This window comes from Sylvia atricapilla, chromosome 6, assembly GCF_009819655.1.
Source record: "Sylvia atricapilla isolate bSylAtr1 chromosome 6, bSylAtr1.pri, whole genome shotgun sequence".
Lineage (NCBI taxonomy): Eukaryota > Metazoa > Chordata > Aves > Passeriformes > Sylviidae > Sylvia > Sylvia atricapilla.
The window spans coordinates 13,563,250-13,851,607 of record NC_089145.1 but is presented as its reverse complement, the minus strand read 5'-3'; the positions used below and the strand labels follow the sequence as shown (position 1 = coordinate 13,851,607).

The 288,358-nt window shown below is 39.0% G+C and overlaps 5 protein-coding genes across 9 annotated transcripts; 3 read left to right on the top strand and 2 right to left on the bottom strand.

The window, feature by feature from the left end:
* Positions 1-4,228: 4,228 nt before the first annotated feature.
* On the bottom strand, positions 4,229-88,201 carry OTOG (otogelin). Its single transcript, XM_066320840.1, has 52 exons — positions 88,120-88,201; positions 87,745-87,899; positions 87,225-87,343; positions 86,641-86,846; positions 84,900-85,030; positions 83,935-84,041; positions 82,918-83,027; positions 81,985-82,110; positions 79,955-80,063; positions 79,069-79,115; positions 78,413-78,558; positions 72,676-72,808; positions 71,536-71,713; positions 69,664-69,788; positions 68,518-68,730; positions 66,763-66,928; positions 66,167-66,241; positions 63,667-63,710; positions 63,056-63,209; positions 55,048-55,155; positions 50,710-50,848; positions 50,315-50,449; positions 49,105-49,251; positions 48,414-48,533; positions 47,424-47,540; positions 46,370-46,526; positions 45,348-45,374; positions 42,511-42,678; positions 40,128-40,406; positions 32,805-32,922; positions 32,057-32,136; positions 27,966-31,693; positions 27,073-27,241; positions 26,062-26,198; positions 24,773-24,862; positions 24,221-24,404; positions 21,518-21,738; positions 20,526-20,664; positions 19,471-19,665; positions 18,410-18,622; positions 17,560-17,664; positions 17,061-17,171; positions 15,799-15,900; positions 15,261-15,359; positions 14,879-14,919; positions 14,270-14,345; positions 13,599-13,777; positions 12,705-12,809; positions 12,161-12,280; positions 11,278-11,323; positions 6,583-6,662; positions 4,229-5,383 (listed from the first exon to the last, which is right to left on the bottom strand). Exons 3-52 carry the CDS (start codon positions 87,254-87,256, stop codon positions 5,183-5,185), a joined length of 10,038 nt encoding a protein of 3,345 aa, XP_066176937.1. The 5' UTR covers positions 87,257-87,343; positions 87,745-87,899; positions 88,120-88,201; the 3' UTR covers positions 4,229-5,182.
* A 12,069-nt stretch (positions 88,202-100,270) lies between these two features.
* USH1C (USH1 protein network component harmonin) lies at positions 100,271-146,540 on the top strand. 2 transcript variants are annotated; one of them, XM_066320838.1, is made up of 21 exons: positions 100,271-100,319; positions 104,120-104,187; positions 106,165-106,308; positions 106,772-106,910; positions 112,531-112,639; positions 113,177-113,201; positions 113,897-113,954; positions 114,740-114,843; positions 116,016-116,100; positions 116,475-116,534; positions 116,791-116,847; positions 118,637-118,779; positions 119,408-119,473; positions 122,027-122,151; positions 123,577-123,653; positions 141,276-141,317; positions 141,629-141,682; positions 141,831-141,930; positions 143,178-143,287; positions 143,952-144,007; positions 145,762-146,540. In XM_066320838.1, exons 1-21 carry the CDS (start codon positions 100,284-100,286, stop codon positions 145,772-145,774), a joined length of 1,671 nt encoding a protein of 556 aa, XP_066176935.1. In that variant the 5' UTR covers positions 100,271-100,283; the 3' UTR covers positions 145,775-146,540. The 2 variants fall into 2 exon arrangements, with proteins under 2 accessions (XP_066176935.1, XP_066176936.1); XM_066320839.1 differs by lacking the exon at positions 145,762-146,540 and adding an exon at positions 144,903-145,210.
* A 15,238-nt stretch (positions 146,541-161,778) lies between these two features.
* Positions 161,779-235,358, top strand: ABCC8 (ATP binding cassette subfamily C member 8). The gene is made up of 39 exons (XM_066320837.1): positions 161,779-161,954; positions 163,251-163,392; positions 166,041-166,162; positions 171,559-171,725; positions 173,008-173,250; positions 174,082-174,267; positions 179,127-179,291; positions 181,144-181,299; positions 186,857-186,991; positions 187,978-188,140; positions 191,779-191,819; positions 192,116-192,261; positions 196,417-196,522; positions 196,744-196,854; positions 198,767-198,842; positions 198,933-199,038; positions 203,325-203,360; positions 204,847-204,882; positions 208,104-208,202; positions 208,981-209,065; positions 209,712-209,792; positions 211,871-212,008; positions 214,377-214,502; positions 215,176-215,275; positions 215,862-216,109; positions 216,668-216,828; positions 217,978-218,047; positions 218,723-218,880; positions 220,051-220,143; positions 224,252-224,354; positions 225,689-225,802; positions 226,429-226,549; positions 226,710-226,840; positions 227,402-227,480; positions 228,354-228,462; positions 230,031-230,134; positions 230,917-231,050; positions 232,370-232,432; positions 234,877-235,358. The coding sequence occupies exons 1-39, from the start codon at positions 161,807-161,809 to the stop codon at positions 235,012-235,014; spliced, it is 4,740 nt and encodes a 1,579-aa protein (XP_066176934.1). The 5' UTR covers positions 161,779-161,806; the 3' UTR covers positions 235,015-235,358.
* A 5,112-nt stretch (positions 235,359-240,470) lies between these two features.
* KCNJ11 (potassium inwardly rectifying channel subfamily J member 11) lies at positions 240,471-242,417 on the top strand. Its single transcript, XM_066320836.1, has one exon. It carries the CDS (start codon positions 240,530-240,532, stop codon positions 241,730-241,732), a length of 1,203 nt encoding a protein of 400 aa, XP_066176933.1. The 5' UTR covers positions 240,471-240,529; the 3' UTR covers positions 241,733-242,417.
* A 16,523-nt stretch (positions 242,418-258,940) lies between these two features.
* Positions 258,941-284,452, bottom strand: NUCB2 (nucleobindin 2). 4 transcript variants are annotated; one of them, XM_066320832.1, is made up of 13 exons: positions 284,320-284,452; positions 274,190-274,333; positions 273,470-273,577; positions 272,614-272,740; positions 270,093-270,196; positions 268,303-268,488; positions 267,577-267,667; positions 265,963-266,021; positions 264,716-264,808; positions 263,617-263,706; positions 262,909-263,079; positions 262,510-262,591; positions 258,941-260,834 (listed from the first exon to the last, which is right to left on the bottom strand). In XM_066320832.1, the coding sequence occupies exons 2-13, from the start codon at positions 274,331-274,333 to the stop codon at positions 260,722-260,724; spliced, it is 1,368 nt and encodes a 455-aa protein (XP_066176929.1). In that variant the 5' UTR covers positions 284,320-284,452; the 3' UTR covers positions 258,941-260,721. The 4 variants fall into 4 exon arrangements, with proteins under 4 accessions (XP_066176929.1, XP_066176932.1, XP_066176930.1 ...); XM_066320835.1 differs by lacking the exon at positions 284,320-284,452 and adding an exon at positions 284,150-284,170; XM_066320833.1 differs by lacking the exon at positions 284,320-284,452 and adding an exon at positions 283,336-283,513.
* Between the last annotated feature and the right edge of the window lie 3,906 nt (positions 284,453-288,358).

The window sequence follows — 288,358 nt, the reverse complement described above, 5'->3', positions numbered from 1 at the left end:
CTTCCCTTCCCCCTGTGTTCCAGTCTTGGAGCCAACAAAAAAATGCACCAATGCTGTAAATTTCCTTCCAGAGATCAGCTTAAATGCAGCATTTATAGGGCACTAGGTTATATTTTCTTTCATTTATGTTAGGTAATTACAAAATTCTCATTATTAGAGCTACCTGCAGGCCCCATACTCCTCCTTTAGCCTTATGACACATCAATAAGATGGGAGAGAAACTTCTATTACCTTCAGTAATCCTACACGAGGGCTGCACTCAAGCCAATTGCCATCAGTAACTAACATAGAATATGTCAGTTTTCCTTCACTATCAAGGGAAGGGCTTTTTTCCCACCTCTAATGCTGAAAATCCCAAAAGGCTCCTTTAGGTACTGACTCGCACTTCCCCCTGTGTAACTTAATGATAATTTGGCTTGCCAGTCCAATCTGAAGAAAGAAACTTCTAAATGTTTTCATTAAAACATGATTCCTCATCTCCTTTCTGCTCCTCTTTCAGAACAGAAATTAAAAGGATGAGAGTCAGGATCCAAGATATTGGTATTTCAACTAAATATTTGAAAATAAGGAAGTTGCCAGAAACCCATTTTTAAGATTTTAGGGATTTTAACCAACATGGGTTGGGTTTTTTTTTTCAAAGTCGTCCCAAGGAGATACAATAAGCAAACAATTTATTTGTATTTCTTAGAAGGGTTTCACTATTTTCTGAAGAATCACATTACCTTAAATATCCTAGAAGCCAAAAGCTTAGAAAGCAAGATCGCAAATCTGCAGATCTCAAGCCAACATCTACACAATGAAATGTCTATAAAACAGAAATATGTTAAAATTCACTCAACTTACAGATCTTTTCCAGCTAACAGAAGACATTGTCATAGAAATAAACACATGATATCTTTGCAAATTCAGCTGTGCTTTTCCATCTTGAAGGTTTGGCTGATGACGATTCTGTCTTCAGCTCTAGAGATACAGGGATAGTTTTATAGCTGTTATAGAGAATAAATGTATTTGGAAACATACAGGAAACACCAAACACAACAAATGACACTCAACTCAGCTTCACGCAAATAAAATATTACCATTAATCACCTCATATGAGGAGGTCAGTTAAGATATGCCGTAATCACTATCAGCACAGTTGACTTTTGAGCCTGTTGAATTATCTTCAGCCATTAAAGGTGAATTTAATTCTAACTAATTTTAATAGTCCAAAAGCTGATTACCAAAGCATATTTTACCATCCAGGTTCTCTCCACAGTGAAAAGGAAAGGTGGTACATCTGGAGGATAAATCATCAGGTCAATCTTAGACACTTATTTAGGATGGGTTGAATCACTCTCTGAATGCAGCTCTTTGGTGATGGATGAACCCTAGACACCTGAGTTAATTCAGATATCTATGTTATAAACAGCTGATGCAAAGTGACATGATCAAAGCCTTGGTCAGAAGTCCATGCAGAAAGCAGATCTGAGGGGATGGCAGTCTGTCAGGTACTATTTCTAAAAAAGTCAGATGTCTTCATCACACTAAGAGGGGATTTTTCCAAAAAATCACCATCTGCATAGCAGCTGTTACCTCTTTTTAATTATTCATAGCTAGCCACTTGTACGAGAGAGAGAAATGGTGGTGTGGGCAGAGATAAGACTGAGGGTAAAATTTTTTGAATTATTTTGGTCTGACTTCATGGGCTGCATACTTAAAAGCTGTCTGAAGGGCTGCAAGTTATTTTAACTTGTGATTAATAGTTCACGTTGAACTGCAGCCCAGTAGATGCCAGTATTTCAGATTAATTTACCAAACCACCAGGCAGCTGTATCACTAATTAGAGGAAGCATTACTCAAGAGGCCATTATCCTGAGTCCAAATCATGTACTAATAACCCCAGAGAGTGAGCATTTAGAAAACACAATTGATATCATTATATTTCTTCTCAAAGGCCTTTCTCAAGGGCCAATATCCATAATATTCAAGAGTTCAGCTGCTAAATCTCTTATTTTTCTGTGAATCAAGGCTGGGTAAGCTTGCTCAAGGTAAATAATATGTTTTTTAAATGAGATGAAAACGGGCAATCAGGCCTTTTTAACAACCAACCAATGTTTCCCTACTCAAATATGAAATGTATTTTATTCAGAGATGGAAAACCACCTAGCATTAGAAAGACTTTAGATCCTAGATTTAATGAAATACAAGCCCTGTGGTGTTTCCCTCCCAACACTAGGAATCGGTTTTGTGAAGAAACTCCACGCACACAAACACCTGTGAGGAGAACAGGGTTATTGGGGTGGAATAAAGTTCGGAGACTTTCAAAGAAATGTTAAGAAGCCTCAGTTTCAAGCAAAGAACTTTAATAAAAAGAAAATAAAATTGTTTTAGGACTCATTGTCATCAGGTACCTCCAGCATGGAAGGGCCAGATGAAACCCATATTGAAGTCCCTTTGGTTTCCAAAGATGTGGAAGTACAAATAAGGCACATCTTTTTCCAGATGAGCTGCTTTGGGCAAATGCAGTGTAAGGCAAATACATGGTAAAGGCCTGGGTGGCTTTGAACAAACAGAGATAGTCTGAGGACTTGTGAAGGAATTTAACATGGAAGCAGGATTAAAGTAGCTTCCCCTGCCACGTCAGAGGCAGTTTGATTGAATCTTTCTCCTTGTTTCTCCCAGCATAAGCTTAAAGTTTGCAAGAGCCAAGTAGGGACTTGCCATGATGTTTATTATTTTACTGCTGAAGTAGCAGCAGCAGCATCTGATTATGGTTACCAGACACACTGGCAGCTTTCTGCTCTTAGTGCCTGCATTAACTTTTCTCTTCAACCAAAAGCAGAAAGTTTGGATCTCAAATGCTTTTCAGAGTTACTCCCTCGAGCTGCTAGAAACAATGAGCACTCTGCTAAAGTGGCAAGAGGAGGGGCCATGCTGCAACAGAGGGAAAAATGTTGGTTGGCGTAATTCCTGCTCTGGTTCTGTCCCTCGTGGTTGTGTTTGACACTTCACAACACATATCATCTTGGTTGAGAGCAAAAGAAACTTCTCTTCTTTTTAATTCCAGGCCTCTAGGATGACATTTGCCAGTTGGTAAACTAAGGTTGCACTTCTCCTTTGAAAATGCCGAAGCATGAATTCAAAGCACGTGGCGTCAAGGATTTAATTCTGCTCAATGACTTATGAACAGCTTTTTTTCCCCCTGGATTTCCAAAGGATGGACTTCTCCCAAATTCTGTCCCTCCTTGCTATTTAGAAGACAGCTTTGAAAAAGGAACATGATCTGCAAAGTGAGCAGGGGCTGCACAAACAACAAATAGAGCTTAAAAACCCTTTTGGCCCTAGGTACCTAAGGATGACCATCATTACACAACAAGTGCTCAAAACAAAGTCTGTGCATTGCAGTCAAACTGAAAGTTAATTTAGAAAATATATGGACAGGGAATGTGCAGAAATTCACCTTCTTTTTCCCATTTTTCCAGGACAAACAGTCTGACAGTGTCAGAGTTGTGTTGTTACAGTTTGATGAACAAGTGTTTTCCAATTTCTTTTTTTTTTAATAAAATTACATAGATGAATTTTGCATTTCTGAGGCTGAAAGTGAACTGTGATGAAATCAGAAAAATATGCAGATTTTAAAAAATTCATGATCAAGTCTTCCTCCTTGAGGTACTACTTATCAGCAAAGCCTAAAATTACCCATGTGCACCACCGAAGAAAAGTATTAGTAAATACAATGTGTTTCATCACATGGCAGTAAGCTGCTCTAGCAATGATAGCAAAATTAATTGTAACAAAATAAGACTTCCTGTTGTTTATTAGATATTGTAAGAATGAAATGTACAGTATACAAAATATCAAAAATGTTCACATGATTGATTTTAACAATGCATTTTTCTTTGCATTTACTGCAGGCAAGCAGCTTCCAAAGAGGCTATACTGAGATGATCTTGAAGGTCTCTTCCAAGCTACACTCACATTCAGTGAGATCTATTTACTCATATAGATCTCAAGTGTATCGCTGCATGCTATCTATGATTTTAATCTACAAAACAAAAGCTACTGAATTTTTGATCTTTCTAGGTGCCAGTTGTTAAAGAACAACAGAATAGCAACATTAGCTTAGAGAAGAAGAGAATTAGTTCATTACAAAAAAAAAATTAAATTTTCAAGGTCATAAAAAATTGCTTTTGAAATTTCAAACCTTACAATTGTACATTTTGAATTTCAAGCACTTACCATAAGAAGTTGCATCTACTATACAGGTGACAAAGATTTTCAATTTTGTTATTCTTAATCCTCATTTTCTTTTTCCTAATGAGCTTTCACATCTTTAAAATTAGTGTTAAACAGTGTTCATTCTCCTAAAGAGACAACTTAAGTATGGTTCATTTCATAAGATGAAAGTTTTCATTTAAATTGTATCTATATAAAGGAATATAAAATGGTTTTCATTTTTCCAATCTCTGTATTTTCAGTTTATGTCATATTGTTTAGCAGAAAGATAAAGTGACAAAGGCTACTAATCTAGATAGCCTAAAGACAGCAGATCTATTCCATAAACACACGCTTGCCATAATGCTTTTCACTACAATATAAAATACACTACAGAAACTGAAATGATTCCCAGGGACTATTACATACAGTTAACAGTATGAATAATGTTTCCCTGACTAAAAAAAAAAAAAAAAATCCTAAATTGAATTTCTTAGACATGCTCTACTTAGTAACAAGAATATGATTTAAACTGAAAATTCTTCTCATGTTGTCCAAATAATTTTTCTTAATAGACACTAAACATATTTGCACAATTGCAATGCTTTCAAAATAGTGACATGCTGCCCGGTAAGTTGGGCAATGATGTAGAACTGGAATGGGGCCTTGACAGAGTGGATCAGCCTTCCAGAACAAAATAGATGGTGTTCCTTCTCTATGGATGTCACTAATGTAAATCACCTTTTATGTTGGCACGTATCACAAGAACCCTTAATACAATCCCTGTGAATAAAAATGAAGACAACTCACAATACAAATGATGCAAAGCCACTTTTCAGAAATTTAGGACAGTCCAAATGTATTTGTGGTCTTTTGCAGTAAACCAGTGAAATTCAGAGGATTGGCTATTATATTTTAAATAGATTAACTATTATAAAATTATGCTGGGAACAGCTGGGCTTGCTGTTTCCCTTCATTTTGTTTTTTAAGACCACTGGCAAGAGCAATCTGTTGGCTCTTGTATGGAGTAGCTGACCCAGGTTGAATTGCTAGTGCAGTACAACTGCACAGTCCTTCTCTGCAGCCCCAGCTCCCTGCAGCACTTGCAGAACCTGGCATAGGTGTTGATGTTGTAGTTGTAAATGCTGGCTGAGGGGCACTTTCCGTCACACGAAACGATGTTCACCTGCCAACACACACAGGCAGTAGTTAACAAATGGGAGCAGAAGAATAGTTAGGGGTTCTCAAGGAATTCTGAAGACATAAGGCACCCAAATGCAGTAGCAAAGCAGTAAAAAATGTGGACTTATTTCCTCTAGTCCTTTATGAAATCTCACTACATCTGGAAATAACCCCTGAAGTGCACTGCCCAGACAGGTCTCAATTTTAATGTTATGATGACTTTTCTGTCCATTTCAGTAACAGGTTCACACTATTTTAACAGATACAAAGAAGCAATTTCAGTTCTGAATTTTGAAGTATTCATTACAACCTTGGCTTGAACACAGCACCAAATGTTCTTTCCACAACTCCCTACAGTATTCATTTCAGTGATACACTGATGCAGTGTTGCCATACTGGGTATCAGCACGGAGGAATAAAAGAGCCGATCCTTTGGAAAGCCGAGAGGAATTACTACTAATGATACCAAACGTGTAAGATAGCCTCTAAGATAAATAGGCTTAAGAAACTGATAATTTTTTTCAAATTTAATAGTCAGGATTTATGTTTCTATTCAATGAAATACTGAGAATAAATTTTCTGGCTTCTCAACAGCTTACTCTACTAAATGTACTCGTGGAGTCATTTTAGAGGCTACAGCTGTTTCCCTGCTCTCTTTTATTACAGCTTTTTCAGGCGTTCTTGCACATCTCACACGAGACATCCGTCTGCACCCTTGCTGCTGCTCTCAGCCTCACTGCTCAGCAGGACATGGTTGGTCTCCTCCAACACTAAATCCTTGGATAGACACACAGATAGGGCCTCATTCTTCCTTCACATTTTACAGTGTGCTCACGCTGCTGCCTAAAAGAAGCTTTTCAGGATTCCTTTCTTCGTGAAGTTGGCATTTAAACATTGTCCCTGGGCAGATGAAAAATGACACACATCTGCAGCCGTTTCAGCTGTAGAATATCAGGGCAAGGTTCAGTTATTATAGTTAATTTGCATAAAATAAGTGCAGTATGGGGTGAAATGAGATAAAATTGACATGCACCTAAACGCGCACAAAGAGAAGTAACAACCTCCTGTTTTATTATTGAGAAGATGACTGCTGAGAATAGAGAAGCATTAAAACAGGGAATCTGAGTTCCCTTTCTTCCTTCTTTTTAACATCTCATATTTTTTGCCTTCTATTGAAAGAAATTGCAATGTTTATCCACTTACTGGTGTGTTACTCCTGCAGTCGTTCTTGCGGATGGTCATCCTAACAGTCACCTTCTTACAGAATTTACCATCTTCCTTACCTGCAAAATGGGCAGAGATTTAAAAATATCAGCTCAAATTTCTAACATTTCAGAGACAAGAACACTCCTGACCATTTAATGGGTTCAAAAGACACAAAGAAGAAAATACCCAGTACACCACTGCACATACGAAACTTTGGTGAAGTGACATCAGCTGCACATTGAATCACTTTTAAAATTACTTAATTTGTTGAAGTATCTGTCTCTTTTTATCTTTAATAACAACTATAAAAGGCTTATTTACTCAAAGCCTTTCACAAGTCCACTGTTTCCAAAACCTCTTTTAAAATTGATCAAACTCTTGTGTGAGAAGACTTGTTAATTAATTTAACTTGTTAATGATAGCAAGTTATCAAAAGGTAAATTTGCTAATAAACTAAAGTGCATTTTCCATGAAATAAAAACAATGAACTTTAATAGCAGCACTTGTGTTCCTGAGGTATAAACAAAATCTAAAACAAATATGTAACAGAATACATTACAGAACCTGATGAAGAACAGGGCTTCAGGGGGCTTTATTACATTTCTGTATGTTTTTATTAAATCAAAGAACACCAGTGAACAAATGAAACTTTTTATTTTCATTTACATTACTTCCACAATTTTTCTCACACAAGTACGTACAAGGCACATGGATCAAATAAGAGATCATAAGAAATCAGGAAACTAAATGAGGAGTTAAATTTAATTTAACAAGGGAAAGACGAACACTGGAATAAAACCAAAGACGTTCAGTGTAAAGATCAGTTGTAAGAGAGCAGGAGGAACATTATCTTCTGAGGATGATCCTCTCTGTGCTGATAAACCACATCACATTGCAGATCTGTAAGAGAATGAACATTAAAGGAGTTTCTACTGCTTCAAACCAGATTTTACATGCCATGATGCAGCCCACGATGACTCTCCCCTTACAGAGTTCCATTTTCTTTGAGCCAAGAAATCCAAAGATGTCAACAAAAGGGGAATACTCAACTCCACAAAAGCAAGGGCAATAAGGGATTCACTGGTTTGAATAATATCCAATATTGAACTTTGACACAATTTAATTACATCTTGATGCACAATGTCCCTGCTCTAATCACTGTCAAACTAGTAATACTGCTTCTTAAGAGAAACACTTTTGAAATTTGTTTGGAGTTTTTATTTAGATTTGTTGTTGTTGTTTGGGGATTTTCTTGCCTTTTTTCCCCCTCTTTTTTTTTATTATATAAGCCTGGTACTCTTTCTAGATATAAAAGAGTTTTCTACAACATGCCAGAAAGATAGCAACAAATCTTCTTGGAAACAAAAACCTATAGACAGAAATGTCTGGCTACTGCTTAACTGCCACTGAACTATGTTTGCTTAGGGAAAAAATAAATTGAGAAATTAAGAAAAAAAATAAACAGTTTTTAAAAAAACCCAACTCACCATTATTTTTTGTTTTTCACAGTTCTTTTCATGGTTCTTTCTTCTTTTACATTATACATGGTGTGTAGGGTGGAGAATTCAGTGCAGCTGTGACTATGACTTCATCCAGGCTATGGTGAAAGTACATCGTATCTCATACAAAATAAATATATAATGTGTTTCCATGCATGTGTTTTAGTAGCCAATGCTTTTTAAATGAGATTTACAACAAATGCACATTTATGTGAAGAACCTTACAAAACATGGCAGCATTTTATATGTGCCATAATACAAGAAGATACTTTGGCACCATCAATATGGTTGAAAATCCTTGCTTGGTTTCTTGGTTCATTCATAGCACTGTGGTCAGTTATAGCGACAGCAATATGAAAGAGAAATTTTTGATTTAGTAGTCAAAATAAGTGTAAGTTGTAGTTTAATGCAGGACGTATCACTCGGTGGTTTACAAAATTACAGTCAACATAATGTCTCTTACAGAAATTTGGAGAGTTGTTTTCACTAAATAAATGCTAAAACAAGTATGTTACAATTCAAAGAATTAACATGCTTTATGAAAAAGAACAAAGATAATCTCCAATTTTCATGGACCAAACACAGGCTTGCTGTTTTCAGTAAAGTGCCCTAACTATGGTTGGGAAAACAATTTCTTGCTTCTACTATACACGGCACTGGAAGCAAAACTGTATGACACATCATCTGCAAAAATGTGGCTGACATAACAAGTTTTAACAAGCGAAGCAATTAGTCTCTATGTTCTAGTGCACTGTAAACATGATGGAATTAGTTTACCCTTTAAAAGACAGCGATTTTACACATGCAGCAAGCTAAAGACTATGCAAGTGCTTACTACCAACAGTACATTGTTGGCTGACAACAATGCACCGCCCACACAGTGCAAAGTGAAAAACAAACCAAAATGGGAGCCACTCTGAACAGCCAGGAGCAGTTGTGCCACACTGCAGCTTTGGCAATTATTAGGTAACGAGAGGTCTGGCCCTCCTATCAGGGAGTACATTGTTGGAAATCAACAATGATGCTGTTTGGGTTGGTCCTACTTATTCAGGAAAAGGTACCTGTGTGACAGCCAACATAGGCTGTAGGAGTGACTGGGCTAACAAGGAATGGGAGGAGCACTGACACTGAAGAACCTGGTAAGAATATTACACATTGAACAGAGCACGTGTTACAGAGGATTTCCGGTAGTATGAAAACATTTGGGAGTTGCTAGATTTTGGAAAACAGAATTCAGCTTTAAATCGTCTGCATATTACAGGATCCCAGAATGGCTGAGGCTGGAAGAGACCTCTGGAGGTCATCTGGTCCTGCTTCCCTGCTCAGGCAGGGTTTCCTGGTTCCAGCAGCTGAGCACCACGTCCAGACATTACCTGGACATTACCATGTGCAAACCAGGGACAATCTGGTCTACAATGGTATAACCAAGCAAATCTGGTATCCTGAGTTCAATATGTCCTTTAGGGCTATAAGAGATAGTGTCATTTTCTCTCTAGGTTTTGATGGAGCTCCTGGCTCTTAATTTTCAAGACCGATTAAAACTGAAAATAAAAATCACAGTTGTTTCTAATGGCAAAGTACTTCAAAAGAAAACAAAACACTGATAATCCTTCTCATAAAATGCCTCCCACAATTACAGCTGAGTCACAGCTCTCATGGTAGGTTTGCTTGGAATCAAAATGAACTACATGATTCACAGAGGTTCTGTGTTGTGCACAAACAGGTGTGAAATCAAAACTCTTATGAATGTACTTATAAATGCATCTCAGAAGTCACTGGGGTCTTCAAGGGTTTAATTTTATTTTGTGAGGCATGCCCCAGGTTAATTTACTTCTGTCTTTAACAACTAAGGAGTGTGGAAATAATCTTTCTCTAAGCATAGCAGCAAGATCTCCTGCCCTGTTGAAAACTAGCTTAATGCACATTAAACTGCCTTTTTAATTTGTTCAGAAGCTGGTTCATTTGGCTGCTAGGGCATTGAAGGGCAATGTCTGATAATCAAAAATTGATCTCAGAGTGCCTATGGAGAATTTTCCACGTAATTAGGTAGGACAAGTGCTTGAAACACAGGTCCGTCAGAAGGAAAAAACTTGGATCATTCCCTTGCAGCGGGAGCAGAGAAAAACAAACAAACAAACAAACAAACCAAACAAAACAAAAAACAAAGAAACAAACAAAAAACCCCACAACAAACAACTGATAAATCTTGCAGTTTCCCTAAACTTTTTACTACAAAATTTAATACAAGTCAAAAGGTACTTCCCAGACAGCAACACACAACCCACTGCAGTGAACTGCACATGGCACCACGTCACGTAGTCACAGCTGTGCAAGCTCCATCCCACCCAGCAGGAAATACCTGTGCTTTTCTCCAGCTCTCCCCCACACTTTCAGGCCACTATTTCAGCCACTTATGCAAATTAAGTCAGATCTTTGTGGTTTTAGATATTATACTGCCCAGTACAAAAATCTCCTTTTCAGTTGCTTCTAAGAGTATCAACTTCAGCCTAAGGCCTTCATAAAATCAGCCAAAATGTTTCACCTATATATCAATGTGTTAAGAAAAAAAAAATTCTATTTTCTTGATTTCTATTAGGAGATAACATCTTTCAAACCTATTCTGTCGAGAATTTTTAATCTTTTTTTTTTTTTTTTTTCCCAGAGAATCTTTATTAGCTCTCACAGATAATCAAGAAAGGGGGATTTTTTAAACTGTAGAATCTTTTTTTAAAATATACTGCCTGAAGGTTTTTTAACTATTAATTACTACATTCATTATTTACAAAATTAGCTTACAAACCACATAAATTAATCTTCATTTTTACAAAATAGGAAGATACTAATGTAGATAAAGCATTGTTTTAAGGTGCCTTCTAAAATATAGTACCTTTTATTTTACTAAGTGCAGTACCTAAAATTTGGATGAGTTTTACACAAGAATTACAAAATTCTGGAGGTAGGAATTTCAGTGACCTGACCAGCTACAACCACTATCAGTGGAGTAAATGTTTCAATGTTAAAGTGTTTTCTTTTGATTTAACTCCACTATTTTCAGTGTTATTTACATGAGTAAATCTGGCGAAAGCACAGCCTTTGAGATGTGAACCAAGCTTTCACATGGCAAATAATCCACTTTATACATAAGGTAACAGATCAGAGAGACTTGGCAGAGGAACTGTCAATAACCACTTACATGTTTTGCAGCATCCTTCTAAGAATGGCACAACATAGCCTCCAACCTGACCAAGAGATAAAATAAAGAGGAGATATTAGATTTTTTTCAAGCATTCATTCCCATGTATCTGCACTACTAGAAATATGTTTCAGATAAAGCTCTGCATCATTGTTCAGGCAAATGCAACACTCAATAGATGAAGGTTTGGCTATGATACTGAGGCAGTTCTGAAGAACCAAGCCACTGCTATTTGTGAGGAAGAACTACAGCCACTCAGTTCTTTCAGGACTGTTCCCTCTTTGTGTAACATCATTCATCAAGAAAAGTGTCTTGCTATCCACATGTAAATGTAGAATTGCAGAGAGGAGTAAGAGAATTCTGCTTGCCTCCATTTCCTGGCACTTAGTATAATCTCATTTTGCAAAATCAAGTACAACTTTTTGTTCTTGCTCCAAAACTAGTTCATAAAACTTTATGTGTCACTGCAGAAAATATGCCCTTGATTTTCAGAAAATCTTGCTTTTTTTCAATGTTTTTGATCCTTATGCTGAATCACACTGCTATACCCAGAAAATGTTAGAAAGGGGACATCCAGCCCGGAAAAGTATCCAAGTTCAGACAGTTGTATGAAGACTAGTTTATATTACAAACTCCAATTAAAAAAAAAAAATATATTCTAAGAATCAGAAGGGTGTCCAGCTGTGTAACTCAGCAGCCTGGTGACAGAGGAGTCTGGTGTGTGGTTATACCTTTTCCCTTTAAATGTCTGTGAAAAAAATACAGGCACTACAAAAATTAATAATTTTTCCTTCTTGACATAAAAGCATCTTCTGTTAGAGTTGCATCTTTTCATGCAAACATAAATCACAGCTGGAATGCAAAAGGTGTCTTGCATACTGACCTTCACACATTCAGTTTCATTAAAGGGTGGACATCCAACTGCAGAGGAAACCAGAACTGGTCCTATTGCTGTGTTGGTGCATTCATATCTGATGCAGTTTGAAATCCAAACAGCACCGGGCTGTCAAAAATTTTAAACCAGAAACTTGACTCAGCAAAACCAGTATGTCATGTATTAATTAAACTATTTCATTAAATGAGATCTCACTTGAATCAACAGTAATACAGCAAAACATAATTTAGATACATATTTCAAGTTGTGATTAAGTACTGCATTCGAAATTCCAATATAAAATACATAATGTTAAGCAGGTTCTAAAATAGTTGAGTTGATGGTAATTCTCTCATCAATATCAGAATCTTTTAGTTTTTGTTGACAGTCATATGGTTGACTTTCCAAGAAATGAACGTTGTGTACATGCAAAACTAGTATTTAGCCAAATAAAGCTCTTTTCTGCACATTTTATACAGCAAGATGTGTACCATATTTCATAATTTTTTGTTTACTTCTAAATACATTGAGGGAATAAAATATGCAAACTCACCTTAAAACTGGTAACTGTGCCATTGCTGAAAGTGTGGAGACAAGACAAGTTCTTGCAGCTACCACAGCAAGTTGTTAAATCTTTTGGAGGCTGATAGACTTGGTTCTGCCAAAGTCAAATAGATTATTTCTTGTGTGAGACCACCTTGCAGTTCAGCGTTTTACTACTGTAACAGGCAGATTTTTTTTCAGGTGTCTCATTTTAGGGACATTTCTAAAATAACTTTCAAAGCCACATAGCTTACATTTACACACACTGAACACTCATGAGGCTTTTATAAAATACCTTTGATCTTAGCTGAAGTAAAAGGGGAAGAGTTCCAAATCTGAGAGAATTAACTGGTCTTTCTACCATTTTCAAATGTGACAGCTTACTTCAAGAACCACTGAAATTTTAACCTTGTGCACATTAGACAGCAATTAGTTATAAAGTTAGGAAAAGAGTTCTGTATAATATTCTCCATGGCAATGCATCATATCTTGTAAAAAGACAACGTAACATTTGCTTATTTTACAAAGCTGTTTTCACCACACTTTGAATTCTTTCTCTTACAATTATTCTCTTTCTAATTCTTATCCAACTAATGTCTGCCAGGAATTTGTACCAGTTTGCACATAATGCAGCTGAAGCTCTGCAGGGATGCAAGGAGGCAGCATGCCATTAATCCAAAGAGGCATCCACTAAACACTTTAGTTCGTGTAGGAATTATACAGCAGAGAAAACAGCAGAGGGAGGGAGACTCTTATAAACTTAGATCAGAATTGTGGAAGCACATTAGAGGGAGATACCCTAATTACTCTTTCCAATTTGCTCTATGACTGTCATCTGCTCAACAAAACCTATCACAAAGTATTTCAGGCCACCAGACACAACACACAGGTCTAAATTTCTTACAGCTTTGCACTTGACGGCGCAGTCTATCGAAGAGGTGTTTATTTTGTAGTATTTAGTGGAGGGATCAATCACATCTGTGCAGTAGGAAATATGGCAAATGCCCTCTGCACTGTGTTCTGCAATCCTCTGCCCAGGAAGCAGCACACCTCTCTCATTACTCAAGCAAACTTTGTCTCTCACTGCAAGAAAACACAAACAGCATTCTCAGGACAACCAGCTTGGCTTCAAAACTCCACTAAAAAGGTTTCAAACAGTTAAATGGGAATGGAAGAAGCTACTCCACTTACTTTAGAATTATGGGCCACATTTTCAAACAAATCAGTAATAGCAATATAATGTTTCACTGTGGTCACCAAATCTTTTCAAATATAGCCATGCATGAAATCTAAATAAATAAATAATGTTCTATTGGCTGCACCCAAGTGACAGTGCAGGCTTCTTCAACTCTTTTATTTTAGAAGACTACCTTCGGATAAGAAATGTACCTGAGGAATCTCTCTCTTTCTCCACACTAATTACAGAGGACACAGAGGAGAATTATCACTATTTGTGAATTAAGTAAATTAATCTTGTCGTCTTTGGTGCCATGTTCAAAGTGAACACCTGATCTTTAATGCCTAACTTTCCTTAGGCTTTGAAGGGCTATCTCTTTAAATTATTTTATGACTTACCACATTTATACTTCACACAGTTACAGACATTTTCTGTACTGTTCTGAAACAGTTCATCTATCTGAAGTTTCTGCCCCTACGGGTATAAAAATAGAAAACCAAAAATTATACATGAAACAACAGTGGGGTTTTTTATTTATATGATCATCTTTTTTAAACAACTTTCCTTCAGAATTTGGGTAGCAGTATTTCTTGAAGGTTCTGCTTAGGAAGCAGCCTGAGTGCATGATGTATGTTAACAAATTCACCATAACAAATAATATTAACAGTGATGCTTGAAAACATTTCGTTCACCACTTTAAATGCAAAATTTTATCCTGACTTACCCTGTGTGATTGAAAGTAGTCCTACTCTACCAATATACTGGGGCAGAATACGGCAATAGAAAAAGCTCTGGAAGTATCAGGGCTTTAGAGTAATTTTGTTCTGCAAGGTATTTAGACTTAGGTGGCTTCTTAAAACTGTGTATATCTTACTCTAAAGTAAGTTTTTTAGAAAGAGGTGATGATGTGCCTTTTCATATTTCACTGATAGAACTATTATTCAGATATTGATAAACAGATTCATTAAGAAATTAATAAAAGAATGGTGACAAGGTAAATTTCATACCAGTTGGCACTGAGGTTTGGGAATTGTTTCACATGCACATTCTGAAACAAAATACAACACCAGAAACAGCAGTTTAGCAATTTATATGCAATTTGCTTACAGCAGAGAGAATAAAAATCCCAGCTATAAAAGTCAGCAAACCCAGTACAGTAACTCTTACAACACTTTAAAGTGGTAAATAACCCAGTTTGGACAGACAAATTCTATAGGATGCAAGAAAAGCAAAGCACGCAGATTAGGAAGTTGTGTAGCATGAAATGACTTTTCTGTATCATTTGCTTATGAGCAGGTCACGATGGTGTAGCTAGCTGAAACCAAGGGGCCAAAGCTGTTCCCATCTCTCGTTGTGAAAGGCAGCTGTAGCCAAAATCAGTGATTTTACCACATGTCCGGAAGGGGCAGCACTTCTCCGGGCTCCACACCTCCACCAGAGACATGCCCAGCATGCATCTGAACTCAGGACAACGATGTATTTCACACACTAAAATTAAAGAAAGTACCATAAACGCATTGTCTGTCATTTTTGGATGAATGGAAATGTTAATCACGATATAGTTAATGACTTACAATAAAGTACATTTGGGTAACTGCTTAGTTTACAAGACTAATAGTAAAAATTTGACTGATAGCTATTAGGTAATAACAGTATGGAATACAAAATACCCTAGATAAGTATTTAAATAAATTCTAAATATCCAGAATTTGAGGTCTGAAACTACTCACTTATCTCCACGATAAAGATATTGGAAAATGCTTTATACACATGACATTTTAAAAATAAAGGTTATTTGTTCAGGACAGCTTGCTTATACAGCAAGTGGAGCTGTATCTCTAATCCACCACTCTGACACTGAACATCCACACCACAAAATCTCCTGTGTTCTCCGTTATTTAAAATATTAAAATCAAGTCAAACTTACTGCACTGGTATGTAGGGCAACACCTGTCAGTAGTGTTGCCATCCACAATGAGAACTTCTCCTTCTTGACATTTGGGAATTTGATCCGAGCAAGCCCCACATGCTGGAGAAAACAATTATTTAAATATAAAGCATTGGAAAAAATTTTACTACTGCCTAGAAAATTTGCTGTAAGTTTGTCCCAAACTCTTATAAAAGAGAGCAGAGGTACTCTGTATTCACTGCTTACAGACAAAAGGCTAATTTTCGGTGCAGCTTGTCCCTTTTTCCTTTGTTCCCTGCTACAAAGAATTAATACATTTTTGTGAGCAAAATGCCCTCCTTCTGTTATGAAAAATTTTGCTAGGTCTTCTCTCCTACTAAGTGATGCTGCTCTTTTTTCAGCAATCTTTGATCCTCAATAAAATGCATCCACTGTGATCCCAGTGTTATCTTCCCACTTGAACACACATGACAACCACAACAAGAACTTTTCAACTTTTTAATGTGTACAGACTCATCTTATCAAAAAGGAGTCCAAAGGGGAGTCTGCAGGCAGTGAGATGAGCCAAATGCTGCCCACTGCTAACACACGATTAAAACAATTTGATTACTGTAAATAACAAAATTTTAATTCACATTCCCAATTAACACGCCAATTTTTACATGTGGAAGGGCCTTTCCTTCCCAGATATCTGTTCATAAAGAAAACAAACTCTATAGCACCTCATTATCAGATTATAAACAGAAAACAACTGCATGGTAAGACTGGAGCTCATATACTAATGGCAAAAGTGCAATTTTATTATTGAATTAAGTCATTAAAGGCTAAACCCCAAAGAAATGAATAAATATGCATACTACTCTAATACAGGGTATTTGTCTTCAATTAAGATGGGCCACAGGTGAGACAGCAAGATACAGGGAATAAAAGCCTATATAACTTCAGTCTTCATACAAATAAAATATTCATGCTTCTACTCTACCCTCTGCATATGGGCAATCTCAAAAATCCTGAATTCCTTCACCCATGGACCACACCACCACTCCTTTACTTGACCAAGGAATACTACTCAGTTGCACAAAGCTGTTCTGCGACTCATGATGGCTGTCTCTATTCCTTATATTTTAGAAAATTAATGCAAATTTTTAAATTCACTTTCAAGCCTTACTATGTTGAGAGACCTAAAGGAAATACAAGGAGCCTTAACTGGCAAGATAATAATAGATTAAATTGCATATGCAAAACCACACTCATAATCTCAACCATTCAGGCTACTGTACCACATATATAGGAAATGCAGCAGGTATTCTCCACCCGAGCAGCAATTAGTGTTTGATCATCTTGACAGCTTGGCATCTGCTCCAATGGTTCACATTTTTCTGGATCACATTCTGAAAAAAGGGCAACAGATATATTCCTTTAGATGAAGCTCAGCATTCCTCCTTTGTTATGCTACATCCCAAGGAAAGGCAGTGTGGAGGAGAGAGGTACTACAAGCTGCCTTGGAAAAGCTTTTACCTTGTATCCCAAGATCTTGCCTGATTGTTTAATACAACATTGCATCACATCTGCTCAAACTGAGGCACAGACCAACCCCAAGCTATAGAGGAAAGTGAATTTTGTGAATGGTGGCACTAACAATGGCCATTCTTGTAACTACAAGGTATTGTAACTACACTACCCTTATCCTCCTGAGTTGATATATTTAGTTTACTGAATGTCTTTTTTACCTTTTACTTTTTACAGAGTGCACTTTTTTACCTTTCAAAAGAAACCTACCACAAGCGTAGCTGGGACAACAGGATTCTTCACTGTAGTAGGTGACCAACTTTTCCAAGCTGCTACACTCAGGGATCAGGAGCTCACAGAGACTGTGATTACAAACTGTCGCATAAAGGGGGGAAAAAAGAGAACAAGCACCTTATAAACTATGCATTTGTAAGTTGAGTACAGCATTGGCAAGCAGTATTTGCTGTCAGATACCCCAAAACTCCAGCTTAAAGGCATATGAAAATCACAGTGGAGCAGCAAAAGTTCCCATGAGGCAGGATTCAGAAGTGCTCATCATTTACAACACTCCACTGATGCAATGTTAAACTAGTGCCGAGTCCTTGCCAGAATTAAAAAACCAAACCTCCTCCGGAAAACTCACTGCAACACTATACCAGGTGGTCAAAACCTGAAAATTGCTTGCAGTTTCTTTTTGAAACTTTCTAAGATGGACAAGAATTAAGTGGAAAAAACCCGCTTTTTTATAATTTTTTACTATTCATTTTATATATTAGATAAAAAAAAAAACATCTGATTCCTTTTTCCTCAGAATTATCCAGGTAATTTGTTTGTATTTGGATATTAAAAATAAAGCAGTAATCTCTAAACTTGAGGGAAATACAATTCATATTCAAATAAACACAGCCCTATTTCAGTCCTCCTCCTAGGAGGATACTCTCAAAACCTATTGGACATTGAGCCAAAGAGTTTCTACAGTTTTCTACATAATCTGTAAATTCAAACAAAAGTAATTTTCATTTTCTTCAAAAGCAGCATGTGTAACAGGAAAGCAAAGCCCCGAGAAAGGACGTCTGCATGTTCCAGTGGGCAGTATTCACAACTAGGAAGGAATACTTACTACAGATCTTCTGAGGACAGCATGTCTGATCATCAGGAACAAGCAAGGCCACTTCTGCAAATCGCTGACACTCCAGATTGTGGATTTCTGAACAGTTGTACTCCACTGGAATAATGGTCTCACTGTCAACACATTTTTGCATACAGCATCCACTCATAGAAGTTTTCCAGATCTCACCCACGGCATGAGGTGCTCCTGAGCTGTCTGTACAAGCTAGATCAGGACGACAGAAAATGGAATTCCTTTTAAATTCCGGTTTTGATCACCATTTTTTCCATAGTGGCTGTGGATCTAAGAGGCATAAAAATCCCAGAGTTTTAAAGGCTTGATTGTGTCCATCACCTCCCAAAAAAGGTGAATGAGTCACAGTTCTGTGACTGAGTTTGTATAGGAAAGCAAGACACTCAACCCTTCGAGAAGATCCAGACCTCCAATTTGTTCTGTGTCCCCACTGCAAGGCCAGTCACTTAAAATCACAATCCAATCCTTCGTTTTTAAAGCAATGACCTGAAAAGAAGTCACTTTTGTATTTGACAAATGTCAAAACTATTATTAATTTACAGTGCAATAGTAGTCTGTTTTATCATAAACTGAATCTTTAAGGTTCATGTTGTTAGGGAGAAGAATGGGTCCATTATTTGGTGTGATGAGGCAGAACTGCAATGAAAATAAACAGGAGTACTGGCAGGACACACATATGTATTATCCAAAATGTGTAATTAACTGCTGCTGCACATCATTTGAATGCCACTGGGCACCAAGAGGTTGGACCCTTGGCAAAGGGCTTGAGGGAAAAGGAAGCCAAGACTAATAACTGAATACAGATACTTAAGCAAAGACTTTGAAGAGCCAGCTCAGAGAAAGTGAGCAAAACCGTGGGTCACAAGGACATCCCCTGCTTGCTCACCTGCACAGTTAATGCTTACTGAATATCTAGAATCCTCAAACGAATGACATATTCAGAACTCACATGACACCAAACCAGAACTCAACTTATGAATAATGAAGTATCTGACCACCAACTTGCAGAGAATAAAGAAGAAAATCACATCCAAGTATACCACATTTTTCTTCAGGAATACAGACAGCAGTATGAGTCCGGTGAAGGATGGTCCCTGCAGCACAGACGCAGCCTTCTGTCAGCACTGAGCAGGAGTCTGAGGCCAGAGGAGCAACCTCGTCATTCTGACAGCTCTCTGGAACCTCGCAGGCAGCTATGCAAGGCTGGTAGGAGAAGTTTTCAGAGCAGGGGAAGGCTAGGAAGGAAATAAATCAGACATTGTTCAAGTTTTAATCCCATGAGGCAACACCTAAGAGAACACATTATTTTCTCCTTGTCAACTTCCTGTGCTCGCCAATTGAGCTGGATCTACCAGCCTGAAACACCAACACAGACCAGCTGCCTACATAACAAACTCAAACATAAGGAATCTGCAAGCACTTGTACTACTCTTCTTCTTGTAGTAATATTTTCATCAAGCTTTAGTTTGCATTTTGGCAGCAGACATATCAAACCATGCAGCAATGTTGACACAAAATAATTCAAACTTCAAAAACTTTTTCAAATACTACACAGATCAATCACAGAGTGTTCTGAATAACTTGCAGTGGCCAAAGAAAATGCATCACTATGGTATAAATATAAGTGTGATGTGTCCCTTCATGATGGATAAAATACATATTTACAGCTATATTGTGGAACAGCTCCTTTTAACAGTTACTTGCTAATAAAATCCATACAGACTGAAGAATTAAAAAAAAATTGGCTCAAAACCACAGACCTCCTGATGTTATCACGGAAGGGAGCTTTTCGTAGGTGATCACTGACAGCATAAGGAGATGCTGTGATCCAGCTACAGATCCCATTTGGCCTTACATTTTAGTGTTACTATGGGAAAATTCAGGATGCACTAAGCTCTCCAGTTTTACCCCTTACACTCCATCTAATCTCAAAGGTGTTTCATCTCTCTAATCCTTTCTCCAAAGACACAGATTTCTGCAGCAGCAGCAAAGTACATGAAGACACAAGAAGCATTGGTATTTTCAACTTTATTATAACTTTCAAATCAGGCAAATCAAACGAGAAAATTACTGCAGATTTCTGCAGAATACTTACGGCAGTAATCAGAGCTCCTCCACTCTATGCAAATATTGAATTTGTTGCACATTGCCACATAGGCAGCCAGTGAAACACATGGATTCTGAATGTACTCAGTGTCTTGAGCCCATATATCACAGAATTGCTCAGGTGGAATCTAACAAAGATAAAAAAAGACATGGCATCTTCATAGAGGCTATGCTAAGTAGGAAAGACTGACCTTTAAAAATATCCACTGCAAAGAAGCCAAGAGTTCTTGGTTCATGGTAAGCTTTCATTAGTGCACAAACAATCTACTTGTATTTAAATGTAAGAAGACTTCCTGAACACTGACATGATTATACCCCTTAATTTCATCTCTTGTAAGTGCCGAGGTAAGAGGTAATACAGTTTTTCTAGTAGAAAGCACAATTAATTTCTTCCTTTTTACCTCTCTGTTTTTGACCTATTTTTGGTCTCCTCTTCATCAAAATCAGCTATATACAAAAGGTCAAATGGTAAATGTACTCATATGACCACAAATAATTTATTTGCACACCAGGAGTTTGTTATTTGCTCTAGGCTCGCTTTCAAGGGTCTGTTCTGCAGTCTCACATCCCCAAGCTGGAAGTCTGTCTCTAGAGCCTCTCAGAATGCAGGTTCTCAGATTACCTACTGCAATTTGGGACTTGTTAAATTACTGAAGGCTTAAGGATTAATTAAATCCTGAAACTATTTTCTTTTACTTTTTTCTACATCTTATTGATACAGTTGAATTATCTGACTGGTTTATGAATTATGTGGTATTTCAAAACTAACAGGTGAAATTCTGAAAGTTGCTTATTGCAACTCTCCTATCAAGCTGCCACACTCTTCAATTACTTTTACCTTGCAATCACACATAAAATACATATATCTCGTTCAACAGATATGGTTACATGTAGCCTCACATCAGTGAAACTACCAAGTATACAAAACTATATCTGAACTGCAGCTCTCTCAAAATGTAAGCTTTGAAATAGTTAACATACATAGGGGTGACAGCTGCTGAAGGTCTGGTTCAACACCATTCTTAAGCACTCTGAGCAGTCCATGACTGAGCAATTAGTTTCCTGATGCCTGTCTTCTCCGACATACTTTAATGTGTCTGGCACTTGCCAGCTGTCTATAAAAGTCGAGGGCGAACTGCTTTGGCTTAAAACTGTCCTGTTGGGTAGCATCAAGTCATTTTCCAAGCTTCTATCACAAAATCCTATGAATTACCGGAAAAGAGAGAAGAAGAAAAAAAAAAAAAAAAGACAGCAGGTTAACACATGTGAAATGTGTTTGAAGTGGCATATTCAAGAAAGTAAACACCTTTTCAAAATCTTATACAACATGACAGTATCACAACCTACAATAGATGCAAAAAGTCTTTGTTAGGATCAAAATACACAAAATTCAGAAAAATGAAGGAAAGCAAAAGTAAAGATACATCTCCAAATGGAAATCTACTGCACATCAAACAGCTTCTCACAGAGCCCAGGTATGAAACCGGAAGTTTGCTCTTCAGCTGCACAAACACTAAATAAAAATGCACTTTAAAAAAAGTTGCAAAGCACCTCCATGTATAGCAACAAATTAAAACTGTAAAAGTTATCAGAAAAGAGAACAACCATAAAATGCCAGGTTGATACCAGAAGGCAGTATCACATTTTTATTTCGGTTTTAATTAAGATAACCAGCAATTTTGAAACTCTTTGGAGCAGAAGGAGCAACATAACATGGATGGTGATCGTGGTCAGCAAAGAACATTCAAGTATGGCAGTAGCCTTTTCAGAATATCCTTTTAAAACCAGCAGGTAGAAAAAAAGCAGAATGATGGATTAGTCCCTCATTCTTCCTTCCTAATCAGTTTCTGAGACTTTTGTATCATGCTTCTCAAATGTTTTCTTCTGTCATCTCCACAAGCACAATCCTAAACCTTGCTCTGTTCAAAAAAGCATTTGTGGATTCCATCCCGTCCTAAAGAACTGGTCTGTTTTACCATTTTTAGCAAGTCCTATTGACAACCAGAGTTACAGCAACAGGCACAGAGTAAAACAGCTTTCCAAACTGCTTCTATTTGAACCTTTTGAGTCCATATTTGCAACACAGATAGGAAGTACATGATGGTTCTGAAAGACTTCAAAGGATTGCTGTCATGTCAGGGACATCTTTTCTCACTTCTCTAACACATTGGTAAGGAGATTTAAAACAGCAAAAGCTTCACATTTTTCTTGGCAGGATCTGGTTGCAACCAGAACTGACATGTTTTAATATGTTTTTCACCAGTTTTGCTATAGACATGTCCATATTCCCCTCCCACATCCCTCATCTCCTATCCCAGCTCTTCACCAGCTGCCACATTTGCCCAATCCTTGCACTGTAAAAGACACCGTTGTGTCTGAATCCTTCCAAAGGATGCTCATGCTACAAATCTGCAACAGTCTATTTAGTTTTAGCATTTCCATGAAGCTGAGAAATCAAGACCTACCCATACTGCAGTTCAGCTAAAAGATAGCTGAGAAAGTATGTTGCTTTTGTTTGCACTAACACAGCACAGAAAGGAGTTTAGGCCGGGCCAATCCACCCTGAAGAGATGCAGTACAACGAGCCCATTTGAGGCAGGCTTTGTCAGTGGCACCAGGCAGCACTGTGCAGTGCAGACTTATGCAGAAAACCTCCCAGCCAGAGCTGAACACCAGAAAGTCACAGCACGTTCCCTGAAGTTGTACTTGCAACACCATCCACACAAGTGTGTGGTCATCTAGTCAAAATGCCTTGTAAACCAGGAGTGTAATGTTCCAAATCCTCCCTACCACAGCAACCAAACAGGTAAAGGCAAAAGAGATTCTCTGGATAACTTGAATCAGGCTTATTTAAAATATCCACTGTCTTTATTGTCTTGTTTCTGTCTGCTCTATTTACAGTAACAATTGGCCAAACAGAGTGAGAACAATACTGAAAACAGAAGTTAGGGAAAATAAGAGATAATCAAATTCCAAAATGGCGTAAATTCAAACTCTCTTCGTGAGATGCACATTTCTGTCAGCAGGACTGGAAACTGGACTGAGCTATTCCTGGTATTTGATACTGAGCTACAGGCATTTGCCCTTTCTGAAACTGGAAAGACATCCACTGTAATTATATGATCTCCTTAATCCTGATTTCCAGCTCCAATTTACAGATGCAGCTACCACAGAGGGAATTTACATCAGCAAATACACGCTTGCAAAAGCTGTAACACCACCACCTTATTCAAGGCTGTACTTTTTAGAAAAGTTAAACTAAGATTAGCTCTCTAAAGTTTGCATTTCCTGGGAATTCTGACCTTTAGAAACTGAAAATAGCACATAGGACTTCCTACCAGAAGGATATCAAACACTAAATTTGTAAATTACTGCATTTGAAATTATGGATTTAGACCTGTCTTCTTATTTGGTGACTGCAGTCATGCCTGTGATTCAAGCAGCTTACAAAGAGAAGCAACACTGTGGGCAAAGCATGATGAGAGGAATAAATACCAAATGTAATTTCAACAATAAATAAAAAAATAGAAATAGGTTAATTTTAATAGTGTCTTAAAAATTTGCAGTGATCTGTAACAAATTTTTGGGACAGACCCTGCAATATAGATGTTGTATAATTTGGAAAATGCATCTCCCTAGCAAAGCATCTGAAAGCCTTTATTTCTTGCACTACTCTACACTTACCACATAGTCCCAAAGCTCCTGGCTCTCTGGTACTATTCAATTCAATAATCATCACACCTGTGTTGTGAAACCACTGAATTCTGATTTTTGTTGGGGTCTCAACTGCATACTTAAAGCCTGAATCTTCAACTTTGTATCCATATTTTCTAACAGTAGGCCAAGCAGATCTTGAATTTACTGTTATCTAAAAAACACACAAAAGAAAGGTTAATTGTCGGTTAGAAGAACTAAGGCCAGATTTTTAACACCTTAGGAATCTAAGTCATAAGTAATTTCAGAAACAGTCGGGCTTTCCTCCATAAAGATAATACAGGTACCAAAGGTACTAACAGTTTATGTGCCTTGCTCTGAGACTTACCTCGTTAAATGCCCTTAGATCAGAATTTGGCTCTTTGGAGTTACCAGGAGAAATTTACTTAATTACAAAATTGGAACAGTGAATCATGTAACCCATGGTGTTCTACTCTGCTCCTCAGTATCCATGTGAGGAGGCAGCTGACTACAGAAATAAGGGGTTACCTAAAGGAAAATAAAACCCCTCAAAATACTTACTTTTCTGCTTAAACGATTGATAATTATTTGATTTGATTCATAAGTTAGGTTCAACATTGCCAGGCACAAAGTTGTTGAATTTGAATTACTCTGGGGAGAAAGCAAAGAAAGCAAAAAGTAATTACCCATAACCATGATGTGCAAAATCTGAATACATTGGTCACTTGCTGATTATAGGTACTAGGACACAGGGGATTTTTGGGGATTGCACTATTAAGAGAGGAAAACCCATTGTTGATTGCAGTTTCAAGTCATGACCACAGAGTTTATCTGGATAAACAATCAAAACACTATGACCTCTCTGTTTTCAGCAACTGTGATACATCATACAATCTTGGAATTAAGAGAGAAACACAGGTTTTCAGGGAAAAAAATATGGTGGACTATCCATTTGGAAAAAAATTACAAACTACATATCTGAAGGTCAGCAAGAATGAGACTGGAAATGATGAATCTGTATGATATGTACAGCACAGAAGTAATGGATCAAGAATAAATGCATACTTCTTGAGCTACGTAAGGGTGAATATAGAAAAAAATATTGAATACAAGAGGAAAAAGAAATCTGAAAGTCACAAAGACTTTGTCTTCATAATGAGTTTCTAAAATTAACTTCCATAAGGTGAAACCTGGGACCAAAACTTTGCAATGGACATTTATTTAGACATCAAATGACCTAGTTTTCACAGGACAGACTGAAGCTAAAAGGATTTTTGAAAAGGCTTACAAGAAATGAACTTCTCATAACAAAAGCCAACCCACACTACCCATCAGACAGGATCCCCATTAGGCTCTCTCTCTTACTCCTGTGTCAGAAACTTGGAATGCGCAGGGTGGTCCCAGCCTGGCATTCCTACAGTCTTTTATGGCTCTGAAGATGGGTGTTTCCAGGCCAAGTTTGTCCATATGAACACAGATAAAAATTCTGCATTGGAAGAGACTGGTGGTATACTGGTACAACTGCTGTGGTATTTGCAGTAAGACAGCACTCACAGAAGTGACTAATGATGTAAATCCACTTAATCTCTCCCCACCTTGTCCATATTACACGTGCCACAGAATGGCATGGACCTACCTCTCATCTTCCAGCTGCTTCTCAAGGAACTGTGCATATACAGTCAGGTGTTAGTTACAAAATTCATAAGTATTGTGAAATGCAAGCACAATTCATAGATATTGCACAGAAGTGACTAAAAACCACAATATAAAGTATTATTATGCTCTTGCCTTTCAGATACATCTTATTAGCAGCACCAAACACCTTTTATTAGCTGAAAAACGTTAGTTACCATTCTACAGTCAAGGACATGGATGGTTATGGTTTCATCTGGAGTTTGACTAACAATGTAGGATGCTTCTTTGAATAAAGCCAAATGATTTCCATCATAGGTTACAATGCTCAGATCAGAGAAAATGGTGCAACGACCTAAGGAAAAAAAGTAAATTTATTTCCTAACTTACTTTAGAATTCCTGTAAATCTTAAAAACTATTAAGATAAACCCATAAATTTTATAAGATGAACTAGCTTATTAAGAGGTTAATATATGCAGCACATATTTTCACATATTTGATAATAGTGCATTTTTGTAAACGGACAGCAGAATCAAATCCTGCATATTTTCAGAGAGAAAACCTGCAGACCTCTGCAATCAGCTATTTCCTTACAGTTCTTGCCAACAAAGATTTGCAATTTTTAGAAACCCCAAACTAAGAAAAATCCTAAGTGACAGCAGATCATACCAGATCCACAGCTCCCCTGCAGTCTTATTCCTAAGGTGGAAAGTTTCATTTTTCCTCAGTCTTATTACTAAGGGTTTTTTTGTTTCAGTGGGCTAGGAGTTCTACTGCAAGTTATTCCAAACTCTAAAGCCTAAGGAGAAATTCCAATTGCTTATCTCTGCATGTTTTGTTTGGTATGATGAAATTGAATTTTCTTTAAGGTTTGGCTTCTTTCTGCTCAATTCTAGGTAATTGATGGGTGTGACTACAGTACAGAGTCCCCAAACTGCTAACAGAAGTAGTTAACAGTCTAAGGAATCTTTTCATCCTGAAGTTAAAAAATGAACCAAAAAAATCCATTAATCCACTGCGGATACCTAATGCTGAGTACAATAAAGGATCATTTTTATTTTAGCTCCCTGGATGTAACACTGCAATTATAAATTTCCTTAGACAGCGAGTAGCGCAAAAAAATGTGCCTCTTCTACTTCTATGCTATAGACTAAAACTGTCAGTTCTTACCCTTCTTACACATGCAATAAATTGTTACCTTCAAAAGTACTGCAGAATTAAAACTTACATGCACATTCCCACTTTGGGCAGCATTTGTCACCATTGGTTTGAGTTGCAAATCCTAAAACTCCACAGCTGGGCTGAGTAGCATTGTATGGGCAGTTCTGTGACTTGTTAACCTGGATCAGTTGTCCATCCAAACAAATGTGTTTTATGCACTCACTCTCTGTGATTGGCTGAGGCAGATTCAGTAAAAGACAGAGGTTACCACTCATACCAAGTCAGTATCACAATATTGTATAGTTTTTGTTGAAAAAGGGGTTCACATTCTTCAGGCACAGAATACTTATTGATCCCTGTGATGCTGATGGAGGCTACAAGCAAAGAGCACCTTTGAAAACCTGACCATTATAGATTAGACCATTATAGATTATAGGATAGATTAACACTCTTGTCCTATAAAAGAGATGAGAACAGCACTACTGAGTTTTTAACTTCACAATGAAAAAAGTTGAGATGGGAAAATATGGAAGGAAACAAAATATGGAAAATTGGAAGTTGAGATGGGAAAATATGGAAGGAAACAAAATATGGAAAATATGGGATGATAACAGGGGTGTCTGGAAAGATGTGTTTTAAGAAGGTCAATGTAACAAAACACTGACACTGGACAGTATGAAGCACTATATTTTGCCAAGAACCCCCATTCTTGTAACAGTCACGCTCAGAAAACCGAGGTCTGAAACCCAGTGTAATATAACATCTAGAAAAAAATTATTATGCATTACAAAGTTATGCAAGGTTTCAGATACAATGGGTAATATAATCAAGCTCTCTTGTTTGATACAGATACAAATCCTAAAGATCAAGGCATGGCTCACAATTTTATTTTTTAATCAGTGTGTAGAGGTAACTAAGGCATGTTCCAAAGCAGGCAGGTAATTATTTATATCTACTCACTGTACAAGTTTGAAGAGTTGCTGTTTCTTGAGGCAACATAAAAGGTGATGCTGCAGCTCCTGCCAGTCCATCAGAAAATGTTGCAGTCGAGCCATGAAGTGGTTTGGTGGATAAAAAAGGAAATGAGGAAACTGATGGAGCTGCTGTGCCATTTGGATGATCAGATATCATTAGCAGTGGACTCACAGAAGGTGTTTGCATCTCAGGTGGTTTTTCAAATTTTGAAGTTTGAGCAGTATTGACTGATGATGGAGCTATAGAAGAAATTTGTTTTGATTCAGCAGGTGAATGCACAGTGGACAGAACTGAAGCTGCGTTTGTGAAATGCAGAGGGTAAAATGCCTGAGGTGTAACAGTAACACCCTGAGTAAGGACAGACCGGGATCCTGTTGTTAATTCTGACTCTTCAGACTTGACTGTGTCGAGGGGCACGGCCCCTTCTGCTTCTGGAGTAACAGAAAGAGAGCTGGAGATGGGCTCTGTGACTGCTGCTGCTTTGTCTGAATCTGCTGATGCAATACTGAGGTTTTGCCCAGCACTGCTTATCGTTGGAGAGGCTGAAGGTGCAACTGATGAATGGGCCTCAGTGGACAGGGCTGTCCTTGGTAGGATCATGGGACTGTAGGGCGTGGCTGAAGGTGTGACCTGCTTAGACAACACCATGGTTTCCTCTGTACCACTTTTCCTTGATGTGGATCCCGAGGCAACAACAATTTCTGCTGTTTCTGGTAGCAAAAGCATTGAAGAGGTTGACACAGAATCTGGTGAAGATGATGATTCAAGTGTTTGTCTTGAACCAAGAGATTTAGTAAACGAGGCCTGATGTGTGAATTTTAGATCTGTAGCTGCCTTTTGTGTGGAAAATGAAGGAAATGGTTCTTTTGTAATTGTTAAAGAAGAGGAAGTGCCAAGCACTTCTGGTGAGATAGGGGGAAATTTTGTGCCAAAAATCAGGTCAGCTGTTGTTCTAGCTGGGACTGTAGACTGCAAAACAGAAGTTCTTAATACAAGTGGATGTGTGACTGAATCAGTTAAATGCAAATATTTTTGAGTTGGCAAAATAACTTTTGTAGGACCTACTGAGGTAGGTAACATGCTTGAATGGGTGCCTTCAGGGAGTGAGGTCTTTAAGGGGTATAAGGAAGTCAGTTCTACTGTAGCTTCAGATGTGCTAAAGACAGGTTGTGGCTGACCAGGGGATTTGGTTAGAGATTCTGCAGGATACTGGTGAACTTGGCTTGTCAATGAAGGTTCAGAGGTCTGATGACCAAGTTCTGTAGTCTTCTGAGTAGACGAAGGTGGTATAATGGTGGTCCTTGTGGTCTGTACTGAAATTTTAGCTCCTGAAGATGTCTGCAAGAAGGGGCCTACTGAAGAAAGAGGCAGGGATGGCTGAGCTGCAGCTGCTGGAAGTTTCACTGCTTCTGTTATACTTTGGACTGCAGGTTTTAATGCTGTAGAAACCATTTTAGTTTCTACCAAATATTTTGATGCGGTTGTTACTTCTGGTTGCAGTTGTGTTAAAGAAGGTGAAGAAACTAATTTATCTCCTAGAAACTGAGAGGTGGAGAAAGTGTAAGAAGACTTTGTTACTGGAAGTGCAACAGAAGGGGATACAGAGGATTTTTCTTTGCCTGTCATTATTTTTCTTGTTGTTATGAGCTGACTGCTGAATTGAGAGGTTGGGGAGAATGTGGCATCGGTGACATTCACTAGTGATTTTTCATCTGGTACTGTTGTTATTGAAGTTAATTGTTCTAATACAGAAGATAAAATAGAGAAAGTTGGGATTGGAGAGGTCTTTTCTGTTGTTAACATAAATTCTCTTACAGTTGTTCTAGGATATAAAGAGGTTATTTCATGGGATATATGCATGGGACTGAGAGTTGTCAGCAATGCTTCTTTTGCATCTGAGGGTAGTGAAGGAAGAGAAATGTTTGAAGAGATTAAAGAACCTGACGGTGAAAAAGACAAAGCAGATGGCTTTCCAGTAGAGATGGTAGTAATACTTTCTACTTGTGATTTATCAGGCTGTGTTGTCAACAGTGTGGTTTCACTCCCATTAAGGAGAGTAAGTGGAGATCCAGGGATGGATGTTCTTTGAGGTGATCCTCTTTCTGTAGTTACAAAAGGAGCTGTGTGTACTTTGGTTTTCATTGTTGGTGTCATAACACTACCTGAATCTGCTGGAGTACTTGTCTTCACTGTACTTGAAACCAGAGCTGACTTGTATTCAGTAGTTATTTTCCCAGAAAACAAAGTTGACTTTGTTGCTAATTCAAGAGGGGATGTTATTCTGGGCGTTACCTTAACAGACAAAGGTGCCACACTGAGAGTCTCAGCCATGACAGGATATTTAGTGTATAATGTAGTCAGGAACTCAGTTGTGTTTAGAACCATGGGTAAGGGATATCCTGTAGTTGAAAGCGTCTTGAATGTTTTTTTTAATTCACCTGAAGCTGGAGAAGCAGGCATAGGAGCAGACACTGCAGGTCTCTTTGTAGAAAGAATGAAGGATTTTTCAGTACTAGAGCCAGGATGTGGTGAGTAGGAAGGGAAATAGGAACCTGATGTATGCTGTATATGAGATGTTATTTTTGGGACTTCCTTTTTATGAGTTGTAAATGATAACAAAGTTGTTTCTGATAATCTCTCTTGGGTTTGTAGAGTTGTCATCTGTGGACCTTGAGTTGTAGTGAAAAGAACCTCTGGAGTACCAGTCAGGTGTTGAACCATTCCAAGAGGAGGTTCTGTAATTGTCTTTCCTAATGAAATAGGTGGCGAGGATGTAGGTGAAAATGTAGTCTTCACACTCTGTTTGGTTAAAACAGCTGCTGCTTCTGCTGTTGCTGAAGACATTGGCTTTAACAAAGATGAAGTAGTGAGTATAGGAGGAAATGATGTCACTGTAACATTAGCTACTGTGGTAAAAGACTGTTCTACACTTATTTTTGTCCCTTCTGAAGTTCCTGTTAAGTTTACTGGTGGTGTATATGAAGGCACATCCAGAGGGGATGTAGAAAACTGTGGCACATATGAAGTAGCTTTCCCTGTTATTGATTCAAATGAACTGGGTGTAAATGTTGTAAGTCCTTCTGGTTTTACTCGTGCTTCTTTCGTGGGAAGTGTTCTTGTGGCCATTTCTGGTAACTCCATTATTTTAGTTTTGCCTGGCATTTCAGTTGTTCTAAGTACAAGTGGTGTCCCAGTAGAAAAAGAAGTAGCAACTGGTTTTCTCTCTGGTTCTGTTCCTGTGGTCACTGCACGTGTCACAGTTGCTGTCTGAGGTTCTGTAGCCCTCAGCAGTTTCGTGGAGCCACTGCTGATCAGCTGTATCCTTGTGGAAGTTTCTGAACTGCCAGTAGATGGAAACAAAGGAGAAATGTCAACAGAAGCAGACAAGCTTATGCTAGATTTTGTTGTCCCAGTCATTGCTGTAGTGCTTCTCCCAGATGTCATTTCTGTTGACTGTGAAGAAACATTTGGCAATAAAGTTACAGCTGGAAGTGTTTTATTGGATGTAACAGCTGAAAATTCTGGTTTCCTTGTAGTTGCAGTGAGTTGCAGTTTTGTAGTGAGTGTTGTTTCTGAGTCCTTTGCTTCAGGTACAGGAAATGAAGTTACCTCTTCACTGATCCCTGCCAAACTTGCACTCGGTGTTAAATGCGGAACTGCTGGCGTTTGAGTGCTGGGAAGCAAAGGTGGGCTGTCATCTGCAGGTTCAATGCCTGAAATCAGATACAAGAAAACAGCCTGAAACTCATGATAATTATACTGACAGCACCAGCAGAGTTATCTTTTCAATTGCCTTTCAACTTCTAGAACTCACAGACAAATTAAAAAAAAAAAAAAATTGCTTGACATCTAATGTTACTGAAATGTTTTATGAAGAAAGATGATCTTTCTTAGCTAAAAATTTGTTTCATATTTTTTAGGAATTCAATTGTTTTAACTAATATGTATGTTAAGTGAGCCGTAACTATGGTCACACTTACACAAATGCAGGCACTGGTATTTGAAATCATGACTAAAGAACTAATTAATCATTAAGCTAGATCTAATATATGATATATGTAAGTTTTCAGACATACAGTCTTCAAAATACACGCATCTTTGAGTGATTTCATCCAGCAACATGTTGAGAGGGCAGGCAGGGATGCATCCTTCCACTCTAAAAGAAAAACAATTAGTATTAACTAGTTGGCTAGTATTTTCTGGATCAAGCATGCAATTTCAGGAAAAGAATCTATATATAAAGTTTAAGCAGACAATCTGGTTCACCTCAGTGTGCTCCTTTAAAATGTCATTGCCATGACTTCCATTCCCACTCAGATCTAAGGGAAAGCACGAACACTGTGACACTCAGCTTTTGAAACAAATAGTCAGAGGTTCAAGAGTGAATACTATTGCTATAAGAAATACCCAATTTTTTACATGTCAAAATCTGAGCGTCGCTTTCACCACATTTAGCACAAATTCCATTCACAGGAAAAAGCAAGGCCAGATATAGCTGTTGCAATGACATAATGGAAAACCAGGGGCACAACTGTTTGAAACAAAGTTGTGATAACTTCTCTTTATTAATACTCTATAATACTCCCAAAATGAAAGTTACAAATATAGCAGTCGTTCCAGAACCTGACACTACATTAAAGGCTGGAATGTCAGGTTTATGTGTCTGCAGCAGCAGGTTTTATTCCATTTCTTTTCTCTTTCGCTTACCTCCTTACCCAAAACCACAATCCTGATATGCATACATTTGGGCCCTGGTATTCCTATTATCCTGCTTAAGTGTCTTGCCTAAGTTACACACTTCTCCATAAAAACACAGGCACTTACTTTGGTACTGTCTGACAGTTTTTTCCCAAAGGGTCCCTGCATGTCTTGAAACAAGGGCTTGTGCAGGCATCATAACGCCATTCACACGTGGAACGGGACAGAAGCTTAAATTTGACATCTGAAAAACAACAAAGACCTGTTATTCTTGAAACACACACAGATACATATCACTAAGAGAGATGCCTTACATTCACTGTAGTATCTACGCACACACAGCGTTTATGAAAAGACTTTCAAGTCACATAATAAAAGGTCCCATAATAAGAACACAAATTCAAAGGCACATAATAAGAACACAGAAAAATAAATAAATAAATAAATAAATAAACCAACCAACCCACAAAAGTCACATAAATAAAAATGCAAATTCAAAGGCACTCCAGCCCTCACCCATACCCACACGGAACAGTGTCCTACACAATGCTGGATTAGCCCAATGGCTCTTCCCACACCTGCAAAACTTACATGATATATCTGGATTTCTGCATTATTGACAGCCCACCCCAGCTCTTTTAGTAGCAGCCAGGGTAGGGCAGCAACATTTCCTGTACAATTACACCTGCAGAAGACAGTCATCATCATACATGAATCCTCTCTAAATTGGCAAGCCTGAGCTCAGAGCAATGTTGTTCAAAGCCTGCAAAGAGTAACTGCTTTCAAACAATGTTCACATTAAACACCAGAAAGAAAATGCTAACTACTTAGACAGAATTTCCATTTGTTTTTTTTTTAAGTCTTTTCTAAGTTTTATTGTTCTTTGCTTGACTGAGATATGAGTTCTTTTACATCTTTTTGAAGACAGTCAAATTTCCCATTAAGACACTGAGAATTTTTTTCCCTGCAATTTGGGGAACCTGCACTTACAATTATATCTCTGTCATTATTAACCATTAATGTCTTCTCTTAAAATACAAATAATTCTCTTAAAAATAAAAATCAAACTCAGACAAAAGGGTGTGTATGTTGCCATCTAGTGTTACCCCTTTTACATCTCATTTTATCAAGGAATGTAATTGGTCACTGCTTTTAAAAACACAGTGATTACGACAGTAAAATATGCATTTATTATGTTCTCATAAGAAGTTAAGTATATGTGACTGAATTTTTCTGTGACCCCTTCTAGTGACACCAATATAATTTACATAAATCTAATGGAGGAAGGGAATTTTTTCCATAGATTTTGGTGACTGATGTATGAGGGTTTGTATGCATGGATTGGTTGAGTAGTAAAGTTGAAGGACAAAAGACAAGACAAAGCAGAAATACAAGGTTTAAGGAGAAAAAGAAGCTATATGGCAGAAAGACAAAACGTATCAGAGACCTGTTGGCATGGGCAATCACCAAAAACAGGGATAACAGTAAATAAATCCAAATCAAATTTAGGAAATCTCATTCATTAGTCTACCCTAGACTAAGTATGGAGACAAATCCATAACTTTCAACTCTGGCCATTAACCACACAGTAAGCTTCTAACACAATAAAAGTACAAGCTTGCAGAAGACAGACTGTAACCTGATGAAGAATGATAGTTTCTCAATTTAGCAGAACAGTGGCTGTGAATTAACGCTTCCAAGTTCTGGGATTAACATACCATCTCCCATTCCCCAAATGAACCTACACTTCTATAAAATGATAGCCACATTTTCCTCAATCTTTTCTACAGACTAAGCTCACAGAGTTCAGTGCTGTTGCATGCCTTGGTAGGATTTAGGGTGAATCTCCACATAAATGCATAGCATTTGTTGAATATTTCATAAATGCTGCTTTCAGTCAAGAACGAAGTCATGCTTGTTTGCAAATTTTGTTTCTACTTCTACAAAACAAACTATGGACAACAGAAGAATTTGTGAATCTGGTTATAAAGAATTGCTTTCAAAGAGCTGTGGGACCAACGGACATTAAATTTTCCAGTCAAGGGATTTTAGAGTTTCGAGTATGCCAGGCCATGCTGTACCACTGTTTTTAGTGTGCAAACTACACTAAGGAGCACACCAAATCACCACAGCAAGAGTTGAGTATTTGCATGAATTGATTTCCTTTTTCCAGAAAGTTTTTGAGATGTCTCTGTACCCCTAGAAGGTAGGATGATATCTGTACTGTGTTATGAATTGTGGGAAAATTCTTTAGAGTATTAAGACAACATCAGTTCAGTAATTCATCATCACTATTGTCAACCTGACTTCTGGTAAGCCTGAGCATCCCAAGGACGAAGCCACTGCAAAACAAAGCAAAACAGAAAACAGCTTTTGTGTTGTTTGTTTTGTGATTTTTATTTGTTTGTTTTTTGGTTTTGTTGTTGTTGGGGTGTTTGCTTTGGTATTTTTGGTTGTTTTTTTTTTTTCTCACTACACTGGTGCTGCCTCACCTCAAGCCCTGTGTGCAGTTTTGGTCACCACAATGTAAAAAAGGACATTCAGATGTTAGACTGTGCCCAAAGGAGCAATGAAGATGGTGAAGGGCTTTGAGGGGCAGCCACATGAGGAGTGATTGAGGTCACTTGGTCTCTTCAGCCACCTCCACCACATGCTCCCCATTTTTTTAATACTTGAATTCCCCCTCCAGCAACCAGTAACACGAGCTTGCTGCAGCCTGTGCAACAGCAGAGCTCCCTCACCACAAAACAATGATACACAGTTTACAGACAATGAATCAAGCTTCTCGTACCAGGCACGTGTTCCTCAAAAGGATTCGTCATGGCATCTGGAGATAACCATGTGTCTCCTTGACAAGTCTACCAGCATTTGTCTCCTGTTTGGTGACACAGCAAATCCTTTCCAAAATGGTGACTTGTGTCCTGGGTGACAGTGGCTCCAGCTGACGTGCCAGCTGAGCCCACAGTTCTCTCACCCAACAGGGTTTGAGCACAGCAGAAACCCTCTGCAGGGGCACGGGCATGAACACTGCCAAAGACAATATATTAAAACGTATTTCCCAGCTCCATTGCTTTCACACTGGCTTGAACACCAGAGAAGCATTTTCTTCCCTGTAATTCCTGATTTTATTCTTTATGGCTTTCGAAAATAAAGCTGGGATAACAGTTGTTGCTACCATTTAATGAAGATTTTTACTATTTTATCACTGAGAGACCATGAGGTTCTGCTGAGCTAAGCACCGTTCTTAGTAACTTGACCACTTCTTTCTGCAAGTTGACAATTCCTACTGTTCACAAGTCCACCCAACCCTAATTTTCTATGCTGACTTTTACACCACAGGGACAAAATTTGCCATTGTCAGAATCTCTGTAATATTAATAATTTCAAGTTATGCTCAAAAAATGGCTATTTACTTAAAAACAAGTCCTAAAATTTGAAATGTTCCTGTGTCAATAAAAGGTTGTATTTAAAATAAAGATCTAAAAAATAATTTAAAGAATCAACTATTTGGATTTTCATTCTTACCTGATGCTTTTTTTTTTCTTTTTTTTTTGCTACTTCAATGCAAAATGTAAAAAAAAAATTCTAGTAGATACAAAATGCTTTAGAATTAGTTCTATTTATAATGGAGGCAAAACTCTGCTTGGTAACTTAGCTTGATATCTCCTCAGTTACAAGCTTAGAAACTTGAAATCCTATCTACCCACTTAACACACACAAACTAGTAAAAAACCCTGCTCATGACTTCTAAGTTCCTGCAACAAGAAATGTAAGCAAACATCACTGGAAAAATTAAACTTTGTGCCCAGCCAAAACATCACTGGAAGCAAAGTGTAATTACCCACCTCTCATCTACTTGTGGTTTCAGTTTACTATTTCAATGTTAACGCAACTCTTTAATCCCCTCCTATTTATTCAGCCAAAAATGGTAGGTCAAATGTTTGTGTTTGTGGTATAAAAAGGAAAAATGTTATTCTACAGTAACTTCAGTCTGACTGCAGGAGCTACCAAGCAGATGTGTTCAGTGACACACGTGGGATTTGCAGGTACAACAGCAGATGGTTTTGTAAAAACCTTTTCACTAAAATGAATTCTGTTTTCAGTTTTGCACCATGTTTCTGAATGAGATTCAGTTAATTAAAATACCAAGATTAAAAGGAACTGAAAGTGCTCTGTATCAAACTTAAACATTGAAAAATGCCTCTGTGCAGTGTGCCTATACTTAGTGCATCTTGATATTTTAATTTTAGCTGAAAATTCTCTCTAAAACAGGCCTTATATTTACAGCAAGTTAGCTATTATAGCACATAACTAGCTTTATTAAATACTTTGTTGCAGAATTTATATGGGGCAAGTCACGTTTTCATAACATACATAAAAATAACGCATGCTGATCCTAAATGGGTGACAATTACATGAATGATAAAAGGCAACTAGTTTGAGCACATTATTTTTACGAAGGGTAAGAAAACAGCAGCTATATCCATAAAAAGGCCATCATTTCCCTACATACTCTGATTTCCCCAGAATCTTAAATGGGAATTGATCACTCTTACATGACACCTTTGTGCTTGTCCATCTGGTAAAAGCAAGGGTATTCTTTCTTTTGAGTGAATGCATACCAATCCATTTGCGAGAAAAAAAATTCCTGAATAGAATGCAAAACTGTAATTTACTACAAATGAGTACATACAAAATTCAGTTTTCTCCTCAATCTCCTCAAATGGGAACAAGACAGCAGAAAAAGCGAAGTATAATGAAAATAACCCAATTAAAGCTGAAGTGCCTTCTCATGGCAAATACTTCTCAACCTTGGTGTATCCCAATGTGACAATATTTATTGCGATGAAACTGGAAAAAGTGACTCGTCAGCTGACTTTAAACAGATACGTGTCTACTGCTGTGGTGATCAGGTCACTTAAAATTTTTCCTTCTGAATGTGCGTCACAGAGCATGAAGAAGTCTCATGAGGAACTTTCTGGCCAAGGGGATTTACTGGGCCTATTATTCTGCTCCTGATATTTATCCTCTGATTCCGCAGGAATAGCTGTTCCCAGTTCAAGAGTTTCTGATCTAATATGCAAAGCATTTACAATAGTCAGCAGGAAACCCAATACGCTTTTGCCTGCGCACTCTGGAGCTGGTGTAACTTTTCCATTAACTTAAACAAATGCTGCTGTATTTTTAGACCATGTAATTACCCTACATCAGCAGGCTGGCCCTTGTGAAAGTACACTGGAGAAAGATTGGAGCCCTCTGCTTATAAAACTCTGAAACCCAAGCCCTCGGATGTGGTGATTAATGAAATACCTCTTGATCATTTGATCTGATCCCACTTGCTGAGGTAAATTGTTTTAGTTTTCCATTGGCATAAATAGGATTTTTGGTATAATGACTGGAGGGTAAAGACTTCACACTTGAAAAGACACACCATTCAGTGTTAATGGACGACCACTGAGAATTGGAACATGCTTTAACCTTCTTCATTCCTCCCTCAAAGATAAAAGACTAAAGAGATATTTTTGTTATGTCCCAAAAAAGTTCCTTACTTGAAATGCTGCACGAACATCCTGGTAATAGCATTAGCCCTCTGATTCTGCCGTTCAAAACCCTCAACAGCTCTGTGATTACAAGCATTTGTCAAGAGGCAACAGGCATTTGGCAATGACAAAATCTGTCATTTTTCTGAAGTTGGAGTGTGCCAGTCAACAGCTGCATTGGGCTGTCAGCGCAATGTACTGCAAAACATCGGCAGATTCACAATGACACCATTAACACTTTAATTCAGTGTTTTGATAACAAGAAGCTCTGCAAGGCATACAGTTGGCCTCTTCTGTCACAGAAATCAGAGGTTGCTTCAGTGCCACAATTCAGCATGGTCACTGTAAAGCATGGGTAAGCCATGCTTTATTTGATACAATATTTAATTTTCTTTCTTTGCTTGTAAAGCACATTTCAGTTTCAGAGAATGAACGACTAGTTTTAAACCATGGTATTGCCAGGAACACTTATTAAAATACTTCTGCTAAATAAATACATAAACAACAATGCATTTAAAACTACAGCACAGTAAAAAAGAATATAATCACTCACAGCAACTCTGGAATTGTATATACTACACTTGGTTTCATCAAGTAATTGTCGCCACTGAATTTCATAAATGAATATGTTTGATGTATCTAATGTGTTAAGGCAAGTAAAAGCTAAAGCAAAGAGCAGTTACACGAGTAAGCTGCTTTGCTTCATTTTATATGCCAATATAACTTCTTGCATATTCTTCCTGACCTTCAAGGTCATCTTCAATTCAGTGCATGGCTCCACTTGTTTAGGAATATGTAAAAACTGCAATTCGAACTATTTATTTTCCTTACTAACCGAAAAACAAACAAACAAACAAAAAACCACACACATACCACAAAAAAACCACAAAAAATGCACCAACCAACCCCCTCCCAAAAAAACCCAAAAAATTCCAAAACAAAACAAACAAAAAACACCAAAAACCCCCAAAAGACAAAAAACCCACACCATCCAAACAAAAATAGAAATAATTTGACATCATTTTTTATGTGTGTTTTCATCATCAGCTCTTGTAGGAGCAACATCTGCAGCCAGTTCCAATGAAGGGATCCTCAGAGTGAATAACTTCTCCATTTCTGATCCAGATGTCTGAGTGGAATTGAACTACTACGGGAATGGGAATCTCACAGATACCCTCACAGCAGTCTTTTGTACTGAAAAGTTGAATCTGTTCAAGAAATTTTAGGGAAATGAACATCTGGATCCCCAAGAAGGGGTGAATATTCCAACGAGATGGTGACTGAAACACCAGTGATTAACATCCCAACAGACACAGCGTCTCAGAGTGGGTAGTGGATAAAAGTCAAGGTGTTTTTCAGGTGAAAAAGAAGTTTGAAAGGTGTAAGCTACAGGTCATGTCCTTAGCACTGGATGGCATTATTCTTAAAAAGGCCAGAAGGTTAGCAATGAGAATCCACTGTACAGAAATCTCTGTCTTGGCAGCAGGCAGAGAGAATATGTTGTCCACACACCTTAACTTTTAGAGATCTGTTGTTTTCTATTCCATTTGTGAATCCATTATTTATGAGTATGAATGTTCTGCTCCTAAAGAATTTTCTTACCACCTCCACAGCAAGTATTGCCCAGAAACTATACATCATGATATGCATTTCCAAACCCATTTGGCAAATAAAACAAAACTGTCTGTTAAGCTATTTAATGGCTTTTCACAAGAAAACGGAATCTCATCTTCACTACAATGCTCAGAGGAAAATATTTTGGGCCTAGATGTCCTGGAGCCCCCACAACTCCCAGTAATGTAGGGGAGAGGTAAGCAATCTCATCACCTCTGAAAATAACACCACCATTTAGCCTGGATTTGCACAGGGAGAAAGCTGCTGTTCATAACATTCAAGTACATTTACCTACCTACGAGTTTAAAAAGGGTTGAAAGTCTGAACTCCTCTGAATGATGGTACTTCAAAATCTCAACTGAAGAGGCTGAAATGTGGATGAAGTAACCTGGTTTTGCAAATGACTCAAAGGAACTGTATCCCGAAAGCCATGTATTCTTGTGAATGACAAATGTAGATCTGTTGTGAAAATCTTCTGATTTTTTCCATTTAGAAATGGCAAGAGTATTATTGGAGACCAGCTGAAGAAAATAATTCGGTCTCTCAGCTGCTTCAAATGAAATCAAGCTGGAATCTGATAAAACAGAACAGAAGAGAGCACACTGAACTTACTTATTTGCTGCTATGTGCACAATAAACCAAGTTCATCCTGATGTACCACTACTAATACGAGTAGCAAGAGGAATGAAAATTGACTTTGGCCTTACCAGTGAAAACAGACAATCTTGTAAGAAAATACACTACGTATGGATTGCAGAGTGCTAGATTGCAATGCTTATTTAGTTTTCTAAGTACTCTACAGATTCCAACAGGAATACAAAGAGATTGAAACATTTGCTCACACCAGGATAAAGGAATATAGCCCTGCAGTCAAGCAGAACTTAATTAACAGTCTTTGCTAAGCTATTTATTTAATAAAAACTTTAACTCCATCTAACTATCTTTAAAAGTAACATTTGTCGTCAGGAATTGATAGCTTAAAAGCTCAGCCTTTCATTAAAAATAAATTAAAAAACTTTATTTTGCATTCTAGCTCTCCCTCTAAGAACGTTACAGCAAAGTCTTTTTTTTGGCAAATGTTCCCTCATGATACCTTACCCTGCAGTACTTCTGATTTCAGGCAGCCTCTGTACAGCCAATTGCAGGGCATCAAATCTTGAGCCTGTTACAGGCATCTGTTGCTCACAGAATTACTTCATTCTATTTTGCTGTAAACTTTGCTAGTCTCTTGAAAACAGCCATTAATCTACTGTAAAATCAACTAACCCTCCAGGACCAGGCAGCATTTCTTAAAAAAAAAAAAAAAAAAAAAAAAAAAAAAAAAAAAAAAAAAAAAAAGCCCAGAAAACAAATGATCTCTATTAAATGGATATATTATCCCATTCTGGTATAACACTTCTGGAAGACCACCTTGTTGTCTGAGCATAAGAGCTTCAGATATTCTGAAAAACTACCAGTACTAGTGAATGCCTTCTTGTTAACTGTCTGTAGCAAGCAGCTCTTTGATAAGTAACAAAGGACAGTCAAAGGATTTTTAACATCTGCTGTATAGCCAATAAGTGCATTAATGCCCCAAACTCTCCATTATCCAGGAATTGCCTGAAACTGGTAAGACATGCATTTTGCTGAGGCACTAAAGTGTCAAGAATGCTCTATAAGGATACACCATACTGATTGTACAAATTCCTCATGGCAAAATGATGAACTGCCATTTGCTCAAACTGGATCATAAGGCACAAATTCTAGGCTAAATTCTGAGAGAGAGATTTTTATGGTGGAATAGAACAGTAGGATTGGCCTTCCCTTTCCAAACATAAATTGAACTCAATGTACAAGTGCCTCAAAACTATGACTAATAAAAGAAATCTGTCCCCAGCTATTCTGTTACATGAGCTCTTGTGTCAGTTCTACAGACAGCAGTATTAGTAATCAAATGCATATCATTCTTTTAAGTGACCCACATCCCTCCTTTGATTACACAAAGACAGCCACCTTCAGGCTGTCCAAAGAGCTCATCAGGGAACTCTGGTCAGTAAAACCATTGCTACCCAAGTGCTCTGAGGGCATTAAAGCTGTGTATGCAGACAACTTCAGCATTTAATTAATGCCAGAAATGTTGGATATACTCTTGCAGGCTTTCTGCACAATGTCTGAAGGTGTGCAACACATCTTGCACCTGATGAAGAAGTTCCCTTCGGGGGAAACTTACATTGGGAACCAAAGGAGACAAATTTGCAAAACTCACCCTTACAAAGCCCAGTTAGTGCCAAAAGGTATCTCTGTGTCTGGGGGCAGACAATGAGTGATGGTGGCAGAGTGAGGGAAGTGGGGAGCACTTGGCTTGCAGCATTTCTCTCTCATTCCTTCCCTCTTCCACGAGAAGAGAGGTAAAGGGAGCAACATACATGGAATACTGGGCTGCAATATCAGTTTGGTGCTTCTGAAGGCTGGGGTGTGGGGAGGCAGTTGCTTTTCAGCTCTTTACAAAGATACAGGCTAAAATCCACCAAAGAAAATTTTGGCAGACTCTGAAGTGCACATTCAATGGACTGATAGACCAAAGGGGTTATTTTGTTTGGTTTGTTGGTTTGGGGTTTTTTTTGACCCAGGTCTCTTCTTAAAGACAAGGGCAGAGTTTGCTCTGTCTTGTGTAGGATGCTAGGTTACTATGACTTTACCATGTGCTCTGGGTTTGTAAAGTCCTGAAGTCAGCATAAAGCTCACTACATCCCCAGGAACAAGATCATCTTCTTTCACAGGGAAAACAACACCGTCCACCAATTTTGCTGCTATCACAAATTTTCCATCCAAATAGCTGACCAGTTTGTATGGGCCTTTTCCCAGAGCTGTGGGGAAAAAAAAAAAAACCCAACAATTATTTTTCATGTTATGTATCACAAATACTTGAGCCCTAAACATTAGGGCACGTGAAGAAAACCACATCTCACCACTCTGAAAATAGATCCAGGTGCCATGCACTAAACTTGAATGAAAACAAACATTTTTTAGAAAATATATGCTCTGAAAACTATCAAGAATACCAACTCTCAGTTTTCAAGATTCATTCTCATTTCTGTCCCTCTCATATGCTTTGTTTCAGAATCACTTCACTGAAGTCAGCTGACCCCTCAGTTATTTGATTTAGGACCCTTCTAAACTATTTATTTGGATGGTCAGACTGATTATACACTTCTTACTACTCTTCAAACCTATTTTATTAATGTCCAAAGCATGAGGCATATTTGCAGAGAATAAAAGTTCATTGTCAACAAGCATCAAAAAGCTGCTGGAACAGTGAAGATACAAACATAACCACGGTGAAGTAAGACAGGAAGAAATCAGTATCATAAGCAAAGAATGGTCATATTTTATCTATAAGTTAAAAAAGCCAAAACCATGCAAAGTTATTTTACAAACCTTAAAATGCCACGCCTTCTCATTTAGATCAACCTTTACTGCAGAAAATAGTTTTGAATTTATTTTTAGATGCTTGAAAGTATTTTTTTAAAGTTCTCTGTTAAATTAAGCATTTCATGCCTCACCTGAGCAGGTCACCTCATTACCAGACATGGCAAGCATACATCCGAGATAACTGCAGCTAACAGCTGGGAAGTCAATCAGATTGACTCCTAAAATCTGTTCCAACAGGTTAAAAGTTTGGACTGCCATTTTCAGCCTGCCTTCATATTCTCGTTTTCCATAATGCTGAAATTTATTGAGTTTTGAAATCCTAAGGATGCTGCATTACAAACATTAAAAGCTTTAGATTCTAATGGCCTGAAAAGGTAGCCAGTTAGGACACAAGTCCATGCCCACCTAAACATGTACAAAGATACCTCTTAACCTTCAGGGCAGGGAGCTGGAAAAACATGTTTTAAATTAATACTGAAAACATCCAGTATTCTGGAAATATCCTCCTATGTTTAAGTATCCCATCTCAGGCCCATGCAAAAGTTGAGAGACCACAGCCACCAGCTGAGGATTTCTCTTGAAAAAAGACAAAGGGCTTCTGCTTCTAGTAGGACTGGAACTATTTCTCTCCGGATTCATCACAAAGTTACATAGAGAAAACTTCTGTCTGGTCTAAGACAGTTTCTTAACCTTCCTGTCTCCAAAATGAAGTAATTCTGGGTTATCCTACTATAAGTTACATAGACAAGAAATTATTCAGCATGGAAATGATTTTTTTTTTGCCAACTGACAGCTCTGAAACATCCTATATTGAACACTGATGAGCTGGATTAGCAAAGAGTATAAAAATGCAAAGTAAGAAGCATACAATAACCATGCTTACTGCAAGGCTGGTCACATGCACAAATCTCCACTATTTCCACTAATTTCTGCCAGTGAGAATTCAGCAACAAATAAAGGTAATAGCACACCTTAAAAGTTTGTGTTACCATCTAGCTTCACTACCATGACAGATGTTAGAGGCACTGCACTTTCAGCCTACCTGCAGGAAGGTTGTCTATTATCAGGCTGTGTTTCTTTTATGAAACAAACAAACCAACCAAAAAAGAAAACTTAAAACCTTCAATCACCTCCTATGTTCAACTATCCTTTATTTGAATTAATTTAAAGTCTTAAATTAATGGTGATTTAAATAAAATTCCCAGGCCCCATCAAAAATCTTGTCAGTAGTCAGTGTGTGAGAAAAGGCAAATTTCTTGCCGATATGTTTTGGCCCTGGCACAGTGCATGAGCCTGTCCTAATTTAAACTTGGTCCCTTTCTGAGACCTTTCCAGGAGTGAGTTGCTGCAATATTGATCAGAATACTCCAAGATACTCCATGCCATGTGGATAGACCTGAGCTTGATAAAAAGTTATAGCATAAAGAGCAGGAGCCCTGACCCTTCCTCACGCCAGGCTGGCTTGTGTGCCACATTTGACTGTGCAGACACAGACAGGATAATTTGGAAATAGTCTGAATTCCAGGGCTAACACAGCACTGCAGCACCCAGTGCAGGTTCAAGGTATGGTCTGGCACCTTCTCCAAGGTTTGTACGCCTTGCTGGCAGCCAATGTTGGCTGCTCAGGAATGTGAGGCTAGGTCAGGCAGACCTAAAAGGGGTGCTATTCCTCATCTGGGGACAAAAAGTTGTCATAGGTTAACATCTACCTCCCTCTGGAGGCTGCACAGGAGCCTGTGAGTGATTTAACCACCCACTGGGATCTGCTCAGCTTTGAACTGCACTGTGCCTCAAGCAAGTAGTGCCACTAGCACATTTCAGTTGATATGCTGTTAATGGTTTAATTGTTTAATCACCATCCATCACTGCAAAGAAAATTAGTTAGACACATGTCCTTGGGAGAGGTCCAGGGATAAAAAGTATCATGAAATTAAAAGCCTTTCAAAAAGCAAAATAAAGCAGCAAAACAGAATCTTGGCTTGTTAAACAACTTAACGTTCACAGATGTTTTCATTAACACAATTGTTTTTATACAAATAGTCTAAGACTTTAATAAAAAAAAAACCCAGATTCTATTGATATTGTCACTTCCTTTAGAACTTACCTTTGTTGAAATATTCACAATCATAAGCTAGAAAAAGAAAAAAGAAAGTTAGTCACTCTACAGAAGAACAGTTTTTCTACTCCCCTTTACAATTAAGATAAATTGGCCAAGTTAGATAATACACAAACATTTATTCAAAATTTATTGCAAATATTTGCTGTACTTCAGATAAAATACTAATTTAAACTACAAAGATATAAAGAAAGCATGGCTTCCCAGAAGGAAATACTAAGCTTACATACCTACAGCTGTCTTTTTGTGACCTCTAGTGGCTGTGATTTAGCTTCACATTAAAACTCACCTTTTCCACCAAAAGTTAAGAGCAACCCCCTCACTCTGTGGCCAGTTTACTGTGTGACCCTGAGCAAGCTGCATACTCTGTGCAACTGCAAAGTTAGAAAAATGCTTGTTTCCTTCCATTCTTTGCATCTCCCCTTCATTTATCACATCTTTGGGGACATGACAGCCTCCTGTTAGGCATTTCCACTAGGTGTTAGAGAAAAAAAGGCCTCAGATTTGTTTTTGTAAGTTCTAAGAATTGTTGGAGAGGAATACTAAGTTAATGACTATGCTCTGCTTAAAAACGTACTTTTTTCTCTTCAGAAGGCAAGAAATACATTTCACAGTTGCTCAGGGGGTTCTAATAAGGCATGTATGTTTACTAGAGCTTATTAAGAAGTAAAGTTCTCCTGAAGATGGAAATCACTTGAGCTGTAAACTTTGCACCTTTGGTTTGAGGGATGCACTCTGTACCCTAATACAGACATCCCAGGAGTTCTCCTTTCACATCACAGGACAAGGGATTAAAAGTAGAAAAGTATCACTCAGAAACACAGAAAAAGCACATAACCCAGCTAGACCAAAATGAAATTGGAGCAAGAGACACCAACTCATCTTCCTACCAGTGATGCTCAGGTTCAATTCCTGGCCCCAGGTAACCTGGTGTGACTGATTTTTCAGGTCTGGCTCCCATGAATGCAGGGCAGTGGCAGCCCTTGGCAACAGTGGTTAAACAAACTTACGGCACACTCTGGGAGACCTCCAGTCTACAGCAACTCCGTGCTGGCAGCACTGGTGGGCATACGCTGAGACACTGGTGCAGAAACACTCACAGTCACCTCCTTGGTTACAGCCACAAGTGTCTGTCAAGCAGTTGGAGTAAAACCAGGTGACGTCAATCTGGAAATAAAAATTATCGCTTATCAGAAACCCTCCCACAGAATCTGCCAATCAACACCTCGACACGAAGCTATGGCTCTTTCAAAAAGCAACATATCAAACGTGGAAGTATTAAAGATTTAATTCTCAGTGCTTCCTGAAACATGAGAAAAAACGTTCATTGGAATGAACCATAAAATCCTGTCCAGCGCTTAGAAACACAATTAAATCAATGACCCATTAAGGAACAGGGATAATAAGATACTAACGTGGGCTTGTGTTTTGTATTGTTCTGTAATATTTAAGCCCTAATAAACCGTGAAAAGCCTTATAAAATAAAATGTTTTAAAAATTAAAACTTGAGTAAATTATGGATTTACTCCAATCAGTAAACTCAAATTTTAAGGAAGTCAGATACACATAAAATAAAAGAAATCAAAGTAGATGAAAAGCTCTTCTTTACATGCAAGTAGGTCATACTCTCTTCATATTATCAGACAATTTCACACAAGAATTTGTCATTTTTCCTTACAGTATCTTCAAGTCTTAAGTGACAAAATTTCAAAGAAGACCGTCAATGCTGATTTGCTTATGTAAATTTTACACATTTACATAATTTACTCAAATTGATTTACATTTGAGTAAGTCTTCCAGGAACGAGTTCTTCCCACCTGGCACTGCCTATTTAATACATTTCTTTATACATGCATGAAAAATCTGAGTGCCATGTAACACATTTCATGAAAAGCAAGCAAGTGGTTATGCTTACACAAATAATTCTTGTGATTAAAAAGAAAATACCCCAAATTGAGTGTATTTTTGTCTTCATTAAATACAGAGTGCTTCATGTTGAAGAGCAACATTTCCCTCTGGTGCTATGTTCACTTTCCCCTGATTATACACAGGACTACAACTCACCACTGGGTGGCAAGCTTCAAATGCTTCACTTAGCAGAATCCCACATTCCTTCTTGGCAAACGGCTCTCTAAGGGGGTTCAAACTGCATGGATTTCGAATGTCAGAGCTGTCAACACACTAAACCAGGAAGCAAAACAAAGGTGAGCAATTTTTTTCATGACCGCTTTGTGTTTTGACCTTGCAAAGCATATTTTTGTGCTTTTAATTTTTTTAGGGAGATGCAAAACATGAAGCGCATGCATCATCTATGAAACTAAATCAGGAGTATTATATAGAATTAAAAGCTAATGCTAATGAAGAACAGGAAAATCACACAATTTGAAGAAACGTTTCAATGGTCTGAAAGCAGCAGAAAAACACACACATACATCTAAGCAGAGGTGCCAGAGAGGCCCAACCTGCAGTACTTACACCTGAACAGTGTCCCTGACATAAATAACAAAGATCACTCAGATAATGTGCATCAGGAGCAGATGCACACTAAAAATGCACAGATGCAAAAATCAGATCTTTTTACCCTAACTACTAGGAAGGTACATTTCTATGAACACCACTAGAAACATTACCTTACAAAGAGTTCTATTTCTAACTTTACAACATGGAGAATTTTTATGTCCATTTCTGTGGTTGCACAGTTACATGTTTCCCAGCTATGAAGAATCAGTTAAGCTGTAAACACACTCTAAAGTGAACTCAAAATTCTTCCATTATAAAAAACCCCACTACTTTACTGTTCAAATGTAATCAAAAACATTCAAAAGCATTCTTCTTTACTCTCTAACACTCCATCATAAAAAGCTGATTACTGTTTTTTCTTTAACAGATTATGACATCTTTAAGAATTGCTGATACTGTTGTTTGTATTGCTGCCTTACTGGTTCTTCCAGGAATGAACTTCTGATTTCATTCAAGATGAATTTTATGGTATAACAGGAAAAAAAATCTACTAGCAAAATATAATAGCAAGCACATTCTCTTTTTGCCATGTACCTCTACAGCTGTCCAACTGTTTCCAAACTCTTGTGAGTTTGTTAATTCAAAATTATCTGGAGTCCTCAGTTCATTTACTGTCTTCAAATCAAAATTTCCACATAATCCAGTCAATTCTCCCTGAGAAAAAACCACACACATATACAAAAATGTATTTTCACAAGATGAAGCACTATCAGTCATAACCATTTTTAAAACTTGCATCTTCAGCTGTTTTATTATAAATTTGTCACATTTTGATCATTCTTCACATACATTTCAGTCAAAAGAATTCAGTAACAAAGCTATGGAGGATATTTTATTTTGGCAATGTCACTATTATGCTCTTTCAGTTATGTATCCCCAAGCATTTAAAAAAGGAGATGATCTTTTTGTTCAGAGAAGGGAGCTGTTAGCCAGTTATGTGTTTTTTTCAAGGCTTAGCAAAATAACATCTGCTTCAGTCATGTAAGGAATGAGGACTGAAGGAGAACTTTGACCCAAAGATATTTCTCTCTTCTGTATAACTTCTGTAACAACAAAGAGTAATGAAAAAAAAAGATAAATGAGAATCAATAGTTTCATTGACAAGGTAGCTGAATGCCACTTTAATTTATTTGACAGTGTGCTTGCTGAATAATTATGCTTTATTTAACAAGATTTTCATAAATACCTCAGAGAAATGGCAATAAGAGTGTTGACTTCCACCTACCTGCCACTGATGACCCATCTGGACATGAACTGTTGTTCTCTGATCCCAAAGAATGGTGACATGTTCATCCGGAAAATGAACAACAGTGAAAAATCCAGCTTTCCATAACTGCATTTTTTGTAGGCCATCTATGTGACTAGATAAGCTCTGTGCAAAATAAAACGAGGGAGCTTATAATGGAAATAATATCTTCATAAAATGATCACTTGACAGGAAATTAAACACCCAAATAATATTGACAACATGGTTCTCAGACATATCCAAAAACACACAGAAGGCCACAGAGGGAGAAATGCTTAAGCAAAAGGAGCCTGGATTTTGACTGTGAAGTTTATTGTATTGTTATGATTTTCCAATGTTAAAAGTTGATTTTATATCAAATTTACAGGATGGGTGATGAACTGAAAATCAGAATGTTAATGATTCATCTGGGAGGTAGATGAATAGTCTTAAGGCTCCTGATTATGATTTTTACTTAGTTATTAATAATTCTGTCTCTGTCACACGCTCTTTTTTTTTTAAATATGGTTAGGTAAAAGAGATAAATGAATCAGCCTCTGGAAATAAGGAATTATCCAAATATGTCCCTAGATTACAATCTTATTTACACGAAGCATTTTTCTCTTGATCCACTAACAATCAAACTGCAACTTATTTGTAGCATGGACTAAGATGCCAGGTTTAACTACACAGTATCTCTAACCTCCTCTCTCTAGTCAGTCTATAAACTGTAATTTTATATTATAATCACTAATATACTAAACATTTACAGAATAGAGTTTGCAGCTTGGCCAAAACAAAAATGAAATTCAGGCTGTGGAGAATATACCAGGGGCTTTAATTTGTTGGGATTTTTTAACTGTATACAAATATTCCTCCTATACATTCCAGACCTGACTAAGCTCTTAGTTCTAGTGGAATTAATAGCAAAACTCCCACTGACTTCAAAACACCTGCATTACTCTTGAGATATTAAACATGATTTAAGTCTAAACAAAAGAGCTAAAATTATATCATCTAATATTTTTGTCAACTATGGAGAATATTTTGTTTAAGGTTTCAATCAATCCAGATGTGAGCAGCAAACACTGTAAAGATATTTACACCTCTGCTACTGAAGTGGCACAATAAGTTCTTGGTTATGAAAGGGAGAAATAACCAGAAAAGTACATAAGCTGTTTTTTGACCAGCAGCAAGAACCGAAACTTACTGGATTCCCAGTTTCATCATCAAATACTAAAAAAGACTTCCCAACATTAATGAAAACGTTTTTCCTGCAAATGATTCCAGTACTAAAGCAGTCAATATTCTCAATAATGACAGAAAGACTGGTTGAAGAAGTACCCTGAAGGAAAAAAACAAACAAACGTCCATTTTAAAATATACCAATATAAATATGCATATTGTTACATAGTTCAGTTAGCAGAAGCCTCAGTGTATATTTATGTTATGTATGATTCAAAGTCCAAACAATATCAAAAACCAAAAATGAAAAAACAGGACGTAGGACTCAATGAAATGCACAGCCAAAATAAGTACAACAGTAGATTTTAACAGTTTTAAATCCACTTTTAGAGATGTTTAACAAAAAAAAAAATATCTCACCTTAACTAGGTAAACCTTACAAGTTCCAACAAAGTCAAAGGTGAGCCCGTCGAAGGTCCTGTAGTGCCGGTCCCCGTACGCCGTGCACATCGATGGGCAGGGCTGGAAGGTGCACTGGAATGATCCATGCTGGCAAATGCTGAAAAATGCACCACCAACAACGGGAATATCAGCTGCAAGCCCAGAAAAATGATCACAGCTATTGCACTGAGAAGCAAAGAAACAAAAGCTGTGCAAGTGTGAGGTGTGCGGACAGAAGCATCCTGAAATGTTGGCTAGAAGCAGGACACATTAATTTACTCTCTGGGAAAAAAAAAAAACCAAAACCATACATATTGAACTCAAAACATCTAAGTTTCTTTTTCCAGAAGAATTTAGAGGCTCCAGAATACACAGACAGCACAAAAAGCCTAAAAAACCCAAAAAATATAACCAAGAACAACAAAAAATATAACCAAGAATAACAAACTAATAATACAAAACATCCAGTGCAACATAATACAATTTATTCTCTAGTGCACACCAATAACATGCCACAAAGTGAAAGCCTTCTTTTTCAGCTTTTCACCAAACATTGTTTTCTGTGCAAGCTGAATCCTAGACTCAAAAAGTAGCACGTCCCATCACTAGAGTCTTCCTGCATTCTCTGCCTGAATGAGACTTTCATAGAATTACCAAGGAAATATTTCAGTAACATTATTTTGGTTCTTAGGTTCCTTATAAGATCCATGTTGTTGGACTTACTCTTTCTGCAGATGTCATTACTCCCAAACCCCAGCCTAACAGTTTAGGAGCTTCCAAAATGGTTCAAGTTATGTCTATAGCCACCTCAAGCATCAAAGGATTTCCACCACACATCTAATGAATGTTCAGACTTGTTGAATTCCCTTTGCAGCATAAGATAATAAATGGATTCTCTTTGCATAATAAGAGGCTTTCCAGCGTTGGATAAAACGCCTCTTTCTGAATCAACCAGTTGCAATCTAAATAACATTTTCAGAAATTATGTAAGTTTTATAAATAATGGACAGAATTTCATTTCCTGCATCCACAAGTAATCATTAAAATACCATTTTTACATTCCCAAATGACCCAGACACTTCAACTGTCCTTGATAAAACAGCAAAGCTGTTGGCCTGGAATAGCTTTAGTATGAGAATCTTTATAAATGCAAGTTAAACTAAATACAGCATGTGATATAAATTCTGGTACATGCCAAAGTTTGGTAGGGCTTTTTTAATACTTTAAATTTCCTCATTAAATGAATGCTGAATATTCTGCAATTAAGGTCTTAATCTGACTTACAGAAAAATGGGATAAATCCCTAACATGTGACATCCCATATACTGAAGCAGCAGGCAGTATAAAGTTTTTTTCTCAGTGTAAGTTTTTGTCAGTATAACTTGTCCTTCATATTTTTATCACAGTGCCAATACACCACTCTTTCCAAAAGAGCAGCAAATATCTGGAAAATCCAGGCAGCTCCAGCTGCTGGTAGCATCAGGTTTCCTTCATTTCACTTAGCAATTAACTTGCACCTACATGGAGCCACTGTCCAGATCTTCCAAGACTCTGCTTATCCCATCACTGATTTGGTCCACTGCTTGTGTTCTGCATCACTTCATGTATCAATAGACAGTGCATATGGATAAAAAAAGTTAAAAGTAACACACGTGAGAGGTGTTTGCTGTACCAAAGCACAAGGAAACAGCAGTAGGACTTGCTAACTGCAGTCACCTCAGAACAGTACCAAAGGAAGGAGCCTCACTGGGCTGATGGAGAGAGAGGCAAACAGAAGAAATTATGTTTGGACTGGAAGACTGAATGCTGCTTCTCATGTTCCCCTGAGACATCAGGTTTTAGTTTTGCTCTTGCCCTATTCAAATGCTTCTCTGTATGCTGACCTCTTCAGGGCATGTGCAGAAACATTTCTTAACATGTAAAGGGAGATCCTTTTCTTTTTTCAGAAACACACAAGTCTATAGTCAGAAGGAAGGGATTAAGTTGTAGACTTAATCTTTAAAGTCCTTTAACATCTTTAAAGTCCTCTGCACCAGGCTTGTTTCACACTAAGTGAACTAATAATTATTTATCAGAATCTAGAGAGCCCTAGTTGGAAAAGCTGAGCTACCAGAACCTTATAAACTTCAAACAGCTTTTTATGAAGCATATTTCCAAGAAGTATTTAAGAATACAAGAGGCCCAATTCAGCACAGAGAGTGATCGGGAGTTGCTCAATGGTCTCAGCATACGACCAGCACATGTATTTGCATAAACTCATCTTACCTGGCACAGCACCCCATCAAAATGTTGCTCTGACAGCCTCAGCATTAAAGCACTTTATGTTTAATGTTGCCATTACATGCTAAATATTTCAGGTACTTGCATTGAAAACAAAACCTGGGAAACCTAGAACCACAGGTCAGTCAGACCCCTGGTCTTGGGTTGAAAGTTCCTGTCAGCTCACAGGTAGTTTTGCCAACTTTTGAAATTATTTTGTTTATCATATTACAGTTAAGTATTGATCTGATTTATCAATTGATGTTGCTAACACTACATTAAATATGAGTAGGATAACACTTAGTATCAACACACACTAATTGAATGCACCAACCCCATTATATATAGATAACTTCCAGGAGTTCCTAAGGGTGTTAGTTTGCACAGCACTCCCATGCTTTGCACCTTTCCTTTAACATATCAGATACACACTCCGCACACTCAGAGATTTTATATGATTTATATCAAGCAGAGCTTGTTGCAGATTCCCCTCTACTAGAGAGCAACTGATTGCCAAAAAGCCATTATCACTTAATCTGTCTTTGCTTCTGGACATGGAAGACTGCAAAAGCATGACAAGATTAAGGATTTCTGCATGAATTAATGAGCGTGGCCTCAGGGAAAAAAAAAAAAAAAAAAAAAAAAAAAAAAAAAAAAAAAAAAAAAAAAAAAAAAAAAAAAAAAAAGAAAAAAGGAGAAGGTTAAATATCCAGTGTCTTTCTCCCTGCACTGCTGCTGCCTTTGGTAAAGTCTCCTACAGATTAGATGGGATAAATTAATTCTCTCTGATGCAAGCAATCCCACACCAGGTCCAAATGGAGAAGCCTTTGGAGACAAGGGGGTGAATAACCCGGGTCGCTTTACCTGCCTGCCCAGTGGAGATGGCTTCTAAGTCGCTTCCCCAGTCGACCAAAGGGCTACAAATCTCTTCTAGAGCAGCTACTGAGGACCTGACGAGAGGCAGAGGAAGGCAGTCAGCACAAGGCTGGAGGGGGCACCACATCCAGACAAGGCAGAGCCTGGTGCTCCAGACAAGCCTTCCCTGGGCTGGGCAGGCCAGGAGCAGCAGCTCACCAGGGGACACCAGTTAAATGCTCCTGGTAGGCTGCAAGGAGGGCAAAAAAAGAGGGAACTGCTCTGCTGGGAAGCTGGAGGCTACACCTCTACCACAGCATCATGGTGCTTGGCAGCACAGCTGATTTTTCTGAGGCTCTTCTGATAAGACAAATGGCACTGCTTAGTGCCAGCCTGCAACACTCAGCCATGGTCAGAGAGGAAAACAGGCAGAGATGGTCAGGAAATGAGCTTGTTTCAGGCAGGATCAGGCAGGTGGGGTGTATTTTCACATTCCTGTGAAGCTTATTCAAATGGCGGTAAAACACATCCTACTGAGAGTGCTGGAGGAAACCTGGCAGGGTACGTGCTGCCTTTACAACACTGGATAGTAACAGGAGCAGTGCCTGAGTGTGTTTAAACGATCCTATCAAGCCTTGCCTATTAGAATTCTCCCTCTGAAGGCTGACTGATTCATCATATACACAGTTACCCAAATACACAAAATCAGTGACCAGTTCGTCAGTTTCTTTGCTCGGTACATGATGTGCTCAGTACTCCCCTAATTCAACACAGTAGTGGATGCACATTTAAGGACACAGGGTTATGTCCTGGTCTCTAGACTGCTCAGATTCAGTACCAAATGTGAAAAAGAATAAGTAAAAAGCTTTTGAAAAATGTCACTCAGGTGTAATATTTAAGGGATTTTACCTGTACTTAAGGAATATTAGCCAAGACCTCAAAAATAAAACAATTTCGTTTTTCTAAATCAAGATTTTTAAAAACTAAAAAGATCCCAAACCGCTATTATTTTGTCATGTAAAGCACTTCGGAACAACAAAACCTGTACCAGTTTTAATAGCTCTTTGAAGAAATACAAATACAAAGTCAAAGTAGATGATTCAGATAATCTGCTGTGAAATTTAGGATTAAAACACATGAAGAAAAAATAAACAACCTACAAATACTAAAGTGAACTCATCCCTTAAATAGATCTCCACTTACCATGTATGACAGGAAGAAATGACTTTGTCGCCTGGAAAATATTCCTTCCCCTTCCATGAGCATGGACATTCATCTGCATCCAAGCACATGTCCCCATGTTTCACAAGACTATCAAAAAACCACAAAAAATACACATTCAGCAGCAGTACAGCTGGTATCCAGATACAAAAATATTTTCCTGGACTTTAAAGTTACTGCCATTTTTTAAATTGAGACCCAAATAATATTTAAAGTCTTCTGAAGTGGCACAATTTTAATAATAATTTGGCATGAAAAATTTGGTACCTTCCTTTCACAGGTACCTGAATATTTTATCTTTATTAAGTGCATTTTGGACACTAACCCTCTGAAGACTGACTTGTTGATATACAGATTCTAACCTCAGGGGAACTCAGAATTTCTAGAAATCCTCTAAAGTTCATCAAATTTCTTGTAACTCAGACAATTAAATTGCATTTAACTGACGCCAAGAGATAATCCATGAGATGTGGGAGCCATAACAGCCTTTTTTTCTAGTGGTATGTACTCTTACTGTCCAAAATTAGTGGCATATATAGTCTAAGGATTTTCAAATAAGGATTTCTTCTTAGCCCCTTCTTTTCTTTCCCTAATTTAAAATTTTATTTTGCTGCAGTTATTCTATAGCTGTAGTTACACCTCTTGCTCCAGGAATAGTTTAACCAAGACCAAAAGAGCTATCCTGGCTGCATGAAATTATTGTTTTAAATTAATATTTATTTCCACATGACAGGCACCTTCATGCAAGCAATTACAAATATACTCAATTTTAGTGACAGAAGTGTCCTCATTCTTCAAAGGAGATTTTCATTATAACACAGATCACCATATACAGAGCTATTTACAGTTCAAGACTAATGTTATGAATTTGTGTTTACACACAACTCCTAGATAATCAGATAAAAATAGGAAAGTGAAAAAGATTACTTTCATAAAGAAACAGAGGAAATCTTGCCTGGCAAGTCTAAACAGAGTAAATAGTCCTAATTGTAAAATAAAAGGTTTGTGGCTTTTTGATAATATTCAGAAAATCTGAAATTAGACAAAGAGAGAGATAGAGATCTCCAGCAGATTCTACAAATAAATGTCAGGAAATACACCAGAAGAATTGAGTTATTTTATTAAATAAGCTATCATTTCACTGAGCCCAGGAAAATTGCATTTCTTTCAAAAACCAATTCAATTTTTTACAAATATTGTAATGCTGTTGGATAAGCAAAGCGATGCCAATATGGGACCTGAGGGTCCAGTAACAGGTAGAGCAGCTGTGATGACAAATCCATCTCTCAAATGAAAGCTGTGAAACTTGAACTCTTGACAAGCTGCAGCAGTGTCTTTCACTCCAACTGCTGCAGCTCCAAGTTGTTTTGATCCTGCCCCATTCCATACAGCAAAAGAATCCAGAGCAGCTAACACACCAGCTCCATAGTAAAAGGAGCACATATTACTTACAGGCACCACGCAGTCTAGGATTAACCTTGTTTCTAATATTTGAAACCTATTTGTATGGAGAAATAAACTGTCTCTTTAAATGGTACTTTTGGGCAGATACTTTTTTTTTTCAAGTTCAACTTTCAAGTTCAAGTTTGTTTGGAATCTCAGTACCTCTCTGTAGTAATAAAAAAATACAAAAATACAAAGAAACTTGTAATAAAACCTGTACCCTTCTGTACAGGTTTTCCTGGGTTCCTAACAGATTCATTGTTCCTGATGTCTAGCACTGACATTTGGGCAAGATAAGGCACCAGGGACAAGATGTGATAGGTGTGAGGGTAACAATAATGTTTTGTTTCCCTGCTATCCAAAAGGAAACATTTCATCATTGAGTTCGTCATGAGGCATTTTATTTGCTCGTATTAATGAGTTTGTAATTTGCATGTGACTCTTCTTCAGTGTGCTATGTATCAGACAAATTTACAGCTATGTGAGGCTTATGAATGGGAGCATGCAGAACACCATAAACCCTCCTCCCCCATCAAACTGAAAACCTGTCATTTTCCTCCAGGATAGGTGAAGTGTTCTTTGTAATCCATACTTATTTCAAGCATTGTGTCACTGGGAGACAATCAGCTGTGAGACTGGAATTCCCACTGGTTTAAAGCTGCTCAGAACTGAACAGGGCACATTCAGACACAAAGAGATCACACCGACAAGGTAACACTAAATGCAGTTTTTTTCCCCACGTTATTACACTGGATTAAAAAAAAAGGTGATAACAGCTTTCTCTCTTGTAAAGCCAAGCAAATGGATAGATTTCAATGATCTAAGAACTCACCACAAATCCCTACAGAGAGGCCCTGCACAGCTCCTCTTTGAAGTATCAAACATTTCTTTCTTGATGCTTGTACTTAACTGTCCAGCCTACAATGAACTGCAAAGACACAAGGACAACTATCCCACTTCACCCTGCTGAACATTCACTTTCATTATTATCAATACCTTTCTGCATTCACACAGAAATATGTAAATAATCTTGGTAAAAGCACCATTACAAGTTATGTTACCTGTGACTCATCAAACACTCCTTCACTTCTGCAAAGATCACAAATCTTGGCCAAAACAATAAAAAAATTGCTCTCCCAGCAGAGCAGTTTTCAAAAGTCTGTGTCTTGCACAAGCTCCTTCACCTCTCTTCTGCAACAGCCTACCATCAACTGATTTATGCAGCCACAAGTTCTTTTGCCACAACACTGAATTTGCTCTCTGAAGGTTTCACAGATTTTCCTACAAAGGTCTGCAGTAGAATATAAGGGAGGCAAAAAATGAACAAAATAAGCAGCAGGGAGCATTTGACTCGTCTAATCAGAAAACAAGAAAAAATTCGAGAGAAAAATCCAACATCAGTAATGTTGCTATAGCACCTAATGCCTTCATTACAGTTCATTCACAGCCTAGACAGGGAGAGCTAATAGATCCTGGCTGACTTCTCTTTTTTGTTTGGGGAGCTTTTTAAAATCTCTTCTTTCCCCTGATTTATTATACCGCCATGTTAACTAACTTTGTAGAATGCTTGGAAAGTTTTTGTTATTCTCACTATACCCTTCCATCTTTCTGTGTTAACAAATGATTTTGATGCTTTAACAGAGCTATTCACTTTCTTTGGCAGCTTCACCAGCTTTACCCTGGATTGGAAACCTTCCTGCAATCAGCTCCACCACCAGAATTTCAGAAAGGAACTCGGAACATAACAGAAGTCTTCCTTTGAAGTGACTGAGTTTACTATTTCTCTTCCTAAAAATTAGTCAGAAAGTAGAAGGTCATATGGAAAGGTGCTTAAGAACCTGAATGATACTGGTGAAATTTTACTGTCAATTAATACAAGTACAGGGAAAAAAATAGGCTATTTGCAGCTAGTGTAAACTAGAAAGTAGGAGACCAAGAGGGTTTGTAATTATTGCAAGAGGAAACAAGGAACTCCAAAATCTATCAAGCAAAGTTGCAAGTCTGCAAAGCAGAAGAGGATGGAAAAGAACTGGATTGTGTTGAAAGGGCACTGCAATTGATGTTTTCTTTGGAAATGAGCTCCTGAACCTTCAGCATGCTGTGTCTATTGCCATTAGAAAAAGCAACAAGCATAAAATCTGGTGTGGATAAATATTGGTTCCTAAAACACCCAAACACAGGAACATTGATGCAGTCTTCGTAAGAGAATTGTATTTTCCTGAGGAATTAGTCAAGTGTACAGCCATGATGTGATGTATCCTCATATGGGTTAATCCTTATTTGCCTGGAAAATGTTAAATCTCAACAGACCTCTCGAAAGCTCTGCTCAACACAAAAGTTTAGATTTATTAAAAAAACAGCCTGATAGCCACAGCAGGGCCATCCAGAAGAGTGAGGTTTGGACAGAACACAGTTTTTGTTTTCAGGCTAATAATAACAGTAAATTCTGAATTTAAACTGAGGAGCAATAGGTCTTCTGAAAAATGATACTGAACACACACCAAAAGCACAAGACTTTGATTTAATCCAAGGAGACTTATTTTAAGAACGTAATATGGTCAATGTAATTACATTAATAAAGATCAGTTTTCTAAAAATATTTGAAACAGATCATCTATGTTATTCCCATCTTAATTCTTCATTAATAGAGTTGTTTATCCATAAGCACATTTATAAGATGACAAAATTAATTGTTTTCTTTGTGAAAATCAAAGTGATGAGTTTTTTTTAATAAAACCTTCCAAGAATGTGTTCAAGCTTGTTATGTGTGACATGATACATAGCACAGAAATGCAATGATAATTTAGAAATTTTTAGAAGGAAAAATCTGGCATGATATTCCTTTCCCAACGAGATGCAATTATTATGAAATAGACTTGGAAATTGCTATGTATTTCAGCTAATGGAAATGTGAATGGATAACATGATCTAAAACAAATACTGATGCATGTTATTAAACAATCTGAGTCAGTCCAAATGAAAGCATCTGTCTTCAAAAATAGGACAGGGCTCTTGTTAGAATCATAGAACCATTTAGGGTGGAAAATACCTCTAAGTTAATAACTCCAACCATTATAATAACCCCACAAAACTATGTATATTGCAAGTACAGCACAAATGTTATGCTGTACACTCTATAAAGCATAAATCAGTTAAATCCAACTTATGCTGCAGTCAAAAGGTAAAATCCTGTCAATGGGGGAAGTGAGAAAACAATTCCTTCAGGAAAGTGACTGCTTTTCTTGACACAAACACTAACAGCAAGCTGTAAGCAACAATGAACAGAAGCTGTTTTGGAGATCATTACTGGTCTGACTGGAGACCATGAAAAAAAAAACAATGGAATAGGACAGGCACAAAGTAGCATATGTCCATCTGGAGCAAACATGTCACAGAGCATCCAGAGATGTAGGAAAATGTGACATTTTCCCCCTTCTTTATTCCCCACCTTTTCCTTTACTCTGTCTTTGCTCTTTGCTTCATCTGCAGCCTGATTAAGGATTGTGTCTCCATGTCAAATCATGCACATTTGGTATAGTTAAGGAGGAAAACTAATTTGATTCGTAGAAACCCAGAAGCAGAAAATGGAATTCAAATGTCATACTTCAAAAAATATGCACTGAGTATTACTTTTTTTGAAATTCAACATAGAAATATAGAATATTTCCCTTTAAATGGTGACAGATGAAAACCAGTAAGAAAAAATATAAATAAAGCCTTAAAAATTAATTAATATGTCAGGCAAAGTAGGGTGAATCAACATTAGAAAGTGAGTTCCAGGAGAATTAATGCTCATTTTAAAGGCTTCTAAAATGGATGGAAAGTGGATCATCAATTTTTGTACCTTGAAAACTGTAAGCCACAGAATAATCTCCTGTAAATTTAGGTATTTACTTAAGCATGGTTACTTGCACCTGATTTACACACTGAAGCTTACAGCTGCACTGTAAGCACACAAAAAAAAAAAAGTAGTAGTGAAGTATTTGTAAGAGTATTTCAGACTCCAGATATCAGAAAAACAGACTGCAAAACAAAACCACTGCCCCCTTGAAATCTTAACACCACTTCTGTGAAAAGAGGCTCTTTTTTGTTAAGTTCCCTTCAGGGTATCACTGAGAAATAATCACCCCACTAAACAGATCAGAAAGGTCCTTCCTCCTGAAAAAAATGCAGCTTCCTAAACAGGCTTCTTAGTTGGGACATATTCACTTTACTTCACTCACTTTTTAAATTATTTTACCTAAATCAAACATATTAAACTGATTTAATTGCTGCTTAAACCAGCTTAGTTTACATGCAATTAATCAAGATAAACTGATGCAAGATCTCAAACAGGAACCAAAACATGAATAAAGGAATTAAAGTTACTATTTCAGGTAAAGGACTAATGTTAAGATCAAAGAAACTCCATGGCTGTTTTACCCTTTTAAAGTGGACAATGTCACCTCAGTTTTTTATTTCACCAGTAAGAACTGATAGTCCAGAAAAGGGATTTCAAAGTTGCATAAATTCACAGTGCATTGAATCCCGCACTGCTTGAAATGACATGAACACAGGAAGAGGTACTGTATAAAGGTGATGGTATTTTACCCATTTTTCTCTTCCAAAAATTTAACCAAAATTTTTTCATTACTCTTCAGGACTAGCTTTGACTCTAAGTTGTTCAATCAGCATGAACCACTGCAGTGTGAATTCAGTGACTGACTTAAAACATTAGGGCTCTTCACACCCAACTTCTATCAGGAGCACCTCTTACTGTAATTCCTAAACAATTAAGATTCATTATCTAAAAAAAAACCTGCATAATTAATCCATAGCATAAGTCTCTCACTTTTTCCAAAAGCACACCTAAAACCACACACCTTTAGGATCATCTTAATGTTTCCCAAAGCAACCTCAAATAAAAACAAATATACGAGCAAAATAGGATTACTAGAGCTGAATATTTAAAATAAGTCAGTTTTGACAAGTCTGTAAGTGATTTTAATTTCTACTTCATCAGTACAGACTGATATTCCTAATCCAAACCCTAGGCTTGTAACACTGCTTCCTAGTTCTGCCTTAAGCAGCACTGAGGGTAAAATCCTGAAACACAAAAAAAGCCTTTCCCTTTGCATATCCTCAAAAAAAAAAAAAAACCAACCAAAACCCAAAAAACCAAAAACAAACCACAAAACACACTCAAACCCTCCCCCCACCCCCAAAAAACCAAACCAAAACCCACACACCACTAAACAACCCAAACAAAAAAACCAAAACCAACCAAACAAAAAAACCCCAACAAACCTAAACAAACAACCCTCAAAAAACCCCAAAAAACTACAAAAGAAAACCAAATAATTTTGTGCTAGTATCTCTACAGGCAATATAGTGCAGAAAAGAATTCAGTTTGCCAAAATTACAATAAAGACAAATCATCTTAGTTTTGTATTTTTATCTCTAGGAAGATATAACACTTAGCTTCTTACAACCAGAAAACTGTATTATCGGAGCTTTGGGATCACCAACACTTGACATTGACTCTTCCAATGCTAAAAAATAAATGCAATTGCTTACATTCTAGACTTAAATTACACCAGTAATTTAAGTAGTAGAAGCAGTAGAGATCACAAATTCAGAGGTTATGCATACCAGAACAGCAGAGAATAAAAAGTTTGTATGATCTGAGTTGCCAGCCATATACTGCTGCTCAAGGCAGCTTTGAAGCATGTCAGCCTGTCCAAGAGGGTGAATTTTTGCAATTATGAAAATATCTGCCTCCAGTTAATTTCAAAGTCTACCTTAGCACTGCATTTTTCAACATGGCACCATACTGTGAGTTCCACTAATTACAGGTTCCATTTCATATGAACCACTTCACATTTCATGTTTCTCAGTATTAAAGCAAAATCCCAAAATCCTGAGTAGCAGTATTTCATCATGAGAGAGAAATATCTACACCTCACTCAGTAAAAATGCACAGACTTCAACTGAGCTGTTTCAACAGTTCAAGTGATTTCAGAGTTATAACACTAAAAAGCTTCAGGCTATGTGCTTAAAGAGACTAAATTTCATCAAAAAATAACTTAAACACATTATTGTTATTTTTATAATCAAAATTCTCTCAACAATACAGTACTTGATGCCACAGCAGCTCATCTGTACAGTATCAGCATAAGTCCCCAAGACTTAAGAAATCCTTTTGAGGGAAAAAACACTGAAAAGTATGCCTATGAATAAATAAACTTGTCTCTCTCAGCCAAATATTGAAATAAGAGCTTAGATATTTGAAAAAAACTAAACATTAAATATACATTATTCTGCTGTAACACACAGATTGAATAGTATTATTTCAATGCCATCTCTATATTCTTGGTTTTTTGATCATATTATTATGAAGTATTTAACTCCTGTCTCTTGGTTTGGCATTTATGATGACTTTTAAGAGCCAGTATTGTGGGGTAAGCCTTCACAAGTTTGATGCTCAGCCTTTGACAGCTCAAATTGTCCAAGAAGAATTACTTAATCATCTTTGTGGACCAAAATATGCAAATCTGTCTGTACTTACCCTGGTGGGCAGACACAACCTGACACACAAGGAAGGTGTGCTGACAAAGTGAGGTTTAGCAGCTGATTCTCACAGGTCCTTTCTCTGCTGAGCTCAGGATCCACTTGTGGATTACTGCAGTTAATATAAATCTGTCCAGCTGGGCAGCTGTGGGCTGGGGGAAAAAAATTGACAAATCCTTTAGTCTTCATACCTGAAATTTTGTACTGTGCAAATAAGAATTTGTAATACAGAAATTATAACGTCCAGCAACAGTAGTAACATTCAGTTGCCTCTCCTCATTATTTGGGGAAAAGCTAACCTTTGTTTGGCCTTACTGAAGGTCAGCTGTTTATCATGCATCTAAGCTTATCTGCATTAGCAATCAAAAATTAGTATTTTAAAATACCAGGGGAAAAAGGTTATTCAGATTAAACAGTATTTTGAACAGTTAGGCTGGTACAAAACAGGAGTATTACTTTCAAACACAGAAATATATAATTATGGATCCCCTCGCAGAAGTTAATTTGTACACATGGCACTATCTTCTATTTCAGACAAGGGATTCCACAGAGACTGGAGGAAATTTATTCACTGAACCTGAAGTATCTTTTCCCTCTCTCTTCACTCACCTATCATGCTGTTATCACAGTTCATTACACCATCCCTGCAATGGCTGCAATAGAAATACACAAAGATGTACTGAGAGGCAGGAAGGTCGAAAATATTAATATATTCTATTTAGTAATGCAGAATAAGTCAATAGAAAATATTCTATTAATGTTCATATTGAACATTATAACTGTGGATAAAATGTGCATTGCCTTAACACATTAAGAACATGAGTTGAACTTCAAACTTTTGCTTTATGCATAATGTTATTATGATTTAAGATGCATAGGCTGACAAAAAAAAAAAAATACATATGCCCCCATACTGCTCCCCAAAACACATTTCCCCTCTATGGAACAAATCAAAACCACATAAAACTCAACCTAACAGGATCCTGTATGCAGGGAAGCACTGAGAAACCTAACACTGTCTGCTCCTTTCTAATTTGAGCCAAAATAGACCAGTACTCTTCTAAAACGGCAGCAGCTCCTATTGCAACTCATTGTCAGGGGAAAACTGTAGCAGTGCAGGCTGAGTTTCAGGTCCTGGTCTTCACCTGAGACCCCGAGGCCATGAAATCCAGCACTGTTTTCCCACTCTTTTGCTACGGCTAATGCATCCCCAGGACTCCTACTGTTGGTCAGCAGACTCAAAACCAAACTCCATGGGCTACAGCTGTGGACACGTTTGGAGTTGTGTATGGACTCCAAAGCCCTGCAGGAAAAGTGCTCAAGGACTGCACAGTATCACTCAGGCAAGAGGAAAAGGAGTGCCAAAGGAAACAGAGGGAGGTAACTCAAAGGCAAATACAACATCAATGAAAATACTTTAAATAACTTGCTGAAAGCAACAGAGAAGAAAAGCTATTCCATAGAGAAGAAATTCCAGTTTCAAAGTGGGAAGTGCTAAAGATGAAGTAATTGAGAGGAATAAAGGATAGGGAGAATATAATAAAGACCCTAATTTTTTCTAACAGAAAGTGACAGGTAAAGACTTCATTACGTAGTATTTTTTCCAGTTCATCCACACATGTATTCCTACATGATTGCTAATGTACTACTTAGCACAACTGACAGTCTGTACCTCTACATTTGTAAGCCTTTCCTCTCAACTGATCTGTATACATAGCCTTAAGAAAACACCTCGAGTAAAAATCACAACTAAATGGAAGACACAGATCTCTAATTCTAGCTAAAGTTGAAGTAGTTATAAACCAGTAGACTTTAATTTTATTAACAAACAGAAGTTGTCAGATCCCAAACAATTCCACTGAAATCAACAAAGAGGATTTTTACCTGCAGCGATTTCAAAAAAACTACACTTGTGGACCATCACATGATAAACACATCCATCACAAGGGTCAGCAAAATTAGCTGAACTAGACCTTTAAGGAAGAGGATTAAAGATTTACCAGGAGAGGAGGAGGATTAAAGATTCACCAGGAGAAGCCCCTTCTCTTGACTGCCAGGGCTGTTTGGCACATTTTGCAAACAAAAACACCTTGGGGGGCAGGCAACAGTGCACCCAGCCTTTGCAGGGCCCCATGTGCAGAATGGGCACACTCCAGGGAATCTGCCCTAAGGTAAAAAAATAAGCTAACTTGATGAGTAAGACATCAATTTATAATAATCAGTATTTATGGACTGCTGACAGAGTGAGAAAGAGTTTGTGTGTTCTTGCTAAGTGCCCCTATTGCAATAGAAGTGTGACAACAGCAATCTCTAATATGGCCTCTGTTAACAAACTAAAGTTTGTTACACTGATCTATCACAGACATCATTTGGTCTGCTTTGCTTTTAATTAAATGCTGTAACAACTGATACAGGCAGTGAGAGCTCAGATATTATTTCTGAAAGCTTTTTATTTACAGAACTTGTCGTCCACATTATTTAACCTTCTCCAGACAGAAATATCTGTTGAAAAGGATGCATCTGGCAGGAGCCAGGATCATCTAACAAGCTTTCTTCTTTAATGTCATGACTGCAATGATGCAAATGGAAGAGCAAGAGGACAAGAACAAATGCCAAATGTAAGCAAGAAAAACAGATGCTTATTTACCATTGGCTGCAGCTGAGAGTTTTTTGTGTTGTTTCTTAGTTGATAAAAGCCACATTGCTCTTTTACAATGATCCTATACTAGTGGAAGAGAGATTCTTAATAATTCCTCATAAATGGATTAGAATCTGGTAAAGGGAAGGAGAATAGCAATGAAGTTCTATGGACAGTCAGGAAATGTCTGCACTTTTCTGGAGCTCTCCACATTAGCATGGATATAAGAAATTATTGTGGCTTTTCTTTGTTTTGCACTCCAATATATTGCATTACAAAGAACAGCAGCCTGAAAAGCCTAAGCTCTAAAGGACCTCTGTCAAACAGAGAACACTGATGCAGGTTTCCTTGGTAGGTTTCATTAAGAAAAAACTAAAACAACAAAAAGAAAACCCAACACAGTAGCCAAAATTATTTGGTAGAGCTCTTAAAGCAACACAATTTATGTGAAAACACAATTTAGCATCTTACCATTTGCCTAAAGATGTCATGACATTTTCTCCAGGGGGATAGTCAATTCCTTGAAAATAACATGGGCATTCATTTCTGCAATAGAGCAAAAACATTAACTGATTAACCCAAAGTTAAAAAAAAAAAAAAAAAAAAAAAAAAAAGACAGAATTCCCATTTACTTAACTGCTGTTCAAATTTCAGTTGCTTTGTTGGTTTTGGTGAGGTGTTTTTAGTTAGCCAGTGATTTTCTAGCTGTTCAGGGGCTTTATATAAATGCAAGAAATTGATCTCGACACTGCTGTATAACTCAAGCACATTTCAAACCAAATCAGTAGGAAGATGGAACTTATGTTTTGCATCTTACATGCCAAAAACCAGAGAGAATGCATCTTTATCATGTGTAACAACTAGAGCTGATGATGTTGGATGAGTGTCCGTGTTACAGAAAAGCTATTTTTGATCAACACAGACATCAGTTCTGTATAATTGTAAGAGACCTTGTCAAGTTCACAGATGCGTATCATCTACAAGGGTACAAATTAATTAGCTTTCCACTCTGACTTGCAAATGGGGTGGTCTGAAACACTGACTATCAGAACTGCAACTTTACCCACCTCTGTAGGCATCGCTCAGTCTTGGTATCCAAATACATTCCAGAGGGACAAGCACAGCCTTCAACACAATCACTGCTGCATGTCTCTGGCACAGACAGGGCTTGGCAGGTTCTGCCACAGGTAGATACACAAGTACTGTACTCCTTTGTGTCTTCACATGAAAGAGCTGTCCAAACGAAACAAATCTCTCAAATTACGCTGCAAGAGACTCAAGTACCTCCCAACAGTTTTCTGATAAACATCTCCATTCTTTTGTTCCCAATCACATTAAATTCCACTAAAATTGCTATCCTGGCACTACGCTGAGTAAACTACACAGATGTAAATCCACAGTAATAACAAGTGGAATGAGTCTGGGCACTTAATCCAGATTTACACTGTGGAAACTGAACAGCTGAAGCCTTTCTGCCTCTAACTCTGAAAATACTTGGTATTTAATCATAGGCTTATGAAAATGCACAACTCCTTAAAAAAACCTTAAAAGCTTTAAATAAAATGTGTACTTCGTAGATGTTGCACAACACCATATTAAATTTTTTTATATATATGTATATGTATATATCTGTCTCTTATAAAGCTCTACTAAAAAAAGCTGAAGCTCTTGAAATACTAACAGATTCATGTATTTTAAAGGCTACAAGCATGACTTTTTAAACATACTGTAAGAAAACTACACTTGTTTGCAGAAAAGTAAAATAAAATCAAATGGTTTGAATGACTCAATCATAAGTGGACACAGGCATTCATGCCATAATAACTGCAAACAAGGCAGTCTTGTCAGATACACATACAGATATTCCAGCTTGAGATGCTTAAGGTGGACCAACTCAACCCTCTTTATCATGCAGTACAACATGGATAATTACATGAAGTGATGACAACTACTAAATGTTAAGTTCTTGAATGCTCCTTAGAAAAGATTCTCAGACTCCTTAATAGAGACCCAGACCTACATCACAGGTGACAGTTCCAGGTTGTTTAGCAGAGTTTCCAATTCTATACTCTTTTAAAAATATATGTGAGGGCTCAACATGTTTGATCAATATCTTTCACATCTCTAAAAATTAACATGAACTAAAGAATTTAATATCATCCTTTGCTTGTGAAGCTTTATGGAGTAACATAACAGATGTCACCATTATCTAAAAAGATACATATATTCTATATTCTTCTATTCATTTTAAACTAAATAACAGCAATACCAAGTTTCAACACTTGCTTCAGCACTCGGTGTATTTCAGTGTCACAGTAAGAGAATAAGCCAAGAGATTGTCAGACAGCAGAAGTCAACAGCAATCCAACTAAAACTGCTAAATACCATCATTCTTCATCTTGTTCATTTAAAGAAATCTCATAAACCTAGCATCTACAAGGAAAAGAAATCTGTTTATGCAGTTCATGAATAATACCTATATGGTAGGAGATATGCAATGCCATATAATAAGGACAGACATATTCTGAATTCTGTACACATTTGAAGCCCTCCAACTACATAAAAAATATTTGTAATGTTTTGTAAGCCAAAGAAGTACAGAAAGTAAACTATAAAGGAAAAAAATCCTCTAAAAACAGGGGTACAAGTTCTGACTTGACAGTAAACTCTTTAAAAATGAACCTTGTCCTGTGCACAAAACATCACTCTAAAATTAATGATTTTCTCATTTAGAAGACTGCAGTGATTTAACTTTGTTTTCTGATTGTCTTTAAATTCCTCAGGCAGTAACTATTTAGGTCTAGAAGTGAAAGGAAACTCACCACAATCTGGAACAGCTCCTCTGAAATCTATTACAACTCCAAACCTTCGGCAATGATGGGCGTAATGGGCCAGAGCAGAGCAAAAACAAGTCTGTCCACATTTGCAAGTGTCTCTTCTGCACTGCTCAAAATAGGGAACAGGACTCAAATAGGGGTAGCATGGAGCAAAAAGATCTTTCGTAAGGATGCTACAAGCTTCCGCTGCATAAGAGGCTACACAAATAACAGATTAAAAACTGTTTCAGTGAGGGTTTTCAAAGAGACTTGGAACAAAAAGTGTCTTCTAAACAACACAACCAATCATGGTTATATACTACTGCCACATAAATGATTATTAATTTTATCTTATTATCTTGGATAACTATACAGCTGTACAGGAGGACTAACATTCACATCCCAATCTGTTACCAAGGATGCAGCTTTTTAGCACTGCACATTGGGTAAATACTCAAAAGGCAGGTGATGTTGTAGCAGGAGACGTGAAATTCCCTAGCTGAAATTACAGGGAAAAGCTTAATGCACTACCTCTATATCTTTACAAGTGTTTAGTGTCCGATACAAAAAGCGGTAGGAATTGTGAAATAGATATAACTAATGATCTACAAAGTTGATCATTATTAAAGGATGACTTAGTCACCATCTGTGATCCTCATGACATCATCCACCTGTGTATTATCCCAACTGGACCCTTTCAGCTAATATCTATAGGCTGGCAGTGAGTAAGCCTCTTTCTACTACTCATTCTCTTCCACAGTAGACAAATAAATCAAGCATTCAGAGTTTTTTCAGCATTCTTAAAAATGAATACTGCAATAGTTTTGAGTCTCCATCTTAATTAGTAGCATCACCAATACAAGACATTCTACCAAAATTTAATGCATGTCTAACTTAATGCAGTGTAACTGCAAACCAGAAATAAAAACGACATATTTCAAACATCTCTGCAAGTATTACAAAATCCTCAAGCAATCCACCATGTGATTTTTTTTAAAGAATTGAACTCAGCTGCCTCTATTCTACCCCTAGGTACTAATCTCTTCAATGGGTAGGACTAGTTTTTACTGCACCTGATCCAGCTAGGAAAATGGGCACAGATGTACTAAGTAGAAATGCATTTGTCAATAAGAATTTGCCCTCACTGCCCACCTGCCTGCAGATGAACATCACACGGATCCACCTGTGAACTATCATGCACATGAACACACGCCGATGAAGTTTTCCATGTGTTTCCAAACAGCTCTGGCGTGCTTTCTGTTACTCCAACTGGAGATCTTTCACAAAACAGAAGTCAGTCAGAAAAGGCATAGTGAATTTGCAAAATGGTCTCAGCTCTTACACCCTGTGATTCAAGCTCCTCTTTCACTATTCTATATTCTCATTCACTTCTCCATACAACTAATAATAAGTTTCAGGACTTGGTGGGGTTTTTTTTTTTTTTTTTTTTTTTTTTTTTTTTTTTTTTTTTTTTTTTTGTTTTTTTGTTTGTTTTTTTTTGTTGTTGTTGTTGTTGTTGTTGTTGTTGTTGTTTTAAAGGTAGAGGCCCAGAAACAAGAGAGAAGATGTCCTCTAGAGGACGTTTTTAAGGAAGAGAAGACCAAAACAGACCAAATTCTATTTTTATAAGAGAGTAGGGAGCATCACTGTCCTGATAGTTTAAACTCCCTTATTTGAGCTTTCGGTTCCTTAGTGATATCTGATCCATTTAATCTCTCCTCTGCCTATACTTCCCTCTCTGTTGCTGACTTCCCAGGCTCTTTATTCCTTGCAAGAAAGAGAAAAGAAAAGAAACTCAAGCGTCCAGAAATATAACTGCAAAAGCAATTGAACAGATACCTATGAGGCCTAGGTAATAGAAGCTGAACAATAAAGACTTTGATCAAAATAACCAAGGCACAGTAATGTACAGAGAGAATGCTCAAAACTGTGCATTTAAATATGGAGTGTTATACTTGAGGGAAAAGACTGCATTATGCACACAATCAGGAGTATTGCCACTGGTCACACACACTGTGTCAAGTCTCAGCACAATTTGTAAGACCTCAGCTTTAAGGGGTTTTTTTACAGTATCAACTACTGCAGAGCTTCTCATTTGTGTGAGAGCAATCCAAAGACTGTCATCAACAATACACTGCAAAACTACCTGTCAAACAGAAATATTTCAAGTAGTTTTACATAAATAGTATCTCTCCATTGAGTTTATGTCTATATATTTCCTAGTCTCATTATAAATAATAGTCTGATAATACTTTTTAATCTGTAACACAGAAACTGCTCAAAATTCCACTGCTCTATTAGTGTATGTGTCTTTTTAAATGGAAAGCTTTTCCATTTTTCAATTAGTTTTGAGTTAGAGAAATTCCAGCTGTCCTGACAGCATAAATTTCTTCTACTATTTCCTTTTTTAATCCTGTCATGTCCTAAATTGTGTTCTTCTCCCAGCTCCATTAGGCTACTCTAATCCACTGGAAGGCAATTTGTTCTTTAGTGTCTGTGAAAATTACGTCGCAAAGAAACTGAGCAAACAGCAGCTTTGACTGTAGTGCTTGGGCAGCTCTGGCCACCTCTCCCTGCATCACAACGAAGGGAAGCTCAGGCAGCAGCCAGCTCCTGTTGCTGGTCTGCAGGCACTGAACAATGGAGGCTCTGTCAGAGACAGTAGATTAGGGCTCACAGGAGAAAACAGGAGCTGGAAAGAGACAGTCTTGCAGAGAGGCAGAGAGTTCCTTACATAGGCCACTCTATTTTGGACAACATTTTTCTAGAAAAATAGGTCTTGTGCATCAGATGTATTCCACTAGAATTTTATATTAAAATATTTTAAGCAAAACCTAGCTTGATATCCTAGAAGCTACAGATTATCTGTTAGCAAACTAACCCTACTATCTATCTCACTAATGCAAAACTTCAAAACAAATTATTCTTGGTATCTATCCTTTCAGCTTCAGTACACACTTGATCTACTACTCTAACTAGAGATATTCATATACTGGCAGACAGAAATCTTGCAGCTCTGCATACAAAAAATCATCTTCTGTGTTTCCATTGAAGGTTCCACAAAGCCCCACAGTGTCGTCCTTCCACCGTTCATCCACTTGAAGGTAAAGCCTCAGCCCTTCTCTGTCGTAGAGGATCTGCAATCCAATCTGTGTCTTTACTTGCAGAAATACAGAGGAGAGTTTCCGTATTTCAAATACTTCTGCAGAGTAAAAACAGACATTGTTCAAAGGCAAAGGAAACCAGCTTGAAATTTACACTTTGTTTCCTGTAGTTTCACTGGTGTTGGTTTCTATCACTTTAACATAAGTCTTTTTCCTGTTAAGGCCCTGTTTTCCTCTAAACATTTCTCATGAAAGGTTATACTGATTCAAACTTTAAGAACAAAACAAGAAACTTGTGAAACTCACCACACTTTCTAAAAATGCATTGAGAGTTCACTGAAATATCCACAAAGGCAAACTAAATGAAATCAACATAAAGATATAAACATTGCAGACCATTTTTTGTAGACAAACTAATCCTAAAACCAAGAACGTGATTCCTATGTCAGAAGTCTTTTTGTGAAATTCCCCAAGGCCTTGCAGACATCAAATGTACTAATGATTTGCACATAAAGCTCTCATTAAAGATAACACTAAATCTCAGTCATATACTCCTGTGCAGAATGCCAGGCATCTTCAGGACAGATTGATTAAAAAACTCAGAGTGAAAAGAAACTTTTTTTTTTTTTTTCTGAAAATCTGTAGCTCATCTTTAAGGGGTAGTAGGGTTATTTCTGTTTAAATTTACAAGAGTTGCTTAAAAAAATGGGGGAAGAAGTTATACAATTCAAAAATCAGAGGAAAGCATTTCCCCTCAGGCAAGAATTAAAAAACCTTGTGAATGTGAGGGATGGCATTTGGACTTGTTACAATAAACAAAATCTTCATGTAGGAGACAACTAGCTAAAGCAGCTACTGCACAACTCCAATCATTAGCATAAAAAGTACATCAAAAGTTAATTTATGAAGCATTTAAGAAGAAATAACAATATTGACACTAAAATATGCGTTTTAAACTCAGTATGTCAGCAATATTGACAGTATCCCGACAGGCACAAATGTCATTGAGATATCGCCCCAGTGTTTGATGGGAGTTATAAGCTTATGTATTGCTCCTTACCATCTGCATAAGGCAGGTTAATTTTGTACTGGTCATAGATCAAAACATCTCCTGAATGAGTCAGAGTCACTTGCCTCTTGGGGTCCTGTTTAAGAATAAGGCTGACAGATTGGATACATGATCCATCCTGGTTCTGCAAGTGAGAGCAAAGCAAACAAGGAAATTTATCCTTAGTGGGGACTGAAAATTTTAAGATATACCCCGCTTCATATCAGAGTGCACTTAATAAACATGCAGCTTCATAGCTAAGCAAGAAAAAAACAATATTTTGAATAACTTCCAATACACGTTTAATAATAACACTAACTTGCAATGCAAACACAGTGCAGAAGTGGGATTTGAAAAGAGAAATTTAAACAACTCTTTCATAGCTTAGTACCAAGACACACACACAGTCCATGAGACACACTGATTAAAGACACACTGAGGCTGAGCTGATGCTCACTAACAGTGCTGCATCATCTACAGAGCAGTGCACCAAACTCCAGATTTGTATTTTAATGTGTTCTGATATACCAGGTTCTTTTAAAGCATATTTTAAGACATAAAATTCTTTTAAAGGTAAACATTAATGACAGACAGAAACGTCTTGTGAATCATCATTTAAAACAGCACTCAAGTTCATTATTTCTAAGGGGAATTGTAGAGTAGAGCATGTTCATAAGCTCTGTGGATGAACAGTGGTATAGAAAGACAACATCATGCCAGCATATAATATCACAACATCCAACTGACCCAGCTTGCTTACTGCTGCTACCATTGCTTATTCTTATTCGCATTTCACTTCTCCAAGTCAAAATGTCACATGGAAAAACACATGAGTAGGAAAACTGCATTGCAGTCTGGATGAAACATTCTTCAAAAAAAAAAAAAAAAATCCCAGACCAATCCTATTTACTTTTTTTACACCCACACTCTTCAGTAAAACTTAATTGCCAGTGGTATCAAAAAGTAGCTAATTAACTGAAATTCTACAACAAATTCACTGCTATTAAGTAACATGGAAACAAGTCAAAGAAGTGATTAACAAAAGTCAGTTACAGTAAAAACTTTCAGGACAGGACTTCCACTTTCCAGAGTAATTACAGGTACTTTGGATTCCAATGTCAATACGGAAAGAATGCCTGTTAAAGCATGTATATTAATTACAGTAGATTGACAAATTTTTCTTAACAGGATGAATTTGATCACTAAATAATTTTTTAAAAAGAGAAATGTTCTATCAAAGAGAATCAGGCACAGAGGTGGATAGAGATGACATGAACTTTCCAATGTCAGCACTGACCTTGCTACATGCCAAAAGATGTAAGAATCCCAGTCTACATTTTACTCTCATTGATCTAGAAGGAGATGAGGTTTCTTAAGTACCTACTACACCCAAATCTCTTTATCGTGGCTTGAGACACCTGCTTACTTACACTGGCTTACTGTGGCTGGATAAAGCTAAGAAACTGTCCACTCCCTGCCATCTACAGATGAAAGGGGGAAGTATCCAACACCAGTTCCTTCTGTTCAACCTCCTTCACTGCAAGACCTTGTAACTATTTAACAGCTATTCCAGAACAATCACAAATATTTTGTCCACTCTTGTCACATTATTTGTTCATTTTACTCTCACCTTGATTATGCGTCTTCAACGTCTCAATGTCACAACAAAAACATATCACTCATCAACACCATTTTGAGCACAAATTCAAAACAGTCTTAGATCCCGAAACTTACACAGACATGTCTGAAATCACTTGTTCAAGGAGCAGTCTAGGCCTCCCTGCAGAAAATTCCACATGGACTGGACCTGGAACTGTGCTGCAGCCAAGGAATAACCACCAGAGGTGTCGGAGGCTGCCTTATTCAGCCCCACTGCCACCAGTGAAGGCATGACTAACAATGAAACAGTAAAGTTTTGAGCATCTTCAGTGCTGAAAGAGGCACTGAAAAAGATATAATCAAGATAACTTTTGGAGAGTTGCATGAACATCAAAATTATACGGTGAATAGCACCATTGACAGTGTAGAGATCGGAATGTTCAGCTCAAAGATTTACACTTCCATTCAACTCTCTCTGACTTTCACTGGGACTTGTCTAACACAGGGCAAGTGTTGCCCTGCTTGTTGAAAACCATTCCTGGAGCTGCAAGGGTCTCTGGACAGTACCTTGTGGCTCTGACAGAGGCTGAACTAGCAGCAGAGCAGATCATCCGTCAGCTCTTCAAACCACGGACACAAGCACACACAGCTGTGTGTAAAGATTAAGAACTACATGCAGAATTTCCCTCTCTCTAGATAATAATGCAACAGTGATCCTTCACTAGCAGGTAAAATAATAAAACTCAAAAATATGGAAGTCTTAAAATAGCTGGAGATATTTCATGAGCTCAACCAGCTCTCCTGGAGTGACAGTGAAGACAGACATCTGCCTTGTGAAGCCATGCACTTGTAGCTCTTTGTGCTGTCTCACCTCTTTACTAAGAAATTAGGCTTCTGTGCATTTCATTCAGCAACAATGGCTACAAATTGACAATATTGTTGGTCTTTTAAAAAGCTGAAAATAAAAGAATGGCAGGTGGGTGGCATGTAGAGCAGAGGTGAACCAAGAAAACAACCCTCCATAGTATATACATTACTACACAGTATCCACAAAAGCTTTAATATTCCTTCAGGCTTAAACTGAAGGAGAAATTCTGCCTGACAATTGTCCTCTGTTCCAACAGACTGTTTCTTTCACAGCACTGCCCCTGCCAGATTTTGGCAGGTGTTTTCACAGGAATGGCCATTTCTCTCACTAGATACTTTAAAAAAAAAAAAATCTATGTTCAGAAGACCTTCCCATCATACAAACTACAAAGCCAGTGAGGCTGTCACCTGAAACTCAGATAAGGTTAAGCTGTGCTGATCACTTGACTGATTCTCCTTCCAGAAAGTGCTTAAACAAAATTTCACATCGTTTTGAAATAACTTGTTGCCTGATGACTGTTTATGTCACCAACTCTAAGGCTCAGGATGACTGGATTCTTTGTGATTCAGAAAGCTAAAATCTCCCCAAGTATTTTCTTTCCACATTTTCTAGTCTGCTGGAATGAGATGGGAGTGATAAGGCTTTTTTAAAGAAGCATGTAAAATCTCAAACCATCAAGAAATATGAGATTCCACATTACACATCTTTTAGCTCTCAGTTTCAATTCATTAATTTTAATAAATGGGAAAAAAAGATAATGGAGGGTGCCTGGGGAACTGAAAAGCAGCTCTTCTGCCAAGTTGTACCAGCTAGTTGATAATTAGACACTTGAATGGCTGCACTGAAGCCCCACATTCTTGCATTATGCTACAAAAAACATTCTCACTACCCTCTTACCACCTGTGCACTGATAATTAAACTAGCAGCACGTAGCCCTGGGACATATCCCATAATCCTCTGATTACCCACCTGATTGTTAAGATCCAGAATGCTTTACTCAGACCTCTGGAAAACCTATACTTGTTAGGGACTGATCAGGTTACCTTTGTTAAAGGCTAGGTGAAGTATGCAGCCTAACTTGCAGTAAAAGTCAAGAGAATCTTTTTTCACCTACAAACCACCTGGACACAGAAACACATTAGGCAAAGTCACCAAGTCAGGCTGAAGAAGAATGCAAGAGTTACTGCAAGGCACTCTGCAGTCTCATCAGTGGGGCAGAAAGCCAACTAGCTTGGTTATCACTTTCCCCAACAAAAATTACCCACAATAACTAAACCAAAAAGGATAATTCTGTCTGGTTTTTGCACAGAAACAAGTGTTTCTAGCACCAAGAGAATGAGAAACACATGCACACTCTGCCCATTACCACAACAAATACTTGCTCTTTTGATGGGCTTTGCAACAGGTCAGGCTGCAAGATACCTTGCTGTGAGCTTTTGCAAGAAATCACTTTGGCCTCAACTCTCCTTGATAAAAAGTTGCCTAGACAGTTTCTCCAGAGATCTCCTTAGCTTTGCTTTTCTTGCATGATATAGTACAGCTAGACTATACACAACCACCTTTCTCAAGTTTCTTAGGCTCTGCAAAATTCTAAAACTGTGACAGTGACTGAACAGATACATGCCTACGCCTATGTTTTGTTTCACAGCTACTCCATTTTTTTTTTTTTTCCACTGATATGGTACTAACTTAATCAGCTCTTCAGGATTCCTAGGTCAGCACGGAATGAAGCCAGCCCAACTTGCTAAAATAAAACCAAGCTAACTAAAATGTGCACTCAAAGTGGGGAATTGTAACAACCAAACACATCTTGAAACAGGCTCAATCTTCCTATACAATGGAAATACTAGCAGGATCACAAGAATAGTGCACACAGAGGTTAAAGCCTACGAGGTTTTTTAAACATGCATGTCCTTTCCACAGCCCTCACTGTAACACTTCTATCTCAAAGAGACAAAAACTGCTAGAGTGTTACACCGCAGTTTTCACTTGCTACCCTGGAATCCACTTTTTCAATAGTGGCAACTTCCAGGCCCTGTCACATACCTCACCTGGTGTCCTGATACGCTTCTCCTAGGAACCATAGAAGAGACATTTATCTGTGAATCAAACTTCAAAATGTATTTGGTCTCTATCCACTTAAGCTATCTTTTTTACCTCCCAAATTCTACCGCTGAGATGAGGAAACTCCCAGCACTCAGTCTCCTATCTCCTACCTGGATTGCAAATAAATAGTTTCAATCATAATAAACTTGTCACTGCAACTTTAGTCTAACTGTCTACTTAAGTCTTTTCTGTCATCCAGAGAAGTAGGTTAAAATACAGAAATAGAAAATGACTACTGAAATATGCCTTTAGAAAGTGCATCACAACTTATACAACCATTTCATTTCCCCAAGGAAATCTCAACTGCATGAACAATAGAAACTGCAGAGAAGTGATTGTAATCATTAATGTAAAAGGACTTATAGAATCATACATTTACTTAGAATACAAAAGAAACCTAAAGTAGTTACCTCCACAGAAGTACCAAGCAATGGTGCTAAATCTGATTTTATGTCAATTCTATAATAACATGGGCCTAACATATAGAGATGGTCTAGAATTAAAGCAAAGTCATATTTAAGGCGATATGCACTTCAAATGTCTGTACAGTTGCTTCTAAATAAGAATTATTACAGAAGCCCATTGGAGACAGAACATAAATCTGGCCAAGATAAAAACTCCTCCTCCAACTGTGAGTCAAGCAGCTTGGTAATCATGACAAACATAAATGTGGGCCAAATCCTGCCCTTATATGCACATGTAGAACTCAGTGAGAAAAACCTGATTCCAGAAAACAGCTAAGCTCAGTCACCCACACTTTCCAGACCATGTATGTATTTTTAAGATCTGTTCTATCTTGACATAACTTCCTGAAAATTATAGCTCTATCAAGACTGTGAAAAAAATGAAATTCTGTAGTCAAAAACCTTACCAGTGTTCCACACATCACACAAAGTTTTATAAATACATGCTCAGAAATGCACATAAAAAAAATAAAGGAAAGAATGAGTCTTGGACATAAGGCAGATAAAATATTTGGTGATGCCTGTGCACGGCACCAGAAACTTTCAAATACAAAACAGGACCATCCTTAGAATCGCCTTTAATAGCACTCTTACTATCAGCTATACACATGCCCAGGTTTGTAGCTTGCTTTTCTTCTTAAATGCTTTTTTCCCCCCTTCAATTAACAGACTCTTCAGGAAACAAACTTTACAAGAAAGCTGCAAGTCCCACCTGTCCACAAGGAGCATTTTGCAGGGATATGGTGAACATTCCAGATGTGCGGCTCTTTGCCAGGATATATTGGCAGGTGGCTTGGAAAGTGTATCTGCGCCCATCAAAGGTCATGAAATGAGTGTCTCCAGAAACTGAGCATTCAGCTGGAAAACGTAATAAATAATGCACATAAATATGTAGCAAATACAGCCTGCTCTCCACAGTTGTTACTGCTGTAGAGTTCATACACTCTGATACATTCTATAACTTAGAAAATTGTATTTGTATTACAACCAGGTATTAGGAATACATGTAGGAACTCAAACTTTTCCTTGCTTTTGTTATTGACTTCCTACCTGATGCCAGGCCAGGATACCTAAACAGCTCCTCCTCCAGAAGGAGGCAATAACATCTGTCAACCTTATATTATGGGTACTTGATTTGTGACTCTTAAAACCGATTTTCAGAAACATTAAGACATTTAACTGATAAGCCAGGCCCTTTTAATATGCAATCTACTGAGTGTGTAGATTGAAATAAAAATGCAAATCACATAATGAAACATCATATTAACATCTAAAATTAATATTTACTGAACTAAGAATTATCAAACAGTTAAGAATTAAAGATTTTGTTAAGTTGTTAGGTAAGTTTCTTAAGTATTCAAGACATACCTGGACATGTAAAATTTGTACAGATCCACTTTCCTCCAATGCAGGTGCTGAAATCAAAGCAAAGTTTTCAAACTTTTATTCTGTGACCTATACAAAGCTTTCCCTCAGTTGTTCTTCCTGGATTCCTTCTCTATGGAATGAGCACTAAGTGTCTTGGGTCTTACAAAAGGGTATAACAGTGTTATCCCTGCCTTTAGAGAAACTGGAAGCTTATCATGAGGACATGGCCACGTGAAATTTCACCCATGTATCCAGTATCACTATCTTTTCTTTTTAGCTCCTTAATAACCATTAGAAAACTTAAGGACTAGTAACAACTAAAAGAAGAAACACAAACAATCGAATCTTACGGCTTCTAAAGATAAGAATTGCTGGGGAGAAAAAAAGCTGCACAATCTGCAAGCTCATCCATGTTCTTCAGTTAAGGTGATCCAATAAAAAGTACTTTCCCTTTCTACAAATTTTTCTTCCTAATTTATAAAATTGACTTAGAAATTCCAAAACAGCAGCTCAGTTTCACAATTACATTAGGCTCTTTATATCCAAGTGAGACAACACAAGCAGGAGACAAAGTCAGCATAGGTCTCCTGTTAAGATTTTGAATTCTAGATTCTTTTCCTTTTTAAGAGAGTTCAAAGTGAAGAACAGCACTAAATACTACAGTATTCACTGCAATATTTGCAGTTTCCTCTTTTTCTACATTAATAGCTCAATAGTTTATCTTTCCCTTAACTGCAAAATATACACAGAACAACGATTTTTTTATGTAGAAACAGTGAGCATTTGTCAAGTTTATCCAATTTCTAACTGAAACAGTCCTTGAAGAAGCTGCTGCTTATGATCATTAAAGAATTTGGTTGATGATGTAGTAAGAAAAATTATTCACCAGTTATTACATTCTTCATAAACCACTGAACCCATTTCAAAGGAACTTCCATGGTAGTCACAAGGACAGTCCATAGGCTTGACACACAATCCATTTTCATAAATTAAGCCTGGAAGAAACAAAAATAACAAGAAAAAAGTGAAATATCCATGACAAGGGCTGACAGAGCACTAACAATTATATTCGAGAGCAACACCAGTGGTCATTCATGTATGACAATAAATCTCTAGAATAATCATTAGTCATTTTCACCAAAAGAAGTGCATTTGAATTACATTAAAAAGTTGTATTTCAGGGATCAAGTCACTAAATTTCTTGAGATACAATAAAAAATAGAGCAAATAACAAATATTCAGTTACTGGGTGAGAGGGAATAGAAACCACATACACAGAAAATAACATATCCAGACATAGAGGCCAAGCTGTTTTGAGTCCCCCTAGCTTACTTTTTTTAACACATTTACAAATCTTTTCCTCTATGGTCCTCTTTTGATTTTTTTTGCCTTTTTTTCCCCTTAATAATTGTTATTATCCTTTTCTGACCAGAGGATCAGAAGATAAAAAAGCTTAACCAAACCATCAAAGGCATAATTTATGACAAATATGATTAAACTTATAAATAATGAGGGTATATTTAAGAGGCAGGACTTGGAGATCCATGGCATGAATTTCCTTGTCCTCTTTTAGATAGAATTCCATAGTCAACAGAAGCCAATAACTGGGAGAAAACTGGATATCAATATCTATTATCTATTTTATCTATCTATCAATATCTAAGTTTTGCTGCAGACCACACTGCTAAATACTTCACTTGCTAAAATCACATGACAGTCTACAAACCTCAGAATCAAAACCTGGTTCTGGCCACAGGAATGAATTTTAATTCATGGTTTTGAGCTTTTCTAAGCACCCTAACCAAGAAAAAACATAAAACAAAAAAACCTCAAGCCACCAAAATATTATTCCCCATACCAACAAAAACCAATCAGCAACCACCACAATCAGGAGGATGCCTGCCCTCTAACAACAGAACAAACCCTCTTTTTTCACTGAAATTGTGTAGCTTTACAGCTAAAAAGTGGATCTGAGCTGAAACCTATCTCCGCTTTTTACAGGGAGGAAAAGGCTCTTGTCAGTAAGGAAAACAAGGTCAGCTACCCACTCCGTTTATAAACGGCTCCTGCTTTTAATCTAGTCAGGTCATAGAAGGATGTTGTCTTGGTTTGCAATTTGTAACAAAAAGTGTGCATTCTATTTTCCATCTGTTGAAATCAGTTGGGGAGGTGTTTTCTTTACCTCTTGTACAACCCATTCCTCAACTCCAGGGGGGAGGAACCTTTCTGTTAATGAGCCAGCTGCTAAAACCAGGTGGAGCAATGTTCCTTACCTCTTCCATGACCCATCCTGCCTCCGGGGGATATCTTCTGTTAATGTGCCATTAAGGCTCACCATGTAACAGATAAAATTACATCATTCCATTGTAATATGCTCCACCCAGTGGGGGGAGCCAAGCATTCCTACCTGGATAAAGGCTGGGAGTTGGAAACACCAAAGCAGCCTGCTTTCCACTGGATTCCCAGAGGAGGACCAGATCTATCTCACCACCACTGGACCCTTTCTACACAATCATCTCTACTCCAACAGAACCATGTCTGTCACTCCAGGAGGATTTATCTGGCCTGCTTCCAACACCCTGACCAACAACGTGTCAGGTCGTATTTCTGACTCTGTCAGAGTTTCTAGGATTTTTGTTTGTTTGCTTGTTTTCTTTGTACTACTACATTTCTAATTTTTTTTTTAATATTTCTAGTAAAGAGCCGTTATTCCTATTCCCATACCTTTGCCTGAAAGACCCTAATCACAAAATTATGGTAAAGTGGAGAGAAGTGGTTTACATTCTCCATTCCAAGGGGAGCTCCAGCTTTCCCTGGCAGACACCTGCCTTTCCAAACAAACACAGATGTACACTTGGGGAGGAACAGTATGGATGTTGCAGGGAATCAGGTGTGTATCTCAGAAGCCAAACTCACCATCGGGGCAGTAGCAGCCGTCAATGCAGTGAAGCTCACTGCCAATGCACTGGGATTGCTGGTGGCATGAAACAGGGCAGCAGTTGATGCATTCACTGTAGGTCAAGGGTTCAGCACAGGTAATGACTGGAATATAGGAACAGGCAAAGAAATGAAAAGGTGTAGAGCTCCTGTCACAGGGCTTAAATGGACTGTGCAGGGTTCTTTCAGGTATGTATCTTCTGGCATGCCAGTTGAGCAGCTGCTCTCTTGATAAACAATGTAAAACAACAGCCTTCCTAATACACAGAGAATTGATACATATTTACATATTCACATTCTCTCCATTAAAGGTGCATTAAGAAGGAATAATCTTAAATTACACTTTCTCACAGCAGAGCTATTTAGATTCTCAGATCATCATTCAGGAGCAGTTAGGACACCCATTAACAGAGATTTCTGGAACCACAGTGGAAATCTTCTGTCATGGATGACAAAACATTTTGGTCCTGTGTTCTAGGCAGGTAAAGAAATTAGATAACTTCTTTCAAACTTACATTATCTGACTTGTAAGATGACATCTTATACAAGTGCAATTTAAATTTATTTTTAACACTAGTCAAACACTTTTTTATATATCACAAAGCCATGAAGACTTTGGCAATTTTTGAAAGAGTAACTCTGTGAAAATAAAAATGGCTAATAATCTTAAAGAATCACACTTTAATAAGCTTACTGCTTTTAAAAAAATCTGTATAAAAATACATAAATATATTAAAGACAAAATCCATTGCATTTATGTAGCCTTGACGTGAATCTGACTCACTTAATAGCTTCATCGAGAATTATGAAAGTCCAAAATTGAGAAAGGCAAAGAAGTAAAACTATGAAAGGCACTCTTTTCAAAATACAAGGACCAAGCAGCATTTCCAAGTACAAGAGCACAGGCATTACCACACTGCTGGAAGTGCACACGCCATCCATGGAGTGGTTTTCCTGCCTGGGCACACGCTCTGGCATACTCAGTGAGGGCTCGACACCAAGTCGCATCATCAGCTGCTGACCTTACACAAATAAAAAAGTGACATATTATTTTGTACTTCCATTCAAACGCACATCTAACCTCATGAATGCTCCTGAACTGCATTCACCCATGCTGTTTGAATCTACTTGCACAATGTTCTAAGGTACTGTGCTGTTGGACTAGATTAAAAGTCTTAAAAGGATAAAAACTTTCTGCCACTTGAAGAGAGGTCATCAATATGAGTACCAATACATTTGAAACCCGACATCATTTTTCTGAATAAATCCACAAAAGCCAGAAATACTCAGCAGTATAAGGAGCCTTCAATAAAGGTCTTTATTTTTACAGAAGGAGTAAGATCCTGCAGAAATCTCACACGAAGTGTAAAATTTCTACCAGTGAGCCACCAGGGTACAAGAAACAGAAATTATCTCCTGAGATGCCTTATTTTTTTTTTAATTTAATTAGTCAAAACTGCTCAGATCAGGAGTATAGCAAGGTGTGAAATGTTAACATAAGTTCCAATGGCTATCAAATTCCTCTTTTCAATGGTACCATACAGCTTGCAGAAGCCAAACTGACCCATCCACTACGACTTGCATTGTAGCAAGAAGGCTTCAATATGGCAGAAAGCACCTAAGGATGTTGCACACTCAGAATCAGAAGAGATGACGTATTCAAGGGAGACAGAATAACACAACTGGAAAATATCTGGGCCTGACTTTGGTCATTCTTATACCAAAGAAGCAGGAAAAACTCCACAGCATTCCACAGCAGTAAAACTAGAACAAGTGAGAAAAGCAAGACAACAAAACAATGTCAGATAAAAACTTACATGCAGAAAAAGTCACAGATCAGTTAATTTAACATTTATAATTCATTTTTATAATAGAAGGACCGTGGTTTTTTTATAATAGCTTTGGAATCAGCCAAAAACATTCACTTACATGCAGAGATCATTTGTGCAGCTTGCCATAAAAGAAAGAGGACTCACATACTCATGACATTGTTTAAATGGGGGATGTAACAGGATATTACACAGAGCATATGCCCTCTGAAATGAAAGAGACAGCTGTTGTAATGAGGTTTTCAAAAATAAACATAAACAGAATAAAATAGAATGCTGTGGAAAATCAGAATAGACATCTGTCTGTGTCTAGGAATCACTTTCCTCTCACCAAATAGAAGCAGTGTTTAGCAACACATTCTTCATGTCAGAGTTTCCATAACATTGACTCTTTTATCCAAGGTCATACCCGTGGTAGTAAAACATATCCCTTCCCCAGAAAAGGCACAGATAATTTTGCAACTAAGCCAAGATGACCTGAAAAAAGCCTTCACTTTAATTGAATTACACAGTAAAAAGCAAGAGAAATAAACCATAGCTGGCATCAGCTTCAGCTTCAAAGCACTTGAATTTAAGGGTTATACCCTGAAAATACTAATTAAAGGAAAAATTACTTCAAAGTCATGGAAAAAGCAACAATAATTCTCTTTTTAAACATTGGCAAATGAATTGTGCTCTGACTCTGACTTTGCTTCCCTGCTTCTTTCTATCCTTCCTATGCATAAGTTCTAGAATAGTCCCATATTTTACAACTTGTCACTCATTGAGCTTCATAGCCAACCAGTTCTATTGGCTACAATTTGGACAGTATAATATTTGAAAAGATCAAGAATTAAATAAGAAGAAAAAGGGGGTAGGGAGAAGTGGGATGATGAGAGAACAAGGGAGACTTGCTACAGCAAGTGCTTTAATTAATCTCTCCCAATAAAAAAAACAGATTATTTCCAGTCTCCTTCAAAGCATTAAAAGTTTTCAAGTTATTCACTGAAAATTAAAATTAAGTCAAATTCTTGCTCCAGTTAGAATCACCAGCTATGGCAATAACCCTTTTGTGCTGATCCAAACCTGCAGAGATTCACGGCTTTGTGTCAGGCACGGTGGCTCATTGAGAAGAGATTTATCCCAATTGTTTGTTCCTTGTGGAGGATTTTCCTGCCAGCTCTCTACAAATTCTGTTACATCATCTGTCACTTTTCCTAGACAAGACACACACACACAGAGTCACACAGTGACTTAGAAGAACAACAGTGTTTCTATATGATTTCCCAGGGAAACATTTTAAAAACCAAAGCACATCAAGATGAGAACATCTAACCCTTCCTACTACTAAGTGAATCAGCTGAAATCAATCTGGTCCTTCCAAGAAGCAAAAAATACTTTTTGAAAGGACTACAGAAGTGGGCTTTCAGATGGCAGAAAGCAGCTTATTCAAGCAATTTGGCAAGGAATGGATTTAAGGGAGAAGGACTGTGCCTGCTTTAGTCCATCAATGGAATAAAGGAAAGAAAACCTTTAATAAAAATAAATAAATAAACTAATAAATAATACATACATCTATGCTGCTCCTTTACAAAAAGCTCCCAACAGGGAGTCTAAAACCAAAGAAAGATGAGGCGTTCCTAGGTCACTGCAATGGTACAAAATGGTTGTCTGAATTAGCCAAATACAGGTGTGACTCTTATTTAAGTAGAAATGTCCATACTAGGGTTAAACCAATGAATCCATCATTATTATTATCATTATTATTATCATTATTATTATCATTATCCACCTGGGACATGTGATACTGATTAGTGCTTGGATTACCCACAAAGGCATATCTTAGCACATCTTTACTACTACTGCTCCCCAATCTGTGTGGGTAAAGCTCATGCAGAGTGAATCCACTTGTGCTAGAAATGCAGCTTCAAGGGATGGAGACACCAAGAAAGGTGACAGGAGAGGGAAAAGCCTCTGGGGGAATGACCCCCTGATCTTAGTATAAACAACTTGATTTAGTGAGCAAAGTATTAGTGGGGGTAATGACTGTCAACAGCACAGGGCTGGTGCTTCCTGAAGCTGAGTGGAATGCATGAACAACAGAGGAAGCCACATCCACTCTGAGCTTTGAAGTAGGGCTCTACAGAAATACCCTCAAGTTAAAGAGGAGGAGACAAAAATTAAACAGCCCAAAACAATCATTTCCCAAAGCTTTTATGGCCCCACTTGAGATACTTTTCAAGGCATCGGGTTTTTCCTCCTGTTTTATTTTTTTCTTACTTATTTTATAGATGTCTTCACTCACTATTTATTGAAAGCCAAGCCTTTTGCAAGTGTCTGAAGTTGACATTGAAAGATCACTGATGATTTCTAAAAGTGTCAGTACATATGAAATGCCAGATCAAACAGGACTTGACAGTTTTCATTAATTTGATTTGCTAATTATTGATTTATTTCCAACAGCGATACCTCAGGCTTCCACAGGTTGGAGAATTTCTAGAAGAGCAGTGAACATTTAGAAACAGATTTTACCTTTCAGGTCCCAGGAAACTGAAGTACAAATACCACTGTAAGTAATTGAGTAAGACACCTTTGAGACCTTCCTCCCTAGAGCCCCAACTACATTGAAATTGGTCCTTTTCACTCAATATCATTCAGCAGAAGTATTTCCCTATCTTATTTTTTCATTTAAAAAGTCACCCATTTTAGATTTAATCAGCATTACAACAGAAATCTAAGCAAAGCAATTTATTTCACCAGAAAAACAAACAAAACCAAACACCAAACCCCACCACATTTCACAACAGGAAGTACCTTAAATACTCACCATAACTAGTTTCCAGATCATCCTGCAGAATAGCATTATTGTTTCCACACAGTCCGTGGGTTTTGCCCAGGTACTCTGGTGCCATTTTGATGTACACTGCAGATGTACCATCCCAAGCCAGGGTAAAGGCATATTGGTGCCTGACCAGGAAGTATCCAGCTAGTTTCTGGATGTGTAAGTTTCCAATAACATAAGGTAATTGTACTCTGGCATGACACACAAGCAAAAATAGTATCACATTATTAAATGTAACCATTAAAAACAAATTACTTGCTGACACCTTCCTCATACAACTGAAAATCCCTGATGTAGATATTGAATAACTCCATGAAACCAGATGAATTTTCAAATAACAAATGGCAAAAATTATGAATGTCTATGACTATACTTAATTCTATGTACCACTAATTTAGGCATCACCTTTCTCAGACACTACTCTGTAAATGGAAATTAATTATTGTACCTGTGGTCTGGATGCTGTCTCAGCCTACCAAGGAATAAGTTTACAACTCTATTATCAAAGTGGTACCATGATATTAACTCCAGTGTAGCTACAGCTTCTTTAGAAACATGACTGCAATTACCCAAATCCTTTGTAGGTGACTTCGCTGCTCATCTTTATCTGTTCATCTCCAGAAAAGAATAAACTAATGGACCTTTTGCAGGAGTAAGGAGAAGAATGACATTCAGGATCATTATTCACCTGCCAAATAAAATCACAATGTCAACGTTTTAATCAAATTCTCTGTAATAAACACGTAACAGAACTAAAACCCCCAAACCTGCACTCAGCATGGGATCAAGAAGTTTGGTCCCCCCCTTGTGGAAAAAACTGAGCAGTGTTTTCATAGGCATGGTCATGGAGTGGTCTTTTCACAGCCTTGAGTGAACAAAGCAGGCTTTGGAAGGACACACATCAGTACTATTCCAGCTGTTTTCATTCTACACTATGGTCCCTGGTAACCCACATCATGTTAAAATCACATCCAGATTCAATTTTACAACCCCCTATTATCATCTCAAGTTATTTTTATCTCTTAAAATTAATACATCATTTGTATGGCCAACAACAGTTCAAAAGAGTGTAGAAGTATCATTCCCTACCTGTATGGAAAAGCTCTGTTCATCTAATTCAGTGTGTCTCACAAGGGCATACGTGGATTTTCCAGAAAAGTAATAATAGAGTCCATCAAAAGTTTCAAAATTATATTGTCCCCATGTCCTGCATATATGATCTCTTTCAGCACCTGTGTTATACACTAACAAAAGGAGAGTCACTTGAGACACAGCCCTGGTTTTTTGATCCAGGAGTTGAGATGGGGCAGTGCATGCAACATGCTGTGAAATATAATGACATAAAAGAGAGGAGGGAGAAAGTGCTACAGCATAAAGGGAACCTTTAGGCAGAGAGTAGTCACTGCAGCTGTGGGAACATGAGTGCAATCCCAGAAACCCAGTCAGATTTCTCTCTTTACACACCTGTCTGGCATCTCGGTCCTGTCGCATTAAATCGACTGCAGTTGCACAGCTCTCTGTACACACACTCACCTCCATTAAAACATGTAAGTGAATCTGAGTGGGGAAAAAACAAGGCATATCAAAAATAAATTCTGATAGTTTTCTTTCTGAAGACCCAGTTCTTGCACTGAATGGAACTCTGAGAATGACAGGAGCTGCCAACTTAGCATTAAAGTGTCCTGGAGAATCTACCCAGCCCTACAAAAATGAAACACAGTGTCAAAGCTTCAACTCAAGTTTTACAGCCAGATTACCTTTAGAGAAGCAGAATCAAAATGTCTGTGACACCTGTTAGTGTGACGTGTTTTCAGTTCCCCAAAGCAACAGAGGAAGTGAACAAGTACTGCACTACAGAGAAGCCCAGTGCCTACATCCACCCACAAGTAACTCTGCCAGGATGAGAGCAGGCTACCTTAGAAATACCTATGTATCTGCCTCCCCTCCTTCCATTTCACAGCTTCCAACTACACCAGCCACAAGCATTTCCCATAAAGACACAGATCCCCGACCTGCAATGACAAGCTTGGGCTTGGGGGAGAGACATGTTGTTTTTATTTTGGTTTTAATTTCTATTTCCCCTGAGAAGATTCCTATCAAAATACGACAACAGTTTTCACAGTCTAAAGAAAAATGCGCACGAACATACACAAAGTTTCCCATTACTAAATTTAACCTTTGTAATGAAATACTTCTTTTAATTTTCATCTATTGACTTATTTTGCTAGTATTTGCTCCTATAAAGTTTGTTTAGGAAAGGATTTTAATTTTAATAATTTACTATTATGCAATCCTAGTAGCTTTTGTACTTAAGAATACAAACTCATTGCTTTTGTGGCAGAAAGCAGACAAGTTGCTCAGAAGAAACTTTCAGGAAGACACAAACTGAAGGCTTGGCCTTTTTTTCTTTATACTTACAAATACATCATTCTTGAAAAATAATCCTTGAATGGTTTGGGTTGGAGATCGTCTCACTCCAACGCCACTGGACCAGGGCTCTCAAAGCCCCACCCCAACTGGCCTTGAACACTTCTCTGAGCAACCTATTCTAGTGTCTCATAACCCTTATAGTAAATGTTTTCTTATTATTCACCATCTAAACTTACTTTCTTCCAGCATCAAGCCATTATCATTTCCATTTGCTATCACATTATAAATAATAATTCCTTATTTGAAGATTTTCAAAATATCCAAACAATTAATTTTGATTCCCTTGATTTCAACAAGTAGTCTCCTGCCCTCCAACCAAAAAAAAAAAAAAAATTTAAAAAGGGAGAGAAAAATAAGGCCGTGTTTAAAAGAACAAGGCAGGTAGACAAAGTAAAAGGCAATGCTTCTCTGCCTACTAGCCCAACTATCCTGCCCCTTTCCCTGCCTGTCCACTGTCAGGTCAACAAAAAAAATAACACAAGCACCATGCAGAAAGGTCCCTAGTTACACTGACTGAGCCATCTCATTTACATGCTCACAGTGACCAATCTTGTCAATAATGCAAAAGCCTGTTCCTCTTGTCAAAAGAGGCAGACATTGATCTCTTTCATCTTGAGTGTTGTGAGACCTGTGTAACCAGAGCTTTGGTCCCTGTTCTTTGCTTCTCTAAGATTATGCCCTGCTGCCTGCCCAGTCACAATAATATGCAATTAGGCTGCAAGTCATGTTCCTCAGAGCCGTAGAGGAAGCTAGCCCCCTTTTGATGTTTCAGGTTGAATGATTCCACTCTAAGCATGGCTCAGGTAACCTGCTCCAACCATGTTTGTTCAGATTGTGCAAACAGTCAGCTGACCTGGGGACCCTCGCTGTCACTGGGACGGATCTCCCTGGCTCTCTCAGACAGAAAGGGTGTTAGTCAAACCAGAACCGAAAAAAAAAAAAATCAAATTACTCAATCACAAGCATTTTCCTCTTTATGAAGATCTCTTCTTTCTATGTGTGCATGATTCTAAGAAAATATTATCATCTCAAGGTGTTGTATTTGTGTATATCCCCTTTAAGACCATTGTAAGTTTCTTTCCTTACACTGCACAGAACAGCTGTGTGTGCAAACATCAGTTATCCTTAAGCAGGTAATGAGGAAAGCAGCATTGTTTCAGATCACATTTAGTGCGCCTACTACTGTAAATGTGGCCTCCTTTAATCATCCCATTCTGCTCCATTAACACTGAAATACTTCCAAAAGTATTCAGAATAAATATCCTGTAACAAGGGGTTCATTCTAATCTTTGTCATTAAAGGAATATGAGCTGCCCAAATAAGCTAACCCATATGACCACATCCAAAGTTTATCTCTCCTATAGAAATGTGAGAAACATTTTAATACTTGCAGAAAGGGAAAAGGCATCAAGACTAACTGAAAATTAAAATTAGGAAAACTTACAGAAGAATATCTTGTCCTCCATTAACCTGAAAGTGACACCTATTAAAACTCCTCAGCTCCTCTTTCCCCTTTGACATTATGCCAGTTGAGTGCACTGGGCTGGAATCTGAAACTGAAAACTGGTGAGACTTTTCTAGTAGAAAATAGTAGGCCTAAGTAGCAAGATTTGACTCACACAAGTAATAATGGCATTTCTAACCAGTGTTGCCACTAGAACCTGCAGATCACCCTGATAATACCATCATTGCTGTGATGAAGCAACCAGCCTCAAATTCCTTCTTTATCAAATAAAGTTAAGACTTGGGATCAGGCTGCAACACAGGTCTGAATTCTTCTCTGTTGTTCCCAGCTTAAATACTCTAACCTGTCATAATTACTGACTAGGCTGCAGCCCCATGGGTAGGGTTATTTTAGTCCCTTGAGCACATGGACCTCCTTTTCAGTTCATCCCCCTCCTAAATTCTTCTATAAGCAGTAGCAGAACCTTGAGCCCATTATTTATCACAGCCTTTGAAAAAGTGTGACTGTAATCCAGTCTACATCATGGCAGGGGTTCTGCAGAGCAGCATCCAAGCTTCACACAGAAACATTCCTTAGCAGCATCACGAGAGCTGTTCAAAGGCATATTGCATCTTCATCAAAATGCACATTTATTTTGAAATGTTATTACTGATACAATGTATTTTGTGGCTTTGCATTTCTGATATGGTGCACACTTGGCTTTATGTGCTTTCTTACATTATTTCTTCTCCAATTAATACATAAAATCTCTTGGATTTATTTCAGTTTCAGTTGAACTCTGTGTCCTGACTTGCTCATCCATGATTTGGTCTTCTGATCCAACATGCTCATTAGGAATAAAATAAATTACATAGTGTGGAGCCCTTCATCATGAAGTGAGATGAGTCACTAAAGGAATGCTCTCAGAGCACAAGGAAAGATATCTTCTCTATGTATTCCACACAAAAGATAAGACACTAAATCAAAGATACATCTAAACTAAAGCTTCTTCACTTTCATTCAAGAAAACATCCATTTTGAAGTACTTGATTTTTGCTTTAAATATCACATGAATACAAATGAGCTCAAGTTGGACCTCACAGTAATACACCATTATCACCAGTACACTACTAATTCTTGAAGATTTGTGCCTGATGTGTACCATCCTATAAAAATTTTTCTGTAAAACATTAAGTACTTTCTAGTGCTACTACTTTTTCTACTATTTAAGATACAGCATGAAAAAAATTGCTTAATGCAAAATAGTAGACACAGGTTTCCTTTCAAGGTACTCATTGCTAGATTCACTTGGACAGAAAAGTTTAAGTGTGAAAGATTAATTTAGAGATCTGAAGTTAAAGAAATAAAGTTTTGTTTAAACAAGATAGAGACAAGGTCCAGCCTATGTCTTCAGTTCTTATGATTCTGCCTAGATATCAACTTTGACCCAAACAGTTTTAGAAATTTGGAGTCATTTACAGAAATAGACAGGAAATATAATTTTCAGTATTCTTTAAAAATTACACATTTTTGAAGTAGCTATGCAAGAGTTGAAGAGTATTTCCATTGAAGAATCTGAAGGTAATCACAGTACTAAAATGACCAATTACTTAAAAATTGACAAATTTTATTCTTGAATGGAAAGATAAAAAAAGCAAAGCAGATCAGAATAAGAATTTGCAAGAAACCTAAATTAGATCTAGAGTCACATGAAAGAGTAGAATATATACTTAAAATGTAATATTTAAATTTTTGCAGTCAACACCCTTGAAATCCTGTATTTTGTAACTGCATAATTTCCACTGCATGTTTCTCTAGCTGCCAGTTTTAGGTGTTCCTTCAGCTGTGGGAGGATTAATACAACAGGTATTTCCTGCATTCTTTTTCACCCTTCAACTTCACAGTCTTTGAAAGCACATGCCTGCAGTGGCACAGGTTTTCCCTGGCATACAGGCTTCAGCAGGATGCAATACAGCCCAGCACCAATTTCCTCCTCGCTCTAGGATGTAAAATTTTCCTCACTGGGATTCTGAGGAGAATGAGGAAGATGCAATTTTAACCCTTCAATTCCAGTTAGCTGCGTATTTTCTGCTCTGGTAAGTCTCCTGAAATCAGTTCTCAAGAAAACATTTTAAGGGACAAGTATCTTCTATGACTCCTGCCTGCTACAGCATTTCAACATAAGAAGATTTGTCGTGTTTAGAATGTTAGAAATTCCCAGCAGTACCTTGAATACTTCCAGAAATAATCTGGTTTGCCTGTCCCAGGTTCTTAATATGCTTCTGCTCAGGAGTTCCCTGTTTTGGGCTTGGGGTTTTTTTTACATTTGTTTGCTAGTTTTTAATTCTGCATGAATAAGATTTGTGTGGAAGCAAGTTAAAAGTTTAACTGCTACTACACATTAACTTCAAATATTGTGATACACATTTCAAATCCTATGTTCCCCAGCTACAAGAAACTGACACAGAACTTTTCTCTTGGCATTTCCTTGTGCTATAGCAAATTTTTTGTTCCATTGACAGATAAGACATGGCATCACTTTCTGAAATGCTTTCAATTGATTAATGCAACACAAAGGTAAAGAGATCTCCTGCAAAATCCTGCACTCATTCCACACATAACACATTGGTTTATCTTTACAGAATTACAGAACGAAAGAAAAACTGGTATCGCAGGAAAAATTGACTGTCATGTAATTTCATTATAACCACCATTCTACAAGTATTTCAAAGAACAATTTTCTTAGAGACTGTTAAAGTAGAGAAAGTACCTGACAGCCCACATTGCTGTTTTGGTGTGGGGCTTTTTGTCATTGATTTGGGTTTCCATCTGTTCAGGTTTTTAAATAAAAAAGGTTTATTATTTCCTATATACCCAGATGTTTGCAAATCCTACACCATGGGCAGAGCTATAGAAGCTTGGATCTCTCTTTAAATCGGAGAGATCAAAAGGAAAACTATTTTTTTAAGTATTAAGAGCACAGTAAAAAGCAGATCAGGTTATTGTTTTGTTTTTTTAATGTGTCTTTCATGCACAGATAACAATACATTCCACTTGCCACACACTTCACTGTGATTCAAAAAGGAAACTTCCAAGCCTATGTATTCCACTAAAAGAGTTTAATAATGCTGATTTTATTTGCCTTCAAGTATGGGCAATCATTGATAATTTTTAAGGTGTGTCTTCAACAACTTCACCTTTCCAAAACAAGTACATCAGAAGTGGAAAACCCATACGGAATATTTTTGCCTCACAGAAATAGAAATTTAAAAGGAAAAAAAACCTTTGTACTGTTATACCTACAGAGAGCAATAAAACCCAATTCTTGCCATCATAAGCACATCCTCCTTTAGAAGCTTAGCTGTGTGATGGGTTAGCATGAGATATTTGTAAATATTTCATTCTCCCTAGCTCCACATTTGTTCTCCCATTTCTTAAATATTTCGCCTATTCAAGAAGCAGTAACCTTGCACATAAACTCTTGACAAAAGTGCTTTAATAGAAGTCTTGAAAAGGGTTTCTGTGTGTGGTTTTCCTTGCACACTTGCGCAGTAACACACCTTAGAAGCTTTTTTCTAGATCTGAAGGAAAAATGAAGCCTACTAGCCCCAGTTAAAGAAACTTTCACTAGGCAAAGACTAAACACAGGGAAACAAACAATTATTATGACAACAAATTTCCCAGGATGATCTGCATATCTTCTCTTCTTAAGCTGCTTTATTAAGTATTTAAAAAAAAAAAAAGGCATAACAACTTCTTGGTCAATAAGATGGTGCAATACCGCAAAACAAAGGAATTTTTATTAGTATAGAGTGGTTTCTAAAGCAATTTTATCATACACAATATATCTATGATTTTTTTCATACACTGGAGAGAGATTCACAGGTTTTTATTTGAGCAATATTATGCTTCTCTAAACTCCTGTATCATTCCTCCATCTTCACCTACACACTTCGCAAAAGCTTCTGAAAACAGTGTGTATCAAAGACATTAAAAGCTTTTGGAGATGACACAACCCTAGTCACAATTCATGAGTCCGTTCCACACATCACCTTGCCTTTTGGGCTGTCAAGGTATGGGATGCAAATTGAGACTATTCACCATAAAGTAGGTCCCACATCTAATGCAATGAGGCTGACTGAAGAGAAACTAGAAGGTTTGCATCACTAACTAAAACTACCCTGAATTATTTTGCCTTTTTCTTCTCCTTTGTACAAGACAAGCATGACACAGACCCTTCTGAGTCAACACAGAAAATCTTTACCCTCTAGCAAAGATATTCTAAGTCTGTCCACTTCACTTCTGAAAATAAGATGAATCAAAAAAACCAAAGATGGAAATTCCTCAAGCAAAGGCCCACCAGTGCAAGCCAGTGGTGAAAAAGACCTTATACTGCTAACCCACAGATTATACAAAAAGGACCTGCAGGTTACCTTCGCAGAAACAAACAAACAAACAACCTCCAAGCACAGAAAAGGTACAGGACATGCAATTTAACGGTGTCTAAACATCAATCCACATTTTTAGGTATACCACTACAAGAGAAGATTTCCTTTTTGAAAACTCTTTGTTTAAAAAATCTGCAGTTAGGAACAGTCTTTCAAATTATCAAATCAGAACCAGGTGTAAACGTAAAGCTAGGTGAAAACTCCATGACAAATTTCCACACTCCTGTGTACCTCAGAGACCAAACAAGGTAGACAAACATTATCATTAAGGCCTGTAATGCTATTTTAGGATTTTCTTTTCTTCCTAGGAGGGCTTAAACAATGCAGAAAAAAAAAGGGACGAGAGAAACCACTTTATGTAGAAACATAAATAACTTACTAGACGGTCCACATTTCATAGTGTGAATTCTCCTGTTCCGAGACAAGGACAGTGTTGTGGGTGAAGTGTTATAAACTGCCACTCCAGACTCCTTTCAGAAAGAACAAAGAAATTAGCAGCTGTAAACAAGACACCTAAAAGTTTCTTCAGTCTGTCAGTAAATTTACCACTTTTAGAAAAATCATTGCTTTTTATTGGCTTCCTATAAGCTTCTCAAAAAACTCCATTGTAAAGTAAAAATCAAGACTCCAATATTTTATCTTCTTCCTTCCTCCTAAACATACTTCTTACTGAAGATTTCTGCTCAGTAGGCTAGCCCAGAAAGAAACAAAAAATTTACTACTATATCTTGAATTCTTGGTGGGAGAACCTAAATCCAGGAGCATTCACTACTATTGTTGGTTGATTTGGTTACCGGTTTGCGGTTATGTGACATTTTTTCTCTGCTGAGCTTTTCCCAGAAAGAGCAGGGAGAAAGCAGGGAGAAAGGTGACTCCCTCTGAGGAGCCACGAACAAGGACTACAAAGCAATCCTTCCTTTTCCCACCCTCGAACAAGGGAATGAGAGCCACACACCCAAATTACATTTCAGCAGCGTGCCCTGAGTGACACAGTCGAGTTGCCAACATAAATCACATCCAAAAACCCGAGTGCTGAGCTGCAGAGACCCGACACTGCCAGCTCGTTTACCTCCACCGAGAAGCAAAAGGGTTCTCAAAAAGCAATTGGTGCTGATGAGCCAGATCAGACCTCAGTATTACCTCGAGCAAAGATGCTTCGCACAACACAACTTCTTGAACAAGCTAAAGATAGTCACACAACCTTTTCTAGCTGCTTTAACACTAAACTTTTGTTCAGGGTGGACAGTCTTCGCGGCTGGGATAAAAAACACACTCGAGTTCAAGTCCTGAAGAATCACCAAGTGTAGAACAGCCCCCCAAAATACGGATGGCATCACAGCAATTTACAGCAGCCAGATCCATTATTTTGGCGATAGGAGAAGCGCATCATCCTGATGCCAACCAGAACGCCCATCCCTCTGTCCCGCACCGCCAGCCCCCCTCAGAGGGCTCTCCCCGGGCAGCGGCGCTGGGAAACCCGGCACCCCTGAACTCGTCAGGCCTCATGAGCCCTGGGTGCAGTGTGGTAGATGCTCTCTTTGCGGGGTCTGCCCGGCGGGAAGCGGCACATCCCGAGGGCTCGGTCTCCCCACTGAGACGCGGCGGTGCCCGCCCCGCATCCTCACCTGCCCCGCCGCGGCCAGGCCGCCCCTGCTCGGGGGTCCCGCGGTGCTGCCTCGGCTGCAGGGGGAGAGAAGAGCAGGGTTGGCTCGGTCGGGGAGCGCACCCACCCCGCCAGCCCAGCAGGAGCCCCGCTGTGCCCCGGCCGGCTCTTACCTGGGGAGCGGCAGGTCCCCGCGGGCCGGGAGCTGCGCCCGGGCACCCCATGGACACAGGGCTGGAAGACAACGGGGGCAGGTTAGCGATGGCCAGGACTGCCCTGCCTGCCCTCCCATGCCATGCCATGCCATGCCATGCCATGCCAGCCCCCGGGACACTCACCCGAGGGCAGCCAGGCGCACAGCAGCGCCCCGAGGAGAAGCCGGGTCTCCATGAGGGCGGCAGAGGATTCCCGTGGAGCTCCGGCCGCTACCTGCGCCCTGAGCTCATCCCGCCCTCCCGGGCGGGGCGGCCGGGGGGTTTATCACCAACCCGCCCCCGGCCCGGCCCTGCCCCGGCACCCTCCGGACACCGCCCCTCGCCCGCAGCGGGGTCCCTGCCATGGCCTCGCCCTCCCTGGCCGTGCCGGGCGCTGGCCTGGCCGCCCGCACACGTTCGCTTCCACCTTCTCGCCCCGCGGGGTTTTGGGAGCCGGTTCGTGGGCCGGTTCGACAGCAGCACGCCGCTCTGAGCAGCCGCTCCGGGCGAGCGGAGCCGGGGCTGCTCCCACCGCTCATCCCGCGGATGGGCACGGGCCGGGAGCCGCCCGCTCCGCCTGGGAGCCGCAAATCTTGCCCGTGCTCAGCATAACCCCACTGAAACAGGTGTCAGGACTTAAATAACGACAGGCACAAGTGAGACATACACCGTATGCAGCATGCGGCTAAACGTGTATGGATGGTTTCCACAGCTTCTGATAACTTCTCTTTTTTTTTTTTTTTTTTTTTTTTTTTTTTTTTTTTTTTTTTTTTTTTTTTTTTTTTACTATGAATTCTCCACACTCTGGAGCTCTTGGAGCCTTTTCTATGTTTATTCCTCTACTTTTTCTCTTTTTCCACCCCTTATTATTAAATTTGTTTCCTTGCATTATGTTTCTTCTCTTTTCTCCTATCTGTTACCTTTGCTCTGTTATTTTCGCTTTCCCATCTGCTGCTGTCTCTCTCCCCATCATTCCTCAGGTTTGCATATCTTATGACAGAAGCTTTAGAAGCTGCCCATACCAGGTGAGAAACTGTCTCAGATAAAAAGGGGCCTTTTCTGACTGCTTTGGGAAGTCTGTTAACAGTAAGTCATTAAAAAGATCTCTTTTCTGCCTTTGTAATTTGTCCCTGTGGATTGTGTTTCTTGTGTTTCATTTCTAATGAAATGATGGAAAAGTAGTGATGTTTTCACTGAGAATTCTGTTCCCTCCTGTAAGTGTTGGAGGGAGAATGTGCTTGAGAGAAAAGAACGTGAGGAATAAAAGATATCCTTTAACTTTGACACAGCCTTTTCCAAATAACCCCAATCCGATTTTTAGAATTATGTGGTAGCCTCAGCCCATATCTGCTCTAAATGCAGCATGTGCCTGGCTTTGGTGCACTTTCACTGATCCAAGTTACATTAATGGAAATAGAGAAAGTAGATAAAAGCAACAGGGATCAGGTTACACAACACACTTTAATGTATTTCTTTGCCTACTAAATGAGCTGCTCGATTTGTTCGTTTTCCCTTCATGCCACAAGTAGCAAACAAGAATTGAAGCTAATTTAGAGGCAATTCAGATGCAATTTCGTTTCTTCCAAGGAAATATTTCATTATCTAAAAATACTAAACAGTCATAATTGTACTATCTTTTAATAGATGGTGCATTTGAAGCAATGAAGTTTCATTGCTACAAATGAATCAATACATTTATGAGTTCTGAATCTCATAAATTTACTCATTACACAACTTTTAGTTTTGGAGCATGAGTTAGCTTTGTGGGTACGTTTGCTTTGCATTTACACACAGCAGAGCACAGGAATTCATGTAACAGCAGACTAACAGCCCACCAAGTTTGTCATCCTTTCTGCACTGTGTCCTTTACATGATGATTCAGAGCAGTTTTCACATCACCAAATGAAGTTAATTCTACAATTGTTTACTACGTGGAGGAGTTTCTGACTCCTAAGAAGTTTATCTGTATTATAAAACCAGTTACTTTCCTTTAAATGTAAATAACTTTGGGCCTGTATAAGATCTATTCCTGTAAAGCCTTCTAGAAATGGTAGATAGATATCAATGATTGTTCTAGACTATATGGAAATTTAAAGGTGACATGCATGCATTTTAATACATGCTTTAGTTTTTTTATCTCCTTTCTCTTTTCAAATACAAGATAGTTTTATTTTGCACATGCATGGTAGAAGTTCTATATCTGTGTGTTTAATTCTATATCTATATCAAAAAGAGAATCGCTTTTGGTATTGTGTGCTACTGGAACTTAGATAAAAGTGATTTATGTATTAATAGTTACAATTTTTTTGCAACTTTGCAAGAGAAAAATTGTTTTCTGAGAGCAACTGTATTTATTTGTATATGTAAACCTATATGTATAGGTTTAATATGCACTCTTCTCATATTCCTGACACCTGATATGAGACATGGGTAGTGTAAATGTTCCAGTACATCAAAACCATCTGAAAGGTCTAAGAGCAGTTTCTAAGGAGTTGGAATAGCTTAGAAAAGTAAACACACAGAAATTATAAAATAGGATGAAGGGGGATTTATGGTAGTATGGTTTGTTGTTGTTTTTGGTTTTTTTTAATCATGCTTTTATGTGTATTCGTGCATGTTTCCACTAGGTTGGAAGGAGGAGAGGTAAGTTAGCTGTCCTGAAGTAATCCCTGCTCTCTCTGGGGCCGTGTGGTTAAAGGTGATTCTGTGTGGAGACCAAGAGGCTTCGGTGAACAAGGGTCCTCCATTCACTACCCTCCTGACTGAGGAAATCTGCGATCTTGTACTACAGAAGGGAAAGCTGGAGAAGAACCAGCTCAAGTCAAAATTGTATGAAAGAGATTAGTCCGAAAGAGGTTCCTTTTCAGGTGCTCCGAGCTTGATTCTTCTGCAGTTACTCACAGCAGCCACGTCAGAGGCTCTATTTGTAAGCAACAACGTGTTAGTGGGAAAGGCTGGGGGAAGCCTGATTTAGACAGTGATGCATCAGCTTCCCTCTGCTTACCTAAAAATAAAGAAGCTGACATTATTTGCCATACAACAATTTGTTGAAGCAATTTGTTTTCTGTTTGGGCTTAGGTTGTTTCTTTGTTTTGTTTTTAACTCAGGTCTTGGTATGCTTTAAAGCTCACATCTTCATGTTTTCCTTAACTGTTAGTGTTACTGACACGCATGCATACCTACAAATATAGGAGAGAAATTGGTATGAGTACTGAGTGCTGTTTGAGGAGGATCAGTTGTAAAAACCAGCCCAGGGAAAAGCCCAGGTAGCCCACGGCGGGGCTGGGGGCCGTGGATGGATGGATGTTTATTTTCCTTTCCCTTTCCCTTTCTCTTTTCCTTTCTCCGCCGTCTCGGGCTGGCAGGGCGGGCAGCGGTGCCCGGCTGTGTCGGTGCCGTGCCGGGATGCTGGAGGCGGCGGCGGCGCGCCTCCCACCGCCCCGGGGCGCGGCCTCGCTCTCCGCCCGCGCCGCCCCGCGCAGCGCCCGCACCCGCGCAGCGCCCGCGCCATGGAGCGCCGCGTCGCCCGCGAGTTCCGGCACAAGGTGAGACGGCGGGGACAGCCGGGCCCGGGCTGCAGCACAGGCTGAGGGCGGCACAGCCCCCCTGGCCGGCGCGGCTCTGCCCCGGTGAGGAGGAAGGGAGAAGCGGCTCGGGGACTTTGCACTGCCCTGCCGACGGCGCGGGTGGCAGCCTGCCGGGCGGGGATGCCTGTTAAAACCCTTAGAAAGAGAGGCAGAGAAGAGGGACATGGCCCAGTGCACGAGCTTTTCCAGGGCTTGGAGCAGTTTATCTTTTGCTTAATGCCCGGCTGGAGCCGGCGCTGCTCGGGGCAGGTGCTGCAGTCCGGGCGCTGGCAGTGCCCGCCCGGCCCGCTGTGGTTCCGCCTTAACATTCCCCGGCGCGGCTGTGCGCTCAAGTGCGAACGCGCTTGATCCATGGAGCGGCTCGGGCTGCCTGGCACCGCCGTTTTGTCGTTTACCCGGTTAAATAAGTGCTCGGCGGAGCGCAAAATCGTACGAGCGAAGAACGCTCAAAAAGCTCTAATTAAGGAAGGAGGAGGAAAATAGTTTACGTCTAAAAGGTGTTTTTGCCCAGCCATCTGGGTCTCTCTCAGATTAAAGTTTTTTGTAGCGTTTTGTGGGGGTTTGGTTTCTTTTGTGAAGGAAGTTGTGGTTGATTTTATTTAGTTTTATTTATGTAATTCTAGTTTTATAGAGTATCTGTCACCTACCAGGTAAACACATTACCTAAAGGATTGTTAGGATGAATTGGAGGGGCAGCAAAAAAGCTCTGTGTGCCAGACTGGAGTTCAGAAACATTAGGACCTGGCTATTCCATAATGATAACTGTAGTCATCTAACACATTGTTTCTGCCTTGCTCCTTATTACTGTATAACTCAACCGTGGGTTGTGCAACATTTTTCTAAAGACTCTGGTTTCTAGGTGGGTGGTTACTGTCTTGAACTTTAAACCTTCACCCTTTCATTGCTGCTATAATTCATAAATCATTCAAGCCCCACCCCTGATAACGTAAGATGTATTGTCTGTGTTGCTGCAGACAGCTGGGATGCAAATATCAGTGACAGCTTTATCTGACTTAGAAGACATTGAAACAGGTCTTTTTTTTTCATTTTGTATCATCCTGCTTCTAGTGACCTCTGTGGCATCCACAGTCTTGGATGCTCACTTTTTCTGTGACATACCAGTGAAGGTAATCCCTACAAGATCTAGATTTCCTCAATTAATAGCCATTTTCTTTGTTTCTTTTATTTTTAGTTCCTTTTTTCTTAGCAATTTTAATCAGTTTCCCTATCAACCAAGCAGCAATGTAAAATATGTAATATATGCAAACATATTGACCAGTTTTTCTCTTTCCTTCAATAGTTTTCCAATGTTTGTGTAGCTTAAACAGGACTTCATACTCTTCTTTGAAACCTGGCACATTGGGATAGTGCTAACACAGTGCATCATTGTAATCTGAACGTTTTCCCCACCAAAAAGTGCTTTTTCCTTCCCACAGCTTCTATTCCACTGGATAAACTTAGATAGACGTCTTGGCAGACTTTTTTTTTTTTTTTTTTTTTTTTTTTTTTTTTTTTTTTTTTAATGGATGTAGATTCTGTGATGACTTTTTATTAATTTCTATGAAAACCAGTGCAATGTATGATGTAGTGAGAAACAGAGTGTAAGCAACTCTTGGCATTTTGGGATTATCAATCATACAACTACTATGAAGACTCTTTAATCACAGAGGGGTTGAGGGTGGAAAGGACATTGGGAGGCTGTCTGCCCCGACCCCACCCCATGCTCAGGGCCACCAAGAGCTAACTGTCCAGGGCTGTGTCCAAATGGTTTGTCTTAAATACCCTTGGTTTAAAAGGTTTAAAATCACCTATCCCATGACTCTACAGTCATTTTCTTGAGAAATAGATACTAAAATCCAAGTTGTACCATGTCACCACTGATTTTTTTTTTTTTTTTAAGATAGGGAGGGGCATGATATTTTTAGATTTATGAAATGAGAGTCAGCTTTTAGAAGCTGATGATAAGGCAAGGTAAAGCATATGTCTACAGTAAGACTTTATCCCAAGGAGTTAAAGAATTAGGAAAATGGCAAGAGACGCAGGTGGCTGTGATGCAGTGACGATGGAATAGAAGGCAGCAGGAGGAGAATGACCCTTTAGTAGGGGTGGCTCAGGATGATTAACCCTGCTGTAGCATTCTGAATATATTTGAAATCATGTGGCTGTTGGGTTTAGTCATATGTTAAGGAAGTTGCTGGTGTAGGATGAGAAGTGCAGAAGTCAAACAGAAAGACTGAATATTTTGTCAGAAGAAATAGCAGAATTTAAATGTGGCACTCCATTTTCTGAGAGGAAGTGGGGATGTATCCACCAGCAAGCATATCAGGAGAAAAATGGAATGTTTTTAATCTTTGCTTTCCCTGTCAGGGAAAAGAGATGATGATGATTTTGCCCTTTGCTGTGTAGGGTTGATGCAGTTAAACATTTAATGTTCCTTGTGGGACATTGCTCATACAGTATTATAGCTAGCATTGGGGATTGAGCTTTGTATTTTACCTGTCAGGGAAGTGAAAATTGGATACTGGAAGTAGTTTTACCTTGAGTTTTACCTTTACAATTAGCCTTGCCTCGAGTCTCTGCATAGTATTGCTAAAGGTTGGGTTGCAAACATTTATTTAAGACAGATATCATCCTGTGAGTTTTGAAATTCACTGTGAATAAATGGGTTTACTGACTGGTATGACTGTAAAGCAATCTTGACCTGCTTGTAGCTTTCTGGCCTTTAGGTGTTTTGAAAGTGTCTTTTTCCAGAGGAGACAAGTAACAGAAAACCACCTGTATGCGAAGGCTTGCCGGCTTTAGGAGCCAGGAGGTACAAGTAATAGAAAACCCCTGGTATGTGAAGTCTTGCTGGCTTTAGAGAGCCAAGTGGGACAAAAGGAATATGAAGCATGTATTTAGTTTAGAACATAATACAAACCATTGCAGACCTAGAAAGAAAGGGCCTTTCTTTAAGTATGCAAATTGCTTCTCAGTCTTCGTCACAGTAATATTACCCTTTAGGTCAGATGTAAATCGTTTTCCTAAACATCAGGCTTGTCCAGATGTAAAACTAATGTGATATGACCTCCCACTACAAGTAAGATTAGTGGGGGTCTCCCTACTACTGAGTATAAATTGAACTTCTCATGTAAGAATTTGGGTTTGGTTTTCTTTTGCTTTAATTTACTGTAATTATCCAAGAGCGGGCATAGTAATATGACACTGGTTTAAGTAAAGGTACTATTAGTGGGGGAGGAAAGAATAACTAGCAAGTTCTATCAGTTAAGAGCTGGAGCAAAGAGGAACAGAGGTGTAGCAGTTTGCATAATGCTATAAGTGAGCTCCTGAAATCGGTAGTTTGGACGACAGGACAGAGATTATATCTCAGCCTGGTGGTTTTGTCTGTGACAGCATGTGCTACATTAATGAGTGGCCAAAAAGGTTTCTGAAGACATTTATTCAACAGTACAGTGACTATCAGGTAAGACAAATATGATATTGCTGTAATAATACTGCTGTTGAGGGGAAGTCTAGCATACACAATATATCAGGATTCATCACCTTGTCTCATTGTTGTCATACTAATTTTAGGAAGTCTCATTTTAAGTGTGACATTGGGAAATAATATTCTGTTGCAAAAACATGTTTGTCTTTAAAAAATTCTTTTTCCTTGATGAAATCTTTGCTCTGTGGCTTAAGAATCTGTGAAAATATCTCATGTTCAGCATTTGTGGCTATTAAGTCAGAGATTAACGATAATGTCTTTGGGTTTTCAGGTCAATCTGTTAATTGACAATGAAGCAGAGAAGGATTACCTTTATGATGTGCTGCGGATGTACCACCAGTAAGATCAAGCTTTATATATGTTTGTGTAGAATTTTACTAGTATTTTTAAATTTGAAGACTTAATATTCACAATTTTAAATAGTCTTTCTATATGCTACTAGAAAAGTAAGTGAAATAAGAGGTTTATACCTGTTAATGAAATCTTGTGGCTTCACAGCATAACCTGCAGGCAGAAAAGGAGCATGTCTGTAATCACTTACAAAGTTGCTTTGGTTTCATGACTTGGCAATCTTTTAAAAGAGTTTGGTGGATTCATATTTGGAGATGTGTGGAGAGAGGCTCCTGCATGACAAAACTATTCTTAGAAAACAGGAAAAGAGCATTAATAAAATTCATTAATATTTCCAAATAATGCTTATTTGTTTGATACAGAGTTTTAACTGATACTGCTTTTCAAAGATTTTTTGCTAACTTTTCAGATAAAAATTTTGCAAATGTCCTTCAGAAAGCTGGAAAAATTTAGTCTTGGAATCTGTTTGGCATGTGTAATGACTCTGGCTTATTACAACACAATGGTAAAAAATTGGAAAGGTGATAGGCCCATTACCAATCCTCTTGCTGAACTGATTTAAACCACTTACCTCAGTCTTGTTTCATTTGAAATGACATCAGCCTATGATCCATTGTTTTTCAAAGAAGATGAGAATATATTTTCCACTAATCATAGACAAGTGCCTCTGATGGACGTTGTTTCCATTAATATTGTAATTAAAAGCTTCTCAGCGGAGTGAAATGTAGACGTTTCCATCTGATGTTTGCACCGAGCTGTAGTTATTGGGGGTATTCAGCTGTATATCTGATTCAGTTTCACTCAGGTCTGTCTAATTGCTTTTCCATTCATAAAGACTCTTGTTTGGAAAGCCAGTTGGTTCAGCAGAGCTGAATTATTTAAAATCTTCTTGCAGTTACAAAATTAACAATGCATATGGCAACTTTCCTTCCATTTCCACAATTGCAATGACTTGGGCAAAAGTTTCAATATTGCTGTGAACATATAATGATGATGTAACACTTCCTGGGATTACAATATGAAATATCCCAGGTCAAAAATACGTGCAGTTGCTGTTGGAGTTAGCAATTAGTATCTGCTTCACTGTGAATAGCATTACCAGAAGTATTTGACTTCTAATCCTGTATAGGTATTTCTGATCTGTATTTCAGTGCCCATGCCTCAGAAATATTGCATCCCAGGAAATATAAATTAAAAGAAAGGAAACAGCAAAAAATACAGAAAAAGTTTAACTGAATATTTTATAGGACTAGCTCCAATGAACCTTAGGTATTCCTCTGCTCCTACAGCGGCACAACAGAGTATATTTTGTAGACCTATAACTATCTCAGTGCTGACAATTTCAAGGAGACCAATTTGCGTAGCTCTCATGAAAGAGATGTTCACAGCAGTTTAACTTCTGTAGGTTTTGTTAATTATTTAATTGCCCTTCAAATTTGATTTTGAACAAAAATTTAAACTTAAACAAAGTCTTTGCTCTAGCTGCTGAATGTTGCTTTTTTTTTTCCCCCCGGATTGAAACAATTTGTCAGTTCTCTTAAGTTCAGAAAAGGAAGGAGCTTATAGACTAGATGTACTTACAGGCATCCCTAACTAGTAAGGAAACAAAAATCCATTAGGCAGATATGTCTAATCTGGAAAGTTATTTTCAAAAAGTTCCGTGAATCTTGTGGGTACTCCGAAAATAAAATTGGAGGTGTCATCCATAAACGTGATGTGCACGACCTTAAAAGATCAAGTGGATGTATAGAAGACTACAGATGTTTTGAAGCAAGTATTCTTTATTTACAGAAGGTTTGCTTTCTCAGGGGCTATTTTGCTTTCATCAAACCAGTAACTGCATAAGTATCTTCTTGGTAGCTTGAAAGGACATGAAATGTTGAAGCCATGTGCACAACTTATAAAACGAAGGTTTTTGTTGGTGTGTTTCTTACCTGTGTTTGTTTTGTCACTGTGTTTTTGCAGGTCTATGAATCTCCCAGTGCTTGTGGGGGACCTAAAACTTGTGATTAATGAACCAAGCAGGTTGCCTCTGTTTGATGCTATCCGCCCACTCATCCCATTAAAACACCAGGTGGAATATGATCAGCTTACACCCAAACGATCACGGTAAGAGAACAAAACAAAACAAAACAGAAAAAAAAGAGGAAGCAGGATATACTGAGTTTCAAGGTAAATTCAGAGTAAAATACTGTTCATCTGTGTAGAGTTGAGCATAGTTTTTTTTTTACTTTTGCTATATTTGCTAGAGGTACAGCTACCTGTACTGTACTTAAATTGTTTTGCCAAGTAGTTTAATCTAGTACAAACAGGGTAAAGGAGTCAAACCCCATAATTTCTCATTTTCCCTGCATTTAAGAAAAAAAAAATCTCATAGCTCTCACCCTCTAAAGCAGTTTCAGTTATTGCAAATAGGTCTTCGTATGAATAAACTTGATGGTTTTAGTTAACACGCATCCATCCAAACTTCAGTGAACTTGCCTTTTTTAATGCCTAAATTATATAAGAGAAAAATAATGTCTAACTTTCATACGAAACATTATTGAGACTCAAGTGTTTTCCATCTTTGCAGAAAGCTGAAAGAAGTGAGATTGGATCGTTTGAATCCTGAAGGGCTTGGATTAAGTGTAAGAGGTGGAGTGGAATTCAACTGTGGCCTCTTCATCTCCCAATTAGTTAAAGGAGGGCAGGCAGACAATGCTGGACTTCAGGTAAGAAAATTCTGTTCATGTTAGGTGCTAAGGGTTATTCTTTAACATTTAGAAGTTGCTTTTGCTAAGATGCTCTTTGTCTCTTCTAATATAACTCCTAACATATGTAAGGCAATGCTATGGTAAATAGCATTATACCAGTGGTGAATCTAGTAATTAAAAACGTTCATTTTGCTGGTTTTAATGATATGTAAACCTTTTTTTTTTTCCTCATTTGGGATATGATAATTTTTGCAGGTTAAAGGTTTTTCTGGAATGTTTATACTTCATGAGTAGCAACAGTTATATGTAAGCAGATGGAGAGAAAGCTCTCTAGACTTTAGAAGAGTGCTATAAGTTGCCAAGTTCTGATTATATGTAGAGCACAGCATATAAATACTAGAAGTGTTAATTCCATCTTGCATAGATACAGTTTGTGTAACAAAACGTTTACTTAAACTTCATGTATAAATTGTAGCGGCTTTGGTTTATGCAACAAAAGAAAGAACATATTTTTGACTATTCCCAGTGTCCTCTGTAGTGCATGTAATTGCACTTTCTGTGATTAAAATTTGGATTCATGCACTTGCCAATGAGGTTGGCAAAAATAATTATGTGTGGAAACACTGCAATAGTTAAGCAATTTGCATGAATGAAGTTTTGGGTGTTTGGTTTTGTTTTGAATGTGGCATTGCTTAGTGAAAAGAGAAGTGAGAAACTGCTGTGCCAAATCTCTGCATCTTTTAGTCAGACTTTAAATCTGATAAGGTGTATTAAAGATCTGAGTTTCTGACTGGAATTTTCTGCCTGGCTAGTTTTAATTTGTCAAGTCTGATTATTTGCTGAAAGTATTGATGGCTAAAGATTATGTTTAACTCTAGTCCAAAATATATTAGACTAGCATGATTCATTACAGTGTTTAATTAAGCTAGCATGTTCTGTAGATATGCTTCAGTATTACCTCACTAATGTCTTAGATTAAAAAATAAAAATAATTACTTGTCAACAAGGCAGTCAAAATTAAGGTTCTGTGTGTCACTCATGCTGAAAGCTTTCTAAAATTTTAACTGTTCCTCTTTCTGTTTGTATGCATGTGCATGCCTTTCTGTTTGTGCATTCATGCCTATATCCCATTCAGAATCACCTTTAACTAGTTCCATCTCTGTCAGCCTGCTCTGCACAGGTGCATGACTGGCATAGGTGCATCCAGGGGGATGCTTCAGAAACTCCTTAGAACAAAACCACTGATTCTGTAGGTAGCTAGAACTGAGAGGCTGTTAACAGCTCAGCACAAACCTTGTGCTCTGTGTGTTGTCAGCCTAATTTAAGCCTGGGGTTTGCCAATGGCCAACTGCAGAAAAGGATATTGCTGTGCCCTCTCAGAGCTTGCACTACAGAAGTTCATGTGCCTCATCCTCTACCCAGCAAGAATGGGAAGTGTACAAGGGAGTTGTTTCTGGGCTGTGGTTAGCTCAGTAGGAGAGATTCCATCTGCTTCCTTCCTCAACTGCTAGAAACTTGAGAAAAAGATCAAGACCAGTCACTTACATGGTTTTGTAAACATCTGGAAAATATTGGAAGGTGTTACTGACACTGATCAATAAAGGACTTGATAGCCACTGCCTTAAATTGCCATTCTAATGCATTCCTGTTAGTGCTGTGCTGCAGCTCTCTGCTTCTCTGCTTGTTTCAGACTAAGATTTTGGCACAGTCACTGCATAAGGAGTGATGTTCAGCTGTTTTGTTCCTAATTAGGATGTCAGTTTTCCTGCTTTTGCTGTACACAAAACGGCCCCATGGCTTTTTGTCACCGAGGTTATCATAGGACATGTTGGTGTCAGTGAGGGGGATTTTAAAGGATCTTTGGGCTGGAGTGTACAAACTCAGAACATAGTTAGGGTTAGTAGACAAAGTAGGGACAATAAGGGAGAAGAATGCTTGAGACTGACTCTGAATTTGTTAGGGTTATGTTATATTAATTAATATGGGCAGATGGTGCTTTGCAGCTCCTGTAACTCCCTGGCTTCTGTTTTTTGATATGTGGTGTTAAAGCTCTGCCTAAAGTGCCTGAATAATAGGTGGCACTTGGCACTTTCTGAACCTCACTGAATAACAAGACCTGACAGGCAGCCTATTGTTCTAAATTGCTGTCTCACAGTAAAGCCAACTGCTTCTGAAATTTCACCCACCTGCTTTATTTAACAAAATCTCTACACATTTTCAATCTCAAAAATGCGGTCTGAGAAAGGTATAATGATTTTCTATTATACCAGCAGTTTTACATCCTGCTGCTCTTAAAATTTCCAGTTCAAATTGCATGATTTCTCCTTGAAGTACTTTCCAACTTATATTAAAATGACCAAGTAATAATGAAGGTTCCTGTGGCCCTTGCAGTTTTGACCCTTTTTTGACTACAGTTTCTCTAAAAGGCACAAGTGTTTTGCCCTTCCATTAAGAAATAGACTTCATCTTCCTCCCCCCCACACTGCTTTTTGATACTTGAGTGTGAGGATTCTGCTGAATACAAAGAGATTGGTGTGAATGATGAAAGTGGAAGCAGTATACCAAATGGGAAATTTGAAACAGTTGATGTTATTATATGAAGCTCTTCAATTTCCTAGAAGCACTAAATATTATATTTCTCATGTTAAAAGTTAGAAATAATGGGCATTTTACTTCAGAAAAGTTAGGTTTGCATTTTTTTTCTAAGAAGTCTGTCATCTCTCTGTTTGATAGGGAAAGGGGAAACTGTGATATAATACCAAAGTAATTGTTACTGTTCTACTCTGCTCAGTCCCACAGACTTTTATCTCTACAGCTCTGATTCATTAGCTTGGTATACAGTGATACCTGTACAAAAGTAACAAAATACATGAAAAAGCTATTAATTACCCCAATATTAGATACCATTGTTCTGGAAAAGCTGTTCAAGTATTCTAAAGAGAAGCAGTTTGCTGTATGCCTATACATCTCCTGTAGTTCAGCCTAGATTGTGTTATTTGTAAATCAGCCTCAGTCGTTGTCTGTCAGCAATACAAATGTCCTTAGATTGAGTGAATAGTTTTGAGTTTCAGAAATAAGATGACACTCTAGTAAAGGAGAGTTAAAAATGCCTGTATGGGAAAAGCTCCTTTCTGTACTGGAGGGAAAAATAAAATATGCTCTTGTGTGCATTTGTAATTTTGCAAGTGCCTCCTGGGGAGATGGGAACAGATTCAGCTCAGTGAATGCTGACCTCCTCAGAACATGAGTTCTGCTGATACAGAACCCCCATGATGGCATTGTCATTTGCAGCCCTAAAACGGGGAGGTTTCTGTGTGTTAAGGCATTGGAGCCAGTAACAGTGTGATAGGTTACCCTTTCAAAGAGTCGTGCTTGTGCAAACCCAGGCTCCATGGTCTGTTACAGTCTGCATGATGTGGAAGATGTGAGTTAAGGGAGGATCCTGAACTAAGAGAAAACCAAACAAAAAGCCTCCCCCTTCACCATGGGTAAAATCAACAGAAAATGGACGGGGTGGATGGATGTGGTTTTCAATCTTTGGAACAAGTTGTTTAAGTGAATGACAGCAAGAGCTATCAGGGGAGTAACTATAAACTGTAGACCTCGTGTGCTCTTCTTGTCTGATTCTGTATTTTTATCACAGGTTGCATGTCCAAAAGCCTTCACTACTGACCTTTTTCTGCTCTTACTAAAGATTATTTTAAAAATCTGACTGTCGAGCTCTTAGGAGTGCAGACCATTGCCCTGGGTGAAATATTTTTGGATGCCCAGCAGAGGGAGTGGATGTCCCACTGGTCAGGGGCGAGGGACCACAGTCCTGTTTTGCCTCTGCGAGTGTGTTCCGTTCTTCAGGATAGTTTTCTTTGCTTTTGTAGCCTTCTAATGCTGTGTTGTGTCAGATAGAAATCCTCGGCTTCAGTGGAAAGTGTCACACATGAGGAGTGATGGTAGAGCGGACACGTTAATGTTTTGTAGTATTGCCGAGCATGAGACACTTCCCAGAAGAGTTAGAAAAGCTTGTGAAGGAAATAAAGAAGTTACATTGGTGGGTTTTTCTTTGTGCCTTTTTTTTCAATTGGAAAGATCACAGTAGGAAGACTCAATAGTCATTATTACAATATGAAAAAAGGCAGAAGGTGACAGCATGCCTAATGTCCTGCCACCCAATGTCATCTCTGTGTTACAATCTCTAGAACACAGACTATACTGAGGAGTATCTACTTCCAGTTCCACTCACTCCTCATATAAAATGAAGGCACAGAGCTTCTCAAGAAATTAATTGTAGATTGGTTTTTTAAACAAGCTTGATAATGCATTCTGCCCAAATTTTGTTGAATAAAAATACAGTTGCTTTAGCTTTGCTGAAACTTGAAATTAGCCTAATGCAGATACCAACATGGAAAACTTAAGCCTAAATGAAATTTGGGAGCTTGACACTTGAGTCTAGAAATGGAACATTTTAGGTAATCATTAACTAGGGATAATGCTGCCATGAAACCAGGCACATTTGTGAGGATGCGCCCAAAGGCATTACTGGAGAGGAGTAAACCCAAAGTATTTGCCTTTGTCCATGTGGAGATCAGAGGTATAAGATGATACTGTTGATGGTTTGTCAAAGTAGTTTCCTGGTAATCATTTGTATATTTTACTGCGCAGTGTATTGATCTGCATTGATAATGGAAGAAATTGTGCACTAATTTTCATAGAGCCACATCACGTGCTTTGCACCAAATAAAAGTTTTTCCTTATGGGGCTCTAGCCAGGACATGGCATTTTTTGCTGTAGTCTTGAGCAGATAATAAGGCACTACCTTAAATGAAGTAGGCAATATCTTCATCACCAATTCCATCCAAGCCTACCTGGATAAGAGGATCATTGGGCAGAGTTCATAAGAACTTGGAAAATTCTCTCTAGTCGTCATAGCCTATCAGATTTGGATTTATATCAGAGGAAGAGAAGCTTTTTGATTGTACTTTGATAAATAAAATTTGAAATTTTATAGAAGTGGCTGAAAGCACCCTGTCTTGTTCTACACTATTAAACTGAACATTGCCAGAGAATGCCCTTGGGCTGCTGCCGTTGGATTGCCATAAATGTTAGCAGGGTCCCCAAACAAAGACAAAGAGGTAAATTCCCTTAAAATAATGCATTTTCTCAATCCGGAATCAGGCTTGATAGTAAGACCAAGTTTAGTTTCCTATTGATCAAATACATTAAGGAAGGTATTTCAGAAAATGTATGGTAAAAGCAAACTTTAACTTCTGAATCATAAAAGAAGGAAATAAATCCAAAATTACTTAAATTAAGACACAGACTCTTGTTTTTAAGGTAATCTGTGGAGTACAGATTTGATGTATAGTGGAGTACTGCAGTACTCATCTGACAGTATAGTAGATGTATAATAGACAGTATTTATTGAATTGTTATTTAGCCATTATTTTGCTCTTTTGGTGTTTGGTATTAATTCAAAACAAATACAGGTAAGTCTGATCTGGACATTACCTGAAATTCAGAATGTATTTATGAATCAACATTATCTAACCTTTGCATCAAAATGATAGCCAGATTGTATCCCATCTTAAAAACTTTTTAAATCATTAACTCACAGTTACTTTTTCTTCTCACTTCCATTTTTGAGGTTGGAGATGAGATAGTGCGCATAAATGGATATTCCATTTCGTCATGCACACATGAAGAAGTCATAAACCTCATTCGTACAAAGAAAGTCGTGTCCATTAAAGTTAGACGTAAGTAACACACAAAAAAATCACCTCTCTTGATGCCTTGGGAAGGCCGACCTGAAACAGAGACAGAGAATAAAGTAGGTATTGAAAGGCCTTCAGGATCCACCTTGGGCAGGACAAGAGCCTGACCAGGGCTGCACCCAGGGTCCACTATGAATAGTCACACAAAATGGCTGGCCGGTCACGAGATTTTACATCTTTATAAATTTTGGCCCATTTGCATATTGGGGTTAAATTGTCCAGTTACAGCTTCAGGTTGTGAGGTCTCATCCTTCTTGTTTCTCCCTTCAATCCATCCTTGTTTATGCTTTTGAGCTTGAAAGTTGTCTTTGGTTCTCAGCAAAAAAAGGATTTGTTTTGTCTACCTAATCTGTGAAGAGAGCTTATTGGTACTTAGTATGAGGCTCAGAACTATATCTCTAGGCAGCACAGAATCTGCAAATATGAAAGCTAAAGCTTAAGGCATCCCTATCACTGAAGATTGCATTAATAAATTGCTTGTGGGCTGTAGAAACTTAACAAAATATTTTTCCTTTTCAGATATTGGCATGATACCTGTCAAAAGGTAATGGCTTTTCATTTGAAAACAGATTATTCATTTTCATACAGCCTCTCCTATCCAAATAATCTGTGTTTAATTATGAAAATGTGTGAATGCTGATTAAAATGTCACTTCTTTTTTAATGAACAGGCAGATGTCTTCTTGATGAATCTGATTTTATACCAATTGCCTACTTAAATGAACCAATTTCTATTTCCTCATTTGTCACAGACATCTCCTGGAAATTTAATTATCAATGCATCTAGCTTAACAGAGAGCTCCATTGTTTCTTTGTGTATGTAGCATTTGCTGATGGCTTCAGAGTTTAGAAAAATTTAAAATTGTTTTGGTCTTCCAATTTTTGTTGAAAAGCTGAATCTTTAAGTGCAATTTCTGAGAAATTTTAATGCCAGGAGGTGTTGCTCTGCATAGACATTTATGTAAGATGTTTGAGTGGTTACAGTTAATTTTACAGTCTTCCTCTGACTTTGCTAAAATTGTTTCACCTAAGAGGGCTTTATCAATTTTATATTCAACCTTTACTAGCCCAAATACTTGTTCACTTGTTTGATGTTCTGTTTAAATTGCTGGAAAACAAACCAGATGGGAAGGGTATCCAAAGTTGTGGATGCAAAACAGAAGGCTCCATTCCAAAGTGGCTTCTGGAATACATGGACATTTATTTTGTCCCATTATTTTAAATTATTTTTTTCTTTCAGTTCACCAGATGAACCCCTTAAATGGCAATATGTGGATCAGTTTGTGTCAGAGTCTGGGGTAAGAGATCAATATTTTGTTAAATGTCTTCTGGGGAATCTGGAATGATTCTGAAACACTTTGTTCTCTGACCTTATCAGAGAAGCTATTGTATGCATTACTATAAATGCAGTATCCTGTTGAAAGTATTCTGTGAAGAATATCTTTCGTGATATGAAATGATTCTAGAGCTATTAGGTAAGAAAAGGGCAGGACTCAAATGAAATTGCTTTTACTCATTAATCGCTTCTTCATTTAGCTTGAGCTTATTAACTTCCCAGGCTGTATTTCTACTGCATAAATCTTTATCAGATTATTTGGCCTATTTTAGGCATATTAGTGGAGGAATTACAACTTTGAATAGGAGCGACTTGTAAGGGTTGCAAAAGTGAAAAGAAACACCACAATTACTGTTCTTTTGCTTTCGGGAAGAAAGACTTAGTTAAATAGTGAGCCTTATCATGTATTTCTCCAGCCCTTTTGTCAGGGAACATCTAAACTATTATTTTTCCATATCACTTTCCTCTAATTTTCCTTCATCCTTTTCTGAAGAAAAAGTTTGACTATTTGAGTAATCTTCTCCAAATAGATAAGTTCAGTGTTTCACCTCAGCCATGCAGCTCCACTGAAATGACTCTACTTCACATTCATTTCCAGCAGGATAGGACCTTGGAGACTTGAATAGGACCTTGAATCTTATCTTGATGCTGGCTGGGAGTCATCCTGGCTACATGAAATTTTATAGTAGTCTTGATACGAACTCAAAACAGAATTAACATCTGCGGCATTGTTTAATCTCTCTACAGGAAGCAAAGGGCAGTGTGGCTGGACTTGCTTCTTCTGGAGGGAGAGACAATAAAGAGAAGAAAGTCTTCATTAGCTTGATTGGTACAAAAGGCATGGGATGCAGGTGGGTACACAATTTTTATTTAATGTCACTGTTTTTTAAATGAGACACTCAAGGCAGTTATTTCCATACTTCTTTGACATGATCTCAGGAAAATAAAGATCCATGCTGGATCAGGAAGGCAGACTGCAACAGCAGGATATCGGTGGCACATAATGGGTATTTTTAGGCACAGCATAACTACCTGTGTTAAAGGTTTCTTCATAAAGAAAAGAACTTTAAAAATAAGAGCAGACTGAAAGTGCCTTAGTACAACTTGGAATTGGATCTTTTAAATGCTTTTACATTTTTAAATACTTAAAAGTGCTACTCAGTGACATAGCAAATTCCAGCACTAACCACTGTCAGGTTCACTCCCTGCCTTCTCTGACCCTTTTCAGAATTAAAACACCATCACAAAGTTATATCCAGTTTCCAAAACTAATGTTGAATTTGCAAGGTATTTCAGAAAAATAATTCTGGCATTCTTGGACTTCTGTCTTTGCAATATTTATGGAGGTTTTGGAGTAGAAGGGATACTGTAGGATTTCTAGTATAATTAGAAATATATAGTTGAAAGGACTTTTCTCTCCTGTAATTTGGAGGATGTAAAGTTTTTTTTAAAAATTATTTACAAACTGAAGGGGGTAGTTCACTATCACTTGTTGGATTTATAACCTACAAAAGTAATTTCTGTTTTTGGGCCCAGCTTAGATGGCAGCTTAATGTTCCTGAGCTAGATGTTGGCCTTTGGTGGAAACATCCTTCTTGCTTCTAATAAATAATCCAAACAAAATAACATTGTTTTATATATAAAATATGTTTCAGTTCAGTGAATAATTAGTAATTCTTCATTGTGTTCCGTGCTTTCAAATATCATTTGTGTCCCAATCCTTTAGACAGTGTAGGTCAGCAAACATAGAAGTTTCAGCATGTAAAACAAAGTATAGGAGCTTGAATATTTTTATTTTAGCTTTTTCTTTAAAATCAGTTTTGTGGTATAAAGAATTAAATAATAGGATGATAAACCTATCATACCAAGTTTTGGTGTTTGTTTCAGTGTTGACTAATATAATTAATATTCTTTAAGCAGAAACAAATTATGAGGAAACAACTAGAACTGCTCACTGTACTACATACTGTATTGTTCCATAAATATTATCCAATTAATTGGTTGGGGTTTTTTACATTTCTAGTATTTCCAGTGGTCCAACACAAAAACCGGGCATTTTTATCAGCAATGTTAAGCCAGGCTCTCTTTCAGCAGAGGTGGGCTTAGAGGTAAGTTTGCCACCTTCCAAGGTAGGTACCACAAGGAATTCTCGCAGCTTCAAGGGTTTGTGGGTCCTTTCCCCATGGAAAAGAAATACGTGGTGATTACATTTCTAACAAAGCTAATTTTCTAAAATTTTAAGAACATGAGTGACCTGGATCAGACCAATACTTCTTCAAACTCAGGATTTGATTGCAAGCAGTGGCAATAGGAGATCCTCATGCAGGAGGATGTGCAAGCCTGACCAGTTTCCAGTCTGTTTCCCTTGTGCTCTGCCAGTACCCATGATTGTTGTACTGTGTGGGAGAGCACATCTCTTTCTGTTTTCTTTTAATATATACTAGCTTAGCGTCTGTACTAAGATTTGCCTTAATTTCTTTAGGTTGGTGATCAGATTGTTGAGGTGAATGGAGTGGACTTTTCTAATGTGGATCATAAAGAGGTAAAATCAAGTCTTCCTAATTTCCTGGATTTGTAGATGTCATCTTATTAAACATCTATCCTGTTTTCCTGTCCACAGAAAGTATGTTTTGATACTGGGCTCTTGACTCAAGGGGTTGTGTATTGAGCATGGGAATTCAGAGGTTGGCGTACCTACCACTCTGTTTAGTTCTGGAAATCCCAGCCATGACAACCAGCATTATACTGGCCTTTCATCACTTCATTCACATTGATTTTTGTTTTGCTTTAATTTGCAGGCTGTCAGAGTGCTCAAGAGTAGCCGTACTTTGACTATCTCTGTGGTGGCAGGTGCTGTAAGTAGTATATTTGTAAAAGCAGAACATTTGTAAGCAGAAAATTGCCATGTGGGTAAATAAATGGTAAAAATGGATATAAACAAAAGCTGTGTTTCTTTGTAAGATCTATACCTCTGTCAAACCAGGACAGTTTTGAGTGGCATGTGATTCTTTCATACCACACAAAGGATTCTCAAATAAAATGTGATTGTGGGCCAATGCAAAACAATTCCCTTGACAAGGAATGGAAATTAACTTTATTGTAATGGTCTCTCATGTTTGAGAGCTTCTGTTCTAATAGATATCTGCTTCTGCTGAAACATGAAAGGTGAATTGAAGACAAATAATTTTTAATCCTGAATAGCTCTGCTTTAGTCTTATTCCAAATGAGTTCCTTTTGTGTTTATCTGATCTCATTAGTGTATTGACACAATGAAAATTACTCAATTTTTCATTTCCACTCTTCTGTGCAACAGAACTATAAGCCTTTGGGGTCTAATCTAAAGCCAGCTGAAATTAAACCTTTCCTTTGACTTCAATGTGGCTTTCAATAAATGTTTTAATGTTTTTACTGCTTTAATCTTTCTTGTGGTAAGTGTGTAGTTGTATACAAGAGGATAGCCAAGTTCCATAGACTAATCGAAGACAGTGTTTTCTAATTGCTTTGCAACTGAATTAAATGGGAAAAAAAAAGATCTAATAAGTCACTTCAGCTACTTCCTAAGGGCTCATGTATACTGTGTAGCTGCATTAAGGAATTAATAGTTTATTTGATCTATTCTTACAGTAACAGAAGATTAAGTTGTCCAAAGGCACTGTAAATCTTGTTTAAACAAATACTCTGGGCTAGTTGATTAAGCTCCAGGAATCCAACATCCTAAGGACTTAGTTTCAACTCCCAGTTAGCAACTTTAAAAATGTGAGCTCTACCTCAGCATGCATCACTGGGGTGGTATCCTTAAAGTGGCAAATTGTTACCATGGAACTCTTCTGTCCTCACTCCTTCACCTTTCATGTCTCAATAGACATCTTTGTCTGCAGAACAGATAGCATAAGGAAATAGTTGCCCTACTGTGGTGCAAAGACATTCCTCAATACCTGGTTTTATTCAAGATGTCTACTTTTGTACTTTAGAGATGAAAAATCCTACCTTTCTAATTAACTTGGGATTTTAATTTCAGAAACAAAAATTAGATTAATGATATCAAAGTGTTCTACCTATAGCAGTATGGAAGTGTCTGTCTGGGATAGAAAATAGTGCTGGTGTCTTAATTGTAAAGTAAATAAAACAGGAACAACTGTTTATACATAAAATATACAGTGTTTTGGAGATGTACATTCCCTGTACTTGGGTTCCTGAATGATAACACATTTCTGCAGCAGTCAAGCATAAGAGCATTAAAACACAGTAATTGTGTAATTGTCTTCACATTGGGAATCATTCAGTTTCCTGTTCTCTGGCATTTCATTGTTCAGTGAGATTCTAAGAAAGTATAATGTGAAGGTTTTTTTGGGTAACACACTCTGCCTATATTTGGCCTCACCCTTGTGGTGTTGTTGCTGACTTCCGCAGTGCCAAACGTCTTCTGAGGTGTATAGTACATAATAGCTTAGTGGCTGAAACTAGAATAGCTCCTTGGAGTAAGCACTCAGATCTTTGAGGATCTTTCAGGGTGTATTCCTCAGGAAGAGCAATGTGAGGAAATGGCAGATGTGCTACTGTGTAATTTGGTTTGAATTATTTCCTAGAAGAATTGCAATCATAAGATAATTCCACAACTGATTGGGGTGGTGGTTTTGATTGCAGGGAAAGGAGCTGTTCATGACTGAGGAAGAAAGGCAAAGAGAAGCACGTCTCCGTGAGCAGGAACGCCAGGAGTTGATGCATCAGAAGCGGCTTGCACTGGAGACCAACAAAATCATCAAAGAGCAGCAAGAGAAAGAGAGATTGTGAGAACTCTATATGGGACTGTCTGAGAAATTTAGCTTGGATTTGGAAAGGGCATGGAAGACAGGAGCACATAATTATTTCTGTGGGGCTTCTCACAGAAGATTCTCAACTTAGATTAACTTATTTTGCTTTTGGAGAGTCTCTGTTCATAAAATGTTTGTCCTGTGATGCTCTTGAAGTTCTAGGCCTTCAAAGCTGATATAATTCAAAGGCATCTTGAGTAGAAGGGTCCCTCTGCTTCCTTACTGTCATACCTTTATGATTCAGAGTGATATTTGTTAGTTTTCTAATGCTATTCACTTATGCTTTATTTTTAGCAAGACAGAAATGTTATACTCATACAAAAACACGCTATAGTCTTGCCTCAGAAGGAGATGGTGACTTAAAAAATTAAGTAGATGATATGCACTTATTATCCAGATGGTCAGGGATGTCCTCAGGGTTCCTAGGAAACCATACTGAATCTTTAGTATCTTCAAGATGACTTTTAAAACAGAGCGTTTTCCCCCAAGAGAAATGTATTTACTGTCTGTATCTTTCACTAACTGTATACTGACACACTTTGTTCAGGTCCTTACTCAGAAAATACTATTTTTAATCATGTTGTCCTAATTCCTTTTGTTGTAGAAGAAAGCTGGAGATTTCCCAGAAGGCTGCAGAGGAAGAAGAGCGATATCGCAGAGAAATAGAGCAGTGAGTAAAAACCTTACACAGGCAACGTGCCACCTGGAAAAGGTTCCTTGTGTATTAGATCTGGCTGAAAACATTCTGCATGTTGCTTTCAAATAAAATTGTATAGTATTTCTATTTAGCTCAATGTAGGATTCGATACATATGAGTAAGTACACCACAGTTAATGAATAGGAATCTGATCTGAAAATCAGCACCTGTAGACACGAGGCTTATGGCAATAATAAATCCAATGTGAAATTGAAGCTGAGCACTTACTTTAAAAGTATTATTAATATTTAGAGAAACTTAAGATTGAGGAAGTTCTGTGTCCCAGAACTTGTTTACTTCTGTTGTCACTGAAACACTACATTTAATTCTAAGAGAAAAAAAAAAAAAGTATTGCTAAGAAACAGATCAGTACTATATTTTTAACTTAAACATTGTTTTACATTTGGAAGTTTGAAATTAACTGGTTGTTATCACAGTACTTAAATTTAATTCTAAATGATGGTGTGAAATTGCATGAAAATGCAAGTTGCAGAAAAACGTCTGTTTTGATTCATCCTTTTAGGGCTTAGATTGACCCTCAAATCTATAACTTTGCCTCTTTGACATATTAAGGGGGTTCTAATTAATTTAATTATTTTAAGTCCCTTTTCTGCATTAGCTAAAATTTTCCATTAGAAAAAGGGCAGAGATGTCTGAATATGTAAGGTGCAAAAAGAAATATATTCCCCAGCTGTCACAAGAGAAGAATCTCCTGCAGTCCTCCTATGGGTTCTACAGCAGCACATGGATGAATTCTTCTGCATTTCTCTTTTCTCATCCTGGGGAATTGATAACATCCTGTTCTTTATTGTGGCCTACCATAGAAATTCCTGCAATAGCCAAAAGCTGCTCTAAAAGCAGGCCATCACAGGTCATCACATCACAGAAGGATGATTCTGTTCTCCAGATCTAGATTGCCTGTCTGTTATAATGGATGCTGGATGTCTGCCGTGTTGTTCTGCACTAAGAGCATCTTTTCTCACCCAGGGAGAGCTTTCATGCCCTGGGGGCTGCTCAGTGTAAGGTCTAGCATAGCTTTTTATTTCCTTGTGTAATTTTTAAGTGCTGCTCAGGCACTTTTAAGCTTTTCCATATCATAATCCAGACTGTTAAGTCGGTGTCAATCTCCTGGGTGAGGAAGAGGGAGAATGGTAGTAGAGGAACCTAGATGAAATCTAAAGCTGAGATGTAATGAGCAGTTGTGGCAGGCTAAAATACAATATTTTTCTGTATTAATTGTTTGTGAGGATCATGCCTTGCCTTCTTTTAAGAATTCTCTCTACAAGAATTTCTTGTATAAACTCACTGTGTCTTTTTTTGGTATCTTACAGTTGAAAAAATTTCCAACGTGCCCAAATGGCAAAGGTCCCTAACTCTGTGTACTGCAAGTTACATTGTAACACCAACTTTTTAAATCTAAAGTTAATTGAAAAAACATTCTGTCCATTGTTCCCTAACAATGTCTCTAAATTTAAATAGTGAGCTCAGCTACAGATTTAAGAGTATTTGACTCCATGTGAATATTTTTTCAATTTACTTTAGCTAATTTAGAGATGCAAAAGATAATCCAAATATAAATAGCATCATACATATATAAGACCTGGTAAATTTTCGCACCACATTATCAGTTCAAAGCCAGCTATAGTCAAGAATAGATCTTGAATCATTTAAGGCAACATATATGAAGCTACATGTTGTTAGGTTATTCAGCACTTCTGCTGTGACATACTTGGTATTTGCTGAATTTTTGTTTGAAGCATCTTTTTACTCTGATCATGGTGCCGTACCAGGTAATTTATTTGTTTTGCATTCTCTTCTCCTGAAATGTGACATTCTCTGTGTCACTCCCATCAATCTGTACCCATCTATTCCCCTCTCTTCTTGTTTTTTTTTCCCCCTTTTTTCCCTACAATATGGAATTTAATATGGATTCCATTTCAACAGTTCTTATTTCTTTTTGGGAAGAGTCACTTTTTATGGCAACCTAGAACTATGTGTTTAGGAAGCAATCATCAAAATGTATTTAAAGGTGTAAAGAGAAGATACATGTTTTTTTAGGTATAATTTTCCATTGTGACATCTGATTTAAGTGTAAGGTAGGTGTTGTGTCGCTCAATGTTTCAGTTAAAACTGACAGTTTTTTCTAGTGAGTAATTCCTGTCCTAGAAATGAAAAATTGTTAAGTGAGATATATTTTTTACTTCATTTAAGGTGATAGTCAGTACTGTAGTGTGTCACTCATGGCTTAGTGTCTGTGCAGGTGTTTATATAACAGGCCTTATAAGTATAAATGTTAAATGGAAGTATCTTACATTATAAGGTATTCTTACTTACATTTTGCGAATTATCTTACTAGCTTAGTAAATGAAACAGATTGATGAAAGGAATTAAGTTATGAAGACGAAGCGGTTTATTATGCCTCATATTAAAGAGAAAAAATATGCTCTATATATATAATGGTAATGAATATATACTGATGTTGTTGGTTTTGTATTCAGAATGTCTAACTGCATTTGTTTCCTCTAGGATAACAGCAGAGGAAGAGAAATTTAAAAAGGAGTGGGAAGAGGACTGGGGTCCTAAAGAACCACCCAAGTCTCTAAAAACTGTAACTGCAGAAGTGCACTCTGCCCCTCGTTCCAAACACAAAAGTAAGTAATTGATGTCAACTTGCCTCCTTCTCAGACACCTCACTGAGCTGGATGGAATATACCACCAGTTTGTCTCCAAGTTAAACTAGCTATGAATTGGTTATTTTCAGAAGGCTGGAAGCATATGATAGATCAATTAAATAACTCTTATTGAACAGGTGCCTATCTTGCAAAATCTACATCCATTCAAATAGTCACACTTTTTAACAATCAGCAGGAGGAAACATAAAAATAATATGGCTTACTAAGAAATGGTTTGAAGCCTCAACCTCTATAGCTTGAGGGTTTGGTGCATTGTTTTGCATTTTGTTTCTGTTCAGTGTTGATCTGTCAACCTTTTCACAGTTTGGGTTGGAAGAGATCTTAAAGATCACCTTGTTCAAACCCCCTGCCGTGGGTGGGGACACCTTCCACTAGACAAGGCTGCTCAGAGCCCCATCCAAAACTGGCCTTGAACAGGCCAGGGATGGGGCATCCACCACCTACCCTGGACAGTGCCTCACAGAAAAGAATTTCTTCCTAACACCTGATCTAAATCTATCCTCTTTTAGTTTAAAGCCCTTCTCCCTTGTCCTGTCACTATATGCCCCTTTAATTAAAGTTCCTTTTCAGTTTCTTGGTAGCCCCTTTTAGGTACTGAAAGGTCTCCCAACAGCCTTCTTATCTCCAGGCTGAACAGCCCTAACTCCCTCAGCCTTTCCTCATTGCAGAGGTGCCCCAGTCCTCTGATCATCTTCATGGCCCTCTGCAGGACCCATTCCAACAGGTCCACATCCATCTTACATTGGGAGTCTGAGAGCTGGATGCAGCGCTCCAGAAAGGGTCTCATGGAAGCAGAGTAGAGGGGCAGAATTCTCTCACTTGTCCTGCTGCCCATGCTGCTTTTGAGGCAGCCCAGGATGCTGCTGGGCTGTCTTGATTCACTTGTCCAAAGGTAATTAAGACAGTTGGAGCTTAGCTGGCAGTTAAGAAGCTAAATTGGAAGCTGCAAATTACATGTGGATATTGTACTAAAATTGTATTGTGCAAAGAAAAATGTGGAAAGTGCCTGGTGCATAATTTATAGGAGGCCTGGGCCAGCTCCTAACCCGATGTTATTTTATTTTATTATTTCGTGTGTGGTTTGGGGAAGTCTGCTGATGGTTCTGTTACCAGAAAAGCTACAGGCTTTTCTTCACAACATAGCAGACCAATTATTCACATGTAGATTCTAACAGCTCTTCAGGGCTGGAGGAGGTTGGAGATGGATTTAAGTAGGGCCATTTTTTTTAACAACTCTTTCAAAAAACTTCCCATCACTAACTACTTCTTTTTAATTTCACAGAAACTTCTAGTCACACATTACTGATCTCTTTTTCATTTCATGGGAACCTCCAGTTACTGTCACTTCTGTCCCCTCACCCCTTTCCTCCTTTGTTTCTCTAGAAGATTTAGAGGGATTTGCACATGACCAACTTGAAACAGATGACATGGATGAAGTGAACATGAAGCAGGAGAAACAGGTTTGCCACTCAGCCCTGACTTCCTATGCTGATTCAGATTCTTTCTGTGTCTCATCTCCTCCTGACAGTCAGTCTTGACATTGAACTGACCATTTGGTTTTCCTAGGGCAATATGTGTGGTCCTTTAGTAAATGATGAAAGGTTTTGACACTGCTGCTGTCATTGCATCTAAAGACGCCTTGATATGAAATCTAACAACCCTGCAGAAATGTGGACTATATTGAGTGCTCTGTGTTAGCAGTGTTTCATATATAAAGTTATGGTAATATATTCTTCTGTATGTTTTTACTTAGCAATATATTCTGTAGTATTTATGAATGTAGCTTGAAATATTTTGTCCTGGGAAATGGAACTTTTCATGTCTCCTCAAAAGCCATGTTCTGCCACAAGCTTGAATCAGTTTGAATACCTGTTTAATTTTCATAAGGTATGCTAAAACTACTGTAAAGTAGGAATGGGATGATAAAATCTTAGCACTGCACATGGCTGTGTGGTTCTGTATGAAGATTCCTTGTTGCATTTTCTTTATTTGACATAAAATATGTAAGATTAAAATAAGGGAAACTTACAACTAAATGTACCAGAACCGTTTATCAAGAATTTAGCTAAGAACTTGTTATGTAATATCAATCCTCTGGTGTTATGACTTCAAATAAATTTTAATCAGCTACACATATCAGCATGGATTGGTCTGAGTACAAGCCTATCCTTGGCTCTTCTTCAAAAAGAAGAAGAAGAAAAAAAAAGAAAGTACAACTTTTCCTTTACTTTTTGTAGCTTTTGGATGGTTTTATCGATATGATGGAAAATTTCCCACAATCCGTAAGGTACCAAGTTTGCAATGTGAATTTGCTTGCTGTGTGTGTGTGTTTGAATTGGAATTCCTCAGGTTTTTTTCTTCCCTGTTATTAGTAAGTGTTTTCATAGTCAAATGCTCCTTCTTTTAAAGTCTGCACAAATTAAGATGCTTTTGGGATGCATGTGTCTAGGACTTTGTCCTTTTGAGTCCTTCAGGCTCTGAGTTCTGCCATCTGCAGAGGGAATTGTATAAAACTACTTTGCAGAAGGTGCTCATTACAGGTGGGCAGTGCATGTCTTCATGTTCTCCAAAAGGCCTCAGAATCATGTATACATAAAAACAATAGAGAGGCAAAAATTAGACAGTTATACCTTTGCAAATCTCCCTGTAGGAGGAGTGCTGAAGGCAAAAGGCTTTTAGGCATGCATGTATGTGCAAATAAAAAAAAATTAACTTTAAGCTAGTAGAATACTTCTGTGTCTGTAGAGATGCTGCTGAAGTATTGCAATTTATGAGAGTTTCAAATAATATTTTTTTACTTGCTGTTTCTTCCTTCTCATTATTTCTTGCAGTGTGTATTAGCCATATTATAGGGGGTTTGCTATTGTGTTGTGTGCTTTGGTAGTGTTTTTTTTGGTAATTAACTGTAGTAAAAGAGCCATGAAGATTTTGTGCTTTTATCTGACAAGAACTCAAGGTTTCAGAGGAGGTCAGGATTATTTCAGACAAATGAAGCATTTATATCACTGTTCAGGACTATTACTTTGACCTTCTGTGTGCCCAGAATATACCTGTTCCCCTTAAAAGAGATTAGGAGAAGATGGTGCATTCCAATACCTTTTTATACTTCTAGTAACTGTAAATCATCATGGATCTGTAACCTGTGTGAAAGCCAGGGCAGTTAGAATTTTTATCAGAAAATTATAAATGCATGTTATGGAAACTCTTCACACAAAGAGGGAAAGTAATATTTGTGTTGCTGCTGACAGCTATAGTTTAGAGAACATCCAAATACCTCTTGATATACTAATGATCTTACACAATTCCTGTTGAACTTTACCACACAGTGTGCACTAGAAGATTGAAAAGATTTATTTTTAATCCTTTGCTTTTGGCAGTGATGAATTTTCATCCTACTCCCTATTGCTAATGAATTTTTTGTTTGTAAAGACAAAATTTCATTCTGTACTAAAAATATTTATAATAGGAAGGAAAGAGAATCCATGGGGAAAATTGTAGGAAAGGATGAATCATCTTTTTGTATCTGAATGCTGTGAGTGCAGCTAAGACATTCAGATACATGTTCATGTTCTAGAAGACTTTGGCTTGTGTACTGCTTAGTGTGCCTCTGAATTCAGTAATTCAAATGTTGATAACTAGCAAGTTGACCTGCCTGATGTTATATCTGCCAGACAGTACTAAATGTATCTTCGAATTTTTTAGAGGATGATATTGGCAATTGTTGTTAAGATAAAAACCAGTTATCCCTGAATAAAATACACCATAGAATTAGGTTTAGGTTTAAACATTAGTGTGAAAAGCTAGATGTTTTTTAGTTTAGCTTTAACTCCAGTGGTTTTGGGGTTCCTTTTCCCCCTGCTCCCCTCCCTACAACACCACCACCACATAATCATGAAGAAATAGACCACATCCCACTGAACTCATCAGTACAAAGTTTCAGTTAACTGCTTGACTTGGGGAATTGGCTTTTGTAGCTTCCAGGGAGAATGTTTGTTTTCCAAGGCTTTGTTATCAATATTAACTGCAAAAGGTGAAAGGAAGACAAATAATGCTATTTAATGTGAAGTAGTTCATGGTGGTTTTGGGAATTCAAAGCACAGAAAGTCAATAGCTGATGATGATGATAAGAGCAAAATCAAACCTGAAGCACAACCTTTCTGGCAGGAGCAGTAATTGTCAATAAGTGGCTGCCTGCTCCTCTGTTTTACTTTTCATAAATAAAAGAAGATCATGGCCTTTCCAATATGAACTAAGTCCTACCTGTACAAATGTGAAAGGGTAGCAGAAATGTAAATCACTAAAGTAGAAATAAAGTGTGTGTTTTAAAGACAGCAGGAACAGAGGCTTCCAAAAGACCATGTAGCTTTTTCCTTTGTATCCTACATCTAATTTTTAGAGTCACTTTGTGCTGTATTAGTTAACTCATCTGAGTAGATTTTATCCAGTGCTTGTAGGAGCTACATGGTCTTTGTGATGCAGTGTTCCTTCTTGTTCCTTCCTACAGTTTCTGTACTGATCTAAACCTTTCCATTATAATTCCTTAATTCAATTTTGTTAGGGGATGCAATGCTGATTTTAGGCCATATGCATGAAGCCATTGGATGCGTGGACTATTCACATCTACCTATACATGAGCATCTGTCACCTGAAAGCAATCAGTTTTTTATATATATATATGTGTATGTATGTATATATATGTATATGTATATATATATATATGCCAAAACAAGAGAGATGGCAAATCAAGACCCAACCAAAATGGTTTGCATATTCCAAGTTTTGTAGTGGGCCTATGTGCCCTAAAGTTCTAACTTTGCAGAGGAACAAAGAAGTTGAATTCTCTGATCTCATCCAGCTTATGCTGGGGACTACAAACCCTCCAAAAAGTTTGGATTCCTTGCATATTGCTGAGTAAATGGACTTTGGATTTTCTTTTAAAAACCATCCCCATACTTGCAAAGACTGTAATTAATTTTTCAAGGCAGACACTCATGTACCAAGATTGAAGTTTGTGGTGTTTTTAGCTGATGTAAAAATTTTTATTAAAAAACCTTCCCAGAAAGGGAAAGAACGAAAGAAGTCAAAAAGTGATAGTTTTTGTGAACAGAAGAAGAATAAAAAGGAAATGGAGTTTGAGCAAAAACTTGCCAAAGAGAAAGAAGGAATGCTGGAGAAAGAAAAACAACTGAAAATAAATCGTCTTGTGCAAGAGGTATGTTGTGATCTATCAAGTACAAAGCTATATGAAAAGAAAATTAGATAGATTTTTAGTGGAATTATTTTAGCAGGACACTTGTTTAATTATGTCAAAGATAATGAAATTTTAAAAGCTACTTCACTGCAAAATTCTGTTGCTGCATTTGCTTGTTTCTAGTCAACTTTTGCATAAATGAGAATAGCTCTGCTGTTGTGTCCATGAGTAGCAGTGAATTTAATTAAGAACAGCAAAATAGGAAATCCTTTGCAAAAGTATTATTATTATTGTTTATTGAACTATTTTAGGTGGCATTTCATACTTTTGAAGCCTATTTGTTTTATGACCATACCTATAATCTTTTCTAATGTACCAATGTTATGGTCAAGGTATCTGAGACAGAACGAGAAGACCTGGAAGAATCAGAAAAGGTGCAGCACTGGGTGGAAAGACTTTGTCAAACACGGTTAGAACAGATTTCCTCTGTGGAGAATGAGTCTCCTGAGGTAAAATTCTAGTTTTCCATATATTGCATGATCTCTAAATAACTGGAAGTTGTCTCCTAAAAGCAAGAGGTTTTGCCAGTGAAAAAAATCTCTTTCCTCCTCAGTCTTCTTTCTAAGAGGGAAGGGAGAAAAGTCAATAACTGATGACTAACAATCTACAGAATTTGCTTTTCCTATATTTTATGAAGATTTAAACATTATTTTAATGAACTGGTTGTATTTTGTCCTTTTAAAATATATTATCACCACTAAATTAACAGTTTTGTTGTCTCATGAAATATTTGGGCTAGGTGGGACATGCTACCAGTAACAAAAGCCAGACCCAGCTATATTTATTAGTATCATGAATATAAGGACATCATTGATGATGAGCTCTTGGAAGCTTCCTTGTATTGCATGAAATAAAGGAACAGGATAAGTAAATTACAAAAAGATACGAAACTCACAAGGGGCAGGGTTTGGACTTGTGCTTTAAGTAGACCCCTTTAATCAGGGGAGCTGCAGATAGCGATTGTTCCTTACAGCCTGAAGGTTCTAGATGTGGAGTGAGGCTTTCCCACCATCCTGTTGCTCTGGCTGTCTTCCAAGGAAAGCCACTTCCAAGAGGAACACTGCAATCTGCTGAGCTCCCGTGGGATCCCCGAGAAACTGCAACCACAAAAGGGACCTTGGGGAACACTCTCACGTGATTTTCCTTCAGGTCAGCGTGGAGCAGCTCTGAAAAAAGCAGCTGATCTTTTGTTCCTTGTGGCCCTAGGCTCAGATCCATGTGGTTTTTCAGTGCAGGTCTTTAGTGGAATGATTATGGAGAGTTTTTCTCTCACTAACCAAACTTGGCAGCTTGTGTTCTGCTAGAACTTTGTCCCACTTTTTGTAAAGTAAGAAGGAACATTGCAGATTACAAACACTGTTATACTTTCAGAGCTCTACCTGGATTTAAGACAAGCACACTGTGTTGTGTTTGCTCCATACATTTTTCATTATACTATATGTAATTGCTCTACTACGATTTTTGTACAAACCTACCCAAGCAGTTAAAACATGTAAGAACACAATACCTGAGTGCTCCTTAGGGGTAAATGCAGTTGAAAAATATTTAAGTGCTACAGGTTTGGACTCTTTCTTGGGAACAAGCGCATTCGAGATTTCAACTTCAGCCAAAGAAATAGCTATTTTTCAGCACCAAGCCGTGAGGATGTTAGATGAGAAGAATGTGCAAAGTGTTACCCATCTTAGGGAAGTGTTGCCATATTGGAATAAGATGAATGTGTCTGTCAGACACCTTATCTATGTAAGGTTTACTCAGATGAGTCTACAAAATAGCAAAATGACTGAATTTTCTCAAATACTCCAGTTTGATCACTGATAAATGTTAGCAACTGTAACAGCATATTTATCCTCACACACATCCTTTTTTTTTGGATGAGCTGCTTATTGTGTTCAAACTCCAAAGTTGTTGAGTACCCTAATAGATCTGGTGTGGATTAACATAAATTATAACATCTCAAGCCCCTTGAGGTTCTGAATTTCATAGCACACTAAACTTTTTGTTTTGATAGCTGCTTAAGCTTAGTTTTCTTTCTTGTGCTAATGTGTGGTTAGTAACCACTTTCCCTTTTTTAATGACATAGAATCTCAGAGCCTGTCTTTGCTTATTTTCCTTCAAATAATCACCTCTATGAGGAGTAATTCTTGCTTTCTCCTCATAAGAGCCAGAGAGGCAAAAGTGTTACTGTGGTTTGTCCTGTGATTTTGCCTTCTGAAAACTTCATACGCTTGAGGTTTTCTGGGGTTTCTTTTGTCAACCCCCTTACCCCAAGAGCTGCTGTCACACCACTCCCATTTGTCTTGTATTTCAACTAGAATCCCAAGGAGCGCTTTTAGAAAGACTTTCAGAGGAAATGTTTGTGTACAGTGTGAGAGAAGCAGAGATCTTCCTGTGGAGTAGCAGTGAGGCTGAGCGGTGTTCTAGGGCTGGCCATTCTTCAGAGCTGTTGCAGGCAGCAGTGTTGAGGCAGAGGTTTCTGTTCTGTCACACGTAGCCGGCGAGTGGACGTCCTTCTGCCTCTCCCTCTACCACCTCCATGCGGCGCTTTGCCGGGGGCCTGCAGCTGCACACCACGGATCTCGATGACATAAACCTTGATGAAGTTGACAAACCCAAACAGCGTGCGCCGCCGCCGCCGCCGCCGCCGCCACCCCCCAGTGGTACCCCAGCACCACCAGCTCATCCACCTCCTGCCTCAAATGCTCCACGAGGTCCTGCCCTCTTGGTAACACCAGCTTCCCAGGTGACCTCGGGATCTGTTTGGATGCATGCGCCTTTACCATTCCCCTGCGTGCCTCCCTGCCCTGATCCATCACCCTCTTTACCCACTGGATCTACCCTTTTGCCCCTTGCAATGTTAAAAGGGGGAATGAGGTGGTTTCTTCATTTTTTCTGTAGTAATTGCAGTCCAGAGATAGTTTCCTTTTAACAATTTTTAGCATAAGTCAGGAGGAGTTGCTCTCCTGCCTGCATACATTGTAGTCCTATTACCTGCAGATGTCCTAGGCAGAATGTATCAGTTTAAAAAAAAAGATGATTTGGACTTGAATGATTAAAGACAAAAGCAATCACAGGCAGCAGATTTAATTGATTGTTAAATTTTAGAAAAGTATCCATGTAGTGAAAATGACTTGCAGAAGTGTTTTAAATGTGTCATCAAATTACTTTGTTAGGTGAGAAGAGTGGACAAAGAAAATTGACAAAGTCAGAAGGTCAAACTTTTAAAAGGTCAGAACAGTGTAAAATAAAAAAGCAAGAGCTGGTAACCTGGTTTGACTTCTTGCACTTTGAGAAAACATTGACTTTCTCCTTATTGCAATCTGAGTCCAAGAGAGGATCAAATGAAAGAAATCTTGTGCTAAATCTCACTTTAGGAAAGAAATGGCAGCTGATTCATCATGATTCCCTTTGCTAAGCCCTGTAGTGAGAATCATGTACTTGTTCCTTTGGCAAAAGATGCTTACTTGTTTCAAGCAGCAGAAGAGGATCCCATATGATCACTTCCTTCCTACACAGTTTTCTGCATGGATTGACTGACTGCACTGTTGGGTTTTGGGAGTTTTGCATGTTTACTAAATAGTCTTTGTATTTGCATGATTCTCCTTGGGTGGGGAAGGATATGCAAAAAAAAAAAAAAAAAAAAAAAAAAAAAAAAAAAAAAAAAAACCAAAAAAAAAAAAAGATAGAGTCTCTCTCTGTGAATAAATGCCGTGATGTGACCCATGAATCTCATGTAAACTTATGGGGACCTCTGATAGTGCTTGATCTCTGTGGTTCATGCATTTGAAGTGCCAAGAATGTGCTAGATCTACTGAAATGGAAATAGAATATGTTCTTCCGGATAGCAGGTTTCCCAAGTTATTTACAAAATAAAAATGACATGAAATGACACAAGTGTAAAAAATACTTGTGTTGAGAGGAGAAATAGACTCTTCTAAAGACAACAGAGAATATTCAGACAGGAGTAGTATAGGAACTGCCATACTGATCTGACCCCAAATCAATATATTCTAATATCTGTTTCTGGCAGTTTGTCACTGCTAGCTATGTTAGAGAAAATAAATTAATAATTAAGAAAAATATGCTAGGTAACAACAAATAACCTAGCCTTTAGAATTAATGTCAGTTTTCACTGAGTATAATTAGTGTATATGAGGAAATAACTAGGCTCTTAGTAAAATTAATTGAGCCAAAGCTGCTTTGTTTATAAATAGATAATTCAGTATTTCTGATGTCGTTTCAGAAATGGAAGAAAAATACAAAGCTTGACAATTTATTCTTGCTACCTTTTACAAAGTCAGTTTTTAACCCCCCAGATCAGCAAAAGCAGTGCATTTGTGTGACTGTGGATTAAAAATCTTGTGTTTATGCCTGCTAAAGCCAAAAAATAAGACAACTGTAGTTGTCCCGTAAGTTCATTTTTCTAATATTACTCAAGCGAGTAAATCTTCTCTACATTGCTCCATTTTTTATTTTAACCCAGATCATTTAATTTCCAGTTCAGCTCGAACAAAAACTGAAAAAAGGATTAAAAATCCTGTCAAAGACATTCTTGAGAGCTAACTATTAAAATATCTGGTATAAATTGTCTGTTTCTGAAAAAATTAATATTAGCTTTACACTTCATGTGAACGCAGTACTAAGTGTGTTGCTGTTTAGGTTGTAAGAAACACCTCCCACGTTGGCAAAGCGTCCCCTGTGACAAGCAACCCACTGGTATGTCACGTACTGTTTATCATGGCTGTAGTTTCATGAACTTCCCATGTAGTGCTAATGGCGGGGTATTGTCCAGGGTTTCACTCTTCAGGGCTAATTTATTTAAAATCCAGCACATGGAATGATCTGTGTGGATACATTGCTGTGCTGAAGGCACAAGTGGTGGAAGTGACTCCTAATGGTCCAAGGATTTTGTATTTCAACAGTTTAGCAAGTTTCAAGTCCATATTTGCATATTGTGAATGTCTGTATGTCACAGTGCATGTGCTTTGTTCTTCCATCAAGGCAAAAATTGCTAGGTTCAAACTACCTTTTAAATATAATGGGTGCTAAGACACAGGTTTCATCTCAGTACCACCAGTAGTTTGATATCTCTTTGCTCTGATTTTGAGTCAGAATAATCAGATGTCCATTCTGCACTCTAGAAAAATCTGTTGCTAAATTGTGCAACTCCAGGAGAAATCATCCACTTCCAGTGCAGCTTAACAAGTTGGTATCTGTGAATCTCTTGATTCTGATTCTTCTAAGTTCAGAATGCTTAATTATACAATATATTTTGCAGTATGGAAAAACATTTGTTGTGGGATATCCACAGGGCATTTTAAATATCTGATTAAAACTTAAAAATTATTTATGAAAGGAAATGATTGGGGAAGGGGAAGAAAACCCACAGGGAAAAAAAACACACAAGCACAAAAAACCAAACAAAAAACCAAATCCAAAAAATGGCTTAATCCATTTGCTGGAAGCAGATAAATAATTTCAGAGGTTACAGCTTGTACCATAAGAGCAATCTCTGGAATACATCACATTTCCTATGAGAAACATTGAGGAAAGTGTCCCAAGAGTTGCTGGGGTTAAGTCAGAAACTGAACCCACAGGGCTCAGTTTTGAACTCTTTTCTTGAATGAAACGTGCTTGATGTCATTGGGAGTTTGGCTGAGTGAGAAGTGTAGGATTGGACTAGGACATGCTGAATGATGAGGTCTCAGAGGCCTCTGGGTATCTACTTTGTGGAGTCAGAGGTAGGGAATTAACCTAGCAAACCCTCACTCTTAAATCAAGATAATTTGACTTGAAATTCTTTATGGAAAGCTGTTTGCTGCAGCCCTGCTGAATTTTGTCTTAAAAGATCTATTCAGCCATGGATTAGTTAAAATGTTATTTTGGGTCCACTGTGTTCTTACACTCGACTTGAGCAGTTTTGGGGTTTTTTTCCTCTAACTTCTCATTCAGTTTGTTGCCTTTATGAGAAAAAAGCCAAAAGCAGGGCTGAGATTTTTCCCATAATCTCACTGGTGAAGCCAGAATTTAGGTGAAAAGCTACTACTTGGATATAAGAGAAATGGTGTTTTGGTTTGTTGACTTTGTAAGCCTTAGTCAAAATAATTCTGTCAGCTCTTTTTTGTATTAGTGTCATTAAATTCTTTATTATAAACAATTTGAATTGAAGAATTGGGGTGAAATGATGGATTTGCACAAATTAGGTTGTGAACTGTGATTTTCTTAAATTAACTCCATAGCAACTTGCTCCAAGTCCACCTACCCAGCGTCCTCCAGGGGTACCAATAGTGTCAAAGCCAGTTATGCTGCATCCTGACCCCAACTTCGTGGTCAGGCCAACAATCAAATCAGAGGCCCTGGTAAGCCTTTTAATATCCTTTTACTGAGTGCTGCAGTATTGTGGGGGTTTGGTTTTCACATTGTTCTTTGAAGTGTCCTCAAAGAATCAATCTTTTTCCCATTTCCTGCTAACTAAAATTCCTGTATATTTTCAAGCAGTCACTAATGTAAGTACAAAACAGTATTTTTCTGTTTTTTTTTTCCATGGTGGAAAAGTCATTTTTAGTGACAATTTTTCTGCAGGGGTGCATAATTCTAGAGCAGCATAAAGCCCTAGAATTTGTACATTTTGTTTCTCATTTATTCACATGCTAGGTTTTATTTTTAAAAATTCTGAATTCATCAGAAATGAAATAATAAAAATTAACTCAACTGCTATTTTCCTTTGTAAACAGTCATGAAAATACTTGAAGATACATGCCATATTATATAATTTGTCATATATATACAATTTAAATGTATCTTGTAATTTCCATGGGGAAAAAATGTGTTGTTATATCAGACTCCAATATACTGGTCATGCAATGTTACTGCAAAGTTCACTCACAATCAGCTTCTTTTTCTTATTTCTTTTCTATTTCTGTTTCAAATGCAAGAGGAAAGTCAGAGACTAAATGTTTTAGGGCCAACCATGTAGCAATTCCATCCTTGGGAATTGTATTTTATGACAGAAGGTGAGCCAGGGATTACTGAGCAAAAAAAGAAGAAATATTTTTCAGACAGGTGACAACTCCCAGCTGACAGTCCTTGAAATTCACCTAAAATAGCTCGTGGGTTAATTAGTAGTATTTATTCTTGAGGGTTGTCATGACTTAAGCTGTTAGTGTAGGAGTTCTGTGTTGCATGCATGTGTGTGGACACATGTATCTGCATTTGTAAGACAGTAAAAGACAGAAAAAACCATCAAATTTGTGTTGCATTTATTTAATTAAAAGCTATTTCTGGCAGTGAATTACATGCACAATATTCCTAGCTGTGTTTTATTAAAACATGATGGATTTCTTTGTCGTTTTTTGCTTTAATAATTTAGATACTCTTGTTCCTTTATTTTCCCCAGTTAGACTTAGAACAAATTTAAGTGATACTTAGTAACCGCTTTTCCCACAACCAGAGTCATCTTGAAGCTTCTACATTATAAATTAATTGAATGGTAATTGGAAGCAGTTTTAATAAGTTGCTTAAGAGAAGGCAGGCACATGAGCTAAAAATAAATTCAGATCCCTCTAGTTTTCTTCAGTTGGAGCTCTTGTTTTGATTGTCTTCAGTAATTTAACAGCTCTAAGCAATATGAAATCCCTTAGGGGAGGAATGAGCAAAATCATAATCTTCAGTTAATATCATATAGCTTTTGAAGAACTGTGTATATGCAAACTGCAAAATGGATAATACCAGTGGCTGTTTCACTGATCAAACAGTCATCGTACAAATTTTAGAAGGCACCTTTTTTTTTTTTTTTTTTTTTTTAACTGACTACTTACAATTAGTACAAGGAGCTGGCAACAAGATCCACCTCCATGGGAAATGTCTTATGATTTGTTATGCATGCATGCACATTTTCCGAATCACAAGTCTGCTAAAATCTTTCAGATTCAATCATCTTCCTTCCCAAACTGCCTTATATTAGTTGGAAGATCAAAATTTCCATAGGAGCAATATTCTGGTAGGACTTTGAGAAAGATCTGTCTTTAAATCCATTTAGTAGAGCTTGTACCTCTTAGTTCCATTGATGACTTACTGCAATAAAGGTTATTTATTCATCCTTCCTGCAAGGAAGTCACAAGTGGTATGTAAAGTAAAGCCTGCATGGATACTAAGAGGGAGATGAATCCTGTTAGTTAAAAAAAGGCCAATGTATGACAAAACAGACAGTAGCTGCCTGTCTCCAGAAGTGTATAAGAATTGAAATGAGATTTCAAGCAAGAGGAGAGGGGGGTTTGGTTGGTTGCTATGTGTCGTTTTGCGCATGTGTGTTTAAGTTAATTGTTCAGATAAAGGACCAGTTCCTCTTTTCTTAGTGGAGGACAGTACCACCAAAGACAGCATACCATTTGCTGCCTGGTTTCTCCTCTTCCTAGATTTCACACACCTTATGGAACTCCAGCTTTTATGTCTTAATTTGACATAATGCACACCACTTTTTCTGCCTTGTTTTTAGCTGAATTTAACTGTCTTGGGTACCAAGCTCAAGAAACTGAGGTTGATGGATTTATTTGGTTCAAGCAACTAATCCAGTTGGCCTATATTCAAGCAATTGACTTGTAAAGAAGATGAAAAAGTGTGCACTTAAGAATAAAACAGGCATGCAAGAATGGGTAAAATTCTTCTGTTACCTGGAAGGTAGTTGGGCCAGATAGTCTCTGTTGTGTCTTCAGTAATCTTGTTAATTAAATTCCGGTCAGAATTACCAGTTTTTTTAACAGTTGATGAAAATGAAATTGTTTTCACTTAAAAATACAGAAATCATGGTAGACATTTAAACCTTAAGCATGGCCTTGAACGCTGAGGGCTGCTTTGAGTCAAAATCAGTGTGAGCTGTACTAGAGTGAACTGCAATACACTCATGGCAAAGCCAATTAAATTTTAGCTCAGAGAACAGGAGGGAACTGTTACAATTTAGTGCTGAGATTTTCATAGATGCAAAACCACTGGGAACATTAGTCTCTGCTTTCCCATTTATCAAAAGCATCCTGTTGTGTGAGTTACAAGGCTCTGCTGCACTTGCTTCTACAAAATTTCCTTATTCTTTTGCAGCTGGATAAATAATTTCTGAAGGGAAAAAAAAAATATTTAAGCTTTCCTCTAATTTGCAAGATTTGAAGTCTGATTCTGCAGGACTGAAGTCAAGACAGGTGCTTAGATACCATGTGACAAGATGGGACTGGAAATTTCAGTTAGTATTGGTTATAGCCATACCAAACAATCTGTGTTAATTTTTTATTTTTTTTTTTATTTTGAGGTTCTAAAGAGATTTGTGGAAAATCATTCCAAACTTGCCCGTATGTCCTCCAAGACAAAAACTCATAGTTTGTATTAATTAAACACAAACCACATTTCATTAACTCTGGAATATATTTTTCCAAGTAATGGTAGGACTATAGGACACTGAGAGAAACGTTAGTGAAACTGATAGTAATAGTTGGTAATTTGTTTTAAAGCAAATTGAGTTTGAAAAGGTAAATTCCAGTGTTTGGTCTGTAGAAAGTTTTTCTTGTTCCAGAAGACTCAAATGCTTCAATGTTTTGAGTCTTGCTGCAAGGTTTTGAGTGGAGGCTGGGGAAGCGTCAGTAGTGTTTTGTATAATAATATAGAGATTAGCCTATTTCATTTTTGAAAATTTTTTTAGACTAATAAGATATTCTGTATTTTAAGTGATTACAAACTACAGCATATCATTTTGTTAGAATAATGAAAGTGACAGAAAAACAGAATGAATATGGAATTTAAGACCTTGAAGCCAAACACAATAAAATAAAATTCATTTAATAATAGGAAATGCTTGGTAGGAAAGCAAATCTTAAATGCATAAACATACATTTATCATGACTTCTCAGTATTTTATAAATTATTGTCTACTATTTTCTGGGTTTAGGGTTGGGGATTTTTCTCAATTTTTTTCTCATATGTCATGGATGAGAGGCCCAAGCCCTCTTTTGTTGAAATGACTTGTAAAAGCAGCCATGGAAAATATTTTTAAGAAATCTTGTGGTATGGAAATGTGCATTATTTATGTAGTTTATGTAGAATTCTTTCCACTTTGCATTTAGTACTATTTCACTGTGTGTGTTCTCTCATTTTAAAATGATACATGGAACAAGCACTAACCAGTGCAAGTGTGATTCAGTCGCTAGGAGAGCAAAATAAGCAGTAAGATAATTTATCAGTAGGTGATACTTATTTACAGCAAAAAGTTAATACCTGGTTTGGCAATTTTCTTTCTTTTGCAGCCACAAGAGATGTTTAAAAGGATGGTGGTTTACAATTCATCATTTAAATCTAACAAAAAACAAGTAAAATAACATTTTCCGTGTTTTGTGTGGTACTTCTTGTTTGACTGATCATAGATCTAATACTTTCCTTTCCAATTCTGTTGCTCAGTTTCTAAAACAGGAGATGCAAGACAGGCCTAGTGCATGAGAGCTGCTAGTCTTTGTAAGCTTTAAGTGTGTGCCTGTGGCTCCTGCTAGTCTAGGCAGAAGAAGAAGGAGAATAAATCTTTCCGGTTGAACCATCTTCAACTACTTATATGGTTAAGTGCAACCTTTTAGACAGTTCAACGCTGATAACTGAACTGATGATGATATTCCCAAGATTTCCTTGTTTCTTTTAGTCTCCAGCTGCAATGCTTTCAGTAATAAAATATTTTATCAGTTTAACAAATAGAGCTGTCATCATAACATGGCTACTGGTAGGAAACCAGAGGAACTGGTGGTGGAAAGCCTTGTTCGTTCAGCCTTCCTGTATTGTGTGGGATTTTCCGGCTGCATTTTTACTTTTGTTGCTTTCCTCTGTCATAATGATGAAGTTTTCATCTCTTTGACTTTGACTGGCTGTTGGTTCAATAGATGGTTCCTTGAAGAAGTGAATTTTATGCTGAACTTCTCCACTGCTGTAAAATGTGCCAGTTGCTGTACAAAACCCCTTTGTTAGTGCAAGCTAAGTTAGATGCATTTACGTTATATGAAAAGTTGGCACACAGCAGTGAGCTCACAGTGTGAGCTTTTGAGCATTAAAACATTGAGATTAAAAATATTTTTTCTTCTTTTAGTCAGTTCTGTATCTAGAAGGGAAAACTGAGTGAAAAAGATCCAGCTTTGAGATTATTTATTTGTCAGCAAATGCCAGTTCTGAATATATAACAATTGTGTTCTAAAAAGAGGTGTTTTTTTGAAAGTTTTGTTATTTCTGGTCATGAGTTTATCTTTCAATTATTTGTTGTTGTTGCTTGGGTCTTGTTTATTTGTTTGTGAATTGTTGTTGTTATTTCAAGTCTCAATTGCTCTTGACTATTGTTGTTAGAAACCAAGGAAGCAGTATCATTAGTATAAGTGCTTGTGTTTTGGAGGTTGTTTTTTCTCTAAATAGTAACTTCAGCTTTCACCTGGAAGTCAGACAGAGAGTTGTTTCAGTGCAGTCGGATATTTCAGTGTTCCATTTTCAACTTATGTTCATCCTCTGAATGCTTTTTGTAAGTCAAGAAGGGATTTGAATGGTCTTAACTCTTTCACCTGAAACGTCCTGAGTGGTGGGAAGGTTGGCTTAGGACTGTGCTTGGTGTTCCTTGGTGTTCCTTGGTTCATTGGTCCCTGCTTGGATATGGAGTGCACTCTCTGACCTCTGAATTTGTGGTGTGCATATCAGGGAAGATTTATTACAGTTCAGTGCATGTCTTCTTGCTGTCTTAATAATACTTGTACATTATTGGATCCAGATCATATCTCTGGTACATAGCGAATCCAAGGGGACAACAGTTTAGGTGAATATTAGGAAATAGTTTTTCACCCACAGGGTGGTTGGGCACTAGAAGAGGCTCCCAGAGGCACCAGCCTGACAGAGCTCAAGGAGTGTTTAGACAGTGCCCTCACCTGCATGGTTCACTCTGTGCAGGGCCAGGAGTTGCATTTGATCATCCTTGGCAGTTTCATCCAACTCAGGATATTCTATGTTTCTATGACTTTTGCTTGCGGATTGGTTTTTTGGTGACTTTTTATTTTGTGTGTTTGTTTTTGTGGAGTTTTTTGGGTTTTTTCCTGTTTAAAGATTATTTTCCCAGGAAAACTTCCTTCAAGGGCAACATCTGTTTTCCATGAGGACAACCTGGGACAAAAAGTTCACTGACTTTCTTTAGATTACATAATGACTTAGTGACTTGGCTGAGATTAGAGTTCTTTTCTCTAAATTGCTTGCTCCAAACCCATAGATATCTACTTCAGCCATGATTCCAAAAGGCACTACTAATTCAGTTATTCAAAGTATTAATTGTTTAGGTAGCTTTCATTGTAAAATGTTTCTCTTACAGTTTTAGTTGAATGGTCCATAATATTAATACACTTTTTAAATTAATGAATAATTGAAGTTTTTCCCCCAGGAAGAAATTCTACTCTTGCTGATGTCTGTGATGAAATTCCCATTTATCCAATTAACAAATGTAACGCGGTGTAACAAACTTAATGTATGGCAGTGCTCTTATGGGTGAGATCAGACCCCGGAGGGTTCATAGTCACATCAGAATTGGGCAACTGAAAGATGATAAAGACTGTAACAGAGGAGGCATTAGTATTTTCTGCTGCAACTTTGCCATTTAACAGCCAGCCCTTAAATATACCACAGGAAACTCAAGCTGTGTGTTTGGTTTACAAGTGGAAAAAGGCTCAGCTGAGTCTGACCATGGAATAGTCTTTGTTGTCAAATGGATCCAGTAGAAAAGAAGGCAATAATGAATATATCAAGCTTGATCATGCACTGAACCACTGATCTGTGTAAGGTATTTGCTTGCCTGCTGTGTCTGCAAAGGGTTGTGTGGTTCTGTGTTCCCCTATCACTGGATGTGACTGAAGCTTGAGGCCACGAGAGTGGGAGCTAGGTGCCTCAGTAAAGATTTTCTGAAGTTCTGACGTCCTTGCTTTAGTGTGCAGAGCTTTCATAAGTTCCCAGCACTGACCATACAGTCTCACCCAGTAGCTACTAATCCTCCTCAAGAAACTGCCACTCAAACCCCGCTGACTCCTGACTGCTGGTGTGGGAATGCCCATTTTTGCAGAAGAGGTAGTTCCTGCTTTTCTCTGCAGTCTTGGTCTGACAAGGGTTAAGCATCACATTTTGTGAGTCTTCTCAAATCTTGCTGTGCCTAACTGCAGTATCATCTTCTGCATTTCAGACATTCTCTGACAAAACTTTTAAGTCCTCCGCAGAACCATATGAAGTTAAAAATCATATTGTTGTCCTGCAAATTGTCCAACAAATTGTTCCCCTGCACTTGCTTGTGGTATGGAGCCAACTCCCTGAAACTCCAAGAAGGAGAGAAGGGAGCTGAAAAAGAATCCTAAAACCCAGACATTGTGGAGTGATGTTGCTGACAGGTGAATTGGAGCCTGTCATTTCCACCTGTTACCATCCAACATGTTGATAATCCCAAGAAATGTTGCTCCAAATAGTGTGGCAGAACATATCTGCCTGTGGTGTGGTGCTTTTAAGATTTGTTTCTGTTCTGTGAGGTGTAGAGAGGAACTGTGGAGCTGAACAGGTGGTAAACTCTTCCTCAGAAATGCTCCATGATATTTTGGAGCAACTCAAATTATTGATCTGTCATGAGGTTTTGAAATGTCTTCTGACTGTCTGGATGGACTCTGTGCTGTCTCTCTGGGCTTTTCTCCAGTTACTGTCTTCTTTCATAGCTTACAGAATCACATGTTCTCTCACTAATAAATAAGATGGAATTTTTGTGTTAAGTGTGTGAATGAGTTGCAGTTTTTGCAATTAAATATCATTTTATTCTTAGGGTTTCCAGAAGTATGTGGAAGATTTTGATCCATATTCAATGGTAAGGAGAGAATTTAAATATGCCTCACTGTTTAATATGAAATACTCTGGAAGAAAAGGCAAATCCTTGATTTTTGAGGGCTAGGAGTAGGTAAGATTCTTGCTTGTTGCTTTTTTGGGTCTTGTGTATTTTGTTTCTAGTCATGTTGAACAGGAGCGTTCTTACAGGAAAAGGTGATACGGGGTTCTGATCTTCCTCTTACTCTATTTTAGAGGAGGGAAAGATCCCTTTTCCCCCAGAAACTACGTAGATCAGCCTAATTTTTTTGTGTTTCCAAAGTGGAAATGATTAATCATTATATCTTTTCACAGTTTACCCCAGACCAGATTATGGGAAAAGACGTACGGCTTTTACGAATAAAAAAGGTAAATACTGTGTTGGTTGACTGATGTTTAAAAGGTTCATGTAAGGATTTGATGTACATCATCACTTACTGGGAAGAAGAAGAGATCAAGCTCCTGTTAATGGCAAAAATTAACAGACTTTTCTGAACTACAACTGTTTTTTTCACAGGAAGGATCACTGGACCTTGCAGTTGAGGGAGGAATTGATTCTCCAATTGGAAAGATAGTTGTGTCTGCCATCTACGAGGATGGTGCTGCAGACAAACATGGTGAGCAGCAATGGGGAATTTGAATGCTGCTGCAAAGTGTCTCCTTACACTGGCTGAGAATGGTTGGCTGATTTCATAGCCTGGTACTGAAAGGCTCACTTAGATTGTCCAAGGATCCAAGTTCTGTCTCAAGATTAAGGGCAGCCCACATGTGCTGCTTAAATAAATTCACAATTTCCAAGCAATGACATTTGTAGTACTTTCACATGCAAAGCAATTACCTGACCTTAGCTACACTACACTGCTTAGTTTTGTTCTTTATGCTACTTTAAGTAGTGATTTGTCTAGTTAAGCAGCTGGCTGTATTCCCAAAACACAACTAAATGCCAGGGCCTCTGGAGCTCTTGAAGGCAAAAGAACATGCTCACCAACACATCTGGGCTTTGCACCTGGTGGTGCCATCCTTTTCTTGAGAACTCTTGTGACGACCAGGTCAACAGAGAGGGCAATATTCCCTTATACTCTCTTTGCTGTCCTTGTCCCACCCTGCACCTAAGTTCAAGTCACTCTTGCTGTGAAAATATCTCAGTCATTTGATCTCCTCAGTGCTCTTTTTGGCTCTTCACTCTTTTCAGGATCTATCATAACTAACGCTGTCCTCTTATCAGCCTCTCCAAATCCAGTTCCAGTTAACTGGTTGTGTTTCATTGCAGATTGGCAAGTCAAAATCAGTTCTAAGGAGCAAACACTACATGTGCATTTGCAAAGAAATGACTGTCATGCAAACCCTTGACAAACATTATTTTATTCCTTCAGGAATTTCATGAATTTCACCATTTTTTATAGAATTGTGGAATTTTTTTGGACTGGAAGAGATCTTACAGATCATCTAATTCCAAGCCCCTGTCCATGGGCTGTGGTGTCTTACCCTAGACCAGGTTGCTCAAAAGCCCCATCCAACCTGGCCTTGAACACTTCCAGGGATGGAGCATAGTAGTGACATCCTACAGTCAGTCAGAGATTGTCAGCTGTATAGCTGGATTACCCAAACAGGCAAACTGTAAAAAATCATATTGAACTAGTTTCTTACTGGTCCTGTTCAATAAGAGATTAGTTTAGCTTTGCCATGCTTAAAAATTCCTTTTGTGTTTGCCTGTAGCAAACTTCCTACAATTTTTAGTGCAGACCTTTGCATCCAGTGAGAACACTTTTCATTATAGCCAGTACTGCACAAATATGGCACAGAAAAGACTCCTAGAATTTTATTTTGCTTACATATATGTATAACATATTTGTCTTTTTCCCAGGAGGCATAGTGAAAGGGGATGAAATACTGGCTGTAAATGGCAAGATACTAATTGACAGCAAGCTGGCAGAAGCACAGGCAACTCTAGCAAAAGCTTGGAACATGGGTGGGGTAAGTAATACTACTTCATTCTATATACAGAGCTCATATATGAGAGCTGCTTTTCCATCATGACATTGTCATGTCAATAAAAACAAGGTTACAAACATCAAAATTAGTGAGTTTATCAGGTACTCTAAAACTAAGCTAAAATCTGCAGAAGATGCTGGTATGTAGCAGCTCTGAAAACCATGTGTGCAATTTACTAGGAAATTTAATGGCATTTAGGCACATCACGATTGGTATTTAAACACATTACATTCTGAGTGTTTATAGTACCTTTATATGTAGAATCGCTCTTTGATGTTGAAAATTACTTGCAAGAAGACTGGGATTTTCTGATAATAGCTTATCTTTGTTTCTTGGCGTATGAGCAACATTGCCCTTCAGCTACAGTGAGCGTTTCCACAGCATGAACTGTACTCATTGCTCAGATGACCAATACACAATGAATCTTAGAATAGCTTTTTTTTTTAAATTTCAAGATACAAATCAAACAGCTCAATCTTTAAATGGTCTTCCTATAGGATTTTTAATGACCTTGCTACTGTTCCCTGTGGTTTTTCAGGAATAGATTACCTCCTTGATTCTCTATCTGACATTCCATGGTCGTCCACTGGCCACCTCTAAAAGCAGTATTAAGCAGCAGATGTTTGCCTGTGCTTTTCTCTTTCAGGATTGGATTGACTTAGTCATTGCAGCATCACCTCCAAAAGAATACGATGATGAAATGTAAGTGCATAAGCTTTTTTCTCTGGGGATTAAAAACTGAGTAACAATAATCAGTTTGCTTTTTTTGTCTCACATTTTGCAAGTATTTTCTTCTTCCTATGAACTGTATAACCTCCTGCTTTACATTGTTGCTAATTTGATAGTTATTAAGTGGCTGTCATGCATTACAGCAGTGGTTCCCAGAATGCAAAATAGTGATTCTCAGAATTGGTTGTACGTGACTACACACTCATACTTCCAGTTTAAAGTTTGAGCATTTAGGGTTTGGGTTGGTTTTTTTTAAGAAGTTACACTTAATTTCAGTCTGAATCATTTACTCTATTCCCATAGATCATAATTTAGGGAAACAAATCCCCATAAGCATCCTGCATCACAAACACACATTTAATTCTGTTGTTTGGTTTGGGGTTTTTTTTGTTTTGTTTTAATGATATTGGAGTTACTGTTCTCATCTAAGCAAACTTATGTAAAATTTCAAAAGATATTAAGTGAGTCAGGTGTCTTGACAATGTTCACAGAATCCTTATTTTAAAGATAATCAGCATAGGTATGAAGAATCTACAGCTACAAGTGTGATAGAGGTATCAAGTCTATACAACTTGCTTTACTTTGGACAGTTTCAAAAGCAAAACCCATGTTTTCTAGTTTCATTGAAGGAAAAGATTTGGAGATATCCTTACTACCAAGTAAAATGGCAGAGCAAGGTTTTGTAGTCACTATTAACCTGGGCTCTTGTTCCGTGCAGAATACTGGAGTATTAGTTGCTGTAAATCACTTTCACTGGCGAACACCAACTGTAGATTGACGTGAAATTTTGTTTAATACCTGTGCATAAACTAACAGGCAAGGAAATAACTGTCACTGTTATTTTTGTTTTCATATCTTGTATATTTAGCCCTACCATTCCCTCATCAGCAGTCAGTCCCAACACACACAGAAAGGTTTTTGAAGGCAGTGCACCTGTGTACAGACAAGGGTATCTCCTGCAGCTGTAGCCACTGCAGTGTCCCTCATGGTGAATAGCACACTTGGCTTAATATGAGTGGCCATTGTGTGGCTGCATTATTTTTTAAGCATGTGCCTGCCTGTGCATTGCTTGCCATCCTTGCTTTTGTTCCTGGCATGCTGGAGCTGGAGTGTTCTTTGGGCTTTTGCCATGCCTGTGCTATTAAAATATAAGTATTTAGTTTCTACTTCATAAAGTTCCTCAGAGATGCTGTGCAGAATTGGTTTGTCATTCGCCAGACTATTAAATAAATAGGCCCAAGTAGGATTAACCTAAAGTTTTTTCCTTATCTGTGGACCACTGCTGTGGCTTTGTGAGTTCATAAGTTTATAAGCAACTACAAATTATACTCTTGTGAAGGCTTGTCCAAAGAACAAGTTTCCATTTGGATTACTCACAGTGTGCCTGTAAACAAGTATTCATGAGTGTTTGGTTTTCACTGAAGTTTGTCTCTGGTCATTTGTCATACACCTATACAATGGGTTTGTTCTGAAATTATCCTTATCTCAAAAACTCAGTTTGCTCGGTATGGTTTCTCTGTGAGTGCAATCACTGTAAGTACAGTCATACATCTCTAGAACTACCAAGGTAAGTTTTCTTGTTGCATGTGAGTCTTCTCAATTATTACTTATAATACAAATCAAAACTACTTAAGATCCAGTTTAAGAACTCTGCTTACTAGAAAGATAAAAAGTTGCTCATGAGCTAACAGAATGTTTCTCACTATCTTTTTCTCTTTTTTCCACAGGACTTTTTTTTAAGGAAGACTACAACTATTGAAATGGAGACTTTCCTCAGCAGAAAACTGCTGCTCAGTAAATTAATAGGAAATCAATAACCACATGCAATGCATCCTTATTGACTGACCTGTAAATTGAACTAGAGACATCAGATTCTTCAGATAATTTGAATAATTTAATATCATTCTATAGACATACAGCAAAACTTTTTTAGCAAGATGATTGAAAAGAACGGCTGACCAGCATAGTTCAGTCTGTGAGCACTCGATCTCTTTTTGCTATTTTGAGGGGCCAAATTTTGCAGATCATCTTTCAGTTTTCCTGGAAATAGACTCTAAAATGACAAATGAAGATAGAACACAGATGTCTGTTCCCACATGCAACATTTCTGAATACACATTCACAGGCCAGTTTGGGTGTGAAAAGAATTATATTTTTGCTTCCTAGATAGTGATTTTCCTGGGAAAATGGGAAAGTACACAGGTAATTTCTGTTCTCATATTCTTGTAGCTCTCATAGTGTCCATTTTTGTATCTCAGCTGTGAGGTTTTTTTGAGCATAAAACCCCTGCTGGTGGAAGAACTGGGAATACTAGGAATGTGAGCATTATAAGGAATAATTTTGATTGTATTGCTCATACAGTATCTTCTGTACCAGCAGAGTAAATAACTAGCAAATAGCTCAGATAAAATCATTATGTGCAGTCACATTCATACTCCTGAGTGCTTGTATTGGTGGCAAAAATTCCTCCCTCATATAGTCATGGGTGGAAAAATTGGGTGTGATTCACAGTACTTTGTTCACAGTGAGCCTATACATGTGACTAAACTGCAGGAAGCCTCCAAGTGCAACCTTCTGCTCTTGGTGACTCTGTGCCTTAGATTTGAGTAAATTCTTCAAGACAATAAAATCGAAACCAGCTTGGCTTTAAGTATTACTACAGTTGGAGACTCAGTAATTACATTATAGAGATATCTCCTTAGAAATGTCATTGTCTTCTTCCTTTTTTGCACCTACCAGTTTGTGTTCTGTTTTTTGTGTTGTGTTTAGATGTTTTTTCAGCACTTCTACTGAGACTGTTCATTGGCATAACAAATTCCCACTGAAGCCTTGCCTTTTCAGGGTTTGGAAGGCCTCCCCTTCTCCAGCACATAAAAATAACAATTACATTCTTGAGAACTCTGTACTTATGTGCAGATGCTTACTTATGTTGATTTTCTTTATGTGCAGTATTCTTGCAGCATGCCAATTAATGTGCGTGGCAGGGTGTATGTGTTAGAATATTTTAAATGTTGAACTCTTACAACTAATCCAGAAATAAAATTGCATTTGCCAAATGGAAGAAGTCTAGTTTCCTATTTGCCTCTGGGTTTGTACATCATAATAACAGTTAGTCTGCTAAAATACACAGATTTCTGTGGTTCTCTTCAAGAACAGATCCATTTGCAAGAGATTGCCACCCTTGTGGAACTTGAAATTCACTCTGCACAGAAGGGAATTTTCCCTTGGCTGAGCTGCAGTAATCTTTTACATGTTTTTTTGGGGCAAATCTGGTAATTTGATAGTTGGCAAAATATATTGTATTTTTTGCTAGGTCTTAGCATTCATGTACCCAGGCCTTTAGATTTCCTAACTGAAAACTATTCTAAATGCTAAATGCATCAAGATCAGCACCAGAAGGGAATTGCAGCAGGATGTACTTCTCCTGCTGCTTTGGTTCTTGGTTGCCTACATACTGCAACCATCTGGACCATATGACAATGCATCAGAGACATGAGTGGGGCTATCCAATGTTCTCCCAAGGGATGATCCAATGTTTTGTACCAGCAAATGGAGAGCCACAGTAACGCACCAGCAAAGAACTTCAGTGCTTGATTTTGCTAAACACTGTCTCAGCACACTAAGAAACATAATACAACAAAACTTAGAGGTTAGTTATTAGAGCTATTTCTACTGGTGTTATTTTTTCAGAGACAGAAGGAGCACAGAAGACTGGGCTGGGAAATCTGTGGGAGTACCAGCAGTTGAGTTGTAGCCTTGCTTCTTAGTCACAGAACTATCTTTCTTCTCTCCATCTACCCTGTTAACTTGATTTGCTTGGATACAGCTTAAAATGCATGAGAGGCTGTTGAGGAAATATTTCCTGCTCAGTACTCCAGGTATATTAAGAATGTGTTGCTTTAGGCAATGTAAGGAGGTGGTGTCAGGAGAAAGGAGCCTGACACTTCTGAAATCTTAAAATGATCTTGAGCCATTAGCCAGAGGGGTTTTTACTGTATTTCTGACTTTCAGTGCCCTAGAACTGCATCCCATTTTTCATTTGCCAGCTAGCTCAAGGGGTTGGAAAATGCTACAAGAAAATACATTTTTCAAGCAACTTCTCTTTCAGTTACTTTGATGTACATGAGCAGTGTCCCACATGTAAATAATTTAAACAAGGGTGCCCATTTTGAGTTGCTACTGCATTTTTGTTTGGTGGTTGTCAGTCATTACATGTGTATGTGCCTCACTCCTGTTCAACAAGGCCAACTTTGAAAAGATAGCAGTAAGAGTAAATGGGACTTTCTCTTGTTCAGGCAATACTCAGTTTCCTTTGGGAGTATGGAAACTGTGACCTGAAGCACAAAGCAGGAAGAAGTCCAAGTACTTCACTGATAGTATCACGAATGCTTCAAACCACTTTTAGGAGAAGATGGTTTTTTGTTTTTCATTTGCTGTAATCTCAGAGGGAATACGTGTAGTTTCTCAGAGCTGTTTGTTTGGTTAAGACTGCCAAACCCTGCTTGCTCTCTCTATGGGATAATAACCCTGAGGAAGACTTTCTCAGAACTGTTAACAACCATTCTTATTCTCTCAGGAATTTCTTGGCCACGTTGTCTTTAGCAAACCCCTCACAGTTGCTGAACTGGAGCATGAATTACATTCGAGGCTTGTGACTTACACATCTGCTCTGTAAGTCTGTGCGTGCCTGTGTGCAGGCAAAAAAATGTGAGACCCTATAGATCAGAACCGTGGCATGCATGACAGGATAGGAAATACCATGGTTTATTACTCATATGGATATTAGCATAGGGAGGTCTTTGATCTATTTATTACTGCCATTCTGCTGATTCATTATTTCGCTACCATTTATCATGTGGCCATGGCATCTTTTAGAAATTGTGCATAGATTTCAGAGAAGCTATGACTTTTTAAAAAATGCTCTTTTCACAAACAAATGTACAACATGAGGAGTGTATGCATGTACATACACCAGTAAGGTATTTTAAAATTAACAATTTGGGGAGCACACATGTACAAAATCTCAGCACTTCAGAAATTTGAGACGTGACCTCTGAATATAGATGAACTGTTATAATCCTCTCACCATAAAAAAAAAAAAGTGAAAAATCATGGCTTTGTGTCCAAGTGTGCCTATCTGGGTTCAAGGAGCTTGATATGCAATAGTGCATATAGGTCTTGCTGTTTGCTTTTCAGCTGTATGTTGACACTGATAAAGTGTGGTGAGATTTTTGGGTAGCTGCTGTGGAATTCTTAGCCATCTTTCACCACAGAAATATCCTTCTGGGATCTCTGTTGATATGAACAGACACCTTTACACCATCTAAGGACCAGGTTTAGAGGAGAAGAGCCAGTGTCTTAACTGTAAGAACTTGACCCTTAGGATTATAAATCAGATGAGTCCCTTGTAATCAATTTATGATAAGGTAATGAGTGCTTGAGTTTTACCTTCTGTGTTTTTTTCACACTGAGTTTTACCTTCTGTGTTTTTCTGCTGTCTGTCGATTTTATCTTTTGCTATTGTCCTTGTTGTCAGGAGGTTTCTACTTTTTTGATTAACAGTAATTTCTGGAACAGATTTCAAAATTCCTTTTCTGCAGACTTGAAATCTGAGGTGGCTTCAGGTGGGCTGTTCACAGGTCATGCAAACTTTTTTAAGGAGACTGACTAGGATGCTTTCTTTCATTCTTCCTAGGGTAGGCATCTAAAAGTTTGCCTCTGCTGGAATGCTGGTGGCCTCTGCTGGAATACTTTTTCCTCTATCACTGTATGCACATTTGAGGTGTTATTGAAGGACACAGATAGTAACATATCACTCTGATGAGAATCAGGGTCTACTTATATTTACAACAAGGTAACCTGGGCTATTTTTGGTCTCTACAGAAATCTAGGATGAAAGATGAAGTGGAGGCAGATATAGGAAAAGCAATCAATAACATTTCTGTTCTCTAGAAAGGAGTTTTTGCCCTGTGAAGCTTCAGAGGGTCATGGCTTACAGTTAAGAAAAAAAGCGTTCTCCAAACTGTGATGGTGGATACATACCATAATAATGTAAACACCACTATAAGGAATTTAAGGAATTAAGTAAGTTGCAGACTGGCAATGTGTATTACATATTGGGTATATAAGTCTGAATGGCTGTTGTTGAATTCAGAATGTTTGTCAACATGCAAAAAATGTGGAGTCTGATGTCCTGCAGAGAGTTGCTTCATAATTCACAAAACCTGCTGCATGATTAGCAATGGACACCTGAATTTGCTTGATAGATGTTTGCCACTTAGAAAGCAATCATAGACTGGAACAAGTAAAGTATTTAAGTACATGCTTTAATTTAACCATGTGAGCCAATCCCATTGACATAAATTGAGTTCAATAATCCTACTCAGGCTTAAGTGTTTTGCTGGATGGAGGCTTGAAGTCAAAATCAGAAGGCATTTGATGCCTTAGTCCTGGACATGCTTAGTATGGAAGCTTGTTAATGCTTAAATTCTAGCATTTATACTGAATTTTAGTTCCTCCTCATTTTCTTAAATAATCTTTCAAGGTTATTCCTCCCACCAGCTCCCACTGCCCATTTCCTTGGCTTGTCCTCATCTTATCTTTTCTCACCATTTCTCTTCCAAACATCAGTAAAACTCATTAGTCTTCAATAGCTCTAACAGAATTTGTTTATATGGTGCTTAGAGTAATGTTTGGGAGAAAGAGATTGAGATTCTCCCAACATAAACTAAGCAAGATAGAAATCAGACAGCCTTTTTGAGGACAAGGACTTTCCTAAACAGTAAGGAAGTGAGAGGGAAAGTAGCTAATGGTTATTCTTTATGCAAAGCTACACATAGGCCCATAAAACCAAAAGAATTTCAAACTACTTTTCTTGAAAATTATTTCACTTCCCTTTCCCCTAAGCAGTTCTGGGTGCTTTAGCACTGAGATCCCGTGTTCATGCTGGCAACAGCTTGAGGCTCCTGAGGATTAATGGCACTTAACAGAGTGCAAAGAACACTAGATATAAAACATTTTTAGAAACACTTGAGAGAAAATTAAGCTTTGACTAAACTCTTGTAATAAGTATTTCCCTGACAGGGTGAAATGACTTTTCAGGGTTATCTTTCAAAACTAAATGGATTATAAGTTTGCAAATATTAGTGGGGTTTTTATTCTTTCTCCACTCCCCAGTATAAAAGGTGGAATTTTCAGAGCAGAGACACCCATGAACATCATTAATTAGCAGCCTCAAGGTTAATTCTAACCTCAAGGAAGGGCAGAGGAAAAGAAAGAAATGTATATTCCTGGTTTGATTATTTACAAAGAATTGCGGTGAAGCAGATCTCTGAATGTTATTAACCTGCTAGGACAGAAGAAATTGCATACTCTTCCTCAGTGGAAATCAGACAGCTCCATCCAAATGTAGAGGAGTGACATACATTAGCAAGAATCCATATTGAGAGGATGGACACGCAAAGTCTTTTCTCCAACTAAAATCTAAATTTCCCATCAGTCATTTTAGAATTTACAGGTGGGTGCAACATCATTTCTAATGTTTTTCTTCTTGGAGGATTTGATTGTAACAAATTTCTGTTAACACTCATGGGGCTGATTGAAACAGAGACGGTGGGCATATTTTCTGGTTGGATGATTCACAGGGAAAATTAATTGAGTGTATTAATTTGCCATTAAGTTGTAATGATTTGTTCTATGTTGTACTGCTGCAGGAAAGCTGTATTTCTTTGTTGTCGACTGTAACAATATTCATATTTCTTTGCCTCTAGCCAGATAAACAGATGCAGAGTTGGTTTTTTCCCATTATGTTATTGAAGTACATCAGGAATAGTATAACTTCTCAAGGGTAAAATCACCTGGTATTTCCTTTTCTAATGATGTCTTTAAACTCACGTGTACATAAACAGATGTTTAAAACACCATAGTAAATAAATGAGGGAAAGTGGATTTAGAAATGACACAAAGAGACAAAATACTTACTCCTCTTTGCACTAGGACAATGCAAGTGACTTTTACAGAAGGGTCATCACCATTTTCCTAGGAAGTAGATAACACCTGAGTATGAAATCTCAACTATTCTTTCTTTAATATTGTTGTGGTCTCGTAATCACAGGGCAAATATCACTATAGTCAGCTGTGTTCCTAATTGTGGAAGACATGAGTTTTTATCTAGTTGTAGCATCATCCTTTCCTTATCTCATAATATCTTGAGCCTTCATTACCCAAACTACAAGCAAATGGGGAAATGGCAAGAGCTTTTTTATGATGTGGTGAAAAGAGCTGTCAATTCAGAACTTAAGTTCAGTTTGTTAAAGAAGCCATGGCCAGTTCCAGGACTGGGAATATGTAACAAGCAATCTTACTTTTTCTGCGCAGTTACTGCGAGCATGTCCTGAGGATGTGTCCCTGGCACACAGGAGAGGATCATCCCTTGTCAGTGCTCTCCAGCTGGATGTGGTTGTTCTTGTCCCCGCTGCGTTGCTGTTACACTGCAGATGAAAACAGACAGCTGAGAGCTGCACGTGAAAAACCTCCATGGCTGAGCACTTGACATCGCCCTTCACATTTGGGCTGCCAAAACGCAGACGTGCAGAACGTTTCCACTGGCTCGTGTTGCTGCCTTATCACAGGAGACAAATATAGCCTGGGGAAAGCATGCTGAGAAAGGCTACCTACAGCCCTGAGAGAAAGAGAGAATCGGGAATAATTCCATGCGGGAGGGAAGATCAGAGTGTGGGAATCATGCCCTACACAGATGGTTCTGACACATCCCCTTGTAGTGTCAGGTGGGCAGCCAGGGGTGTTTGTGCCAGCACAGGTACCTACTGGGAGCCATGACCTATGCTGAGAAGTACCTGAGACCGTTTTAGGATAGTCTCTACCCAAAGAGACTCTGCAAACTCTCTACAGACTAATCCCTGCAAAGAAAGGCATTTCTATCTACCATGTTACCAGTTTACAAACTGGTCTCACAGGCTGTTTATTTGAAAAACTATAGAACCTGACAGTGTTCATTCATGTTCCTGGTCAATTCTCATTATATTTCATTTCAGCTCTATCAATCACTGTTTTGTTTACAGTTTTTGCGCACAACAAATTCACTGCTGCACTCACCAGTCAGCATTGTTTTCACATCTAATGCTACAGACTCAGACAGTGCAACATATGCTGTTATGAAAACATTTAGCTTTGAGAAATTTTTTTTCAGAGAATCTACAACAAACAAATATGGATTCTCTTTTTAAGAAGAGATTTACAATATAAAACATTCTCTTCAGCCTTGTGATATAGCCAGTCGGGAAAAACTATTTGTGTGCTGAGGGGAAAACTACTTCTGAAGGAAACAGGAATTATTCTCTTTATAACCATTATCAGGAACTCTGGGAAGTTTTCCAGCTTTTTTTTCTTTACCACAACAGTGTGGATTTTTTTTTTAAGTTATACGAGTTTTCATAAAAGACACATCATATTCTACCAATAGCTCATACTTTCTTCAGAGCAGTTCTTATAGAGAGATCTGCAGCTGCTTTACATCCTGAATTAATGTGGGTACCTAGAATTGTTTGGTACCTCTTGTATCATAATAATGCTGCAAGTGCCACTCAGCATCAAATTCCTGATACGTTGTCCCACCTCTAAATAATCTTGTCTTCAGAGAGAGAATAATCCTATGTAAGAATAAAAGCAGAATCACAGAATCATTTTGTTTGGAAAAGATCTCTCAGATCATCAAGTCCAACCCATAACCTAGCGCTGCCAAGTCCACTGCTAAACCATGTCCCTAAGTGCCACATCTAAATGCCTTTTAAATAACCCCAGGAATGCAGACTCAACCACTTCCCTGTTCCAGGGGACAACCTGTTCCAGGGCCTGAAAACTCTTTTAGTAAAGAAATGTTTTCTAGTATTCCATGTAAACTTTCCCAGGCACAACTTTTGGCCCTTTTATCTCACCCTATTACTTGTTACTGGGAGAAGATCAACCCTCACCTGGCTCCAGCTTCCTTTCATGGAGTTGTGAAGAGTGATGAGGTCTCATCTGGGCCTCCTTTATTCCAGGCGGAACACCCCCAGCTCCCTCAGCTGCTCCTCACAGGACTTGTGCTCCAGACCCTTCAGCAGCTCCCGTTTCCCTTCCCTGGACTCACTCCAGCCCCTCAGTGTCCTTCTTGCAGTGAGGGGCCCAAAACTGGGCCCAGCACTGTGGTGTGGCCTCACCAGTGCAGGTGCACAGTCCTGGCCCCAGTCCTGCTGGCCACACTATTGCTGATCCAGGCCAGGTGCCACTGGCCCTCCTGGCCACCAGGGCACAGCCTTGTCTCCTGTCCATCTGCTGTTAAGGGACCCCCGGGCCCTTTCCCACTTCCCCTCTGCCCGGCCCGTGGCCGTGTCTGGGCTGTCGTGACCCAGGGACAGCCCCGGCACTGGGGCTGGCTGACCCTCACACCATCGGCCTCAGCCCATCCATCCGGCCTCTCCAGATCCCTCTGCAGAGCCTTCCTGCCCTCCGGCAGAGCAGCACCGCCACCCAGCCTGGTGTGTGTGCGGGCTGCCTGAGGGTGCCCTCGATGCCCCATCCAGGTCACTGACAAAGGGATTAAACAGGACTGGGCCCAGCTCCCAGCCCTGGGGAGCGCCACTGGTGCCCCAGCCAGCTGGATGGAATCCGCTCACCCCCAGTCTCTGGGATCAGCCATCCAGACAGGTTTTTACTCAGTGAAGAGTACACCTGCCCACTCCATGGGAAGCCAGTTTCTCCAGGAAAATGCTGTAGGAAGTAATGTCAAAATCTTTCCTAAAGTCCAGATAGGAAATATCAACAGCCTTTCCCTCATCTACTAAGCAGGTCATTTTGTTATAAAAGGAGATGAGGTTGGTCAAGCAGGACTCACCTTGCATGAGCCCCTGTCTGATCCCCTGGTTGTCCTGTTTGTGCCATATGATGGCACTTGAGATGATCTGCTCCATGACCTTCCCAGGCACTGACACCAGGCTGACAGGTCTGCGGTTCCTGGATCCTCCTTCCTGACCTTCTTGTAGATGGGTGTCCCATTTGCTAACCTCCAGTCAACCTGTTGACCCAGGACTGCTGATGGCTGCAATATTTTATTTTAAATACTGCTGGAGTGTAATTTCTCCATTTTTTTCAACCTATTCTCTACTACACTCAATTTAGAAGGATGCTGTGGCTGTACAAACTCTTATTTCTATTATTTGCTCTTTAAAAAGGCAGCTTGTAAATGCACTGTGTAACACATTAAAACTAATCTGAATATCCACTACTCCCATTTACCCCTCACTTCAGCCACTTAAAGAATTCCTAGTTGTAAGAGTGGAGTATGTTCAAAATACCAGGGCACTATTAGTCCGTGAGGTGACTCCTCTGCACTATTCAGTGTGAAGGACCTGTGGCATTTGCATGAACAGCTGAGACACTCCACGACCCTGAATCCTAAGGACAACCTATTTGTTGTCCAGAGGCTGGAAGCCTGGCCTGTCTCAGCAAAGCCTGTTTCCTGTGTCCTGAAGTGACTGCCATGGTGTTATTTTCTGTTATTAGCTTTTGCTCCTTTAGAGGAGGAGTTTAGAATTTTTCCTCTTTTCTTTGTTTAATAACACTAATTAAGTGTGATCCAAATTTACAAATAGCTTTAGCCCCATTGACTGCATTATTTTGCTCAGCCTAAGGGGATTTTTGAAGGTTTGGTACTCAGTCTTATTTATTGCTGTTACAAATTTTAAACATTCCTATACAAATGTATAGACTATGTTAAAAAAATATTTTTCTCTTCTCTGTAGAGAGTTAAAAACAATGCCAAATTTCAATACTGGATGGAGTTGTACAGCTATCTCTTACTTTTTGCCTTTTTTCAAAAGCTACCCTGTTCCTCCTAAATACTGACAGTATAAAGAATAGAGCAGAGCAGAGGATCTCTGGTTGGTTTGAGGCCTGAGGCTGTGAACATCTGCCCTAAGTGAGGATATTCAGGAATTACTGCTGCCAGGTAAGAGTGTCATAGCCAATTTAATTTCCTGCAAAGCTTCACACCTACAAATCCAGGTACAGCACTTTCCTGTACAAAAACCCCCACTGTACTACTCCAAGAGATAATAAGCTTCAAGTTCAAATCATCATGAAAATAGGAAAAAGATAGAGAAAAATACTATTGGCTGTAAGTTCAGTTACAAAACTATTAAATTAATTCTCTTTCTATTTTTTATGGGTATTGATTGTTTTAACTCCCTTGAGCCTCTGAAAATCCCAAATGTAGTCTGCATGTGGGCTGAACTCAAGGGAAATGTCTCCTGAAATAGGCCTTTTAAAATTAATTAGATATGTGATAAATCACAACAGGGAATTAACTATTTGCTATACAGGAAGCAACCTTTTGTGCATACTCACATTTTGGGTTTTTTATCAATCTATAATATGATTTCATTATTTTAGGAGCTAGAATAAATGCCACATTGCAACCTATTAAAAATAAACAGAAGAAATTTTTGAAGTGCAAAACTTCTTTGAACTACAGCACCCTTTTTGTTAATTTTCTGCATAATTTTGTCAAATAGCAGCACAAGATAAGCACATTCCAAGTCCAGTTCTGAGCTGATAGCTTTGTTTCTCTCTAATTGTTGTGTCAATTTTACCCACTGGAGAAACTGAGTGTAGCCTGGAACAATTCCTGGTGGTTCAATAAACAAATCAACTAACTAAAACTGTATGCCTGAGCAGAAAACCAGTTTATATTCTGAAAAGGAAAGATGGTATCTTTGTTTCTAATAATCTTCAAAAAACACTTTAAACCTTAGTTTTCAGTCTAATTTGTGATTTTTGAAAGGGTTCCAAGCACGGCCAATGACTTTTAGCCCTGTTATCTGTTGGAAATTAATGCTGGATATTTGCTATGGTTATTTGTTAGTGCGTGTAATTATTTCAGTATAAACAGGCAGAATAATCTGTTATATACAAGTGCCCATATACAAGGCAAGCATCGTAACAGCACTGAACTGAATCAGTAACTAAAATAATATTTTCTGAAGAATACCACACTGGAGCCAGCACGCGAGTTGTTTATTGGCACGGGTTAGTTCACAGCACTCAGCTTATTCCCCTGAGGAAAACACAACACTTGTGCTACAAGTGCTACACAGGCAGTACTCAAGACATTAACCATTTTGATACTGGAGATGAAACTAAGGTGTGAGGTGATCAGTGAGATCATGCAGAGGTTGTAAAAGTTCATCTGTGCACAAGGATAGTCAGGAGTGAATAGAAAGTTGGTTTAGCCTTGTCACTGTTGTGGAGAATCCTGGGGTGATTGAGGAGGGCAGGGGAGCATCAGGAATATCCTTAGGTCAGGCTGGTAAGGGAAATAGCCTGCAGCCCTTCAGATGATTCATCCAGAGTTGTGTCAGGTAGCCCCAAATCTGTCAATGTTTGTTTAACACTGCAAAGGAGAGTGAATGAACAGAAAAGTGAGATTTTTCACCAGGTTTCAGGTGCCAAGTCAGCACTGCTCTGGCTGTGTAGAACCAGGAAGCTACTGTTAAACTGAGGAGTTAGTTCAATGTGAGATTAATTGGCTGAATGTTATATTGGATGTTGGAGAATGTGCTTCATAAAATGACTTAATGATAGAGGTCACTGGAGTGGCTGAAACTGCAAGATGTCTGAGCACACTTAAAGATAAGCTGTTCCAAACACTTGTCTGAGTTTTTGCCTGAAAATTATTGCCCAACAAAGAGTTTGTATTTTGTTCCCACTCAAAGATAGATCTGCTTACTCATAAGTTCTTTCTACATTTTTAATGAGGGACAGTAATTAAAAATTAATAAAGTTTATTTAGAGAAAATCAGCTATTTCTGTGAATGTCTGCACTATTATTAAACTGAAAGAGGGAAGGTTTAGTTTAGATATCAAGAAGAAATTCTTCACTATGAGGATGGTGAGGCACAGGTTGCCCAGAGAAGCTGTGGATGCCCCATCCCTGGCAGCTTTCAAGGCTAGACCAGCTGTGGATGGACCTTTGGACAACCTGGTCTGGTGAAAGTTGTCCCTGCTCATAGCAGGGGAGTTGGAACTGGATGATCTTTAAGGTCCCTTCCATTCCCAAGATCCTAGGATTCTATGACTGCTTATTGCATGAATTTTAATAGCAGCACCTTAGACAATTTTTCTAAGAATTTTTTTTAAAGTGATGTCTTGTCTGAAAAGATAGAATAGAGTTCTTTGTTTCACATGAATAAAATAACACTTTTCTCTGGAGGTGATTTTCTCCCATTTTTTTCCCTCAACCTTTCCCAATGTGCTTCAGAAAGGGATTGGTGGCTTCCTCCCACACATGTATATTGGTTTTTCTCTCTTCTTCCGAGAGCAGAATTTAATAGGAAGCAGAAGAAATAGTGCATATTGTTTAGCTAATTCTAAATCACAATGAGAATTCGCTTTGTTTGCATTTTTCCTAAGATTTCCTATTTATAATTGTTCTCATTAATGACTTTGAAATACACAGGAAAGTGAAATTTTCCTGAGTGATGCCTATGTTTATATACCTGTCTATCAGAACTTTGAACGTGGGCTGTGGCTGTTCAGAACTTTCAAAACTTTGGGGGGGTGGTTTCTATCTGTGTTTCCAGATGCAAACAAAAGCACAAAGCTGCAGCATGATCTACAGCAGCAAACCATGATTTTTAGGAAGAGAGCACTTCATTGATGAAAAAGAGAGGTCAGTGTGAAGCAGATGAATAAGAGGAGCAAGAAACAAATTACAAAGGTAGGAAAGAAAAATGAAAGCTCCCACAGAAATGAGTATCTGTTAAAAACAACTGAACTCAGAAGAGTCAGTGCTTTACTACAAAACCAAAACCTGTCTGCATCCTGTAGACAAAGTCAGATTCCAAGGCAAGCCTAAAAAAGTGATTTTTCCTTGAGTTAGAAATATTGCCCTTGTCTCTCTGGAAATCAATTTTACATCATCAAAATGCTTTCAAAATATTTCCAGTCACATACTGAATGTGCTAGTGGCTGCCAGCATCTAACTTGATGTCTCATTTCTAATAGATACACTGAAATAATGAAGCAGGAAACTGACTCCTTGTGAAATGGAAATAGTCACAAGTAAGAGAAATAAGATGCAAAGGGACTTCAGCAGAAAATTAAGTTGCATTTGCAACATGCAACATGGCTGTCTATCTGTTGGTTTCATATTTTCTTTACCTTTTCTGTACTTTGAAAAGGAATTTTGCTTTCACAAAGCTTCATGAAATTACAGTTTTGAGAAAGAAATTATTCCTCTGTGACCTGCTCCAAATCCCACAGGACCAGCAGAGACAGTCTGGGGATAGGGAGGTTCAGTTCTTTGACACCACAATCACATCTAAGCCTGTCCTAAGAAAAGGATCAAACTATAATTTAGCATTATTTTGTGAAGTCACAAAATGGGTGTTTCACCATTTCTGAGTGAAATTGTTATTTGATGCTTTAGTAAGCAAGACCAGTATTTGTCCAGATTACTCACTTGGTTTCATTGTAACAGTAGGGACAAACTTGGAACGTTGTATTTGGAAGCATGAGTTATTTAAAGAGTTTGTGTATTTGTGTGTGTCCCTGTTTATTGCTATGAATGCTCAGCTTGCTAATTTCAGTTTACCAACTGTTTTGATTTCTGTCAGTCTGGGTTTTCTTCTGTATTTCATTAAGTTTTTAATTCCCTATTTAATCCACCATCTTTCTGTTCAGGGTGCCAACACATTTCTGACTCAACTTTAGCTCTGTGATAGCTGCAGATCTCTTGCAGGACCTGAACTGAGAATATTAAGTCAGCACATTAATTATGTAATCCAGGCTGTGTCCGAAAATCATTGAAAAGATAAATTTCAAATTCAAAACCATGGAGTTTCCTGATGTTTTGTTATTTGAGATACACTTTCTTTAAATGTTGTAATTGATGCTTTGTAGTAAAGGAAGATGGTCTAAAGGTTCAGAAAACATGCAGAGGTTGGGCATGTGAGCTCAGTTCTTGGATTTCTTTGGAGATGTTGGCAAACTTTAATTTCTGTGTTTAATTCTCTGGCCACAGTTATATCTTCCTTAAATCTTAACCATAATTTCAACCTCCAGAGTGTAAACTGGCAAAAGTTCATTGTTTCTATTTGTTCATGTGTAACAAAGAGATCTTGTGTCACTTGGGGACTCGGGAAATGCTAAAATATAAATGACTTTTAAATTATCTGCATGTAAACTGCTCGTACTGTTTATTAAATAACTATCAGGATAACAGAGCTGAGCTTGACCAGAAGCTCAAATGAATGCTGGATTCTGTCCAAAACTTAAAATAATTATAGTCTTTCCAGTGTGGGTGTAACTTTCACATTTGAAAATACATATACACAGGATTTGGCTTGGGATTTGTCTTTTAATTTTTATTCTTAACCACACTGCTGTAGCTCCAAAAGACCATATATAGCAAATAACATTCCGTGCTGAGAATTGCTTTTTCTTTGCTCCTGTCCAACAGCAAGATCAATAAAAGCAGCACAACAAAAGTAATTTCAGGTCTATTAGTGAAGCTGTCAGTCCTAGAAATTGAATGTACTCTGTTATGTTGAAGGAAGAAGGAAATTTTTCATTTATGGGTTAATTTCCCTTAAAGGCATTTAGCCAACTTGCAGTTTTTGCGTTTTGAAGAGTGAAGCCTGGATAAATGGGCATTATTTGTTTGCATTTCTCTTTGTAGGATGTGGCAAGTTCTGTTGCTCAGCAAAGCAATGGAAAAAAAGCATGACTAAGAATGAAAGGAGCTCCAAGGGAAGTGATTTGGTTATGAATCTTTTTGTTGAGTATTTCATGGCTACACAGCAGAGATATTTGAATCTTGGGCGTTGATTCAGCCTGTGCTGGAAAGTGTGTGCCAGGTGCAGATTTTTGATGCACATCACATTTTACTTTCCAGTGCTATCGCCCAGCAGAGAGATATTTGATCAGAGTTTTTGCTTGGGTTTGGCTCAACTGAGCCTAACTTCTACTCAAGAAAAAAAAGTTTGGAAAGCTCGATTTGTAGATTATTCTGGTGTACATAAAAAGGCTTATGGAGTGATCTGGAGCCCACTCAAATTAATGGTCTGTTTCTCAGATACTGAGGCAGTCTTGGTGGAGGGAGAAAAACAGTTAGGGTTTAACTCATTTTAGGGGAAAAAAAAGGTAAGACACAAACACAACAGCTGTTCAGGACATAATGTTGAAGGCTCCTTTGGGAGGACGGTATGGCTTTATACGTGACTTAATCCAATAATATCTTTATGACATTGGAGAAAAAAAGCAAAAGCTGACGAGGCTGAAAGAACACACTTCCCGTAATCTGTAATTCCTCCATCATCACTAATTTAGTGTTGGATATTTAATGTTCTGTCATATTAACGATGCATAAAGCACTCAATACCGAGCCCCTAGAGCCCTGGAACACGGCTCTGGTGCTCTGGGGTACCGAGGGCTGTCACGGCGCATTCGCATCGCTCCCACCCGCGGCACGGAAGGGACGTCCCGCCCCCGTCCCCATCTCCATCCCCGTCCCGCCGAGCGCTCCCGCAGCGCCCCGCTCGGGGCTGGGGCTGTCCGGGGGCGGCGCCGGGGCGGGGCGGCGCCGGGGCGGGCGGAGCGCGGGGCCGGGGCCGGGGCCGCTGCTCCCGGCAGGTGCGGGCAGAGCCGCGGCAGCGCCGGCCCCGCCTGATGTGCGCGGAGGAGGAGGCGGCGCTGGGCTGCGCGCAGGGTCCCGCCATGGCCCTGGCGTTCTGCGGCGACGAGGGCAACTCCACCGCCTACAACGTGGACCACGGCGTGCTCAACAACGGCTGCTTCGTGGATGCGCTCAACGTGGTGCCGCACGTCTTCTTGCTCTTCATCACCTTCCCCATCCTCTTCATCGGTGGGTGCCTGCGGCTCTCCCTTCATGTGTCCGCTTGTGCCTCTCCAATTGCCCCCCTTTTCCCTCTGCCGCTCCAGCCCCGGTGTTGCTTTGCCGTGTCCCCCCGCCCGGCTTTGTCTCGCCGTGGGTTTCCCTCCCCCGCGCTGCCGCGCGTGTGCCGCGTTTCCCCCCGGCCGCCTGCTTCCCCTTGCCGTGTCCCCCGGCCTGGCCCTGCCCCCGTGCCGCTCGGGAGGCTGCGCCGGTGCCGGGATGCGGTGCGAGCTGCGGGATGCTCCGGCGGCCGCCTCTCCCCGGGCTGCCCCCGCAGCTGTCCGACCTCCGTCTGCCGGGGCAGCCCGCGGGGCTCCCCGCAGCTGAAACCCCTTGCGTAGGCAGGGCAGGAAGGGGTGATGCAGGAGGAGACCGCAGGATCTGCCCTGCCGGTTTTGACCAGCAGCGCGGGAAGCAGAAATAAATGTGCTATTAAAGCCAAGGAAACCTGACAAGTAAGTGCTGCGTTATGAAACATAACTCCCATCAATTACTGCGAGGTCACAGCCGCCTGGCAGCCCCTCTCATTACAGGTCCTGCCCCGCCGTGGTGGCTTCTGCGGTACCTGGGGCGGCTGTGATTTGATGTCACAAGCCCGGCGGGGCCGGTAGGTGGCCCGGCGGTTCCGCACGGGGCTGTCACTGCTCCGGCCACCCTCCTCCAAAAGCTGGAGCGGCCCGCGGAGAGCAACGGCACGGGCTGGAGGAACGCTCCTGGGGATGGGAAAAGGTCCGGTGAGGAAATAGCAGCCAGCACGACTGTGAAAACGGGGTCAGCTGAAGAGCTGCTTACGGTTCTCTGCGTTTATCTGGAATCTCTCAATATTGCTAATTTTTAGTGAGATAAAACTTCACACTTTATCCTTTCCTTTTTTAGTTTATCTTTTTTAAAGAATAGAAAGGAAGAAAAGTAGTGCATTTATTATAGTGTTCATGTGTATTTGTCAAAGCATTAATTTGTTGTTCGTTTAAGCTGTGAATAGATTTGAAAAATGTTTGGGGCATGTAATTACTTGACAGTAAGTTGCAAGAAGTATAGGAATTTAAGGCCGTATCCTGTCTGAAGTATTGATTTTATTCCATATGACGTGAGATAATGACAGCACAGTTCTGATAATGTTCAAATACATGTTTGTTTAACAACACGGCTGTGTCAATGTTGGTATGCAAGGTTGTTACATGTATGGTTCTGGGTTTTTTTGTAAGCAGGAGCTTTGTGTGTCACTCTTGTTAAGAAAGCTCTCTGTAATTCTCTTTTCTCTCTTAGGATGGGGAAGTCAGAGTTCCAAAGTACATATACATCACAGCACATGGCTTCATTTTCCTGGCCACAATTTACGCTGGATACTGACTTTTATCCTCTTGTTTGTGCTGGTGTGTGAAATTGCAGAGGGCATAGTGTCTGATGGGTAAGTGTATGTCTGCCTTCTCCTGGTAGCACAGAGCAATTTAAAGGTTTCAGGGTAAATATTTCCTCCCTGTCCAAGTCCTCATCTAAACCATATTCCCTGTAGTTATGAACATATAATCTGTTTTCTTAGTGATTAACCTACCAACCTTGTATCAGAAATTCCACAGACCTTGCCAAGTGATGTACACATGCACAACTGACCTTAATCATTTTTAGTTCAGCTTAATGACACTATCTTTCCAAAGAGTAATCATAGATAAATCCTGATGATTCAAGCAGATGGTGATGTTTTCATGATACATTTGATGTCCAAGGACCCAGTCCCTCAGGCCTTACTTAGGAGGAATTCCCATGTCCACAATAGGTCACACCTTTCCTCCCCCAGCTGAGTTTTTTTCATCTAAAAAAAAGGAATGAATCTGCTGGGGCTTATGTCACACCTCACAGAGTTTCTTCTGATGATTGTGCACTCTATCTCCTATGTTACCTGGAGCAGAGTAGCTCGTATTATGTGAGCATGAGCCATCATCTGTTATTCAGCTTAGGATGTCACTAAGCAGAAATCTGTGGAAAAAAATTATTCCAAGTGAAGCAATTGATACAGGAGAGTGATTTATTATGAAAAAAGCTGATTATCTAACAATGATTATGATCTCTTCCTATGAAGAGAGGCATGGTTTTTGATAATGATTATGAATTTGAACGCAAGGATTATGAAATGGAAGCTCCTCATTAAATAGAACAAAACCTCCCCAATTAGCCATCTATATAACAAGTATCCACCAACAAATGTGAAATGCACTGCAGACTTCTGGTGTAGAAAATTATATCATCATTATTATTTTAACTTCTCTTAAGATATATAAATAGGATGTTTCTCAGTGCCAGTGTTTTTAAAAAGGAATTTTTCTCTTGCTTATTCAGAGTTATCAGGGTGTGGGATGCTCAGAGCAAAATCCCCTGCTTTGAGTTTTCTCCTTTATTTTTCTCCTTAGCAGTGCTTCTCATTAGCAATGCCTCTCATTATGTTTATTTGCTGTTTAACTTGACTCAGAACACTGCTGTTAAGTAATAGGTGTCACCTGATGAGAATCAAAGCTCGGAGCTCTGCTGGGGGAGTGCCAACCCACAGTGTGCTTCCCCAGCACTCAGCAGACTGGTGAGGGCTCCAGTGAATAGGAGAGAGTTTTGGGACTCATCAGCTTTCTAAGAACCAAAATGGATCGTGCTGATGAGCCGTTTTGACAGCAACTGGGTGCTAAAGGCTTTGGCATCTCAGCCGTAGAAGCGGCCTATTGAAGGTGCAGTTATATAGGGGAATTCCAGCAACTGTGAAACAAACAGATTTTAAAAAGCCTCCCACTGTTGCAGTGTTACCTACTGAAGCTCAGGCTGTCTGAAGAAATCTGTTCTTGTTGGGATTTTTTTGTCCTTGCTGAGAATTCAGCCCTGGTGTACAAAATCTCCTGGCATTACTAGGAATTTCAGAGAATCCTTTCTCGTTTTGCTGTATTGACATCCAGCTATTTTCAGCAAGAGGAATTCAGTGTTCATGACAGACTGTGAGCTTGGCTTCAGCCAGCTCTAGAGAGTTAACCACAATCTTCCTTGAGGGAAGGCGCTCTTTTTCTAGAGGAGAGATGCAGGAAATGGTTGTCCTGATCTCCTATGGTTCTGCTAGACATTTGGAGTGTTCTGCTCCCAGAAATGTGATGTCCTGTGGTGATCTTTCATCTCCCTCCCAGCACAGCTCTTCTTGTCTCTCCAGCCTTCACAAAAGTAGTGTTTGATGCAGCAAGAAGAGATCCATTCAGAGGACAAGGTGTGCATTTCCCTAAGTGTTTGTGTCCTGAAGTCATCTTGATGTCTCTTCTGGTGAAGCTGGCTGGGAGACAGAGGAAACTGTAGCCCCTGATAGCACAGGACACTCAATTCTTTTTTATGAAAGAAAGAAAAGGGGAGAAGGAGAAAATAAGTAGGAGGAAAGAGGACGGAAAACATGTTTCTATTGGACCTGCACAAACCAACAACATTGCCCAAAAATTCCAGTATTCCCAGAGGGCTGTATTTGGAAAGACCCCTTCTGCTGCTACCTGAAGCAAAGCATCAGTATAGTTTTGCTTTATAAGACAAGACATAAGGGTGTAGGATTCTGTTGTAGGGGTTTTTTTTTGTTGGCTTGCAGTCACTGAAGACAGACCTCACTGTAATTTCTGTGCTGTGGTACGGTTTCTTCTTTTTAACTGAAAAAATGAAACGTTTCCACAAAATACTTCTGTAGAAAATCTTGAACTGTGCTGTCAGTTGGTCTTATCTGCATATTTTGATGGACAGCTCCCAAACTAGTTTAGCTTAAATTAACTTTTCTCATTTTGGAGATGAGCTGCTTGTCCTAATTTAAACAATGTTCAAATTGATTTCAGTAGGAAATAGGAGTACACACCTTTCATTTTTGGCACAGGGGAGGAATTTGAAATCCAACTGTGTGATTTAGGAGCAAACATTCCGTTAAAACTTGGAAGGGGTTGCATCCATAACTCATTCTAGAAAATCTTACATCAGAGCTGGGTACAGTTCATGAACTAAAAGGGAAACATTTAAAGAGCTGAGAGGTTTGACTTTAACGTATATTTTCTTGTTTTAAAGGGTTTCTGAATCCCGCCACTTGCACCTGTACATGCCGGCTGGAATGGCATTCCTGGCAGCCATCACATCAGTTGTCTATTACCACAATATTGAAACATCCAATTTCCCCAAATTGTTAATAGGTATGTCTCAAGATCTATGGACCTGGAAGTGTGGCTGTGGTGCTGTGTGTCTGCTTCCTCGGTGACAGGTCACTGCAGTCTTGTGTGACCAAAGCTACTCTTCTATGTATGCTTAAATATTTCCTTATTTTTAATGCTTTCAGCTTCTAGTAATATTCTATGTATTGTTCTTAGGGATTCAGTGAGCCAAAGACTCACAGGAAAAACTGCTTTTGTGGGAAAAGTGGCATGGGAAGTTGTTAACTCTAAATCCAAACCCCCTGCTTGTCAGCCTGTTGTGTGTGTGATGTAAGAGTGAAGAAATCTTCGTGTGCGTCCTCTGTTGAAATACACAGGGTGTTAAGAAATGACATCCCTCACTTTCAGTCATGAATGTTTTACTCTGCCTGCTTGTTCTTGCTTCATGTTTCTACAACTCTCTTTGAAAACTGCTTTAAGACCTCTTGAATAGAAAATGCTGTGAATGAGAACTACCTAGTCTACTGTATATTTTGCAAGACTGTGAATAAACTATAGCTATAGAAAATCCATTGCTGCTGACAGTCATGAAGTTGTTCATGTGTTCTCATCTGTTTAAGTAGACTGCAGGCTGGGAATGTCTGCATGCTTTAGTCACATCCTGATACCTGATATTTCTTTGGTGGTCCTGGCTCATCAAATTTTGTTTGAGCTGGATTTCTGTATCAATAGATCCTGCTGAAGTGTGTCTTGTAGCTCTGTGTATTAAAGTTTTGTTCTAGTTTTTGTCAGGTGGGGAAAAGTCAATAATAACTAGATTTGAAGAGGCTTTTATGTATTGAAGATTATTTTGAACTATGTGTTGGGTAAGAGAGAATCCTGTTCTGCAGAAGGAGGCTGTAACTCCTTGAAAAAAATTCCTCTCCAAAGACTTAGGTTTCTATCCCGGTTTAGCAACCTTATGTCTTCTCATTTGGGACTGCTTTTCTTCTTGTACCTTTCTTCTACGTAGGATCTTTTTTATCCTTTATGAACAGGTGAGGTCATTTAGTTGCTTTCTAAGTATGTCGACCTGGTCTTTTTAATGTCTTCTCATAGGAAGGCATTATGCCTCAGGAAGCATTGCTAGCCTGCTATTGTTGTCTGTAAAGCAAGATGTAATTTTTGTGGTTTTGTTTTTTTTGGTTTGTCTTGTTTCGGCTTTTTGTTGTTATTTCAGATGTATAATGCAGTGTTAAATAATTTAATGTCACTATCACATTCCTGCTGTTAAGTTTTTGAGAAGGGTAGCAGAAAGTTACAGCTGGTAGTTGATTACCCATTTTTGCATAATTGTGCTCAATAGAGATTTCTTTTTTATGATAATATTTGGTGTTTAGAGTGCTGATGCTTAATAAACTCTAGACAATACTTGAATCCTAAAATGTTGTACCAACGAATACTTATTATGGATGAATTTTAATTTTACAAGATTTTCCAAGGAACAGACTCCTGCAGAAAATCTGGTCTTAATTGCTCTTAGGCAAAAAAGAAATTCAGCCATCACAGTCTTTCCCACTTAGTTTGTCTGATTTGAATTTTAGTCCAAAATCTTCACAAGCTGATGGTATTTGATTTTTATTTTAGTCTTTCTTTTGTTTTTCTTTTATTTGTCCTAAGACAGACATTTCTGGAAGTCTCTGTCCTTAGTTCTTAACTGCAGAAACTGTGAGGATTGTCATCTTTCGATCTTAATTGCAACTACTCTGTATTGACTTCGGGGACAAGCACTTTATGCAAATGACCCCAGTACAGGGAGTTAAATTATACCTTTACTCAGCTGTCAACCCACTAGAGTGCAGTGTGGCCATGAAGCAGCTTTGCTTTAGAGCCTCATTTTATGAGGTAAATGAGAACCAGGAGGGAAAGCTCAAGTTGGTGATAAACTTTTTCCTGGCTTTGTGGGGAACAGGGATTGTGTAGAAGAGACCTAATATTGCACACACACAGAGCAAAGTAGAAGAGCTGATGTGACCTCTTGCTGCTTCTGAGCATCAGTGAATTTCCAGCAAACTGCAGGGCATCATCTGCCTCAGCTGCAGGGTGAATGCTCACATCTGCAAAGAGTTGATAGCTGTTTGAAGCAAAGTTAATAGAGCCTTACCCAAAATCTGTTAAACCCAGCAGGGGAACTCTCACTGATGCAGTGCAGTGGACCCTTAAAGGTCTGTTTATTAATTTTGAACAGGAATTTTTCCAATTCCATGAAATTTTTACATGTGCCCTTTCTTAAAGATCCTTTTCACTCTGTATCTTAAAAAACCAAATCCATTTGTAACTCTTCATAAACAGGGAAGAGGCAGATACCATGACAGATGTGGGGATTAGTGTGTTTCCTTGGGTTTAGAAAAGGAGGAGTCAAAGTTCCTCTACTGATCCTGAGCCTGCCTTTCAGCTTTAGCCGAGGCAGGGCTTGGGCTAAACTTGACTATTTTGAAGTAGTCATTCTTAGTATTTCTCAACAAAATAAGTTGATGAGCTTTGGAATATTTATTCACTGAAGCTAATGATTAAGTTCATGGATGCGGTTGAGTGACCCAGCTATTGGAACACCTTGATCTGAGTGTGTTTTTCTCGGTATGATTTTGGTCTGTAATTATATTTCAACAAATGTAGCTGTTCCCACGTAGTGCTGTTTATCAGGGCACTCTCATAATAATGTTGATTTTGATGCTCTTTGCACCTCATGGTTGCATAACATTTGTACAATTAAGTGGGACTCATTTTAGAATAATTTTCATACTGGATTGGAAAATCTGCTGCTTTCTTGATGTTTAAAATACACAACTGAATGGTAGCATCTGATTCCACTATTTTTTAAGTTAGTGTCTTTGTTTTAAAGATAAATAAACCTCAAAAAATAATAGTAGGAGAGAACTATGAAATAACAACAGGACTTTGAGGTTTTAATCTGAAATGAGTGGTAGTGTGGGAACACATGATTTTTTTTTTTTAAATATTGTCCTTTTTTTAAACTAATCTTAATTACATGACTGCCCTACTACTACTAGACAGGGATCTATTTTTGTGATTCAAAATTTTTGTCCCTTTACATTGTAGTTGTTTCCCTTGGAATTAGTTTATTCTCTAAAATGGATCTTCCTGCATAAAAATATTGCTTATTGCTTAGTACAGAAAATTCCTCTCCAAACAGGCACAGGTTGATTAAAAAATCCCATCCATTTAAAAGTGTTGCTTTTTAGATTGGGCTCAGTTCAGTAAAGGTGTAGAAGAGTTGCGCATTGCCTTATTTTTCAGAGGTGTGGCCCAGGCGAGAATCCACACCCTGGTGTTGAGTTATCTTACATGGCCCAGGATAAAGCAAGGTCATCTAGGCATCTAGAATTGGTCTAAAGCAATCCAGTAAATGTGAGTGTGCCTCTGTGGTGTGATCACTTTGCAGTTCAGACCAATGGAAGTTCTCAGAGATAATTTCTAGAACCTCAGCCAAAATGTACTCACCAGCCAGATGTTAAAAACATCATCTATAAAGAACAGAGCCACAGCTGTATTTTCCGAGGAGCCTTGAGTGGCCTGTGAGCATTCTCCAGATCAGATTAGATACAGCTGTACTCAGAAGTGACAAGCTAAGTAAAGTCAAATGCTTTTAAGGAAGTATGGCAGCAAGTGGCCTCTTATCACCTGAGAATGTTGTGTTTGGTACTTTATAATGCTTCTTAGATAAAAGATAAATTAATGTTACAACAATAACAATAAAAGGTCACATAGACCCTTATATAAACCTTAAATAGGAGAATGGCTCTGCTAGTTCTTATTTATAATTCCAGTAAATACTTAAGTGCCTGTTGGCTTGGTTATTTTTTTGGACGTCCTCCACTGGTGAGTATTTTCAGTTTGCAATGTTTAAGTCCTTTTTATTCCAAGAGAGATCTGTTGTCAGCCTGTTGTTGGAAGAACAAGACAAAGCAAAGTTTAATAGATAAAGATGATTACGAGTAGAACAGCTTGGAATGTGATTCTTGGGTGAAGTGAGACTTTATAGTCAAAAGTACTGCCAATAGGGAAAAATAGTCCCTCAAAGGAAGGAAGTAGTCTGAAATAGGATGAAAAGCAATCTAAGTTGGGAAGATGGTAGGAAGCCTCACAAAAAAACGTCCAAAAACCTAAAGGTTTATAAGAGAAATTTGGTAAGTATATCTTTTAAATCCTCTCTGCAACTGCATCAGCCACTGAAGTGCAGTGACCTGACCGCTCTGTTTTCCCCTTATGAACTGGCCTCTTAATTTTAGAAGAAGAGAGACTGCCTTGGCAAATGTCCTAATGCACAGTGTTCCTTCCTGTATTGTTCCATTCACTGTCCACATTTAAAGGAGAGGTTTTTAACTTGATTTTTGTGGAAGTAGGACTGGCAGTCCCAAATCTCACATGGATTCTCTGCATTGAATTTAGCTTTGCTTGGAAAGGGTAGCCCCAGAGTACATCTCAAGGGAGCTTTCTTGTGCCTCAGGGTAGCTGGAACACCACCAACTCTTTTAAATTTATGCAACTTCCTGGTGATTATCCATATTTAAGCTAGACTTACAGTTGCTAATGCCTTGGTTGAAGTCTTTCTCTGGTGTTCCAGCAAGATACTTGGAAAACACATCCAAGCTTTTCTTGGCAGTTGGAGCTCATTCCATCTGTTGCACTATGGCAGATACAGCAGCAATGAAAGATGTATTTAAAAGAACATAACCCTGGGAGGCATTTCCTTAAGAACAGGGAACAGGAGCTGCCTTGGTGTGATGAATGGTATGGAGAGTGCTTCCAAGTCACCAGAGCTTAGTCCAGGGATTATTTATCTGTAGCTAATGGTAGCATGACCACCTTGAGACAAACACTTTTTAGTGAAAGCTGTATTCCATGAATGCCAGAATGTCCTTCCTTGATGTGACTGTTTAATCTACATTGCGAATTACATATGTCGAGTTTGTGTTGAGCTATAGTACAGCAGCAGTTTGGACAAAGTATTCTGATAACTGTTCCTGACACATCCCAGAGATTTGCAGGGAATTTTCCTCCAAGCCACATTCATAGCAGTCTTGTAGCATTAACCAAATCTGAAGGACATTATTCACAGGCACTTTCACTTTTGGAGCAATACCTTCCTCTGAGTTGATCATGAGGACACACGTTTACAGCAGATGAAATTTCCTTCATCAGACTTAGCTTTGTGAAACTTGAAATATCACTAAATCTAATAGAAAAGGCATTTAGAACTAACATCTTAATGTTTTAATGTTTGTGGAATTAAATTAGGCTTCTGTTTGACATGAGAAAGGCTACTCTTTGGTTTATATATTTTGTTGCATTCTTCCTTAGTGATATTTTATAATTCCATTGTATATTTTTGCAACTATGGAGCTGATTAATTTGTTCGTTTCATTTTTTCTCTACAGCTTTACTCTTCTACTGGACTTTAGCTTTCATAACTAAAACCATCAAGTTTGTGAAGTTCTGTGATAATGGGGTTGGATTTTCTCAGCTTCGATTTTGCCTCACAGGACTCTTGGTTGTTCTTTATGGAATGCTACTAGCTGTAGAAATCAATGTCATCAGGGTGAGGGTAAGTAATATGATAGAAGTCTCCTTCTGTGGTTTTTATTGGTTGTTTTTTTGATTGTTGGTATATTTTTCTTTTATTATTCCCTTTTCTAGGTACTTGGTGTGAAATACATTATTAGAGAAAGAAAAACCCCGTTAGAAATAGAAATCTATTTGACAATCAAAGGTTAACACTGTTTTACTAGGCTAGATGAGTCCGTAATTTCAAAATATGTCAGATTCTGTTGCTGTTAAGATCAATTTCATCTGTTCAAGTTTGCTGTAGATTTTTAAATTATTCTGTTTCAGTCATGACAGCCAAGTATTTCTGATGCAAGAGAGGACTGGTAGAATCTTAGACACACAAACAACATCTCTCATTTTCCAGGAGACAATCACAATAAGTGATTTATTTAGGCTACTGGGGTTCCTCCCAGCTGTATTTTTTTTTTTCCCTCTGCAATGTCTGCAGTCATAATCTAAACTGATATTTTGGAGACTGCTGGATACATAAATGCCAACGTTCTCTTCAGCTGGCACTCACCAACTGTGCACAAATTAAATTTAGGAGGGAAAGAAATATTCCCATGTAAATGTTCTTGCTGTAGTACCAGAAGCTCCATGTTCTGAGCTAACAAATAAAGCAGTGTGGTGTGAGAGGTGAATTCCAGTGATAACCTCGGGGCTGTGCCTAAGCTTCTATGTTGCATGTTGTGCTGCCTGGAACTCAAAGCAGTGCTGGGGCTGTACTGTTTAAATAATTGAGGGGGTCAGTCTCTTGTGAAAGGACATGAAGGAATGGCCTTAAGTTGTACCATGGAGGTTTAGATGAATTATTAGAAAAAGTTTTTTCACTGCAACAGAGGGCAGGCACTGGAATAAGTTTCCCAGGGAAGTGGTGGAGTCACCACTTCTGGAAGTCTTCCAGAGGTGTCTGGAGATACAGTGTAGGGCTGACTATGGTGGTTCTGGTTTGGTGGTTGAACCGGGTGATCTTGAAGGTCTTTTCCATCCATGATGATTCTGATTCTGTAAGGTGGGTTTTTTTTTTCCTACAAGTATGCAAATTTTTGCACCATAACAGAGTCATAGTGAATGATAAGAATTATTTATTTCTAGACTGGATTGCCTCTGGTTATCCTCAGTACACAAGGAAACTGGATTGCTGTACTGGTTGTACTTGAAGGTCTTTTGAGAAACCAAGACTGATTCATTGATTATCTGCAATGTCCTTATCTATTCTTTGTGCACTTTTATTTTCTATGCATTTACTGTGATTCTGTTGGAATTTTTCTGCATTTCAGAGGTACGTTTTCTTCAAAACTCCTAAAGAAGTTAAACCTCCGGAGGATCTCCAGGATCTTGGTGTCCGATTCTTGCAGCCCTTTGTGAATCTGTTATCCAAAGGAACATACTGGTGGATGAACACATTCATCAAGACTGCCCATAAGAAACCAATAGACTTGAAAACCATAGGCAAGCTTCCCATTGCTATGAGAGCTCTGACCAATTACATTCTCCTTAATGAGGCCTTTGAAGCACAGAAGGTATGCAAAGCATGGAATTATGTCTGGCTGCTTACTCAGAGTTTGTGTTTTTCATTACTTTTCGTCATATAAGCATGATGCAGATGAAGTATTCATTCACCTACCAGGCCATGTACCAAGAAACCACATTCTAACGTGTACCACATACAAATAATGAAGTTTTTCTCATCAAATGTGCATATCAAACACACTGCTGGTTAAATGTGTGTAAAATGTGTATGGCCTCCATTTTGATGTGGAAAGTAACCATGGACTGTGTTCATTGAACACCATTATTCCTCCTAATAAGACCCTGGAAACATTCAATTACACAGTCAGTATTAATTAGGCCTTGCAGGGCTATTTTTTTTCCATGTTAATTTAGTTACAGTTTATCCATAGGAAAGTTCAGGGCTGAAGCTACCTCGACTCAAATTCATTTTCACTCTTCAGTGGGAGTTGAGCTTATACAGTATTTTAAGAGAACTTGTATGCATCCTGCCTAAGAAGTGTATGCTCCCAGTCTCTGTGTTCACCAGAGAACAAAAACCTGTCACTTCCCTCCCTCTTTTTTTTTTTTTCTCCCTCAGCATACCTCAAACAACACACTTGATCCTTATTAAGGGTAGGAAAGAAATCATGGTTCTTTTTGTGGAGGGAAGTGCAAACTATTGTTTTTTTCTGACTCTGTAAAAAGAAACAATATTTGTAGTTCCTCTGCTTTCTACCTGAGAGATTACAAATGGTTGTCAGTGAATTAGAGCAGTGATAAAAATACCTGAGGTATTTTTAATCAGACCTGAGGTTAATGTAAAACATAATTCTTACTAATTTAAATTTAATTCTGACCAGAACAAAAGATCATCTCCCCAAGGATCCAGATCCATTTGGCGTGCTCTGTGCTGTGCTTTTGGGAGACCCTTACTTCTCAGCAGCACATTCCGTATTCTGGCTGACTTGCTTGGATTCGCCGGCCCGCTCTGCATCTCTGGGATTGTTCACAACGTCGGCAAAGGAAATAACACCATCCGCCCACAGGTACTGTCAGCATGGCATCAAAAGAGAGGACTAGAAAAAGTGATGCTGTGACTCTGTATTGTTTGTCCTCAGTAAGGAAAGGGACTCTGCACTGTGTGTGTGGATGCTGGAAGTGCCAGTGTGAATGTACTCCCTGGTATCCTCTTTCATGCTGCGATGGAGTGCATCCAGTGCAGGGCAACGAAGGTGATTAAGGGACTAGAGCATTTCTTGCAAGGACACGCTGATTTATTTGTACAGATATCCAAAGGAAGGGTCTCAAGAGGATGGAGTCAGGCTTTGCTTGGTGCTGGCAAGCAACAGGACAAAAGACAATGGGCAGAAACTTATGTACAGGAAGTTCCATCTGATTATGAGGAAAAACTTCTTTAAAGTGTGGGTGACTGAAGGGGTTGCCCAGAGAGGCTGTAGAGTCTCCCTTGCTGGAGATACCCAAGACCAGTTGGGATGCAGTTCTGTTCAGTGTGCTCTGGCATGACCCTACTTAAGCAGGGAGGTTGGACCAGATCACCCCCAGTGGCCCCTTCCAACCTGATCCATTCTGTGCTTCTTTTGGGGGCAAAATATGTGAGCCATGCATCTAGCCAGCCTTGCATTCTGGAAAATAACCTCATTCAGGAAAACAGTGAAGCATATCCAGGATCCCATCAATATCATAAGGAATTTAGGTGCAGTCTTGAGTAGGGATAGAATCAAGGATGTGACCGTGTGCTTTTCAGAAAGGAAAATTGTGTTTTTAATAGGCTTGGCTTTTCATTTCCAAAAATTAGGTATGTCAGAGATTTAAAGCAGAGTTTTGACATCATCAGAAAATGGCAAGTAACTTAACTGTGACCAAGAATTCCCTCTAGTGGCTTTGGGGAGGTTAGTTTTGAAAGATAACTGAAAAACATTTTTAAAGGATGCTATTTAAATGAATGTGCTCCAAGAAGAAGCAGACTTATTTCTTAATTAACTAAAAATAAAGATGTAGCTCAGGAAGAAACGTAACTTTCATTATAAGGTGAGGTTGCTCAGGCTGGTTTTCTGTGAGATAGATCAGTTTATTTCTGCAGCTCAGTGTCTGATATAAGACTATTTCTAAAGTCTGTTGACACTAATGGAAATATACCCATTCATTCAAGTACACTTTGGATTAGGTCCACTGTAAATATTGAAGTCCATCAGCTGCAGTGCAGAAAATTTAACAAAGGCCTCAGGCTAAAATTAACTGTTTGTCCATTTTGCAATCCTTATCCTAATATTTGGAAACTTTATTATAGCAAGTAGGTTCAATGGAAACCAGTTAAAGCAGGAAATGAGAAAATTAGGACTATAGTATTATGTTGCAGCAAAATACTGTGGAAGCTCTTGAGTTCTGCTTTTCAATAATTTGTTTGGAATACTTTTTCAGCTGAAATTGTGATTTAATATAATTTACGGATTGTCCTATTTAATTTTCCTATAAAAGTGTCAGCTAGTGTTTCTCTGTGGGGGAAAAAAAAGTTCATGTCTGGTCCTGATAGGCCCTAAGCAGAGGGCCTATCAGGCATCCAGCCTGTTATCCTCACTCACTAGCTAAGCAGTAACCTCACTGCTGTTGTTGACACCAGTTTGGGATCACCTAACAGCAATATTCACTGATGGTCGCTGTCCACAAGTGGCACTTAAAGGTGTATTTTAGCTTTGCTAAAATGTCTCCAAGAGGCTTTTCCTTATGTTTTGACATTTTTTTTTGGTTTGGTTTTGGTTTTGTTTTTGTTTTTTTTTTTAAGGGTCTATGTTTAAGTTTGAAAATTGCTTTTGCTGGGTGAGATGAAATGTCTTTCTAAGGAGGAGTTTCTATTCAATCTGGAAGCAAACTGAGATGTTCAGGAGGGCTCCCATGTGTGTTGACATACCTAGCCAGCTTGGTCTGTGTTGGACAGAAATACACCAAGTCTACTGCTGGGAATGTTATATCCCTGCTTCTAATGAGTCAAAAGAAGAAAACCTTGCCTTATAGTTTGCCCCTGTGAGTCTTAAATGTGTGAGGAACAAGCATTTCTAAAATGCTGTCATATGAAGGTAAAGATAAGTGGGGATAACTGTGCCTGATATGCTGCTGAGTTTGAGGGCACTGGAAAGAGTTGTCACACAGTGGGACAGAATCTGATAAGCAATGTAAGTTGTGAGTACAATGGAGGGTGTCTTTTACCCATCTCTTACCGAAATACATCTTAAAGAGTTTCAATTGAGATGATGTAATGTATCTTTCAAACGTAAATTCTCTTCGCGAAACTGAAGGCAAAGAGGTATAATAATTGCTCTGTTCCTCAGGTCTTTTGTGACAGATATAACCCACTATGGAGCTGTAACTCAGATCACATGGGTGTCACAGGCAGTATTAACTGCTCTAGTTAGTGCTGTAGTTAGTCAGAGCACGACAGTGTCTTAAATTCTGTCATGCTTTTCATGTTTATTTATAACTCCAGTATCAATATTTATGGCCACCCCAGAACGTTCTTATGACATGAATTTCTCTGGGTGTTAATCATTTCACACCGAAGAAGAGACTGACAGAATGATAACCTTTATCATTTGCTAGTAGCATCTTCCATGTTACAACGTTAGGATTAGCAGTTCCAGTATTAGGAGTAGCTGCTGACATAACACACTCAGATGCAGCAAACTCGTTATTTAAAAAGCTCTGGAAGTCATAAGGCCCAGTGTAGAAAAAACCCAGTATTGACATTAAGATGGTGTGAGTCTGGAGTCTTCATGCATTTAATTAGCAGCTTTTTGCTCAGCCTTTCACTGGTTAGAGCAACTTTTAAGAATTGGTGTTACCCTGAAATTGTCAGGAAGATGGGACACTGAATATTCCCAATGCTATTTCTGAAAATAAAACATCTAATTATTTCCATCAGCTGCTCAAATAAGGTTATTTGCCTTATATGTGAAAATTCAGGAAGTGTTCAGGTATTTCTGTGTGTCTTCCAGGCTGACAAGTGTGTGTAGACACCTATTGTAGCTTAAACACAGGTATGCTCAGTAAGCCATAATGGCCTGATAATGCATCTGAGACTTGGCAAACACCTTGGTGCTATCAGCAAGTGTGTGGTCTTTATGTATGTACGTTTGTCCTCTTTTTCTCTCAAGGGAGTACTAGAAGAAAGGATGAGAATGTTCATCTCACTTTCCCTCCTTCTGTATTATATAATATTTTCATGGGAATCAGTGCTGCACCAGAATCTCAGTTCTAGACAAGCATGATTTGGCAAATATAGTTGTGGGGAAAAAAGTATTCTTTTACATACAATAAAAAGTGCTATTAGCTGCAGAGATTACAGAGATTAGCAGTACTGGCCAGATGTGTATGGGGGACAGCACTGAAAACCTGAACTTGTAAGACTGTACATAATCTGGAAGAGAAACTAATTTTTAATGTACTGTAGACTATTTGTAGTATAAAGTGCTGCTGTAGCCTTATTTGAATTGCTATGGGATAAGTAATAGATTAGGGCCTTAAAGTCCCTTTAGGGTGCAAATAGGTAAAATAATAGTTAAATGTCTTTTTATCTGAACTGTAATTGCCGACATGTAGTGTAATTGTTCAGAGTTTTGCACTTAATACAGATTTAAAAATCTTCCTCCTTTTACATTCCTTGTTACCTCTGTCCTCTTTTCTCCTCTGCTTTAGGTCTCTGGCCTTGATTGGGTGCTTTTTTAGTTCATTTGGCCTTTTTTTTTTTTTTTTCCTGGGCTGATTTTCTTATCTCAGTGATTTGAATTGGCTCAGGAAGAGATCCAGTTAGCTTCCTAGCTAGTGCACAGTAAGCAACAGAAGTGTGCAGGTTGGAGCAACCTGGGTATAAATAAGAGTAGGGAGAAGTTTGTTCCTTTTCCAGCTGGCTCAGCCAAAAAGAACAGCTTTAAACACTAGATTTTGCCTCTGTATGAACTTGCCGAATGAGATTTTTATGAGGTTAACTACAAGGTGCAGATCAGATCTAATAAAATGTACAGACACTGAGAGTTTGTGAAATATAGCTGATTAAGTGTTATAGCAGTTGTGAAAACTTCAACAGCAAAGAAACTTTGTAGGCAAGAAAAAAATGTGCTGAGCAAGTGATACAGCAGGAGTGTAAATGGCAAGAATCTCTCTGAAAGGGAATAGAAAGAGTCCTTTTGCTAATTGTGCCGTTAATGGAAACACAATCCAGCAGTCAAAAGTTTTGAAGGAGAAAGAGGAGGATGGATTACTAAAATTACATTTTAGTTGCAGAAGGCTTCCCATGGTGAGCCAACCTCTCAACTTGTTGTAGCACCAGAGGTGTCAGCTTGTTAAATATAATCAGAAACAAATGCACTGTTTTCCCATTAAGCTGCACACATAATGCTTCAAAATGCACTTTGGTGGTTATCTCATGAGCTTGCTAGAAAGTAATGACCATAAATGAAGGCAAATAGGAGGCTGCAGGCCAAAATCATTTGCATGGTTCCAAGAGTTTGGGGGTTTTTTACAAGTTCTGAAGGTCATTTTTAATGTCCAGTAACCTGAGGTGTTAAAATAATGAGAATAATTTTTCCCAAAGGATGTTAACTGTTCCTTTCTGATGATGGGCAGTTCACATATTTTAATAAATGACCATATGGAGTTACTCAGTGTCCTAGAGTTTTGGAAGGATATCAGAAATCCTTCATTTTACATTTAAGTGAAGCTTACTGAGTTGGCATGTTATGTGACTCTTTCTTTGAAGTGATAAAGTGTGAGGTTTCAGACAAGGTTGGGAGCACTTTCGAAGTATTCAACTGTGATTATCTCTGGTCATTAATTATGCAAAGTGGGGAGTTAAATTACGATTGCACCTGATTTCTAACTTTCTTTCTTTTTATAGACAAAAATTCTTGGTGTTTTCTTTATTTCGTCGCAAGAGTTCCTGTCCAATGCTTATGTTTTGGCTGTACTCTTATTTTTTGCCCTTCTGTTGCAAAGGACATTTCTGCAAGCATCATACTATGTTGCTATTGAAACAGGAATCAACTTGAGAGGTGCAATACAGGTACCCAATATATTACTAATTAACCTTTTCCCACCCTCATAAACATGTAGTTGTAAATAGAAATTATAGAGTTGTTACATTCTGAAATGCTTCTCTCCTGAAATGTATTCAATGTACCATTGCTGTTAGAAATTGTGTTAGCCCTGAGTTCTGTATCCTTGGCATGTTATTTTGATGGTTTTACATAAAAGTTTATTTTTAATATCCAATGCTGTATTTCTTCTTACCCTCAAGCAAAAATGTGCTGACAGTAAAACTGAATGTAACTTTTGAAGTAGTATAGATGTGAACTGCACCTCTTCTATCTCAAAGACCTTTTTCAGTAACATCACATCCCATGCAAATAAGACATCTTTGAAATGTATAGTAAATATGTTTTGGACAGAAGGATGGGTTGTATTCCCAGTGCATGGAGTGGTGTTTTGTTCCATGGGTCATACCATAAAATCTGCCTGGCACAGTGGAGTCTGTAAGCACTAAACATAAGTCAGATTGCAAAAAATGGGGTCTGTAATCGTTGTATAACTGACAACTACAGACCAAAGTTTGATGTAGCATACAAAGCTCTGTGCCTGGAAATGAGAGAATTTGGTGTAAGATTACAGTGTGGGATTGCCAAAGGCACTGACTGAAACCTACCCTGTGAGAGCATGAAAGCCAGGCTTAGTGTAACTTACAAGTTACACTATTTATCCCCTGAGCTGCATGGATCCTGTGGGGAGTCTCTGTGATGGATGGATGCTTTCAATAGCAGCCTAATTGTTTAATTCTCTTTTGATCTTACACTTGGAAGCACTTGTCAGCTGACAGGCTTCTGGATTCCATCCATTGGTTTTGCCTAACTAAAGTGAAATAAAAAAATTCTACAGGAATATAAATTTGGTCCAAAAGTATAAAAAAAAATTTATTACTTGTATCAAGTGGAAGAGCTGCAAATAACTGAAAAGTACACAGACGAAAGCAAGTGCAATCACTGAAGTTGGAAAATAATGCTAAATAAATTTTGTTTAAGAAAAGCTTTGTATTTGCTGTTTTAGATAATAGAGGTCCAGATTATGGCAGTTGGCTATTCAAATGGGAAATTTTTAGTCAGCACTCTAAGCAGCAGATCAATGTTAATGACAGTCTCTGTGCCAATATTTTATACTTTTTTTCATATGTTTTTTTCTTTAAATCTTTTCTCTCTTACTCTCCTGTGTAGATCTGCCACTGTTCAGTGTGTCCTATTTGATTTTTACCAAACTAGCTGGTAAAAGTATTCTTCCATTATTCTGCATTGTTAGTTTTATAAATATATTTTTATAATCTGGTGCCTGATTCTGCACTGAGGCAACTGCTTAATTCAGTACAAAATTATACCAGTGGCATTCGCTGGCTGTGAATTAAACTTTGTAATGGAACTGAGTTCTCTAAGCAAGATGTAGCAATGTTCTCAGCCAAGAACTTTGTTCTGAGGTTGGATGGGACCTGAATCAATTGCCAGAGAAAAATAACAGGGATTATGGTACACTGAGGATTATATATTGAATCTAATATCTTAATGTTAGTTACAGGAAGGGCACTCTGTGGAAATGCTGGAGGTATAAATTATAGTTGCTAATGTGGTTCTTGGGCATTTTTGGGTAGTAAAGGTTTCATTCTCTTACTGATGCACGTAACAGCACTGTGCTTTGTGTCAGTGAAGAATAATAGGTTTAAATTTTACAAAATACTGTAAAAGGCCAAACTTAATTCTCTTCACTCAAGTTACTGGAAATATTGTTTCCCCTCAACATGCTGGGTCTGGGGTTTAGACAGAGCTAGAAGCCTCATTTTATTTCTGTATGCTAATACCTTTTGATCTCTCTTCCAGACAAAAATATACAATAAAATTATGCAGCTTTCAACTTCTAACATGTCTATGGGGGAGATGACAGCAGGCCAGATCTGTAACCTGGTTGCTATAGACACAAATCAGCTGATGTGGTTCTTCTTCTTGTGCCCTAACCTTTGGGCTATGCCTGTACAGGTAAGGTGATTGAATGTGCTTTCGTTCTTAATGCATGTCAGTCTGCAGTGGTTCATTGCATGTGAGTTTTATGAAAGTGGGGTATTAAAGAAGTTAAAGAGTAACTTGAAATAAAATTTCGAGCAATAAAATTTCAACATCTAGAAACATTGCTTGTAATAGATTCCACATCTGTGACTGGACTTTAGGTATTTATAATTGTCTTAGGATCTTGGCTGCTGCCAGAAAAGCTTTGCATTTGTAACAAGAATTTATAGGGTGCAGGAGGTTGCAGTGCATTCAATTATTACATCAGGGAAGTTAACTGGAAGATATTGCCATCATTTGTCTTCTGAATCCTAGCAGAAGCAAGACAAGTAGCATAGATATGATTACTTAGAGATGATCCTTTGGACATCCCTTGAAACTACTGCTGCTTTTTGGATGACAAATGCTGCAGTTTGTAGTTGTTTTGGGCTTTTTGTTTGTTTTGGTTTGTTTGTTTGGTTTGGGTTTTTTGAGGGGTTTTTTGTTATAATGTATTTGTTATGCAAGATGATTTTGCTGCTTTATCCTCTGGTGTCTTTGGCCTCCTGTATTTAAATACCAGTCTGATCCCTTCAGTCTCCTTTCCCACTTGGATCACCCTATACTTCTATTTAAGAATTTCCTGGAAAAGCTGAAAGTAAAGCATGAAGTTTCATCTGATACTCAGTGCCCTGCAAGTTTTCCTGCTTTCTTCCATCTCCTTGGTGCATTTATGTTGGGTGAGCTTCAGTGCTAGCAGTAAATACAAACAGAAGATGCAGTAGAGTTTAAATTCACTTACTGGTGAATTTGATCCTTTCTAATTTAGTTTCAAAAACGTGATGGAAACTTCATTGTCACAAGGCAATCTGGTTCCAGCACCACAAAGAGGCTGATTTTGCTGGTGTGTAAGTCAGAAACCCACAAGTAATTTACCCAACAGCTTTGCATTTTGAGTTGCTTGCCCTTGCCCAAGAATTAAATGGTTTTCTTGAGTCTGTATGTAGACTACAACTGGCAGATTCTATTTCCAGGCAGTTTGTAATGTGGTTTTAGGGGTGTTGCTTAGGAGTTTTTGTCCATCAACATCTTATACTAGTGATTTTCTTCTGTAAAAAGTTAAGCATATAAGAAAATGACATTGAAAAGCTGGGAATGGGGAAGAAAATCCAGCCATTCAGATAATTGGTTAAACTGTATGAATCTCTTTCAAAGAGTGAGGTGTTAGACTGCTGGCCATTGGGATTTTTTTCTGACAATAAAGATATTTACTTAAATTGAGTGGATTTTGTAATTGTTCCTGTTGAATGTTTTGTAATTGTTCCTGTTGAATACAGTAGGTTTTTGTCAAGCTGCTACCGATCAGATGAGCAACTTCTCTTAAAATCAGGTCTTCAAATCATCTGATCATTTGATAAACCTGATTCCCTTCCTAACCTGGGGGGAAAAAAAAAAATCTGATTTATCTATTTGCCCTGATGTTTTTTTCCCCTCACTGAGGAAAATACTTGGGGGGGTGGGGAGCAATGCAGATCCTTTTTTATTGTCAGTTATAGTAAGTATTTGAATTCATGTTGTATCTTCTTGTGTAGTCTCAGTCTTGAGGAGTGTTCATTCTATGAAAAACCAGTAAGTGTCCTCCTGAAATACTCTGAATTTTCACACTATTGCCAAATGTTTGAAACCTGCTGTGTTACCACAGATTTTTTACTATCTCTGTTGGTGGGGGTAGGTTGCTTCTGAGACTGCAGTAGTACATGGAGGAAGAAGTAATGTGTCTGAATCTCTGATAAAACTCTTGCTAACTCCATGAGACTTGTGCAAAGCCTGAAATCAGGATAGTGGGCATATCAAGATGTGAACAATCAGCAGCTTACTAACTGTTGGTTTCTTTTAACTGTGCTTTCTACATGTGTGAGAGGTATAAAACCATGCCTGTTAAAATATTAAGATTTAAGGTGATTGTGGCCATATGTAGGTCACAATGTGGCTGCATTCACACAGTATAAATGCATTTTTCTCTTCCAATGCAGTTACTCCTGCACAAGAGATGTGGTGTAGTTTTTCTGGTCTACTCTAGAGGAACATATATGGCAGTTTAAAACATTTTGCTTTCTAGAATTAGGGGAAGGTGATGGATATAGCAGTTATCATCTGGAATTTTTCAGAAAGCAACTTGACTTATTTTTTGGCATATTTTCCCTGAAATTGTGAGTGGGGGAGGAAAAATGGGAACCAGATTATTTTAAACTGGGAGGAGGCAGATTGTCAAGGAATATGTCCTAATATTGACATCTAATTGCAAAAGAGAGGATAATTATAATGAAAATAAATTAAGAGGAAATAACATATTAAATATGGTTACATATTGGTAGTTTATTGGTAGTAATTTGGATATCAGGGTATTTTCATTCCTTTTATGGGAAGCACAGTAAGAAGTCAGTGATTGTAGACTGCTAAAATGATATTGCTGAAGAGCTATGGAGCATTAAGAAGAGTCCACCCCCTTAATGATAATGTCTAGAGTGTCAGTTATTGTAGACAAAGTATGTACAAGCTACCAACTTCTTGTACACTGATTTTCTAAGACTTCTCCGGCAGTTCCACTGATTTTCTAAGACTTCTCCGGCAGTTCAGTGTAGAGAGCACTTTAGTGCAAATGAGAATTAATCCAATTCCATTGCCTATTCTGTTACAACGTTTTGCTCTAATGGGCAGAAGTTACAGATTCATAAAGACTTCCTGACAGTCTGCAGAAAATACAATTATTTGCATTAAAATTCCCCCTGTGATGCTCCTTACCAGATGAGGATGATCAGTGTGCTCCTGTTTTGTGGGTGGTGCTCTCAGTGCCAAAATCAGTGAGTCACAGTTGGGTCACAAAGGCTTCTTCAAAACTTTTTTCCATAGCATTCATTCAGTACCTTGTTTTATGGGGCAGTGAAAACAATTACTGGCTGCTTGAAAGATGGCTAATGCTACGTTGCACAAACTCCATTATTATTTAAAAGAGGTTTTTAATTGTTTTGTGGCTCTTAATCTAGCAATCAACATTTCATCGTCCGCTGTAGATTTTGTAATAGTTGTCCATGACAAGTTAGGTTTTCTATACAGTCCAGGTAATTTGAGCCCTATCTTTGCTCTGACTGGAGTCAATGGGAGCTTTATCATTGCCTTAAGTTACTGTTTGAATGTTGTTGAAATCCATGAGAAGAGGCCCAGGGATGCCAATCAGTTGAAAGATGCCCTCAGTAGTTTTGGCTCAAACCCTGGGAGCAAAATGAGGCCTTATAAAGGCCTTCCTCCCATTCCTCCATTTTAGAAACACCCTTGTTTGATTTCATTGTGATTATTAAAAAAATCCTGTATTCTCATATCTCTGGCTCATTGGTAGGGATAGCTTACAGTTATCCCATGTAATGAAAGGACATTTGTCTCTTTCAAAACTGCCCACAAAGCAGTTTCTGGCTGAAAGTATTTGCCATCCTCAATAAATAATCAAGACAAAATAACCAGATCTATTGGTGAGCTTTTCACTCCTCATATATCTCTGGCAGAGAAGAGCTTTGGGATTTTGATGAAAGAGAAGCAGTGTTTCATTACACAGGCTTTTTTTTTTTTTTTTTTTTTTTTTTTAATATGATTTTTGCCTTCTCAGGAATATTAATGAGAGCCTTCCCATTTGTCAGATACTGTCTCCAGAGCTCAGACGTTCTGTGTACTCTTTATTCTTGACTCCTTACTTTGTGATGTGATATAGAATTATCTTCAATAAGATTTCAGCTCTTTTCAGATACAATTCTTCTTCATTTTTTCCATACACGTTGAACATATTTCAAAAGTTTGCCTGTATTATCACATTATAAAGAAGATGAAAATGGGATAATTTTTAACCTATTGGAAACATGAGATTTTTATTGCAAAGACTGACTCTCAGTAGTTGGGATGAGAGTTGGAAAAGCAGCTGTGAGCTAGCAACTCCCTCAGGATCCACCTGGGATAGCTTTCTCCTTGTCTATGAGAGAAGCTGATGCACTCTTTTTAGAGCCAGGTGGTCCCATAATGTCCTTGACAATCAACCAGTAGTGAGGGAAAGCAGGAAAACAGGGAGTCAATGTTCTGCAGTGTGCTTCTCACTGTACAGTGCTTTCCTGTATTTTGAGTGCCCACAGCATCTGCCCATGATGGAGCAGTTGGGAGTGAAAATCTTGCTCTGTAAAGACCAAGACCATTTTGTGTTACGGAGGAGAGCTCTGACAGGGGTATCTGACAGAGGCCTTGTGTGTTTTGTTTGACTTCAGGTGAAAGCAGATTGCTCACTTACTCATCACTGAAAGATTTTTTTAAATTTGCAATTTAAACATGCCTCTTACTAGATTTGTGGTGCATATACAATGGGATTTTACTTTCATGTCAGTGCATATTTTCTAGGTCAATACTGTGGCTGATTTTGAGAAGCATGTTTTAGTTTAGATCAGCTGTAGAGGCAGGCATCAGAGGGTTCCTGTGAAGAAAAAAAATGTTTTTTCTCTCTGTGCTTTAAATTGATGAAAATGTGGAAGCTTTAACCCCCTTTTTTTTCCTTTTTTTTTTTTTTTTCATGTAAACAGGCAATTTCTATAAATCTGTGGAAATAGGCATGACTCTTGAGCTTTGAAATGATGGAAGACTGATTATGTGAAGGTTATGAGAGTGTACAAACATGGCAAGAGTAGCAGAAAACACTTTAAGGAAATTTCCAATAGTTGGGTTTTTTTAATTAAGGGAAATTATACGTGAAATTAACTTTCTATCCCTGTGTGTTTTGATGGATTTATCAGCTTACACTTTCAAACACTTTGATTGTCAATGTTGCATATTGTTCAGAAGTCAGTCAATTACAGTAGTGATAATTAACTTTGGTAGCTTGTGTATATTGTTTGTGTTTATTGACCTGCTTACAGTAAACACTCTCCATCCAGAGAGGGTGACTTTCTCTCTAGATTCTTTCTTATCCAAAGACAAAGTTTTGGGTTTTTTTTTTAATACAGTTTCTCTAGCCCCTTTTCAAAAGTAATTGCCTTTCTGGCACTGTAGATCCTTAAAACAGGTCCTTGCCAGTTTATGTCAGAGATTACTTGAAGTGGGTGTTCTCAGTGGTATAATGTGTTATTCGGAAGTATTTTTAAGTTCAATTTTATTTAAAGGTGTTTTTTCTAAAATGTATTTATTTTTAAAGAAATTTCTTTTAAATAGTTTCAAGAGTTAAATTATATAAGATACACAAACCTGTAAAACTTTTTTTTACTGTGCATAATGGGGAGAAATACAGGAACAGAAATAGAGAGAGTGCCCAGGCTGGGGAGGAGCACTGGGTGGGTGTCTGGGTCTCTGAGAGCAGCCCTGAGTGATCACATTGGCTGTGCCAGCAATGCTGAACTTGTGACATTTGGGGTGGCTGTGGCTGCAGCTGCTCTTGGTTGGACATTGTCCCTTACCCTTAAGTTGGTCTTTGTGCTGCATACCCCAAGTGAAGCAGAGGTCTTTCCCTCACCTTCTTTTATCCCAACAGATAATTGTAGGAGTTCTTCTGCTCTACTACCTTCTTGGAATCAGTGCCTTAATTGGAGCAGCAGTAATCATAGTCCTTGCACCTGTTCAGTACTTTGTAGCAACAAAACTCTCACAGGCCCAGCGAAGCACATTGGTAAGTGTCTTCTAACTCACTGGTGACATAAATATCATATCTGGTAAGTATACATTGGTCGGTGCTTGGAATTGCAAAGCTAACCATGGATGATGATCCAGAATTGCTTCTCAAACATTTCATTATGTTCAAAAATGCCGTGTTCAAGAATGTGAGATCATAAGTGTAAGCAGTAAATATGTATTTTTTAGGGTTTATATTTTTCAGCAAGTATGAAGGGCACCTCTTAGGGCACTAAAAGCAAAAAACCCTTAAAAACCTTCTAACTTATAAATATAGATGATCAGTAGTCATTGACTGGAGTAGCTTGGGGCAGTGCACAGATGAATTGTGCAGGGGAAGCTGTCCAACGGGAATGGAAGTAGGAATACTGTGTACGAACTCGGACCCCAGATGTGGAAATCTGTTAAATGGGTTTATTTAGACAAACTCCATGCTGTCCTAACTCCCACAGTGTGTGCCTCAACTGAGGAGCTTAGAGATCTGCTCAGTCACAAGATCTTCCTTGATCCCTCACTTGGCTTGTCTATAATTTGAATCAACCTGCATCACTGCTGAAAAAGTTACCTTGCTTCATTGGCATTCCCATGCCCAGCTGCTCTGAACCTTATTCCCCCTTTCAGCAACTGTTGCACTGCCAAGGAAGCCACAGGAACTTGTAATGGAGCCAGAGCTTGCTGAAATCCCTTCCACCAAAGATCATGGGTAGTAATGAGAGTTATTTGTGCATCTTCCTGTGTGTAGAGGAATTCCTTCCCATCAACAGTATGCGCCCTTCCAGAAATGTAGATAGCATTCATTCTTGCAGCATCCAGTCATGCAGTCAGTGTCACCTAGAAATTCCTGCAGATGGGAGCAGTGCTGTTTGTGATAGAAATGTCTGCACTGTGCAATGGGGCTGCTTATAATTTTTGTGTCATCCTTCTGCTTAGGGAACTGGTGTTTTTATTGTACTCTTCAGGTAAATGTGTGTGTAAATGTTGCAGGAGTACTCCAATGAGAGACTGAAGAAGACAAATGAGATGCTTCGGGGCATCAAGCTCCTTAAACTCTATGCTTGGGAGCACATATTTCACAGCAGCGTGGAGGAAACCAGACAAAAAGAAATGACTAGCCTCAAGTCTTTTGCCCTTTATACCTCCATATCCAGTGAGTCTGTTCCTTCATCGTAATCCACTGCTCAGCTAAATGCTACTGAATTATTAGCTACTAATGAGTTTACCATTTCTCTGTTGAGATTGTTTCAGTTGCTTTAGGCTCTGATCTGTACGTCTCACTTTCCATCTAGTCACACCCTCCATTTAATTCAGAACTTTGCTTATATGGGAAATATGCCTAAAACAGAAAATGAGTGCTTCAAAGAATTGACTTTTTCTGGACAAAAGCTTTCAAGGGACAAATGTTTCACAGACTGTATTTAGCCAACAATAGTCTCTCCTAGAACACAATATTCAAGAGGAAGCTGATGTTGATATTTATTTGTTGAGGGCTTTTTCTGCATTTTGCACAATTCAGAGCATACAAATAATATGTGACAGCCATTACCTTTGCACTGAAGCTCCAACAGACAATATTTACATGTTCTTACTCAAAACTTGGGTTTCTTGTTAAAATAAGTGGTTCTTAAAACCATTTCTATATCCTGGAAAGAAAAACATGAGCATTTTGGCAATTTCATCATTCTATATCCAGATTCTTTCCTCTGGTGTTACTTTTCAAGCTGCTTTAGGACTTTATTGTGCTTTTAAGAAGACATAGAGAAAATTGAATTCTGTATTGAGCAGATTTTGGGTAATACCTATATAATTACTATTGTAGTATTTTAGAAACAATTAGTAAAGCCACACTGAAGAATATATACTCTATGAGATATTATTGAAATGGAAAATTTTAGCAAGAAGTTTTTGAGTACTACTAGCTATCTGTAGAAATAGCTCCTGGGATAGTAAGGAAGCCTAGTTCTTATGATCACATAGGTCATGTACATGAAGGGAAAGATCATGATACCACTGAATTTAACTGATATTAAATTGAGGTATTCATTGTCTTCTGAGACCAGAATTTCTCTCTGGCAATCCTAAGCATTGTGGCCTTGGAGAGGAGTTTCTGTCCAAAGGGAAAGGAAGTAGGAATGACATAAAACAGAATTTAGCTTTAGGCTGTGAGGCCAAAAGCTGTCTTACACTAAGATCAGCATAAATGTGTTCCCTTTGTCTGCAGTACTTCATGTGGCATTAAAATCTATTTATAGTCAGGGCCAAGGGTTCAGCTGTAGGGCTGAGAAGGTTTATTAGATTCTAAATCCTCCCAGATTCATTTGTAGCAGCTAGGAAAAGGTGTATTCCTCCCAGGGGTACTGATTATTCTGTGAAGCAATGGCATAAGAATCTGTATTATTAGAAAAACTTCAAGTATTTACTGATGCTTATTGAGACATTTTAAGTTTGCAATTGCATTCTTATTCTGTATTGTATGTGATATTTAGGTTTTTGCAAGACAGGGGAGATAACTTCTCAGCTTGGAGTAAAGCAGTGCAGCTTTATGTTGGTGGTGCTTATCATGTTGGTTTATAAAGGTTCTTATTGTTTCAGCATAGGAGTTCCTTACACCTTCAGACTTTAGCAGAAATTACACTTAGCTTTGCAAACTTGCACTTTTTCAGGCTAAAAAGGGAACATAAATACAGGAAAATGTGCTCTTTTCACTTACCTAAAGTATAATCAGAATGAGAGGCATAATCAGCCCCAAACATGTTAGCTAATAGTGTAGTGAGCACATGATTTAATGTCTTTAGGAAAAAAATTAAAAGGCAGTAGAGGACCATGATTTTATTCATTTGTGATGCTGAGGAAAGCAGACAGATGCTAGAACACTAACAAAGCAGAAATAGAGGTATTTATATATAGCTCTTTTAAGAGAGTTTTGAGGTGACTCTGAAATTATTTTCTCAGTGCACGTAGCTACAAACCAAAATAAAAAATGTGGTTGGAGCTATTTTATTCATAAGGAATATATTTGCATTGGATTACTGAAAATATACCTACAAGTTTCAGGGCAGTGTTGGCTAGACTACAAGAAAATTCCATTTCAAGACCACATGGAAATTGGATCTCATGTGCCTCTCCCCTGTGCCAGGATCCAGGCTATATGTACATGGAATTGTTCATGAACTATTATAGAAATCACCCCTTCCTGTACTTTAATGAAATCCCTCCACCAGAATCAAAGTTGGGTAACATCTTTACAGGATTTTGTATACATTAAATCTCAGGAAAGACAGAGAAAGAAAGGAGTGGTTTTCCTACTTCTATGATTTTTTGCCTAACCTGTCAGAAGCAAAATAACTCCAGACTTTCTCAGAGGAAAATAACAGTGGTTACTGTTACTAAAATATCCAGACCAACTGAACATTTTTCCCAGTTTTTAGTCCACCTTTCCAGTAACAAAGTCCTTTTAACTTAAACTAATTAAATGTAAAGTCTTAGCTGCAAAATAGTTGTTTTAGAAAACATTTTCTTTTTCTGGACACTTGCATAATTGGAAAACAAATTTTTAAAAAAGGAAAGCAACCCCCAAATTCCAATGGCTCATATTTGGTTGAAAGAAGTTTGAAGTCCTTGTATGTATTGGTGATGTCACATGATAGCAAAATTGAGATAAGCTTTTTGGGAGCCACCAAATAGTTTAGATGTCTTGACTGCAGCAAGTCTTGCCAACCCTGCAGGATATTATTCCATCCAGCTTCCTATTTGATAGGTATGATCTTGTGCTGTGGGCAGGAGTAGAGCAGAATCTATCTCTGAGAAAAATCTAGCTTTGCTAGATTCTCTCAGCAGATTCATCTCTAAAAGCAAATCTGTGTAGTGCAGCAGTCTCAAAGGCACGTTGCAAAGGCAAGGATTTAATGGCATTCAGAAGGACAGAGTTGCTGGCAGCAAGCTTCCCTTCTTTACAATTGCGGTGCTGTAGATACCTTGAGTTGATACAAAGTGTGAAAACTGGTCAGGAAGTAGACAATTAAAGAGACATGAGAGGCAGCTTTGTGTTCCAACGCAGAAAGAACATTTTTCTCAGAAAAATATGTTGGGTTTTTTCCAGGGGTGAGGTGTAAACTATGCATTTCTAGACTATAATACATGTTAGTCTTTCAAAGTCTCAGCTTCTGTTTTGCAATTACACACAGTAACATATGTTTACAGTTTCAAATTCTCCTCTCTGACAAGGAATTAGTTACATGCAATAACTCAGCTCTTTTATAAGAGAACAGAATTTATGAATGTTAGAGGATTCATTAAAGGTCATAACAATAACTCAGCTCTTTTATGTGAGTACAGAATTTATGAATGTTAGAGGATTCATTAAAGAATGAATCTGAGAAAATGATGACCAAACAGTCAACCAGAGGAGTCAAACAATGACACTTCAGATGAAGTAACTGTGGACATTCTTTTACTGTTTGCAATGCTGTATCTGAGAGAAGAAAAGGACAGGCACAGTTTGAACACAACAGAACTGTCTGGCCATTTTCTGTTACACCTGTACTGATGCTGTAATTTAGCTCTAGAGTCTATACTCTTTGTTTAGTTTACTTACATGAAATAAAGTTGGCTGAAGGTCAAAATGAAAAGGTGATGATTAAATAGTATCCTCAGATTGTGATAGAGGGGACAGACATGCAGATAAGAGAGTAGAAAACACCATTTTAAAGCAGTGCTAGTAGCATTTTAATATTTAGCATGTCCGAATGAAAATAGTTTCTAAATGTTCCTATGTGTTTTCCTTCACAGTCTTCATGAATGCAGCAATACCAATTGCAGCTGTACTTATAGTAAGTATGGACTTTTCTAAATACTGTTAATTACTACTGCATTTTCGAGTATAAGTGATGTGGAACTGGGGAAGGAGAACAGGATGCAAACCTGCTACACATTTGCAGTTCCTCTGGGAGAGAATGGAAAATGCCCACTTGCCTTCTGGGAGCAGAAACAGCCCGGAGCGTGCAGCACTCCCCCAAACTGTTAACAGAGTATGAATGAAGATTCTGTAAATGAAATGCTTGTGAAATAGGAAGTCTGTTCCCTTCTTTATGGCAAACCACTGACTGTGATGTTTGTCTCTTTATAGACATTTGTTGTCCATGCTCATCTGACAAGAAAGGCTGACTTCTCCCCATCAGTGGCATTTGCCTCCCTCTCCCTGTTTCATATCCTTGTGTCTCCATTGTTCCTGCTCTCAAGTGTGGTTAGATCCACTGTCAAAGCATTAGTAAGGTGAGAACTGTAAAATTTATACCTTTGCTACCACCTGCCCAGTTTCTGAGAATGTGTCCACTGCTCATTTTTTACAATTTCAAGTTTAGAAATAGTGTGGTGATTATTTATCTGTTCTTGTAAACTGCTTGCCAACTTTTTGTCCCCTCCATCAAGCATGTAGAATGGTAAAAGGTAATCACAGAAGGACATGTGTTTCAGCATATATCTCTTGGTTTTTCAGCTGCTGCCTTTTGAGGCAGAGTTGGACTGAAACAAGCAAACAAAAAAACTTAAAAATCGCTTCTAAGAGTCACAGTAAGTTAATGACTAAATGTTTTATCCAGCCTTGATGAATTTTTACTTTCTGATGAACGTTAGTTTGAGTGTTCAAAAGCTAAGCAAATAACAACCAGTAGAATTACTGTTTCACTAGAGGTTTTGAGTATCAACATATTAGTGTGAAAACCTCCTACTGCTTTTTCATATGCAGTGTACTCTACCTGTCTGATAGGGGAAGCAGAGTTCAGGCTTCTTTCTTTATTAGGACAACTTTATGACCTCCAGTGAAGCTGTCTGACCAGTTTATTTAAACTATGGAGCAGAGACTGGACACCAGCCCTTGCTTAATTGCCTTTGTGTTGCTTTGGATGTGGAAGGGAGACAGCAGCATGAGGCTGAGATTTCCTTCAGTGTTTGAAAATTCCCTGACAGTGCAAAGTCACAGCTGTGTCCTCTCTCCTAAGGAGTGTGAAATCTGAGAGCATCAGCAGCTGGCAGGAAATGTTTGGCAGTCATTGTGGTAGTCCCTAGAGCCATGGCAAATTGTCATGCAAAGATTACAGCCAGCAAAGTGCCTGGGAGCCCACACTGACACTGCCTATTACCAACAGGCATTTATTCTGGCTTGTCCAAGGATTTCTTTGCAAATGAATTGTGCTTGTTAATACCACAGGAACAATTTGAGAGTGATTAGTATCAGCCAAGTATTAATTGTTGCTAGCTGGGTTATTCTGGAGATACCTTCTTGTTGGCAGGCTGTTGCTCTGTCTTGTGGTGCAGACAGAAATCAAAATGTATCAAAGCTGACATCATCCTTGCTTTCCTGACTGTCTGTATCACCCAGGTAATTTTGCAGAATTAGTTGTTCTATAGTGCTGGTGGTGCTGCTCTCTAGAGTACCTCACCCTTCAGAGGAACATTTTGGTCATGTGCCAAAATGCATGTGCCAGGTATTTTCAAGCCATGGAAAAATTGCTTAAATAGTTTAGTAAATGTTAAAAAGCAGACAGTTGAGTTTGCACCAATTGAGCACAGCTATTTTTTGCTTGCTGCAACTGTGTCCTACCTGCTAACAAGTAGCTGGTCAGGTAAAGGTGACCTAACTTGGCAAAGCTGTATTTCAGCTTTTTTAGACTGAAATAGTCTAACTGTTTCTAGCAAGTGTGCAAAGACAGCTTCTCCTGGAATGACAGAAAGGGACTAAATGGAGCAGAAGATGATCCAGCAGTGAAACCAGCATGTAGAGGATAGTAAGAGAGCATTACTGGCTTTGCTTCTCAGGCACTTCACAAACCCTGCTCCATTAATACTGGCTGCAGTTTTTGGTGCCTGATGCTACATAGCAAGGACAATGATACTATCAATAACCTTGTCAGTATCTTAAATCATTACACACATACCCAGTTGCAAAGCATCCTCATGGATTGTCAGTGACACACTCAGAGCCACTGAGTGATTGACAGATTTAAAGCTTCTGTTCCATGTAGGACTCCTGAAGATTTTCCAAGTTATGGGCTTGAGTGTCTGCTTCTGAGAGGGGCAACTGTTCAAAGTCTTTAGGAAGGCGTCAAATTCTGATGCCTCTTTGTATAGTGGGGGTGCTTTGGGTTTGTTTTCTTTTTTAATATGGAGTGTTTCTTCCACTGAAAAGTAAAACTGCAGAGCCAACTGATGGATTTCTTCAGTGTGAGTGTTCAGGAACAAAGGGTGCAGTGTACCATTTTCAATCAGCAAAGGTAAAGCAGCAAGAGTGGCATTATGTCTCTTACTGGGTTTAATATCAAACCATCTTTCCAGTCAGCTATGCAAATAACTGTGTTTTAATCAATATGTCCTTTCTGTGGCTTAAAAATAAGTTCCCCTGTGGAGATATTGGAATACCAGAATTGCACTGTCAGCAAGAGCTCTGCAGAGAACGTCCTTTTTCTGTTCTTTAAGAGTTTAGAACAGTCTGGCATCCTGAAATAAGAGCTGCTGCCTCTAACACAAGAATTTCTCACAGTTCTACTGTGTTTCTTCAGTAATTGCCTCAGGAGCAGTAGTTCCAGAATTATGCAGAGCATTGGGCAGGGATTTGCAGAGAGTACAGACACCTGGATACACAACTAGAGAATAAAATCCGATTGTTGGATGGCTTAATAGAGACATACTCTTGTTGGGATATGCCTTGTCTGAGAATGTTTGCTATCTTCACTTCCTACCCCTCTAGACCCTGGAGCAGATACATGGGAGACTTCTCTGCCTGCTCCTTCTATCTTCAGAGCAATTTCTCAAATATCAGTGTCATTTTCATGCAGAGAATACAGGTGCAGCTGTATATCAAGTCCATTTAGGCAGCATCTAAACCATCATTTGGTTTAAAGACTTTTGAAATGTTCTTGTCAATGTTTGGTTCACTGAACAAAAAGGGTAAGATTTCTAGCCTTGTTTTCCAGAGCTTTGTGAAAATAGATATTAATATCTCTACCAGTGGAGCTTCTAATCACTTCCTTTGAGATAAAAGACCTTCCCATTAAGAAATTCTGATCAGAAATTAATCTCAAAATTAATTATTATTCCTTTTATGCTATCCTAAATAGTTATTCTTGCCCCTTTTTGTTGTTTAGATTGTAGAACCTGCTCTAGCTAAATTCCCTCCACTGAATCCAGCAAGAGACCCACTGATCTCAGTCCTCAGCTGCCACTAGCAATCAGGCAGGTTGACAGAAAAACTCTAGAACCAGTGCTCTCCTAGGGAGTGCCTGGGTGACTTTGATCTCTGCTTGTTGGACAAGTGTTGGCTGTGCAGGGAGTCTGCCTCAGGCAGTGCTGTAATGTCTGGATCCGACAATGTTTTGGCAGCAGTGGGGGCTCTCACAAGCTTCTTAGAAGAAATTAAGTCTCCTCCTAAAGAAGAAACCCCTGGTAGTGAAATGCAAAATAAGTCTTGGCAGGTTTATTCTTATTTTACAAGATTGACATCCTAACAGATGACCACGTATCACAATACTTCAGTGGCATTGTTTTTCCTTTCTCCCCAGTTAGCCTAAGGCTAAACATTTAAATCAATTTTTTCAGCTCTTGTCCATAAATTTATTTTTAGGCCTTCTGGCACTTTATCATTTTGAAGACTGATAGTTAACTTATTTCCAGCTAATTGAGCTCCTTTGATGTTGAGTTCATGATTCAATCCAATTCTTTCACAAATTTAATTTGCTGTCCCTGTGAGTAGATTAGACATACATTTTATAAAGTCAGGTACAGAGATAAAATTGATGCCCTGATCTGTTAAATGTCTTAATAAAGGCACATTATCTCTTAGCTAATTAAATCTTGAAGCAGCTAGTGAAAATTTTATTCCTTCTTTGTTGCTGGTTGTCAGGATTCCTTTTATATCTCATCTCTTGAATAGTATTCTGTTAAGGTATATTCCTTTATCTGGTTACCTTATGCACATCATATTTCACCATAGGTGGTTGAATTTGGCTCAGGGTGTGCAGCTTGCTAAGATTGTTCAGTAGGACTGACTGGGCCACCATTTATCAGCATAAATGACACTAATTCTACTTGGGTGAGTGGCTTCAAAACAAGCCACTGTTGAAGCCCTTCTGTGTTCCACCAAATGCCTGAAAAAACCTTTGTGTGAGATCTCTCTGGTGGTGTCAGAAGAGACAAGACTTGAGGAACATCTGCACAGACTGTTAAAATATCACTTTTAATAGGCAACAAGACAGGTTTTGAAAGTTTGCTTGCACTAACTTCCCATTGAACATTTTCATACACCTGTAAAAAAAACAAAAACAAACTGTGCAGCAGACAGCAGCTGAAGTAGGGATGCTCTGTAATAAACATTGCAGTGAACAAAAGTTTTACTTCTAAGGTTGAAGTGTGACTGTGGGGTTTTTTCCCTTTCAGTGTGCAGAAATTGAGTGAATTCCTGTCAAGTGAAGAAATTGGAGAAGAGCATGATAAATCTTCAGAGCTAAGAAGTGCAGATAATCACAGCAAGTACCAAGCAGTGGTGAGTAAAGCTGTCTCACTGCCAGTGAAGTGACTGCAGTCATTTGTACCCAGAATAGATTTTTCACTTTTCCATTTCCTACTGATTATTTCTTGCAATTGCAAAACCCCTATTCTAATATCCTGAACTGTATCATTCCCACTATGGTTGCTACGGTTTAGGACATTTTGCTGATGCTGCCACTAATTAGTGCTTATTTCTGTCCTTCTGATTTTGCACAGCCACTCAAGGTTGTGAACCGCAAGAGGCCTGCCAGGGAGGACTGGAACAATTACACCTCTCACATGAGAAGACCCATTAACATCACAGAAGCAGATGATTTTTGTGTAAAGGTGATAAGAAGGTCACTCTAATAACACTTATATTAGCTCACTAATAGTCACTTTTGTACTCTGATGGCAGTTTCAAGCTCAAGAACAAGCGTTTGGTGTGAACTGTCAGACACCTGTGCACTTGTCAGATTAACCTCCACCTTTCTTGTATCTGTCCTCCTTTTTTAAGAATTTACTAATATCTAGGTTGTGATTAGTTGCAATTATTCCTCTAGATTTCACCCAGCCATTTTCTATTTCAAGTGTTCAAGTTATTAGCCCTGTTCTCAGGTCCAAAAATTTTAACTCAGCCTAGGTTGGAAGAAACCTCAAAACATCACCTGACCCAACCTTTTATGTATGCCAGACTCTTTCTTCCAGTTCCAGGGGCTGCATAGAATAATGGGATGAAGAAGATCAAGAAGAATTTGTTCTAGACATTGCCAAAATAATCTCATCATGGATCTTCCCTTCCTGTTTTGGAATTCCTAGTAGCCTTTCTCCAGATGAAATTGAAAACTAACTCCCAAAGATCTAACTTGTCTGAAGGAAAAAAAATTACAATTATCCATAGCACTTTGAATACTGATGCTCTTGGATTGCTGTGGAAATGGCCAGAAGTAATAAAAATACTGATGGTTGTTATAGTGATGAAGCTGTTTATTTAGGAAGTCTGCTATTACATTTGCATTTCCAGCAAAAGAGGATGAATAATTCAATTTCATGGAACTAGGACAACTGGTAATGCTTTCAGGTTTTTTTTTAGACATGCTGAATTGGTGCAGGATCCTTCTTGAACAGACTTCCAGGAAAATAAAAGGAATATTTGAAAGAGAGTTTTGGGGGCAGTGCTGGGTCAAAAGACTGCCTGGAGTGACAACAGAGGAGTTTGTCACAAAGGAGAGGCCAGTGCAGTAATCTCTGTAAGGCATGAACAGAAAGCCAGGCCTGGGGATAATCTTTGGCTCCATCTGCTGACACCATTGTCACCAGTGGCCCCTGGGTCAGGGAATTCGTGCAGGGAACTGGTTTTGACTGTCTGCAGCTTCTTGCCCAGGAAGGGGCATTAGTTGAGAGAGGATCCTCTGGCTCCCTTTGATAATCCAGAGGGAGGAACACCACACTTCTTTTGCTCAAGATAGGAGTATCATTTTGTCTCAAGGGTGTGATAAAAGTGTCCCCTTCCATTCTTCGTAGGTGAAAAATTGTACCTTGCATAGTTGAAAGGCTTTGAAGGCTTTAGTGGCTCTGGAAGAGGGTCCTGTATAAGTGTAGGCCTTTTAAAATTGTTTCCCATTCCTTGTTTCTCATCCATGGAAATCTTCATTTAAAGTCTGAACAGACTTTGTTTCCTTTACTTTTTTTCCTTTACTTTGTTTCCTTTTACTTTTTTTCAATGAAACAATTTCTGTATCTAGCAAAACCTAGATTATCTGAGAATCATGTCAGAAATAAAAAAAAATGCTGTAATGGGCAGCAACATCTAATTTCATGGAAGGTTCTGCAGGTCTGCTTGGAATTTGGGTGGTGTAATTGCTGTATAAGCTGCACTGTGTCTCAAGTGACATTCAGGGCTCTGCAGAGAGCAAACTGGGCATGTCAGTAATTTAATTGTGTTGTAATAATTTCACTTATTACATGTACCCACCTTACAAACAGCAGAACAAGAGAAACTCTTAATGAAAACTTTTCTTCTCCTCATGAATTCTTAGTAATTTTCTAATAGTGCTTGTTTGAGTTCAGAGATTTCTGCCCATCAAAGTGCAGTCCTTTGCAAAGTCAGTCACTTGAAGATCCATTTCCTGCATTAGGCAAAGGCTAACTCTGTTCCTGTGCTCAGTCTAATGAAAAAAGAAGTGTCTCTGATGTTGGGAAAAAAAAGTGAGCTCTAAAGCTGGGTTTCCCTTTATCTTTTCTCTCCCTCTTGGTATAGATCACAAATGGATTTTTCACTTGGACACCTGAAGGTCCTCCAGCATTGTCCAATATTGACATCCGCATCCCTCAAGGTACAAAATTACATCACAGGAACAGAATAAGATTATTTTCCATAATTATTTGGTAAATCATAATCTTATGTATACCTTCTACCCTCGCAGGTCAGCTAACAATGATTGTAGGGCAGGTGGGCTGTGGTAAGTCATCTCTCTTGCTGGCCATACTTGGTGAGATGCAGAAGATCTCTGGGAACATATCCTGGAGCAGGTAAGGGTATTTAATTTAAAATTCGAATTTAATTTAAAAATTCAGCTTGACTAGAGTAGTAGTGCAAAAGAAAAAAATGCCCAAAATCTCTCCTGGGAACCTGTGGAGTTGGAGATTTTCTACATACACAGTCAAGATAAAAACCATACTCTAAGATCAGAAAGAATCCCCAGCCAGGGTGAAACAAGCTGCCTATTCCATTCATAGAAATGGACAATCATTCTTGGGCATTCTGCATTTCAGCAACATAACCTGAGTGAAATTGTAACTAATTTGGAATTAGAATTGATGAGAGCTTGAGGTGTTGGGCAGCTACAGAATGGTGTTTGCACTTTCAGTCCTGAGCTCATGTCTTTGCATGGAGCTCTAAAGAGGGGCTGGCTCACCAGGAGCAGCAGTGCCTGGCTCAGATGTGGGCTCCATCCCAGCACCAGGCTAATGCCTGAGAATTTGAAGAGTGTCTTTCAAGTGGCAGTGACCTCAGAGTCATCCCCAATGTATCCTGCCTGATGTGGCAGGAGTGAGTCAGCCATATCCTTCCTCCTTTCCCGAGGGGACACAGCACCTGGACTCTGATAGCCACTTAGAGATTCCACTCGTGTGTAACTTTTGTATTGGCCTTGAAGGAAGGGAAAAAAATGATCCTGAGATCCAACAGCTTCTGTTGGGACTTGTTCTCTTGACCCTCAGGCAAGGTGACAGATGGTAAAATATATTGTAGCTCCTGTATGTGGTTTCCAGTAAATTCCTGCCATCTCTAATACACAGTTTGATCAGTGTGTGTGAACATTTTTGGCGTGTTTATTTCACAGTACCAGACCTCCTACCCATACAGACTGCACTTTGCTCTTTGGGCTATGATTATTTGTAGGTAAAACTCAACAAATTGCAGAAGAACCTAGAGAAACAATTAATTCTATTTCCAGCTGATTGGGAATGAAGGAAAACTAGGCTACCTATAAATCAAATCTACACACTCTTATGGACAGAGGGTCATTGTTACAAATGGATTCCGCAGCTATTTTGTGGAACAGTTCTCTACATTCCTTGAGTGTTTGTCAAGAGATGTGATTTTTATCCAGCCTTCATGTGTAAGCCAGTCACACTACTCAGAATTGCACGTGCTGTAATAACAACAGTACAAGAAAGGAAGGTAATCTGTTTTTTAGGTAGGGAAAATGAAACATAAGATGACTCTTTCAGCTAGTGAGGGAAACAAGGACAGAAGCCAAAGTTCCAGAATGTGGTGATCTATCCATGAGAATAGACTTCCCTAAGCAGAAAATCAGACAGTGGTGAGGAACCATACAGAATCCCTGCAGCCTTATTAGGTGAACTAATTTCATTTCAGCAAGGCTGTAATTTTTTACAGAGGACATAACATGATTAAGAAGTGTAATTTGAATGTCTGATGCTAAACTAAAACAGATGACATGATGTTTCTGATCAGAAACTGTGCTGTGTTTTTAAATAGCACTTGTTTAGAAGTATGTTCTTCACAAGAGTGGAAAGGTCAGAGCTGGTTTTCATGTCTTTTATATGTGCCAAAGTATCACAAGGTGAAATTCAGTTGTTATCACATTTGCTGCACTATCTGTCAGATATGTAGAAAGGGACTTGTGGCTGAAACAATCTGAGCACTGTAAGTGCTGGCTGCACTGGGACAGATTATGTGTTGTCTCATCTTTCAGAGCTGCTGCCATGTGCACTGTCTATTCAGAGTGATGGATGCAGCCAGTGTGGGCTGCCCACCTGTGTTGTAAAGCTATCAGATGAAAGCTCCCTTAATTTGATAAGCAAATACTAATGCCTGACTGGGAACATGCAACCTTATCCCAGGTTCAAGGAGAGTCGTCTTATCAAGTAATCATCAGAGCTCATAGCCTCAGCTCAGGCAATGAGAAGTGTCACCAAAATCACTTCAGTTCCTTGTTACAGCTCTTTCTTTGGGAATGCTTGGCTTCAGTCATTCGTGTTACAGAATGGACCTGAATTAGTTCATCCAAATTTCCTTCCCCTTCTCTTCCTCCAAGGTCATAGCTATGAAGATGAGGGATGTATCCTGCTGGCATGTTACTCAGTGCTCAGGAAATCTGGATGCTATTCCTGGCCCTTCCCTTGGTCTGATGGATAACAAGTCATTTCCCTACTCTTTGCCCCCATGCTTTAGGAATAAAACAGGATTAGCTGTGTATCATTTTTGCTTATTTCTTATAAAAATTATTTGTTTCAAACCCTTAAAAAGTATTGTAATTTATTCCTGGGCTAGGAGGGAGATAATCAGAAGTGAGACATGGCTCATTTGTGACATTTTTGTTGTTTGTGTTACTGTGTGTGTCCAGAAGATCCAGCTCAGACTAATGCCTCTTGTGCAAAGCAGCTGGAGACCATCTCAGTATAAATATTTTATAATATGGTTAGGGATTTAGCAAAAATAGAGGAATCATTATTTACATTCTGCGCAGGTGGTAAATGCTAATGATTTGGCCTGTTATTGAGTAAATAAATATAGTATATGCCATGCTAATTTCTTTTGGGCAATATCTCACTTTTAATAGACCAAATTCAAGTCTTGTTGGAGTAAATAATGCCAGAAAACTGACCTAATTGGGAAATAGTTTGCTCAAACATAATTATGTCTTTTGTTTTAAACAGGACATGCATTTTTGCATGTGAAACCTGAGTCCTTATAATGTGAAGGAAAATAAAGATTTAAGGTTGTTTACAGTAGGTTTTCATCTTAATGCGGAGTTGACTGTTTTCATCAAATTAAAAAAAAAATAAAGTTGTCTTTATGCCTACAAAGTAACTTGGTTTTTAAAAATACATGTTTACTGGAGTTTTTCAGAAACATCCAAGTACTTAATTTTATTCAAGTGGGAAATCAAAATCTGAAGGCTTGAAAATCTCAGTAGCTCATCGTTGCATCGTTAGACATCTAAAATACCTTGACAAATTAGACCTAGACCTCATTATCAACCATATGTTCCTTTGGCATTTCAGCACTAGTAGGAGATCAAGGCATCCTAATTGCCAAGACTATGCAGGAAAAGGGGGAAAGAAGGGATAGAATAAGTGGGGAAAAGTGGGTTGGGAAGTTTGAGCTAAAACTCCAAATGGAGAATAATTGTTTTTGTACTACAGGAACAGCAGCAGAAACAGAGATCAGGGAATTGATGCACAATTGGTTCAGAGTCTTTGTGTTGTTCATGGAAGGGCTGGAAAAGGTATTTCGTATTTCAGCCTACCACTGGTTCCTGTAAAGAATGTGTTTCTAGTTGGTAATATGCAACAGGCTTTGGGTTTTTGGAGAATGGGCCACTGAGTTCCCATGGTCACTTAAGACTAGTGGAGTGTGAGTTTACTGTGGAAAAGCTTTGTTCAGTACAGAGACTTTTGGACTAGAGGTACTGGTGGTTGGCTGGTGCGCTCAAATTGTACAGTAAGTTTGATTTAGATGTGGTCATTGCTTATGCATAAACTTTATGGAAGTCTCTCAAACCAACCTTTAATCTGCAGGTATAATGTTCGCTCCTGGGTATTTATAAGCAAGTTGTGTTGGCACAAAGTTAATGAGACTGTCCTCTTTAAAGCATAAAAGACTTTGTTCTTCCTTGATTTTGTTTATATCATTTGACACACAAATTTTTCACTCTTTTGAATGGAACTGAATTTAGCATCAGTAATAAGTATGCCCAGTCATCCTGTCAAAACAACTCTGAACGTCTTTGAACACGTTCAAAAATAGCAAAACCAAAACCTGTCTGTCCTTTGGACCTGCCTACATTTACACAAGCACATCACCCCAGTGATAGGGCTGACACAGAACACAGTATGTGGCAGCTGAATGTGAGATTTGTGGTTCACATGAACCCATTATATGCTGTAAAGGTGCAGTTACTGTCATGGGGAAAAAGAAAAAAGCAAACTCAACCCCAGTATCATGAATTATCATTTTGTTTTCCCAGAAAATGAACTTTTTATAATGGAACTGAATTCTTGTCACAGAAGGACTTCTCAGTTCTGCTAGCACCTCCAGGACAGGGTGGAGGTGATTTTATTTGTTGAGTCAAATTAATGTTTATAAGGTAAAAAAGGGTCACCAAGTCTTTTTGCCTGATGAAATCAAGTCAGTTGGTGTGGAGGGAACAGATGCTGCACTGCAGCCCTGTGATAAGTGATGTTTGCAGCCTGTGCACTAAGTGGAATTTAATAGTTTTTCTTTCTGGGGCAGATTGCTTGTGCTCACTTAAGTAAACAGTCTTTGCTTTCTATTTGTGATGCAGCTGCACTTCTGACAGTGAGACGGGGGAAGATTTCAGGTATGGTATTCTATGCAATTACTGGTTTTCCTGCTAAATCGATTGCAGTAAAAAACCCCAAAGGTTTCTAAAATCTGTGCTGAAGATATAGAGTCAGTATTCTGAAAATCTGTGAAATGTTAACTGCATTATCTCAGGATACAATTTTTGAAGCCACTTAAGCAAGTTATGAAAAGTTGGATTTCTGTTATGAAAGCGTTGCTATTTGGAGATTTTAAAAATGGCGTACTAATATGTCTTTGAAAATCTTTCTTTAAAGATCTGAACCAGATTATTCTGCACTTTGAACAATGGTATCAAGTATTTAAAAGTCTCATTTATTAAACCAAATTCTCCCCATTACCCTTCTCTTCATCTTTTCACATCCTGTCAGAAGTTTGTTTTCTCACCTGCCATTCTTCAGGCATGCACAGAGAAGTGTGGGGAGTAAGACATTAGTCCATCTGTTGGCACAGAAATTATTTTTACCTGATTAACCTAGCCCAACTAGGATTTTGGGAATATCTACCAAATTAAGTAAGAACAAAGCTTTCTGACTTTGGGGCGCTAACCTCCAGAATACTAAATCTTGTAAAAGAGATGATCCTGTTCCTGCCAGACTCAGTGAGAAGTTATTGAAATCAGCAGTGTCATGGCCTCCCTTTCCTTGACTTAGGCTAAATAGTGTGGCTTTTACTGACTAGAATATTTTCTTGGTTCTGTGATTCTCCAGCTATTCCCCTGCCTTTTCTTTAGCTTTGCCAGCTTCTTCTCTCCCATTTACTTTATTTCTCAGACTTGTCAGACTGAGTCGTGCAAAACTGCTGCCCCCATATGTGTGTAGTATTAGAGGAACTTTCATGTACCTCGTGTCTAAGCCTCATGGTAAAGGATACTTTGAAATCTTTCAGTCCTTTTTGTGTTCAGAGAGACTGAAAAATCTGGGCCAAGCTTGAAGGGAAACCACTTGAATCCATTAAGATACAAGAGAAGTATGATCAGAATTAGACACTCTCATGTTTGAAACTGTTATGGAAATGGATGGCAAAGGTAACATGCACAACAGTATGGCAAAAGTATTAAAAAGTAGGAAAGAATGTTAGACTGGATGAAACAATTACCTACATTATCATATGTTCTGGGAATCCTAGTTGCTTAAGTGCTGTAAGAATACCTGTGGTGGTTCTGTCACACTAACATCCTGTAGAACATTCTTGGTGTTCTCTGAAGAATATTTTGGGTCAAAGTCTTTTGAGGTCTTGAACATTTACTTGTAGGTGTTGAAGGCTTTCTGCAAGGCTGTTCAGCACTTCACCAAACTGAAACTTTACTCTTTTTAGGTCAGTATCAAGTAGCAGAGAACTTTAGCATAAAAAGAGCTTTATTTCTGTAATGAAGTATTTTTGCCGTATTTTTAATTATAGCATAGTGATATTACTTTGTGGTGTTATTTGCACTGTCTGAAATAATTTAATGTTCTTAAAACCCTTATGCTTGTTTTCTACAGCCCAGAGAAAGAATCTCCTGTTGACATGGAATTCAGGTACAACATTTTAAAAATAATGGGAAGCTCCAGAGGTCCCTTCCAACCTCAGCCATTCTGTGACTCTGTGAACGTTTCGAATAAAAACACAAGCAGGTGACCCTTGAAGTTTAATAATGGCAGAAAGATTTCTTCCTGAATGCTCAGGAGTGGAATTGCATTGGAGCAATACCAAAATGCTCCCATACTTTACATCAGGCTGAAAATACAAGAAGCATATTTTTTGCATAAGCAGAGATAATACAGAACAGTACACATTTCTCTCATTTCTGGAGAACATTTGAATTTGAATTGACTGATAGTAGAAGTTAATGAATTGTGCAAAGTAATCAAGATAAAATTGTAGTCAGCAATCCCAAAACACCCAGGAAAGGCTTTGCAATATATTATTTCCTCTATCATCATAATTCTAACTCCACTGCATTTTAAGTGCATCTGTTTTCTTTTAAAAATTGCCAATATCCCAAATTTCATAGGTTTATTAGGGCACTTAAATTAATGTATGAATGTCTCATTACTAGTTGTGTTTGATCTTGAAGATCTACTGTGCCTCTTGGACTTGAAATGTGAAAGTAGAGATAGATTAATAATTTTAAACAAACAGTCTTCACAACAGAATGACTGAAAGAGTAAGGTTGAAGGGACCACAGGAGGTCATCTGGTCCAGCCTCCCTGCTCAAGGAGACCGTCCCAGAGCACATGGCACAGGATTATGTCCAGATGGTCCTTGAGTGCCTCCACTGAGGGAGACTCCACAACTTCTCTGGGCAATCTGTTCCAGTGCTCAGTCACCCACACTGTAAAGTAGTAAATGTTGTTCCTTTTGACTGTGTTGTTTCTGATGAATTAATCTGATTCATAATTAGTAAACAGGCTTCATTCTATATTAGACAAAGCTCATAGTCTCCAGGGAGCTCAGGGAAGGTTTTCCTTATTTATTGCAAGCCTGAATTCTTCTGTCTGCATCTCTGTGATAAATAAGAGGCAGTGGTTAGTCTGTTGTGTTATCAGAGGGGAAAAACACACTCCAAGGCTGAAAACACATGGTTATTTATGCAGTCTGGGGACAGGAAGCCATCACTTCCACTTGCAGAATAATCTCTTGAAAGCCTTTGTCTCCTAAGCCATTGGTTTGCATTCAGTCCTAAAACTGTGAAACCTTCTGTATGTTCAAGGCTGACTTTCAGAGCAAGTCTTGCACACTCCATTGCAGCATATTTTGTTCTCTGGGTTTTCAGCCATGTGCTTCTCACAGTTTCAGTAACAATTGTTTGATTGTCTCTTTACTGTAAGCAACACTGTGGACATGCAGTAGATTTCATATATTTGAAAAAGAAGCTTGCAAGCACTTGCAGGCTTTTTGTTTATCCAAATACGATCGGCCTGATATACCATCCTAGTGTCAATTTGCAATTAGAATTAATTTAGAGGAACTTACTAAATCCTCAGACCATAATCAGTTTTGGCAAGCTCATTGCCTATTGCCAAGTTCCTTGCAGTAATGTATTCTCACTGATGTCCTAAAAGCAGAATGTAATCCAAATTTGAGTGGTATTTCCAGACATTGTGCTGGTTCTCAGCATGGAATGCATCACACTGGCAGGGCCCATATCTTTACTCAACCAAAGAGCACTTTCTGCAAAAGCTGTAAAAGCTTTTTCCTCAAGGGTTTGCTGCTGTTTTTCAAAAACGAAATTAGCAGTAACTTTTTCATCACATTGCGAATTAAGAGCTGCAAAGTCACAGTTTCAAGCAGGTAAAAGAGGGGAAGGGAATACATCTTCATCTTGGAATGCTCAGAGCAATATTTTCTCAATTATTGGGATGAAAATTTCATACTAATTGAAAAAATGCTTCTCTCTTGAGGCAGATCTGAATGCTCTTTGAATTAGATTTTGGGGCTGCAGGCTGAGCTGCCTAGGGGATATTTTCTGTCTTTTTTTTTTTCCTTTTGTTTAGCTATTTCTGTTTCATTTTCCAGCAAAGAAAATCTATAAAGCATAATTAAATTCTAGTGAAATATCATAAATTTCAACTTCGAATCGTGTTAGCAGAATAGTGGAATTGTATGTTCTTTCGGGTCATCAACAAAAATTGAATCCTATCTTGGTTTTCAAACAAGATTGGTAAAAGCCTGAAGAAAATGAGTAGGGCAAGTGACCTTAACTTATAAAGAGAAATAAAATGTACTTTGCCAAGTCATGGTTTGAATTGCTTTCAGGTGCAACTAGAAACAGGCTGCCATAATGGCTATCTAGCAGGCAAAGGCCACGTTTGGGTGAGAGGTCCTATCTTTTTATTGGATTAGCTGATAGAGCTAGGAAGAAAACAGATATGCTTTTAGGCATATGATCCCTCTTTTGGCCCTTTTCTCTAGAAAGGTTGGTATGCCAGTGAGTTTTCCAACAGTATTAGTTGCTCTGATAAAAGATGTTGCCTTTCTCCCAGCTCTGCCTTACTGGGATGCTTAATGCACCACAGACAACAAAAGCACAAATTCTCTAGCAGACAGATACTTCCCTTTTTAAATAGTAATAATAATAATAGTTTCTGTGAAATAATGTGTGCATGGTAAGATCCTGTTGACTGTACCTGGTAAATTGTCCCTTCTGATGCAACATTATGAGGGCCATTTCAGTGGGCAAAATTCAGCAATTTTTTTTTTTTTGTCTGTGTTCTTTCCTTGCCTTTATAGGCATGGGAATTACTTACTCATTTACTTTCTAACTCTACTTCTCTTGGAATGGGGGAAAAGCAGCAGAGAGAATTGCCTTTGTGCATGTGTGGAGCTGTTTGGATATTTTTCAAATATTTTCTCTTTTTAGAATGTCCCTCCTGAAATGTCTTGTCTAACTAGTGATCTGCTACGCATTTAATATTTTTTTATTAATCTATCCAAACTGGGATTCAGTCTTTGGTAATTTTCCTCCTGCCAGCCACTCTGCTCAAGAGGCAGCTTTATTGAGCTAGACTCTCCAAACCTCACCTCACAGTAGGAGAAGAGGGAACAAAGTGAAATTCGGCTGGGTAAACAATTTCAGTATTCTGTTGGAAATTTATCATCTTATGTATTTCCTTGATGGAAAAGTTATTGATTGTCTGAAAGAAAAGAAACCATTTTTGAAGACTAATTATTAGTTTCTTCATTTACAAGAAAATGGTTTCCAAAAGCAGCAATTGCACTGGTAAGGAGGAAACTCTTGTGTTGTTTCTTTTCCCAGGAAAAGAGGTGCAGTAGCTTATGCATCCCAGAAGCCTTGGCTGCTCAATGCCACAGTGGAAGAGAATATCACATTTGAAAGCTCTTTTAACAAACAGAGGTAACAGGTTCCAGCACTGTTGTGTTTTGCTCCCCTTTTTCATAAATATTTGGGTTGTGTGGGTCCCCATCTCCCTGTAGGAACAAACCTACTGCACCTGAATCTGACAATCTTCCCCTTTGACTGTGTTTTTCCTGAGTGACAAAAGGGATGAGGTTTGTCTCACTTGAACTCAAGTGTACAAATGTTTCCATTTCCAAGGGCCATGTTTGTTTAGCCTGCAGCGTTCTCTCACCTGATTAACTAGTTTGCCTCTCCTGGAAGGACATCACCTGTTTGGGAATGGAAATATCGTTTGTAAAGAATTAGTGAGCTGCCTTTTTATTCAGTATAAATGCTCACCAGACGTAAAATATTCAGAAATCAATTGCTGGTATTCCATTTCCTCACCCTTAAAAGAAGAGGTTGATAATGTATTTTAATCCTACAGTCATTTTTTTCTGTCATCCTTGGATATTGAAACAAGAAACAAAGGCCCTGGGTGTGAAAAACAACAGCTAAAAATAGCAATATACCTTGGAAGAAGTTACTTTTTTTCCCTAGGTTTAACTATTTAATGTTTTTATTTAGGAAGCTGAACTAAGATCCTTTTTCTTAGCTGAAATATTACCTACTTGCCTGTGATTGAAAGAGATCCCATTAGAACAATTAGTGGCTAACAAATATGTTTTCCACTGTGTGATTTTTTCCAGCTGGTTAATTTTTGTTCCTCTGCAGGTAGGAAATGTGCTTCTCCAGCAGTATCTGTGTGGATTTTGTTGCCTTTTTGTTTCCACAGGTACAAAGCAGTAATTGATGCTTGTTCCCTCCAGCCTGATATTGACATTCTGCCTCATGGAGACCAAACCCAGATTGGAGAGAGGGTCAGTAAACAGCTACAGGCTTCTATTTTTGGTTTAAATATATAGAGGGGGGTTTATTATTTTGTTGGTTCTTAAAATCTTACAGGTTATTTGGCAACAAAGGTAATCCTTTAGTTAAGTGTATGTTTGGGTCATTAGTCTGAAAGCTCATTGCTCAGTGAACATGGAAACACTGTCATTTATGTGAGGTGCAATGATTTAAATGTGCTGCTATCAGAATGTTTGACTATTCTGCAGCTGCTATTGCAGATATTCCAACTTAACAGGATATTTTTTGGTTTCTTTAGAAGTAGCCGAAAAATAAATAATAATACATAGATTTTTTTTTAGAGCCCTTTGATTTACAGAAGGGCAGGTGTTTAATCAATGACTTTATCACATATGGGAAGATTAAAGAGTGATGAGAAAGGAAACAGAGGTCATAGATTTGTAAACAATTTACTCCAGCATATACTGGTACTGGCAAAAACAAAAGAACCACTAAAACACCACAAGGATACATTACAGGCCCACACTTGGGAAAAATTTCTCACATTTCTCTGCCGAGAAAAATCTTCTGTAGATAATCCAGTCAGAATAAGGAATATGAATATTCAGTTGGTGTTTTCTTTAACTGTCTGATTGTTTGTCTCCTGCCTGTCTCCAGGGCATTAATCTGTCTGGAGGGCAGCGCCAGCGGATCAGCGTGGCACGAGCACTGTACCAGCAGACAAATGTTGTGTTCCTGGTGAGTAGGTGCCCTTCTGTTTATGCTCCATGCAGAAGCACGAGCTGCTTCTTCATTTAGAGTATTTCATGGGTCACATGCTGAACATCGTGTTTCACTGAGCCAAGCCAAATGTACACTGTGTGTTTTATATCTCTTGTAGCTAGCCTGCAGGTAGCAAGTGTTTTGTTCCTGCTGCAGACAGACAGATAGGTATTGCACATGGAAATGCTGATGCTTGTCCTCTCAGTATGTTGAAAATTCAAATTGCTTCAATAAAAGCGATTTGACCCTTGCTTTTGTCTTTGGGTCTTAGAAATGTAGTAGTTTCAACTGTATTCGTGAAGTTCCTAAGCTGTCTCAGGCCTAAAATTAATGTTGTCTCATGTCTGGGATGTTTCCTTTCTGCAACAAACTAAGCTGCTTTTGCACCCTGAACTGCCAGTTGTATATCCTGTTGCAGCTTCAGCTATGGAAAAAGTGACAGCAGTTTCTAACAGCTTCACAGGTGGGAAAACAGATGCATCCTACACACTCAGTTGTAGTGATCTTGCTGGCTTTCCAGTTAGGACTTCTTCACTTCAGTTTTCTAGAAGGTTTGAATCCAGCTGTTATGACAGTGAGACATAAATCACATAAGGTTAAAAAAGCTGTGTGCATTAGATGTAATCCCTAAAAGAAAGGGAGGCTGTTTAGACCTTTCACTGTAATTAGGCTGATGAATCTGTGCTTGCTTCATGTGTAAGGCATTTCCAGGCAAAGATCAGAGTGCAGGAGAGCAGGAAGCAGTTGGGTCAGGTGCTGCAAATCAGCAGATCCACTATTGGTCTGTAACTTGGTTTTTCCCTTTTTGTCCTTCTGTGAAGAACACTCAATAACCTCCTAATAGCAGCAGATTATCTTAGGGCTTGACAATGGAAATACACCTACAAATAAACTTTATTTCCAGTATTAATATTTAGAAAATAATCGGGAATCCTATATGTTAGTATTAGCAAACACTCAGCTCTTTTAAGGCTGGCTTGGTAAATAAATACTTATGAAACTTCACTCTCACAAGTATAAATGTTATATAGCTGATGTTTAGGTCTGTGCCAGGTCAGAAGAGTGCAGCAGCAGAGCTGACATCCTTGCTCAGAAAGCACAGTGCACAACACAGTTGCACACAAGCTTTTGAGAGAAAATTCTGGATCATGAAGTTACTGTGTTTCAAAAGCACATTTTAGGTGCTTTACGTTGTGATGCTCTGGTTTGTTAGTATCAAAGTTGTCATACTTACCTTACCATTGATTTCAGATATTTTTGATTTTTAATGAAGCCTGGGTTTAGTGTAATATTATAGGATGAATCCTACAGCCAGTATAGGTATTGCAAGCAGGAAAATCAAATCACAAGGTTTGTCATTCTATATTAACAGGATTAGGTAAACAAGTTTCCCAAAAGATGGTACAGATTAATTTATGCCTGAATGAATTGCATATAATTGATTAATTCAATAAGGTAATGTAGGTCTCAAATCAAACATCTGAGCTGAGTCAGCAAAACAATCGATATTGTCTTCTTTTGTGATTTTTTTGTGATTCTTTGTTAGTATTGATTTATGAACAAAAAAACCCCAAAACCAGCCAACCACACAAAAAAACCCAAACTAACTAAAAAAAGAACAAAAAATTCACCCAAAAACAAAACAAAAACTGAAGGCAGTGATGTTCAAGGGAAACAGGAATGTTTGTTGTCCCTATCGCTGGAGCAGTAATGCGATATCTGCCCCAGACCCCCACTGGGACTTTGTCTGGAGCCTGACAGAAGCTATGTTCTGTAGCTGTGTGGGCCATGAACACATCTGGGGAGAGGAGCAGGTCCCAGAAAACCCCACAGAATTGTAGAATTGACATAGCTGGCACTACTCAGTGATCTGTGCAAAAACACAGTGCAAGGTTTGGTGTTCTGTGAATCAAGGAAACCATTACTCAGCATAGTTTTGATCTAATGGCCTCTTCCGTGTGGATCTACCTGTGTTTGCTGGTATTAAAACCTCTCAGTTTCCTTGGATCCCATACGTTGTGGCTCCAACAGCTGACCCCTTATCATCATGACAGGATGATCCTTTCTCTGCCCTGGATATCCACCTGAGTGACCATCTGATGCAAGAAGGGATCCTGAAAATGCTGCGGGAGGACAAGCGGACCATTGTGCTGGTGACTCACAAGCTGCAGTACTTGCCCCATGCTGACTGGGTAAGGAACCTCCTCTCATTCTTTCTCTGAGGAGGCAACAACATGGCAGGGACATGTCTTGCTGCAAACAGTGCTTTCACTTCATCTCTCCACCAAGTAGTTCAGTGAGAAAATATCTATTAAAGATCTTTTGAAAATCAGCCAGTTAGGGGAGCCAAAATTTTGAGATTCCCATGTTGGAACACCTAAAGAGATTGGATTTTTGTTGAGCTGCCACTTAATACTCTTATGAAAGCAGGTTACATTTAAAATATATCGAGTATCCCGAAACATCAGTTATACTGGAAAATTTTGGCTCATTTTTTAAATCTCGAAACAATGAAATGTTTGAGTAACACCTTTGCCTCTGCTGGGATGTTACTAGGAATTTGTGCTATTCAAGCAAAAGGTTCATTTTTTTTGCAAGGTGGATATTGAGAGGTATGGAAACATAAGGGAAAACCCAGTATTTCCTTGTGGTTAGTACTAGTATGTAATGTGTTAAGAACATCTTTGTCCTTTGTGCGTGGGCAAGATTTTAAGAAATTTGTAGTGTTTGGTTGTTCTGTTAGGTTTCTTTTTTGTATCTTCTACTTTAAAGGGAAAAAAAATGGAGCTGTGCTTTCTATAACAGTTTGTAATTGGAAATGTCAGAGATGAAGAGGGACTTTTTGGGGGATTGGGTTTTTTTTTTCCTTTTTTAATTCATTGGTTTCCACTGGCCTTGCACTTATTCCTGCAGTTTTCCTGCCTCCCAGGTCTCCTTGCCCATGGTGATTGATGACTGCAGTTATATCACCTAGCAGGACTTCTCTCTTTCACATCTTGCACAGGCTATAGCAGCAGTTTCCTGGTCTCAAGAAATAATCGTATTGCAGCTGCTTCCTGAGCTTCGTATTGGCTTAGTATAAAGTTGTATATAGACATTCATCTTGTTCTGATCAGGTTTTTGGTGGGCAGCTTTTTTTATTTATGGTCTCTGCTGTGACCTTGTCCTTGGGTTGTTTGCGTTTAGAGTTACCACTGTTCTCAACACAGACTTGGTTTTCAAATTAGTGTCTCTTGAGATACAGGAATTTTCTGCCTTCTTCCTTTCCCTATGAGATCTATCTTAACTTCTTTTTTACTGTTACGTATCTAATTTTTTTTTTAAGTATCTACAGCTATAGCCTTTCATCAGTGTAATTGTTTTAATTTTCTCTGACAATGTAAGATACATTTCTAGATGTTGATGTTTTAGGAAATGTTGTATGAAAATTGCTTTTTTTTATCTTCTAGATGTATAATTTTTTATGGAATATACTGTTGCAAACAGTAGCGCAGGAAGAATTTGTATGAACTTTATAATAAAAAATATTTATTACAAAATAGTTCATGCTTTTTCCCTAAATGTAGGTTTCATTAATTCTTACCAATTCTTACCCAGTGGAGTGAAGAGGGCTTGTTTATTTTATTAAAAAATCTTAAATAAAAATATAGTCTGAAGTATATGTCATGGTCCCCCTAAATCTTTTTAACAAAACTCTCAGAAGAATTCAAGCTCCATCCCAGTTGCAGGTTTCATGGATAAATTGATCACAAAAAGATCCTTGTTTTCTTTATTTTTACCTTCTCTCTGTGTAAATTCTTAGCAATAAATGAAATAGTTTATTTCCCCACTCCCTGCCCTTGGAAATTTGAGTTTCCAGGGAGAGAGAAGAATAAATAGTGCAGCAACTCTTCTGTAATGATAGGGGTTTGCAATCTGCGTGCCTCGTTTTCCAGTTGCCCCTGTCTGATCTGGAGTGGTGGTAGTTACATTATGTGTATAACACAGTTACACTGACACAAACCTGTAAACTGCTCCCTGCACACTATGTCTTGAAAATATATTTTTCTTTTCCAAACTGTGTCCACTATTTATGCTTTTAAAGCTTTAGGGATTCAAATTCCCTAGCTTTTTCCTTATCAGTCCATGGTATCAGAGAAGGAGCCAGCATGCTCATATCTAATTGCCTGAATGAGGGCAAAACCTCCTGCACTCAGTGTCTTGCTAAAAGCCTTTTCCTTTTAGGTGGTAAGAGAACTCTAAAATCTTCTCTTGCTAATGTCTTGTATTTAGGAAGAGTAGTGTGCCCCCCTGTCTGCTCACAGGGATCCCTTTCTTCTTTCTTAAAAGCAGCCTTTTCTGAAAACATGGAGTGCAGGAAGTTTCTGAGGTTTCAGCATCTTGAATGAAGGAGATAGAGTCAAGGGATAATGTCACTGTCTGTTTTGAGGACGGATTTATTTGTGAAAATATTATTTATTGAAGAAAAGAGAAAATCCTGTCAAAGCACAGCAGTGTAGCTTTAAAATAAATAGACATGCCCAGCTATTAATCTCACTGTATGTGTTTCTGACTTTTTAGATTATTGCGATGAAAGATGGTAACATCCAGAGAGAAGGAACGCTCAAGGACATTCAGAAATCAGAGACTGAGCTCTTTGAACACTGGAAGACATTGATGAATCGACAAGACCAAGAGCTTGAGAAGGTATTTGATGGGCAGGGCAATCAATATACACAAGAAAATATCTTGTCTTTTTTTGCCTTAGTTTGAAAAATTTAACAGGAATTGACATGCTGTGTGGGATGTCTAACTTAATATGAACATAGTATTAGTGTTACCATTGTTATTTATGTCTTAAGATAAATTTCTTCATCTGGATATCTCATATTTCCTTGATACTGTTCTAATCTATTTAGGAAACCCTATCAAAACATTGTCACCTAAGGAATATAAATATGGCCCTTTTAGAAAAACCTTTGCTAATACTGACAACTGGTTTTATAGATATTCCTGAATTTACTTATTGCTTGGGTGGAAACTTTTCAGGTTATGCCTATATGAAGCTCCTTAAATGATAAATATGTTTTGTCTTTCATACTTACGATGCAAGAAGAATGAGGTATTGATTTAGTTCTTATTAATTCTGGGATTACTCTCCAAGTTAAGATTCCAGGAGGGTTGGGATTGATAATCTCAAATGATTGTTGAATATTTAATTTAGGACCTTTGATTTTACACAGACATAGCAAATCAATCACAGCTGCCTGCTGTGAGATTCTCACTTCTATTTTTCACTAAGTGGAAACAATTCTATCACAAGCAGCAATTTTTTTGTATTGATTCTCTGGTTGAAAACACATGCATATCCCTTTTCCAGGAAACAACTATTGAGGAAAACCCTGTTCTGGAAAGAACGAATCTCCGGAGGACGATGTATTCCCGGGAAGCATTGCTGAAAGATGATGAAGAGGATGAAGGTAAATGGCACTCTTTGAGCCCACTGCTGGTACATTACTTTTTCACAGTTAAATTATATTACAATGAATTAACATCATTCAATTGGCAAGAGAGCATAACATTTTTCATGTGAGTTGTGATTTATAAGAGTGCTGTTTCGATTGCTTTGACCTCTGGACTAGAATGATTGCAAGCATTCACAAGTCATTGCTTCCTCTAGACTTTTGAGTTTTTTCTTGTATGCAAATATAATTTAATAACAAATGAAGAATTATATTAAACAATATGCTGGATGAACTTCACCTGTCAATGGCTAAACATATTTTCTTAAGGTTTTACATAGGAAAAAGATTACAATTGATTTTTATCCAGCCGGTGCTTTCACATTGCAAAAACATGGTTTAAGAAATTGACGACCAAGTGCTGAGGGTTTTTGCATCTTTATAGTGTGCATTACTATTAAGTTTAACGGGTTAATACTGAGCAGGTACTTTGACCTTAAAGCCACCCTTTATTCTGGATGGTAGGACCTGTTTGTAGCTACCATTGGCCAGTCCCTTTGATACGTGTGTAAGCATGGCTGTCCTTTCCTCTTGCACCTTGCAGAAGAAGTAACAGAGAGTGATGATGAAGACAACCTGTCTTCAGTGCTGCACCAGAGAGCCAAGATGCCCTGGAGAGCCTGTGGCAAGTACCTGAGTGCAGCAGGGATCCTCCTGCTGCCACTGCTGCTCCTGTCCCAGCTGCTGAAGCACACGGTGATGGTGGCCATCGACTACTGCCTGGCACTCTGGACTGAGGATGCCATTTCTATCAAGATAGAGCCTGAGACAAAAAACTGCTCCCAGTGCATGGTAGGCACTGCCTTATTCACTTCCTCCTGTGATTTAACTGGGGCTGTTCTCCCACTGCCAACCTCTGCTTCAAGATTTGTATGCAATGTGTAATTTTTCTATAAAAGAGCCACTCCAGAGTATTTTGAAGCTCAAGGCATTTTTGCATACACAGTGCAGTAAAATCAAGTTAAGTTTGGTGTGTTGTTCTCCTTTTATTATCTATATTGTATTTTAGCCACCAAGCTGATATACCTAAAGCTGGGTTTCTAAAGTAATTTTGATATCAGAGGTTTTTTTGTTTTCCCTGTAGTGTTGCATTCTCACAGCAGCCTGGGCTTTTTATGCTATTCTGTGATTTGATATTTCTGATTTATCGCTTATTTTCATGCAAACCTTATCCTCTCCAAAGGATAATACATTATGATTTAAGATGGGTGGGAAAAAAAATCATGGACAGTTTAATCTATGGAGCAAAAAAGACGTACTCTTGCATTTTTTCACTCTTGTGCTTGTATGTTTACAGTAATTTTTAAACATAATTTGAAGTGAATAATTGTGTTGCTCTTTGTTTCTTAGGAGTTTGATCATTCTCCATATTCAAAAGTTTTCAGCATTCTTTGCTGCCTTGGCATCGTGTTATGTCTTGTCACATCAATAGCAGTGGAGTGGACTGGCTTGAAAGTCACCAAAAAGCTACACTCTTCTTTACTAAATAAAATTATTTTGGCTCCAATGAGGTATTTCTTTGATTGTAATAGAAATTTTATTATAGTCATTTTGTCTTCTTTACTTCAAGACAGTCTCTTGAGTGCAGTTTTTACTAAGAAATTCTTGTGCATCACATATTTTTTAAGATGTCAGTGAAAAATCACCAGGTGTCAAGTTTCTGAGTAGTTTTTGAAATTGGTAAATGCTTGAGTACCTAGGCACAAGTCAAAAGCCTCTCCTGCCCAACTGTGACTTCGGAGATTTACTTCCTTGCATGTTTAATTTCTCTTTGCAGTTTTTAATTAGGGTGAAAACACAATTATTGATCAATATGTGGTACAGATAATTCATAGCAGGCTTCATTATGTTAATCGCTGGAAATATTTACTGTCAGGCAGTGATTGTGCAAGTCTAGGAGAGGTAATGAGCTCAGACAAGTGTCATTACAGGCATCATTGGAGTACACTGGGATGTTCTTTGTTCTAGCAAAAGCCTTGGTTGTCCTCCATAAGTTTTTTCCTATGCATGGAAGGACAGGTGTAGCTTGATTCAAACCTACTGCTCTAGGAAAAAACAACTTCCTATTTTTAAGCAAACTATATTTGACCCAGAAATCATGGAAAAATCACACATATGAAAAACCTCAGACATTTTTTAGAATTTTTTTTCCAGGATGAAATTAGACTTCAGGTTCCATACGAGTTATGGAACAGCTAATAGTAGCAGAAGAATAATGTAGCGTGCATTTTGCATATCCAAATGCCTTTTAATACATTATTCCAACAGTAGTTGTCGTTGTTACAATTTTCTGTTCCCAGAAAGATGCAAGACTTTTTAATTTAACTTCTTTTGAATTTTTCATGAATTGAAGTGGCCTCAAATTAAAATCAGAAAGGATTTTTTCAGGTGTAATCATGTGATGTCCATGGCTTAGGCAGTAGAGGGAGCTGAGGAGATGCTTGCAGTTGTAGGGTTCTAAGTGATTGTAGATTCATGCTTGTGGTTGTAAATTCAAGACATTTCCATTTAATTGGAAAGCCACAGTTACTGGAGAAAATGAGAAATTTTACTATGGCTCTCAATTTATTTGCTTGTTTCTGTGATGTAGTACCTAGCTTAAGTACATGAATCAGTTCTAACATCAATATTCTAAACTACCATTCCTTGTACCATTTTAGATTTTTTGAAACAACACCTCTGGGAAGTATATTGAACAGGTTTTCAGCTGACTGCAATACCATCGACCAGGTACTGATTAAATATTTTCAAGCTCTCAAGTTTTCCTATCTTAGTCTGAAAGAGTTATTACAGACTCATCTGGATGAAGCTTACAGATTAACTATAGTTTTGGACTGTATCAGTTTGCATCATGGTTTTCTTCTTAATAAGTTCCTTATCTTACATGCACATTGAAAAAACGTTTATTTTGCTAAGATGTCCTGTATAGAAAAGAGAAGTAAAATAAGATCAATAGTGATATCCCCAAATTAAAGAGTATGTGCCTTTTTTTTTTTAAGCGGGTAAACACATTTATTTGAGGAAATGAAATGAGAATAAAGCAAATGCTATTGCTCAGAATAGAAATGACTGAAATTCAAATTACTGTTACTTACCCCAGACTGCCCTGCCAGTTCATAGGATTTATGCAGATGCTAAAATCATCCATCACATCCCATCTGTAATCCTCCGACATGAGGATTGTGCTCCACAATGCAGATGTGAAGCAGCCTCACAGAAATCCCTTCAGATGTCCCCAAAACCCAGTGGTAAATTCAAGAGCAGACCTGTATGCTTTAAATGCTTAAAATACCCAAGGACTAAAATGTTGGAGGAAGCAGGAGAAAAGAAAATGAAGTCATGTTTTAAGTTTTTCAACTTGGCATTTTATGGAAGATTCTGTATCCTTTTTTCTTCTCTGTGCAGCACATTCCAGCCACCCTGGAGTGCCTGAGCCGTTCCACCTTGCTGTGTGTGTCTGCCCTGGCCGTGATCTCGTACGTCACGCCCATGTTCCTCATTGCCCTGGTTCCCCTGGCAATCATGTGCTACTTCATCCAGAAGTACTTCCGAGTGGCATCCCGGTAAGGGCACAGACCATCACCATTCTGGCCATGGAAACACTTCCTGCAGAGCAGGAGTGATGTTTCTGCACTGCAGAATTGCAGAGGAGCTTTGTGTTTGAATTCGGTCCTGTCAAGGCTGTGGCACTGTCTGCAAGTGGGACAGATCCACTACAGTGGAAACGTGTCATTTTACAAGTGCCTTTGTCGACAGCTCTTCAAGCAGAACTTCTGAGAGGCATGAGTAGGGTGTTTGTGCATGATCAAAGGTTTTTGGAGTTCACAGGATACAAAAAACCCCAGCTGGATTCTGTCCTCCCCCAAGGGCTGTGTGCTGGATACATCTGGGGTGACAGGACCGGGAAAGTGAAGTCTGCCTGTCCAGGTGAAAGTGGAAATAGGTTAAGTCAAGGAGAGGCTGCAGAATGCAGTATAACCGTGGTGGTACTGCTAGGCATTAAGGATCCAGTGTGCACCAGCCTCCTCTCCTGTTCTAGGTGCCTTCTGGTTTTTAAAAATAATAAAACTTTAATTGTATCTGAGACCTTACTCCTTCTAAGATGATAGTTTCCCTCTTGTGAAATGTTTACAGCAATGCAAAAATATGCGAATCTCCTCGTATATGCACAAATTGAGAGAGGGTATGCAACCAATTTACTTCCTGCTGGAAGAAATTTGAGACTAAACAGATTTCACCCTACATGTGCTTTTACTGATATGGGGACTAAATACGACATTGAGAAATGCAACCTAATAATGATTGCAGGCTCATTTACTGAGCGTATGAGATGCTGTTGGCTCAGTGAGAAGCTGTGCTGTTATCTGGGGATGCACTTTGTCTCTGCTTAACTTGAGCTTCTATTTGCAGCATTCCATTAAATTGATATTCAGTACAGAGAAAGAATGGTGTTCAAATCAATAAAAAATTGAGTACAAGGAAAAGGAATATCGGAGAAAGGGGGGAAGCCAGTGAAGAAGAAAAGACCCATTCAGAACTCCAGCTAGTTAAATGTTAGAAGAAAAGTCCTCCTGGGGAATTCATTCCCCTGCAGCACTGCTTTGCAATCTGTCTGGACTTTATGTATATCACTATTGTGATGCTATTCCTTTCCACTCCCTGGGCCTGATTCAAGAGAATAACTGCACAGCAAAACTGGTTTTTTACAGAATTCTTTTCATAATCCTTTCCAGGGACCTGCAGCAGCTGGATGACAGTACTCAGCTACCATTACTCTCCCATTTTTCAGAGACTGTTGAAGGTCTTACCACCATCCGAGCCTTCAGGTACAGGTTTTTTTGAAGAAACATAGATGTTTCAAAAGTGAGGTAATGTTCTGTCTTGAACTGTTCTGCCTGAAAAATCCGGAGTCTTCCCAACATGGGCAAGGGAGGATGTCAAACACTGAAGAATTTTAAGCATTTTATATGTCGAGGAGTCACTGTAAAAAGAACAAGCTCATGTGGGTCATCTGCCCTGTGGTTGCTGTGCAGACACTTGCATGCAGCCTGAAAAATGACCTTGAGGGCACAAATGTGATTTAAGAAGGTAAATTAGCCCGCAATTACCACAGTGTGTGGAGTTGCAGATGATGGGCTTGGGACAGTTTCCGTGACAGAGCTAATATGCACCAACTTGGTACAGAATAATCTGTGTCGATGTCCTGGTCAGATAAGCTGTGCATGCTGGTGGCTTCAGAGGCTGCAGTAGCACCCTACATTTGCTTTTCAGGTTGTTGGCAGAAAATGTGGGTGTTTACATTGATTTTGGAAATACGCAAGCTGGAGACGAACTGTTTCCTTGCCTGTTTTGGTTTGGTTTTCCATCCACATAAGCTCCCAGGAGACAAGCCCAGGAATACCTGCTAACGTGCCTGGGTTCTGTATGTGTGTTAGAAAACTGGCAGTCATGCTGATACCTCAGAGGTACCAAAAAACCACTGCTGAGCTTACCAGCTGCTTGCCCTGCACTAGGGCTATTCTTGTCTTTCCCCTGTTGACTACAAACACGGTCAACTTTTCCATTAGATTCTCATCTAGATGATATCTACATATTTTGTTACTTAATTATTGCTGTTACCCTTCTATCCTTGAAACAGTAGTGTTTATTTATTCCTCCTAACCTATAATGTTAATTTTATAACAGAAGTAGTGCGCAAAGGTAACTTAAACTATTTAAATTAGGTTATAAATAGATTAAAGAAAGAACAACCAATTTAAGAGTTTGTTTCTTTTTGACTGAAGGTAGCTTACCCAAGAGTGGTAGAGCAGTTTAGTTTTCCATTAATTGCTCTTATTGATTATTTAATTCATTGAGTGCTAACGATGTTCTATAGTTTGTAGTTATGTCCACATTCAATTTGCAGGAAAATCAATTCCTCTTTTAATTTCTCCTTTTCTCATTCCGATGTTCTTTTACTTAATCAAGAGGATCTTTGAAGCATTATGGCTGTGTATTTTCTGGTGCTGATACAGAAAGCAATATTCAATTCCATCTAGCTAATATTTTCAGTCTGTCAGAGCATTCCCTCTTGATTTCTTCCTGTCACTTTGGAATTAATTCCTCTGTCAAAGAATTGTGTTTGGTGCCTCCTTTTTCTTAAATCCTGCAGTAAGTGATGTGTCTCTGACCCAGCCAGCCATGGGTGTTCAGTGAGTTCTGTGTTCCATCTGTCTGCCAGCCTCCTGCCTCAGCTGCTAACCCAGTTATTTTTAGGACTGTGGAGCTTTTCAGCTGCCTAACATATTAGCAGGAGTGGAGTTTAGACTTGCTAGTGTGAGCATCCCTAAAAATAACACTAATTCAGGAATTCATTCTGTTAGGAGGTGGCAGTTGTTCCTGAAGTGTCCTTACCCTTGGTTACTCTCCATCCTGGATTTATTCAGAATGCACATGGAAAGAAGTGAACAAAAATATCTGGGGGATTTCAGAAAGACAGCTCCTGCTGCACCTACAAAAACACCTTCAGCAGATGCTCTGGCTGATTTATCGTTTATTTTGATACTTCAGATAGCATTTGTGTTAAACCATCAAAAAAATGTGAACGTGAAGGATTCTGCAAAGACTTGTCTGTATTCTTAAAGACCTGGTAATCTGGGGGTACTTCCTGAAGAGAAATTCTGATCTTTTTTGCATCAATGCAGCAGCTGTGGTAACTTTGCATCCCTGTTCCACGTGCATATGCATGACTGACTCATGATGCATAGCTCACATTCTCTGAGGCTATCTGCGTCACACAATTCCTCATGGTATAGAGATAGGAGAGTTAAATGTGACTGAATTGATTCCAGAAGCAGCACAGCCACGTCTGTGTGGTGAGGCACTGAGGGCAGCCAGCCCTGGGGAAAGGAAGGGCTCCCTAGCTCTGACATGGTCACACTAATGCCTGCTTCAGAAACAACCATCCTACTGTGCAAACACACCAACGAGCTCCCAGCCAGCCCAGATCATGGGCAGCAGGGCAGGGAGGGGATTCTGCCCCTCTCTTCTGCTCTGGTGAGACCCCACCTGCAGTGCTGCATCAGCTCTGGGGTCACAGCACAGGAGGGACATTGGAGTGACTCCAGAGGAGGCCAGTGAATTGATTAGAGATGAAGCACCTCTCCTGTGAGCAAGGGCTGAGTTGAGTTTGTTCGGCCTGGAAAGGAGAAGGCTTTGGGGAGACCTAATTGTGGCCTTCCAGTACCCAAAGAGAACCTGTGAGAAAGATGGGACTATTTACAAAGGCATGTAATGACAGGACAAGGGAAACAGCTTCAGACTGAAAGAAGCTGTTTAGATTAGATGTTAGGAGGAAATTCTTTATTGTGAGGATGGTGAGGCACTGGCACAGGTTTCCCAGAGAAGCTGTGGACACCCCATCCCTGGAAATATTTAAGGCCAGGTTGGATGGGGCTCTGGGCAACCTGGTCTGGTGACTGATGTCTCTGCCCATGGCAGGGGGTTGTAATGAGATGATCTTTAAGGTCCCTTCTGATCCAAGCCATTCCATGATTCCCCATTGCATACAGCAGACATGTCTCTCATGTCTTAGCACATGGCTAAGTTGTGGACAGCTGAATTATTTCTTTTCCTCAAAATCATAGTTTTTTTAATGTAAAGTCATTCTTTTACTGTGCTCAGCAGAAGGATTAAGGTATTTTGCAGTGAACAAATTTGAAAGCTTCTGTAAGCCATGTACTTCATACACAGGTATATCAGTATTAGGAAAGTTGAGTTTATAAATAATCAATGCTTGTTGCAGCCATAGTAGCTAAAGGATAAGGTAAAGTTTCGAAAGGGGGGGAGGGGGAGATCAAGTGTATTAAACTTGCTCATGTAATAAAAGGCGGGGGAAGGCAAGATTTGGGTGCTTAAACTAAATCTTCAGGCCTTTGAGCTTATATCACTGCCCTGGAAAATACTTTTGTGCTAGGCTTGTGCATTATTTCCTGTAATTGTTGATACACTTGATTATTGACATCACTTTAATTTACAACTATGCAATTAAATATGCCCATTTAGAAGGGGCGACTGACTGACTTGCACACTTGCCAAGACCCCAGCAGGGAGTCATTTTCCATACCTGCTGAATTCATGGCAGATTGCATTGGTGCAGCTATTCAGGTGAATGGGTGCAAATTCACTATAACAAACCGCAAGCAGGCTTATTTGTGATTCATCCTGTTTTGTGTACTGTGGCCAATTCCTTGAAGGAAGGGAAGCAGTTCTTTCCAATCTAATATTCTTTGTTGTGCCATGTACTTGGACTTCCATTTTCCAAAGTGCTCCATTTGTTTAATGATAAGGACAAATACATTTGATTAATGTGGGTGCTACTATAATGGGAAGTTCTTTGTGTCCATACTTTTTTAATTGTTCTAATTTCTAGACACTATAGTAATATAAATTTTAAAACCTGAGCTTATATAATTGAGAAGCTGAATTCTGCAGCATTAATGCTTCTTTTCACAAGTACATGTATGTATTATTTTTCTCGTACATATTTCACATATTTTAGTTTTAGATTTCTCTCTCAATTACCATGTCATAAAATACGTTTATAAAATGCCCAGTGGGATCTGGAGGTCCCACGGAATTTCAGTGCAATCAATACAATAATATCCATAAACTACTTCTCAAGATACTGCACAAATACACTTTTGCCTGTTTCTAATACACCACTACAAATGATGTCACTCTGAACTATTGACAGGATGATTTATACCCTGTGCCAAGCTGTCCATGAGCACGTACCCCAGAAATTAAATTTTACTTTGTATTTTCCTGAGACCCCAAGGCCTGACTCCTTTTTTTTTCTCCTTTCCTCTTGCTTTCCTCTTCCTTTTTTTTTTTTTTTTTTGTTGGTTTGGTTTGGTTTGGTTTTGGTTTTGGGTTTTTGTTTCCTTTTTTTAGGTATGAAGCCAAGTTCCGACAAAAACTTCTTGAATACACAGATTCCAACAACATTGCCTCCCTTTTCCTCACAGCAGCCAATCGCTGGCTGGAAGTTCGCATGGCAAGTACATCATTATTGTTGTGTGTACACAAGGAATTCTTGACTTTGTTCCAAGTAATCTGATGAGGCATCCAACAATTTTCCAGCCTCATCTCAAAGCTATACCTTTGCCCTCTCTGTGTCTCTGACTGTGATGAGCACATGCCCAACCCATCCTGGACATTGAATGGGGTATGAATTTTTTCCGGTAGCCTGCAGCTGTTTTTCCAAGACAGGAATAGTTTTCACGGGTCACATTGGCTCCTCTGTGTGTGAAGAGTGATCAGAGCTAGTTGAGCTGTGCCACCAGCCAGCATGTCATTGTGGGACCCTGTCAGTCAGTGTCAGCAGCCTCTGCCTTGTGGTTCCCTCGGAACATTTCAGTATCTTGGAAGCTCTCCTAATGAGCAGAAGGATGTAGATAAGTTTGAGTCTGTTTTGGGGTCATCTGAAGAACACCAAAGATATTTGCTGGCCTCTTTTCTGCTCAGTGAAGTGGCCTGGCATGAGAAATGCTTTATTAAAAATAATTATTTAGGAAGAAAGTTAAGGAATTTTATGTTGTGGAATGTTACACCACAATTGTAAGTGCATGTGTAGTAAGGCTGTTCTGGTAACAAGGGCTTCTTTTAGATGTGCTAAATGCATGTCAATTCATTTTTCATGTCACACTTTATAGCTCCGTTTTGGACTCCTCCTTAACTGGTACCTTTTGCTAATTTAGTTCAGGTGTTGGGTATTGACCTGAATAAAATATTATTACGTTATTATATCTTCAGGCCTAGACCACCTGAAGTCCCTAATTCTGATCAATGCCTGTATCACTAAACAGTTCAAACACAGACAAATGACAATTTCCCTTCTACTAAGTTCTTTTTTCTAGTCTGTTATGCTATATTACTCAAGGAATTGTCTGTGGGAAGTCAAATCACCAATTACTTAAATTAAAGCAGAAAAAGGCCCCTAAGGTAATAGGTGTGTGCTGTGCAAGAAAGGCTTGTTTGGACTGTTATGGGTGGTAGGAGCTCAGCAGCAACAGCAGAGCCTCCCAGCAATTTATCATCACCAACAGAGATGGGGCACATGAGCATTTCCTTCCTATCCCAGGTAACATCAGCTGCATGGTTTAAGCCACCTCCATTACATGCTTAAGATATCTGTGTTGACTTCCCCAGCACAGCCCTGCTGAAAGCAGTAAGAATGTGTTCCTAGGTAGAGTCTGTATGGAATTCCATGGGGTTTTCTGCCTGCCTTTTGAAATTGTGCAATGGGTTTGTCGTTTGGTATGCAAAGTTATGAGAACATTTTAACCCTTTGTAGACTTATAATGATGGAGCTTATTCATATTCCTTCAGGAGTACATTGGAGCATGTGTGGTACTCATAGCAGCTGTCACTTCTATTACCAGTTGCCTGTATAATAAAATCACTTCAGGACTTGTAGGCTTGGGACTAACCTATGCTCTTATGGTAAGAATCTCAGGATCCTTTCTGTCTCTCCCAAACATTTTTTTGTAATTCCTCAGGGCACAAAGATGAACAGGAAGATTGAAGGTGTCTGTACATCTATAGTGGGTACTGTAACATCACTGAAACCATGTGTTTACTTCAGTTCACATGTGATGGTTGACATATTTGAGTGTATGCTTTCTTCAGCTTTGAGATCAAATCTCATCGAGGTGTTAGTTCAGATATGTCAACAAAACATGGACAAGTTGAATCATAGTTTTTTATATTGTCTTGCATTGTGAAGAATACATTTTCAGTGCATCAGTTGTAATTATGCCCCGGTATGTCATTCTAGATTGTCTAAACTTAAGTTACCAAAATTATGTCTTTTCACCTGTCTTTATTGTCTCCTCACCCTCTTTTCTGTTGGTGTAGATCAGATCTCCATAGTACCAAAGTATGTGTGCACTGCAGCTAGGAAATTTAACCTTTTGTCATTGTTGCCTCCCTGTTGGTGTTGTATCATCTAGTGCATTCACAACTTCCACTTACTGAGGCGTTCCTGTGTAGGAATATAGGCTGCATGCTCTCAAATGATGCAAACCACTAAAAATCTGGGATTCAGTCTTGTATTTGCTTTACATCAGGTGTCTAACTATCTGAATTGGATGGTTCGTAACCTGGCTGACATGGAGATCCAGCTGGGGGCAGTGAAAAGAATCAATGGCCTTCTCAAAACAGAAGCTGAAAATTACGAAGGGCTCCTTTGTAAGTGCAGTTTTGTGCAGCGTGCAGAAAGAGCTTGCTGAAATTTTTATGACTTTGCAGTGTATTGTCATGAAAAATTTAGTAAATCATCTAATGAACCAACTAATTTATTGTAAGAGGTTGATGATGAGTTTTTCTTCCCCCTGTGCTTGTGGTACAGCTTCCTCACAGATTCCCCAGAACTGGCCAGACAGAGGGGAGATCCAAATCCAGAACCTCAGCGTCCGATACGACAGCAACTTAAAGCCAGTGCTAAAACATGTCAATGCCCACATCTCACCAGGACAAAAGGTAAAGAACAGCAGTGGTTCTCAGAAGCTATTTAGACTAGCACATCACATAAATCAGAGTTAAAACATACCACAGAATGTTTTGATGACTGAATTACAAATGATTTTTCTTTTCCTCTCAAAGAATGTAGTGCACTGGAAAGGAGTCTGGGGGATTCTTAGCTTGGTGTATTGAGGCAAACAGCCCCATCTCAGTATCTCAGTGTTCTCCTGTCAGCACACAGTGCCAAAAGAAGTGACAGTGAGCCCTTACAGTGCTAGACCTAATTTTCATCCTTCTCACATGACTCTCTTGTCTTTATTCTTCTCATTACCACTCTCCTGTTGTTCCTGTTATAGGACTGGCCTTGATTTATCCGTAAATGCTCAGACCCCTAAAAAACAAAAAGTGAACCCAGCAATTCTGTAATGGCTAGTTCAGTGTGACTGATCTGTCAGGAGGAGAAGAGGATCGTGTGAATCAGAACAGCTCCACCACCCTCTCATCTTAAGTGTCAAGTACAGATGTTATCCATTTCCTGTATTTTCCCTGCCTGATGTTCATCTGCTTTCTGTGTCACAGATTGGGATCTGCGGCCGAACAGGCAGTGGAAAATCCTCCTTCTCTCTTGCATTTTTCAGAATGGTTGACACCTTTGAGGGTAAGATAACACTTTTATGTCACTCAAACTTAGCTCCTGAAGGTTCTTTGGTAGTCTTTTCCTTAACAGAAGCAGCTCTGAACTGTGATTTTCAAATCTGCAGGACGTGCTCTCTGGCCCTGTTTAAAGCTGATATCATCTGTCACCTAACAGCTGTGCCATTTGTAAGGCAGATCAATAAAAATTCTGCTTGATAGAAGCAGAAGTCCAAAAGTGACAGACGACAGCCTTTTGTGCTGTTAAATCACAGCAGCAAGGCATAAAAGAGCAAGGTATTCAAATGTAATGAAGGATCTGTGCTCAAGGGACAGATAGGATCAGCTAGGCCCAGAAAACTCAGCAACTGAGGATTGCAGCTTGGTCTTCTGCCCTGGAATTTCCTGCCGTATTTCCTGCTCTGTGTGCCGTGTCCATACGCCTCACAGGGAGGCATCTCAAAAAGATGTCAGCCTGTTTCCCAGCCACATCACCCACAGAGCCCCTATGCAGAGACAGACAGTTGTACTCAGAGATAAAATTTCAAAGTGCTCAACAGTAATTCGGTTTTCTGAAAGGCTTGTTGCCCCTGGTAATTAATCCCTGATTGAAGTAATGTCTGAGCTTGTTGTTTGATAGAAGTATACTGGTCAAGCAGTTGAGTAGTGTATCTAATCATTCCTAAGATACTTCAGGTACACTCTGTATGCTTTCCAGCTCAGCTTAGTCTCAAGAAGGCTGTGCTTGCTTTTTAGTCAAAGCATTTTTCTTCAGTGAAGAAAGGGGTTTGTGATACAAGGCCTGTTCCTGCTGTACTGCCTTTCAGCCTGGAAGTGAGCCATGTCTGTGCCAGCAGCTGTGTGGCACAATAAACACTGTCCTCTTTCTTTTGAATAGGGAGGATTATCATTGATGGTATAGATATTGCAAAGCTGCCCTTACAGACGTTGAGATCCAGGCTGTCCATCATCCTCCAAGATCCCATTTTATTCAGTGGGACAATCCGGCAAGTATTAAGCACCAGCAATAAATAAATAAAAACCATGTAATTGCTTGTATGTCATACAATATGAATTATATATTATAATTGTACTATATAATGACTTTTATACCAAGCTCTTCAAATCCAGTCTCCTCAGCTGGAATAGGGAGGATCACTACCTTCTGTCTGTGCTTTTAATTCATTCCTGCGAGATTAATCTTTCCCCATGCCTGAGCCTGAACAGGGCACTGTTGGCAGAAGACACCCCATGCCTGGGAAGGAGGGAAAGCCAATATTTATTCCTCCAGGATTTACTAATCAGTTTAACTCACTGATCAAATACCCATAACCACCCAGCATTTCTTGAAACCTTCTTTCTCCTACAACTGTTTTCATCTTTCTGCCTTAAAATATGAGATGTAAAAAAACGTAGACTAAAAAATTACTGCAGACAGAGAGAAGGCAAAAGAACAACATGAGAAGTATTGAGACACTGGGCTGTTTTATCCTGGAGCCTCTATCTGTGTTTCTTCTGAGCCGTTTCATCTACAGCACCAAATACCTTAGCTCTTGTTGTTTTGGTTTTTTGGGGGGGTTTTTTTGTGTTCTCTTCCTACTTCTCTGAGAAGATGATGCAGTAGAAGCAATGGCCAAAAGTTGCAGTTTCCAACAAATGTCCTTCCCTGTGTCTGTGCCATTTACCTTAGGAAGAAACAGTACAATCCTCAGTGCACAGTTACATCACCTGCAGTTTTAGTTTCTACAAGTGATTAGAGTTCACTTAAAAGGATACAGGCTTCAGGACATGCCTGAATAGACCATGATTCATTCCCATCAGAAGATGATGTGCTTGTAGTCCTTTGTTTTATGAATTAATCTATTAAAAAAATGCATTTTTAAGGCCAGCATTGAATTTTTACAACTCATACAGCAGGAGTAAAACAAAAATAGTGTTATGCACCATTGAATCTTTTATTGTCATTCTATATGCTGATGTAATATGATGTGAGATTCACATTTGTTGCTGTCACTTCTGGGCCACAGCAAACTAAAATAATGTTCATCTGTTCATAAATCAAAGATTTTTTTAATTGCAGTGAAGACTTAAATTAATAATGCAGTATGAAGCTTGATAATTCTGTTAACATTTCTATAGCAATGAAAAACCAAGAGACATTGTATTTAAAAGGAGGGAGGGTGGAATTTTGGCCTTTGTTAAAATTGAATGTTAATTTTAACTGAGTGTAGTCACAGATTTTTGTAGTAAAACAAGATTTCTTTAGTTTATAGAGAACAAAATAAATTCCAAACTCAAAGATATCCACAAAACAGGAACCTTTTCCCTTTCTGCTCGACTGAGAGTCACATTTTCATCTTAATCACATTGGCATAAATATTGATTAAGTCTGGGAAATTCAATAGATTTATACCAATGATAGATCAGAATCAGGCCCAGACCTTCTGTATGTACACACACCTTCTGTATGTGTATGATTCTGGTTATCTGCAGGTTTGTTTCTAAGCTCATTAAAAGAAGAAATCCATTGCAGCAGTTTCTGTTGACTGATGTTTTTGAATTACCCATGCTGCAGGTTTAACTTGGACCCTGAGAAGAAGTGCACTGACAGCATGCTTTGGGAAGCACTGGAAATAGCACAGCTCAAGCATGTGGTGAAGGCATTACCTGGGGGCCTAGGTAAGTAATGAGACTTCTTTTTGAGAATATTGTTTCCAGCATTCACAACATTCCTGTTTCACTCTCATTTGTTAGAGGGCTAGTTGAAGAAAGAGCTTTTAAAGTTTGTGGAAGGTGACAAAAAGTGCCTGCAGGCAAATGTCCTATATCTGTGTAACTCCTTTACCAACTGTACCTGGGGGGCAGAATCCTCTTTCTTTTCAAATTGATGGCAAAATTATTTTATTTCAGTATATCTTCGTATTGAAGCACTGAAATTTATGGGTCTTGTGAATTCAGATAGGCAGTCAACAAGTCAGGTGTTACCTAGAACACATTCTTTTGTATTTTTCAATAGTCATGTCCAAGGAGGAAGATTTCTAATGCTTCAAGGGGTGAATCCTTTGGCCATGCAGGAGGAAAAAAAACCAAAAAAAGGCAAAACCCCAAACACCTAACAAAAAACAAAAACACCAATAAACCCCCTTAAAATGGTAAGCTGTACAGCCCTAGGGTAAAGAAATGAGGGATGCTGGTTTGACTGGGGGTGCAGTGTCCTAGACTGCACATGTTTCAGAGAAACTCACTCTTGGACATCCTCAGCTACTTAGATGTTTATCAGATACAGAGAATATAGTGAGACAAAAGTACTGTTTCTTTTGAACACTGGAAATAAGCAGGCAAAACTGTGTCAACAGCTGTAGGCCCACAAAATATTACTTTATGCTGAAAGTAAGACATAATTTTCTGAGTATATGCTCTATTCTGATCTGACTGTACTGATTTTGCTGTATCACTTCCAGATGCAATAGTCACAGAAGGGGGTGAAAACTTCAGCCAGGGCCAAAGGCAGCTGTTCTGCCTGGCAAGGGCTTTTGTGAGGAAGACGAGCATCTTCATCATGGATGAAGCCACAGCATCTATTGACATGGCAACAGTGAGTTTGAAGTGCTTCTGATTTCTTTTCCTTGAGGGGGAGACAACTGATCTGTGAAGAAAAAAGTAGAAAACAATTCTGTCTATTCTGTAACATGCTTACACCATATTTAGTGCAGACATATTTACATGCCCAGGTAGTTGTGAGTCACTGCTAATAAATCTAAACTATTTTACTTTTAAACCATTATAGTAGGGATTGAATAGTTATTCCAGAACTGATTGCATTATGAAAATAAAGCGTGTCATTTTAATTGGCAGTGGGCGTTTCTAAAGCTAAAGGTCAGTTGAGGTGGTCAGTGAAGGGTGAATTGGCAAGCAGCTGGTTTTCCCAGCATGGTTGGCAGGACAATTCAGGAAGTTAGAAGGCTTGAAAGTAGAGTCAAGGAAATAAAAACAGACACAGAAAAGACATACTGGATTATTGCATTAATTGCCTGGAATTTCTAGGCAGATGTTTAAGCGCTCAGTAACAGTGCAGTAACTGGGTTTTAGCCAAATAGAATAGTGCATTTTTTCATCTCTTATGTTGTTACAGGAAATATTTCAGTTTTCTTTCTCCTGTAAGTAAAGAACAGAATTGGAGGGATTTGCTAGAACAGCTACAATTTTTAGTTCAGTAAAATGCTAATGTTTGGCTTTCAGTAAGGGAACTATACTGCATGCAGCCCAGCTAAAACACATTTTGAATTTTGATGCATTGAGGATAGAGTTCCTCCTTTGAAATACTTCTCCAAAGAGCAGCTAATAGCAAATGAAGGTATCTGTGCTCGTGACACTTCCAGGCAGTTTGGAATGCAACGATGCATCTCCTAAATAGCAAGGGATGAGTACTTGTTGAGTGAGAGCTATGTATGTTAAGGCCATCTTAAATATCATCTCCACTGTTAAATATTCCAGGTACAGCACAGTCCCTTGCTTGTCTCTGCCACCCCTTGGTGTTAGATGTCCCCATTGGGCTGGAACATTCCTGGCTTTGCAGAGGACATGCCGCAGAGGTGCTGGCCTGGCAGCACCCAGAATTCACCTTGGATTTCCTCACTGTAAAACTGAGGCCAGGATAGCAGGAGTTTGGGGCCAGAGCACAACTCTGGTGTCTGCTGAACCCTAGAAGCAGTAGGAATGGCAGGAGCAAGCAGTGGAAATGGCAGGAGGTACCAGGCTCTGATTTAGTTCAGACATGTACCTAATTTTTCACTTCCACAATGAGCAATAAGTAACAGTATGGAATAGTAAGCGGTTATTTAAGCCTTCTAAGTGTCTGTGTCTATCATGCAACTTGTGTTGTTTGGAAAGCACCAAATGTGTTTCCTTCCCTAGGAGAACATCCTCCAGAAGGTGGTCATGACTGCGTTTGCTGACCGTACTGTGGTGACAATAGCGGTGAGTACAGCCCCTGCCACCATTCTAGTGCAAACAAGGATCAGAAATGCCCCAAGAGTCACTTCTTGTCCCTGTTAATAAATGTGTTCATTAGGCCATTCATCTTTCTTCTTTTTTTTAAGTGGTGTTTAAATCTAAGCTTTCTTTTCCATTTTAAATTTTTATTTAAATTCATAAGAGTAGCCTCTTAAATGTGTTGCATGGTGCTAAGTCAAATTGCCTGTAAAGGTACATAATCTAAGTCTGCTCTCTATCTTTTGTGTCCCATTTTAAGCTAATTTAAAATGCCATATACTTTGCTGTGAAATATAAGAATAAGTTTCATCAAGCTAAAATAATCATTTAACTAAGAACAAGTAAATACACATATTTCAGGGGGGTGAAATGTAGTCAGTATGCTTCCTTATATTTAGAAATCCAACACAAGGAATCTCTGAGCATCATTTATTTCCACCTAGTAAATGTGTAGTAGAAGACCTGATGTATCTTACTGTATCCATCCAGTGTGTCATTATAAAAAAGCAAAGGAATCATAACCATGACATTTCCTGATTTCTCTGCATGGAAATTCAAATTTTCACTGTATTCTGCATTTATGTATCTTTTTCAATTTGTTTGGGGACAGACTGAAAAAGCTTTATTATTCTTATACTCCCTTACTGAGTTTTAAACTGCACAGTTCAAACAAACAACAGCTTGGAATAAACTTAATTTGAATGTTTTTGTTTGCTTCCAATTGTACATGTGGTTTACAGCAGATGGGTTTGTATTCAAAACATTCTGTTGTAGAAGCATAACATAGGGAGTTCATAGCATGGGTAGTGGTTTGGGGGTTTGGGTATTTTGTGTCATTGATTTTGAGATGTGGTTTTGTTCTGTGTTGGTTTTGGTGGGGTTTTCTTCCCCTGAAAAAGCCATATATTTCTAATTTCTGCTTAGGAAGAATAGTAATAGTTGGAGTTACAGTACTGGCTCTCTGTTATCTTCTACGTTACTCACAGTTTCCAGAGTGGCAGCACTGATTGTGTTACACTGAAAGAGACCAGACAAGGGCAGCAAATTCAACTGCAATGTGATATTTCAGTCCCCTGCCCCTGCCTGTGGACTGGATAAATGTCATAGAAACTGCAGAAGATATGGGATTTGTAGATGCCATCAGTGATTACTTTGTGGAAAATCTGGCTTGGAAAGCCAGAGAAGGAAATACAAGAGTTTTTTTGATACTGAGGATGCCCAAGACTTGATTAGGAACCTTATGGGTGAAGAGCAACTGTGTAACAGCAACCAATAATAATTCTGAGATTAAATATCCCTGCAGGAGGAATGCACATCCAAAAAGTCCCATGTAATTACAGTTAACATTAAAAAGTGGAATTCTGTCAGTATGAAGAGGCTTGCAGAAACCTAACCCAAAAAAATAAATGGTGGAGGGAAAAAAACCTAAAAGAAGCAGCAAAGGAGATCGAAACTGACAGTGATTATCGAAATTACTGAAGCATTTTAAATAAGAAAGAAGATGGAAACAATGCATGCTATTTATTTAAGTAATGCTTGAGTTAGGATAGAAAAATGTGGTATAGATCATGAAATAAAAAAGATTATTAGAAACAAGAAGGCTGAATTCAAAGAACATAGTTCACACATACGTTGAATATTGTGTGTAGTTCCAGTGTCCTTATGCCCAGAACAACACATTACAACTGGAAAATATTGAGAAGCACAGGATGATTTTGGAGGTGTTGGATTTGCTCCTGGAGGGGAGCAGCTGAGAGCAGCCTGGGGCTCTCCTGTTTGGAAGAAGGACAATGTCAGGACACGTGAGAGAGGTCTGCAAGGCCACGAGGGGCATCAGATGAAATGGAGCAACACGGCCCAGAGCATGCTGAAGGAGGGAGTACTTGTTTCTATAGTGAGGAGGAAATATGGCAAAGTCTTTTCCAAAGGATATGGATGCAAAACAATTGTGAAAGCTCAAGAGAAAACATGGCCCAAGGCCTGTCAAACTGACTAGATCAGCTTTCTAAATAGACAAACCACAGCAAGCTCAGGAACCACCCCAGACCCAGATGTAATCCAGGGCTGGGAGAATTCCCAACTTCCCACAGGCAGTTCCACACTGAGTTGCCCAGTTCCTGCTCTGCCTGGCTGCCTTCTTTGGGCTGCACTTGGTAGCAGGACTCTGGGCTGGGGACATTCTAAAGGGAACTTGTAGGACTCTTCAAATTCACAACTACCTGTGTATTTTTTAGGTATTTGAGTACCCACCTGGCTCTTGGTCTGTATATTTATCTGCAGTATTTACACAAAAAATAGGATGAAAAGTAGGATAAATAGCCTTAATCAAACTTGAACTGTGTAAGAAAATTATTTTGTGGAAGTCTGCCTTATCCTGGAATATGTTGAATAGAGAGATAAGCTGACCTGGCTTTTTGTTTGTCTTTCAGCACCGTGTGCACACGATCCTCAATTCAGATTTGGTTATTGTAATGAAGAGAGGGGTTATTTTGGAATATGACAAGCCTGAGGTTCTGCTAGAACAAGAAGACAGTGTCTTTGCTTCTTTTGTACAAGCAGATAAGTAATAAAAATAAATAAAGCATTTTAGAATACAATTTTATTATTTTCTAAAAATGTAAAATACCTGTAAATAAATATTATTTCATAATAAATCGAGCTTTTCCTTTTTTAATAAAATGAGCCGTTTTTCCATCTGAAGCATTAATGAATTATCTGTGTACTTTACTTTTTTGTATACTACTACTTTTCTTTTTATTTGCTGCCAAAGAATTATGAAATATAGTTGAAAAAAAATTCATGGGTGTACTACAACAGGATACACATCAAACAAACTTGACCAGCATGGAGTTTTTATGTACCTCTCAATCTCCCCTATCATTTATTAATATGTTATTTTTAATGTGTCATAGCCCTATGTAGATAATGTTGGTGGCTGACTAAACACAGAAAGAAAAATTATATACCAAAGGTATCTCTCAAAGGCTTGTATCTCTTTCAATCAAATGACTCTGTAAAGCTTTAATATCTAAATATAAAATCTGTAAAACATTTTTCAGACTGTGGTTTATTGATAGTGCCTGAGCTGTGCCTTAGACTCTCTTTCAGTACTATCTAGAAATTAATCACAATCTGATTCCATCTTTCTGCCCGCTGAATACTATTGCACTGATTCCAAGCAGGATGGAGGCAGATTCCCTCCTGAACTGTGAAGAAGCTGAGAGGAGGCAGGCTATGATAAAAGTATCAGTGTTTAATGTACACTGCTTCCAGACCAGTGCAGATGTACCAATTCATCTGGAAATTATCTTTCCAAGACTGATAAATAAACAGCATTAAACCTTTCACTGCAGCTCAGGGCCACGAGAGCTTGACTCATCATCTCCTAGTTTCACATGTTTCACCCACTGTCGTGCTGTCTCTAGATTTACTGTGACCCTTTCCAATAAATCCTGTACACTAAAGATAACTTTTAACCACTGAAATTATCCTAATTTAGCTAGACAGCTACTTCTCCCTGCCCTGTGACAATCATTCTGGGATTTTTTCATTAATAGAGGGTTAGAATGTCAGTAACTCAATGGAAGGCTACAGTGAGTTTTTCGCTTACTCTTTTTACAGTAAGTTTGCCTTTACATCCATTGTTTTCTTATTTCCACTGTTTGAAGTGCTTAGGAGAGCTCTTTATCTTTTGGGTTTTTTTTTTTCCTCTCTCTTTAGCCTGCTCGATTAGTTTGGAACCTGTTTTTAAAATCTTTCTTTTCTAGAAAAAGACACCTCAGTGTTCTCATGGGATATGTGATATTTTAAGGCACTACTTCTCGCACTGCAGCAGAGAGCCAGGGAAAATGAAGAACTGTTGTTGCTGCTTGTGTTACCAGTTCCAGAGCAGAGTATTTGCAGCATATCCCTGCTGTTATTTGGGCAATAATAAAGGGCAGGTAAGTGGCACCACAGGAGAGTGTAGAATGAACAGTGGTAAAAGGAGGTAGGGTAGGGTTATGCAGATGAAAGGCATGAGCTCTGTCATTGCCTGCTACCCTTTGGGAGAGTAAAAGGGCACTTGGGAGCTTTCTCCACCTCCAGGGAATTGTTTGCTGGGCAGTGTCCAAGAAGAATGGCTGCAGAGCTATGGGTGTGTTTTTACCCTGGAATACCAGCCTTCCGTTGGGGCTGAGAGAGGAGAATTGGGAGCAGGAGGGCACGGCAGGTTTCTGCTACAGCTGCTGGGCATGCTGTCTCCTGGCTTCCCACTACTGCTCTAAGGCAGGATCTCACGCTGTAAAGGCTTAGGAAAACCACTCTGCAGCACACCTCAAACTCAGAGGCTCTGCAGCCATCTGTAGTGCTCTTGGAGATTCTAATGGCAAGAGGAGAGATGCAGAGAAATGAGGCTTCCCATATTTCTAATTAGGTGCCTGGGATTTGACATTGTCATTTGGACTTGTTCCTATTCCACAAGCTTCTGACAACCTCACCCAGAAGGGAGTGCAGGGGAGGAAAGGACACAGCCTGTTGCTGAGGAGGGTGTACTTTATTGTGCAGTATTAAGGAATTAGAACTCAAAAGTTGAAGTGCCATACATTTCCATTTTAAATGGGGCTTGTCTTTCCCAAAGTAACGTTGCAGGAGAGTAGGGTGAGTTCATTCATATCCAACAGTTACTCATCTTTTCAGTGGTACCACGCTTGTGAATGTGTGAACAGGGAGACTTTCAGCTGCCACTTGGACAGGACATTTCATCTGGTCTTGTTTATTTGGGGCCAGGGAGTTCCTGCCCCAAACTCCAGAGGATTAAGAGTCTCACCAGTGACAGAAGCAGTACCCAAGAACATAATTCTGTGGTGTGAGGCTCACTGACACTATCCAAGTCAATAAACGTTGTTGCCACGAGATAGGCAGCCCAGGAGTCACTGCTAAACCAGGCTCACAAATGTGTTTGTATGGCAGTGAGGCATTACTAAGCAAAGGGCTGTACTGTAATTGCTGCAAGACAGTGCAAACCAAGCAAGGTTAGACTTTCAGTTTTCCTGAGGGGTAGGACTTGTCTCAGTCCCAAAAGTGTTAGGGGATAAGCTGCCCATGGAGATACAACCAGAGGGGTTTCTGTTGCTTTGTGTAAATGCTTCCACTATGCAAAAAAACTTTATAGGGTTTACTCCCTTGTCTTAGTGTGGTCAGGAAACACAGCATGGCTGCTTGATCAGCCCTCTTCCCAGCTCTGCTCATGCCTCCCTCTGTGGCTTTGCATAACCAACTCTGATCTCTTTTCTTCTGCCTACCTACTGGTACTGCAAGGTGATTTATGAGGCTTCATTTCTGTCACACTAACACTGCGTAGCCTCTGAAGCTTTACTCAGCTTCTCAAGGCACAGTAATCACATGGCAACAACTAAATTTTAATTTGACAGTTATTGTAAGATCTTCTTTGATAGCCATTAAAATTAGAATAAATTGGGGGAGGGGGGGAGTTTTGAAGCGTAAAACTTATTTTGTGGGTGGAAGAACTTACCCCTCGTGCTTCAATACTACAGAGTGGTGGTGTTCATTCCTGTGAGCCCAATTCTTTTCAGCAGCTCTTAACACAAATATGTTGGCTCACTCAGAAGATCTGTCACTTTTTTCTTTTAAGTATCTGTCACTTGATCCATAAAGACAGCTCTAGAAATTCTTCAGCAGAAGCCACTTGCTTTGCTGTCCCATCTCAGCCCTAAGTGCTCAGAGATGAAGAAAAAGAAGTGGCAAACCACAGTTCCATTACAGAAGTGGGAACAAGGAAGCACTGTTCTAGAGAGTTCAGGATTCCTAAAGGCAGCGTGGTGAGTGTGTTCTTAAAGCATCCTGCCCTGGGTCATTCCTAGCACCAGAAGATGCAGAAATTCACACTTCCTCTAAAATCCTCTCCCCGACAGGTTTTTATCCGTTCCACATTTATGGAGGTATAAATTTCGCCCTCTGGAGGAAAAGGTACAGAATAAAGACTATGGTTAGAACAGAGCAAAAACGGCACAAAAGTCAGGACTGCCTCTTGTCCATATCTGCAAGGGTGTAAAATGCTGCCCATGGGTTGCCTGATGTTGTACAGCCTGTTTATGCTCACTGCAAAATGCTGGAAGTAGGACCCGCCACCAGCTGCAGAACTACACATCTGACAAGTAAAACTTAAATTTACTTCACCCTTTTGGGTTATGGGTTTTCCTTTTTTTTTTTGAAATTAAGAGTCTCACCTTTTTTAGAAAGCAAATTAAAAAAAAACCCCAAACTTTTTTAAAAATTACATTGTCATATAAATCCTGTAAACAAACTAAAAGTGTAGGTGCAGGTGACATTCATGCCAAGGACACAAGAAGAGTGTAAGACACAAAGAGATGTACAGAAAAGGGGAACACCTTTGGCTAAGCTCAGTGGCCTGGCAGCCACGTGCCACGGCACATTGTTGCTATTCTAGCTTTATTTATCAAAGCAAGAAAGATGAACCAGACTGGGAAACTGATCCCTCCAAAAGGAATTGATGTGTGCAAGGACATGCCACTATTCATACATAAAAAGAAATAGTCTAAAGTAATAGTAAACATTTAATTACAGGACCTATAAAGACTGCTTGGAGAGCTCAGAGTGATTACTTCAAACTACTATTCCCAAATCCCTAGGTGGGCTGCTTTAAGTAGCTATAGGTGGTGAAAGTTAATTTCAATCCCCACTGGCTGATTCCCAGCCATCAACTGGACACTTGCCTTGCCCAAAGAATCAGTGCCAAGAGCTGTTTACAGTGTGCACCAAAGCACTTTGTGCCAAAACCAAAGGGAAAGTCCATGGACACATGTCACGCAATTGGAAAATAAATAATCACAAATCCATTGATACTAAAGAAAAAGCTGTTATCCAGAATATCCTGGGATGCTGCAGCAACTCCACAATGTTAGTGTCTAAACTGAAATAGAAACAAAATACTGAAACCAGAAGAAGTAAACACATCAATGAGAATACTGCTGTTTACACAGCAGCGAAGCCACATCAGAAGGTTTTTAAATAATGCATCTTGTCAGGAGGATACATCCTCATAGGCATGCCCATGTATGTATTTATACCCACAGAGACAGCCCAGTGTCCCAAACAGGTTCTAGCTTCCTGCCGCCCTTCGTTGCCTTTTCCGAGGATTTTGATGCCTGTCTGGAAGTTCATGTCATTAGGGGTTAACCCTTGCAGCCAGATCTTTTTTAAAAAAATTTTTTTCAACTTTTGCTACTCTTTGAACTGTAGGCATTTTCCTGAGCAGCCACAGCTCACATCAATTCATGGTCTTCTCTCTGCAGGGAAAAAAAAAAAAAAAAAATCCTTGTTTTTTCTAAATAACTGGTGAAATTTTAAGTGGGATTGAGCCTTTTTAGTTCCAGGTCTCTGTTTAGAGACATCCTTGGATTTAGTTTCTTCAAGCAAATTTCATACCACTGCCTGCCCGATTTATCAGATGAATGCTTTCCTCCTACCCACCAAGAGACATGCGGATGAATTTCAGCATAGTATTGTTGTTATTATTATTACTATTATTATTATCATTATTATTATTATTATTATTATTTTACTGTTATATTAATATTATTGTTGTTGTTTTGTGGTTGTTATTATCAATATTATTATTGTTATTGTTATTGTTATTATTATTATTATTATTATTATTATTATTATTATTAAAAATTCCTTTTTTTAAATTGGCCAGTACGTTTCCCGTCCTCCCCCCCATTTCACGGAATAATCACCCGACATGAAGCCACGGCATCCCACAAAGGAGCGCCCGTTAACGGGAGGCGGCAAATCCCTGCTGGATCCGATGTTTGCATACAAACCGCGGCCCGAAACCCTTCCTCCGGAGGGGGAGGAAGAGAAAGCGGCAGGGTGAGAAGGTAAAGGAACGCCCCCAGCCCGGCGGGGAGCGCTCCGGGCCGGCGGGGGCAGCGCCGTTCCCCCGTGCCCGCGGCGCACGCACGGCCGCGGGCGGCAGCGCACAGCCGCGCTCCGCGCCCGGCGCTCCGCAGCCCCTCCGCCCGCCCCCGGCTGCCCGGGGCGGTGCGCGGCGGCCGAGCCATGCTCTCCAGGAAGGGGATCATCCCCGAGGAGTACGTGCTGACCCGGCTGGCCGAGGATGTGCCGGATCACGCCCGGTACCGCGCGCGGGAGAGGCGGGCGCGCTTCGTGGGCAAGAACGGCGCCTGCAACGTGGCCCATAAGAACATCCGCGAGCAGGGGCGCTTCCTGCAGGACGTCTTCACCACCCTGGTGGACCTCAAGTGGCCGCACACGCTGCTCATCTTCACCATGTCCTTCCTGTGCAGCTGGCTGCTCTTCGGCATGGTGTGGTGGCTCATCGCCTTCGCCCACGGGGACCTGGACCACAGCACCCGGCTGCAGCGGGAGCCGGCGGAGGCGGCGGCGGGCTCGGCGGGCGGCTTCGTGCCCTGCGTGACCAGCATCCACTCCTTCACCTCCGCCTTCCTCTTCTCCATCGAGGTGCAGGTGACCATCGGCTTCGGGGGCCGCATGGTGACGGAGGAGTGCCCGGCCGCCATCCTGGTGCTGATCGTGCAGAACATCGTGGGGCTGGTGATCAACGCCATCATGCTGGGCTGCATCTTCATGAAGACGTCGCAGGCCCACCGGCGGGCCGAGACCCTCATCTTCAGCAAGCACGCGGTGATCGCCCTGCGGGAGGGCAGGCTCTGCTTCATGCTGCGCGTGGGCGACCTCCGCAAGAGCATGATCATCAGTGCCACCATCCGCATGCAGGTGGTGAAGAAGACGGCCAGCCTGGAGGGGGAGGTGGTGCCCCTCAACCAGATCGACATCCAGATGGAGAACCCCGTGGGGGGCAACAGCATCTTCCTGGTGTCCCCGCTCATCATCTACCACGTGATCGACAAGAACAGCCCGCTGTACGACATCTCCCCCACGAACCTTCACCACCACGAGGACCTGGAGATCATCGTCATCTTGGAAGGCGTGGTGGAGACCACCGGCATCACCACCCAGGCCAGGACCTCCTACCTGGCGGATGAAATCCTCTGGGGCCAGAGGTTCGTGCCCATCGTGGCCGAGGAGGATGGGCGATACTCGGTGGACTACTCTAAGTTTGGCAACACGGTGAAAGTGCCCACCCCCTCGTGCACTGCCAGGCAGCTGGAGGAGGACAAGAGCATTATGGACACCATGCCACTGTCCCCCAAAGGCACAATTAGGAAGAGGTCTGTCAAGCTAAAGCCCAAGTTTACCATAAGCGAAGAGCCTTCCTGATGCCTTCTCGCTGGGAAACTCTGTTTTAGGGCTTTGTGTCTGAAAGATCTCATGAACTCAAAACACTGAGGTGGCCTCTTACTGGTTTGTTGTTTTTTTTTTTAATTCAGGTTGGTAGCACAAGGTATGTTCTGGTGTTATTTATTGTGGGGAAATCTAAAGCTAATTATATTTTTTTAAAGGTGCGAGAGATTTCAAGCAGAACTGGGAGTAGGGAAAATCATGGTCTGCAGCTTTAAATTTCAATTCAGACTATTTAATTGCACGATCATTCTGCGTTGATTCAACTGCAGGTAATGACACATTTTCTCAAAAATTAAATGTATATTTATCCTCAGAGATTGCAGTTTTTAGGGTCTTGCAGTGTTCGCAAGTCCATAGTTTTTAACTGGTGGGTTTTTTTTTTTTTCCTAACTTGAACAATCAATATAGCAAAATAAAATATTAATAATTAATAAAGTAGGCTGGATTTAAATGATAAAAAACGGGTCAAGCAATGACACAAGACCAGATCTGGAAGTGTCTCTATATTATACTGTATGTCTCAAAGAAATTAACTGCTGCATTTGCATCATCCATATTGTGTTGTATGGAGCCTGCCACAAGCAGTATGAAATGTATTTGAATATTTACTTTTGTTTATTTTAAAAGCCTTTACACTTCCAAAATAAAACATTCAGGAATACTTTTTTTGTACTGTACATTTCTGAGAGTAAGCAATGCTTTGCCTTTAAAAGGAGTAGTAGATAATATACAGTTGAAATTAATTATAAATAGGAAAAAAAATCCGCATTTTAATTCTGAAATGAAGAGAAGCAACATTCCCTCTCTCCAAACCACATGGCGATAGGATATCCAGTACAAAAATTAACCTCTCCCTTGGGTCACGGTGAATTCTGCTAGGTAATCAGGGAATAAAAATAGAATTACATATTTTGAATGAAAGGACAGTGCTGAACGCTGAAAATATCTATCTGTATGCAGAAGGGAAAACCTTTTACTCCTTTCTCTTTTGTAAAAGAAACCAAGGGGGTTTTGTGCCTAGGGGAAGGGGGGTGTGTGTAAGCGTGGTCACTTTGGGGATGCTGTGTCAAAAACATTACTGCTGCTGAGGAAACAATTCCCTTTCCAGTCTCATGCTGACCTCCGTGTGCAGCTGGTGCCTGCCTCGGTTCTCAGCTGAATCTGTCATTTGCCAGCAAACATGAAGGAGCCATGTTCACTCTCTCGGTGCCACAGTGACAGCAGGAGCAATTCCACTTTGCCCGCTCCTGCAAATCCACTCTCCAGAGATCCTGGTGACAACAGCAGGTTTATTTCTACACAGGGTTATTAGGAGAAGGCACCAGTATTAGCCACCCAGGTAAAAAAAACCATATAATGTCCATATAAAACCTAAAGAGGCACCAGCTTAATTTAAACATAATTATTCAAGGAGGATCTAGTGTCAGGTCTTGTATGTTCCATTTACAACAGACACCTCAAATTGTTTGTGTTGGCAATAATAGGGCAAATTTCTGATGCCTTGTCAGTGTAAGTATATGACAAATGTATTCAAAAGGGTAAGAAAACTTCCATACTGACCATGGAATATTTTCAGGCGTCTGTAAAAAAAACAATCAGTGTTTGGGTGAAATCAGGTATTGGGTTAAAATGAAAAAATATTTGTTATGTTTTTGCTGTTTATGTATTTCAGTTTTATGAAGCATTATCAGACTGCCAGTTGCAGGAATAAATGCCTGCTCAGTTTCCAAATCTCCAGTACACCTATAATATTCTGTGAACAGCTCTGAAAATGTGAAATGAGTTTTACAACAAAATGACAGTTAAAACTAGCATCAGCAAGTAGTCAGCAAAGAGAATTTGGAAAGGCACATTTTATATTTGTAATCATCACCCCCCCCCCGTGTTTTTTAAAATAGGGCATGACTAAATGCCTTACATGATTAAATTTCTTCTGTAAGACCAAGTTGATTTGTCACATTATTTTCTAGCTTTCCCTTTTTGGCTTCCCTGTTCCATCTCCCCTTGCATGTCAGAGGGCACTTACAGTCGAGCTCCCTGCATTTCCCAGGCACCTCTGTTCCTTTGAAAGTTCCTTGTTCTTTATCACTTGCCACAAAATCACTGTTCTGTTCTCACAAGGGTCATACACAAAATATTAGCTGGCTTTCCAGTGGCTTGAAATCTTTGGCCTCTCCATAGTTCTCCTTAATGCCTTGTTTCAATGTGTAAGATGCACCTGAAGGTTCTCCCAACAAACTGCTCCAGCTCTGCATTTTAAAGCTCTTCTCAAGGTTTGACCTAAATGTGAAGCAGTTTCAGCAGCAATACCATGCAACTATTTTCAGGAGCTGATGCAAGCTTCTTTTTACCTCGGGGAAATCTGTGAAGCTGAGAGGTGGAAAATTCTCTTTGTTCCCTGTGAGATGGGAGGGGAAAGATGGGAAGAAACAGCTTCTGTTCACTGAGCTGCTGTCAGGACCATCTTTTATGTCATCACTTCTTTTTCAAAAATCTGCCTGATTTTTCTGACGTCTTGCAAAAAAGGCATCACGATATTATGAGGAAGGCAGGATTTGAGCTGTTAAAATCACCATAGTAAATTACTTGAATCAAAGTGCTGGTGATTTTGAATCTCAGGCTTGCTGCGCTATAAACCCCTTCTGTTCTTTCACCATTTAAAATATTTAGAAGCATTTAGGAGCAGAGTGAGAAAGAATGAGCGTATTTATTATTTTGCGCTGAGGATGTTACTTCTTTTTGGGGAGTCTTTTCATTTTGTCATTTAGGAAGTATTTGGGAGAACAGGTGTCTGAAATTGTCCCTGCAGTTGTCCTTGTGCTGACCACCCCCATTCTCCGTGGGAAGGCTCTGAAGGAGGCGTCACTTGACACAGAAAAGTCCTCAGCAGTGAGCAAACGCTGTGTTTTCCACAGTTGAACTCAGAAGCGAGTGGGCTTTTGAACTTTTTTTCTCAGCCTACACCTGCTTTTTGGTAGGTGGGATCACAGTTTGGATGCTGCTGAGCCGCCAGGGAGAGCTGTGGCTCCCACATGTCACAGAAATATTGTGGTGTGAGGGAAGCTGGAGGCTGCATCACTTGCTCAGGACTTGCCCTTGCTGAGGTGTGGACATGGGTACGAGTAGGAAGCCCAGTGATGAGTTTTGGCTGTGGCAGAACCAGCTGAGTCCATGGAATTGCTTTTTGTGTGCTTCAGAAGACAATTACCAGTTTGTACTCACAGGTTCACACCGTTCAGTGCTTTCATACTGGAGTTTGTGGAGCTGCTTGGGAGGATCACAGAGCTGGTTAATCATAATGGGAGACTGCAGAACTCTTACATGCCATGGTTTTAAAATACTTGCAGTGACTGCTGGTGAGCCACTGGGCATCTCAGTTCCTGTTGCATTTCCCAATGATACCAAAACATATGTATACAAAATTAGATTATAACAAGGTCTGACTTCCTCTCTGTGTTACAGCAGTGTATTTTGGCAGGACATGTCTCTATAAAATAGATACAAGCCAGAAGTGAACTTAAGAGATAGCATTTTAGGGGAAAAGAGATTCAGGGATACAAAAGAAATACATTTAAAATCCAAAAGTTACACAGTGTGAAGACAATGTCAAGCAGTAATAAACTGTTTTTATTTTGAAGCACCAGCAAAGGTGTGATGATGCTGAGATGAGAGATCAGAGCCCTGAAAAGCAGATATGTGAGGCTGGGAGGAGAGCCTTTAACAAGGCCAAGGTCTACATGCTCGCACAGATTAGCAACAGGGTCAATGTCAAAATTCAGGCTGCCCTGTAAAGGGAGACGGTGGGCTGGGCATGACCAGCATTGCTCAATCCAGTGGGTAAATATTGCTGCTTGTTGAGCAAGGTATGAGTCACAACAGAGCCCTGTTGGAACCAGTGCCAGGAGGATTTGTTGGCGTCTGACCCTTGTGGTTAGTATTATTAACTATTATTAATAGTTAATAATATCAAACTAACAAGTAATTAACAGTTCTTTGAAAACTGAATTTGTTTCTTTGTGTTTTCCTTCCTTTTCTGCTCTTTGTACCTCAGTCCCACCTGAAGGTAATTACCGTAGGTGTGCTAGCACAGATTGTTTTCATTGGGGGCCGAGCACAAGCATGTTTTGGGGAGTAAAATACAAAATTAAAATAGATACTAGAAACACAAAAACTTCCGTGAAATGCCCAAGCTTGCACCTTTCGAGGGATTACTTGTACAAAGCATGGAAGTATCTATTCTTAGGAACTGGATATTGATAAACCACCATGGATTTGTGCTCCCTGTTGTTCATTTTGCAGGTCTGAGTGGGAGGGGAAGTGTTTTAGCTCTTCAAAACAGGGATAAGGAGAAGAGACTAAGGTTCAAAATCACTGCATTTAAGGCTCCCTGGTTACACCTTTTCCCTTTCCCTGTGCTTGATGTCATACTGGCATTCCCACTGAAAATGGGCAGGCTAAGTGCTCTTTGCAGGGCATGCTCCCATGGGGAACTCCATCCATCCAGAGCCAGCTGCTCCATTCCAAGGTGGGCCTCTCCAGCCCTGATCCAAGCATCCTGGAAGGCAGCAGAAAAACTCCCACCCATTTCAGTGTATTTTTGGATCCACGGACATCATCTGCCAAGCTGCTGGAAGCAGCAGAGAGAGGGATTTGCTCCTCCCTGCAGCCCTTACTCGGGCAGAGGTGCTGCTGGAGGTGAGCAGAGCCTGGTGAGGAGGAGTCCTGGGGGAGCTGGAGCCCACAGGGACAGGGACACGTGCTCAGCATGGCTGGGGACTGCCTGACTGCCTGTAACCAGTGACTCAGTGCACTATTTTGGATTCAGCAAGGGGAGAAAGATACGTGATACAAACCTCCACACCCCACTAAGGAGAACTATTAAAAGAGCAGAAGACATTCTTGAGAGGCTGCAGCTACTGCTCTGTCCTGCTCTGAGCACTGCAGGGTGCCTGCAGAACATGCTGCATGTTCTTCTGGCTTATGCTCCTGTTTTAATTTATAGAGTGACTTCAAGGAGTTACCACAGGGCAATGACTCAGTTTAAACAGAATTTTCAAAAATCAGAACCTGCAGCCCCTCTTTGCCGCTTGCCTCTGTTCACTTTTGTGCCTGCTTTACTCAGGAGCTTAAATGCAGGTAACCACCCTGTGAGGTTTCCTAAGCAGCCCCCTCACTGAAGAGCATTAAATGGCAATCCCATCAGAACTGGAGGGGGCCTAGGTGTTCCTTGTGACAGTGCCCCACAGAGAAACTTGTCCCCTCTTTCCTTCCCTCACTGGGAGTGGGGCTGCCACCCTTTTCCTCCGCTGGCTGTTCCTCGTTCATTCACTATTTCAAGTGGCCAATACTTGCTTATGAGTTTTGCCTTTGCCCTCTGCCCAAGAGAGGGGAGGCACAGGATAGAAATACCATTATTGTTGTTCTAGTCACAAAAATATTATCCCTGAGTGGAGCTGAAACACTGTAATTGACAGTGAGCATCAATGGCAGCAACAGGAACCCTTAATTTCAATGAACTTCAACTCCCATTTTAAATCCTGGGCCTTCAAATCCAAGAAAGATTGCCAGGGAGTTCATTAGCACCAGGATTTCCCTCTTAGGGCTGGGCACTATTAGGTTAATGGGGTGGGCAGCTGACTCAAATAGCCTCTGATGGGGCCTTTGCTGTAGTGGTGATGTTGTTTTCCAGCTTCAGCATCTCCTGGGAAGTCGTTCCTTTGCCCTGTGAGTAAAACCTTGCTTTATTTCCTTTTCTCAAGCTTGAGAGGACGTGGCCGTCGTGCATATTGTGTAATCCTTTTTGCCAAGGCATTTGACTTTGTTGAATGTTCATGTCATGGTCTTGCCATGTCCATGAAAGGGGGTTGTAGTGAGGTGAGTGTTGGTCTTTTTCCCAAGTAGCAAGGGACAGGGCAAGAGCAAACAGGCTCAAGTTATGCCAGTTTATGTTGGACATTAGGGGCAATTTCTTCACTGAAAGGGTGCTCAGACATTTATATAGGCTGCCCAGGGGAGTATTTAAAAGCTGTGTGGCTGTGTTGGTGACTGACCTGGTTTAATGTTGGAGTTGGCAGTGCTGGGCTGACAGCTGGACTTGCTGACCTCCAGGTTCTTGTCCAGCCTTTTCTTTGATCAGAAGTTCTCACTGTCTCCTGGTGAGTGTACGCTTATAGTAACAGGGACAATCAAGCTGTTAGTTCTGCTTCAGCTTTACAGCTTGAGGAATAAAAATTAGCAAGGTGATGTTTCTTTCATGGGATAGGTGGAGAAAAGAAGCAGTGAGATGAGCAGGAAGGTCGGAGCGATGTTTTTACGAATTGTATGGATTTTGGTGGTGCAGAGTGCTCAGAGAGCAGCCTCTTTGTGTAAAATGATGGCAAATTCTTATCGAAAGCATAAGCAGCAAATAAATATTTTTCCAAAGTCAGTATCTGTCTTTAGAAGTGACTTTGTAGGAAGTATCTGTTACTTTCTCTAAGATTTTCTTCTATCAAGTGTTGCCTGGATATTCTACATTTAGAAGCCACCTGCTTTACTAAATGGATGCTTTTGACAGTGAAATTCGATTATTTGGTTTGAAAGGTTGTTCTTTCATGTTTCCTTTTTTAAATTACACAAATTGTTATCAATTTAATTTGCTCTTTTTCGTGCTTTCTTTGCCCATTATTCTATGTGGCCTGAAAAGCACGTCACTTCTGTTGTGCTCTTGTTTAAGGAGAAAAAGAGAGTTAAAAGTTCCCCAGCATGCCACAGCCCTGTGACCCATGGTCAGAACTCTTGAATTACAATACTACCACTCTAGGTATTTCAATGGTGTCACAAGTGTATCTACGCTTGTGTGTAGCTCTGTGTGCACTGAAGCATCCATTTTCTTTTCTAAGTGGATCTAAGTCAAATTTTAAAATTTGTTTCCTTAAAAGTCTCGTCTTCAGTAGAAACTCACATCTGAACCTACATTCTTCACTCTTTTCTTTTTTGCAAGTTATATAGGAGATAAACCAGACCTATCCTCATCCAGCCCTTATTTTCTACTTTTTCCCCTCAAATAGGAGTAGTCCCTTAAACCAGGTAACTCGACTCACCCATTTTCTGTTCCTTCCACACACCCAGAACTGAAGTGTCATATCACAGTAGCCTTTGGATGTGCAGCAATGCACTTTTATCTCCAAACTGGGAACTGCTTCTTGGCTGGATGGACTAGGGTTGTTTATTTTTTTTTTTTTTTTGAGAGGGAAGTGAATAAATGTTTTGGCAGAGAAGCTAGTTCATAAACGTGTCACGTTATGGCTGAGTGGTTTGTGTTTTACTATTAAAGCTGTAATTTCTACATTTCACCAATGTTTAATAATTACCTGAAGAGACAGGTGTAAATATAAGACTCTTGCTACTTCATTCCCATTGTTTGGACTTGGCCTTGAGCAGGCCCAGTGTGAAACCTGTGTGTTCAAAACCCTTCTCTTTATCTCTACACCTCTGGACTGCCAGAGATCCCTTGCCTTCAGCTGACTTTTATATGGAAAAAAAAAAACAAAACAGAACAGTTTGGCTTAAAAATTATTAATATTAACCTGGAGACAACTTGTGGTGGTGATGGATAATATAGATTCTGCCTCTTTCTTCCCGTTTCCACATGCATGTTGCTGATCTCAAACCTGGAGTTCTGTAGCCAATATAGGGCCAAGTAGCTGCTGAATCCTCTCCCTTTCTTATGTTCCAGTGATGTTTGCCTGCTCAGGGGTGATATTATCAGAATGGTTTTTACAGTTTCGTTCTGTTCTAAAACAATAAAAACTTTATTTGCCTTTGATTTGCTCTTTAGTAGATTCAGTTTATTAGCAGCCCTCTTAGCTTCTTCTACAAAGCTGGCAGGAATTAAGTTAATTGCAATGGTAATGTTCTTATACTGACCTGTCATAAAGGGATTTAGTATATCTATAGAAAAATCCACAATCTCACATTTAAAAGTATTTCCCAATTTACACCAGTTCATAAAATTTTTTTTGGTAATATTGTTCTCATTACTCAGTCTCCAGTGATCACTGCTTTTCACATTGTCTCTCAGGGAAACTGTTCCAAAGTGTGCTAAATTCAACAGATGTCATCTCACTGGCTTCAGAAAGTCTGGATGCAGTTCAGAGAATGCCTGGCTAAAATGGTGTGCTGGCACTCACATTTCATTCATTTTCCTGAAACAGTTCAAATTAATGAAAAAATACTGAGCAGCAATTGTTGAGAGGTTTCACTTGATGCTTAGTGAATTTGAGGTGGAAAGTTCTGTTTGTTTTTGAAGTTTGCTATGTAGCTACAGCTCATTCATTGCCACAGTGGGGTGCAAAAGTTTGAAAATTTCCAGAGTTTTCTGACATACAGAAATATTTGTTTAAAGACTTGATCTCCTTTAGGTAAGACTCCAGTACCTTCAGTAACTTCGTGGGGTCTCTTATTCCTTTATCCAGCCACACTAAAAGAAGCTCGAGTGTCTGCAAAACTGTACCCAAATTTAAACTAACTTCTAAGAGGTAACAAAATTATAAAATAATAGTTTGCTTGCAAGAGTGAGTTGATAGGCTTGTCCTAAATATGTTTGCTCTTATCAGGTACAAAATTTGATATGGAAAGCCCAAGACACACGGTCCTGTTGACTGTGGTTTGTGTAGAAATTTCCAATCTCACAGAGACAACAGAAAGCTTTGCTAAAGCAAGAGAGAAAGTCTTCCTTTAAAAGGCTGCTGCAGTAAAATACTCCTGGGACACTGAGCCAGGAGTGATTTATTGCAGAGGAAGGAGAGGAAAAGAATGTGTGTGTTGGGGTTTGGGTGCTCTGAACCTGGGCTCAGCGAGACACTGCACTTACACATGTACGTCCAAAATTTATTAAAAGGGAGAAATGTGGCTCCTTCTTAAAAGGGCTTTTTAAAAGGTTTTTTCCTGGCAGCAGGAATGAGACCAAAGTATGACTTCTATTAACATAATAGCAATTAAGCACTTGACTCCAGCAGGCTGTTTTCAGCCCATTTACCATCATCCACCAGCTAAAACTTTGTCACTTTGCTACAGAAAAAGGAGAAGATTTATAGTTTGAGGACAAACCAGTTTAGAAGTCAACCCCAGGCAAAGGTTTGATGCTAATGGTCCTCAAGTATGAAATGCAAAATCTATACTGCTTTCTAGCCTCTAGGATTTTACAGCAGGGCAAATATGAAATTACATCTTGTTGTTGAGAGGGAAGAAGGCAAGAGAAATTGTTCCTGTCAGATGTGATCTCATGGAGAGCAAATTGGTGGTGGAATGGCTGGATTCAAGATAACAGAACCTCAATTTGTGGCTTTTATTTTTTCCCCCAACCACTTGACTTTCAGCATTTCATAGTGGGTAATATAAAATTCTTCACTCATGTGAAATAAAACAATTCAAGCCAAGAAAAAAAGGCAAGTAAAAATTGGCCTTTGTTTGTATCAGTTTGCTGGAGCTTTTGTAGAGACTCTCAATAGCAAAAATAACTTGGCAAGTGGATACATCTTGTGGAGCACTGCCTGGATTAATCTGATAGAAAGCTGCAGCCAGGGTCACCTGGGCTGAACTGTGCTTGCACAGTGACTCATGAGTTACACCTTCCTGGCCCAAATGACTCTGTACAACTGAAACAAAATTATTGTCCCCTACAAATTGCATCAGTGCTCTGTACTGCCCTTCCAGCGAGAGCACAACAGAGATTTATTTTACATGCCTGAGAACCTTAGAAATGTCTCTCTCTTTTTAAATAGGTTTCTCCAGGCTTTGTATATTACTTTGAAAACAACTTTATTTTTTGACGAATATGGAAGCTGTAATGTTATCTGAGGCACAGGATAAAGGCAGAAGCAGTTGCCTGAGTGGCCCAGTAGCTCTTGTCTGACATTGATTATATCCTTCTCCAATAACCACTGAATTTTAATCTCTTTAGGTCAGAAACCACTTAGTCTCTGCACACAGAGAAACTATACAGTATTTCCTACTGCTAGATAAGCAGATAAAGATGCAAAAGGAGGTCAAAGAAACTTGATTATTTATCTCTTGTTATATATATATTTGGTTATTTGTAAAGGAAGCAAGAGAAATTCAGTCTCAGTAAGAACTATTAAAAACAATGCTCTTTTGACAGCTTAAACACGGCTAACCTTTAGTGCTCTGACTATGAAAATGCATTTATTTATATTAATTTAGTACTCATCTGGGTACAAGGCTTGTGTAACAAATGTACCATGTAATTACATATTTTATTTTCCCTGGCTTATGAAGTTCCCAGCTTCTCCTTGTTAGTCCTTCTCATGTCCCTGAAACACCTAGGCCAGCACAATTTAAAAACTTAGGAATTACAAAGTACAAGTGGCTTCCCTGCTGCAGGAGGAATAATCTATTTATTTTCCCATAAAGGGTCAGTGTCATCCTATTAAAATATGCTTCCTCAGGAAAACACTTCACAGACTCCAGGAGCTATTATTTTCCCCTTGTAAAAGTTTCTTAAAGCCTTCAAACCTTCAAAGGTAAATAGACCACTGCTCAGTGGATAAGGCTCTCTGATTTTCAGTAGAGTAGACAGGAATACAGATGCCATGGACACTTTGAAATTCTCAGGCTAGCTCTGCTTCTAAAGCCTAATCTACTCCTCAGCCTAGATTTAGATCTACAGTTACGTTTTCCTGCATCGGTTTGCAAGTGCAGTGTTCTGTAGATGTCTCATTGTGGGACAATCAGGTCTGTGTGGGACTCCATTCGGGTTTTTTCGTGAATATTTTATAAGATAGTTTGTGACAAATCCTGTGAAATCTTATCAGGAGCAGTACTTGTGTTGCTCCTTAGGTCCAGCCCTCTGGAAACTCTCTATTTCTGGCCTGTCAGTGCTTCTGAAGCTGGCCATGCAGGACAGAGCTGCAGTGACCCACCTCCAGGGCAGACTTGGAGCCAGTTGGACTCATGGCAGAGCCAGCACGGGTCTAAGGGCTGTGTGTCCTCTCCAGATGTTTCCAAGTGGACCCAAGAGAAAAGCATAAACACACTGCCCAAAGGACACAGGGTAAGAGAATCACCTTGCAAACTGAGAGGATTTCCTTGCAGTACCCTTTGAATGTGCAGCATCAGCAGTGAGCTGTCTGTGCGGTTGTGAAAATGGAATTAGATTGTCTTTGCAATGCAGCTTTGTCTCCAGCAGCAAGTAAAAGTCTTTAAGTTCAGGATCTGCAGAGGAGCCTTCTGAGAGCTACTCATCATCTTTTTGTCTAAAGAGAAAATTCAGTTCCTTCAGGAAAGAAGGAATGGCGTGTGCAAGTTGAAGAGCCTTCACACAGCGCCTGGCATGTCCATTAAACCTTGCACTGTATCCAGCTGTGGTGGGGCTAAAAAAGCAAATCACCAGATTTATAGAAAGCTTTATCAAGAGAAGAGAGCCCAACAAGGTGCTGATTGAGGGTGGCCCCTCTCCCAGACACTGTGAACCATGGCCCCCATGCTGGAAGCCCAGAGCACAGGCAAAATCCAGAGGACTGGGGAAGGATGGGCTTCATGGTTGCACCCAGTGCAGATGTTAAATTCCTCTGGAGAAATTCCCAAGATGTGTTTGCTTTTCCTGGTTAGGGAGATCCAGTGGCTGTGACCAACAATGCACAAAAGTCTTGTTGTCCTCTAAGTGTGACTGAAGCAGAAAAGCTTTCAGATCCCCCTGGTTCTTTAGCAGAATTGCTTTGTCTTCTCCCACAACGCTGCTTTGTGTGTCAGAGGAGAAGAGTGTACCTTCCTCTCTTGTTGGTACTTCAGATAAAAGTTGTAGTAGTAATGGTTTGGGATGAAAGCCCAAAGGCTTGTGATTCAGAGCAGCTCCTTCCAAATGCTTCTTTTCTGTGCTTCCTTTGAACAATGCTACTGTTTGAGGAGCTGTGAGGGGAAAAAGGATACCCTTGTCTGTGGGTGCACACTTACTCCAAGGGTGGGACAGCCTTGAGGAGCTGTGTGGGGAGTGAGCTGCATTTACACGGTGCAAACACCTGCCTAAAGTAACCTCGAGTTTGGTTTGTTTTGTTGTTTGTTTTTTCCATGAATGTGAGTCAGTTTTTCACTTTACAAAGGTTTAGATACTGGACTGTGATAGTACATTAAGGTGTTTTATTGCCTTATTGCTTTAAAATGCGCAATTACAATCTCTTAGTTGAAAAGCTGCAATTATTTAAATAGCCTTTAGTCCAGCAGTGTTGCCAGATATGTGACTGAGAGTCAGCTGCAGCCAGGCAGCCTCCAAAGTTTGTTCTCTGCGAATTTGTTTGTGAAAGGGTTCTTTAGATGCATAAGTTTGTCACAGTTTAATAATAAACCATGTCATCAAGCAGTTATCACTTTGAAGTTCTACTGATGACACCTGTGCATCAGGCACGAGCAGGAGGATGCACTTTAGCTCTTTTTTGGGTCAAACTGCATCTGTTCAGCCAGTCACTGATGGCAGGATGTGAATGCTCTGCCTCGAGCTCTATTTTTTCCCATGTTTCATAACTACTATGTTGCAATATGTTTTTGAGGGGCTTTTATTTGTTTGGGGTTTTGTTTTTAAAGGTTAAAAAAAATGCTCTGTGCACACTTGGTGCCACCCTGTCTTTGTCCTGAGGAGCCCAAGAGACATCTGAAACATTTAGGACACGTCTAGACTGAAAGCTGAGCCGTGATGAAACATGCATGAGCTGGCAGGGCCCAGCTCTGCAGTGCCACGTCAGGCACAGATGGCTTAGCAATCTCCAGCCCAACTGCAGCTGCCAGGGAGCCAAAGGAAAACTTTTTGCTTTTAAGCAAACGGGAGCAAAGGCGTGCGAGTGTTGCTTTTGGGAGCTGGGGTAAAATCACAGTAATGGAAAGGAGTATTCCAGTGCTGGCTGCAGTCGTGCATCCTTCCCGTTAGCCTCAGAACAAAATCCTCTGCAGGAACAGTTCTCAGTGTAGAAATTGTAATTCAATTTCTGTAGAAATTGAAATTTAGACACTGGAAGCCACTGGTGTGGTTGATAGTGTTTAATGTGCAGGAAAGCTCAGCCCAAGAGAAAGACAAGCAGCTGTTAATCCAAAGACTGAGCCAACTGAAGTGCAACCTGCGACCTGTAAATAATCAATAGATAAATTAATGAAAACTATTTTGGTGACACTGTCATTATATGTAGATCGAACTAAACCTACTCATCAGAGTGGATAACTGGCTGGTTATTTTTCTCACCTGAAAAAAAACCACAAGTAGAAAGTTAAAATACAGATAGTTAGACTATGAATAGCATATGTAATTTCCTAAGTTCCTTCATATTTTATAATACTTAGTGAACACAAATTAGTATTTACAGCACTTTCCTCTTGTTAAAAAGTAAAATGTATAGAAAGAGGGTTTTTAGGCTAAGAATTATAAAGCTATTGTAGTTGAAATTTAGTCATGGCTTTATATGCAGTGAGCAACATGACGCTGAACACAGACAACTAAACTAGGGATAGAGGGAAACTGCTCATAAATTTAAGGTGTACCTAGATGACAACTCCTTATTCTTTGATCTGAGCTCTCATATTTAATGCCATGATTTTTATGAGTTTTCATGGCTGTTCCTTGGTGATTGCACTTCCCTGGGAGCTTCAGAGAGCAAGTGAAGAAGTATCCCTAAGCTGGCTTTAATAGATGCAATTTTTACCTTTGAAACTCCTAAGGGAAAAAATAGCAACTTGCACCTGCCTCCAAAGAAGCTGTTTTTTGAGCAGCCTCAGGAGTGACCATGAGCTGGTGCCTGTACAATCTTGTTTCCTCCAGAGAAAATACAGATGTTGCCTTTTTTGTTTCACTAATATGTCGGATCCTACTCTAGGACTGTGGTTGCAAGCTGTAAAAGTGAACAGCAGCTTTTCATGGTCACTGTCTTGGGGTTTTAAATGCCAGTTTAAATGGGGTTTTAAATGCCAATCTTGGGGTTTTAATCCTCAGTTGTGTACTATACTTGGAGCCTGGTACAGAGGTGTCTGCTCAGGAGGAACATCATTAGCTTAGCGCTCCTTTGCACTTGCAGGGTTTCTCTCAAAAGCAAACAGCATAATGTAAGAAATGCGTTCTGTAGAAGGAAGAAACAAAAGCCCTTTTGAAACATGGCAGCTGCTGTTGTTTGGCTTTCGAGGGATCATTCCCTTTTCAACATCCTGTTTTATTGTGCCACCGCTCTGCCTCTGTGCCTTGTCTTGGGACTCCCTCTAGCGAGGACATGGGGCAGCTCTGTGCCCCGTCAGGTGACAATCCCGGCTGCTGTAGCAGAGGCCGGGTGGCTTTTGGCCACCCTCAAAGCCCTGGCAAGGTGAGCACAGCCTGAGGGTGCTGTGCCCTCCTGTCCATGGACATTCCGTGCCCAGGACCCGGCTGAGCAGCTCATCCTCTGCCCTTAGGTGAGCCCTGCGTTTGTGAGCTGGGACAGCCTGGGACGAGCACGGCGGAGTTTGGAGCGCTGCCTGTGCCTCCATCCCATTTTCTGCCCTGTCCCTGGTGACAGGGAGCACAGAAATGGAAGCCCTCTGCTCAGTGTATTATTAACCGCAAGGATAAGATAGCGAGAGAGGGTGTGAAATGAGATATTGGAGGGGAAACTGTGCGCTGTCTATCCTCCTTTAACACAGAAATGGCTCCGTGGGCAGTTTCTCGTGAGCTACCAGCTGGGAGCTATTATGTGTTTAAGGAAATACACGTTTGAGTAAATACAAATTATTTGCACGGGGACTGAGCAGCAACTCAGGCTAACAGCGGCTTGAATTGGTGGAAAAGGGGCAAAGAATGGAGAGGTCACTTCTGGTGTGCTGCTCTATCCTTTGCCGCTGGAAAATACACCAGGTCTAGAAACTGAGCAATCTCTGAAAAATCATTTTCCCTCACTGATATTGTACTTTACCACAAAAGCAAGTAGGTAGGGTGTTGTTTAGCACAGTTTTTTGATAGCATAATTATAGAAACTGTTACTATCGGACATAACCTGATTCTGGCAAGTGTAGCTTTTGAGGCGTTAGGTAACATTAGGGTCACTGTAGATGGTTTTGATATTTGCTGTCTGCGGATGCATAAAAAATAGGACTCAGATTCATTCCCTCCTATCTCATTATGTGAAAATAAAATAATTCATTTTTTAAAAAATACATTTTTTAAAAAATACATTTTTAGAGATGTAACTAAACTATAGTCAGTGTTGCTGTTTTCAGATGGTAGTCTCATTTCACTGCCTTGGTACAACTGGGACCAACCTCAGGGACAGCTCCTGGCATCTGTCACCTACTTTTGCATAAATCACCAAAGGATGAGCCCTAGTTCAAAGCTTCATTTCTTCACAAAACCCTACCATACATCATATTTTTCCTAATGCAGATAAATTCATGAGATGGGAAACTCTGATGTGGCTGGATATGGCACCATATCCTGTGAATGTCAAGAGACACCTTTCCCTAACTATTCTCACATCCTGAGGTGGTGAACACCTGACTACAAATGCAAAATCTAGGCACAGAATGCAACCTGTAAAAAATGTTTTACTCAGCCCATACGTGCTTCACCTTCCTTGGGATTTCTGTTCTGAATGTGAACAAGTCAGGGAAGTGTGGGGTGATGGTATGAATTTGTGATGCTGTGGCACAGAAGGATTTTAATTAGTTTGGTTTGTATTTTTATGAATATAGAAAATTGAGCATTCAAGTAGCTAATTAGTGAACAGCTACTGCAGGGAGGCAGCTGGTGCCAGGAAGGAACACGAGGTCTCTTACATCTTTATTTTAAATTCCCATCTTTCCAGAAAGCAAGCAGTGGAGGGCAAACAGGAAGGGCTCTGAAGGAGAAGGTCTCAGGGTGACCCAACTGGCCTGTCACTACCTGAAGGGAGCCTATGAGAAAGATGGACAGAGACTTTGACAAGGACATGTAGTGACAGGACAAGGGGGAATGGCTCTAAACCAAAGAGGGCAGGATTAGGTTAGATATTAGGTTAGACATTAAATATTAGAAGAAATGATTTACTGTGAGGGTGTTGAGGCACTGGAAGAGGTTGCCCAGAGAAGCTGTGGACTGCCCATCCCTGGAAGTGTTCAAGGCCAGGCTGGATGGGGTTCTGAGCAACCAGGTCATGGAAAGGTGTCCCCATCCACAGCAGGGGACTTGGAACAAGGTGATCTTTAAGGTCCTCTCCAACCCAGGCCGCTCTGTGATTCTATGAGTACAAACCCACTTCCTGCCCACCCACTAAAAATAAAACACTAAAACTCTGTCACTGTGCTGAGTTTCAGTTTAATCCAGTTAAAAACTAATCTATACAAAGTACAGAGTGGGGCTTTGTTTTTTTTGTTGGTTTTTTTTTTTTTTTTACATATATTGCACCAGAGATATGAATTTGTACAACATTAACCAAATTTTACCCCTTCATCCTCCTAACAAAATTCCAGCCAAGTACAAAACCGAATCTCTGCATCTTTGTGGTGGAACTGGTGTCTGTAGAAAGTGAGACACATTTTTGTTGTAATCACCTCCTAAATGAAAAGCAGAATACAAACATAAGCACTTCTGCCCATGATATTCCAGTCCCTTATTTCTCTGTGGTTTATAGCTTTCTATTTCCCAAGTTACAGCAATTCTTTACAAAACTCTGGGTGTTTCCAAGTAAATGGGATAAGGGGGACAATTGCCAGCAGCAGAGTCAGGACCTTACAATCAAATGTGAGAGGTTGCACTGAAACTAAAGCTTGAACTTTACATTACAAAGCCATCATGACATTTAATGGCATTTGTCAGGAGGCAGAAGTAGCCTGAAGGTATGATTTGTATGGTAGAAATGCCTTCACACCCAAGGTTTCAGTCCTTGAATCTCTACAACCATCTGTGGCTGTATCACTTGTCCTCTATAAACTTTCATGTGGGATGGAAAAAAACGCTGAGATTTCCCCTCACCTTTACCATGACATTTGAATGATTCCCTCTTTGTTTCCCTCCTCACCCTGTTACCCATTATCAGGCTACAACCCAAAAGCCAGGGCTGTGCCCAGAGAAAGTTCATGTAGCTGTAACTATGTCTGGGCCTCTCTGCAAACAGTTGAGGCTGTTGAAAGATATTTTAGTCTCCAGACAAAGACAAAATCAAACTGTTGTTAGACTTTCATGTAAATGACAAACAGTGGAAACATCGGTTTTGCAAACTAAAAATGTCATCTACTTGAATAGAGAACAAAAAGAATAGTCAAATTGAGTGGTACAAATGAAGGAAATCCAACATGACAACTAATGGGACAAAACAGATAAGGAAACCTAATAGGTTCTGGCACTGAGTTCTGCTGCATTGTGTGGAGAACATGAATATGCCCAGGTCTGATGAAAGAAGCCTTGAGCATGGAAGAAATGTGCCTGGCTTCCATCTATCAAAGTTCTTCTGAGTGAGAAATTTCCCAAATGTTAATACAAAATGTTAGCAATTGCCTTCTGGTGTTTGTTTTTTTGAGTTGGCCTAAAATATTCAAGTCTTATTCTGAAAGGAAAATCTTTCTCTAACAGAGGCATGCTTCTGTTTCTTTGCTGGAGCCCCAAAATATCTCTTTTAATGCCACTGTCAGCAGTTAGCCACAGAACAGGAAGGAAATGGAAAGGATGCTAGCAGAGGTGTGTGTATCCCTTCAAAGCCAGCATTATACAATCGCAGCAATCCCTGTTTAAAAACCAAAACAAATGAAAAAACAACCACAAAAACCCAAGCAAACAAGGAAATCCACACAGGGTTTACACTTCAGGATAGTTTGTTTGAAATGAATGAGAAGCAGGGGAACTGGCCACAACTTTTCAGCATTGTAGTAAAACTGACATGAAAATCAACTTATTCTTGTAGAATCTTGGCTTGTAATATTAGGGACCTATCCTGGTTCAATAGCAAAATAATACAATCAACTAGCACCACTGGCTTGGGACTTCATAACCTTAGACCAACTGCTGAAAGACTCCTAAGAGTCAAAGTGAGACCCTTAACAAATCCCAGATGCATGTCTGAGAAGAGCTGTCTGAAGCACATGGTGCACTTTGAAAAATCTGGTTTTATTGTAGGAGGTAGGATAATCTGCACAGAAAAAGACAGTGAGCCTTGTTCTGTTTTGCACAATATTTCCATCAACATAAAAAGCTTACTTAATAACATGCAAAATTTTGAGATCAGCTGGCATCTGATGAAAGAAATGGGGACAAAAGTACTGTCCCAAGGGCCAGTTGAGCTTTCAACTGCTACACAGAATAAATCTCAACAAGGAGGACGGTTCAGATCAATACACAACAAGTACAGTATTCCTTTTGAAGGCTTTCAGTGAAATTCTTAGGTTTCTGTAAACATGAAAAATATTCACTGTTCCACGTAGTTCTTTGCTGTGTTTAAATTTTAGAAAGTGCAAATTTTCTGTGATTAAGAAGTTCCATTTTTATTTGGTCTCAAAGAAGAAAGGATTTGGTAGTGGTGGAAATAGGCCTGTGTCTATGGTCTTTCTTTCCCCACCCTTTGCTTTTCAGCATTTGTGGAAAGAGTTTCTACATCAAACTAGACCTAACTTAACATCCAGGCCTATTCCTGTTTCCTCTCTGAGAAGATTCTGATTCGTGCCTAAACACAGAATGGCAGACATCTCTTCCCTCTTTGTCAGAGAAGAGTTCAACAGCTCAGTCCCCTGGCCATAAAAACCTTTTGTATTAATGGTTTATTTAATTTCTTCCTCTGTTATAGCCTCTACACGATCCCCTTGTGTTCCTCATTGATACACTGGAGAGAAAATTAATTTAACTTATAAATCAGATCTGACCAGTCTTTCATCTCTAACATGATTTTACAATCTGAGGGAGAAAGTTCATGTTTCACTCTGATTTCCTGTGTCCCCCCCACCCCTCCCAGCCCCTCCCCACCCCAAATAATAAAGATGCTATAAAGTTGAGGCACAAGTGGTTAAGGGTGCACTGGATCACTTCTGACAGCTGGTTCTTGGACGTGTCCTGGTGGTAAAGGCTGATCACCTCCCGCTGGGTGTTGTGGTGCATCTCCGGCTTTGTGCTCACCAGCTGTAAAACAACAGAACCATTTGGAACTTCTCAGTAAACTGGCCCCAAAGGTGAAAATTCTCTAAATGAACGTTTCTAGCATAGGGCACTCAAAAAAACCTTCTCTTTTCTGGTTTATAAATGGAATCAAGAGTCTTCTGTGTGCCAAACAATGAAATTGGATTGACACCCAACAGACTGCACTATTAGTCAGTGTTACCTCTTAGATAACAAGTTGTTTCCCCTTTCTGTGAAATATTCTCACATAACAAGTTGTTCTTTCTGAAATAAATCATGTTTTTATGAGACCTTTAATACCAATATGGGAAGCTTGAAATCATTAACAACTTGCTCCTGTATGTTACTCCTCACTGCATCAGTACTTACAATGTTCTCCCTTTGCCTACGTTTGAGTAACTAATTTTCATAGTTTGAAGATTTCAGAATATGCAGCTCCATTTCTGGATTTTTTTTCCTTAAATTACTCTTAGTAGCTCCAGTAGCCTACAGATTTAAGGTAGTGTCTACCTGGACATTCTTGATTCAGTGAATGAGTTCTGGCTAATACAACGAATTCTCATGACAACTAATTAAATGACTTTACAGAATTATTTTACATAAAATAATACCTGCAATCTGCTATAATATTGCCAGTATCAAAAGATGTATCATCTACTATTACACCAATGGTTTTACTGAAGGTGAGGGGAATTCAGGGTCTTGGAAGGAAGGATCATAAAATGAAGTTACCCACAGGCAGTTTCAAAGCAAATAAAAGGCAGAATTAAATTGGTTCTGAAATCTCATCTCTTCCCTTCACAGAACTGAGTGGGCAGAATTTCAGGTTCCCAACAAGATAAGCTGTAATCACTGAACACAGCTCCTGAGGTTTGAAATCCCACTCCCAGGAGTAGTTGAGAGCTTCTAGTACTGAAAAGGCTGCCTGGATAGATCTGAAGGTTGTATTTGAGATCAATGTCAAGAAGTTCTTGAGCTTCACTGATCATGTCAGCACACTAACATGGAAGCTAATAAAGCCAGCAGAGTTTCAACCTTTCTAGAGAGCAGGAAAAGGCTAATTTAGGATGGATGGGGCAGCAGAGCCCCTTTAAAGCACAAAGGATACCTGGGCAATCTGCTCTGGATAAGAAATGCTAATATATACCTGACTGTTTTGCTGCCAGCAGTGATGAAATGCAGCGATTTATTATGCCACTGCCTTCTCCTGAGGGTGTTGAAGCAACAGGTCATTCATACTGCCCAAGGCTAACGTCCTGTGTCATGCTGCATCCAGTTGCTGGTAAATTGGCCACTGATGATTTTAAATGCTTTGATTTGTCCTGCAGCCTCAGACTGCAATGCAGCCATAGATCATTGGGCTTTGTCTTTTTTATGTCCCTGCTCTTCCCTAGGCGCTCTAGATCTCAGTATTTTAGACTAATACAATTCAATCCTCCTTCTCTGCCCTTTGGATGCATTGTGTTAGGACTCTGGTTTCTTACTATGGACTCAAAAGCAGTGAGATTTCAAGAGTACTTAGAAATACATCCCTCTGAAAGACAGCTTAGTGAACCTCTCTCCAGAGGTCATTAAAGCTGCATTAAGTTAATAGTTTCAACAGAAAATATGGAGGTAATGACTTTCACGTTGCAGATGTTATTTTAAAGTTAGTGTATCTACACAGAAGGACACGTACGGGGTTGGATTTTCAGTTCTCCACCTGGTCCTGCAGGAGGATTTCCTTGCTGTAGTTTCTTTTGTTCCATCTGTTTTACGACCTGGTCAAAAATAAAGTACAACAGTTGAAAAACTTGAAACAGCTGAATTTGTCAGCTTTCTCTGATGTGACATAAATGAACACACCTAAACCAAATGTTGCAGTTATTTAAGGTCTTTCTTAGTGGGTATAGTGCCCAGTTGCTCTAATTCAGAACATCAGACTATGTTCTGCTGTGGTACCATTCGTTTAGAATTCAGCTGGGACTCATATGAGAAACAGAGGTAAATCTCCAGAGCTGGGAATTGTGAAGAGCCATTACACATGTAAGGACAGAGAAAAGATTAAAACCAATATATGCTGTTCTCACACATGTACCTGTTGAAGCTCTTGTTTCTGAGCCTGAAGCTGCTCGTGCTGCCTCTGTAGCTCTTCCTTCTGTTTCTGAAGTTCTTCTGCCTTCTTTCTAAGTTCATCTTCCTGCTGGGAAATGTGATTTTCAAATTCCTTCAGCTCGTCCTCAGTGAAGAGCTGCTGTTGATCTAGTGTCTAAAAGAAAATACATACAAAGTATGAATGTTAGCCAGGAAAGCATGGGCATTTTTAATTATTTTCTTAACGAAATTCTTGCACAGTTCACTAAAAACCCTCACAACAAAACAGAGACACATGACACTGTGTACACTCAATGAAAACTGCAAAATAGTAATTTCTCAGCTATTTTCTCAATAAAGCTCTACTACGGATTTAGATGTAGGATGAAAACATCCTCCTTTCTTCCAACTGAGCTCTTATCTTCCCTTTGAAGTGATTCATAAACAAAATGTCCATTTCCATTTGAAAAGCACGTGTGAAAAGCTCTTCCCAATCCCCGGGGTGGCGCCAGACCTTTTCCTTTTGTGGAGTTCACATCTGCATTACATTTAGGCTGCCGCAGCTGAATGCTACATTCAGCTGAGGGGCTTAACGACACACATACCAGAGCAGAGCTGAAAAAAACCAAAGGTCACAGACATGCCGTTTGGTTTCCTGCTCCAAGTGCTGGTAATGGTGCTGTATGTTGTACTTGGAACACATTTTCATTACCTCCCAGCTATCTGGCTCCAAAAATTCCTTTTTCTCTGTAGCTCGCAGGAACTCTTCCAAAGTCACTAGCCGGTCCTTGTTGATGTCAACCTATTTGAAGCAAAAAATGAAGCTCAATCCAAAGGACAGGTTTTGGAGGAGCTAATGTTTTAATTTCATCAAATATAACCAATTCCAAGCATCTAACAGCCACATCATTTTCTGAAAGCTTTTCTCACAAGCTTATGTAGCTTAACAAAAACAGAACTACAAAGTAAATCCTGACATTTTACTTGAAAATTCACTGGTTTTATTGGAAACACTTGTGATCACAGTCCAAACACTAATAGTGGAATGTATGAGGGTTTTTTCTTTTTTTTTTTTTTTTTTTTGAGAAGAAGTTTTGTAGCTTTCTGGTAACTACTCTGACTCACAGTTACAAAATTATCTCCGCTGTTGGAGGGGGAGGTTTTGAAAAACAAAAATCCCACCCAACTGAATTGTGTTGGAATCCTTTAAGGGGAAGGGAGGAAATGCTTCCCTTTATGACTAATAGAGGACCAGCCTTGCTCTGTTCCTCACATTTAAGGAATACAGTTAAATACAGAAATAATATGGGTGGAAACACAGTGGTTCAAAACACCCCCTTTCCATTCCTGTATCTCCTAAGCTGAAAACCCATCAGACCCAGTGAAGGTTTTCACTGTCACAGGTGACAGCTTGAGCTCTGAGCCCCCTTTTAAAAGGACAAATCTGAGCTATATGGAAAAAGACATTGCCCTACTCACTCTTTTCACACCTAAATCCTACCCATTTGCCAAGTGCCAAAGCACATCTAGTGTCTTCCTTGTTTGACACAACTCACAAGAAATTTCTGTTGAATCTCAGTATCTGCACACAACTGAGGCTATAGAACAATTCCTCCTCTGGAGCTCCTTAAATAACTAGTCAGCAGGCATTACATCAGAATACAGGGACAGGGCTTGAGAACTGTAACTTGGCATGAATCCCAGCACAAGCAGCACTCAGTGTGACAGGCTATCCCTTTCTGAGGCACTTGGACAACACTTCATGGGAGGAGATCTGTATTTTTTGAACACAGAAGGGAATCAGCCCCCACCTCATTCATTACATGTTCTCTCATTCTCAGCCTTTCTTCTTCCATCTCAACCATGTCATCCTCTTCATTCTTGGGATCATAAACTTTTTCTAACTGAAATTGAAAATTAGTACATGTTAGTTTGAAGAAAAGACTGCTCATTCAAATGGTAGAGCATGTCTGGAAAAGTGGTGTGAGATGTTCTCTGTACATGCAATTTTCCTCTTTCAGCACAGTACTTAAGCAACAAGTGAGCCTTTCTTTCAAAAGAATGAAGTTTTCAGTTAATTCATGTGATCTGCTGCAATTCAGCGCTGTGGATGTTACAGTCAAGTTGACCTTAGTGTGCACAGTCTGATCCTACATTTGATTCAAAGCAGGCCGAGGTTCCACGTGGTTTCTGGAATGGGAGAGAGTGGCTTTTTCACCAGGGCATGCAGCTGACCCCGTAAGCATTCAGGGTATCACAAGACAAATTCAGTGCCAAATTTAATGGTTCATTTCTCTTCTTGCACAATGTCTTTCTGGAGAGTTCATGCTTATGAGATTCTACTTGGCTTTCTCAGGCACTGAGCTTCACTTGCCCAGCCACAGGTAATTTTACAGCCCCAGGCTATTAGTTTTTACACTACAAAAACTATAAAACAGTGAGACATCTGTCAAAATAGACTGCACTGTATCTTCATTGTAGTGAAAGAATTATGGCAAATTATTGTACCAGAGTTAAAATTTTCAGACAACAAACCAAGGCTTAAAGAAACTAAGAGCCTGAATACTTTATCAGATGTACATGTGCTTCAAACTAGCCAGACATAAAATACATGAAATTTCTGTAGCCAATTCTACAGTGCTGCCCCTGAGCCAAGTCACAAAAGTGAGATCCTTTTTCTCATCAAACTTGTTGATGAACACTGAATGAGCACAGGTGCCCACCTTCAGAACCTTTATCAGGCTGCATCTAGGGAGAGCAGCTGTCTTCATTGTAATTTATACAGGTCCTATCCTACAGATTAGCTATAGAACCTCCAGCAAGCCTGGGGCAGAGAAATACATGAGCACTAGATTTCTGATGTCTTACTCCTATGCTTCAACTACTTTATTTTGCCTTCTGATAGGTTTTACACTTTTGCAGAAATATTAAGGATGCATGAAACTTGGCATGATTACTCTATTTTGTAGTCCAAAACCCCTAAATATACTTGGGGAAAACTGACATCCCTGTAAACCATTTACTGAAAGAAATTCAGCTTCTGAATAATTTTTTTTACCTCTTTAGTAAATAGAGCTTCTAATTCTTGCTCATCCAGGAAACCATCATTATTGACATCTACAAAAAGAAGTTTTAAAAATACAAGTTGAGTACATGTAGAAAGTCACACATGTAATAGATATCCAAGAGATCAGTGTACACATTTAACAAGAACCTGGTTACAGAGGTTGTTTCTTCTGTTTAGGTTTTTATCAGGCATTGGCTGGAGTTTATTGTCACTTTTGGTTGGTTGGGCAAGACTGGAGCAATCTCTCTACTTCTTAGATTAACAAACAGAAATAGGTCACCACAGGATTGCGCAGACTGCAACTGCCAAAAAATATTGCTGAGAACAAGTTGTCCCCATTTAACCACTAAATTTGTCATTAGACTCAGGAGAAACAAGATTCTGCAGAAAATCTTTAAGTGACAATATGACCCCCCAAAAAATTAAAGAATTACATGAAAATCTATATAAACATGCAGCACTTGAGATAAGTGTAAGATGACTTTTCATGACAAATGCAGAGGAAAATACTTGATAATTAATGATCCATCTTTTACCCTACACTCTGCTCTGAATACTGTTACACTACCTCTGAAATGGAAAGATAATATCCACTTCAAATTATTACCCAGTATTTTTGTGTAATTGCTTCTAAGTTTTCTATATACTAAGCTCTAAGGCAACAGGTAATTTCAGCTATTTCTGCTTTGGTAGGTTTTGCACAAACAAGCTACCAAAAATTTTCAGAAAGTTATCTTTCAAAATCTTTTTCTATAAAGAAGAGATAAAATTTAGTAACTATAACTAGATGATTATTAAGGTCCCTTTGGACCCCAACCATTCTATGATTCTGTAATACATGCTTCTTATATATGTTATAAACTGAAATTAAAGTTTGAGTCTAAACTAGAACAGTTTTCTTTATCTAAATCATCATCTTTGAGATTAATCAAATTCTGTGTACTGTTCAACCCTTTGCAGCCAGTGCCAGGCAGGATCTACCTAGGGGCACTTCCTGATGAAGCACTGAACATTATCAGGACATGAGGCTACGTGGTGACATCACCACATGTAAAGCAAGGTGTTCACTGAGATGCATCCTCATCTCTGCTACTTCTACTTATTGTTTCTTGCTGTCCATTCCTCAGAAATCCAGAGGCAGGATTACAGGTTTTTGTTTTATCAAGAGAATATTGCAATTTCTGAAGAGACTTGACTCTTCTATGACCACTCCAAAGATTAGGGACTTCTGGTACTTATCTGCAAAGATGATGAGAAAGCAGGTTTTGGCCCCTAAATCTCTGAGGATTTATTTCCAGTACATACTGTGCAAGCAAAGTTATAGATATGGACAGCCCTCTAAGTACCCATACTTCCCTAAGGAATCACTGCTGGGTTTTGCCTGTATGATTTTAGGAGTAGTTAAACAAAACCCTGAATGTTTTCAAATTTTAAACTCAATTGAAAACACTGTATGAAATTTACAGACAGAAACAAATATTTTCTCCTCTAGACTGTTCAGCTGCTTGAAGTGAAGACTTCATCCTAACACATGACAAACTTGTCCTCAGCAGAATGTAACAAAGTCACTTCACTAGTTCATTCGATTAAAACTAAACCTCTTACCGTGCAATTTGAAAAACGTTTTGGGGTCAAATTCATTAGGATCTAGTCCATCTGCTTCTTCCCACACCTCTTTCAGTTGATCTTTGCTTCCCTATAGATTGGTTACAAAGAAAAACTATTCAAAAGACAATTTAGTATCATTTCCCTGCAGTACCTTTGCATTATGGTTTCTCTGAAAGGCTTGCTTTATTTGATGATTAGTCACGTGGCAAATGGAATCAGTAGCATTTTCTTTCATTCCCTTTTGGTCAAATCTAATACTTTCATTAGACAGAAAGGCCCAGGGAAAGAGAGAGTGTAAAGGAAATGCATATTCTGTGGAAAGGAACACCTGTAATAATCAGTCACGGCCACACAGCCCCATCCAGAAACAACAGCTGAAGGGAGCTGAATTATTTTGCTTTTCCTAGAGCAAATGGTACTGTGATGCAGTTCCATGCAGGCATTCCTACAGTTTTGAATACTGTTCTGGCTTCTTCCTTAGGAATTTCAATGTCTTTGTAAGGATTCTGGCAGCAAATAACACATCTGTACAGAAAGAAAGGGAGTTTATACAGCAGGGTTTGTAATGCTCTCAGCAGTGTGCCCAATCTCTGCTCCCATGTCAGTAAGAGGAGGCCAATGATGAGAACAAACAAAATACAGCCCCCTGTATATTAGCTTTTTCTCTCTGGAAAAGAAAGAAACTTTCACACTCAGTCACATAGGAACAGGCTGTGGCCTTACAGGATGGTGAACTTTAGGGTGATCTCCATGTTTTTTCTTCATTTCCTCAAATTTGGATTCTTCTCTCTTCCTCTTTTCTTCATCCAGTGTTTTTAAATACTCTCTCCTCTCGTGTTCTTTCATCATCTCGTATTTCTTAAACTCCTCATGGCGAGTCTTATCATAGTTTTCCAGGTCACTTGTAGCCTAAAAATACAGATACATGTAGACAGATGATTATATAACATAATCTGACATTATAAACACTGTATTGTTCAGATCAGTGGGCAAGGCTGGCCATTTTGCCATTCAAGGCAGACTGGCTGGGGGTTCCTTTCACATGACAGTGATGCAGAAACATCTCTCCTCCCCTGGTCATTTTCACAAAAGTTAATTTGTAATGGTTCATCTGTTGGACAATTTTTGCAATTACACGGTGCTGTAAGAAGGCTTCAAGGTGTCCTTTCTCATCAGTGAGTAATAAATGAACTCAAGTTAATCAAGTCCTACACTAACAGTACCATTAACTCCCTGATCATTCCAGAATAAGAACATTTGTAGTTTATCTGACAGTTTAGTGACAAATGTGCCTTCATTAATAATGGGACCTAGTTTGCAGCAGCTTAATACAGACTAAATTAAAAAACCCATACAATTAAATGCAGAGAAAGGGTATGAGAGGAGAATTTCTGACAAGTTCTTGTATAAAGTTGTGTCATTTTCATACAGGCTGAAGTATTAAAGGATATTTTTGTAGTGCTTTTCAAAGTAACATGTTTACATCTTACATACGTCCCTCCATTATTTACATTTTACTTTTCAGATTCACTGTATGTTTTAAAAAACAAATCCAAAGCTAAGACCCCCTTCAGTATCCATTACACTCTGTCAGTATCTTCGTTGAGAAATGAGAAGACAAAATAAAATATGTAATAAAAAGAACTGCCCTGTTAAGGATATGCTTCTCCAAGCCAACCAGAATTTTCCCACAAGTGATGTTCAGAAACGTTTAGAAAAATTATAGTATCTCTATAAAAAATAATTCTACAGAAAATGGAGATAAGAATCTTCCAAGGGTAAAAAAAATGTGCAGAAATTATCTTTCAATTTATTTTGAAAGTCTTTAAAAACTGTTCCAATTCTCATGTCAGACATGCAGTGCTTTCTAAAGTGTATCTGAGACATTTTTCCCCCGGGAAGTCTATTTTTCTCTACCAGTTGAAAAAAGCCATGCCATGCTTAGCTTAACTATACCCCCTGAATAAACCCTACATACCTGTGACTGATACTGAATCTGCTGAACAGACTGAACTGAATGCCATGCCCAGTATAAGCAGTTTCTAATACTGATATCTCAAATTCTACTCTGCTGTGGTTTTGCAGCTTGATGTACCTATGATGATCCCAAAATTCGTTTGGCTAGGTTAGAGATGATTATTTACATCATTCCGTGAGACTTCTATACAGTTTAGAAACAGAAATCAGAAAAAAAAACTTGGGAAAAATTTCTCTGATCTCACCTGCATTTAATGTAAAGGCTCTCACAAAGGTGTTTTATTCCCAAAGCTGCTTGTACTGGCATATGAATGTTAAATCCTATTAAAGTGACATCCCAAAATTTATGGACTCTTGCATCATGCACACTGGCAACAGTTTTTAAGTGTGCATGGAGACAACTGACTTTTCTCAGAAAATGAAAACTGCTTGCCATTTATAAAATGTGGTATATAAGAAAGGACTTCTCTTTACCAGAGGTCAAGAGCATAATAATTAAACCCCCAACTCTCACAGTAGTTTGTATCTGCACTCACTGCTTTGATCAGCATATCCAAGTCTTTAGGTTCGAAGGTGTCAGGATTCTGATGGTTCAGGTGCTCAAACTGCTTAAGGAGAGCCTGATGGTCGATACCAGTGTCTGGAAGAACAAAGTACACATGTAAAACATTAAAATAAATTTGAAATCCAGAAAAATCATGAAGTCTTTCATGTGGAAGCTTATGCCTTTTAAGTACCTGAGGACTGAAAATTTTTTTCATCATTGGAGGAAACTACAGTATCATTTCTCAAGTTGCTCTTTCTGAAGCAGGTTGGCAAACTTGAATGGCAATTTGCACTACATTCCTTCTGATGGGTCAGTGCTGCACTGTACACAATCATTTTACATGCACAAATTACAGCTTCTGTTTCAGCAAGGGAAAGTATGATCAATTTGAGCTTTACAAACTAAAAAAAAAATTATCTTTTATATAAATGAGATAGTTGAAATTGTGCCCTACCAACTCTAACAATCTGCATATTTTTCCTGCATGGGGAGAAGTCCAACTCTTCTACTGCCCTGGACATTTTGCAAATGACACACACCTGGCCAAAGGTTTATGTACAATATGGTGTAAAATTCTATCAAATCAAATAAGCAGCTATTCAAACTTCATTTGTGGAAAAAAGAGAAGTGCAAGAGAGTGGAGAGGCAGCTCTTGTCTCTAAAACCTGGAAACATTTTCTCTTCCTTGTGATAGGAGCGATACCCACCAATATCAACACACAATGCACTAATAACACATTTCTACCACAGCTTTTCTGGCTGTTGTCATGGTCTCTGAACATTGATGCTACATAGTAACATTCTCTTAAGAAGTGTATGCTTTGGTATTTCAAGTACAACAGTTGTGACAAGTTTTTACTAGATGGTTTAGCAAAGAATATTTTATTTGTTTAAGAAAAAATTGGAAAACACATTTTTGAACATACTGTTCTTTCACAAATCATCAGCTTTACAATCAATGCTGTGTTTATATTAACACAAAACAGCAAACACTGGCCAGGGCATATTTCAGCCATCATTCCTCCCTGGTGAGATCATAATTTCTGTTTAAATATATGTGTCTTTGTCTGTGTTTGAAACATTTTTAGAAGAGTAATAATAGACTTAAGAAAAACCAACAAACAGTAAAAAAAACCAACCCCCAAACCCATTTTTCTCCATCTCTTACACTTAGATTCATTCTACTTGACGCTATTTACTTGCCACATTACTGTATGATCTGAGACCCAACTCCTAACATTCTTCTGGCCTGTACTGATCAGTCAAGTAGGATCTTGGTGAAAATGTTTAAAAACACATCTGGGTGAGGACTGAATACATGCTGAATATAATCTCAGATCTAGCTGTCTAGGGTTTTTTAAACCTGATCCAGCTGAGAGGAAAGAAAAGAGGAGGGGTTTGTGTGCCTTTTTTTTTCTTTTTGTAGATCAGACAGAAGACTAAGATGCTAGTGGTGTTATTAGGAAAAAGAGCAAACAAAAGGAAGTCAAACCACTCTGCCTGCTGCTGCTATAGAATCCCCCTGTGCATATTCCAAGATGTTGTCCAGGTGTGTATATGCAGCTGTATTTTATAGGTAATCTAGTCATACTCATATATGATGTGAAGCACTCATGGGGAAAGCTGACTATAAACTCTGCAAAATGGGGTTTTTTACATCTTAGTACTCATCAGAATATTCTGAACTGCAATAATCTGTTCCCAAATGTTAGATCTCACATTTACACAGTAAGATCTGAGGTGTTGGGGGGGATTATTTTTCTAAAGCACACTCTATTAGTTACAACTGATTTATGAAAGCAGAGAGGGGTAGAAGTAATCAATCAGTCCATTAAACATTAAAATATCTAAAGCAACTGTGTACACACCCAGGTATCATTAGCTGCTGTCACCTAGCTGTGAATGTCACCATGATGTCACTGGACTGCTTGTCTGCAACAGGAATAACATCCCCATGAACTTTTATTTGCATGTGCACACTTCTTCAGTCTATTTGCCACATCTAAATTAGCTTAGATCCTTATTCTAGGAGTACTTTATTTGATGTATTATGTATTCAGTTCCTTGGGATTCACCTCGAAAAGTTCCAAACACCCTTATAATAGTAAAATACTGACCAAAGAAAATTTGATTTTCTACCCCATGAGGATATGACACAGTGTGTCAGGTTTTTTTCTTAAACACAGTCCTACAATTTCACTGGTTCTTTGTGAGTAATCTATTAAATGATGCATTACAAAAATAAAAGACTAAAAGTAAGAGGTAGAAGTATCTGAAAAACCCACTGACAGAAACAAGTTCAGTTATTTATAAAACAGAGATGGCTTTCCTCTTCTCCCCAGTTCCCTATAAAGACAGGTCTTTAATAGCTCCAGGCCAGCTCAGAAAGGACACTCACTTTCAGTTTAGTCATTATTGGTGACAACAAAAAATGCACAACTGCTGGACTTTGACATTTCTCTAACACAATTCCATCTGTTAACTCACCTAGATAAATTCTGTATTCTTACCTTGAACAGAATCCATTTTAGCTTTAATTAACATTCTTAATCTTGCTACCTCTTGTCTTTTTAGTTCATCCAGCCGTGTTCTCACATGGTGGCTTACTAAATCAAGCTCTCTGCTTAGCTTTCCACTCTGTCAAAAAACAAAGAAGTCATGCAGAAACACTGGAAGAAAGAAGCCTTTAGGATTCCCATTAGACATAAGCTGCAAGACCAGAGACTCTGGCAATACTGTAACCCACACTGTAAGAATCTCAACCATTTTTTGAAGAGCAGATTCAAATTTTTTATGCCTATGGTTGTGGAAGCAGAGAGGAATCCTAAAAGTTTTCAGAAAAGAGAATTTCTAAGTATCTTGCTCCTCCAAAGAGCAAGACTGTAACCTTGAAGGAGTAATGCCTAATAAGGTACGTGACAAATTTCTCAATCAAATATTCTCAGCTGAGCTCAAAAGAACTGTGAAAAACACACAAAGTGTCTCATCCACTCAAGGAGGGCTCTTAGGCTCCAGGGAAGGTACAAAGCAGCAGCAGCCACTGATGTGTATTGCCAAAACCTGGAAATGGAGAGGAATCTCCAAGGGTGACACTGCATATAGCACAGGGGGAAAAGATGCCACAAGCTGCCAATGGCAACTTGAGGGATTAAAGGAAACACAAAAGGCCTTAAGACTGTCTGTCACTTCAGACTGTTTCCTACTCATCCCTTCCTAAATTCCTAGCTCCTGAAGGGGCAATGCACAATAGCCACCACCTAGAGCCAGGAACCAAAGGAAGAAAGAATACAAAATACATGGCTCATGATTATGGATTTAATTAAACTGAATTTAACTCTCTCTCTTTTTTTTTTTTTTTGAACCTACCTTTATTTCTTCTATGTCAGCAGTCTGTAGTTTCTCCCTGAAATGCTTATCAGTCTCCAAGACATCTATTACTTGCCTGAGATATTCATCATAATAAAGTCCTGTATCCTTAAAAAAAAATAAAAAAAAGGAAATTAAGGAAAGACTATACTGACAAACAGCTACTTAGTTTTGTTTAAATACAGTTTAATAACTGACACTCTAATCTTAGCAACACAGGCACTATGCTGTCTTACATATTTTTGTGTTTTCAGATTTGCATCATTGCCCTACAGCAATTTATGATCCATTTGTTTCAGCAACTGACAAGGAAGAGGAGAAAAGTGATTATGAATCCTTGTAATACACAAACATCTGTCACGTTAATATAGTGTGTGGCTTTTTTAAAACAATGCAATTATTTGTTAGTGTTCTGTTTGAAACACTGAACTGGAATCAGTGAATGGAATTTCCTAAGGCACCACCCAATCACCTGAAGTAAGTCTCTGTGGAACAGTATGCTCCTCCTGTTGTAAGCTGGGAATTCCTTCCATGTGCCACCTCACCTTTAGCAGCTCATTGAAAAAAAAAATAAAGAGCAAATTTAAACAGAACCTCCCCAGAGTAGATGGCACACACACTGGCAATATTGGGGAACGTAAGTTTCATTCTAAAGGAGTTTGCTATATCCAGATTACTAACAATTAGGATAAACCATCAGATCAGTTTCTTTATACTTACTGCATTTTCTACCTTCTCTCCTTCTACATGGCCTTCTGCTTTGACTTTTGTCTTATCTATGTCTATAGGTACAGCTTCCAAGGCCATTAGGACACATGTCATCAGCAAAAGACACTGTTGGGGCAGGACAGATAACCTCTTCATCTGAAATGAGACCAGGTCACACAAATTAACATACATCACTTTAACCCACTTTCCTCACAATATCCTGCTCTCAAGGAATACAAAAAGTCAAAAAAGTAAATACAGCCTTAATTTTTCAAGGCCATTCTTAGGCAAACAGACTGGTTTCCATTTGTGTGCCAAACCTAAGTTGCAAATGGTGAGAGGTTTGTAACATGCTAAGGTATTATCAGTAAGAGATGGGAACATCTATTTAGGATGTTCAAGTCTCACATAACTAATATTCCTATTTGGATCATGCCTTTGCTGAATTTATGATCTCCAGGAGTTTGCCAATTAGGGACAATGAATCAGATCTTAGGGTAGTAATGCTAGTGCATTTTGTTTCAACACTGAAATATTTTGCCTAATTTGGAGTCAAGATTGCCTCAAAAATTTATTCGCAGGAAGAATATTTTACAATCCATGTCATATCTGTACTTCAGGTGGATAGAGCTTCCGGAAAAATGACAGGAATTCACACTACTTGATATTGCTGCTGAGGCCAGGGGTTTATTAAGCTTGTTTTCCCCACCCTTTCTTTAGTGTCTTAAGTGCAGCTAACTCACACATAATTTGATGAGCACTGAGCACTTTGATTTCTTGACCTTCCCCTCTATCAAACTTGTTGAAAATAACTCATTCAGAACCTGGTAAGATGGAATAATTACATAGAGTGAGTACAGGGAATCCAGCTAAAAAAAGTAATGATGGTAATCCAGGCTCTTGAGACAATCTGGCCAGTTCAGACTGTGACATTGCACTGTCTATGAGAATTCTATAAGAAGTTTGAGCAAACTCCAGTATCACATTGACAATAAAAATCACCTCCTAGAGGGTGAAAGTTGACAGTCGAAGACTGTCTAAAATTACTTTAGATATGTCAAAGAAAAAGACATAATATTGAAGTAATGTGCAGTTAAATAAATTGAAAGTATACCTGCTACAAGGAGAATTTCTGTACAAGTGCTTCAGCAAGTCATGTGAGGATTTCTGTCAAAAGTACTTATGTCCGTTACCACCAAATCTCTTTTTAGGGGGAGGGGTGACAGGGACAAACTAATGATGGTGTCAGTGCCAGTTTTCCTGACCACATGATCTGGTACTTGACAGGGATGCATTGCTTTTGCTTGGGTTAAGCTGCCCTTTACTATGGCAATAAATGTTGATAGTGGTACGTACTTAATATTAAGCATTGTTGACACCCTTTATTCGCCCTTATTCAACTGCTAGGAAAATAAAAGCACTCTCATACAAAAAAAGAAAAAAAAAAAAAAAAGGCATTCAAGATGTGTAGAGATATTATTTCTTTTGTTGGGGATGAGGTATATCCACCTATCCATCTATTTTTTTATGTGTCAAAGGCTCAAGAACTACAAGAATTTTCTAAAACTGTTTTCTCTTGATCACATCTTCAGCTAAAGGAGCCTAAATGAACTCTGCAAATACCTGAAATACCTGATACTTGCATTTTTAAAAATAACTAGTATCTGATCATTACCAGATGGGATAGCAGGAGCTATTGTTGCTGCCACACTGAGCATTTGAAACTGAATGTCAGCACTGCTGTCAGATTCACAAGTCTGACTAGTCCTGCCTAGGTTATGCCCTTAAAACAAGCAAACAAACACACAAAGAAACCAGACCCAGACTGATTTGCTGGAACTGGTAAGTTAATTTCTATACCTCTACATGAACTGTTGGCTTGCAGGAACTTACAAAGCTGATGAGTGAAAGAGTTAATTATTCACTACTGCTTTAAAAATGCCAGAGTTCTTGTATGTTGGGTGTTTTTTATACAGAATATTGTTGTATAAACGCTGTGCCTAGGTTTGTAATTTCAACAGCATTTAATCACAGACAATGATGATAACAAATACTAGGTCTTCAAGTCTCCTAATCTTGATGTAGATGCCAAGACTCAGAATAGTTCTCAGTACTACAGGTAAAACAAAACCCCACCTTGCTGAAGTTCTTGGAGAATATGAATGGGGCTGTCTAGTAATTTCTAAGTGAAAGGATGTAAGCATGCTTGAAGTCTAGGAAATGCATGTGAAACAAAACTAATAAACCCCAAAATACTTATCAAGTATATAATAATTGTATGCTCTTGGCATTTTGCAAAACATTTTTTAAAAGGTTACGTATGTTTGAAGTATTCGTTTTTAAACAGTGTAGCCTTCTGATAATACTAAAAATCTGGAACCTGATAGATGGGTATTTTTCCAACCATAATATTTTTATATACACAAAATTATAGTAACAAAAGTAATTTATTATTATTATACACTGCTGTAGTTATGCAAGTTGTCTAAACAGTGTTTTAGAAAATCATTATGTGGCTATGAAATGAGCATGCTCAAGGCCAACAGGTGATGGCAGAGAAGAACAGAAAGCCAGAAACTCAGGTGCTTCCCACAGGTCTGGCACTGACTCATTCTTTGCCCAAGGCAAGTGCTAAAGCTGACACTTTCAACAATGACATCTGGTCTTTGATCCATTTTAAAGACAACCCTTAAAGGTCCTGACCTACAGCTTCTAATAACATGAACAACTGTGGAGATGAGGATTGCTAGTTTAAATTGAAGACTAGATTTTTATGAACACTTAAGATTTTTCAGACTTTTTCCTTGCTCCTGAGGAACACTGATACATAAAATGTTCATGCTGAGCTGAAACAACTGAGATAAAAGTAACCATCTTGGTCTGCCAAACCTCTTATGAGGGAGCACTAATCACCTCCAGGTTTGGGATGGGCAACTGGAGCTGTTACATCCTCAACTATTTCTGCCTAGTCAGCAGAGTGGATCTATCAAAAGACCTAATCAGACTAATCAATCTAATCAAACTAAGTGCCACTGGCTCTGCTGACATTCTGTGGAATTTATGCTCATGGGCAATGGGGTTTTATTTTAACCTTTGTAATTACATGCTGTCACACACAATAGGAAAGACAGGATGATATCACAGTATGTTCTTCATATCTATTTGATGCAATAGGCTGCTCAGAAGACTTCATCAGGCAGTTTTGCTTCAGGTTGTGCAATGGGTGTTTTTATTGCAGCTTTTTTGACAAAACAAGCCAAAAAAATTTCACACATACCGGAAGAATTAAAAGCAGATGAATCCAAAATGGTAAGTAAACAATATCTCTGTCACCACAGCTGACTTTGCAGACAGCTATGCCTAACACAGCATTTCCCACAGTATTTTGAGGAACCCAACCACGATGTAACAAGTAAATTGGAAATACATCTATTAGAATAAAAAACAATTACCTTGTGAAGACAGAGTTACTGTATTTAGGTATCTACTAGTCCAAGACCATGTTCACCAAAATTTCCTTCAGAAAAGCAGGTGACTAAGACATAAGTCAACCTTTAGAGTGTGCCAGTCACACCTGAGTCACTGAGCATCTTCTACTCTGACGTGTATGAGAAGAGAGAAACCAAACCCATTGCAAAATCTAACATTAATCACCAGTCAGAAAAACTCAGCACAATTCTCAAGTTCAGCAAATGTAGGGAGGAGGGAGAAAAGGCTGGATGAGAAGAAAAGTGGGATTCCCCTTTGTGTTCCACCAAGAGAGTTCATTCCACTCTCAGCCTGCTACCAGCTGCTTTTAAGAGTTCTGGACTTCTGAAAATCCATTCCTGGATGCCTATCCCTTTCCAGGCATTTAGAGTGCATCCATGTGTCTGACCCAGGAATGTGACTTTCTTCTGCACTACAGCCACCAAGTGAGCAATCACTGAGGGTTCTGCAGAAGAGGAGCAGTGTCAGTTTGCTCACCGCCATCAGCAGCACATAATGCACAACATACACCCTCCTGCCCTGCCATGTGGCATATAATTATTATTACTATTCTTCCTACTTCTATAGGCTTTAATAGAACTATAATCTGTTCTGGATCTGCCCAGCTGACTACTTTCTCAAAGACAGACGGAGAGAGTTAATGTTACAATTGTCATCTGGAAATTAAGTGATTTTAGTTCAAAGATAAGCAGCCCACCTACATGTAAAGGTAGCACAACTGTCATCTGCTGGTATCAGAAATCAATGGTATCTTTACAACAGGAATGAACAAACTTTGCCACTTGTAGTACATAAAGAGAACTAATCATAAAACTAGTGCTCTAGAACTGACAAATACTGTATTTTATAAACAAAGCTAATATCCTAAGCTTTCAGTGAAAGGGAAAAATAACTTCTCCAAGTATTTCAAAAAACAGAGCGAGAGCCAAAAGAATAAGACAGTCAGCAGAAAACAGAGTCACCAATGTACTTGCATGAACAGAAAAAGACAACTGGAAAAGAAAAGCTGCAGGCTGCCTGCCAGCAATCTTGATAATTTGTTAATCACAAATTCCTATCAACGTCAGTGAAACAGGATTGAACATTTGAATCATAAAGAGCTACAGGCTTTGAGTGGTAACTACAAAATGCTACTTCTAAAGTTTGTTCTAGCAACAGTAACACATTTTATACAGCTGCCAGGTGTTATAATACAAACCCCCAAATTACTTTTCATTAACGTAGCATCCATTGCCCAGAAAACAGCATCATGCAGGTACTGATATCTCCATCACCTTCCCAGCAAAGCACAAGTATTTTTAAAGAGGTAACACTCAAGGTCTCTAAAGCTGAGATAGGCAAAACAATACAGTGATATCAGGATGCAGTGTCTGCACATGTGGAAGCTCAGTGGATGGTTATGATGCAAGACGGCACAACCCTGTAAATGTCACATTGCACATTTGCACTTGCCAAACCCATGTGTACCGTGATGGGCAATGAAAACATAAATCTGGACTCACATAATACACAAATAAACCCACCTATTCACAAATTTCACATATGCCTGCTCTATCTGATATGGAAGTAATTAAACCTGTGTGAGATACAGTGCAGCTGTGCAGGATAACTGTAATGTTCTCTGCAGTCATGACTGTAATGTGACTTCTTATTTTTATGCTGTACACTGGCAAAATTAAAATCTTCACAGGCAGTGCTGAATTAAAAAAAAAAAAAAAAAAAAAAAAAAGGCGCCAGGAAATAGATAAAATATATGTACTGATTTTTATTTTTCTAACAATATTCCACCCTCAGTACTAGAATGACATAAAAAGTAAGTATTCCCTAGCATCCTCAATCTGTTGTTGCACCTCTGAAACAGCAACATACCTGTCCATGTATCACAATTTAAACAGGAAATGTTTCATTCCATGGGCTTTTTCCAGTTCTTTAAAATTTATTTGCTGATCTATAAATTTATCCTCTTACAGACCCCCAGAAAACTACATTAAATGTTTGAAATTAGGCAGAAACAGATTATCCTTCTGCCGTACTCTGCTTGGAAACACCAGCGTTAGTTCCCCCAGTTTTTTCAGGAGCACTTGCTCCACAGACAACCTAAGCTATCATACCTTAAGCAAGGTATGAATCAATAGTTAATGCATTTTCTTCACACTGTTTGTCCAATGAGGTTAATCTGGCATAAGCATAGTTGACATGTGGCAGCAATTTTGAGAAGCAAGTGGAAAAACCTGTTTGCACTCACTCTCTTAGGCTATAAACCCTTGGTTTTGGTGAGGGTGTCTCTTCACTTGGTCACCAGCCCCCTACACAGGCTTTGCTCCTTGAAGATACCAGCAGGAAATGACATGCAAAGGGAAATGGTTACAAGCTGCAATAGTTAACGTCCAAAACACAAAAACACCTGCACCTCTCTCTTTCCAAATGAAAACTGATCCTTTTAGAACTTAATGTTCAAGCTATTAACTATTATAAGCCCGCCATTATTGCTATATAATTATATATATATAAAGTTTCATTATCCTTCAAGTATTTTTCTTTTCTCTTCTGTCAATGCTGTTGACTAACCCCATGATTCAGATGTTGCTTTTTTTTCCCTGGCCAATATCCAACAGGTTTCACACTGGTCATGCTGTCCTAATCTTTTGTTAGAGCCCATCCCACTCAGTTCTCTGCACCAGGAGACCTTCCTTATTTTTTCAAGAAGCATTTTAATCTTGCAGGGAAATAGTTCTTTATTAAACAGTACTATTTAAGTACACAAAGGCAGCAGAATCTGTTTTCCCCATCCTGTTTACTTGACTTAAATTCTCTTTACAACTAAAAGCTGGCTGATGGAACAGTTGCTTTTTGCAGCTTCCCAGAAAACACAGCATGCCTCGACTGTGCCTAGTACAACATTTGCTGAAAGAACTTCCTTTTAAAAAATGCACTTCAGCTGTTTTATTAAATGAGTCATCCAGTAGTAACACAAACTAGGAATGCTCGACTGAGAAAGAATAATTTTATGTTCAAACCACATCCAGTACAGGATAATATCATGAAACAACACAACTATGTCCAGAAAGAAAGATGGCATAGAAGCAAATTGTATGGCTGATCCTACACATGCTAAGCTCTATCCAAAGTGAAGTCTGAAAATTTTTCTTCTTCTTCTTCTTGCAATGTAAGTGGTATATCATTTGAAAACCTGAAACCTGTGTGCACATACACAAATGCATATACATATTTATAATATTATCTGCCTCCAAGAAATTTCCTTACCCTTGCTTCAAAAAGTAGATAGCACTGTCTACAAAGCTACCTTACTAACTGAAGAATGTTGAAATATTAGCCTTGCTTTTCAAAGCCACTTGCTTGGTTTTATTCTTTCCAACAAGGCTGCCTCAGAAGAAGACTAATGAAGCCAAAAGTCAAGCAAAAACTTGTACTGAATTCAATGTATATTTGATAAAAATCTTATCAACTTTCAAAAGGAAATTAAGAAAAAAATTACTGCTATAACTATAGTTTCCTGCACTCTAATTTCAGTTCCCACACAGAACATAACAGAACAGTAACTTGGAGTCTCATAAATTCATTTTTCATAAATGAGAATGGCAATTTTGGCAGTGCTGATTAAAAAAGCACAACCTCAAATAGGCTACTATACACCAACAATGAATTAGCTCTAACTCAAATCAAAAAGTATTTAAATTATTCTAACAATATGCATTTTCCTCTAGTCAACAAGTGATGAAGCTAAAGTAAGCCCAGAATGCCCCAGGAGTCCAAGGTATCTTTTTCCCCCTTTGAAAAAAAATACAAAATAGTTATCCAGAATAAATCTAGATCTAACAACGTGAAGCAAGATTTAAAAAAATTTATGCACTTAAAGATAGCTGCTTAAGGAGATTTATGTTCCCAGTTTGCTACTTCCCATTGATTTCTACTTGCTTAGAAACAGAAACATGCAGCAACATCCCATTCTAGTTTTATAAAGACTAGCCAGAGAAATGCACGAAAAGGATCTACACTTTCCTTCAATTACCTATGATGAAGAATAATATTTACAACTGAATATGACTAAAATGCTTCTAAAGAAATGCAGTTTCTTTTGCTCTTCCAACTGTCAAATCACAAACATATGGAAGAGCAAAAACTACCAAAAGTAATGTGACTTTTGATTCTGATTTAATTTGGTTTGGCATTAGCACCTGGTCATTACTTTATCTACACAGAAGCACACCCTTATCCAAAAGGCTTTTGTCTGCTACGTAATCTGACAGGAACTGCAGAGAAATCTTTTCTGCTTACTGAGTAATCAGTACTGAGAGCACAATAGCTCACTAGATCAAATACCTTTACACAAGAGTTCAAATCATAGGAAGCCCTGATAGCGCCTTCAAACTTAACAGTAAATGATTTTATCTCTCTTATGTAAAGTGCATTTGTTTAGTCAGCACAGCTCTAAAACTACTGCATCAATATTTCCACACCTCGGACATTTAAGTCAATATATTTTACATGTTTTATTACCTCAGAGAACTACTGCTCTCCACTTTCATGACTGCAATTTCAGTTAAGTATGTATAATGAGGGAGGGCAGTCTTGGACAGAAAATCTTCAGTTTGGCTTATATGAACAGAAAGCTTACATCAGCAGCACCACCAGTACTGCACAGCCAAGGTATGAAAACTTTGCTTTAGTGTTATTAAAGAACAATTATTGTTGTTGCTTGGTTTTATTTGCCCAGTGGGTTTTCTGAATATCATTTCAGACACCAAATAACCATATCTCAGGCAGTGTTATAACAATCTTACATCAGATGCCTTTGCATCCAGTTGCTAATGTAAGTTTTAAGCAGACCCAAAGGCAATATTAATTTATAATTTTATTTCCCTCTTTTCTTTATGTTAAATGCCTCGGTTAGAAGTGAATGAGATTGACGTTGCTGTACATCAGAAAAATTTGTTTAAACCTATGCTATTTTTTAAATATATTTATCTTTCTTATTCCAAAACAAAACACTGCTACCACTCTAGAGATTACAGAAGCAAGTAAGAGGGAGAATAGATGATGACAGTTAGGAGGAAATGTATGCAACCAGGTTAGTAATCTGTGGGTCATGGTGGACGTAGCACTGTGACTGTACAAGATCATTGTGCAGTAAATGACAGTAAGAAACGTAACAAGGATCTTAAGCACTCACAGAAATGTGGGCTTCCCTTATAAACTTTTGTGAGTTTTAAGCAGAAGCCCATAAAGGTTACAACAAAAACTGGTTTTGAGTGGCTCCTATCCAGTCTCTACAGTAGGAATCTTCCCTGTGTTGCTCTATTTGGTTGAGAGGGACAGTCACTTCAGAATTCAGAGTAGAGGTGCACCAATATTGAGTCAGCTACAGAACTTGTCTTGACAGTGAGAGAAAACAAAATTATGAAAAAAAAACCAAACCAAACCAAACATCAACATTGAACTTGACACCAAGGGTGCACAGACACTTCACTGCTGTTACTGTGATGGTCTCCTGTTGAAACTAGTGGATGTTATCTCTCCATAGCAAATACTCACAAGTCAAACAACGAAGGCTTTTTTCTCCTACAGGCTTACTTAACAGTGCTGCCAAACGCAAACTCTTTTGAAAGCCTTAGCCATGTTCATTTCAGCAAAAAACGTTACCTCTCTACCTTTTCCACTTTTGGAATTATCTCTGAGTGCAGCAGCCAGCCTGGCAGTGGAGTACTTTCCCGAGCTCCTCCAGGGGTACTACAGTAACAACACAGGTAAGATGTGCTCAGCTCTGGGACCCCAGCACAGGAAGGACAGCGATCTGCTGGAGCCAGTCCAGAGGAGGCCTCCAAGTTGATCAGAGGATGGAGCACCTCTCCTACAAGGAAAGGCTGAGAGAGTTGGGATTGTTCAGCTTGGAAAAGAGAAAGCTTCAGGGTGACCTAATTGCAGCTTTTCACTACCTGAAGGGAGCCTCCAGGAAAGACGTAGAGAAACTATTTAAAAGAGCATTTAGTGACAGGACAAGGGGGAATGGCTTCAAACTGAAAGAGAGTAGGTTTAGATTAGATACGAGGAAATAATTCTTTACTGTGAGGGTGGTGAGGCACTGGAGCAGGTTGCCCAGAGAAGCTGCGGATGCCCCATCCCCGGCAGTGTTCAAAGCCAGGCTGGATGGGGCTCTGAGCAGCCTGGGATAGTGGACGGTGTTCCTGCTCACGGCACGGAGCTGGAACAAGATGATCTCCAAGGTCTTTTCCGACCCAAACCGTTCTCTGACTCTCCGGCAGTAACGCTGAAGAGCTGTGCCCTTTCTAGTGATACCCGTCGAGTCTCCTGCCCAAGTTTTCCCTTGCGGTCGTGCAATTACGAGCCACTCATCATTTCTGCCGCCGCTGCCAGCCCTGCCTTCATTCCTGCCGGCGCCCTACAGCTCCCCGTCCCCTCCCGCCGGGGGACGAGCGGAGCGGCCGCGGGCACACGGACACACACCCCCCACACCTGGAGCCGCCTTCCCGGAAAACTTCATGTGCGCCGCGCTCCCGCCCGGCAGCCCCCGAGCCCCGCGATGAGACCCCGCGTCCCCCCGCGACCCTGACAGCGGCTGCCCCGCCGCCAGGCCTCCGCGCCGCCGCCAGGGGCATTGGGACGGGCGGCGCTACCTTTGGGTCCCGCTGCGGCCGGAGAGGAGGCGCTGCTGGGTTACGGCGAGGTGCGCGCTGAGGCGGGCACGAAGCGGGGGTTTCGGCGGGCGCGCTGCGGCGGCGCTGCGGCTCCGGCCAGGCTCGGCGCGGCTCGGTGCGACAGCCCCGCGCCCGTTGCCATGGGCACAGCGCCCGCCCCCCGGCGCGCCCCCATTGGCCGGCGCCGATCCGCGGCGGCCGTCGCGGAGCGCTCCGATTGGGCGGCGCGGGCCCCGCCCCGCCGTGACGCGCGCGCCTCCGAGCGGGGAACGTGGCGGCTCCGTGGGGCGGGGCCCGCGCGCGCCGCTGGCGTCACTGGCGGGGCGGGGACGGCGTGAGGGCGGCTGAGGCGGGCTGGGCGCGCTGGGCGCCGGGAGCGCGCCGTGCTTTGGGCTCCGTGCCCCGGGCTCCGTGCCCCGTGCCCCGTGCGACTGCTCGCTCCTTGTCCCCAGCGGCGTCCTGTGCACGGCTCTTCGCTGCGCCGGGCACTGCCCCGTGTCCGCTCGTGAGCTGCCTTGTGGGAATATGAAAATGTATTCCCCAACACTGCACCACCTTTTTTCCTAGTTTTCACTCATTGGAGCCTTAGCCGTGTTCAGACCTGGGTTTCCCCTCAGAGGACAAAAGTCTTAACAGCCGTGCAGATATAACAGTTTAAGAAATCGTATTTTCGACTTTCGCATATGTTAATGCTTGGTGTAAACTTGGGGTTTGATATGTGGATTTCCCTTCCCACCTGGTTTCAAGGTGTGGTACCTGGTGGGTTTTGGCTGTTATTTTCTGCGTGTTTTAAACATTTATTGAGCACTGAAATTGCTCAGAAAATACAAGTTATTTTTAGTGGATAGGTAAATACTAGCTGAATTTGCAAGCAAATGCACTGCACTTCCTATAAAACAGTGATTTCTGGAAAAAGCGTAAATTTTAGTTGTAACCTCTTACAATGTCTCGATCCTGTAAGCCCACACTCCTATTTAGAGATGTACTGATGTGCAACAAATAATTGAAAAGCTTTTATCAGTGTGCATTTCTGTTATTCTGATTTACAAGATAAGTAGGTACAAGTTAAGGTTTGGTTGGTTTTTTTTAAGAAACTGTTGCAATAGTTTATGAAAATCAGAGCTAAAAATAAATTATTGAGGGATTTGCTCAGCCTAGGGAAGAAACTCAAAGCTGCCACAGGGTTGAGGGTTAATTATAATGAGGGCAGAGTGGTGGTTTAAACTGTAGCTTCTGGGTTATGGAGGTGAAAATAAAATGGGGATGTAAACTGTCTATGGTGACATCTGTGGTTACAAAGCTATTAAAGTAATAGGCCTGACACTACTTGGAGCTTTCCCTTTCTCTCACAGAGATACTGCTCCAGATTAAGAAAAAATCATTTTCCTACACTACAGTGCTCTTTAGAAACAGAGTTTTGTGGTGACTTACCATTCTTTTCTAATTTGTGCCCAGATGTGGGCGAAGGGGGAGGCTGATGGGGCTGAGGGCTCCTCTCCTGGGGGTCGCTCTGGAGCTGCTTACAAGGAAGGCTGTCCCTTGCGCACAGAGACTGTCCTCCACCTCCCTTCAGGAGCCTCCTCATCCTGTGGGGTCCCCTCACCAAGATTACAGCAACAACATGCCCAGTATTGTATGAAGGACAAAAGCTGCTCTCCCTTTTTGTGGCCTCCTTGTTTACCCGTTCCTGCTTTGTAGGAAGAACCAGAGGCTCCTGTACAGGAGGCATCCCACAAGTTTCCAGGAAGAACCTGCCCTTCTCTGACAATTGCCAGAAGGTGGCTCGGAGGACAGGGAAGGATGAGGTGACATCATCTGCAAGGACAAGCTGTGCTGGGACCAACATGAGCCTTGCCTGAGGGAAGGAGTGTCCTCGTGGACAAGAGAAGAGCAGTGACAGCCATTTACTGTGACTTTGGCAAGGCCTTTGACTGCCCCCCAACAGTATCCAAGTGGGTTAGGCATGGACAGGAGAATGGGATTCCTGTGCAATGAGTCTTGTGTTCAGCAGGACTAATCCTTCATTAGTATTCTGTTCTCTATTGGGTATTGATTTCTCGCTGTTCATGCTAATTAGACCATATTTTTAGTGTTTTTAGTATCTTTCCTCCATTAGGGACTTTCTAACACATATATACTGAGTCCTTGTTAGCTTTTTCTTTATGCTCTGATTTCTACAAAACATCTGCATAGTCCATAAATCCTGTACTTCTGGTCCCAGCACTGAGCCTGGCAGAGTTCAGGAAGCATTTGGACAGTGCTCTCAGGCACACGGTGTGACTCTTGGGGATGGTGTTGTGCAGGGCCAGGAGTGGGACTCTATGATCCTTCTGGGTCCCCTCCAACTCAGCTTGTTTTGTGATTCTGTGATTGTGTCCAATTTCAACAATCCTCCCCTCTCTCCCAGGTCTTGTTCAATGAAGCATCATCAGGGTCATGTGGCTGGCTAAAAGTGATTTAAGACTAGCACGCTGCTCATAATGAATATGCTGATTATGACTGATTGAAACAATTAAAATTAATTAAAAATTATTTAGAAAATTTACATCATTTTCAACAAGCACACATGGCCACTGCGGTGCAGATGTGCAAAAGGTTGATGTGGTGCACATGTGTTCATGGCCAGTGCAGCATGTCTGGGCAGAGATGGGTGCAGTGAGGATCAGGGCAGCTGTGTGTTGGTTTTCCTGGAGCTGCAACTGTTTTCCAGCTAGCTTTCTTCTCTAAAATGGCTGGGATTGTTCAGCCTGTAGAAGAGAAGGCTCCATGGAGATCTTAGAGCCCCTTCCAGTACTTAAAGGGCCTACAGGAGAGCTGGAGAGAGATTTTTACAAGTTTTACTTTTACAAGTAAAGGACAAGGGATATTGGTTTTAAACTGGAGGAGAGTCAATTTGGATTTGAAAGAATGTGGAAGGGTTTTTTTTATTCTGTGATTTTATAGCTTTGCAAATAAATAGACAATGGCTGAAAGATACTAATTTCTGTTTTTTTCTCACAGGTCCCATGCTGTTGTCAAGGCTGATGCTTGGAGTGAAGATTTCCATCATAGCTTTGACTGTCTCAGGGTTGTTTTGACCCTCTCTCAATCACAAGCTGATAAGTACCATAGCCTAGTTAGTTGTGCTACTTATTTTTCTCTCTCCAAATACTTACGTGGTTATTTCATGTCAGGCTGGAAACTCCTTTAACTGAAGGGTGGAAAACCTCTGAGTAGGTGCATCCTCAGCTTTCTGGGGCTGTGTCAATGACCCCTCTGATGATGGTAACTCTTAAACCATGCTAAGGCACATGGAAAATAAGGAGATGATTTGTGGTGGCCAAACCTGCCTTCGCCAGAGCAAATCCTGCCTGAAAAAATTGCTTGAAAAACACAGAGGGAAATGCGTTCAGAGAAACAGGCATGATGTTCCCTCAAAAATACTTAAGAGTTAGAACAGAGCTGGGACCCATAATATATTTAGAAGTAAAGAATAAAGTTGAGGGAGAACTGTTCTGAAGGTGCAGAAAAGTATTAATACTTGTACAGGACATGAGGATAAGTTCAGACTTGAAGCCACGTGGAAAAGTCACAAAAAGAAGGCAGAAGAGGAATGATACCTTGCGTAAGAAGGTGGTATGACATCTAAGTTGTTACAATCAATTTTGGCACTTTAAACAGAAGAGAGGATGCATTGAAAATGAGATAATAGCAAACAGCAAGAAAAACAGGAAGTGAAAGGTAGGGTACTGCTGTGGTTGCAGCAGGAAGTGTATCACAACACTTTTTTGGCTTCTCATTTCCAATAATGGCAATATTTTGTAGAAGTAGAACAAAAAGGTTTGTGGTAACAGACATACAGTGCATGTATATCACACAAATCTCACATGCAACAAGAAATAAGATGAAGATCTCATTAAAGGAGAATGTAGCACTTGATTCCTGATGAAGTTTTTATTTGATTTCTCATGCAAATCATTATTTTATTACTTTTTTTTCAACTTACCTCAGTTTATAAATGCCCCTCTCATCACCAAGC

Excerpts from the sequence above, each read along its gene's own strand:
- OTOG (XM_066320840.1), bottom strand. The coding sequence starts at position 87,256 with ATGAGCAGCGAAGTCACCTACAAAGGATTTGG. Across the intron at positions 71,714-72,675 it reads TAACCTGCCTTATGCAGATG|AAGTATTTGAAATACGGAAA; the intron begins GTAAGGAGCAAT and ends TTTACTCTGCAG. Across the intron at positions 45,375-46,369 it reads GAGGTCTCCCAGAGTGTGCC|CTTATGATTGTGAATATTTC; the intron begins GTAAGTTTGTTT and ends TTCTTTTTCTAG.
- USH1C (XM_066320839.1), top strand. The coding sequence starts at position 100,284 with ATGGAGCGCCGCGTCGCCCGCGAGTTCCGGCACAAG. Across the intron at positions 104,188-106,164 it reads GTGCTGCGGATGTACCACCA|GTCTATGAATCTCCCAGTGC; the intron begins GTAAGATCAAGC and ends GTGTTTTTGCAG. Across the intron at positions 113,955-114,739 it reads AGTTTGTGTCAGAGTCTGGG|GAAGCAAAGGGCAGTGTGGC; the intron begins GTAAGAGATCAA and ends ATCTCTCTACAG.
- ABCC8 (XM_066320837.1), top strand. The coding sequence starts at position 161,807 with ATGGCCCTGGCGTTCTGCGGCGACGAGGGCAACTCCACCGCCTACAAC. Across the intron at positions 196,855-198,766 it reads CAGATGATTTTTGTGTAAAG|ATCACAAATGGATTTTTCAC; the intron begins GTGATAAGAAGG and ends CTCTTGGTATAG. Across the intron at positions 226,841-227,401 it reads ACATCTCACCAGGACAAAAG|ATTGGGATCTGCGGCCGAAC; the intron begins GTAAAGAACAGC and ends TCTGTGTCACAG.
- KCNJ11 (XM_066320836.1), top strand. The coding sequence starts at position 240,530 with ATGCTCTCCAGGAAGGGGATCATCCCCGAGGAGTACGTGCTGACCCGG.
- NUCB2 (XM_066320832.1), bottom strand. The coding sequence starts at position 274,333 with ATGAAGAGGTTATCTGTCCTGCCCCAACAGTGTCTTTTGCTGATGACA. Across the intron at positions 273,578-274,189 it reads GAGAGAAGGTAGAAAATGCA|GATACAGGACTTTATTATGA; the intron begins GTAAGTATAAAG and ends TTTTTTTTTAAG. Across the intron at positions 263,707-264,715 it reads GAGAACATGTAATGAATGAG|GTTGACATCAACAAGGACCG; the intron begins GTGGGGGCTGAT and ends TGCTTCAAATAG.